Source organism: Diceros bicornis, chromosome 4 (assembly GCF_020826845.1).
Source record: "Diceros bicornis minor isolate mBicDic1 chromosome 4, mDicBic1.mat.cur, whole genome shotgun sequence".
Lineage (NCBI taxonomy): Eukaryota > Metazoa > Chordata > Mammalia > Perissodactyla > Rhinocerotidae > Diceros > Diceros bicornis.
In genome coordinates this window covers 51,734,021-51,977,813 of record NC_080743.1, presented here as the reverse complement: position 1 = coordinate 51,977,813, position 243,793 = coordinate 51,734,021, and the positions used below count along the sequence as shown (strand labels likewise).

The window sequence follows — 243,793 nt, the reverse complement described above, 5'->3', positions numbered from 1 at the left end:
GATGTAGATCTTCACGTCAGAAACATTCTCTGTCTTGCTAGCATCTGTTCTTCTTTTCCTGCTTCAAATTTTAGTGTGATAAGAGGGAAGGAGTTCAAAGGTTTGAAAGAAAAATGATTAGATCAGTGGTCTGAGCTAGAGAACAGAGTAGTCATATTACATTACTCCTAATAGAAATCAGAATGATTAAAAACAGAAATAAGTTGGTATCCAGATCAGGTACAACCACCACTCACCTGCTGAATTCCAATTTCACATTCCATTCCACACTGATGAATAATAATGATCTACTTTTAGCTTTGTTGGAAACCCTATTTGTATATTTACAAGTTCTTTATCTTCAGCAACAGATACCTGCTCTGAGCCCAGCAATTAGCACCTCTGTCTCTGCACACATTAGCACACATACACACCACTGATTTGTACTTTCCTATACAATTACTCTTTCTCTTTTTAATTAGAATGTTTCAAGAGGCAAACCCTATCGTTAAGGCCATGTACGCTTCCATTATAAATACCTGTTGCCAGCCATTAATTATCTCCTGATGAATTACTTTAGAAGGAGATTTTTTTAGTGCTTTCTTTTAAAAAGGAGATTTCTTTTCCTTTCTTTTTGATGCCCCCTTCCTCATAGTTAGTTAACCATTTTGAATTCCACATATAAGAAAATGTTCTCTTTTCCTCTGCTTCAGAGACTTAGATGTGATCTGCACCCAGACAGTATGCAGATTTTTCCATACTTTAAGGTGGAAACTTTCTGTATGCCTGGACCTCACTGCTGAAGAATTTCTTGGCTAATTGTGAGGGAAGAATATAAGAATGTTGGGTAGAAACAATTGAATAGTCTCTGAGAACAAATACCTTAACATTTCACAAATATCCAGAGTTGCATAACCACTTTAGTGGCTGAAGCACTGCGACTCATCCAATAATATAGTGGTTTGATAATTACACAGTTGTGGATTTATGCTGCTCTTGAATTAGGGAGATGTCCTGGTGCATACAGGTCAACTCTTTTTCGCATCATTACATATGTAAAGTGTACACTCACTTCAGGAATTGAAGTGTAATACTTTCCTGCATAAAATACCTAAAAGAAATTTTTAAGTCAAGTAGTCCTAAAGTGAGCATTCCTGTACTTACTTTTCCTGCTTATCTCATGGACAGCAGAGAATTTTGGATTCCTAGTTAAGTTTTATAAGTACCATTTGTCATATGGTGCATGCATATGAGGAAGAGTTAATTATACAAAGACAATGTGAAATTTTCCTCTCCTTGACATCAATTAAATTGAGATAATCACATTCTTAAAAGGACAAAAATATGTCAAGAAGCCCAAATTACAATTTCTTATATTACTTATTTGGGTCTAGGCTCAGTTGAAGGGTCTGACTGGCTCCTAATACTCAGAGTTAGTTTGGACCTTGAGATTAATTCTTGCCTTCTGAAACTTGCTCTCTGTTTGGCTGAAACTTGTGGACCTCTCAGAATGTGTGTCTTTATTGGGCACTTACTCTATGTAAGACAAAGACCCTACTACTGTGGGGTTTACAAACATGAATAATAGAAGGTTCTTGTGTTCACTCTGTGTACGGTCCAGTTGTATAGCCCACCTCAGTTCATTTATATCTTGCAGGCTGGAGACAGGATGAAATGAACGTGGCCTTAGAATTAATCACAGTGCTCTCTACCTTTCCATAGCCCTGTGCTTTATCTCGTTTGTAGTTATGTTGTTTGTATGTTGGCCTCTCTCAATGCACTGTGATCTCCAGAGCACAGAGTTGGATCTGATTCATGTTTGTACTGCCACAGAGTCAAGAATGTGCTTTGTGGAGGGTAGGCTCTCAAAAAACGCTTTCAAATAAAAGAATGCATTTTCTTGCTTAGGTTTCCTAACTATCGTGGGTCAGATTGTTCTGTACCAATATGGAAGCGATAAGAAGCTGGTGAACCTCTGCCCAGAGGTCCCCACACTAAATATTGTCTTGGATGCGCTTTACAGTGTTGCAGGAAGGGACAGTGGAATGAGACTGAATAAGAAATCAGAAACAGTGGGGTTTTTGTCTCAGCTCTGTCACAAATGACTTATTTAACATTAGGCAAGACACTTAAACTCTATCTCAGTCTCTCCATCTGTGAAATGGGAATAATAATGACTGGCTTGGCTATTTCCCACGATTGCTTTGAGGATCAAATGAGATAGTATACTTAAAAGTGTTTTGGAAAGCCTGAAGCACTGCACAAATGCAAAGCATTATTTTGAAAGAAATCTTCTCTTTAATCCCTGCTTCCACAAACACTTCATCACACATCCCTGGGTTCCTGAGTTATGTGGTGAGATATGTGGAGTAGCTTGATATGTCAACCTATGCTTGATAGGGACTCCAGAATCTTTTCTTCAGCACTGATAGTATTTAAATGATTCAGCCTTGGAAACACCTCAACTTTCTGTCAATCTTGCATCTCTCTCCAATTCATGTAGATATGTATGCCCTTCATTCAACATTAATTTAAACATATATTATTGAGCACTTATGTGCACTAAGTACTGTGCTAGGAACTGGGGCAATATAGACAAATGACATAGGATTTCCACTCTTGTGGGGTTTTTTCAGCTTATTGGATCTGAGAGAACAGACATGAGAACAAATAAGTGCCTTATTCTCATTTGTTTCAGGAGGCAATTTTTTGTGAGTTTTAATTAGTAAAGACAGATATATATATATATATTTTTACTTTTGTCTAAAACGAAAACTAGTATTGGCCCTTATACCACTAATGTCTGTAAATTTTAATTTGGTCTTGGAGACCGAGATTTGTTTTCCAGATGAAAGTTTGTGGGATCCCATTTTTCTTTGTATCAGTGAAGCTATGGAAATTTAAGGAATAGCAATAGCTATGATTAGTTATAGGATCACTTGAATGTTTTCCTGCCAATTTCTCCTATAAAGTAGGATTTGCTTTGGCTAAAAGCACTGACCTTGGGGAAGACCATTCTCCGATCCAGTTGAGTAATTAATCTGCTGAGTTCATTTGGGGCTGACATCTCCGGGCAGAAACTGGCATTTCATATCCTCAGCTGCCACTCAAGATTTGAGACACCGCCACAAGACCCCTTGGCTTCTGACGGGGATCAGGGAAATAGTCACCTAAATGCACACCGTGGAATTTATTTTTTTATTTTTTTTAAAGATTTTATTTATTTATTTATTTATTTATTTATTTTCCCCCCAAAGCCCCAGTAGATAGTTGTATGTCATGGTTGCACATCCTTCTAGTTGCTGTATGTGGGACGCAGCCTCAGCATGGCCGGAGAAGTGATGCGCTGGTGCGTGCCCGGGATCCGAACCCGGGCCACCAGCAGCGGAGCGCGCACACTTAACCGCTAAGCCACAGGGCCGGCCCTACACAGTGGAATTTAGGCTTAGCTTTGGGGAGAGGCCAATAATAGAAACCATATTTCAGTGCCATTCAGTCAGTCTACTCCTAGATCTCCCTGAAGCAGTCAACAGCTGCTGCTGCTCTTCCTGAACACCATTTTCCCCTTCTAGCTACACTGATCTCTTGCCTGCTTGTCTACTCTACCAAACCTCCCTTTCCTTCTCCTATATTTCCTATATCCAAGAATAGCTCATCATGCCTCAAGATACTGAGGTCATTGCTGATTCCTTGATCTATCATTCTTCTCTCATCTAAGCAGTTACTAGTCTTAGGAGCCAATGCCCATCTTTTCTGCATTCCACAGCCCCTGCCTCAGTTCTTATCTTCTCACTTTAGGGAACAGGCTCTGGTTTCTATTGTTTACCTGCCTCTATACTTGTTCTCTGTGCCTTGAACAGTCTTAGACCTCTAAAACATGAGAAATCTCCTCTTCCTCTTTACCTGACTAATCTTGTGATCTTCCTAGTCTTAGTTCGGCTATTGAGGTCTACCTGGAAGCCTTCCCTGACTACGCCTGCGCTGGGACAGGACTCACAGTCCCTCAGCTGTGAACTCACAACACTCTACTTGTCATACTGATCTTAATTGTTGGTTACTTGTCTCTCTTTCTTTATCCCTCAACTCCTCATACAGAATCTGGCCCATGGTAAATATGTACCAAAATGCCAATTGATGGGTTGGACTTGTTCTCCTCTCTCAGTCTTTGTCGATTCCAGTTCTTCCCTTGATTTTCAACTCCTTTTTGTATTTACCGATTTATATCCATAGCTTCCTTCAAAACATGTCTTTTAAAACATCTCTTTGGTCATAACCTTCTCCTACTTTCACTCATAACATTTATTCTTTATTCCTCTTGTCCTTATGGGAATGTATGCAATAAGTTTAACATTATAACAAAACCAACAAAAAGTTATACATGAACATAATAATTGCTTTCCTTAAAATAGTCACCTTGAGAAACTGCACATCTATTTTAATAATGTTGTCATAGCCACAGTCATTTCTTGAGCTGCTCTTTGAGGATGATTACCTTTACATTCTTCTGAACATATTTTAACAGTGTCAAATCTAATCTTTGCAAATGATTTTTAAAATTTGTGTATAGCTAAGTCACTATAAGCTATATTTAGTGAGTAAAGACAATGATCAAGCTGGTAACTCTATGGGTCAACAACTAAAAAAGTAATGTTATTATCTTTCTCTGAACATATTTGCACAAGGGAAATTCCAAAACTACTTTGACTAATTACGTTATTTTTGAAGAGTTTCTAGCATCCCAAGGTGTCTACTTTCAATAATGGTACTTGCTTAGCTGTTATAAAGTCCTTATTAAAATCCAGTGTTACAGCTTCACAGGCCTATGATCATACTGACTTGCACTTGTTTACTATTGTTTTACATTCTAGTGCAGCATCTATTATGTGATACACACTGGGAATGAATAAGGCCATGGTCCTTAGCCATAATGACCTCCTAATCTAGTTGAGAAGATAGAAATATAAACAGTCCTGTGTGAAAAATAGATATCAGTGTAAGATAAAGAAGCAGTACAGTGGAGAAACTGTCTGTGAGGGGTACGAATTTGCAAAGCCTTCTCAGGACTGAAGGATGAATGATGATTAGAAGCTCCCCAAGAGGAGGAGGGAGGGGGACTACAAGAGTTGTTCTAAGCCAAGGGAACAGAAGGTACAGAGACTGAAACAAGAAGACGTGTTTGGGATAATCTCAAGTCATTCAATACTGTTATTGTGTAAAGTTCACAGTGAGGGCAGAGAGGACAAGACATGGGGCCCAATGAAGTAAAGGCCTTGTATTTACCACTTTTTAGAAGTTTAGACTTTATCCTATAGGAGCCAGGGAGATGCTCTGTGGGTAGGATTTCCCTCCCCAACAGGACTGTAAACTCCCACATCTAATAAGGTTTGCCCCTCCCCCCATCCCTCCTCCCCACCCAGATTGTCTCAGATCCATCTCTTCCTTTCCACTCTGACATTACTTCAGGCCTTCATGACCCATGCCTGGACAATTTCACAAACTCATGGCTGGCCCTTGGACTCTAGCTCATCTTTTGCTCCTGACAATCAATTTTTCACAGGATTATCAGACCAACCTTCCTTTCCATCAAGTCACACTCCTGTTCAAAAACCTTCGATGGTTTTCTGTGACCTGAGAGATAACTGCCCCTCCCCCTTTTCAGTTTGTCCTTCAAAGTCCTGCATAATATGGTCCCAACACCCTTTCCGTCCTTGATTCCTGTCACTGCTCATAGTGCCAGAACTCATCTACTTATTCCCTAATCTGCACCTTTATTTTTACAGTGGCTCTCCCCTGGAATGCTACACCCACACAAACTTTTGTTGTTGTTTTTTATTTCAGCTCTTTTCTTACAAATGGCAAGCCCACCTGTACCCATGTCTGATCACATCTGCCACTGTCCTGCCTTGGAGGTAACCACTATTCTGGCTATATTCCATGACTATAAACTGTATGGTATGCATCCATAAATCATATATAGTATTGTTTTGAAAAAATTTAAGTATACATAAATGATATACTTTATATCTCCTCTGTAATTGGTTTTTCATTATCATTTTATTTTTAAGCTTCATGCCTATTGATATATATGAATATAATCTTTTCAGTTGCTATATTGCATTTCATTTTATAAATACACTGTATATTATTCATCAATTTCTCTATGGGTGGGCATTTAGGTTGTTTCCAATTTTTGGCTATTACAAAAAATGTTACAATGAATATCCTTAGCTGGTCTCCTTGTCCTATACAAATTTTGCTAACCTTTCAAGGTCCTGCTCTCATCCCAGCTCCTCCGTGAAAGCCTTCCCTGATTCCCCAGGCCCGCAGCAACCAAGCGTTGGTTCTCAAAAGTAGCTTGAGCATCATGCGTCTTTAGTATCATTCCATTGGGCCAAGCACAATGTTTCCCAAAGTGAGGCGCTTAAGAAATAGTCGCTAAACGAATGAATGAATGAATGAATCACCATTCATTCAATGAATCACCACAACCCAGTTGATGGCTCTGTTCATTTTAAATGGCTTTGGCGCCTTAGCCCCCATTTCCTTCTTTGACAGCACTGGTCCTTCTCTACTGCATTCCCCTAGCTAGCCCGAGAGTGTGTGGATGTGTGGGTGTGCGGGGGCGAGACCTATCTCACTGGATGAGGTCTGTCCCTCCTTGCAAGTTCACGATCTCGGCAATCCTAGTGTTTGAAGTTCAGAGTCCTAACACCCACCCCCTCCACCAGAGGCCGGCCCAGCGAGGCGCTCCAGCGCCAACTGAGTTAAGGCGCGTCCGGACCCACCGCGGGTTGGAGAAGGCTGGAAGGGGTATCTGAGGACCGTAGTAGATCCCTCCGCGCGTAGCTCGGGCCGGCGCTTCTTCCTGCGGGAAACCCCTGGGTGCCGAAGGCGTCGGGGCCCGGCCGCGGCGACAGGGGGGCGGGGTTTGCGGTGGGAGGAGGCGGCGGAGGCGGAAGGACACACGAGGCTGCTTCGCTGCACACCGAGAAAGTTTCAGCCAAACTTCGGGCGGCGGCTGAGGCGGCGGCCCGGGAGCGGCGGACTTGGGGTACAGGGAGTGGAGGCATTGAAGCCTGATCTTCCGGGCGCAGCGCGAGGCCGTGAGCCGCAGAAGCAAGAGGAGGGGAGGAGAAAGTGGGGGCTTCTCGGTCGGGACCCCCTCCCCATGTGGATCTGCCCAGGCGGCGGCGGCGGCGGAGGAGGCGACCGAGAAGATGCCCGCCCTGCGCCCCGCTCTGCTGTGGGCACTGCTGGCGCTCTGGCTGTGCCGCGCGGCCCCCGCGCGTGGTGAGTACCGGGCGGAGGGGTGCTGTCCCCTGCGCCCAGGCCCGCGCACCCCGCCCGCGCGCCCCGCTGCCCCCGCCCCGGCCCGGCCGGCCACCTGGGGCGACCGTTCCCCCCCCTTCCGTCCTCTTCTCTGCGATCAGGTCGGGCTCAGCGGTCGGCGCGGAGTGAGGCCACTTGGTTCCCTAGAGTTGCACATCGTTGGGGCCCCCTGCCCGGGCGCGCCCCCTCCCCGCGCTCCCCGCTGCCTCCGGCTCCCCTCGCTGGTGGCCCCACACATGCCTCCTCGGCCGGAGGGAGGCCGGGCAGCAAGTCTCAGAAACCCTCTTTCTCGAGCACTTGAGTTCGGGGAGTTGGGCAGTTTTGGCCCTTTGGTTCCGCGTTTCCTGGGGTTGAGGGAGAGCCGGGGGCGGGCTGCCCGAGACGAACCCTCGCCGGCCGCGCACCGCAGATGGGCTGAGCGAAGGAATGCCAGATTCCGGCGTGGAGCGAGCGGGGGCAGGGCCTCCAAGCCCAACGGCTTGCACCTTCACAGCCAGACTTCTCTTCGCCAAAGGGAGGCACACAGTCCGGGGGGGTGGCTTTGGTTTGGATGGGGACAGGGTTTTGCGGTGCCTCTGAATTCTGACACTCCGAATCCGTGGTCCCGATGAATCCGGTCTGTTTGGCTTGAGTCTTGGAAAGGTGGAGGCAGGAGCAGAAGGAAAACTGATGTGGCTGCATGCTGAGCCACATGATTTAAAAATCTCAACTGCTGTTATTCTTTCCGAGGCGCGGAGCTCGGGCGCTGTTTCGGATTCTGCGTCCAGCCCCAGGAATGTGGTGTGACGATCACCAACTCCTCCAACCTGGCAGCAGCATTTGCTGCTCTTTTGGCATGGTTGGGGGTGGGGCACGGGCGGGTGAGGAAAAGTGGATACGTTAATTCAAAGTGCTTCCTTAGAAAGCCTTTTTATGGTTGGATATTTGCAACAGTCTTTCTGAACACGGTTGGACCAAGGAAAGGAAATCGAATCATATTTTACCCATCCCACTCACACTCTTGGATTCCAAATTTCTTCAGGCTGTTTAGTGGGAAGAGCTTGGGCTTTGGAGCCCTGCTCTTTAATCCTGGGTTCCAGTCCAGCTATGCTGTATGAACTCACCAATAAAATGGGAATGAAATTACCCAGCTAATAGGATTAATTAAGAGAATGTATATTAAACCCATGGCAGTCAAAAGGTAGAAGGTCCTTTCAGGGCAGGGCTGTGTTTTATTTTTTCTGAACTCTGCTTCCAGTGGTGGCTTGTGCATGTTTGTTGAACTGAAAGGGGCCCCTTCTTTTCCTGGCCTAATCTGAAGGAAAATTTTTACCTTTATCAAAAAACTAGTACATGAGCTATGTCCCTTTGCAAAGAAAAGGTTAAGAAGATGATGAACTTTAGAAAGATTTGCTCTTTGTTCATTGTTAAGAGGCAGTCGACATGCCAATCACAGATGTTTAAAAGAGAACAAGGTTATTTATCACAGGGCTGGGTTGTTCAGCATCAACCAGATTCTTCTTGGAAGGTTCAAATTCCACACACCTCTAGGTCCCTAAGAATTTCAGAAGTGGACCAGGAGGCTGTGTGATGATGAATCAAAACTGTTGTTTCTAAAGCGTTTTGTTAAAAAACACATCCAATAGTGTTTTTTGCCTTTCCTTTTTCTTTGAGTGGAAGCTTTAGTATAAGTGTAGATTTAGGATAGAGAGAAATATAAACAACCAGCTAGTCTGAGGGTTGCAATGCTTGGTCTACAATCCTTCATTAACTTGTTTTAGTAAATAACTTAATCTTCATGGTCTGTAGTCTCCTCACCTATGAAATAGAGCTAAAGAAGTAACCTGCTTTAGAGAGTTGGAGGGAATAATATGATTGCAAAGTGATTTGCAAAATTAAGCGTTAAATGATAAGACTGATGGCAGAAATAGGATACTGTGACACACCGGGCTTCTCTCATTCTAGGACCTCAGTACGGAGAATGATATCCTCTTTTATACTTCTGCACTGATTAGGTATTGCTATTACTAGCTACCGTTCAGGTGGACAAGTTGAGTGTTAGTCAATTAGCTCAAAGGACAAGATTTAGATATTTTGATTTTTAGACAGGCATTCTTCAAATACTAAACTACTGCACTATAAGAGATTAAAAAATGTTTCTCGGTACAAATCTTAAATTTTTTCCGAGTCTAGCAGTGATGGCTTCTTGAATTTTCTCAATTTATTATCATTGTATTTTGCCAAGGTACAAATTATAACACACCCTTCCAGACTTTTGAGTGTTCCCGTATTTGGCTTGTGGCCAATTGTTAATTTAAACATCACTGAGTTCCTAAGGCAAGGAGCTGTCAACCCATCTGTCTGATTGTCTAAACAGCTATCCAAGACCACCCTTTGCTCCTTGTTTTCTTTTGCTTTGCAATGAGAAGTGACTCCCTGGTTTTGCTGCCTGCTAGATAATTTCTCAGCTGAATTCTTCACTTGCTTTTAAACAAATCACAAAGAGCAATTGTTTTTTCTTTCACATGGAGATTAAATGTACCCTAAAACTATTTTCCTTTTCTCTTTCTTTCTTCTTGTTATTCCTATATTATTATTCCTTTTTCGGGAGGGAGGAGGAAGGTGAGTGATTGTTTCTGGTCTCTCTTTTCTTTTTCCTGATGTTTGATTTAAAAATATTTACCCACATCTCCTTGACATCTCTCTGCACCAGTCCCACTCTACTGCCTCTTCTGTAGACTTCTTATGACATAGGGGAGTAACTTTTGGCTCACCTGAATTGTAGTTGCTGACTTCAGGACCTTTAGAAAATGTTTAAGTTCAGTGGGATATGCTTGGATGCTTCTGAGCAGCCTTATAATACATTTTAAAAATATCACACCCACAGAAATTCTATTTTGCCCACAAAATTTGCATTGATCTAGTTCCCACTCTCTGATGCAATTCCTAGTGGTCCTCCTCCTTACCCTGTCCCCTGTGACAGAGCAAAGCTCCATGTCCTGGCTGCTTCAGAATCAGCTGGGGTGACTCTTGGACTCAACACCCAGGGATTCTGATACAGTAGGTCTGAGAGTCTGCATTTTTCAAGATTTACAGGTTCTGATAGTACCTTGGTTGGAACCCACTGATAGTTCATTATTCTGCCTTCAGGTGTGTATATGGGGTCTTTCTTAATTTTAATAATTTCTGGAATGAACCTAACCTTATTCAGCCATTCCAATGTTTAACCCGCTGACTGGCAAAGATTTTTTAAATTGCTAACATAAAAGCTGTAGAGTGTAATGCCATTTCTTCTTGTTTATCTGGGCACAGTGGGTTCCAATTGTCTCTTTAGAAGGGCTTCATATATTTGAATGATACGATTATAAATTCTCCTTCCCTCTTTTCTCCTCTCTTATCTCTTTTTCCTCAAGCTTCATTTAAATATGTCATTTTGGACCGTTTGTCTGTTAGTCCTTAATGGTTTTGGAGTAAAAAATTCTAAGCCATGATTTGAATGAGAATAAAGTAAGAGATTTTACGTTATCCTTACATTGTGTTTACACTCGTTATTTAAGTGCTTCCTTTCTGGATATCTCTCTCTGATGCAACTTGAACTTTTCATTTTCTTCCCACTGTTTCCTGATTCCCCTCCTTTCTTCTTCCCTTTCTCTGTGTGTGTGAGTGTGTGTGTGAATGCCTTCAGACCAAAAGGTTTTCCTTTCTTCTACTTTTCTCTCTTTATTGGTCTACCATATGTATACTGATTTGGAAAGATCACTGTTTAGGGGCCTGAAGACCAGAATTCTCCTCCAGGTCTGTTATTAATTAGTCTTGTGATCTTGTGGGAGGGCAGTTTTGGTCCTCCATTTGCTCAGGTACCTTTTCCGTAGTCTCTGAGCCAATTACAGAGTTGAGACTAGAGTCTCTCTCTTCGGGTCCTCAGTCCAGTGCCTTGTCCAGTCTCCATACCACTTCTATCTCTTGCACAAATAAGCTCATGTACACACAAACACTCACAATATCCTCAGGTGCTTATTGTTAGTGTGCTTCTTGAGGAAAACAACTGTGTCTTTTAATTTATGTGTTTATTCTAATGCCCCCACTCCTATCCTTGTACCAAGCATGGTGCTTTGGCATCTAATAGGCAACTCAAAAAAAATTTGTTCATTTGAACAATTACTTTAGTCATTTTCTTATTCTGGACTACTATGGTACTCCAAGACAGTTTTTAAAAAAAAAAAATAGTATTTGCAAGAATCATTGCTTACCTTAAATTTGGGGAAAAACCAACTTTTTCCCTTCCCCAGCTGTTTTGTTTAAACTTGCCATTTTGAATTTCTTTGTGTGTGGTTTCTTCTTCTCTCTCTCTTTTTTTTTCTCATCACTTCTGCAATTCATAAAGGTCACTTTAACTTTGGAATTTAACCTCAAAGGCACTGGCACCCACCCCCTGCCTCTCACTTGAGTTGCTACTACTGCTTCCTGTATTACTATATTACTAGACCAGTGATTTCTATTATTTTGTTCAGAGTTGCCACACCTTATTGTAATTTGGTCATTTTGGGGTCTGTTGTAATAGTATTTTTTAAATTAAAGTTAACTAAGTTTATGTTTGTTTAGATGATTTTTTTTGAGATTCTTTTTCATTGTGAGCTGGATATTACAGACTTGTACTAGACTAAGAGGATATGTACATTTAGTAAAGTTTATTTGTTTTTTTTCCCCACCAAGAGAGTTCCCTGAAAACCACTACCATCAACAAAAACTCTAAAGGTGAGATATGATAAATAAATTTTTGAGAGAACCATACAGTGTGTGAGCTGTCTCCACCGCGGTTTGTTTCTTGAAGGCAGGGACTGTGTCACACATATTTCTTCTCTGGCCTACAAAACTTGTCTAGCATATGCCCAACATGCAGAGTCAGCTGAGCAGCAGGCTTGGTCACAGCATCTCTGACTCCTGCTCTGTCCTCCCCACCTTTGGGACATTCTGGAGGAGAGGCTGATGGTGAGTCAGAGGTGTGTCTTTATACTCCTTTCTCCTTTGAAGAGAAAAGGTCAGTTGAAAGCTGACCCCACCCACAGACTTTTGTGCTATCTCTTTTTATTAATTAATGGGTAGCTGAAATTTTCCTCTTTATTGACTTATGTGTTGGCAGGAACTTTAAAATTCATCTAGTCCTTCTATCCATCCCATGCTTGATCTGATCCTCTTACAGCATCCTGGTCAAGAGGTAGCCTACCTTCTTTGTGCTTCAATACCTCTTGTGATAGACAGCTCCCTGCCTCCAGAGGCGGGTTAGTCCATCTTTAGACAGCTCTAATTCTTAGAAAGTTCTTTTATTCAGCTGTAATCTGTCTCTTTATGATTTGCACCTATTGACATCTTCTCGGGAATTTGTTTCATAGAGTCCTGAGCCCTGTGTGGGTAACAAAGATCCAAAAGGGGTACTTTATTGAACTGACACCTACCCCTCCATGAAAGAGTTAAACTCAGTGAGGAGCATGCACATGATCCCATCTGGGGTGGTCTCCTGGAGATTCTGATTCAGTGGGGCTGGAATAGTATCTGGGAATTTGTATATTTAGAAATAGCCAGGTAATTTTTGTATCAGGGAAGTTTGGGAATTACTGCAGAGTGAATGTGGAGAAGCCAAAGGTTTGTTGTTTAGTTTTTGTTTGAATGTTCTTTGATAGTGCTAGAGATGGGTTGCTTTGACTGGGTCCTGTGGTCATTTTTTCCCCTTCTTGCTGCTTCTTGCTGCATGCTAGGTCACTAGGGAAAAGAAACCTGCTCTAGTATCTCCATAAGGCAAGTAAAATTGTTTGTTTTGTCTTTCAAAAAAATAATCTGCAGGGGCTGTCCTGGTGACGTAGTGGTTAAGTTCGTGCGCTCTGCTTCAGTGGCTGGGGGTTCGCGGGTTTGGATCCTGGGCATGGACCTATACACCACTCATCAAAGCCATGCTGTGGCAGCATCCCACATACAAAATAGAGGAAGAATGGCATGGATGTTAGCTCAGGGCAAATCTTCCTCACCAAAATAAATAAATAAATAAATAAATCTGCAAATTATCCACAGTCTTAGGATTGCTTTGTGTGTGTCATGCATGACTTTAGTGGACACCTCCTTATCCCTCCATCAGAATGTTACCTGAGATACCAGAATACATAGGTGTTCCACAGTTTTTGTGGTGTTCATTAGGGAATTCTGTCCTCAGTCCTTGTGAATGATGCTGCCTTTAAGGATATCTGCTTTGTTAACCCATGAACATGTCTGATGTCAGGGATTTCCCTCAGATGTGTTAGTGCAAAAAGATATAAAGGCCACTCATTTCAGGCAGTCCTGCTTTTGAGGTATCTGGGCTGCAGCAGCAAATGAAATAAGGAAGGGTGAATAAAGGAGGAATCAAGGACTTCTTGAGCAGAACAAGAGGGGCCTAGGGGGCCCTGTAAGAAGGGGCCCAGGAGGGCTCCTCTGAAAAAGACACTTGATGTTGTGTTGTCCTTGATAGGAAAAAGGAAGTGCCTTCAGATCTGAAAAGATATGCTCATGGCCTCTGGATAGGACAGACTGCAGTGTTCATTGGTAGTGGTAGGAGGTTTGCTGTAGATCTGTTCTTTCTCTCCTCCTCTCCTTTTTGAGGGGAATACCAGCTGTGTTGCAGAAAATACATTGCGACCTTAAAAAGAAGAGTAAAGCCAAGAAGGGAGGATGATAAAAGCCATAGCTTGGAGTGAGAAAAGTGAAGTAAGTATTGTATTAATTTATTAATATATGTAAATATGTAAGTTTCTGTATAATACTCTGGTAGGAGCTGAAACTATTGGCTCTATGATTTATTATCTTTGTAGCTCTACTGTCTTAATGGTGTGTTAGGGAGGATTGTGGTGTGTTGTCATCCTTAATTTGTGTGTTTCCCTTAGCATCATGTGGCAGGGAGTACAGGGTATTCCGCTCTCCTAGATGTGTGGGAATCATTGACCAAGTAGAAGGTAGGGTCCTGACCCCAAGGAGCTGACGTCATCGTGGAGACAAGACAGATGAGCGCACAGTTAGGAATATGAAGCACAGTCATTTGGTCACTTATCTGCACTCTCTGAAAGCAGTTTCCTGCAGTCAGGGTGACTAAGAGCTGTAGAGTCTGGGGGAGTAAACTCCAGCTCCACCAGGGAACAGTGACCCCCTGTTCACCCCTGCTAGGCTTGTCTGCTGTTCTCTTTCTCTGCTGTAATTTAGAGGTATCAAAACTTGACTTGGGGAAAAGACAAAGACCCATTTGTCTGGTGGGGGTGTAAGTATAAATTTGGCACATGTTGCGGTGTTTATTATGTCTGTTAGTGGGTTTGTGGCAAGAGAGAGGGCTATGTTCTGAGTCCAGGATGCCAAGCCTGATCTAGGACAAGTTAAGGTGGAAGTATCTTCTTTGGAAGATCCAGTTCTCAGTGGCAGTAGCTGAAGGAACTTATCGTCACAGCCAGGCAATAACTGAGGTGCAGTATGGACACACCCAGAGTTGCTGCCTCAGGTGGCATTGATTAATCATACTAACATCTCCCTCATCCTCTTGTGCTTGTCTTGGCAAAACCCTGTTTTACCAGCTCCTCAAAGATTGGGCTTTACTAGATATGATTGAACAAACTCTTGGGGGTCATTTTACTGTCCCTTGCTACTCTTGAACAGCAGGGCAGTTATGTTGGTCCCGCTCTGGTGCCCTTGGTCTCCTGGCCGAGCAGTGAGGGACCTGAGTCTCTCTTCCAATTGGACTGAAGTACCTTCCCGGAGGCCTGCCTGGGGCAGTTTCTGGTCTCCAAGTTAGTTCCTTCTGCAGGTATTGGCAGCTGGGCAGTGACTCTGGTTTTCTGAATACATCAGCCAAACATCATGCCAAGTTGGACTCATCGCCTCACACAGACAGGTTGGGTCTCTGGGTGTTGCAGAACCTGTTTCTGGGTTAAGAGTAGCTCTCCCGCCCTCATATATATTTATTCATATGAAGAAAGTGTGTGTGTATTTTGTGAGGTAAGGAAAATATGATGATAATATTTTACTGGAGTCAGATATTTTCTCCTCAATAATATGTTGTCTTTTGACAAATAGCATCCATTTTAAATACAGTTTTGCTTGCTGAATAAAGTGTGGTACAAGAATCGGTGGTTCCATTCTAAAGCATACTACCTTGTTCAGGGGCAGGTGTGTTTTAATATTGTTGTTTGCTTCTTTTTCATTTCTTTTTATTCTCATCTGTCTTTTGTGAAGAGATTCTGGAAGGCTTTTAAACCTCAAAGATTAAATAGCCTATTTTAACTAGTACCTAACAAAGAGAGGTTGCCATGTTGACATATGCATATGTATCCAACAGTCAAATAAGAATAATTGAATACTGTCTACTCACTAATATATTCTGTTGAGTTTCCGAATATGAATAGTCACAAAACTAGATAATGCTACTGTGTTAACTTCTCTGAGTGGTAAGTATGATAAGATGCAAAGAAACTGTTGTTTAATTCTCTGCTTTCACATGCTTTTGTTTGTCTAGAAAGTGTCAAGACTCATTGAAGTTTGAGGACATGTATATTTTGATTATTACTTTTTATTATGTTTTTTTTATTTGCTGTGAACATGGCTTTATTTATTTGCTAGATCTTCTTTAATTGGAAACATTAAGGACATTTACTTTGTTACAACATTTAAAGCATTTTATAATCTTTATGAGTGTTATTAGGGAAAAAACTATATCCTGTGAATCATGCAAGTCTTTTGCATTATATTACTATTTAAAGTAACAATATGACGTGGCTCCTGTGACATATACTTTCTAAGAGATTTAAGGAAAATGGTTCTAACTAAAAACAAACATTGTAACATTTTAAGCTGGGTTTACATAGCAACAGAATTATTCGTTATGTTTACACATAATTAATTCATATTTATACTTTGTTGATTTTCTCTGGCACCTTTACAAGATTTTTTTTGGAGTGGCTATTTAAAAAGTAATTACATTTAAAAGTAGTTAAGGATGTTTGAAAATCTAGAAAAGTGTAAGAAAAACATCCACAATCATACCACTGTTAATATTTTGGTGTACATCTTTTATCTTTTGGCCTTGTTTTTCTACTCTTAGACTTAAAAAAGTTGTTGATTCATAATAAATATACAGTTTTCTATTCTGCTTTTCTTTGGTGGTTATAAATATTTTTCATATTTTGAAGCATTTTTCATAAATTGAATTTTAATGGTTAAATATTATTCTGATTAATAGATTTACTATGTTTTGACGACTCTCCTTTGGTTCAGTTGCATATTTGATTGGTTCCTTTTTTTGTTTTTCCGTATAAATGGTCCTGATCATCTTCATACAGATGGAAGTTTCCCTTCTTAGGATTTTTTCCATTAAGCTAGATTTGCAGAAGAGAAATTACTATGTCAAAGAGAGTGATTTTTAAAAATCAGGTAACAGAATTTAAAAAAACCAACAACAAGAAAATATAAGAGAAAATTGAAATCTCCAGTAATCCCATCACCTCCAGCCAAAACCCATGGTTAACATTTTGATACATTCTAGACAGTTTTTTTCCTACATTTATTATTGTAATTGGGATTTAACACATGTACAGTTTTATCATCTGCTTCTGCACCAGTTAAAATATTATGAACATTTCCCCACATATATAAATAGTCTTTAAGAACATAATTTTAAAGGCTGTATACTGTTCTGTTTTAAGGATCTACTATATTTTATTTAAACTGAAATTTATTCTTAGTTTCCAGTTTTCATAATTATAAATAGTGCTATGTTTAACATTCTTGTATATAAATCTTGGTAGGAATATTTATTTCCTTAACATAAACTCCCAGAAGTCAAATTATTGTATCAAAGAGTATGGACCTTTCTGTGGCTTTTGATACACATTACCAAATTCCCTTCCATATAGTTTGACCAAGTTATACTTCCATCAGCAGAATATGGGACTGTCAGTGTTCCCAACCATTGTCAACACTAGTTTTTATTTTTAAAACTCTTTACCAGTTTGATAAGTGGTAAATGCTACCTCATCTTATTTGCCTCTCTGATTATAGTGATATTGAATGTTTTTTCATATGGTCCGTGGCCCTTTGTATTGCCTTTTTAAAATTTATTTGTTTAGGTAAATTGTATCTTTTACCCATCAATGTGTTCATTTTGTGGTTACTGATTTGAAAAAGCTCTTTAAATATTAAGAGTATTAGTCTTTTGTCTATCTTAGATATGTTGCAACACACATGGACAGGTTAAACAATATAATAATATCAAGTTGCTACCAATATTGATATCAAAAATTATTTACTTGATAGGTTAATTTTTTTATCTTTTGATTTCTAATGAGCTTGGTCAGTTTTCCATGTATTTGTTAACTGGTATTTTCTGTAGCTACTTTAAAATTCTAATCTGACTGTATCATAAATCAACAAACCATCAGTTGTATGTGCCCAGGAAATGCACATTTACTTTAATACTTTATAAAGAGATACTGGAGGAAAACAGTATATTCTGGAGCCAAATATGTGATTTTGGATGGGAGCAGGGTAATCTGCTTCTGTCCTTATATCCAAGATTTTTGAAATATGTAACATCCCTGAAAGGCAGGACTAAAGCACTACCAAATCTGACATTTTGACCTAATTGATAGTTGTACAGTGGTCTAGCCAGTCAGTTTGGTCAGACAACAGGGTGACTAAGATTCCCTCTCCTCTCCCCTCGCCAAATTGATTAGTTGTGGGACAGAACTGACTGAATCAACCTGTTGTTTTGGCACCCCATGGACACCACCTGTTTCTTCCATTTCTCCCTCCAGCCTCTCACTACCCTAGTGCAGTACTGTGTGCACAGTGGGTAGGAGATCAATGTTGTTGCTGAAGAATGTTGCAATAAAGAAGAGTAGATTGCTTTTTTTTTCAAGTTTGTATGTTCTTAAGGCACCCTGATGCTTTTGACATTAAGAACTCCAGCTGAACTGCTCTATGCGGAAGCCCTGCAGGTCTTAAGTGTTTGGTTCAGAGTAATTTCAGGCAATATGAGTGCTTTCTTAAGTATCATTGGAATTTACTGGGCTGGTTGTTTGCCAGCTATTACCATATTTAGCATGAGGAGACCTGGGGAACAAGGACATTTCTGACCAACCAAAGAAGGAAACCTCTCTGAAGGATTGTGACTTTTTTTTGACATGTGGTTTAAGAGAATGCCAGTTGGAGTGAGATTCCAGTTTGTGTCCACTGGTCTTTATTTCTGTGCCCCATCCACAAAATTAATTTATGGGTGGGAAAAGAGATTTGATAGTGAAGCTTTTTCTCACCCTGAAGTCTAAGACTGTTCTTGGGAAGCGATTGGAGAATTCTTATGCCTAGACTGTGCACTGGGAGGCTTAATCAGCAGGTGAAGCAGCTGATTAAAAACATGGGTTGATGGGTGTTTATTCTCGTCTTTCTTCTTGAAGACTTTTTAGTTTTCTTCTTTGTCATGGTCTGAATTTATTTTGGCCCAGTCTTTTTCTTCATCCTACTTTTGGAACCATCATCTTTCCTTGTGTAGCTTAAAACTTCTCTGCCTCAGTTTTTCCATTTTAAAGATGAAGATAGTATTTGGAAGGACTAGGCAATACAATTAACAAACATTTTCATAAAGTAAAACAACTCCAACATTTACATAGCAATGTAGAGTTTACAGAACACTCTTACACAATTGCCTCCTTTAATCTTAACAAAACCTTGGTGGAAACTGAGCCCCAGAGGAGTTAGTTGGCTTGTATAACATTGTTTAGTCCTAGATAATAAGTGACAGAGCTGGGACTTAAATTTGGTTTGACTTTCTAAACTTCAGCTTTTTTTTTTTTAAACATTTGTTGAATTCTTTCTATATGCCTGTCATTCTGTTAGGGGCTTTACATATATTTCCTTATTTAAGCCATTTCACATGGCTATCCTTATATTACAGATAAGGAAATTGGAGCTTGGATTCATAGCTTTGGGTGTAGGGGCAAATCATGTGGTTAGTGAGGGATGGAGCCAGGATTCAAACCTCTGTCTGGCTCTAGCGCCTCTGTAGTCAGCCATGGCACTTTATGTTCATGCATACAATTAAACCTCACAACAACCCTATGAGATGGGGAGTAGGTAAATGGGGAAACTGAGGCTTTTAAAATGCTCAGAATAATGCACTTAGTGTCAGAGTTGGGGTTTAGAGCTAGGCTTTTCTGTCTCCATAACCTTTGCTCATTCCGCTACACTGAAGATGCATGATTTTATGATATGTATAGCTAAAAGTTAGTTCGTAAGACTGTTGGTTCTTTGAATGTAGGAGCCAGTTGTTAGAAATCATTTGTATCTTCTGAATAAATATGAAATGGATGAACATTAGTTGACTTATGGCCCTTGCCTTCTCTCAATTGATTTCTATCACCAGGACAAGCAAATTGAATTTGGGTTGAGAGGAGAGGAGTTCCCCAAAATGAGCCACAACTATGAGCTCTTCAGCAGGCTGCTCTCAGGAGCAATGGCCCAACTCCTGAGGCTTCTGCTTGGGGACATTCCTGTCCGTGTTTCTGGAGACTTCTCTTTGGGAGGGGATTGTCAGCTTATGGAGAGAGAGGGTGGGAATACTTACAAGTCTGGCTTTAAACATACTAGCCCTGTGTCCTTGGGCAAGTTTGTTGAGCACTCTGTGTCTCAATTTCATTATTTGTAAAATGAAGATAATTGCAGGATGTAATTGTTAGGGTTGTTAAGAGTATTAAATAAGTTAATAAGTTTTAAATTCATAGTATGGTGCCCGAACATGGTAAGAGTACAGTAAATAGTAGCTATTGTTAATGGTGGTGTTATTTTATGTTGCAGAGTAGATGGGCTTTTGATTGCTTTCACTTTTCTTTAATCGAAAGTGAATGAGTGATTCAGACCCTTGCTGGTAAATAGGAGCTTTACCTTTGCAGCATGTAGATTGTTCACTGGTTTCTAGTGACCCTATAAATATTTATGGGTATTGTGTTTGAGTCTGTTCCCTTGATGAGACATACTTCCAATTTGGAGAAACTTTGTCTATTATACAAATTGCATTAATAAGTGTTAAATCATTTCTCCATTATTTATTAACCAGAAATTTGTGGTTGGATGTTATGTTTAGTACAGAAACTGATTTTTCTGAAGTGTAGCTTTGAGGACAATATTAGGTCCAACATTCTTGTTCCTCGATTTCCTATAATATGACAAACATCATCACGTGCCATCCAGTGTCACCATGCAGAATACTAGCCTAAGGCCAAAATATTTGATGTTTTAATTAGCCTTATAGCACTTAATGGACTATCTCTGTTAGACATTTTGAAATAATAAAAATATCCCATGATCTGTTATTACAACTTCAGGGGCTCCTGGAGATTTTGGGATCTCAGGCTGGAGCCACCCATCTAGTCTATCCTTGTTTTACAGATGAGGAAACCAAAGCCCAGAGACGTGAAGTGACTGGCCAAAGGGTCTAGAGCTAGGTCAAGGTTGGGGCCAGAATCCAAGCTCTTGTTTTCTAGTCAAGTTGTCTTTTCTCTACACTCACTACTCAAATGATGTATTAGTATGTCAACTGTCTGCTTTTTGAGATCTGAAAAGGGAACAGTGTAGAAGTTGGGAGGGTGGGGGAGGGGAGGGGTGTGGCCATATTGAAAATGTCAGTGACAGAAGAGAAAATATTTGCCTGTGAGCCCCTGCCTGTCCCTTTGGACTTCTTTGTAGTGGTTAAGACAACCCAGCAGGGCTAGTGTCATTAGTGATTCAGAATTGGATTAGCCAGGACTGGTGGAGTTACTTTCTCAGAAAAGGGTTTCATATTTTAACATTTGTTTCCCATGACAGTTTGCTTATTCTCAAGTTTTGGCAGCCTTGAGCAAATGGTTGTCAGGTTTTTTGTTTTGTTTTGTTTTAAGACAAAACTCCAAATTTTATTTTGCTGATTTAGTAAACTGTCTTCTACCTACCACTCCTCTCTGCTCCCTCTATAATTATTTCTAAGACTTTGTTTTTCAGTTATGGGAGTACTATGAAATGTTTTCTTTTATAGTCTGAGATATTTATAATTATGTGTAAGCACACTGTTTACAGAAAATGTAAGTGTTGGGTATGTTAACTCAACTACCCTTAGAACACTTCAAATATTTTCCAATAATTTAAATCTTTCCAAAAAGCACTTGAAGCAGCTTACATAAGGGAGTGGAGGTATACACTGAGGATAGCCGCATTTGAATTTAATTAGTGTAGATGAATGTGAATGTCACTTGGGAGGAACTGGGAGTATTTGCATGAAGGCTGACCAAGGCAGGCCTGCTTCTTAATAGAGTGAACAAAACAGACAAAACTCTGTGTTCTCATGGGGCTAATAGGAAGTAACAGTAGCTTCTATGAACTGAGGGTTTATTATGTGACAGATGCTTGGGGAAAAAGTTCTTTACCTGTTTCCTTTAGTCCTCACAGTAGGTGTTATGATTCCTGTTTCCTGAAAGGTTAAGGGATGGTCATCCAGGTCACCCAGCTATTCAGTGGTGTAGACCAGCAACCAGAACGCCTCTTGCCTGACTCCAAAGCTCACACACTTACCCCCTATAAATAGTGCCGTTGTGTATTTGGTGGAATCTGGTAGTCCCACAGATACTGTAACTTTGAATTTAGTAAAATTTTGTGCACTAAACTGACTTAAGTTTTACTCTTCTTAACATCTTACCTCTGAATGAACACTTGCATAATATGGAAATTATTTAAACTTCAAAATTCCATTTTGAGGAGTTGCAGTTCTTTCTAAATCTTTTTGAAAGTAAGGAGAATGGATTTATGTTTCTTATAATCCAAGGAAAGTTGTTTAGTGTTTCTTTCCCTGTTACTTCTTGATCCTAAAAGAAATTCTTTAGTAGATTAAGACCGGAAATGAATGTGTAGCTTTTTTTTAATAAAAAACATTTTGAAAGATTGAAAATGGCAATCCAGAGTCATATTTATGCCAGCCCTTTTAGTTGCAGACAGCTTTTTCTTGACTGTGCACTTGTATTCTTATTGTATTATTCTGAAAAGGATGTAAGAGACCATGGAAAATGATTGGAATGCCTCAGCATATGAACAATTGACATAGAAAATTACTAAAACTACCCAGGACTAACCTATGTTGGCCTGGGAACTTTGGAATTAACTGTGTGCAGCATTTCTACACGTCATAGAAAATGCATGAGGATAACCTTGATTTTTCTTTTCTGTGAACTTTTTCCTTATTATTATCTCCTTTGTCACTGAAACTTGATGGTCATCTGCACTAATAGATGAGAGAAGTATGTTGGACACCAACAGATAATCCCATATACTCCCTTCTGTTTTAAAATACAGTCCTGCACATGCATGCTCAGACATGAGGGTCCTTTCAAATATGCTATACTTTCTCCTTGAGGTTTAGTTGTTGTTAGCTGCCAGTTAAGTGGTGAAGGAGAGAATGCCCAGGGATATTAAGGATAATGAAAGAGATATGTGACAGTAAAGGTTGATTGTTTATTTTTAATTACCTCTTGGAATGACTTTTAGATACCCTTCCCACTACATTTTGATTTTTACTTTAGCATAGCTGGTGAGTTTTGGAACCAGCTAGGCCTGGCTCTGATTCCTAGCTAAGGATATTGGGCAAGCCATTTAACTTCTCTAAGTCTCAGTTCCCTTATTTATATAATGCGAGTAATAGTAATACCTAACTTGCAGGATTATTTGTAAATATGGGAAACAACATATTTAATTGCATGGTTCTGGGCACAAAATAGGTACTCAAGTGCAGGGAGCCCCAGAGTTTAAACTTCCTTAGCCTCACGGTAATACCCCCTTTGGAAAATAGCGTCTGGGAACACTTGTCCCTGGACCTCCTCATTTCAGCTTCTTTAATGATTCCCTTTCGACTCTGCTCCACTGCCAAGGCGAGATTGTGGTTCACCTAAAGAACACACTAAAGCACTATTGTCTAGAAATTTCAAGTTTGTAGATTAACTGTGTGTGAATTAAAAGCTTTTCTAACCCTTTTGTCTGCTCATAGTTTGCAGCATCTTGTACCTCTCACCTCTGAAGTAATTGATTCATGGAAAAAAATTATTTAGTGTTTCAAATCAAAGTGAGAGAACTCTTTCAGTAAGGAGAATCTATTTGGTTCGCTTATTTGTTTCCATCTTTCACCCCTGAGTCTTCATAGAAATCAGGTTTGAAATGTTAGAAGCAGTTGGTTTTCAGCTTTGGGAAAGCTTATCTAATCAGGCATGTGAAGTGGCCTATGTCGGATTTCTGTGCCAGAGAAGGCTAGGGAAGGTTGAGGAGATTATTGCTGTTGCTTCTAATTCCTAAGCATTGCTGAGACACTAGGAGAGCAGTGGGGAAAATTTTTTTAAAAAAATTCTTGAAGTTGGTTACACTAGCCCAACACATGTATACCTCCCACCCCCATTTGGGCTGGTCTCATAATATAGGTGTATGTTACCTAATTTGAATCATGTAATAGTTTATCATTTCTGGGCTAGATGGTGAGGATTTTCTGTTTCACAGAACTTTGGATTAGGAATTTTACATAAAATAATATTTTATATTAAATAGTGCTTTCCAGCTTATAATCACTTTTATAAACATGATCTTATTTGAGCCACAGATAAACTCTGCTAAAGAGGGAGGGCTGGTGATATTATTTTACTTTCACAGATGAGAATAATAAGTCTCAAATAGCTTAAGATGCCTGTTGATCACGTGCTGAGTATATGGCAAAGTCTGGATTAGAACCCAGGTTCTGATTTCTAGGGCAGTTCTTGTTTCATTATACCACATTGCTTCCTGCATCATGTCCCTAAATCTGAATTCTGTTCCCCATGATATGAAAGGATTCTCTTCCTTCATTAGCCGTCTCAGAGCATGACAGCAATGAAGTAGCAGTTGAGGATTCTTTCCCCAGATAGGTCCGTTAGCTTTTCTTAAAGCTGTTCTGTGCTTGCAGTAACCAGTTGTCCCTGTTACCTAGACAGGATTTTGATCCAAAGTGAAATAGGCAGGAGAGTATGGCTGACTCAGCTTAACCCAGCACAATCTCCATTTGTTCTGCCAGGGAGTCCATAATGTCATGTTCATTTACGTGTATTTTATGTGCTCTGATGTCTATTTCTTAGTATTTTTCCTCAGCTGTTTTTAATGTCTCAAGCCTTAATTCTTCCTAAGTGGCCTGAAGTGACTTTGCTGTTCCTTGAAGTTTCCCTAAGTTTCTCAAGAGCATACGGCGTGGGCTAACTCCTTAATGTAATTTTATTTCATAGCTCTTGGCATTTCTCTCCTTAATGATTATACCCTTAAATTTAAACAGAATATAAGTTGTGTATACAGTAGGCATGTCAGTAGTGCACTGTCACTTATGTAAGTGCACTTTAGAATGTCTTCTTTCCTTTTAATCAAAATGAGGAAATAGAAAATGTTTTGTTATGGTAGTTTTACACATACACCCACAAGGAAATGCATAGCTAGCTTCTGTGGGAACTGTAACTGATACATTTCAGGGAAGAAAACGCATGATGGCTAAAATTTTAACTCTGCCAAATGTTCACGGGGAAAGAAAGAAGAATGATCAAACTCACATGCTGCACTTCAGTTTAGCTTACTAATTCTAAGGCTAATAACTTGTATGAGTCTCTGTCTCATTTCCATCTATTAGTATATGAAAGTATGCTTGCCTTTCCACAAGAGGAAACCTTGTGGAAACCTGCATTTTACAGGTTGTGCGTTCCATTCAAGGGAACCATCTCAACAAATATTCTTTCAGGTGTACAGTGTAAGGCTAACCACAAAGAGTGGCCAACTAGTTGAAGGTTTGACACCTCAGTATCAATAAAATGCCAGTTGGACCATTTTGACTCCTCTAGCAATCCAGCTGGACATTTGGCCATGCCCTGTGGTGAGCTGAAAGCTGCCTTCATGAACGCCGCTGTCATCTAGCCACATTGGGGCCATTCAGTTCTCTCATTAGGAAGAATTTAACAGTTGTTTATCATGACATCTGGGATTCCCCATTCTCCGTAATCCTGGCGGGAACTTTGATAGCAGGGTTGCTCTTGAGGCACGTAGATTATCCAAAATGCATATAATTTGTTCATAGAAAATTGGGAATTGATTATGTTTTTTATTAACGACAGGTTGCAATTAATAGACGTTACATTCACTGCAGTAAAGGAATATTTATGGTTTTGGTAAAGTTTTAAATTTCAAATTTGATAATTTGGATCTTTGAATTAACAAAACATCCCTGCTTTAAGTGTGTGTGTGTATGTGTTTGTGTGAGTTGGGAGGAGGAATAGACCTTGGTACTGTGTAAAAAATTTTTTTTTTATAATGGTGCCTAGTCTCAGTTGGCAGAGAATAGCTATCCAGAATGTTGCTCAGGTCTAGTGAAAAGATTTAGGGAAGTTGTAACTAGTTTAATAACCATCTGTGGAGTGACATAGATCGACACACCCAATTACACAAGACCTGAGTCTGAGAACAGTTGATGTGCAATCATCCCATCAGCATCTGCTCGTCATTATCAACAACAATAATGGCTCAACTATTTCTTTGGGGCCACATGGAAAGACAGTGTACCCATAGCAAAGGGCAAGTCAGACCTGACAAAAACATAGCCCTCTCTAACCCCTTGTTCCCAAACTTCTCTTTAAACATACCCTTTTGTGAGGTTTTGAAATAATTCACTTTATTTCTTGTTTGTCATTAATTTTCCTTCTTAAATACCGTGTCTTTCCAGCTCAAATTTTTGCCAAAACCAGGAAGGGCCAATGTACTATGGGTCGTTTTTCTAACCCATTTCTTTGTGATTTGAGAGGCTTCATGCTGCTTTATGTGTACAGAAGTATTCAGTATCTTTTCTAGTTTATACTTTTGTTATGACTTCTATCAAACCACTTATGAGCACCCTCTAATATAAATCATTTTGGTCACTATGAGTGGGAGGGGAGGAATTGGTTTACAGGAATAAATTTGCATGTTGAGAAGATAATATCTCATAGTCTGCACAGCACTTTCATTTGCATTATGTCTTTTACAAGACCATGTGTTCATTCGTGGATACTGAGGCAGAGACCCTCTGAGACCTAATCCAGGGTCACACTGTAGGTACCAGGACTAGCTGGAGAACCAAAGCTAGGTCTTCTGTCTGTTCCTTGGTGTATAACTGGATCATTATTTTATTGGCAGAAATATGGAATGTTTCTCTTTTTTAAAGGTACTCCTTTGCCTTTGGAAGGTATGTTAGCAATCTTTTCTAGAGTGGAAAGAAGATAGTTATATTTTCCTGCCCTTTGATAAAAATCGTGTTTTCTCTAAATCTTGTTGTTAGAGTCTGATGGCACTGCAGGGCTTCTGACTAAGGTGCGTTTTGGAAAATTAAGGTTTTATAGAAATTAGCAAGCTTTTCTGTTACTTTCTGAAGGAGTAGACTCAATCTAGTGATACGAATGTGTTCTTTGATTTACCAACACATTACAAACTTTAATTTTGGAGTTTTAATAATATTTGATTACCTTCTTTCTGAAGCATATATCTATGCACAAAATGGATGCTTAATAAGTTCTTGTTGATTTGGCAAGTGGTCAAATGCGAGGTGAGTATTGGTAGAACAGTGCTGTATAACTTTAGTGCCAAGGCTGCTGCGTGCAGACTGGCTGTGAGACGTGGCTCATCTTTTGAGAACTGATGCAGAGTTTCAGGAAGCACCTGGATCCTGTGATCCAGAAGTCCTGGTGTGGGACATGGTGAGCCCAGGGAATGTGCTTAGGTAAGAGACCATTGAAGAAATAGGTTTTGCATTCATTCTAAGAGTCAGGCCTTGTGCTAAGTGTTAGAGTAGTTGTTTCAGAGGGCCTCTTTGTCTAGTTTAGGCTTCTATTGGTGAGTTAAGGAGAGGCAATTCTTGGGAACTTCCTTGGAGGCTATAGCTGGCCCTAAGGAATCTTGGTTGAACTAGATGAGTAGCTAGCTCCTAGGACTAATGAACTTGGCAGGATTCCCTTTTGTTGTACATGCAGCTCCCCGGGATTGCTATAGGGTTCCAAGTCATCATGGTTTGGAATAGTGGTTTTCAATCTTGAGTGTAATCAAGTTTTGGAGGGTTTGTTAGAACACAGATTGCTGGACCCACGCCCAGAGTTTCTGATTCTGTAGGCCTGGAGTGGGATCTGGTAATTTGGATTTCTGACAAGTTCCCAGGTGATGCTGCTGCTGTTTTGGGAACTAGACTTTGAGAACCATTGGCTTAGAGCAACCTCAGGTGTTTGAGTTTTGGGGCAGAAGGGGCTATGCAAGCTTGGCTGGGATCTTTTCACAGCAATTCCAGTGTATAGAGATGAGCTTCCAGATGTATTAATTCATTCAACAAATATGTGAGTGTCCATTATGTGCCAGGTACCGTTACAGTTGTTAGGGGATACTGTGAAGAAAGCACACAACAATCCCTTCATTTCCAAAAATGAGCACAGGCCAGGATTAACCTGATATCAGTCCTGCTGGTTATTGATGCTTGCAGGTGGGCCTGTTTCTTTTTCTAGCTCCCTTCCACTTATTTTACTTTCTTTTGCAATCTTTGAATTTAGTAATAATGACAATGATATTATTAATCATCACAATAACTTTTTATTGAGTGCTTGTTTTTTGTCAGACACAGTGCAGCTAACCTTTACATTCATTATCCCGTTTAATCCTTAGAACAACCCTGGTGTTTTCATCTCGATCTAAACGATGAACTTTGAAAGAGTTGATAACTTACTCAAGATTATGCAACTAGTTAATGGTGGAGCTCAATGTGTCTGACTGTAGGGCCACACTCTTTATTACCATGCTTTAGTCCAGTGGTCACTAGATTGTGACCACTAGTGGTTCATGAAACCAATGTGGTAGGTCTCAAACAGCACTTTTTGGGGAAAAAAATGGAATAGAATAGAAAATATCACAGTAAGGATAAGCATTGTTTCTTGAAATTTTTGTTTTTGCTGTGTATGTATATAGGTGAATGTTGAGTTTTGACTTAAAATATATTTCTTACTGTAGATCACAGTAAAAAATGTTTGTAAGCTACTGCCTCATTGGCTATGGGACCATAGGTCATCTACTCTTCCTTTTTTTTTTTTTTAACAGATTAGAAAATTTAAGCTTTAGAAAATAAGTGAGTTTCCAAGAGCACAAAAATAGTGGCAGTACAAAGACAAGATGTCTGACTTTTTAGCCCCTGGTCCACTGCTTTATCCTTCACATCATGCTGCTTCCTTAAAAGTGCACTATGTTGCCTGGGAATTGAGTCTTATCTTTCCACGTGATGGGAAATATGCCGTGGAAACTTGAGAGGTGTTGACAAAACCTGAAAAGGGAAGTTGAATCCCAGCCTGCTCTGGGTAGGTGAAAATTCTGCCATGGAGCCCCCAAAGTCTGCAGACAAAGATGTAACAGTTCTCCTCTTAATTCTGGTGTAGTTGATGGGATGAGGATAATAATATTGACTAACAGGGCGAGGCTGTAAGCACGTTTCCTTTGTTAACTTGCTTAATTGCTAATTATTTTGACAGGGTGGCCATGGCTGGGATGTGAACTTGGCTGTTTTGAGTGACAGGGGGCATCCTACCAGCGTGAGTTAACACTTCTCTATGCTGTCCCCAGTTCCTCATTTTGTTCCTGCCAAGTTCAGAGCTATTTTCCTCATAGCCTGGCTTACTTGGGCATGGTCTCAGCTTCATTTTCTTGTGCCAGATCATATACCTTTATTAATTGGTAATTTAGGTTGCTGTTACTTTTCCCCTTAAATTAGTGCATTGCTGATTTGCATCAGGGGCAGGGCTGTGGATGATCAGGTGATGATATGTGTTGGTCCCCCATGCAGAATGCTGCCCTACCACTTGTCTTGAAGGAGCTTACAGTCTGTCCAGGGGTAATGGGGGACACTCGGAAAGAATTTGAGAATGCTTACAAACCCTGCCAGCAAGTGCCCTTTAGCATTCTACAAACAGTCCATGGAAGCTGAGGGAATGCAAAGTCAAGGCCTCATCAGGGAGGGAGGCAGGGGTTGAGATTGTTGGGGAGGAGAGGCTGATACATTCTAGTTACGAGCATGACATGTAGAAGCAAGTAAGGATGGGATGAAAACCTTAACTTGTGAATCATAAAATTTGAGGGAGAAGGAGCCTAAAAGGCCTGGAAGAGTAAAGCGATTGGCCTTCCGTCAGATGGCTAGATGACAGAGAGCCAGGCAGAGAACCTAGGTCATTGTTCTGTGGCCCCTTTCATCCTAAGACATGTTCACCGGAATTGTCTTCCAAGTATCTAATTATAGGAAAGAGTGTCTGTCACTTACCCAGAGTGCATGAGATAGAGGCACCAGGAGCATGTACCAGGTTTATCCAGTTTCTTTGCATTTTCTCCCAAATGCTGTGTACCCCCAGGGCTATGTGTGTCCTAGTTTGTGAAATGCATGGGTAAAGCAGAAACTTCCAAACTTTTTAAAAAATGTATGCCCCAAGGAAAATATTTCTTTTGAGCATGGACTCTCTCCTCCAAGTAAGTAAATAAATATTTATAAATTATATACATATATAACTATTAAACCATACATGCATATTTAATTCTTAGTAAAGCTTAATTATATGTTTTTTAGATCGTAAATATGTAGATGTTCTAAAAGTTCTTCTGGTACCCCAGTGGATGGTCTCGCACCCCTCCATCCTGGGATACACACATTTCATTTTGCAGACGGCTGGTCTAGAATGAAAATTGAAGAGTTTGATGTCAAAGCTATTGGTTCTTTCATTAGATAGATTATTTTTTACTCCTAGTATTTCTAATGTCCTTCTGCAAAATGGTTTTTGAATTGAAGTTTTGAATTAAAACGCTATCATTCCAGAGTAGAAGAGTTTAAGGATGGAGGATGTATCTGAATTAGGCTGAATCTCTCGTTGAGAAAGAATGCTGTTTTTGATCTAAGGAGAATGTACAACTTTCCCTTTCATGGTCTGTGTTGGTGCAAAACCCTTGTGTGATACCATTAAGCCTTCCCTCCCCACCCTTGTAGTGATTAACCTGTTTCATAATCCATATTAGGACTTGTTAAATGTTTGCTGACTTTTTTTTTAATTCTTTCAGCCTTAACTAGAGAGCAAACTAGAAATGACAGAGCAATAGAATGGAGAATGTACCACACTTTCCTATGGAATGCTGCTGAGTGAGACCGGTAGCATGCAAGGGTTGTAGATTTCTTGTAGGCCTCCTGCAATATCACCCAAAGTTGAGCAAGACTTATAATCAGAAGTAAAGAAAATAAATTAGTTCATTTGATTTCGAAATTGGGAAGCCCAGGAATACAGGGATTAGCTAAGACAAAGGCACACTGAGTAAATGCAGTGAAAGATTATTTTGGTAATTAGAAGGAATCCCATTTTTGTAACAAAATAAAAAGGAATAACACTGGTCATCATTTGTAGAGAGACTCTGGAGAGCACATTAGAGAGAGGGATAAAACTCACTTTGGCTACACAGCAGGGCCAGACAAACTCAGGGACATGTATTCTATATATGTAGGTATTTTCAAATATTTTTTCAGTTGTAAGGATGCAAATCATTTCAACATTAGGGCAGCTCAGTCATTACTATTACTGGAAAAACGAGTTAAACTAAGCACATGTCCTACTGAGGGTGAGTCAACAGTGTCATTTTAACGTAAGGAGGGACAGTACATTAAGTGAGTTATTCCAAGTCCTGTGGTTTTCCTCCAGCTGAGCAAAGACAACTGTTGTTTCAGAAGTGGGGCTTAGATGCAAAAAAAGAAGTTGCCCATTTCCTTTCTTTCTCAATTATAGCCATTTAGTTTTCTTTTTGCCTTAGACTTTTCAAAAATTTACTTTCTCCTTAGATTTCTGTCATCAGATTTCCTGAATTTTGATGCAGTATTTATTTATAGAGTATATTATTTATTATAGACCGATTGTAGTTTAAAACTTTATTTTGAATTCATCTACCAATTGATGGACCAGGATTGGTATATGGTGTCATATATCCTTTAAAAAATGTCAAAAAGAAAACAGACAACGATCTATTTTAACATGTCATTGTTTCTACGGTTCTTTAGTGTTATGGACATGAAGTAAGGTGGTATTTTATGGAACAATATACCAACTTGTAATGATGAAATATATCCCTTTGACTTTGGAAGACAAGAATCTGGTGTTCTCAGCCTTGTGGAAAAATAACTGTGAGCTGTTTGAGGTTTCCTCAAGTGGGATCCAATATCATTAAGAGTGTGTGTCTGGAGAGTTTATTTCTTGGTTTGGGAAGGTGAGTTTTTGTCTTTTTTCCCTCTCAGTTGATTCTTTTAATTGGAGAGAAGCAGACCAGATGAAGAAAATGTTCTCCCTTACAGCATTCTTGGTTTATCATGTTAGTTATTACCCACCTTCTCTGAGTAGCAAACCACACTTTTCCTGTTCAGTGCTTCAGTTTTCACTAACTTAACTGCACGTGTGTTCTTTGGAGGGGTTCATTTCTGACCAATTGAATTACAGGTAGCTTGATCAAAAGATGACGGGTTCCCAACTTTTAATAGAGTCACCATTCTTAAGACTAAAATCTTGTCAAGATAAATGTGATCAATCTTATGATCTGGTTCCATAATTTCTTTTTGTTTCTGTGATGTTACTCTATTATTAGGAAGAAATGATATCTAGTTACAGTTTTACAAAAGAAGAACTCTATGCAATTTCACCCATTCTTTTACCTCAAAAGGTAGTTTGTTTTTGTTTTTCCTGAGTAATAATACATAGCAGTATATTGAATCCTAGACTTGGCAAGTATTCAAAAGTGGGGTTCTTTTGTTGTGGAGGTAGGAGGGATACTGATGAATGGATGTCAGTCCTTGTTAGGGCATGTGTGTGAAGAGTGGTTCTGAAATGCAGCATTGGTGGCCGCTCTTGTCCTGGGAACTCAACCTTGGTTTTGTTTTTGACAAGCATATGGTCATTAGCTGATCTTTGGCATAAATGTTTTTTATGTACATAGCTGGTATGTGGGTGCTTATCTACATGAGGATGTTATAGTTGCAAATATATGTTATGGATGTTTGCAGGTTTTGGTGGATATCAGGTTTTTCTGACTGCATCTCAACAGATGGTCATGAGTGAAATGATGCTGGACTAGTAGGTAAAATAATTATGTGCTAGTCCAGCTTTGGCCGTGTTGACTTGAATGACTTTGGGCAAGTCCCTTATTTTTTTGAGTTGCAGTTTCCTCTTCTGTAAAATGGTGCTAATACCAATTTGCATGTCTTCAGTGTTGTTGTGGGGATCAAATGAAATCATTTGTATGAAAATGTTTTGTAAACTATGAAGATACTTTTATTATAGTGTTGTCTTTAGCCAGTTCATCTGGGTGTGGTTAGTCTTTTCAGGGCTGAGAAATCAAGGGTTGTGACTTTCTGGTTTGCTTGGTCACAGTGTTCACATTGGCCTTAGAATGCTTGTAGGTTTGGGTCGGGGAACATAGATGGAAATCAGCTGAAAATCCTTGCCCATTAGAAGGTGGGATGTTAATCCTAAATACATGTTGCCAAGTTAACACCAACTCCATCTTTAGGTAGAGTAGGTGCTTTTTACTCTCATTTTATTGGAAGGACACTGACCAGCCTACTAACTTAGGATATGACTGGCTATTTCTGAAATTCACATCATTAGAGTTACTCCTTGAGTGTAGGATATTATATCTTTGGAAGGTTACTGATTTTGGGTTATGTTTTGTGGAGGTGGAAGGGCACATACGGAAGCTCACTGTGCTCAAATTTATAAACTTGTCCTACTTAACAATTGTAAAGCCAGATTACATTGAGGGGAAGGATACTTGATTCACTTGATGTTTTTAATATAAAACTTAGAGTATTTGAGAGTTTCCGTGGTAACTTATATTTAGGCTTATGGCCAAAGTGATTACAATGCCTTGGTTTTAATATTTTCGATGAGGTAATGTGTGCTTTGGTGGGGAGGAGGAGAAATGTTATTTAATCACCAGCACTACACTAATAACCACATTCACTAAGTCCTTTGTCCCTTTGCTTGAACTGGGGGTTACTTGCTTTAATACTGATTTTCCAAAGGACTTAATCCTGTTAGTATGATGAGGTGATGGTGGGAAGGACATTCCCACTGGGCCTGGAGTGGTTTAACTGGTAAAACTTCCTTTGTAAATCCCTCTTGTTCAACATGAGTGTCACTCCCTTGTCTCCAAAGTGGAATGAATTTTTATCGAACAGAGAAATAATACGTAGCAGTATTTTAAGAGTGATAAACAAAAGAGATTAAAATATCTCCTCTGCCAGGTTGTTGTGACATTAGAAAGTTAGAATAAACAATCATTTTGCAGATTTTATTTTTGTCTTCTTTTGTGGGAAATTAAGGACTTGTTTATATTCTTTTGGAGGGAGATAGAAAACTACTGGCCTGCTCCTTCAACAATTGGGCTTGGCAAGCATTTTCCAAGCATTTACCATGTGCCTGGCATCATAGCTGGGTTGAAGCTAGGTGGAGCAGACATCACGTAGGTGTTGCCCAGTCCAGAATCTGTCTTTTGCTGGAACTCCTTTGGGGTGCCAGGCAGGGGGAGTGGCAGCAAAGCAGATGAAATGAGTGGTGGGCTGGGGCATCTGCTTTTTTTTTTTTTAAATTCCTCTAGGAATTTATGACTCATTTATGAGAGTGGGGGAAGCACTGGGCTCCAGAAAGTCAACACCCCTTACAGGATTTACCAAAAAATTTTTAATTTAATATATTACAGTTTAGGTCATTTCTTTTGCTCTTTCTGAGAACTCTGGACTGAAGCTGGAACAAGAGAAGTCTTTTGACCTCTCCAGAACCAAGAAAACCTTTGTCAAAGGCAATGTAACTTTTGGGAATGCCAAATCAGGTGTTGCTGCAAATGGAGAAACCTAGATTTTTTCCTTCCTGTGTTTGAAGACACAAACACGGAAAGTTTAAGTCCCGATATGGTCATTTATTGATGTATACAAAATTTTCCGTCTTTGCTGCCCTTTTTTTTGCTCATGCAGCAACAATTGGATGAGCGAGAATGGATGTGAGCATTTGCAAACCTGATTGTTAGCGTGCTGGGCTGTTTTTATTAAAATGACTGTTACTGAACACAGGAATCTAAGTAGTCTTGGAGATAAATTCTTGCTTATACTGATAGTAAAGAAAGAATATGAGTAGTTGAAAGGTTTATAGAGTTGGAGGACTGGAGTTTTTAAGAGGATTCGATTGACCATTGAAATTATCAGCTCTTCATCAAATATCTTTAAGGATGCATTATTGTTATTTTTTTCTGTTGACCATGGGGCCCAAGTTATGTAGATGTAAGTTGGCATTGATTTGTGTTTGAGGAAACAAATTAAAAGAAGGGAGCAATTGAAAACAAAACTAAATAAAATTGAAGTTTGGGGCTATATTTCTTGTTTTCTTCTCTCCTCAATATTTAATAAAGATTTGATATTTTCCTGCTGTCTGCCCTTCCTCTGTTCCAAGGTTGTTGCCCCAGGCATGTTCTGTGGAAACGGGAGTGATATGCATTTACCATCTCCAGATTTAGATATTTTCCTCACAATGCTGGTTTCTACACTTATCTGGAGTGTTCTGGGTATGAGCCCAGTATTTAGGACCTTTTGAGCTCTTGAATTTACACAATTCTCAGTGATGTGTGCAGGGATTGTGAGTTGAATATTGTCCACAGGTGAATAAGGTTTGTTTTTGGCTGAAGATATAAGACCTCTGTGACTCAGATAATAATATAAAAATAACCCAAATGTTAGAACCTTAGCTTCTGCAAACCGTGACTTCAGAACAGTTAGCTGTACATGTAGTGGGCCTTTATGTGGGACTCAGACCTACTGTCATCCATTAGCACAGTACACTGACTATGGTGTTCTGGTGACTCGATTCTTATGAGTAGCCTTCATTGCTACCAACCAAGAGTTTTTTAAAAAGGCTGTGGGGAAGGATGCCCGTGGGGAAATTTGAGACTGTTTTCTGGATTTTCCCCATTTGGTTTTGGGAAGTCTTCATGATTTTATATAGTAAAATATAACAATCTTAGGTTTTTCCATTTTCATTTTTAACATAATTTTGTCTCTTTTTCTTTTTGGGGTCTACCTCTAAATTAACAAACAATAGAAATTGTCTACTCCATTTAAAAAGTGTTCTGAACAATTTAAGCTAAAATAACACTTTGTTTCTTTTGGGTGGGTAGCAAGAAGATTGTATATATTTATAAAATTCTTTTCCAGAAAGGGTACTTAAAAGCATGTATTTAAAATTAAGGGTTTTTTTTTTTTTTTAAATGAAGCTGTACTTAACAAAATAGTCTTTAAAAAGCTTTAAAAAGGGAGCATTTGCTAAAAGCACAGGATGTTAGTGACAGGCAGAATTTGTCTCTGATAACAGAACTGATATAGATCATAGAACAGAATAGATAATAGAAGATATATACTAAGACAATGGAATAGTCTTTTTTGACCACTAAGTGGTGCACAATTATATAGCCCTTTGTGTAGAGAATAATTTAACTTCTAGATATGATACAGCTTCTTTCCCTCTGTTGGGTTTTATTACACCAAGATCCTGAACCTTTAGGACATGGAAACCCTGTAATTATTTCGATCAGTGTCATCTTACAAGGGGTTAGATACTTATAGCGAAGAAATACATTGGGCTACTTTGGATCAGATTGGTGCTTATTGTTCTATGGATGTGTATCAGCGAATCTATTCCTGGGGAAAATGGTACTGTACAATGTAAATACACTCTTAGCTTTTCATTCACCTGGCATTTTTATTACTATGTTTTCTGCTGTTTAGATGTAAATTATTTTGGCTTCCGTTCAACCCATTTTAATCAATTACCATAATACACATGGCTTAAGATTCATGGGGGAGGGTAGAGGAAGGTATTCATGCAAATTTTAAGGCAGGAACTTCCTAAGATGTTTTAGTTTTATGAAGATTAGAAAAGTGCAGTTCCACTTTCTCAACTTTTCATCCCTGTGAAAGACCAGGAAATTTGCACCATTTTTTTCCTTCTCATTTAACTTTTCTACTCTTTACACAAAATGAAATCAGAGTTAGTAGGCACAGTCACATTTGGGTATCCTTATGCTTATTAAAATCGGAGCCTCAGAACATGTAAATACATAAACTGATTGTTGAGTTTGTTAATAGGTTTTGTCTTAGCTATAGATAGTTCATTGAATAGCTTATGAGTATTGAGTATACCTGCTGTGGTCCAGGCACTGCACTAGGTCCTGGGTATATAAAGATGAGCCAATCATGGTCACTGCCTTTAGAGAATTTGCACAGAGGTTGGAGAGAGAGATGGGTGAGCCAGCGCTTATAATACGTCTGCCCAGCATGTAATGGGAGCCCAGAGGAGGAACATCTAAATCAAACTAGGGATCTCTGAGGGCTTCTTAAGGAAGGTAATGCTTTATCCATGATTTAAAATATAAGTAGGAGTTAGCAGGATGGAGAAGAAAGAAAGGGAGGGGAAGTATTTTTCAGGTGGAAAAATGTGCATGTGTGTAGAGGTGATCATTAACAAATTGGCCACATCTAATATGTGGATTTTTCAAATCTTGCGTTTCATATGGAAGAGCTAAATCCATTTTCATCTCCGAAACTGAGAAATTAAATTTTAACTCATAAAGTAAAAATTTTCTGCAGTCTTTAGAAAGATAGAAAAATAAAAGAAAAAGGAAAAAACACAGTGCATATTATATGTCAATATAGCACAGCAAATATTGATGTATTTTGTTTTTTTTTTTGCAATAAATCCAGTATTATAAAATAGGACAAAATTGGAATTTTTTAAATCAAAGATTATTCTAGATTTTTCAAGTCGCTGGGCTTGAATAACTTTATAAAACAAAAATTCTATTAGTAATGTCAAAAATACCCTTATATTATTTATAACTTCAGCTTTTGTTGGTTATATTTTCTTAAATCAAGGCATAGCTGTTTTTGAAAAGCAGTAATATTTTGCTGAACCCTATAGGAACGCTGTAGCTGAGGCCTTAATCTCTGTGGGTCTGGTATCAGCATCTCTTAAGTCAGAAACACATTTTCTATTAGATGATATCCGTAGGGGCATAGGAATCCTCAGAACACTGTCAGGAAAATGAAATTAGTATCTCTCTTGTTGCATTTATTTGCCTTTTAATCAAGCAAATTTCAAGGAGGAAGACAGATGTTTCTCCACTTTGTTTTTATTTAAATGTACCACTTGGGATTTGAAGCTTCTGCACTTCTGTTTGTTTGGATTTTTTTTTCTTCATGGCTTGATCCCAAAAAATGGAATAAAAAGCTTAGTGAAAGCTTTGTTGTTTGAAATTTCAGGGTGCTACGAGAATTATTGCAAATCCCTGATGTCTCCCTGTCTGCCCTCAATTCTCCTATTTTTGGTAATAATGCAAGCAGTCATTTCAGAAAACTTTGCTTTGTTCGTTTTACTGAGCCTGTTCCAGACACCATGTGCCTGAAGCAGTAGCAGCCAGCCACAGTCAAGGTCCTAGGGTGTAAACTCAGACTTCATCTCCCTCAAATGCTGCTGCTTGAAATTTGCATAAACGTTGAAGAGAAGATTAAAAGGGCCCTGAATACCTCCTCTTCACATATTTTAGGAACCCCTGCCATTCAAGACATTAAAATGTCTTTTGAGTGAGCAGTGGACATATAAGCACAAACAGAACACACTGCAGACAGAGAGAGCAGGATATGAAAAAAATCATGTGAGATAGAAAACAGACACAGGCTTATTTGAAGAGGCTACAAAGCAACAAGCAATGCCAATTTTAAACGATTACATGTTAATGCAACAAGTGAAACACATTGAAAGCTGCTCAGATTACACTGGCTAGGGTGCAGGCTTAATTACTCATGTTAGAGATTCCTAAAACAAAGAGAGGCTTTTAAACCAGTGATTCCTAGCTGGCATGATACTGAAAAGCCCAGGAAAACCTAAGTAATTGCCTAGAGGAAATTTTAAGGAAGATTCCATCAAGTTTGTATACCTTGGGCCTGTCCCTAAAAGGGCAAATTCCTGAGCACTGGAGCTGGTTAAAATCAACGACAGCTTATTCTGTTGTTTGCAGTATTTATATACAAAAGAGGCTGATAAACTTGAATAACTACTAAAACCTTGTCTGGACTGAGTTATAGTTAGTGCTAAACAACAAGGGTTCATGATGTATTTCTTAAAGGTTCTTTTTGGAGTGAGTCTGAGATTGATATTAAGAGAGTCTGCTAAAGGTATATAATAAAAGCCATTTTTATTTTGTTTGTGTTTATCTTAGAGTCATTTGGATAGGTCACATTCTCTCTGTCCCTACCCCTAACTTCCCTCCATTAGATTGTATGGACCATGAGCGTAGAAATTGTGTTATTTGTGTTTGATTTCTATGCAATGCCTAGTAGAAGGCCATGCTCACAGTAGTTGTTCAACAAATATTAACAGAACTCTATTAAAATTGAATGACATTTTTGCTCATAGACAGTGTTGATTTTACCTTTAGTGACTCAATTCTTACGTTTGCAGTGCTGTAGCTTTTTTTGTTAAGACCAGTGATTTCTGTTTTTTTTGTGGTGGTAGTTCAGTATGTCTTTTATTAGACTCTTAGTGATGGCAACTGGGAAGAACTTATTCCATTATTGATATCACATCATAAATTGCCCAGGGCTCTTCTATTTTTTCGGATTTCTGTTTGTTTAAACTGAGGTTTGATTGATATGACAAGTTTCCCTAAAGGCACTATTTGTTGTACAGTCAGTTACCAAGAATTTAAGTACTTACTATGTGAGCTAGCCTTTTTTGAGTTCTTACTATGTATCAGGCATTGTTCGAGGCTCTTTAAATGTATTAATTCAGTTCATTCTTACAAGGGCTCTGAGAGAGATTATTTTTTACAGATGAAGATACTGAAGCACCAAGAGGATACAGAGATAGTAAATGGTGGAGCTAGAATTCAGACCCAGATCCTGATTTCAGCATCCATGCTTTCAACCACTAAACTGTATTGCCTCAAATATACAGAAAAGAAGAAATGTTTTGTATCCTCTAGGAACTTAAAAGTGAAAAAGCAGAGAGAGTTAGAAGACTGTAGAATTAAATGCTAAATTGTGAGTTATGAGTGGTAGAGAGTAGGCGTTGGCCTGAGAGGACCAGAACTGTCAAGGGGAGGCCTTGTCAGCGAGGCAGGAGGTGAGCTGCGCCTTGGAGGAATGAGTAGAATTTAGATAGTAGAGGGGAAGACAGCAATTAGAGGAAGCTGAGACCTACATGGAGGCATGGAACTGAGTTCAATGGTGATCTGTTCAAGCAAGAGACTGCATTCAAAGGTAATACTGGGCAGGTAAGGTAGGCTGCCATCTTGAAGGTGAGCGTGAGGGTGTAGATTGGAAAAGTAAGGAATGGCTTGTCCCTGGAAGAAAAAGTGCCAAACTTGGCACTGTGTGAAGGTGCTGCGTAGACCTCTTGGCTAGTTTTTCTGAAGCCAAACTGAGAGTAGGTTTTCAGAATTGATTAAGAACTGAAAGCCGTTGTAGATTAGAAAGTAGTGGAGTGACGTGTTGCAAGTGGTGCTCCTGGAAGGTTAGATGCCGTTGGAAATAAAATCCTTACCATTTTGGGGGAGCTGAGAAAATGGATGTCTTCTAGTCTAAAAACGGATGACTTGAATAAGCTTATATAAGAAGGGAAAAAAACCTTTCACTCACTGGAACATTTTACAATCTTGACTTTTTTCAAAAATAAATCTGTGTTGTTTTCCTTGCTTAAAGCAGCCCAGTAGTTTACCCTCATACCTGGAGTAGAAGCCGTGATCTAACCCTGCCTGCCTCCCTGGCCTGTCCCCTGTTACTCTTCCCCTTGCTTAATACTCTCTAGCCATACAAACCTGGAATACCAGTCTCATTCCCATCTCATGGCCTTTACACTTGCTGTTTCCTCTGCCTGGGATCACTCTTTCCCATATCTTCATGATTCTTCTTCATTTAAATCTGGGCTCAAAGGACACCTGCTGAGAGAGGCCTTTCCTAGTCACCCTATCTAAAGTAGATCCCTACACTCCAGCCTTTGTGATTACTGTGTATCCCGTAACTGGGTTCTGTTTCCAGCAGAATCGATCACTTACCCCTGTCTGAAATGATTTATTTATTTATTCATTTATTTATTGTCTGTCTTTCCCTAATAGAAATAAGGTTCATGAGGACAAGGGCTTTATTCTGTTAACCATGGTATTCCTGATGTCAGGGCCTGCACCTCACACGGTAGATGCTCTGTAAATATGTTCTGAATATTAGAAGACTAGTCCTCAAATATGCTGTAGAGAAAATGTATGAAAATTGGAAAGTGGCTTCTAGATTTTGTGTCACATTGCCAAGTGATGGAGTGATGAAATTGGAATCCGCTGCTTCTCTTTGTTTTTGCTCTTTTTTGGTGGGGGGGCACGCACATATGGATACACACACTCAGTGTATGAGATTGATTTCAGTCAGCTAGTATTTATGGAGTGACTGCTGTTTGTGGCTTACGATGAAAATTTGGGAAAAAGTCACTCCTTTTGTGAGTGACTGATTTCTCTGAGTCTATTAAAACATCAGTTTAAACATTAGTTCTCTGTGGTATGACTGAGCCTTTCATTTTTCACTCTGCAAATATAAAGCTGCTTTCAACTTCATTGTTAAATTTAAATGTTTTACATTGGGAAAAAAGTAAATTGAATTTTGAAATGAGGTCTTTCTCAGTGTCACTGTCATGGTTTTGAGTTATCGAAGTTTTAACTTTTCTTTGTATGGCAAATAATTACACTGTTCATTTAGAAATAGCCCCTGAGCAAAGTCATGAATCTCAAATTTTACTTTATTTTTCTTTTGTTTATTCAGCAATATATTATCTAGATCATCCAAGACCTCTAGTGGATTATATAGTCTTAGGAGATTCCTTAAAGTGGACACTCCTGCTTTAGTAAAGTAGTTGTTCTCAAAGTGTGCTTCCTCTGACTGGTAGCATCAGCATTGCCTGGGAACTTGTTAAGAATGCACATGCCCAGGCCCCTCTAGACCTACTCAGTCAGCACTGTGGGGATGGGGTCTGGCAATCTGTGTTTTAACAAGCCCTCGAGATGATTCTGATGCACACTCAAGTTTGAGAACTGTGGCTTAGTCAATGTTAAAGGTTCAAGGTAGTATGATCCTACAGATCAGCCAAATGGCATTAATTATTAGCCTTGTAAGCCCACCTCCTTTTTGGCCACTGAATTTGATTAGTTCACTAAGGCTAGGCTGTAAAGTTATTTGCTAGATTGATTGCCACATATTGACTTTGGGTTGTTTGTATTTCTCTGAACCTGTCACTGTAATGATTTGCCAGGACACTTAAAAGGAACAGACTGTGATTTTTTGCACCCATAGCTTTCTGAGTCATGGGTAGCTGGGTCCTTATGCCCTTCTGGATAGATTTTTCCAGGTACCAGCCATGCCATTCATATACTTTTTTTTTTTTTTTAAAGATTTTATTTATTTATTTTCTCCCCCCAAAGCCCCAGTAGATAGTTGTATGTCATAGCTGCACATCCTTCCAGTTGCTGTATGTGGGACGCGGCCCCAGCATGGCCGGAGAAGCGGTGCGTGCCGGGGATCCGAACCCGGGCTGCCAGCAGCGGAGCGCGTGCACTTAACCGCTAAGCCATGGGGCTGGCCCGCCATTCATATACTTTTAAAGAGGGTGGTGTCGGTGTTGGATCACAGGGGACCTTCAGGAGCATTTTGTTCCCCCCTGTTTGGTTTACAGGTGGGGAAGTTGAGCCCCCGTGAGGCTGTGCTTTGCTTGCAGTAGCACAGCTAGTTAGTGGTAGAGAGAGGCTTTCAGGTCTCCTGACTCCCTCTACTGCACCAGGATTCCTGCAGGGGGAGGACAGAGCTGCAGCTAGCTCTGAGCCTGCAGGACATTCCTTTCCTACTGAGAGGCTTTCTTTTTTATTTAAAGAAAAAAAACAAATAGAAAAAAGTCAGGAAGTTCTCATTGAAACTAATAAAAGTGTCTAAAGAGAATAAAAAAATCAGTTTGAGAACTTTAGTATGGAGGAAATAACCTGACATTAACTGTTTTAATTATAGTTGTTGCGTTGGGCTTATCAGTGTGGGAAGAGAGAGCATTGGAGCCCTACAGGGAAGTGGGATATGGACAACAAGATGACCCTCTTCCTGAATCTGCTTGTTCGGGGTGCAGGCTAGTGCCTGCTTGTGTGACCCCAACAGCTGTCATAGAGACAGGGCTGGACTCAGTAAGAGACCTGGATTCCAGGCCCAGCATTGCCACAGCTAGTGGTATGATGCCCATGAGGAGGTCGCCTTCACTTTCTAGTAGGTGGGTATAATAATACCTATCCTGCACATCCTGAGAAGCAAACTGTCGGATAGTGTGAAGCAGTGTATCACTGTAGTTAAGAGCACAACCTCTCTCACAGGATCCAGACTGCCTAGGTTCAAATTCTTCCTTCTTAACTCACTGATGTGACAATGGGCAGGTCACTTATCCTTTCTGTGGAATAGGAATAATGAAATTAACTCCTTCATAGGGTTGTTGGGAAGATTGAATTAGTCTATGTAAAGTGCTTAGAATAGTACCTGATGTTTAGTAAGTGCTAAGTGCTAGCTGCTATTGTTATTACTATTTTTTAGATATTATTATGTTAAGAGATGAGATTTCTGTGAACCTGTTCTCAATGGTTCCATCACTTAATAACAGTACTGGGCAGATAGTGGGTTTTTATGCAGTAATTGTTAATAGAGGAGTTGTTCTAGCATCCAGCTTGTGCCTGGGCCCTGCTGTGAAAAGAAGCTGGTTTCGATGCCCAGGAAGGGCAAGCCATAGCCTCTGATATTGCACAGTTTATTCACAGAGCGACGTGGCTGGAGGAAACTCAGAGGTGGAGATTTCTCAGTTTTGCTTTCAGGTATTTGTATGAACCATCCTAGGAGATGGGCATCTTAATAATCTTCCAGAAAAAGTTCGTGAACTTCAATTTTGATTTTTATTGTTTGGCTAGGTTTCTTTCCGTCTTGTCTTTCCATTTGTTATTAGGATCCTTGGTAAGCATTTTGGTGATGAAGATTCCAACTCTAAAAGCTAAACAATCAAGGTATTGTAATTATCCAGCGAGTGAGTGGCAGACTTTGGGTAGCCTTCCCTCTCTTTTGGCTGAAATCAGTGAAAGTTCCCACTAATGCTGTTTATTTCTGAGTAGTCTGTTTCTGGAGGGGTTAATGTGATGATGTGCCTTGTCATTGCCTCGTAAAGCGACTGGGATTCAAGAATTTGAGAATTATTGTTTTATCTGTTTGAATAAAATTAACTTTTCAGTTTGTTTACTTTGATCCCTCCTCTGCAATCTCTATTCATGGTCTACTCCTCATCTTTGTGTGAGTCTCTTCAAGTTAGAGATTATGTTTTATTCATTTCTCTGTGTGTTCTATTTCCCCTTTTTCCCCTGGATCCAAAATAGTGCCTGGTACGCACTAGGCTCTCAACTACAGTTTGTTGAATGAATATTGGTGAAGTTTCTGATTACTTCTTGAAGTGGCCTGTTCTAAAACTTTACCTGAAGGCTTAAGTAATTCTTTAATATTATGGTGACCTAGTATCTACCCAAGTCTTCCTAAATATTCATTGATGAGTCCTTATATTACTCATCTGAAGTATCCAAGTTCCAAGAGGCTCATGGCATGTCATGGATGTTATAGCTTTAATTTTTTTTTTTTTTTTTTTTTTTTTGTGAGGAGATCAGCCCTGAGCTAACATCCGCCAATCCTCCTCTTTTTTTGCTGAGGAAGACGGCCCTGGGCTAACATCTGTGCCCATCTTCCTCCACTCTACATGGGACGCCGCCACAGCATGGCTTACCAAGCAGTGCGTCGGTGCGCGCCCGGGATCCGAACCAGCGAACCCCGGGCCGCCGCAGCGGAGCGCGCGCACTTAACCGCTTGCGCCACCGGGCCGGCCCCTATAGCTTTAATTTTTTTAATATCATTGGGAGATAGGGATGTAACAGCTGGGAAGATAGAGGCACAGAGAATCAAGAGCATCATTCAAGGCCACAAAACAGTTACTGTGGGAAGAGACTCTTGGGATGAGCTTCTGTGCTTCTGTGACCCCAGAAGCCAAAAGACAAAAAACTGCTTAAAACTCTAAAGGGAGACCCACATCAGGTTGGATATGGGAATGAATATTGACGTGGAGTGGATAACATTTCTTTGATGTCTGAGGGTTATGATTAGTGACTTATTTCTAATGTGTGTTTGTTTTTAATTTTAGCATTGCAATGTCGGGATGGCTATGAGCCCTGCGTAAATGAAGGAATATGTGTTACCTACCACAATGGCACAGGATACTGCAAGTAAGTTTTTCTCTGGGTTTTTTCTTTTTCATATAATTATTTTTCCTCAGTAAGACACTGGGCAAGATTTGGTCCTACTATTCCATTTTTAATACTGCTGTGAAATGTTCCTGGTTCTCTAACTTTTCTGATGAATTTTCGTGGGGGATGAGGACGAAAGGGTGTGGATGTCAGATAAATGGTTAATAAGAACTTCTTATTATCGTCTCATTATCTTTTTCACTATGAAAAAGACTTTTCAGTGGGTGGCTAGTTAATATATATTAAGTACATTCTCTTGCATTTTTCAGTTTAAGGCAAAGCCTTAGAATCACTCCTCAGCATGTTAGCTATGATCTCATTTTTAAGTCAAACCCAGTAAATATTAACTTTAATTCTGCCTAGTATAAGTGACTATTATAGCCATGTGAAACTTTTTTTTTTCTAGCGTAAAAAATGCAATTCTGAAAGAGAGCCTGTGAGAGAGGAAGATGCGCAATGTACCTGTAGCGATGGGGTGGGAAGCAGGGGCTATGGGTGAATGTCATTATTTGGGTTTAAAAGATAAGGATGAAGAATAGGCCTAGAGAGTGTAGGCTAGTTCTCAAGAGCATTTCTTTTCTTTTTCTCCAACCATCTAATCTAGCCATACTTTTTGTTTGCTTGAGGAAGCCTGTGAGATCATCTCATAGATAGCTTCTCTAGGCTTCCTATGGACCATTTTTTTTTTCCTTCTACCTCAATTGAAAATTTTTGGTAGGAACAAGTATCCATTCTATTTATATCATGGAAAATAAAATTTGATAATATGAAATTTGTCTTTAACACTTTTGTGGTGTATATTTGTTCTTTGCTTTGGTAGAGGTACTTGCTTGATAAACAGTTTGAGTTTATGCAACATGTTTTTGTTTCTTCTCTGGATATTTAATTGAATACCATAAATATAATAATGACATTTGTTCCAGTCAAGTCCATTCTGACACCAGGATCTAAGTTCTTTAATATCATAAACAAGAATTTTTCCAAGTCAGAAAAAATTTTCTTCACCAAAGTGAAAATATTTTAAGCTGTGATGACAGTAAAGCTTAACAATAGGTTGTTTGGACTGGAATAAAGATAACATTGGAAATGAAATTTTTTATATAACTGATTGCGGGCTGCTCATTTAGCTTTTCTAGCTGGAAAAAAACCCCAAAAACATGTGATGCATTCTCCTCTAAGATTGGAAACGCAACTGAAGATAATAAGGGAAGGAACTTAATACCTTAGAATTGGCCACTGAAATCTTGTTTATTCCCTTTTTGGCATCTGGTGTCTTAGCTACTTGCTTTATTCTATTATTCAGCTCTCTTGTGGTAGTTAACCCATTACACTAGGATCATTTGTCAATATGTTTGTTTTTCCTACTAGATTGTGAGGTCCTGGTCTTGGCATTTTTGTATAGTGAATGTCTAATATGGTGCCTGGTATGTAGCTAGTGCTCAACAATTTGTTTCTTCAACCAGGAGGTGCTCAATAGATACTATCATTCACATGTTTTTAAATCTGTTTGTCTTAAATAAGAAGAAACTGGTCCTTTCTGAGAATTTTTTTGGCTTCATACGGTATCCAGGATGGTAGTACTAAACAGAGAGGCAATTTAGTTCAATTTGGAGATAATTCAACTTGGCGATTTATGTAGGGAGAATTTCAAATGGGTTCTAAGTGTTGGCTTACATATTTGTAGTCTGACATGGGGAGAGAGGATTTCTAGAGGAGACCAATCTCCGAGCACTTACCAGGAGAGGACACTAACGGTAACTTTTGGGAGAAAACAAATTTGTGTCCTGCCACTCTCAAACTCTCCAACCAAGGTGAGAAAGACAAAGTTGCCCTCAGTTTCTGAAAGAAGCACTGCTAGGGAACAGGGAACTCACTTTGTGATTGACAAAAATGGAGCTGCTTGAATTCTGTCCCTGGATACTTGTTAACTGTTGATGGGATGGGTTGCTTATGGATATAGTTCTGAGTGGGTCCCTCAGATGTTCTCCAACCCTGTTGTGAGGGAAACAAGCTCCCTGAAAAGGGAGAGTAAGGAAAAAAATGGGCAAGGCCATCCTCTTGGGACACCAATATGAACAACAAAATTTGTAAAAAGAGAGTGTTTCTCTACCTCAGTAAAAGTAATATTAGCACCTTCAAGAGTGGCAATGTCAACATAAGTGGACACAGGGAAAGCAAGAACAGTATCAGGGAGGCCAAGTCAACCATCTGTGCAATGCTGTGCCAACCTCCAGAGAATGTTAAGCAAAATTTTAAGCAAAAATAACATGTACTTGGCAGACCTTGCAGTATATCTTTACCAACTTTGCTTTTTTCCCTGGGGAAAGAAGGTAATCCAACTTGTTTAGTAAATAGTATTTTCACAAAATGGTAAATGAATATTAGAACACTTAGAAGGTTTATAAAAATTACATCAGACATGCAGAGCATATGATTATCTTTTTATTCATGAGATGGCTTAGTGGATTAAGAAAAGAAAATTGAAGCCAAATTCCTTTTGTTGGGGAGTGGGGTGGGAATTAATGGAAAATGTTTTAAAGTAGAAGGTATCTGACTATCTGTTTAAAGAGTATAATGCTACTGATTCAGCTGAAATATAATGGTTGTTTATAGAAATTATAGAAATCCTTGATAAGATCACATTGACAGAGGAAGATAAGTACTTTTAAAGGTTGGTTTTGTACACAGCTCACCTGTTTTTTGTCACTGTTGGAGCCTGAGTATTCTATCAGTCTTTGATTAGATTGGGATGCCAGACAAGGAGAACCTGTGTAATCTTGCATAAAACTCAATTATTGCTCCTAAATAGTTGTTGTCAGATCTTAATAAAGCCCTCTCACTACAGAGAGATAAGACATTTTATTCTCTCCCTTGTCCTACTGGGAGGGGTAAATATATAATTAAGTTTGGCTGTCATTAATCACTTTCAAGTAGTTTGTCTCAGGCTTTCAATATAAACCATTCCAAATCCCGATTTGATTAAAAATCATGGGCAATTCAAGTTCACTAGAATGTTGGGGGTGGGTGAGGTTACGATTTGTAAAATTCACAAAATGTGCATTTTTAAGGACATATTTATCATAGGTTTTTGAAGTCCTTGCCTGCTAATTCTTAACATCTGGGTTGTTTTGGGGTGTGTTTCTGTCAAAAGCTCTTTCTCTTGACTATGGGTACAATTTCCCTTTACTTCGCATTTATGGTAGGTTTTATTATTTACTGGACATTGTGGGTGATGCATCTTAAAGTTTATCTTCCACTAAAGAATGTGGAGTTTTATTCTAGCAGGCAGTTACATTACTAGAAGATCACCTTGCTCCTGTGGAGGCTTGGTTTTAGGCTTTGCTGTGGTGGGTCTTTTTTGCCCTTAGTCTGATGGTGAAGGTCTTAGTCCTCGGATACAGTTCTTGCTCCCAAGGTATGACCCCTTAGGTGAGGTGTTTACCAAGCTCTGGGTTTTTCCCATGCCCCTCTAATTTGATGGGACTTGAATTCAAACGTCTGACTCCCCAGAACCCTGCTCAGCCTTTTGGCCTTCCAGCTCTTTCTTTCCCTTGGGTTCCTAAGTATCATCTTGTTCATACACAGTCAGGAATCGTTTAAGGATTTGAGTAGAATTGTATGCGTATTTTAGGGCTACTCCCTCTGTGGTTCTGTCTTTTCCAGGATTTCTCCTCCTCAAATTCCAGCAGCTTTGACAGTGCCAGCTACCTTTGACTCCTCAGCCTAGTAAGACTTCCATTTTCTGCTTGCATTCTGTTCCTTTTGTGTTGCATGGACTGGGGAATACTTTCAGGGAAAAAGCTGTATAAATGTAGGTTTCATATAGTTTGCTTTTCTTTTTTCTTTTTTCTTTTTCATATCCCTTCCAGTTTCTGCCTGCTTTTGGTTGCTCTCTGGTAGCTTTAATATTTTGTCCAGAGTTTATAATTATTATAAACAAGAGAATTGGTCTAAGTTACTCTGCCATTATTTTTAATGATAAAAATTATAAAGGAGTCTTTCAAAATTTTCTGCTTACCACTTAGGAGGAAACTAGCATAGTGTTTGTTAAACAATGGAAAGTCATCATGTCACCATGAGTTACATAGGCTCCTGTGGATGAGTGACTGCATTTCAGAATCTCTACTTTTTCCCATAGTATCTAACTAGAAACTACATTTTATTTTTTTATTTTATTGCAGTCACATTGGTTTATAACATTGTATAAATTTCAGGTGTACATCATTATACTTCTATTTCTGCATAGATTATGTCGTGTTCACCACCCCAATACTAATTACAATCCATCACCACAACACACATGCCTACTCATCTGTTTTGCCCTCCTCTCTTCCCCCTTCACCTACATTTTAAAGTAAATCGTTATAAAATACAACTTTGTGTCTCATTTTACCTAAAATTTGTCTACTAGCTGTAAGAAACGTTAAACATTAACAACTAATAATTTTCCTTGCCAGGGTTAGGGAGTAATGTTGGTGGTCTAGGCCTGCTAAAGCCATCCAAGGAAATTGGAGCCATTCACTTGTCTTTTTGATAAGTTTCTGTATAATACGTCAGGAGAGAATAAAGACACTCAGAATCTTCCAGAGCCTGGCTTATAGTAGGGTCATGCATTATCAGTGTTTGTGCTATGGTGGTGCTCCCCTAGAAAGACATTTTCAAAAGTCATGGCTCACTCAGTGTTTTCCCCTTTCACTCACCTTATTAGTGCATTCAGTGCTGTTCAGGGGCAGTGTCAGATCAAAGAAGTACACTGGGAAAAGTATCAACTGTTAAATCACTTTCTCTTTCTTCTCTGCTGAAACTGGTTCTGCCAGCAAGGTTCCTTCGAGTGGGATGCCTATTTAGCAGAACATTATATATGCAATTTTTCTGGAAGATGCTAGCAGAAGCCTGGCCCCTTTTTGATCGTCCTTTTATCTTTTCCGTGAAATGAAGAATGCTGTCTTTTGGCTTACTAAATAGCTTTCATGGAGTAATTTTTTTTAATGTGATGCTTAAGGAGTTATTAATTCAGAAATTATTTATTGTATTGCTGTTTATGTACCACATATAACATATCTCAAGTCTGTGGTAGTAGTTGCAATTATTCAATATTGTTATCACATTATTTCATACCTCTTTGGGAAGTCATAAAATAGTGATCAATTCATTATCCTGGACTTCTTAAAGAGGTTCAGAATGAGTCTTACTAGAGAATGGTAAAGTCAGTTGTGAAATGACTGACTGTAATGTGGTATTTCAGTGCAGAAACCACCAGTGACGTAGGGCTGGGAGCAGGGTGAAGTGAGTGAGGCATTCATCTTAGGTGTAAAATTCAGGACGGGGCCAAAAACTCAGTAATCAAGATAAATAATACTTTAATGTAATAGTTCAAAAAATGAAAATAAATGCAAAAAAAAAAACTATGATAAAAAACTCCAAATTTTAAATAAAGGGAAGATCAATATTACTGATTTTTTTCTTTTGCCTCAGGCTACGGTATGGTTGTGTTTGGCACTGATGAGTGGATTAAGGACATAGGTTTTTATGCCAGATAGACTTGAGTTTGACCTGATTCCGGTTAGCAGTTGGCCTTTGGTGAGTGAAAGAATATTGTGCTAGCTAACATTTGTTGAGCACGAGTTATGTGCCAGACCCTGCTCAGTCAAGCTCTTTACAGGCGTTATTTTAGTCCTCACATAAGATAGATAATCTTAATATCCCTGTTTTACCAATGAGTATATGGAAACTCAGAAATTAAATAATTTGTCCAAGATCACATAACTCTTTAGTAGTTGACCTGAGATGTGCTCTTGGAAAATGTGCTGTCACTCAGAGTCTCAGTTTGCCCATCAGTAAAATGGGACAAAATTACCTATTTTAAAGTGTTAGTTCAAACAAGACCTTCTGAAAAGGAAGTGTGGAACATGTGAAATTATATGAAAGGTGACTTTTCAAATCAGGAATATGATTAAAACTCTGCTTTATAAGGTTCCTGATTTTAAAGTAGAGACTGTAGCATTAGGTAGGCCTGAGCAGCTCACATAATACTAGAGAATTGAACCTGCTTGTAGCTACATGAGTGTGTATGGGCCAGGCTTGGCTAATGCTGCATTTCTAAGTGACCTTTGACTTGAAAGCTCAGTGCAATTACTGCAGATGAAATTTAAGAAGAGGGCAGTGAAGGTGGGGATAGAGGATATTATCTATTAAAATGCTCTTTAGTAGAGAGAAGTAAATTGAAAAACTTGAAACTTCTCACTTCTTTTTCCTAATGGAAGATGAGCAAGTCCAGACAGATTTTATGCAGCTGTGAAATTGGGACAGGTCAAATTCAACGACTTCTGATAAATGATAAATGTTGCTGCCAGCACAAAAGTCACAGGTTATTAAACATAGCACCATACATTTGCATGGTGAGTTATAGATGTATAGATGTGTGTCTTGTGAGGCTTTCCTTGTTTAGGACTTAAGATCAGGACCTGTTAATGTACCATTCTTCAGTGATTCTTTTTATTAACACTTAAGTCCTTGAAAAATCCTTTAACAAATACGTTGTGTCCCTGAGGAATTTTTCATAAAGGAGGTCCTGATTATCAGCTTCTTATCAATATATAACAACAGAATTCCCATACTCTTTTCAATCTTTATTATTTAGGTTGGAACCTTTATAAACTTCAGTGTTAGGTAGAGAAATAGGAGAAGGTGGATCTTAGGCTCTGCCTGTATCCTTTTGCCTGTCCTGGGTAACTGCCAATAAGTTAAATCAACTCATTTTGGCCGGCAAACCTGGCATGAATAGATGTGAGTTTAGCTAGACTTCTTGCAAGACAGTCACCAGGTTGACCATAATCCTATGTAAAGTTTCTTTCCTATTGTTTCATTGTGACATGTCAGCACCATTAATTTCGTGTGGGAATTCTTTTTTCCTCTTTTTTCTTGTGGCTAAGCAGGATGAGAAATATTTCTCTTTCAAGATCTGTAGTAGCTTGATTAAATCTTTTATTTTAAATTTTGGCTATCTGTCTTTCATTGAGGCTAGTGAGATAGAATACAAAGTGGTGGGGTAAATCAGAATGTGATAAAAATGTAATTATCTAAAACTTTCTGGGTACTTTTTTCGTTGTTAAGCTGGCATAAACGTGTGGGCGTGATGGTGGTTTTCATTAAGCCCTCTTCCCAACGTCCTATAGCCAGGAATTTGGTAGTTAGGAATGAAGTTTAGCATCTCCTCCACCCCCATTGTTGTGTGTATGTGTGTTTATTATGTGTGTGTTTTGTTTTCATGTTGGTCTTAGTTATGTTTTACTTTACATCTCGATGTAAGGTAAATTACAGTTTCTCTGGGCTTCCCAAAGTTTTCTGTATCCTATTTATTAATCATCAGTAATCTTCACTAGCACTTCATACTCTGTCTAAAAATGTTTTACGGATTCTTATACTGATGCCTTCAGCCTTCCCTTATTAATGCAATTACCTTTTGTTTAAAATGTTCCTCTCCTAAACAGTCTCCAACTTGGATCTCTATGAAAAGGCCTTTATGAAAGAAAAGTGAAAGCAAAGACTAATAAAGGCATTATTTAAGGGACAGGTGGTATTACTCAGCCAACACATCCAACTGGAACATTATATCCAATTTTTTTCTTCACATAAGTATGAGGAGAAGTAGGTGTTAATGAGAAAATAACCTGATTAGACTTACGTAGAACAGTAGCCTTTAGGGTACTGAATCTTTATAGATTCAGGCCACTTTCCTGCAGTTACTATATCTGTAATCCTGTATCCTGAGTACTGAAAGTCCGATAGACTCTGAAGCACTATAGGTTCCTCAGTCTTTGTCTCTGTCAGCTTAGGCTGCTATAACAAACTACCACAGACTGGGTGGCTTAAATAGCAGACATTTATTTTTCACAGTTCTGGAGGCTGGGAAGTCCAAGATCAAGGTGCTGGCCAACTCAGTTCCCTGTGAGGACTTTCTTCCTGGTTTGCAGGTGGCCACCTCCTTACTACAGTCATGTGTTACTTAACGATGGGGATATGTTCTGAGAAATGCATCATTAGGCAATTTCATCGTTGTGTGAACGTCATAGAGTGTACTTACACAAACCTAGATGGTATAGCTTACTACACACCTGGGCTATATGGTATTAATCTTATGGGACCACCATTGTATATGCCGACTGCTGTTGACTGAAATTTCATTATGTGGTACATGACTGTATATCCTCAGGTAGTGGGGAGAGAAAGCTCTGGTCCCTTCATCTCCTAATAAGGCACTAATCCCATCATGAGGACCCCACCCTCATGACTTTATCTACCTAATTACCTCCCAAAGGCCCCATCTCCAAATACCGTGACAGTGGGGATTAAGGTTTTAACATAAATTTTGGGGGGGGTGGTGGTGCACAAACATTCAGTCCATAGCACCCTTCAAAGAAAAATTTAATTTTCATCAAACTGGTACTTCTTGAGTTGGCTACTATGATAATACTGTGCCAGATATTGTGAATATACGTAAAGGCCCAAGAGGCCTGAGCTGTCTGACTTCCTTACTCACAAGCATACATACCTCGGGAGTGTCTGCTAATGGATGTCGTGTTTCTCCTGCATAAGATATGGTGGCTATCCTCTGACGCCATGCCATCTTGTTGAGGAGATAAAGCTTATGTGTATGTATAAATTCAAACTGTCTGTGATTGCCTGATGTAGTGGCACAGCTGACAAGAACTGTGGAGATTCAGACAGGGAGCAACTACTATGGGACAGAAGACTAAAATCAGAGGATTTTTTTTTTTAATTGATGTTTTAATAGTTAATAACATTGTGAAAGTTTGGGTTGTACATTTTTGTTTGTCCATCACCACATATATGTTTCCCTTCACCCCTTGTGCCCACCCTCTACCCCCATTGCCCCTGGTAACCACAATACGGTTTTCTCTGTCCATGTGTTGGTTTATATTCCACATATGAGTGAGATCATACAGTGTTTGTCTTTCTCTTTCTGGCTTATTTCACTTAACATAATACGCTCCAGGCCCATCCATGTTGTTGCAAATGGGATGTAAAATCAGAGGATTTTTAATGGATCACCTAGAATATAAATCTGAGAATATTAATGGTGGCTTAGAAGATGGATAAGTAGAAGGACGGAGGTAGGGAAACTGAGGAGACTAGAGGGTTATTGCTTCTTGGAGTAATTATTACCAATATCTTTATTATTTTTTTCTCAATGACCTGGGTTCAAAACTTCTACTTCTTGCTTGCTCTCTTCTGTCTGTATTCCAGTTTGTGTGAGGTTTTACTAAATCAGTATGTGGATTAATCTGGTTTCACAGTGACAGGTAAGTGATTTAAAAATCATTCCTTTAGCACATATTGGCTTAAATGCTTGAAGATAGAGTGTCTAGAGTGAGGGGTGAGGGGGAAGACCAGGGGACAGGAGGAGAGGGCAGCTGGGAGCAGTCACCTCCCCCTGCCCCCACTCCCTCTGACCTTTTTGGCCTTGACTGTTGATTCTTGTGCTGCTTCCAGATCAGAACAGCCAGGTAGGCTTAGGAACACCATTTACAAAGAATCTCGGAATCCGTGAATCTCTGAGGCAAGAAAAAGAATAGGTTGGCATAGGAGGAGTGATGTAAAAACAGAGACACTAAGAACAGGATCAGTTTTCATAGTGCATTTTCCTAGCTGAGAATTCAGGTATCCCAACCTCAAATCTCTTTTGTCCAGCATATCATTGGCTTGATCCAGTTCATTTCAGGGATCCAGAGTAAGCAAGCATCTGCTAGCCAAATCTTTGGTTACCTCAAATTAGCTCATGTCCTTTACTGCTTGTTTCCTCTGATTATATAGTACATATCCAAACCCTCAATTATCCAGAATAAACCAGGGCTGCCTGTTCTGTGTGGAAAACATTTGACAGTGGTTATGATTCTCTTGCCTAGACCGTGGTAGTGCCTTAGCTATTTAACTGCCTGTCCCTTTAAGATTTTGAAATGCTGGTTCTTATTGTGTAAGCCAGACACATCTCCTTGAGGAATTATTTTACTGGGCAACTTGCCCCTTCTGAAACCTCAGTCACCCTGACAAGTACCTCAGGAACTTCTTTGACTTAAATTTTTCTCTTCGTCCTATTTGTATATAATGTTTGTGGTGTTTGATTCTCTGTCTCATATTGCTAAAACTCATGGCCTTGAATTTCTGGGTCACTCTTGAAAAATGGACAGAACTTGATTACTAATGAAAAGTTGACTCATTTCCTTCCAGGCAAAGGCCGACACTGACTATCAAAGTTGATAATTAGTCTCCACAGAAGCACACTCTCTAATTATGGGACATCACCTATTCTTTCCTAAATTTTATAAGAATTAATGAGAGCATCATGATCTGGGGAAGTGAGTAAGACAGGCATTTATGTTGTATTGAGAGGATGTATAAAAATGATATGTGGAAAAAGTCCTATAAGAATTTAATTAAGTGGTTGATTCCCTGCGAGTTAAAATTTGGTGCATCTCTTCCTAGACCATTGTTTTACACACATATCAGTCATTTTTAGTCCTGTGTAATTTATCAGCAGGTCAGATTTCATAAAGAGACTGTGATGTCTACAACCACTCTATGCTGAAGAAAACAGGCTCCCATGTTGGCTAATTGTTTTGGGGAAGATAGTAAGGCCTTTCTTTCCCTTCTAGGTTCAGGATTCCTTTTTATTCTCTGTATCTTGCTTAAATATATTGTTATTTTCTATTTTACTTGTTCTTTGCTTCCTTATGCTTCGTGTGAGGGGTTAGCTGAAATTGTGAGTTGTGCAACAATTCATTTACACAAGTGTGTATTGAACTGTCTGCACACTTAGAAGGGTGATAGGTAGGCAGTGTGAGGGATATAAAAGAAGAGACACAAGGCACAATTCTTGCCCCAGGGAGCCCCTGCTTGGAGTGGTGTGATGGTCAGGACCATCACCTCACTGACCCTAAGCATTAGCACCAGCAAGCATCATTACATCCTTGGGCAATATTGCTGAGGGAATTCAAAAGCTGAAATTGTAGAGTTGTCATACTTAGGAGGTTGAAGGGACTCCACGTGCACCTTTCTCACTCATCTTGTTTTGTATGTGAGGAGCCTAAGACTTAATATGGCCAAGTGACTTACTGTGTATTATATAACTGATTAGAATGTAGACTGAGACTAAAAGTTGTTTCTCAGACCCCATTAGGCAATTTGAAAATTCAGCACTATTTCTTACCAACCCTCAAGGAACTGATGTGGGTGAATGTGTGTATATATATATACACGTATATATATACGTGTATATATATATACACGTATATATATACGTGTATATATATATACACGTATATATATGTATGTATATATACGTGTATATATACATGTATATATATGTATATATATACACATATATATGTATGTATATATACACATATATATATATACATGTATATACACACACACACACACACACACACACACAAAAGCAGAATAAAAAAAAGCTTAGGGCTTTTGTGAGGCAATTTGAAAGACCAAGAATCTTAACTCTAGCTATACATTTTTATTTCTTGACATTCCATGAAACAAAATAGTATGGAAATTCTTTTGAGTTCCTCATAAAGGAGATCTATCCTATATTAATATCCAAGGGGCTGTGGAGCATACCTAAATGGAATCATACAATTTTAGAGCTAAAGGGAATATTAGAGATTATTTGGTCTAGCATCTTGTTTTAATACATGAAGAAGCTGAGGCTCAGAGAGGTAAAGTGACTTGTTCAAGGTTAACATCTAGTAGCAGAGCCAGGGCTGGTCCAGAGGGCAGGTCTCTGGGGAGCCGCTCTATCAAAAAGATCCGAGAACATACTAAAGTCTTGGGTGAGAGATTTTTGTAAAACAAAAAATACTAGTTATATTTTTATTCTTATTCAGATGAAAAACACACTCATAGCTATTAAAATTAAAAAAAATATATATGATATTTTTAGGGCGTACTTGAACATATATTTTAACATATGTATATAAGTTTTGTTTGGTTTTTTTTGGTGAGGAAGAGTCTCCTCGAGCTAACATCTGTTGCCAATCTTCCTCTTTTTGCTTGTGGAAGATTTGCCCTGAGTTAACATCTGTACCAATCTTCCTCTATTTTGTATGTGGGTTGCTGCCACAGCATGGCTTGATGAGTGGTGTAGGTCTGCGCCCGGGATCCGAACTCGTGAACCTGGGCCGCTGAAGTGGAGTGCGCCAAACTCAACCACTACGCCACCAGGCCGGCCCCCCATATAAGTTTTTAAATCTTAATATATATTTGTTCAAGTATGCCCTAAAAACATCTCACCTAGCAGTAGGCATGAATTTTTTAAGCGGAATCGTGCAGGAGAATGTAGCCACGTCAGGTGTGACTTTACCCTGACTCAGTTCAGGAAGTAAAGTGCCTCTCCAGAATTACTGTGAAAACTTGGGTCTTGATTTATATTATGGTTTCTGCTATAATACTGCTTTTTGTTTAGATTTAGGAGATTTTATTTGGAGCTTCAGCTTGGTGCTAAGTACTGATGCAGCCTGCGCCATTCAGATTTCACAGCGTCTTTGTGCTTGTTACCTCCATCTTTTTGGTTTTGGGGTAAATGTAATGTATTCTCAGAATGCATTTATCTTCACTTGGAGTAAACTTGAATGTATGCTTCCAGGATGCCTGTTTGATACTCAGTTTCTCTGGTTTGGAAGGCCACAAATCATTGTAATATCTAAGATTTTTTTTGGCCCTTTGGGCCATGGTCCTATCTTTTAAGGGAAGTAGTGGTTTTTGTCTTGAGTCACCACATTAGGGTTGTACACTGTAATTTTTTTCCATGATGTCCATTATTTTATTATTGTTGGTTCTGATTATGCAGAGGTATAGCAATTGACAATGATGATCTTTTGACCCTTTGACTGCCTTTCAGAAATTAAACATAGCTCATTACAAGTGCTCCTAAAGTGGCCTGACTTCTAATAAACAAAAAAGTTACCCAAATTGTAAGCACGTGTTTGAAAGTGTTTTTGCCCGCATATACTTTAATGCCATGGTGGCATCAGAGCAGGGAATCAGCGAACTATTTTCTTAAAGTGCCAAATAGTAAATGTTTTAGGCTTTGCTGGCCAAGAGGCAAATTGAGGATATTTTGTAGGTACTTATATACCCACTTAAAACATAGACATTTAAAAAATGTAAAAGCCAGTTTTAGCTCCTGGGCTGGAGGTACAAGAATAGGTGGCCTGTGGATTTCACCCGAGGGCAGTATTTGCTGACCTTTACCTTAGAGCATAACAGCCACTTAAAATGCTTCACATCCTCCCAGGGTGTGGGCTATAGACTGGAAGAACCATTCTTTGTGGTCAGTTTCTTTTTTTTTTTTTTGATATACAAAAGAAATTCTTGAAGCAGATGTTGCTGCAGTTAAAACAAAGAATTATATATGAATCCTCCTATATCTCTTTTTGGTTGATGCCATTTTTCTAGTTGAGATCATCTATACTGGAGGTCTGCACTAAAGCTGAGATCCTGTTAAATTAATGAGTGGTATCAAGAAAATAAATGAAAACATTACAGTTTTTTCTTTGACCATAACTGTTCTCTTGTTGCCATAAAAGTAATCAATGTTGTGAGATGTCATTCACTTCATGAAAGTTACCCTTTGTGTGGAAAAGTTTTTTGGGTGATTATTGTGATGGTGATGATTTTAATAATTATATTTGTTTTCAAAAGCTTATAATCTAGAGGAAAACAGATAAACAACCCAAATCCAGTCCCAGCAGTAAAGTTGGTGATAGAGTATGCTTCCTAGAGTAGGATCCTGTAGGCTACGACTCTTTCACATGCACTACTAGCATCATCCGCATGATAAGGGTTTGTGGGTTTTGTTGTTATTTTTGTCGTGGTAGGAATGCAAGAGTATGTAAAATAATGATAGCATTGTATTTTTAAAAGAAATAATCTGTATGGTATCTAGATGTATGTCAGATAAACGTTCTTGTGAGATCACTGTTTGGCTTTGCAGGATTTTCACTTTGTCCATATGGAGGCATAGACTTTGAGTTCGTAACAGCAGATCGGGCACAGGTGAAGGAATTTCCAAAGCTGAGGCACACTTGATTTTCAAGACATGTGAGTGTGGATATATACTAATACAGACAACATTTGTAGGAAATTTTTCTATTCAATTCAACCAACGTTTATGGGCATTATGAGTGCCAGATACTAGGCTAAGAATTACTTTATTTGTATAAGCTATCTTAGTGTTAAAGGAGGCTTTTTAGATTTTTTTCCTAATTGTTCCTCCCCCCCAATTTTAATATCATATACTGTATATCTGTTTATCTATTGTGGCCCTTTGGAAGGCCACAAACCATTGTAATATCTAAGATTTTTTTGACCCCCAAGAACCAATTTTTTTACCCCTTGAGCCATAGTCCTATCTTTTAAGGGAAGCAGTGGTTTTTGTCTTGAGGTAGGGTTAAACACTGTTATTTCTTTTTCTATGATGTCCACTATTTTTATTATCTGTGGTTCTAATTAAGGCCATTTAAATGGAATTTTGTTGTGTTTCACGGCTGAAGTTATGTATATACTGAAATTATATTTCCCAGTTATTCACTGAACGGTTTCACATACCTGCATGTGTAATTCCTTTTTATTTTTGATAAAGATTTTTTCCTAATCTACAAAGAAATATTTTTTACCCTCTTAAAGTTTGAAGAAATGCAGATTCTTCTGCAGCCTACTCTCATAGTCAGGCTTGGTTTGATATGATTTGGGTCAATTATTTTTGAACTAGGAATCTTTTCAGACCAAACCGTAAGCTTTTGGAACTGTTCTGCTTTCACACAGTTTTTGGACTTCAGAACTTTGAAAGGGGTCATCCACTCATGCTGGAGAACAGAAAGCAGGCGCCCACACTCACTTTCTTGCCTGAAATCTTGTTTAATTTTCACTGCTTGGTCTCTAAAGAACTGTGCAGTTCATGCTACTGAGGCCACTTTGTAGGATGTTCTGTCTTTAAGGACTCCAGGCTCTGGTGGTTCGTGTAGTCAATGTTTTATCAAAGATTAATAAAGTGCAAGAGAGAATGAAGACTCTGTGTGTGTGTGTTTGCTGTGTTTGTGTGTGTTGATTAATGTCAGATTTTGGGGGAAAATGTGAGTAAAAAAAAATCTACTCCATGTAGGGTTGGCTGGCCCACTTTGAATGATTTAGGGGTGAGTGAGGGTTAAGAAGTCTTGTATATATCAGGAATATTAATTAGTTTTGATAATCTTTTGGGTAAATAGTTCAACCTAGTGGTTCCGAACTTCAAGTATAATTAAAGAGTCTTTTTAAGATATAAAGATTCCATGGACTCTTGCATTTTGCCCTTGAGCTTCTGTTAAGAATATGAGCACTGAATAGTTGAATGCCTTCTATATGCCAGTTACTGTGTTAGGCCCTGGGAGTATGGTGATGAACAATTCTTAGTCTGTTGGGGAAGACAAATAATCATAATAAAGGATAATGAGTGATATGTCAGGGTTATGGGAACATATAGTGGGGGTATCAGGCCTATTTCTCAGTGAAAATAACATTTAAGCTGAAGCTTGAAGGAATTTTAGGGCTTAGCTGTAAGAAGAGGGTGGGGAAGAGTGTTTTAGACTGAGTGAACAGTCTGGAGGTCAGATGTGGCACACTGTAGCATGTTCTGGGAGCTGCAAGAAGTTGAGCCTAGTAAGAGTGTCATGCATAAAGGAGAGATGATCTGGAGATGAAGCCATTTCTCAGTCGTTTTTGAATACAATGCAAAATGTCAAAATCTGCTAAGAATTCAATAACCGTTTTATAATACCTTTATATATTAATAATCATAACATCATCTACAGACATTTAAATATGGGCAGGACATTATTTAATGGTCTACAGAATGCTTTATAAGCATTTGCAGAGCCCGTGCAATAGCTGCACAGCCCATAGCTTGGGAATAACTGGCTTAACTCGTTCGTTTTTGCCTGTTACTATGAAGGGTGCTTTTTGTACACTCACATGTTTAGAGTATGTTTGCCATCTTTTAATCACAAGCAGACATTTTCTCAGGGTCCAGTGCAGTGAAATATGGTGAGGTACTGATTGTATGCTAGAAGACAGAGGAAAGACTACCTTCTGTTTTAGCAGCAACACAAGTCTTTCAACACTGTTTGTGTGCCCTTGCCCAATCTTTCAAGTGATGATTGAAGAGACTAGGCACTCATTTCAGCTTTTGAGTTCTGATAAATGAGCTCAGACTGTAAACTGGAAGATAAGGGTGTTTGCAAATTCTTGTGTAAAGAAAACATGGTTTCCCATTGCAGTGGTTACTAATTTCATAGTTTCTGATGAAGATGAACAATGCTGTGAATTAACAGCTTTAAAGCTTGTACCACTGGAGCAGCTTTTTGGTTTGGATTTATTAAAATCAGCATGAGTTTATTGCTTTATTTGGATGGGGGGTGGTGAAAAACCTGAACACATGGAAACCAAGTGAGGTGGAGTTTCAGAAGATAATTCCCAGCCTCATAATTCCCTGTGAATTTCTTTTCCTGTGGGAAACTTTTAATTTGGAAGCATTTAGCCTAATGTGGGAACCCAGATTAACATTTTCTGAAATACTTCTACAAGAAAAGCAGAAATGTTCTGTTCAGGAAGCTAAATTTACATAGTAGGAAAATGGGCTGTCCTGCAGTATTTGGTACTCTTTATTAGTTGTGGTAAAAAGTTGTGTATGTTTGACGAGAGAGAGAAAGAGAGAGAAAGAGAGAGAGAGAGGGAGAGAGAGAGGGAGGGAGGGCGAGCGAGATCGCTCGGGAGGGAGGGAAAGAGAGAGAGAGAGATTGTGTTTTTGTCTTTGTTTCCTTTACATCAAACCAACAAAGCCCTAGAAAGTGTGTTTTACCACAAACAGCCCAGTACTGAGCCCTAACTCTATAAACGAATACTTTTTTTAGTTCTTTTTGTTTTAGTTCTTTTTGTTTTTCCTTCTTGCTGAGTAAGCTATAGTGTTTCCTTTTTTTTTTCTTTCTCTCTTTTTTGGGGGAGGGGAGGGGAGAGTGGGAGTGGCAATGGCCAAGAAGAAGTCAGCATGACAGAGCTTCTTCCTTTTTCTTCCCCTCTTTACCAGGAAGTTAACTAGAAGTCTTCATGCAGTTGTTTGTTTTTTTCCCCAAGTCAGTAATTGGCATAACCCGGTTAGTTACCTTTACACAGAGTTATAGAATTAAAAAGTTGACAGTCTCATGAGATATCAGACTGGAGGTACTGGGAGGAGGGGAATGATGAGGTTAGATTAGTAGTTTGGGCCTCCTGAATGCCAGCCTGAGAAAGTAGAGTTGATTCTGTAGGCTCTGGGGTGTCTAGAAGTTTGTAGCCAGAGCCTTGAGAATTAAATGTTATATAGGAACTTTCACTGGTTACAGTTAGCCTTGGCTGTTAGCAATTATTTTTATCTACTTTAACACAGGGGTGCGGGGGAGGGGGCAGGAAACTAAGCTGGCATTATGGTCACAGGAAAGAACAGACTGATTTGGGGCCTTTTCAAACTGCAGACCTTTGTTACTGACCAATGCTTAATTTGGTTTCTGGGTTTTGTTATTTTTTCCCCTGCTCTTACCTCATTTACCTTAACGACAGCTCCTTCCCTCTAGAGCTCAGCTAGGGCAGGCTGCCACTGCGGATTGGGGGGCCGAGAGGCCCAGAGCAAGAAGAAAGTGGGTTGAAAGCAGAGTTCTGTTTAAAGAATTTTTTGCTGGAAACTAGCCCAGAGGGAGTAAAGAGGAGCTTTAATGAGGAGCAGCTGCAGGGCCGACGCAACCCACATGAGACATTTTTTTCCCCTCCGTTCCACATTCTGTATAGTTTTTAAAAAACCGTGATTTTGAAATAGCTATTTTGTAAAGCACGCCTCTCTTTTTCTTCTTCTTGTATGTGGTGGGGTTTTGCTTTGTTGTTTTATTTTTTTTAATGACCAAATCCTCGCTAAAAAATACTAAAGGCAGAGCTGCAGCAAAGCCCTGGATGCAATTTGGGCTCACCCTGCTGATACAGAACATTCAGTGGAGAAAACTGGGAGAGAACACTGGCTCTTATTTGGAAAAGGGGCTGATTTCCTGCTCAGACTTCAGTCATCTTAGAGCTGACACAAGCTGCTACAGTATTTTCGGCTTTTCTCTAGATGAGTGGCTATTCACTTAGGAAACTTGAAAGAACAAATTTTTCTGTCCTATATTACTAGGGAGACTGATCCTGAACTGCAGCCATTGCCAGATAGATTGGAATTGCTATTCAAATCCCAGCATCGTTGAAATCTGTAAAGTGGCTACATGTAAACGAATCCAGGCTGCTGGTGACATGTGAGAGTTGGGGTCTGGTTTTCATCTGTTTTATTGAGGGGGGACTGTATGGGCATCCTTTCAAATAGAATGTTTTCTAGTTACATTAGGAGGAATCCCTTGTTTTTCTCCCTTTTCCTCCCTCCTTCCCTCCCCTTCACCCCATTCCCGTTGTGTGTTTGAACAGTGACAATGAAAGAGTAGACCTCTTCATGTCAGAAATGGCAGACTTTTTCAGAAAAAGGCATGAATATATCTGTATGGACCTGAGAAGTATTCATATTAGTTTATCGAATTATTTTATAGGGAAAAACGTCCCCCAAAACTTTCCCTATATATTAACAGCCTCCTCTGTGAACTATTCTTTTAGAGTTCCAAAGCTAGAGAAGGGGGATAGAATAGGAGGAAGTCACTGAGAGAACTACTAAAATATTGATAAATTCCCTCCAGGAGAGAGGCATTCATATAGTTTTGGGAACAAAAGGCATCTTTCATGCCCGAAAAAGATTTATTTGGTCATTTTTAAGAAAATTTTTTACATACACCTTTAATTCAAGATGTAGGCTATTTTCCAAAAATCGTACTGGAGTTACTTAGTAGAACTATAGATTTGTGAGGGAACTTGGATGATTAGTTGTGTTTCCAGCCTCTAACCAAACTCAACTTGAGTCATTTCAGGGAGAGAGCTATTTAAGCTTTTGTTTTCAGGCAGAGAATCTTAATTCCCACTCATACTAACAGCGTATATGGTGTTCTTGTATTACCATTGAACAGGGATTTGCAAAGCTGAAAGGTCTCCGGCCTTAGGAAACAGGAGTCCTTTATTTCTGGCTGTCTTACTTACCTATTTCTCCCCTTTCTTCTCATGTCCATAATTCTTCTTAGCCTCCTGGGGTGTAAGGGATAATCTTGTACCTCAGGATGATTCTTTGGGTTGATTTGGCCTGTGTTCTACCAGGCAGAGCACAGTGTGGGGTTGGAAGGGGATTTTGTAGCAAATTTGGGTTGAGAGACTGACTTTATCCGTCCTATGAAATTTAGCCTGCTTTGGAACCAGCAGCTTAATGGTAAATAGGTGCTCATGGTATTCAAGGAACCTGCACCAGGGTCTCAAGACATGCCCTTCCCCCCGCCACACACACACAAATCAAAGGGGAGTTTGAAAGAGGCTCAGGAAAGACATAACAATGGCTTAAATGAAGAAGAGCCATACTGGTAGAAATAACGTAGTGCGTAACATGGCACTACATCTACTGTTGGAGGGCTCAGAGGTGGGTGAGATGATCTGGAGGAGGCTTAATGGAGGACATAGGTTTTGAGCAGATCTTTGAAGCAAGGATGGAAGAAAGGAACATTAATTAGAGACATATCAGATGGGAGAGCATGATATTTGTCACTGGAAATTAGAATAGTTTTATACAGGGAATAGTAGACAAGAGTGTGGAAATAATCTGCAGTGTTTGAGTGATGGGTTACTAAAGAGTACGATGGTAGGAGTGAGGCAGACAAGCAGGTCATAGGTTCTAAGGAACTTGGATTTGAAGGTCTGGGCACTAATGCTAGTTTCTGAGCAGAGAAGTGACATGATCAAAACTGTGCATGAGAAGGATTATTCTTCAAGTAGAGTACTTAGTTTCAGCAAAGAAGTTCCAGGGTCTCCTTATGGAGAGGTGTGGATAGGATGCTGGTGCAGTTAGGATGATAGAGCTGACTGAATAGGTGCCAGTCTTGGGGCAAGACCTGGTAGAATACTTTCAGTTAAGTGCCACTTTATGTTTTGATAAAAGATCTAGGTTAAGATAGAGATAAAGTTGTAGATGATACAAAACTGGGGGAAATTGCTAGATTCACAGAGAACGAAATTGGGCAGGTCGGTTAGCTTTGGTGTCCTTATCAGTGCAATAGGAGTTCAGACCAGTTGACTTCTGAGGTATAGTGCAGTGCTGAAATTCTGCGATTATGTGAATAAAGTATAAAAGTTATCCCAATCAAGGAAATGTGGGGTAAAGATTCAGCATGATGAATTAAAAAGGAATAAATAACAGGCCCAATTATTGGATTAAAAAAATATGTGCAAGTAGAGGATGAGAGAAATATGGCATAAAAGTAGTTCATGTGAAAAAAAAGGTCTGGGCTTTTTAACTGACTGTGTGTTCAGTAGCATATAATAGTATTTTGTGGCTTCTAAAAAAGTGAACACAGGTTTAGGCTACCATAGTAGAAATATAGTGTCCGGATCACAGGAGGTGATGGTCCAAGTTTATGCTGCACTGATAAGAACATATATGTTACTTTTTTTCCCATTTTGGGCTCCACATTTTAAAAAGGTTTTTGATGAACTAGAATCATCTAGTGGGGGGAGACAGGATAGCTCTGCATTGAAATACAGTCACGTGCTGCAAAATGACATTTTGATCCGCAACAGACCGCATATATGATGGTGGTCCCATAAGATCAGTACCATATAGCCTAGGTGTGCAGTAGGCTATACCATCTAGGTTTGTGTAAGTACACTCTATGATGTTCACACAATGACGAAATCGTGTAACAACGTATTTCTCTGAACGTATCCCCATGATTAAGGGATGCATGACTCTCCGTGGTTTCTGGAGTCATACCTGGGTTTGAATCCTGCCGCTGCCGTCTACTACATGTGAAATCTTAATCTTTCTAAGCTTCAAGGTCCTCAAATACCAAATGGAGATCAGAATATAATATTCTGTTATAGGGAGTAATAAAAGAGATAATAGCTGTAAAATACTTAGCAAATTACATAATACATAGTAAGTGCTTCAAAAATGTTACTCACTATGATTATTATTACTATTGTTATCTTAAGCATAGAAGAGCCACTAAAATGGTGAGGAAGTCTGGAAATCATTTTATACTGGGGAATAGTCCAAAGCACTGAATCCTAGAAAAAAGAAAACAAAGGGTCAACATAACTGTCTTCAAATTCTGAAGGACTATGTGTAAAAGAAGCAGAAGGCTTGTTCCTTTTTGTTCTAGAGGACAGGGATAGCCAGTAGGTAGAAATTGTAGGGAGGCAGATTTTTTTTTAAATAAGATATAATTCACATACTACTAAATCACCCTTTTAAAATGTATAATTCAGTGGTTTTTAGTATAGTCACAGATATATGTAACCAATCATTATTTAATTTCAAAGCATTTTCATTACCCCCCCAAAGAAACTCTCTACTCCTTAGTAGTCATTCTCCATTTCTCCCTCTCCCCAGCCCCTGGAAACACTAATCTATTTTCTATCTCTATGGATATGCCTCTTCTAGATATTTTATATAAATGAAATCATATATTATATGGCCTTTTGTGCCTAGCTTCTTTCACTTAGCATGATGTTTTCAAATTTTGTTTAGGTCGTAGCATGTAACAGAACTTCATTCCTTTTTATGGCCAAATTGTATTTCATTGTATGTGTCGATATAACACATTTTATTTATCCATTCATCAGCTTATGGACATTTGGGTTGTTTCCACTTTTTGGTTATTATGAATAATACTGCTACAAATAGTGTTTACAAATTTTTGTGTGGATTTATGTTTTCAGCTATCTTGGGTATATGCCTAAGAGAGGAGGCAGAATTTTAAGACTTCAGAAAGAAAGAGTTTTCTGACAATGGGATCCACCTATACTGGAGATTGTTCTGTTGTTGAAGTAGTGAGCCAGTGATTTTATTTTAGTTAACAAATGTGTGGTGTTTACTATATGCTGGATACTGTTCTAAGTGCTTTACAATTGTTTAAAAATTCTGTGAGATAGGCACTATTATTAAATCCATCTTACAACAGAGAAGTTTACTAGCTCGCCCAAGACCACACTCATCAAGTAAATGGTAGAGCTAGGATTGAAATCCAGGTGTTCTGGGTCTAGAGTCTATACTTTTAATAGCAGGAACAATAATAACCTCAAGAATTTCTTAAATTCTTACTATTTCTAGGCACCTTACTTAAATTCTGGTATTCAAGTAGAGGCTGGTGATCATCTTTTAGGGTTATTTTAGAAAGAATTATCTCATTGGATAGAAATTACCTTCGGGTCTCTTGATTTCCAAGAATGGATGGAAGTGGGGAAAAAGCCAGCAACAAGATGTCTGGCCTGAGGCTTTTAAGATGATCAGAATTTGTATCAAAAAGGAAACTGTGAATATGAATGATAAGTATTGTAGGAATTCAGTTAACAAGACTTGTCAGAACATGGTAATAAATTACATGTAACTGAAAAGGATTAACCAAAGTGACTTTTGAGATTGTAGATGGAAACCTTAGAAAAATGGAGGAATTAAAGTTTCATGGGAAAATGATGCCACTTTTCAAATGTGTAGTTTCAAGTATTGGCAGGGTATATTAGGGTAAGTAGATGACTTTTAGTAAACTGAACATTTGGAACTGGAGCTGTATTTTGAGAGTCAAATACATGAAGGTAGTTGCTTAAAACCAAATGAACAACAACAACAACAAATGCATATGAGAGAAAAGAGTAGTGCAGCCCAGACTTAAACAGTGGCCACTTAAAAGTGGCCATAATTGAGGGGGAAGAAGAAGAGGAATCAGCAATCTAGACTAAGAATTTACCGAGCTTTGAGATAGACAGAGGGAGTCATGGAAGCCAAATGTGAAAAAATTAAATCGGTGGAAGACATGGTCAGCAATACTGCCTATAGGAGAGAGAATTTCCTTATGAAATCTCAGATGAGACCACTGAACTTGACAAGGGGAAGGTCATTGCTCTTAGAACATAGTTTCTGGGCAATAATTAGAATGAAATTTTTGTTGCGAAGGGACAAGTAAGAAGTAGATGGAAAAGAAAGGGAAAATACCTGTGAAATTAGGCTATAGTTATAGAAGTTTGGTTTTGAAGGAAGAAGAGTTTGGAAAGGGAAATGGGGCTTAGTGAAAAATGTTAGTTAAAAGAGCCTTGTACATGTTTTAAGGTAAACAAATAGGCTGATGTCTAGCCCTCTAGAACATCTTAAATAAGAAGTTACATCTTTATTATTCTACCAACAGTAGGTCTAGTTTCACATAAGTATAAGATGTGGTTCTGTACATGGACTTGAGGAGAGTGAATCAGTTATACGTCTTATCCAAGTATTATCTCACTTAGAATGAAACCCTAAATCCTTCTTTACAGTGGCCAAAAGGCCTTTCATGATCTGCCTCCCAGTAACAGCTCTCATGTATTTTCAGCTACTCTGTTTCTTAATCCCTTTGGCAGAACCACAGAGGTCTCCTTGTTATTCCTCAAACTGCCAAGACTGGTCCCTGTTTGGGGTCCTTTGCATTTGCTGTTCCCTCTGCCTTGAACACGCTTCCCCTAGATGGCTGTATGGCTAGTCCCTCACTTCATTCAGGTCGGGACTCAAATGTGCCTCCTCAGTGAGGCCTTCTCTGATTTTCCTATTTAAAACCGAAATACCTCACTTTACCCCCTACTGTCACCAATTCCTTCCCTTCCTATCCCCCTTTTCTGTTTTACTTATTTATTTTTTGCATAGAACTTAACTCCACCTAACAAATTATTTGTTTTACTTATTAATTTTGTTTTGTCTTCTCCTATTAGAATTTAAACTCCACGAATTCAAGGATTGAAATCCAGACCTGGCACATAATAGGCACTTGCTAAATGTTTGTTGCATGAATGAATGAGTGTAATATTCCGTGTGGAAACTGATTTGAGAACATTCTTCTTCATCATCATCATCATCATCATTAATAAGCATATTGGATGCTATTTATAGAATTAGGTTTCATATATTCTCTTACTCAGGAGTTGGCAAACTTTTTCTCTATAGCACCAGATAGTAAATATTTTTGTGGGCCGTATAGTCTCATCTCAACTACTCAACCCTGTTATTGTAATGCAAAAGTAGTCATAGACAATCCATAAATGAATGAGTGTGGCTGTGTTCCAATAAGGCTTTGTTTATGGACACAGAAATTTGACTTTTACGTAATTTTTAAATGTCACAAAATATTATGCTGCTTTTGATTTTTTTCCCCAACCATTTAAAAACGTAAAAACCATTCTGAGCTCACGGGCCATACAAAAACAGTGGGCCAGAGTAGGCCTGCAAGCTATGGTTTGCCAGCCTCTACTTTTACTAGTTTCTTCAATATATCTTAGTTGAAACTTATTTTTCCATACTTGATAGAGAGCGATGAAGTAGATTAAACCCTAGTAGCAGATAATTCAGGAATACTTTTGTTTGGCTCTGGAATCTTTCATATTGTTTCATTTTTGTTTTCCTGGGAAACTTATGTTTTCATTACATGTTTATGATGCTAATATTTAAATGAGTTTACATTCTCTGAGCAGAATGCCACATGATAGTGTTGGGGAGGTGGTGGTGGTGTAATAGTCCAGGAGCAAAGCTGGGCAAAGCCCACCCAAGTTTACAAGTTTGCTATTATTTACAAGGTGACTAGTTCCCGTATGGGAGAACTGAGAGTTGTCAGCCAGGCTTAATGCCCAGAAGACTGTCACTGTGAATGAGAATTGTGTTGTAGTTTTTAACATCATCCATAACAGATTTCTTGAATAAGTTGCAAATGCTTTTAATAATATAGCTCAAGGTTAATTTTAGCTATGCTACATTGGCAGTTTTTGTTCCTCTCCTTAAAAAAAATCAGCAAATAACCTATTCTATTATCAAATCAAGCTGTGATTTGAATAAAGCATCGTAGTTTCCTCAGTAAGTACAAAGAAAGAAAAACATTTTTCATTTGCAAAACTTTTTAATATTTATAATGTTTTGCATGTATTTGTTTTTGTTCAGTTCTTACAACAATCCCATGATGGAGGTAACCTTATTAGCTATTTAAAATGTGAGACAACTAATAGTCAGTGAGGTTAAGTAACTTGTCCAAGGTCACAGCATCAGGGCTCCAAACAGGCCGTCTGACCATATGAGGTGCAGACTCCTTGCTGGAAACTTCAGCCAGTCTTTGGTTTCAGTGCTGTGCACTCTCCTCCCTGCCTTTCAGTCTCTTGCTTTACCCGCTCATGAAGATGCTCAAAGCTGTAGCTGCTCCTGACTCTGCCATGTTTTTTTTTTTTTTTAATTAATTAATTAATTTTTTTTTGTGTGAGGAAGATCAGGCCTGAGCTAACATCCATACCAATCCTCCTCTTTTTGCTGAGGAAGACCGGCCCTGAGATAACATCTATTGCCAATCCTCCTCCTTTTTTTCCCTTTTTCTCCCCAAAGCCCCAGTAGATAGTTGTATGTTATAGTTGCACATACTTCTAGTTGCTGTGTGTGGGACACCGCCTCAGCATGGCCGGACAAGCGGTGCATCCCCCGGGATCTAAACCCGGGCCTCCAGTAGCGGAGTGCACGCACTTAACCGCTAAGCCACAGGGCCGGCCCCGTCTGCCATGTTGACTGTACACAGCTCTGGGAAGGGGTGAGGAGGCAATGGCCAATTACATCACTACCACTGTAGCTACTTACCGGCTCTATTTCCCCATCCAGCCATTTTAGCTACTGCATAATTCTTCTGGGCATGTTCAGCCTTAGTTCCCTAACATCTGGGCCTTCTTCTTTGCTCAATAACTATGACCTCTAAAGACCTCACGTTGCCAACCAATGGCTAGTGAAACGTCTTGGATCTGATTGGCAAAGACAGGAAGGAGTAAAACAGTGCTTCAAGTCTGGGTGATTGGGAGAATCAGGACACAATTGGGAGTAGGAAGACATGATAGGAGCTGGTTTGGAGGGGGAAGATTTAGAGTTTGGTTTAAATGTGTCACTTTTGAGGTAATGGTGGAACGAACAGCCTTCTAGATTTAGTTTTCTGTCCTTCAAAAAGTCAAATGGAGAAATTGACTGAACCAGTTATCTGGGGTGACAGCCAAATGGCAAAATTTATAGTTAGAATCAAAGTCTTTGTGTTCCTTTTAAATGCTTCTTAGAGGTCCCATTTAAACAACCTCCTCATTATGAAAATGGAGACTTTCCATGACTTTTTTATGCTGTTTAGAGAAAATTTTCGTAAATATTACACACAATTTGGGATGGTTGTGCATCTTATGAATCAATGGGTGGTATATGAAAAGATTCCTCAACACAGCATGTGGAAAATGTTATAGAATGTTATTCTTGAATTTTCCCTTCTTCACTTTGGTGTTTATATGGTACTTTAGATATTTGTTATGCTATTTAAATTATATTTGGTGCTTTTTTATTTGGTTAAAAAGCTGCCTGCTACTTCTATGTTAACAGATTTAAGTTAAAAAAAGCCCCTTCGAACCCTTCTCCATTCCTGTACCTTCTTTTTCTTTCTCTATCACAGTCTCGACCTGTTGAACAGAACCCAGAAATCTATGTATAGGTCAATTGATGTCTCATTGGAAACAAGAAAAGAAAAACTTACTATTTCTCAATGCTTACTTGAGAGAAAACACATGATTTTTATGTATTTTAAATTGGAGAGGATAAGAAGGTCAGCCCGTGGATTATCAGGTGACCGTCTTGATCCTATCAAGTGGCTTAGTTAAAATGAGAAAGTTAATGAATTTAAACAGACAGGAATCAATAATGCTTCACAGAAAGGTGCTGTTACCCTGTATCAGCCTGCACTTACATGAAAAAAGCTAGGATTGTATTTTGCCTTTGAATAAGGGTCATGCTGACTGGCTATGACAGACCATGCTGGGTCACCCACCTGGTATTCTGTCCCCTGCCAAGACTCAAGACTCTAAAGGACATGGGAGTGTGTAGTTAAGTTCTCCAAGCACTTCTTCTCTTAAAGTGAGACAGTTGTACAAGTCGTACCTTCAGGTCTCTCAATTCACAGTCTAGTGTTTTCTTGAATGGACTGCATTATCTTGTAAGTTTTTGGACTTACAAGAAGTCAAGTGTTTTCATGGACTCTTCTCTTATTCACACAGATGTCAAGAGGGCTTCTTGGGAGAATATTGTCAACATCGAGACCCCTGTGAGAAGAACCGCTGCCAGAATGGTGGGACATGTGTGGCCCAGGCCATGTTGGGGAAAGCCACGTGCCGTTGTGCCTTAGGGTTCACAGGCGAGGACTGCCAGTACTCGACCACTCACCCCTGCTTTGTGTCTCACCCCTGCCTGAATGGAGGTACCTGCCATGTGCTTAGCCGAGATGCCTATGAGTGCACCTGCCAAGTCGGTTTTACAGGTAACAAATGAGACTCAGGCCCATACTTTTCTATTTTCAGCAGGTACCTTTATTTAGCATCTTTCAGATCTTGGCATCTGGCTCTTAAGAGTTCCCCAACTCTGGTTCATATTTAACGTTATGATAAGGAACTGGAACGTTCCAGACAACTACCCTTAACTTCCTTTTGAGAGTTTTAAGAGGAGAGAAAGAGAAAGAAAAAGTCAAATACTTCTGAGTATTTGACTACCTAAAGTATATATATCAGGATTGGGGATCAGAATTATTTCACTTTTACCAGAAGAAAAGCTGTTTGTGCTATTGATAACTTATTCCTTGAAATCTCATCTCCCTAGACATTCAAGGCACTGGCTTTTCTGGTTTTCTGAATTCTGATTTTTCCTCTTGCTTCTTCATTGCCTTGTTCTCATCCATTAAATTTTTGTATTCCTTCGAACTCTGTTTTGAGTCCTCTTTTGAGCCACATCACAGCCTTCCTAGGGAATCTCACTATCTCCCAATTGTTTCAACTGTCATTATCCTCATCAGTTGCTGATGACTCTCATAGTTATCCTTTTCACTCCACCCCAACCCTGACATTCAGGCTCATATTTCTAACTATGCATTGCATGTTATCCTTGGAAATTCAAGAGGTACCTCAAACTCAACGTGTTGATATAAATAGGTGGTGCCAATGTACACTCCAAATACTCCACACTAGAAACTCCCTCTCCCTTGTCCTTACCCCACTTAGACTCAGTCACCCAACCCAGCCTATGAATTACCTCTCACCTGTCTACTCCTCTCTATTTCCTCTCCTACTCTGTAGTTGAGGTCCATGTCATCTCTCACCTGGATTCCTGTAGTCGTTTCCTAGCTGGTTTCCTTGCTTTTACTTTCCCCCTGTCTTGTTCACTTGTCACATTGCCACATCTTTACTTACAAATGCAAATCTTCTCACAAATTCACCAGCTTACAGTGCCTGATGACTTTTCATCATCCATGGAATAAACTGCAAACTCTTCTACATGGCTTCCATGGCCCTTCACAGTCTAGGCCTTCCATCTTTTTATGGCCTTGCCTCCTCACCGGCATCTAGCTCTATTCATGCCAATGTTCTCATCACTTCCTGAAAATGTCGTCTTTCTTACTGCCTCCATGCTGTTGCACACCCCTCTGCCTAGAATGCCTTTTTCTACAACTAGTAATTGCCTAATATTATTTAAAACTCTGTCTTACTGACTCTTTCATGATTCCTTTAGGCAGTTAGTCTCTATGTTCTGTTATTTTATGTGTCACTTTTTATTGTAATTAATTTTTTACATGTCTCTCATCTGACTAGATTATGGGTTCTTCAGAGGTGGATGTGAGCTTTATTCAAAATGAACCATAAATGTTTATTAAGTTACATGAGAAAAGGAGAACCATTCACCATTTTGTCCCTGACCACACCAACAATTCTGTAGATCTAATAAGCAAAAAATGAAAAACATAGTCATAGAACTAGACTAGTTTGGAATGCTTGTTCTACTGATGTTTCCCTAAAAGGTATTGGTAGGCATGGAGGATAGTTAGGGTGATCCATTATCTCCATCATGACTATGACAGCATTGATGCTGTGAGTCATTGAAGAGATGTGGTGGTGAAGAGAATAATTTTTTCCTGATTGTCAGTTTTGAGTTGTTTTGCTCCACAAGGCAAAGGAGAGGGCATAGCCATTTAAAACATTTTAATCTTGATTAGTGGAAATGGCAGTAATGCTTTCTTCATAATTAAAATGTTACTCTGAAATGATCCCCAAATTAAAACTTCTTCGTTTGCCTTTAAAAAGATCTCTTTTTGGTGTTCTGATCATCTTTATACATCTGCCACTTTTGTCTGTCACTTTAGCAATCACCACAGGTCAAGTTTACCCGTTTGGTTTTACGATAGCCCATTACCCTGCCTAGTCAGATCATATTAGCTTATCTCTACTCATAGATGAAGAAACAGAGGTAGCAAGTTAGTGCCTATGTATATTAGTGCCTATGTAACATATATGGAAAACCAAGTTCAAGGACCTTTCTGTTTCAGTTGTAGACAAACACTCTGACACACACGGTTGCCAGAAGTAAGCATTTTTGTCTCTTCTCCACTGTAGGTAAGTACCTCTCAGTGGGATGAAGAGAAAATAGGAAGAAAAATTGCAGTTCCTTGATTTTCTCTCTGCTTAGCTCCCTGAGATATATGTGCTGTGCCCAAATTTTTATTGCACCTTTCCCATTTGATTTGATATTCCTTAATAGGCAGAGAGCACTTCTGTGTGCTCGTATGTCACCTCATTGTCCCTTTTAGAAAAGCTATCATAGCTCTCATTTGCTTTTCTGTGGGGGTCAAAGATCTGGATGTTTACCTAGACAACCATATAGAGTATTAATAAATTCAGTGAGTTTTCATATCTTTAGTTTAAAAAAAGCTGAGGCTAATGAAAACAGAAAGCCACATGAATACCAAATATACTAGTAGCATGGTAGTATTTTTTTTCTCTGTCTCTCTCTACCTAAAGAATCTGCTTTGCTTCCGTGGAGTCATGCCTTAGGATCCAGCAAGTCAGAGTCTTCCTGCTTCTGCTGGTACTTTCCTTCCTGAGAGGGTCCACAAGAGATACCTTTTTAGACCTTTATTCTCACAACAACTTCTAGTTCTTTTCATATATAAGGAGCCAGAGATTCTTCATCCTCTTCAAACACATCAAGCAATATTTATAGCAAGAGCACAATTAATAAAATGTTTCCCAGAATTTGGATGCATGTATGTTGTGTTTAAAGGAAATAGAAGTAGTGTTGACTTGTTTCTATCATCTAAGAGGTCTTTTTAGTAACTAATAATATATTGTAGAAAATATCAATACGTTTTATTCATTCAGCAGACATGATTTGAGAGCCTGCTACAAGGATCCAGCCCCTGCCAGTGTGGCAGGTGGTATAATAGAAGGAAACAGCAAGCTTGGGATGCGTGTATGCATGTGCAGGTGTGTGTGTGTGTTTGTGAGTGTGTGTGTGTGTGTGAGAAAGAGAGATTTGGGGAGTTGAGGGAGGCATTAAGGATGACTTTAGTCGTAGTGATTTATGAGTAGAGTTGTCAAGATAAGTGGGAGTCACTAGGTAAAGAAAAAGGAAGATGGCATTCCAAACAGAAAAGCAGCTTATGCAAAGACAAGGAAGTGTGAGAGAGTAGATGGACCCAGACCCTTCCTTGTTGCAGGGACTGATGGAATCCTGCAGGACTGGGCTTCATGTGACTAGCCTTCCGTCGTCTCCATGTGCTCCATTGGCTCTTTGTGTCTTGGCTGAGGGCCCTGGAGAGTACCTGTGTCAGATGATCTTGAGGAGGCTGATTTGCGCTTCCTGTAAATTTCAACGAGTTTAGGGATTCTCCATGCAAGAGCTCCCTGATGTCACCTGTTGGGTGGAAGATGTGCGGTGTTGAGGATGGTGATAACTCCCATTTCTGTGGGCAGTACTGAGTTCTGTTATCCTTCCTGTAGGTAAGCTGTGCCAGTGGACTGATGCCTGCCTGTCTCATCCCTGTGCAAATGGAAGTACTTGTACCACTGTGGCCAACCAGTTCTCCTGCAAATGCCTTGCAGGCTTCACAGGGCAGAAGTGTGAGACTGATGTCAATGAGTGTGAAATCCCAGGACAATGCCAGCATGGTGGCACCTGCCTCAACCTGCCGGGTTCCTATCAGTGCCAGTGCCCCCAGGGCTTCACAGGCCAGCACTGTGACAGCCCCTATGTGCCCTGCGCGCCCTCCCCCTGTGTCAATGGAGGCACCTGCCGGCAGACTGGTGACTTCACTTTTGAGTGCAACTGCCTTCCAGGTAAGGAGTCCCCCTAGTGTCCTGGGATTGAGGGATGCACATGCAGCACAGAAAGAAGGTGGTAGGTGTGGCTCAGTTGCTCCTTTAGGAAGTAGCCTTCCCAGCAGGGAAAAGGGGAAGTGAGAATTTTTTGTGAGGTGGGTTACTGGGGAGGGAGGAGTTTTATGGGCCCAATGTGGTCCATAAACTGAGCAGGGGGTAATTGAACATGTCAGGGTTTATGATGATGAGTAGCTAGGAAATTGTTTATTGTTCTTTTGGTGAACAGTGAGAAATAAGAGAAACAGCTCTGGGAAAGGGATAGACAAGTCTATGGCATGGAAAGGAACACAGTGAGAATTAGACATAGAAAAATATGTATGTGTGATTAATAAAGTGCTTTAATTGACAGTAATATTAGGTGACCAACTTTTATTTGCTTTCGCCTCTGATGGAGTAATAGATTATTTTCTTGTCTACCTAAATACACCCACCTACCCTTTTGTGATTTTCCCTGGGCTTCTGGCCCTGACAACGCTCTTCATGTACCTTCTCTGCCTTTGGGGTAACCCTGCCCTGACTTGAAGCTAGAGAATTTTGGAACTGGGGTTGGGGGTGGTCCTCTGTTAATTAATGAGCACTTAACCCGAAGATAGAAGCAAAGAGAGGATCAATGTATGGGAGCTTGGGGCCCGGCATTCCATAGAGATGGAGAAAGGAGCAAGCCTGGCCAATTCACTAAACTCCTTATAAAAATGATGAGGAGGTTGAAAACCAAGAATTTTGATTGGGAACAGAACACAAGCAGCTGGAGCAGATGAATTACTAAGCAACAAAGATTCTGTTTTTATACAAATATCCTTAGTACAAAAACAAAAGAAGGAAAACTGTATGGAGAGTAATGTGCTAAGTAAGCAGAACTGCCTCAAAAAGAAGTTGTTCTAGCTACTCGTTCAGAATGGGAATCTTGGATTCTGGTGTTGTGGATATGGTTCACGTATAATGAGGTTGTGTGTTTTATCTTTTGGAGATTAAAGGTGATATGTTGGTCCTTGGTATAAAGCCAAATAGCAATTTATTCATTTCATTCAGTAAAAATTAATTGACTGCCAGCTATGTTCTAGGCACCATGCTATGTGCTTGGGATACAGCAATACAAGACACTGCTATGTAATAGAAAACTTTATACCATTTAACTCTAAGTCACAAGAACAAGCTATTAATTGTATTGCTTTCGGTTTCTCTTTCAATGGAGAATAAATAATGCTATCATTTTAGACACTAAAATGTCTAAATTTAGACACTAAATTTTTATTGACATAATAATTACTGTCATCCACATTATCTTATAGAAAGAATAACTAGATGATATCTTCCTTCATTCCCATGTTTGTTTGCATTTTCAGGGTTAAAGAAGCAAATAGAAATGTAAACAATTTAATTTTACAAATATTCTAATAGCCTAATATTCTAATAGTCTAAGTGGCTAGTAATTGAGGTTAGTGTGATTTATTGTTGAAGGCTGACTGTGTTTTTCAGTTTCAAGAAAATTACTTTTAATAGTTGCCTAGAACAAGAGGTTGATTTGGCACCAAAATACTGACGGGAAGTTAGAGAAGTCAATAAAGGAAGTTTTTAGCAAGGAGAGAGTGATTATTCACTCCCATAGTCTCTGCATTGTTAGCCATTAGCCACGATAAGAACCTTAGGGAATTCTGAGAGTGTGTCCAGGAAAGGATCTGTCAAACCAGAATAGTATCTCCTTGAGAAAGGAAATAACCAGGGATTCCACAGCTGAGAGCCTGCCAGGGCTAGTGGGATGGAGTGAAGAGATCTTGGCTGTCTCTTATGCTCTGCTTGTAGTTTAAAGCAAGACGTTTATTTACTCCCTGATGAAGTGTGTGTGTGTGTTATGGATCGGGATGGGAGTGCGGGGGCGGGGAGACGATTTGGCGAAGAGAAAAGCAACATTTATTTAATGCCTTTTATGAGTCAGGCACTGTGCCAGCTACTTCTGCATCCATTAGCTCAATTACACAAAAACTTTGGAGATAGGTATTATTTTTTGAGTTTTCCCAGGTGAAGTAACTCAAGTTTGGAGACATGAAGTGATTTACCCAAAGTTGCACAGCTGACATGTGGTTAGGCTGAGTCCTGAAACCCAGGCAGGTTATTTCCAAAGCCTGTGCTTTATGCATCCTGCTGCATCACACTGCGCTGCTTGTCTGCCCCTGAAACGTGTGAAACTTTTTGTTAAATGCTTTGAGGTGTTTGGCTTAAAAAAAAAAGTAGGTTCATGTTATAAGAAAAAGGAGATACTTCTAATTATGATCAAATAGTATTTGTTACATATCAGCCTATGTATGGCATCATGCAGATATTTAAAAATAGTTAAGTAGACTAGTTCTTGCCTTTTGGGGTCCCATGATCTAAAACAGATGACATCACCTTGGACAATGTATAGAAGGAAATTAAAAAAGAATTCAAAACAATAGATGGTGCAGTAACACTATGAATCTATATGTATTTACACAATTTGTAACATTTTTATGCTCGTTGTTTTTATGTCCTAGCTGGAGTTTGGAAAGTATTAACTTTATTTCCACATAGGGGAATAGTGCCTGTTAGAAAAGTCCTAACTTTTTTTAGAAAGTCCTTTTCATAATGCAATACCATTCTCCTTGCTCCTCCCTCCATTGCCCTCCATGCTATTCAAGAGATTAAAATGTTATTTAACATAATAATCACTATCTCAATGTAAACAACTCTTATTTGAAGAGAATATTATTTCAGTTCTAAAAATGGGGAAACCAAATCAGCAGGAGGCAAAGTAGCTTGTTAAGCTATTGACAACTCTCAATGGCTGCTTCCCGCCACATTTCAAGTCTGTGCACTTTTACTTGAGGCCTGCCCTGATCACCCTATTTCAAATTGTAGCCATTCCCCTTCCCCCTTTAATTACTGGCCCTGGTCTACTTTTTCTTTTCTTTTTCTGTGACACTTATCATCTTCTTACTATATAATTTGTACTATGTAATTTACTTCATTATGTCTATTGTTTATTGTCTGTCTTTTCCAAATTCTGCCGCCTCTTCCCCCTCCAGAGGGAAAGGTATGATCTTTGTTTTTGTTTAGTGATGTATCCTAAGCACCTAAAAACAGTGCCAGGTACATAATAGGCACACAAATATTTATGGACTTAGTTTAGTATAATATCATAGTATTGAGAATGTAACTTTGGTATTCTCATTTTCTTCTTGGTATCATCCTTAGCAAACTAAGGATGCCTCCAGACTTAGTTTGGCTTCTCCTTTTGTTCCTATGTACTCTAATACTGGATAACAAGAATTTTTAGAGTCCTTTTCAGCGCTGAAAGTCAGTGAAGCTCACGTAAATTAGTGATTATATTCAAAGGCTAAGTTATAGTTCTTTTCCTGCAAAGGGCACTGTAGTTACTGTGAGTTGATTTTAGTGTTATTGTAAGACTCATGGGGAGGGAATTAAAACTGCAAAAATGACTCATCTTGTGTGACAAAAAAAGAAGTGTTTCTCCATAGAGGGAAGAAAAAAAGAATATATTCAAGAGGGAACTAATAGAATAAAACTCAGGAACTGTATTTCATCTTCTCCTTGGATCAGCAACTATTAATAATCCAGATTCTTCATGAGCTGCCGTTAAGTAAAGTCTTTAGCAGAAGCCCTGAGGAGGGGCACTCAGCCAGGATAATTTTCACATAAGAGCAAAATAGAAAATAAATTATTGAATCATTGACTCTCAGTATTTTGGGGTTAGGGCCAACTAGTGGGGAGAGAATGAGTTAGGCTGGTTTTGTGTTTGTTTCTGATTATCGTGTAGCACAATAATCAGAAAACAGTGAGTTGTTTGAATGTGCTGGCCGTGCCTTGTGAGTTCACAGTTGGCTTAGGCAGTCCTTGATGTACTTTCTCTTTTTCTTTCTCTCCCACACCTCTTTATTCCTCTATGATCTTTTTTAAACTTCATAAAAAGCTGTCTGATCTGTCCTCTCCAACCAACAAAGGTTTATGCTTTGTAAACCACCTGTATACTTCACAGGCTGATTATATGTAATATCCCTATATCATTAAAATAAAGCTTAAGCACTTTTTGTGGCTTTTGTGTCTGCTCTGTTGTAGCTGAGCTTAACAACTGTTAGAAATAATCCCCTCTTGCATTCTCATCTGCGGGGGCATGTGATGTTCTCTTCAGTATTATACTAATCATATTTTGGCAGGTTTCTCTGGAGCAGATGCAGAAATGATCATTCCACGTTCCAGGGGGCATTGTTTTAGCTCCTTTAACTTGGGCCCTAAGTCCAGTTTGACTTGATGTTCCTGGAAGTCTTTCCTGTTCTCCCATGCTTGGTAGTTTTGCCCATGCAATCTCCTCAGCTTTCTATCACCTTCTGCCCTCCACCCTGCCTTTTTATATACAATTTATTCTTTTTGATTTGTCAGAGGTACCTATTTCACTGAAATTCCTTCTGTATTTTCTACCCCTGTGGGGATTAGAAACCCTCTAAGGTTTTTTGGCAACCTGCATACCTCTAGCACAGCACTTATCAAACTGACTGTTTATTTGTTCCTCTATCCCAGTAGATACTCTTGTTTTAACTTTACCCCTAGTACCCAACTTAGTGCCTGGCACAAAATGGAGACTCAATGAATATTTGACAAATAAATGAATTGAATGTGATAGAGAAGAGGATTCCTATATTCTGTAATTTTTTTTTATGTACTGAGTTTATTTCTTTTGAATCCCCTTATTCATTTCTCTGACTTTTTTGGTGATAAGATTAGAAAGGAAAGTGGAGAGCATTAGGGAGATATCAAGGGAGGCATGTAGGAGGAGAAGCCTGGGTGGGTAGTGGGGCTGGGGGATACATGGGCCAGTCGCGGGGGTCAGTGAGTTCATTTGGACCCACTCAGAGGATGGAAGATGTGTGCCAAGAAAACCAATTGGACAAAGATGGGACCAGTTTGCTTTTGTGACAGGCTTCTCCCTGGGATGTGAGGGGAGAAGGTGGCCCTGTAACCTTTTACCTTTGTCCAATTCCAAGTATCTCTGGTTTTTTCCTTACTCTTTCATCCATGTGCACTGAAGGTCTTCCTGAGGACTTTCAGCCTGGCCTGAGGGAATCCTGGTTGTGTCATCTCATCTTCCTGTTTCTGCTCCCTTCTTTGTGTCTCTCCACCCTCACACCTCCCAGCGTCTGAAAATGGAAAGATATGATGCTCTCTTGAGAGATGCTGTTCTCTGTGTGGGATGACAAGTTCAAAAAACTCTTTTCTGCTCCCCACCCTCACTGTCATCATTTATCAGTTACGTGGCCTACAGTTTTATAACAGCACAGTCTTAAAATGTTCCTTCTAAGTTTAATTTCTCTCCTTTTGGCCTTTTAAGGACGTGAGTTGGCTTTAAGCAGTAGACTCCATTTAGTACGGTCATGTGAGCCTCTCCCTAAGTCGGCTACACCCATCCCACCCACGGGTCTGGAGACTTGTCTGTTTCCCTTTCCCCTAAAACCTTAAAAAATATTTTTAAGAAGTGATTGCACTGTAACTTATTCATGTAAACCTTACCCCTGCCCCTCCTTTGGGTAGACTTTCTTACAAGTATTTGTTAGCTATTTCCAAAAAGAGTTCTGTATCTCTATTTTTAAAGCATAAATCTGTCTTAACTCTGGAGGAGAACTGATTTGGCTTGAGTTTTCTCAGACATGGGAACTTTTGACCTAAGGTCAGTTTTTCAGATTATTGAAAGGAAAGTCTGGAGTCCCAGAGAGCATACTGATTGAAACTGGGTGAAGTTTCTGGTTTAGTACCGACTCCTACCTACTAGCCATGTAAACTTGGATAAGTCAGCCATGTGGCCCTCAACTTCTTCATCTGTAACATAAAAGGATTGGAGTAGATAATCTCTAGGGGATGCTTTGATCACATTGATATATAACAGTAGTAGCTAATAGGTGTAGAACACTTATTATGTATTAGGCACTGTTTTTTAAGTGCTTTTTCCTGAAATACAACAGCTTTATTGAGATATAATTTGCATACCATATAATTTGCTCTTTTAAAGTGTACAATTCAGTGGTTTTTAGTATACTCACAGATATGTGTAATGTAACCGTAACCACAATCGATTTTAAAACATTTTTATTATTCCAAAAGAAACCCTGTACCCATTAACAGTTACTCCCCATCACCCCCAACTCCCTTCCAGCAGTAGGCAACTACTAATCTACTTTCTGTCTCTATAGATTTGCCTGTTCTGGACATTTCATATAATACTATGTGGTCATTTGTGATTGGCTTCTTTCACGTAATGTTTTCGTAATATTTTCAAAGTTCATCCTTTGTTGCAAGAGGTATCAGTGCTTCATTCCTTTTCATGGCTGAATAATATTCAATGGTATGGATTTACCACATTTTATTCATCCATTCTTCAGTTAATTGACATTTGGGCTGCTTCTACTTCTTTGGCTGTTATGAATAATGCTACCATGAACATTTTTGTAGAAGTGTTTGTGTGGACATGTGTTTTTATTTTTCTTGGGTCTATACTTAGGAGAGGAACTGCTGGGTGATATGATAACTATTTAACCTTTTCAGGAACTGCCAGACTGTATTCCAAAGCGACTGCACTATTTTACATTCTAACTAGCAGTGTATGAGGGTTCCCTCTTTCTCCACGTCCTTGCCAACACTTGTTATTTTCTGTCTTTTTGATTATAGCCATCCTAGTGGGTATAAAGTGATATCTCATTGTGGTTTTGATTTGCATTTCCCTGATGGCTGATGATGATGAGCATCCTTTCATGTGTTTATTGGCCATTTGTGTATCTTCTTTGGAGAAATGTCTATTTGGATCCTTTACAGATTTTGTAATTGGGTTGTCTTTTTATTATTATATCATGTATATTATATTTTTATTTTTGTTGTAAGAGTTCTTTATATATCCTAGATAAATGTCTCTTATCAGATGTATGATTTGCAAATATTTTCTCCCATTCTTTGGGCAGTCTTTTCACTTTCTTGATGGTATCCTTTGAAGCCCAATTGTTTTTAATTTTGATAAAGTCAAAACTGTCTATTTTTTATTTTGTTGCTTGTGCTTTTGGTTATATTATGAAAGCTTTGCCTAGCCCAGGTCACAGAGATTTACTCCTATGTTTTCTTCGAAGAGTCTTATAATTTTAACTCCTACGTCTTGAGTTAATTTTTGTATATGGTGTGAGGAAGGGGTCCAACTTTATTCTTTTGTAGTAGATATTCATTTGTCCAACAGTATTAAATTAAATGCTCTTTATATCTAACTCATTTAATCTTTACAACAGCCCTTTGAGTTAGGTCCTGTTACTTCTCCCAGAGAGGAAAGAAAGTTTGAGTATCTTGCCCATGTTCATGTAGCTATTGCATGGCAGGGCTGAGAGTTGAACCTAGGCAGTGTAGCCCCAGCAGCCATGCTTTGACTGTGAATGAACTCTTTCACCTACCTGCCTTCTTACCTACTTACCTATTGACAGGGAAGAACTACCTTAAAAATAGTCATAAAAAGAAAACGTTTTATTTCTTATATGTTGTGGTTACGCTAAAATACTTCTGCTTTCTTAATTTGTCTGTGGTTGGTGAATTCAGTTAGTTGTAGCATTGGCTAGTATAAATTCAGGGTTGCAGTTTCAATTCCTTATAGTTTGGCTACAAGGGCTTCATCACCTCCCTGATACCCTAGTCAACCATATTTAGTCTTAATCCCCAGAGAGATCAAGGTAGGGGGAGGATGACCATTGCCAGTTCTAGAATACCCCTAGACAACACAGGTTCTATAGTGGTGGGCCAGGAGCCCTGTTTATCTCCTACACTCTAAAACTGTACCTTTAACTTTCCTAAAGAATATTTCTATTAAGAACACTAGACTAGCAGCATAGACCTAAGTTCTTGTTCAGGGTCTGCTACTTGGTGGATCTGTAGATTTGCCCTCACTTTTTCATAATTAGGGATGGGCCTAAACAATTCAACATTTTCTGGCTCATTAGTCCATTTGTAGGACTTTCATATGATTAAACAGATATATGAGTAATTCCATAAATTTTTAAAAATCTGAGTCCACAAAAATTTTCATAGTCTTTCTCAAGCTTACTTAGTGATTCATCTGCTTGAATGGACTGAGTACCAAATACCTAGAGAAATATAATTCTCTTTAGGCAAGCTTTCAGTTATCTCTGTCTTCTATGAAGTGATTTCCTTTGGTCTTTGGGTAATTTTTTTGGCCACTTGGTTTATACTCATTTACATTACTGCCACTGTATTCAGAGGAACCACCCATGTTCCACTGTGGCATAGCAGATGTAGAATACCACAGTAGCTCATGGTAAGGAATGAATAAAGCAAGGTGTGATTGATGTCTGTCCCACCCACCAGATTGTAAATGCCCTGAAATCAGGGACTCTCTCTCTTTTACTCACTGTTACATCCCCAGTGCTTAGTTTAAGACCCAGTAAGTGTTTTGAGTGAGAGAGAGAAACTTTAAGGGATATTTTGAAGAGGCCAAATACTTAGTCATACTAATTTTCAAATAGGAGAATGTTCAGTGTACATTCTCTTGTTTTAAAGCTGGCAGTCTTCAATTTTAATAGTAAGGGATTTGGTAGCAAGGAGAGAGAAAGGAAAAAGCCCAATATATAGATTACAGAGGAACGTACTGCAGGCAGTTAAGGTGAAGTTTGGTGTGCTAGTTCTTTTTTCATAAAAGAGAAAACTCAGGAGGAAGGAAGCAATGTTATAAATGTAGAGAGGAGGATGAAGAATTTGAAGACTTGGTAAATTTAATTAGTAATCATGCTACCCTATTTTCAGGTAGCTTTTTATATTTATATTGCACTTTACTCATGATGTGGCACTTATAACAGCCTAGAAAGGCAGGCTGGGCAGGTGGGATCAGCCTCATTTTATAGATGAGGAAGCTGCTTCAGAGTTTGTAATTTACCATGTGTTAAATAGCTTATAGGTAATGAGGTTGGAACTTGACCCATATCTTCAGACTTTAAATTCAGTATTTTTTTATGATCCCTACTTTCACCTTGTTTTCCAAGCAATCATCCCAAGAAAAAAATAAAGGGAATTTAAATTTAGTTAGGTAATCTTTTATCTGTTCTGCTCATTCTCCAGCATGGAGCTGGGGAAAATCTAATATCCTTTTTTTTCTTAGAACCAGTGAATAGCTGTCCCGAGTAGACATTTATCTTCACTGGGATTTTATTTCATGAAAACACTTTGAAATACTTATGAGGTAACTGTGAAGGCATGCCATTGGCGTAATGAGTCACTTTAACAGTCTAGCTATGCTTGAGGCAAGAGAAGACAGAAGATTGGGGGATATTTTTTATTTGGTGAATCCTGGGTTGACCAGCTGCTGGCTACTGAACTGAAATTATGAAGTAAGTCTGTTCTGATGACCATGTCTTATGGGAGAAGAGCAGATCACCTCTCCTCTATGAGAATTCTTCATTTTCTCTTGTTCTTCTCTTACCAGGTTTTGAAGGGAGCACCTGTGAGCGGAATATTGATGACTGCCCTAACCACAAGTGTCAGAATGGAGGGGTTTGTGTGGATGGTGTCAATACTTACAACTGCCGCTGCCCCCCTCAGTGGACAGGTATGTGCAGTGTGGTGAGTCAACCAGTATGGGGCATGGATTGGTATCCAGAGGCAGGCTGTTATTGAAGTGGGCAGTTTTTTTTTTTTTTTTGTGAGGAGGACTAGCCCTAAGCTAACATCCGATGCCAATCCTCCCCTTTTTCCTTGAGGAAGATTGGCCCTAGGCTAACATCCGTGCCCATCTTCCTCTACTTTATGTGGGTCGCCGCCACAGCATGGCTTAACAAGCGGTGCGTCAGTGGGCGCCCGCGATCCGAACCTGTGAACCCTGGGCCGCTGCAGCGGAGTGCGCGCGCTTAACCGCTGCGCCGCCGGGCTGGCCCCGAAGTGGGCACTTTTTAAAAGGGTGCTACGTCATTGGGCAGAGTGCTAATCCTGTCTGTTCACCTATGTTTTCTGGAAGAAAGAAATATTTTCACAGTTATTTATTGGGCAGCTGCTCTGAACTCAGCACCATGCTAGGTGCTGTGGCAGGTGTGAGAGAAGAACAAGATTGACAGACTCTGAGGTTATGATCTGGGAAAAGCAGTACATTGCCTGGAACATAGTAGATGCTTAATAAATATTTGAGAGGACAACAGCATACTTAAATGTGAAAATATAACTGTTCTCACCACACACACACACCAAAGTGGTAACTATGTGAAATGATGGATGTGTTAACTAATCTTATTGTGATAATGATTTTGCAATATATATGTATATCAAGTTATCACATGTACACCTTAAACTAACGTGGTGTTATATGTCAAATATATCTCAATAAAGCCGGAAAAAAAGGAAACTACAACTTGTCAAGTTTTGGTGTAATATCAAAGAGTATTCATAATTATATGAGAGGGCTATTAAAATACTCCTTCCAACTGAAAAGAAAAGTGAAAATAAGTTATACAGACTGTAAGAATTCAGAGCTTATTGTTTGTTCACAGACAAATCTATCTTATCTTATTGTCATATCCTATAATTATGCAAAGAGTTAAGCAGGTACCCTTGATGGCATTACTTTTATGACAACCATCTACATTTCTGGTTTTTCCTTTTTTGTATCCCTTTTTGTGAATAAGACAAAAATAGATTTTTCTGCCTCTGACATTAGAAGAGTAGTCTTGTTTAATTTTACAACCTCTTGGAAGTTTCTGATGTTGTCTTAGGCAGATTTTCCACTGATTTTTGAAAGTTAAGTGATTTTATGCAGACATTTGGCTCCAATTTCTGTTTCTATCTATTTGTCTAACTGAAAGTAGAGACAATTGAGAACTGATTAAGTGATTAAGAACTGAGCCTTTTTGAGAGAAATTGATTGATTTGACATGGAAACCCAAGAATAGGTTAATGTTATAGGAAGAAACTCCAGTGCCAGGGAGGGATTGTGCCCAGCAAAGAAGTCTAGATGTTGGATTGCCGCTGTTATACTACCTGGTATTCTTTAGAGTCTCCGAATTGCTTTCTCTTATCTGTAGCAGCTAATTATTTAGAGTACTCTTAGAGCTGTAGACTACGAATAGAAAAAGATTAAGAGGGTTTAAAACTTCAATAACATGATTTCCTGGAAGGGCACACATTTCTGCTTTTAATCCCCAAACTGTCCTTTTTAATACTTTCCCACTGGGTTTCCCTAGAATTGGACTTCCCCTAGAATTTCTTCTTGGTGTCTTGATCCTAGGACTTCACTCCCAACCCTCTGCTCTTTCTGTCATATGGTCTCTTTAGCTTTTGCCATTTCTCTGGTAGACTTTTCAGAGGCCATTTTTTTTCAACTTAAAAAAAATTACTGTGAAGTTAATTATGTGACAAATAATAACTGGAAAGATTTAAATGTTTCTCTTTTTAATGATCCTCACAGTGGTATTGGGCAGGATGAGATACTTGTTAGGAACTTGACCCCATTCTAATCTCTCCCTTGCCCTGTGGGAGAGTGGCTCTGTGAGGTACTAAGGCTTCTGATGCCGATGAAGATTAAATGATATTGTGATTTCATTGCTGATTTTTCTTTGATACCATACTCAGTTTCCTGCTTTGATATGAATTAGGAAGGCTTGGTCTTGGGGAAACTTTCCCAGTGTAATAATATTTTACCAAAATTTCTTATCCCAGGATGTTTAATAAATACCTGTTTTCTATGAAAGTCCTGATAAGATGTTTCTTCCTCCATGTGTTTTTGCATTTTCTAGAAAAGATGGCAGGAATGATGGATAAGTTCAATGTGGCAATATTTATTTCTTTTGATCTTCTGTCATTTAAAGTGATCCTTAGTCTTCAGTTTCCCACCACAGATTTCCTTCCTCTTTTTTACTCATGCCAATTCTTTGATTTTCAATGACAGCCTTGTTTTTTGCTATCCCCATCACTAACAGGATAAAATCCAAGGTCCTTCCTCTGTTATATGAAGTCTTTCCTGGCCTCAGCCCTGTCTGCTTCTCTAGTCTTCGCCTGCATCCACCAGCACTTCATATTCCAGCAGTAAGAACTGCTTCCAGTTCTGTTGTGTCTACCACATCCTGTGTCTTCATTCACACCGTTCCTTTTCTCTAGATTTCCCTTCTCCACTCCTCTCCCTATTGTCCTCACCATTTTTGCCTGCCTGGCTCAGATCAAGTGGTTACTTCCTTTAGGAAGCCTTCCATGACCTCTCTCCAGGCTGAGCTAAGTCTTTGTTTCTGGGCTTCCTTACTACTCCGTACATTGTTCCGTGATTATACTTACCACATTAATATTAGCATTATTATATGCTTGAGGTAAGGGAAGTACTGAGTTATGGAGTGGTTGAACCGTTGATGAGACCAGTTACTGCAACTCTTTACAGACCTTTGTTCTCAGTAGAATATAGCTGAGCTCTTCACCATTCCAGCCCCCACCTCATTCTGAGAACAGAAAGAAAATTTGGGGTCATACGGTCCCTATTTCTATTGATGTTAGAGCTATAAATTCAGATTAATATTTTCTATGTTACACAAATTAAAGAAATGAATGAGGCTGGGGGCTGGGAGTTAACTAACGTTTATTAGCATCCAAATTACAATAACAGTGCTTTATTTTGTGTAATCTTCCTGATAACTGTATTAGGGGGTAGAGTTTATTAAATATCCCTTTTACAGATGATGATGGATATTCAGAAAGGTTAAACATTTACTCAAGTCACATAGCAGTTGGATTAGGGTTTGAATCTAGGCTTGTTGAACTCCAAGTCTGTGCTCAAATTGGTGATCTTTTTTCTATACAAATTGACTCTATGGGTTGCTTTATTTTTTAAGGACTTTGAGTCTTTTTAATACATTGAAAGTTCAATTTATAGTTTTATTATTCTAGGATATGGTGATTTATTCTTTGTGTTTTTCCTTTTTACATATTTGCCTGGTTACTTCGAGATTAGAAGTTAATATTAAGTGAATGCTTTGTATTCAGCCTGGTGTTTTTTTCACTATACCTAAGAGCCTTATTACAATTTTGTTCAGAATTCCCTTTATAATTTCTAGCTGTTGAAGAGTGATGTTTGGTCTGGCTTTTGACAAAATAGAAAAGAAAGGGTTGGAATAGGCACTAGGAGAGGAAATGAACTTGCCAGCTATCTGAAAAAGAATGGATGGGATTATATAGCTGAAAAATCAGGTATCAATTTGAAATAAATGGAAATTTGGGAATTTGCCACATTTTTAATGAGAAGAGCCTGATAGGTACTGTGTTGTTTTATAAGTGCACATAGATAAAACGCTCGGTCTTTTGTAGCAAGTTCTGGACTTCAAGATGACCAGAAATTTTTTCCGAGTCTATTCATGGTTTGATTTGGGGTAAATGAGTCAGCTTCCTTTTCTGCAGAAGGCTTTATTTGCTATCCATGCAACTAATATCTCTTAGTTACTTTATTGGAGTATTGGGAGAATAAATGGTGCAATAGTAAGCTTTTAAAACTTTTCATTTATTCAGCAAACAATTATCATGTAAAACATTCTAGACCCACGCTGTTTAACCTAGTAGCCACTAGCCACATCTTGCTACTGAGCATCTGAAATGTGACTGGTCTAAATTGAAATGTACTACAACTGTAAAACACCTGATTTTGAAGACTTAGTATGAAAAAAAAAGTAAAATGTCTCATTAATAATGTTTTAAGTATTGATCAGATGCTAACATGATAATGTTTTAGATACATTGAGTTAAATAAAATAAATTTCACCAATTTCTTTTTCCTTTTTTTAAGTGCTGTCAGAAAATTAAAAATTACATCTGTGTCTCTTGTGATATCTATTGGACAATACTACTTTAGATGCAAAGATGTTCTGTAGGTATTACCATTGCTGCTACTGTGTAGGAGCCTCCTCTCTGATCCTGGATGATAGAGGGATGGACTTGTAGCTATCCATAGAGGGGCCTTGTGTTGGCCACACTAGAGGAAAGCATATTGGCCTTGTTCTGGTGTGGTTTCCACATCAGTTGTGGACAGAACTGTGTTCTAGCCCAACGCAGAGCCTCTTTACCTGACGTGGCTGTCTAGAATAGTATAGTTTGTGCCTTCAAAAGCTACCACTCTTCTGGATGAATTAAAGCATAGGAGGAAGAAAGAAACTGGTGGTGGGGGTTGGCAAATGGTTTACTTTTTTATAGGAATCTTGTTATAGAGATAAGTCTGAGTAGTTGGATGTTCCTTTAGGAAAGGGAAGCATACCGAAGGATTTGATGAAGCCTGAGCACAAATGTCTACTATTACTGTATTTGGCCCCAAGCCATTTTATGAGAGAAGTTCTGCTCTGGCAGATATCCACTTTAAGAAAAAAAGTTTTTAAAGGCTCCTGAATTAATTAATGCAGTGTAGATTAATGTTTTGTCTATGTAGATTGTTATTTGAATTTTCTTTTTAAAGGTTCATTTCCTTCAGAATTAAAGTTGCCTCTAAACTCAGCTCACAAATTCCTCTCTGGCAGCTTTTGGTTTTGGGTTCACTTCTAGGGCAGACGTGATTTATTTTCCTGTGCTTGTTATTAACCCAGAAATGTAATTTCAGCTTGGTCTTGGAGTATTGCTTTGGGACGCTAAGCAGAAGTGAATGATGGAAGTTAGGTGGACATGAGTCAAATAAAACTGACCACATTTTCTCTCAGCTCTCCTTTATAACATGATGCGCCTGAAGAGTTAGTTAAGATTCCCTTTGCTGTCGATTGCTCCAATTTCAGTAAAAAGTTTTGGCATGAATCAGCAAGTACATACTGCTAGAAGTGGTGCATGAGCTCCTTGTGTCTGGGAATGGAGTCTTTTCACGGTGGTATTTTGATTTTGAGCTAAATGCTCCTCTTTCAGTCTAGCCTCTAGTTGGTTACAAGCTATTCTCTAGGATGAGGCTTTTCTCATAACCACTTTTCTCTTGTTTTTTTTTTTTTTTTTAATACTATAGGAATGGAGCTTTTGGGTTGAAAGTGGAAACTAATTATATCTGAGACTGTAAAAATTTTCTCATTTGTATTCTGCATGGGAGAATGGGAAAATACATCTCCCATTTCAGTTTCTCTGCTGTCAACTTGATTGTGAGGAGTTGATAATAAGCCTGTTTTTTGGAATTCTGCTTCCCCACCCCAATTTCAGTCTGCTATCAGTTGGGCAGACTGCTGGAGTGCTAACCTGAAGCACCTCATCCCAGAGGTCGCGGAGCTGATTAGTGCTCATGGGTGCGAACAGGGGTGAGTGGTTAGTATAGCCCCACACAAAATGCAGGGGCGAGACTGAGGGATCTTTCTTGCCCTCGTGGTCCATGACTCAATGTCTGGCTTTGGCTACAGCCCAGGCAAGATCCAGTTTCACTTCATGGCTTTTCAAGCCCCCACAGGATTGTTGTAAGGTAGCTTCAATAACAGAATTTACTGAATAACTGTTATATACAATATGCTATGCTGGATGCTGTAAGAGATACACAGAAGAAATATATCAATTTCTACTTTAAAGAATGGTCATATTCACTAGGAAGAAATAAGAAAGTCTACACATAACCACAATAGGAAGTAGAAAGTATGAATGAACATGAGTTTGAAAGAAGCATAGGTAGGAATTAGGGACCATCTGAGTACTCAGTCGGTTGAGTGGGGAGATTGAGAAGAGTTAACTTCTGTTTGAATCTGAGCAATGGGAGAATGTGGGGACTATTGACAGAGATAGAGAAATGGGCTAGAGATGATGGTGAGTTTGAGGTGAGTTTTCCAAATGAAAAACATACAACAGTAAGACCAGGAGGTCCAAATAGAGGGAGGGGCTAGAGGCTCAGATTTTGAGTCATTTTTGGTTGTCTTGGGAATGTATCAAGTCTGTAAGGGAGAGTGTGTGGAGTGAGAAGAACAGAGGGTTTGGACCTGAGTTGTGAGAAATGTCCACACTTAAGAAAATGAATGAGGAAAGCGATCCAAAGGAGGAAGGTGAGAAAAGGGGATGTATGAGAGTTGAGAAGAGGCTCTGAGTTTGGAAGAGGCATCCTGAGTTGGGGGGGCATTCTAAGATTGTGCCCTTGACTCAACTGTACATGCCTCTGCTGTAGCACCTGTAACATTTACTGCTCTTACTGGTGTATATGCTTTCCTCACCTAATAGACTCTCAGCCTCTGGAGGATTGAGAACTGGTCTTACTTATTTTGGCATTCCCAGGACCAATTTTAACATGGTGATTATTGAATGAATGACAAGAGATTCAAATAAGAATGATAACTGCAGAGTTAATCAGAATTTTTGAGTTCGTTGGAAATCTTCTAGAATGTAATTTCAATATAAAGGAGAGAAGGAGGCCAGATTGCAAGGGGTTAAAGAGACAAATGGGTGTTGAGGAAGGAGAAGGGGAGGAGTGGGTATAGATCACTTATTCAAGATTTTGTGCAGCTGAAAAAGGGAAAGGGAGAGATGCAGGGCAGTAGCTGTAGAGGACAGAAACTTCATTCATGTGACCTACCATAGAACCTTGGCTAGACTAAGAGTGAAGGCAGCTAGAAGGGAGTTGGTTAATGAACTGGGTTATTTAGGAGGGGTTTACTCCCACAAGTTTTAGTGGGGGTAAATTAGGTGAAATGGTTGTTGGGAATGGGAAAGGAGGGAGATGGAAAGTTATAGTCAGGGAGTGGAAGTACCAAGTTTGAGATCTTGGAGTTGGAACAATGAGTGTCTTATAATGAGATCCAGAATGTGAGTATGGTTATGATATGGAGTGGATGTAGAGGTCTGTTGAGTTGAGAAAAGCAGTAACTCTTGGTTCAGATGACCTTATTGGTCCCTAATCTTATATCTTCTTTTCACTCTCCAGATTTTTTTTGTGTGATCTGGGATTAAAAATTCATATTATAGTATTTTAAAATCTTATGCATGTTCTTTTAAAACTATTCTTGATATTTATGCTGTTTGACAATCCAATTCATAATATTTTAGACTTAGTTCTATGTGTAACTTGTTTTATGTTAACTACCGGTACATTTATATCACAACCTTTTCATTCCTGAGTTCTTTATTTTGATTTATTTTTTTCAGTCAAACGAGTACATCTTTGAGTAATTTTTTTCCAGAGAAGTTATATGTTGGCATATCTTCAGAGCTCTTGGATATTTGGAAAATATCTTTTGATTTAGTTGCCTTCATACACAAATGGCATCTTGTCTAGATATTGAAATCTCTGGTCACAAATTAATCTTATCAAGTTCCTTGACAATCTTCCTTTGCTTCTTGCAGTGGGTATTTTAGGGATGTCCAATGTCAGATGAGTCTCCCTTCTTTTCCTTCTCCCTCTCTTTCTGTCTCTACTCTCTTCTTTCTCTCTCTCTTTAAAAATTAAATCTTTAACTGATATTGGTGTAGGTATATTCCCTATTATTTTTTCTTCTAGTACTTTTCGAGCCCTTTGGATCTGCAGACTTCGGTCTGTTCTCACCTCAGAAAAGGATGTCTTTTTCATTTGTTTTTGTGTCTTCAGGAACACCTATTATCTTTACATTAGGTCTTCATTCTTCCCCATAGCTAAAATCTTTTCTCTCCATATTTTTATATGCTTGTTTTTTCATTTGCATTTTAAGAGAGCTCCTTTGCTAACATCTGTGCCCATCTTCCTATATTTTTTTTTGTATGTGAGACGCCACCACAGCATGGCTTGATGAGTGGTGTAGCTCTGTGTCCAGGATCCAAACCTGCAAACCCCGGGCTGCCGAAGTGGAGCGTGCCGAGCTTAACCACTGCGCCACCGGGCCGGCACCCTAAGAGGGCTTCTTAAGCTTTTCCTTCAGAATACTGATTTATTTTTCTTTATCATCAGTTCTATTCTTTATAGCTTCCAATTCTGATTTTTATTTGAACTACATTTTTATATTGTTACGATGTTTACTCATTGCATCTATGTCCTCTCTGTTTCTGCCTTTCTCCCAGTCTGCTGCCTTTCATCAGATCTGATGTTCTATTTTTTATTTCTTTTTAGAACCTACATGTGTCTAGACTTCTTGAGAATCCAGAACCAATTCTTTCTAAAGTGTATTAGTTTCTGGAAGTGCATATTTTTCACAAGTATGCTCTTCATCTACATCTTACATAGTATGTTCTCCATCTTTTATATTGCAGAATGTTTTAATAGGTCCCATGTTATTTTTTTTTTATTATTCCTTTTTATTCCTTCTGCTTATAGTAACTGCTTGCTCATAGTAGAGTATGTTGATTCTCTTTGGGACCCCTGCTGCAGTTAGTTTTTTCTCCTAGTGAGGGACTCTTTATGTAAACTGGTTTAATAGCCCAGCAGCCCAGGGAGGTGGGGAGAGAGCCAGAGTGTGGGCCTCCTAGCAGGGAGACCAAAGCTTGGCACCATTTTCTCTCTGTGTGGAGAAGCCTCTGTGCCAGGGGTCAGCTTTCTGAACATCCAGCATTGGCACAACATCCACTGCTCTCCATACAGTGGCTGAGGCTGGATGCTGTTTGGTGCTGCTGCATCCGGAATTTGACCCAGATGCACCACAGACTTTGTCGTTGCTATAGCGGCCACAGGAGCCCTGGGAGTCCCCAGTGCTTTAAATTGCTGTTGACCTGGAGGGGTGAGATAGAGTTCAGTCCATTCTCTCCACAGCAGCAGAGTGGGGTTTCTGAAACACAAATTGGATCGTGTTGTTTCTTTGCTTAAAATGCTTCAGCGGGTCCTCCTTGTCTTTGGATAGAGATCCAAGGCTCTACATACAACTCCTTCACCAGCCATATCTCCCCTGGTGCATGCCTTGTCATTGAACCACACTGGTTTTTCTTCATTGCCTCAAATGAGCCATGTTTTCTCTTCTATTCAAACCTATACACATACACTTCCTTCTGCATGAAGTACTCCACACTTCACCCCCTTCCTATACGTGGTCTCACACACATACACACACTCGTGCAACTTGGTTAACACATAAAGCCTGTTTCTCTCTCTCTCTTTTTTTAACAGTAATTTAAAGTTTATTCAGTTACAATGCAGGTTATTCTGACTTTAAGGTAGCATCACATGGCATACTTCTGAGTCCATTCCCGAGATATTCTGTTGTACTTATCTCTGTCTGTTTTATATATCCATGCAATCTTGGGCACTAGGGGCTCATCTGGGTCTGGATCACATAGCAATGAACAAATGGATAAAAGAACTTTAGAAATAGTTAAAGCGGGAGACTACTGTGATCTTAGAATATCAAGACAAATGCTGCCATTACTGTTAATATTTGGATAATAAATTCTTGTTGTAAAGACAACCTTAGGTGATTTGAAGGGGTAGTCTGTCAGAAAAGGAATTGTGAAAAAAAAAATACACTGCCTTGGTATGGGCTGTCATTTGGTTTCATAATTGTTGCTTGCCAATGAATCATATCATCCCCAACTGGACCTGTAGAACATAGTTCTTCTCTGTTCTACTTTGTGCTCCCAAGGCAACATGTATCTATTACAGCACTTATCACCCTCTGTTATAATTGTTTGTTTGGTTGTAAAACCTTTATTTATCTGTAAGTTCTACAGAGTAGAAGCCACAACTGTTTTGTTTACCATTAAAATCTCAGTGTATATAGGTCAGGGCTTGCCACATAGTGTGTGCATATTTGTTGAGTAAATGAATGAATGAATGAATTGGGACATTAAATTTTATAGTTGTTACTGGCCCAACCCTTCCTTCCAAATTCAAGGCTCTTATTGAGTTTTGTCAGAGTCTCTTCTCCTTACTTCCCAGAGATACTTCAATATCTTTCTTCAGTGTGGAGTGAGTGTGTACTACATCTGTAAAACTGGACTAATTGTATGAGAGGATTACATTTGACAATCAATGTAAGCACTTATCACAGTGTCTGGTACATAGAAATAGCTAAATAAATATATTTTCACTCTTTGAAGTCGCTAGCAATATTAGGGATTAAAGAAAAAATTGATTCTTTGCCCACTTACCTTCATGCAGATGGAAGCAATTGGAAGAGGAGGATGTCTATCAAAGAGGCCTGGCTGGAATACAGTCTTTAGGGAAATCTTAGATTGCAGTTGAAGAAGGAAGCTGCCCACCATAATGTAGAGTTAACCTTGAGATGTAGTTGAAGTATTAGTGTCAAAAGGCAAGATGAATTTGGTGTGGTATAAATGAGATGGAGTTCAGCAACTAAGGAGGGTAGTGGAATGAGAAGTTTGTGTATTGACTGGTGGATGTGGATAAGGGGATGACGGAAACTTGGGGAGTATGAATAGAGTAGAGACACCGTAAAGGTGTGAGAGAGAGGAGTTGAAAGATGATTATTATTTTGGGATTAGAATGACTTAAGTAAGAGAAGACAGCAGCAGATAAACATCCACTTAAATATTTTTGAGCACTTCTCAAGAAATATTATTAGCTGGGCACTGTGCTAAGTGTAGGGGAGTCACTGATGAAGTAAATAGATACCATCTATTTCTTCATGGAACTTGCAGTCTAGTGAGGAACACAGACAGAAATCGTGTAATTATCTGTAAAATTTTGAACTATAGTAAATGCCCTCAGGGAAAGTAGAGGTTGTTAGGAGAGCACATTAACAGGCAGAACTACCTGAATTTGGGGTAGGCATGTAAGATCTCTTTGAGAAGGTAACATTTTAGCTGTGGACAGGGAGTAAGAATTAGTTAGGGAAAAGTGTGGATAGGAGTGTTCCAAGCACAGGGTACAGCAGGTGCAAAGACCCTGAGGGGGGAAAGATTGTGATCATTCTGAGAAATGAAAAAAAGCCAGCGTGGCTGGAGCTAGTGGTCTTTCAAGGGGAGAGGTAGGCAGAAAACGTGGATTGGATTTAGAATTTTATCCTAAGTGTAACAGAAGTCATCAAAGGGTTTGAAAAGGCAAATAGCACAATCCACTGTACATGTTGAGATCATTCTGGTGACCCTTTAGAAAATATATTGATCAGGATGCAGGGAAACCAGGCTTTTGAGGAGTCCTGAAAAAAATGATGGTGTCTAGGATTAATGGGAACGTTCACTGAGATTCTTGCATTTATGCATATGTGTATCCCCCACCTCTCCATTATTTCCTTAGCCACTTCCATACCTGCAGGGCTCATATACCCATTCCTGTGCTTGTGCATTAGTGCACACACACATTCCCTCATTAGGCAGACCCTGTAGACTCCAGCGTTGTTATAGAATGTTTCAACCAGCTTTAGACCCAGCAAGCAGTAGAACAGTCAAGCTTGTCCTCTGTTCTTTCACTTCAGCAGCGGCGTGGAAAATCTCCTGTGTACAGAAAAGAAGGTTTTGTAGGACAGAGGTTATAAGAATGTTCTGTTATGATATGGAAAGATGAAACTCCACAACTCAGGAGCTTGGGTGACTGCTGGCTGGAAGGATATATTGGAGACCAAATTATCTTGATTTAACCATAGAATAGGAGGTAGCAGGGTCAGGGCAGGGGCCAGCCAAGCTCATTTTTTATATGTTCCCCATGTGGTGATTGTTATTGCAATGAGAGTTGACCCTTAAAGGGCCGTGGATGTGATAAAGGTTTTTCTCACACACTTCACAGTTGAGAGATGACTAGGAAGGGTGAGGGCTTCTTCTCAAAGTGCTAAGGTTCAGTGATCATTTCTTTTCTTTTCTTTTTTTCTCCTCCTCCTCTCACTTCCCAGTCACTTGTAACTCCAAGTCAGATTGATGGTGTTTGTGGTATCTCGAGAGAGCCATAATGAGCTGTTTGTATCCTAGTGTGTTGCAGCTCATAAAGTGGTGTCTGGTTAGTGGTCCTTGGCTCACATGGCTGGATCGTGAATGCTAATGAGGCCTAGGTCATGGTTTCCATTTCAGTACAGACCTCTTAGGTTCACTCTGTTGTTATATTCACTGCCACAGGCTGTGCCCATAATCTTACCCATTTATCCTTTGGTTTTAAGACTGTAGGATTGGTCAATAAGAAAAGATTAACATGAAAGTAACCCTACTCCTATGAAGCCAGTACAGCACACTTATTTTTCCAATGGTGGGTTAGTAGTATTGTCTTCATTAATAGCACTACTGAGGCCTCTTGCTCTTCCCCTATGTTACTCAACTTTGCCCTGCCCCTCAACAGTCAGCTCCCCTTCCGCATTTTGAGGACTAACTTGATCAGCCGTGATCTCACATCCCCAACGTCATTTTTAGCACTTAATGATTTCCATCTTTAATTTTGTCTATTTCTAATGCTTCTGCCAACTAGCTGTGTAAATGTGGACAATGACTGTACCTGTTTGGTCCTAGTTTTCTCATCTGTAAAATGAGCACATTAGATTAGATCCAAGGTCTAAGGTCAATTTCACCACTGATACCAATTGTCTAGTACAATGCCTGACGTGTAAACCGAGGTGAATGGCAGACACAGTCCCTGCCCTCATGGAACTTATAGTCTAATGGGGGCAGAGACTGTAAAGAATAAATAAATATAAAATTACAACTTTTGGTAAATGGCAGGCTGGATTTAATGGAATAGATGCAATGATGGAGAAAAATGGGGAGATGTGAATTTGGAGATCTATTTAATTTATAAGAGAGGTCAAAGAATGAGAAGTAACTAGCCATACAAGTCAGAGATGCAAGAATATTTGAGGTACAGAGAACAGGATATGCAGAGGCTCTGAGGTAAGAAAGAACTTAATGTTTAAGGAACCAACAGTAAGCCATTGTGGCTGGAGTAAAATATATAAAGGGAAGATATGGATTTGAGATATATTTACAAGGCAAAAACTATGACCCAGAAAATTATCAGTAGCTACCGGTGGCTGTAAGTGTTTAAGGTATCAGCCAAGGATTTGGTAGTGTGGCATTTCATACCAAGGTAGTCCAGACTCATGATGGCAATAGAGAAAGTAGTTTTTTTGTTTTTTTTTTTTAAACTTGTTATTTCTTTTTTTTTTGCACACAGGAAATCGGAAGAGCCTAATAGCCCACTACCTTATTCCCAGTGTTAAATGGTAGTAGCCTGCAACATCTGGCAGGTGGAAATTAGTAAGAGAGCTAATTGATGCCCTCAAAAACTTGCCTAACTGAGCTTTGTGCAACATATTTTGGGAGTTCACCAGCAAAGTTCGTGTGTTGACACAGATGGTGATACATGCTAAGACTTGTTTAGACTGAAGATTTAGTAGCTTGGTAGGGCATGGAAACAACACAGCTCTCCCTTTTCACCAGAGGCTTTTATATGCTAGGTAGCTCATAATTTAGTGCTTTCTCTGTCTCTCCCTTCTCAAAAAAGTCGTTTGCTTTTAGTTCCTCCTATATTCTATTGGCAGACGACTAATCTTCAAGCAAAATTTTGATCATGTCTTTGCCCACCTGTGAGCCTACAATAACTCGCCTTTGCTTGTTGTATCAAATTCAGAATTCATAGTCAAATTCAAAGCTTCTAACGATCTCCGACCTTTTCTCCTTTTAAGCCCCTCCCACCACCCTCAGTAAGCTTTGTCCTTCCAGCCCAGGCTGTTGTTTTCTTGGTGTGCTGTAGTGGGAAAGTCAAATGACCTTAGACAATGCACCCAACCCCTCTAGAGGATCGCCAAGAACTTTTCCTTTTCTACTATCTAGTGACCTTCTGCCTTTATTCATTTCTACCAAGGGTGTTCTTTAATTGTCTCATGCTTCTATGCCTTCTCAGTGTGCTTTAAGACCCTAGGATCAGGGACCTAGTTTGTAGATCTTGTTGATCAGATCCAAGGCTGGATACTTAACTGTGCTTCAGTACAAAGAGCAGTAGATTAGAGTCAGACTGATCTGGGTTTGAATGACAGTGCTCTAACTTACTAGTTTATGACCTTGCGAAGGTTGCTTAACCCTTCTGAGCCTTGTTTCTTATTTTTAGGCTTCTGCATTGGTTTCCTCCTGTGCCAAGAGGGTGGTGACATGCAGGAAGTGCAGTATCATAGCAGACGTTCTATTGGGAATTTTGGAACAAGTGATTGTAGCAGCCACCTGGGTTACTGTTTTCCTCATTCTGAATTTAAACTGGTTGATAGAATTAGTATGAGGAGAAAAACAGTTCTGGCAGAAATAAGCCTAGGAGGGAATGTTGTTCTGGAGAAATGTGCCTGAACCTTAGAGAAAAATTATCTATTTTATAGAAAATAATTTATAAGCCCATATGCTCCTGGCTCTCTAAACTTGTTTTCTCTAGCAAACAGTATATAAGATGTTCAGTAAAGGTATCTAACCTTCAAAAATCATTCTCATTCAAAAAATAGTGAACTGTACCCAAAAGTACACTGATTTTTGGATAGAAATTTGGAGTCATAAGTTTTTCTAGTAATTCAATCATGTGAGTCATGATTTTAATCCTCACCTTCTCCATCCTCTCTACTTCACCCTGCCTATATGTGCTTGGGAAAGTGAGACACACAGATAGTTTGATATGGTGAGACTCATACCTCAAGTCTTTGTTAAGAATTTAGAGTCAGGCGGCTCTAGTTGAAATCCCAGCTCTCCTGCACTCCCTGCCTCACACTAGGCAAGTTATTTTACTTCTCTGAGCCTGTTTCGTCAACTATAAATGAGATAATTTTTATGACAGCTCAAGTGCAATGGCTGGTTCACAGTAGGCAATCAATGACTCTTGGTTTCCTTTCCCAAGAGTTCCAAATTTCCATTCCAAGCATTGTTTTATTTACCTTATATTATGCATAAGAAATACTTATGAGATATTTTTAAACACAAAGTGTCTTATACTCAGAATTATCACAGAGCCAGTCAAAAAGAAAAACATTCAAATTGCTCACATTCAGCAAGTCAGTTTGATTTGAGGGTAACATAGATGTTTGAGTTAGCATAAGTGTAAGAGATAAGACTCTCAGAAATTTCCAGGTTACAGCAACTCTTCACCTACTTCTCGGTCATGTTTTCATTTCTAAATCCCACCTGTATCCTAATTACACATCTGTCTTTTCTCTGAGGTAGAATTTCTGCCAGTAAGAGAGCAAAGCTTTCTGTAATAAATGACATCATCTGCCCTAGGGGAATTGATTGCCAATGTGAGCACTTACTCACTCAGTCTGTGTTAGTTAATACTGAGTTGCAATTGACAGATCCCCATCTGAAATTAGGGAAGCCTATTGGAATTGACATCTCTCAGAATGGCTGTGCCCCTAAATGGCCTTGGGAGCAGTCGAGCTTCAGGAACAACTGGAACCAATAACTTGAATGCCACCATAATTCTGTTTTTCTCTTCTGAGCACATCTGATTCACCCATATCACTTTGTCTGTAGACTGGCCACTTCATCCTTTTAGTCCATGTGACAAAGGGTCCCTTCCAAAAGAGACACAGTGATAAAGGTTGTATCAGATGCCCATCCTGGCTCAGTCAGCTATGACCAAGAGGGCATGATCATGTAAAGACATGGTAGCTGCTTCAAGAATTATATGCATAAGGTGGGATGAAGAGAGGAGCAGAGAAAGGGGTTCCTGAGCGTAGAGTTCCGGAGATGCCCACACACTCATCCTGCCATCCTGCCGTCCTAAGCAGTAGGATCTTAGCTGGGAATACAAAAAGATATTCCTGAACTGAGGTTGCTTGTAGCCAAGTGATGGGAGATGGATGTACAATCAAATAAATGCAATAGAGTGATGTTGGTTCTGTAATAATGGATGTATGGGTTTGATAGGAGTAAAGAATAGGTGTTCAGTTAGTTTAGCTCAGACACAGCTAGCTTCTGCTAGCAGTGAGGTTACACAGCTAGGCACATTGCAGGCTTTCTGAAAATACTTGATCCAATTGAATTATTGTTAGATATTCTGGGGACTAGGGATAGACTTGGCATTTTCTGAGTATAAACGTCATATGCTTTTTCATTAAGAGGCCTCTTCAGAATGCCTTTTTGAATTATTCATTGAGTTCTTTTACAAGGAAAGAATTAAGGGTACCTTGAGGTTTTTTGAGTTTCAGCCACTTGTCGTGTTATGTCTTAGAGAATTCAGATGATATGAATATTAGTTCCTTTTGCTAGCTCTCTAAACTGGTATCAAAAGACCTCCAATAAGGCCAGTTCATCAACTTGTTTTACAACTCAGGTGGCCTGGCACCAAACTGCTTGTTAATCACAAATTCCTTGCTTATAAATTGAAGATATACTGTTGTGCCTTGTCACAGAGCCTGAGAGCCTTTGCCACAGTCCTCCGTCCTTTGCTATTGTGGTGACCTGCAGTATGTCCATAAGCGGTCTCATGTTTATCATCCTTCAGTTTGCTCTTTTTCAGGCAGAGCAAACTGATCCTTTTTCCATCTTCTATTACTTTGGGTCAACTTTCTGCATCTTATTCTACAAATCCACATGCTTGAAGCTTGGGTGTGTCAGGCTGAGCACCATTTGCTCAATCTCATCTTCTTGACCTTACCTTTCACATCCATATTTTACTAAGGCTTTTCATTGTCCTTAATCTCTTCTCTCTACCCTTGCTTGTCCTTACTTTTATTTTTTAATTAAACTTTATATTTTGAGATAATTGTAGTTTCACATGTTATAAGAATTAATAGAGAGAGATGCCCTATACCCTTTACCAAGTCTCCCCCAATGGTAACATCATCTTGCAAAACTATTGTACAGTACTGTAACTCGGATATGGACGTTGGCACAGTCAAGATAGAGAAAATTGCCCTAACATTTTGACTTTTTGGTTCCTTCTAATTATTCTTTTCCTTACTCGTTTCTTAGACTCTTCTCTCCTCACTCTTCTCACTTATATATTCAGTGTCCCAGGGATTTAACTGAGTCAAGCATCCTATAAGACTTAAATTCTGTTTGACAGGTTGGCTAAATTCTCATGTTGTCAGAATTTCTAAGGCTAGCAACTTCCATTCTTCTTTAAATGATTTGCCTGGAATAAATATCATTTGGATGGCTCAAGCTGGCCTTAAAATTCATGTGAGGGCCTGGTCTGCTGTTCTGCTTGCCTTAATTTCAGGCAGGTCACGTGAAGGTGAAGAATGTATGAGGGCTGGTGTGGTACTAATCCTTTAAGACTTAAGAGCCCTAATCAAAGGCACTTTTTCCCCCAAAGGACAGTTCTGCACAGAGGATGTGGACGAGTGCTTGCTGCAACCCAATGCCTGTCAGAATGGGGGCACCTGTACCAACCGCAATGGGGGCTATGGCTGTGTATGTGTTAATGGCTGGAGTGGAGATGACTGCAGTGAGAACATTGATGACTGTGCCTTCGCCTCTTGCACTCCGGGCTCCACCTGCATTGACCGAGTGGCCTCCTTCTCTTGCATGTGCCCAGAAGGAAAAGCAGGTAAGGCCAGCAGAAGGACAGATCTGGAGATCAGGGAAGGGGCTGGTGAGCAATCAGAATTTCTGCCTTCTTCTCTTTATCCAGATAGCTGTGTCCTTTTAATTACCATCTGTAGGAACATGTCACTCAAGGCTGTTCTTCTGGAAATGTAATCACTAGCCAAAGTGCTATGAAGTTAGTCTTCTTCCTTAGGACTTCTGTGTCTCATTTCAACTCTATGTACCTGAGTTTTTCATCCCCCAAAAATGAAAATTAGTAACTATTGCCTGGGGAGCATCTATTGACCTCCTTAAGATCTTAGGCTGAAAAGCACCTCAGAAATTAAGACAAAATTACTAATAAATGGATTTAGGGACTTCATTTTAAGAAGAAATAATCTGTTTACTCAGAAGGAGTTGGCAGGAGAGAAGCATTTAAGTGCATTCCAGCTCTCAATGTCTATGGAAATATTCCTTTAAGGGAGGATTTTTACCGACTGCAAAGTTAGCATTGCTCTAGCCTCTCAGTTTAACAGCTTCTAGTTCTAGTAGAGGGCAATGAAGGCAGGAATGTGATGGAAGAAGATAGCTTAACTGAAAGAACTTTGTGCCTAGCAGTTTTGAAATTGTTCTCATATCTAGGTCTTTCCAAAAGCCCCACCTCCAGCTTTGTAGAAGAAGCCTTAGTTACCTGTTCTTAAGCTAATTGCAGACTGGAAAATCTAGTTCCCTTGTGAACAACGCAGAACACAGAACCTAGTAATATATTCAGAGTCCTGGGGGTACTTTAGCCAGGAATGTTGACCCTATTAAAAAACTGCCTTAGTATAGGCTGATGATGTTCAGCTGCTGTTTTATTCTGAGACTAGTGAAATGTTGGTGGCCCTGTGGTCATCAGGTAGCATGATTTTGGGAAAGTAGGTTTCCAGATAAAATACAGGATGCATACAGTATTTGAGACATATAGTAAAAATTATTTGTTGTTTATCTGAAATTCAAATTGAACTGGGCATCCTCTATTTTTATTTGCTAAATCTGGCAGCTCTTTGGGAAGGATATCTCCATTTTCCTGTCTCTGTCGTCTAACCAGCTCACTTTCTGGCCTGTAGATGACTCTGCCCTTGAGGAGAGGTCTAGCTGAGGGCTCAGGGTCAGAGCACTAGGCTTGTCTGCAGAAGCCCCTTTCTTTGCTGATGGCTGCAGTGTGTCCCTAAGGTAGGATCAGGCAAAGGGAAAGTTGCCGCTAAATGTCCATATTGGATTTTGATGAGCCCATCACAAGGTTTTCCGTTCTCCTTTAAAGAGAAAACTTGCCCAAGTAAGGGAACTTTTGTTTTTGTTCTTGCCCCACGCTGTGACAGGTCTCCTATGTCATCTGGATGATGCATGCATCAGCAATCCTTGCCACAAGGGGGCACTGTGTGATACCAACCCTCTGAATGGGCAGTATATTTGCACCTGCCCACAAGGCTACAAAGGGGCTGACTGCACAGAAGATGTGGATGAGTGTGCCATGGGTGAGTACATGGAACTTTTCCTGTTCCTCGTGGTGTCTGTCGAGCTCTGCAGGCATTTAAACTGAAGCACATTTTACTCTAGGCGCATGTTTCTCCTGTCACATGCCTACTGTTTACAACTCACCTGTCAGTGTAACTATATGTTCTCTTCTGGGAATTGAAATATATGAAAGGTCTGTCCCTGGTTCCTAATAGAAAGCCTTGCTTTAGTGACAATTTGGGCAAAAGAACAGCAGAGATACACAAGAATTGAGATTGCCCTAGTCTTTCTTATTTATTTTTTTTAGGGAAGAATATGGAAATTGAGAACCAGATTATTAAAGGCCTGGCCCTAATGCTGTAACAATCAGATGTGCTTCTGCAGTCCACATTTGTGGAAACTCCATCAAGTGCTTTGATCTCGGTAATTGCTGCTTGTGTTTTCCAGCCAATAGCAATCCTTGTGAGCATGCAGGAAAATGTGTGAACACAGATGGCGCCTTCCACTGTGAGTGTCTGAAGGGCTATGCAGGGCCTCGTTGCGAGATGGACATCAACGAGTGCCATTCAGACCCCTGCCAGAATGATGCCACCTGTCTGGATAAGATTGGAGGCTTCACATGTCTGTGCATGCCAGGTACGTGGAACCATCAGTGTGTGGGGTCTAGATAGGGGGCACTGCACTGCACTTCTCGTAGGTGGAGCACTCAGTCTAGTGTGTCAATTCCATGAGCTGTGTTAGCATTTAATTCCCAATAATGACAGAGTTCCCAGCCAAGAGGACCCTTAAGAAGTAAGGCAGTACTAGAATATTAGAGCTATGGAGACCAAATTAAAGAAGCCCTCAGCATCAGTTGCATGAAGAGAAAAATTCAGAAGTGATTGTTTTTGTGCAAGTATTCTTTGATTTAATGAAGGATTTACCACATGAATCCTTTAAACAGCAAGTTTTCCTAATCCCCTGATATATTACAAATACCATTCCATTCCATTTATAGAAATTCATTTTACCCATAATTATAAAAGAACTTACCATTTATTCATAGTGATATACACATGCTTTTTTGTATTCTGGAGCTCTTCTGCAAAGACTATTTCTTTTTTTTTTTTTTTTTTTCATATATTTAAATATTAAAATAATATATATATATATATTTTTTTGATTTTTATTGATATTTTAATGGTTTCTAACATTGTGAAATTTTGGGTTGTACATTTTTGTTTGTCCATCACCCCATATATGACTCCCTTCACCCCTTGTGCCCACCCCCCACCCCCACTTCCCGGGTAACCACAGTCCAGTTTTCTCTGTCCATGTGTTGGTTTATATTCCACATATGAGTGAGATCATACAGTGTTTGTCTTTCTCTTTCTGGCTTATTTCACTTAACATAATACGCTCCAGGCCCATCCATGTTGTTGCAAATGGGACGATTTTGTCTTTTTTTATGGCTGAGTAGTATTCCATTGTATATATATACCACATTTTCTTAATCCAATCGTCAGTCGAGGGACACTTAGGTTGCTTCCACTTCTTGGCTATGGTGAATAATGCTGCACTGAACATAGGGGTGCATAAGCCTCTTTGGATTGTTGATTTCAGGTGCGTTGGATAGATTCCCAGTAGTGGGATGGCTGGATCATAGGGCATCTCTATTTTTAATTCTTTGAGGAATCTCCATACCGTTTTCCATAGAGGCTGCACCAATTTGCATTCCCACCAGCTGTGTATGAGGGTTCCTGTTGCAAAGACTATTTCTTGAGTCCTCAGAGAGCACAGCTAAATCCAGCTTAAAATGCCAGCTGACAGTGGCTGCTTTGCCTGGTTAAGGATGCTAGCCACTCTAGGCTTGGGAGGCCCTCCTGACCTTGACTTGCACCCTGAGAGCAACAGCATCTCCAACTCAGTTGGTCTTTAGGAATGTGGAGAGGAGATCCTGTGAGCCTGGCACGGTCCTGAAAGCAAAGCCTGGACTGGTCAGAGGGACAGTCTTTGTTGGCATGCTAGGTCTTACCAGTGTCTTTGGAGGTAACCTCTTCCCCCTCTTCACAGTGACATGGATATCCCAGAGTATTACCTGTCTGATGCTGACAGTGCCTATTTCCCGTCATGGCAGAGTTCCCTTTGCCCTCTGCAGAAAGGTTCATTCTCATGGAGGATGTAGTCATTTTTGCAAATTTGTGCTTTCTTGGCTAGAATATGCCTTTCTTTCTTTCTAAGCCACTTGTGTGGTCTATTTTGTTCAGGTTTCAAAGGTGTGCATTGTGAATTGGAGATAAACGAATGTCAGAGCAACCCTTGTGTGAACAATGGGCAGTGTGTGGATAAAGTCAATCGCTTCCAGTGTCTGTGTCCGCCTGGTAAGTACCCACCACCTGCCCCTGTTTCCTTTGAAAGCACAAAGCTGACTGACCACAGGGAAGGGAGGAGGGAGAGAATGTGTGTGGGCTGTACATGAGGAAATCATTAAAGTGAGCATTTCAGGGTAGAAGTGTGTGTGTACAGAAATAAAGAATTTGTTTCAGCTAGTGTGTCTTCCAGATCCTTTGTGGCCAGAAGTCCAAGTCTATTCTGAATGGCCCATGACCTCTCTGTCTGTGTATGTATTTCAGAAAGTTCATACCTCACAGAAGCCTTAGCTGTAGGCCATTCAGAATTTAATTTTTTTTCCCATGGGTCATATTCTTGAAGCCCTCTGTGTGATGATTCTTTTTAGACATTTCACCCAGGGATCCAGAAACAAGTTAATTTTTTCCAGAGAATGCTCTGTATCTCCTTTTGCTTCCCAAAGCTCTTGTTGAAGACATGCCAAATTTTCTGCCATAGACTATGGCCAGTTTTGTTGTTTCTTCAGAGAGAAGGTCCCAGTTCCTCTGAAGCTACGCTCACTTGTTTGAGGGCTCTACCTATAACCATTCAGTCAGTACTTTAACTAGGAGTGAAATCTTTGGTGGGAAGAAACAGGTGGAGACACACACAGGTGCCTCTGATGCCCTGAGCTTCACCCAGTTATTCCAGTTACCTGTTGGGGAGAATAATTTTACGTTTGCTGACTCATTGGTATAAGCCCTGCTAGTAACTTAACCCAACTCTTTATGGGCACCATTTTCATAGTAAAGGAAGACATAGGATAATCCTTTGACTTGTGTCATCACTGTGCCATTTGAAGGTTTCACTGGACCAGTTTGCCAGATTGATATTGATGACTGTTCCAGTACTCCGTGTCTGAATGGGGCAAAGTGTATTGATCACCCGAATGGCTATGAATGCCAGTGTGCCACAGGTAAGATTTTTCTCACTTTTTATTCCCCTGGTAGGTCCACCTGAGCAAAGTAGGAGACTGTCCTCTTCTAGCTGCCCTACCAGGCCAGTCCACTAACGGGCTGCTCTGTGAACAGCTTCTTCCGGCATATTTTTTCCTGCTCTCACTATTTCCTTCTATAACACCTGCCTCGTTCTCCACCGCAATAGTGGCCTGGCCTGGACATTACCATTTGGTGTCCATGTCTTTCTGGGACAGATTTTGGCAGCAATGAGTTTCCAGCTGGCTTGACTTACTCTTTTGGGAAATAAAAGAATTCCAGTTGAAAGCTATTTTTCACTGGGGCTTCTCAGCAGGAGGCCTATCTCTGTGTTTCTTGAGGCAAGTGATTGAACAAAGGCCCAGAAGTCTAAGGGCGATTGTGTGCAAGTGCAGAATTTTCTGTCTAAAAGACGACTCATGCTATGAGTGTCAGGTGTGTATCTGAACAGGAGAGAGAGCTCTGTCTGGGAAAGTTTGGGTCCTCTTTCCTGACTGCTGTTACTAGAGTCAAAAAGAATCTGTACGTTTCTGATCTATGGCCCCATTTCTCATTTGGGAGTGAACATTTGCTTCTGCACAGAACAGTATTGTGGAGCAAGACTAGAAATTATTAGAAAAGGTGATTTCCCAATTTCTTTTTTATCTGACTGCTTAAGGGAGAAAGAAGTTATGAATATAATTCAAGACATTTTTCTTATTTTAGAAAATGAATTCTTAAAGGATTTTAAACATCATGTGCATGATTTCTTTCTGATCACAGAAAAACAAAGTCACAAAAATAAACACAGAGAATTAATATTTCAGTCATATTGGAACATTACCACTTATTAGGCCTACTTAGAATAGGCCCTGTCAGATGAATCACTTAACTTCTTTTTCTTTTCATAACTGTTGTCTCTGGCTGGAGAAGTTCCAGGTTTTGTCCTCCTCTAGCCAGATTATGCTCATGAAGAATAACCTTCACTGGAGAGAAATTAAAAACCTTGGACTCATGTTTAAAAGGGAGGCGAGCCCTACTGGGGTCTTTAAAAGAGATTTAATGTTGAATGAAGGAGCTTTTATTTGTCCCTTTTTCTCTTAAATGCTCATTACTTGTTCATTCATTTATTCAAAAAGTATTTATTAAAAATTTACTATATGCGCATAGCTCTCTGGGAGGGGTTGAGAGGAATAAAGGAAAGTTCTCTGTCCTCTAAGGTCAGAATTGGGAAAATAAGGTCCATGAGACCATTAATACAGTGCCTGTATGTTGGGTTTGAGAGGAAAGGAATATAGAGGTAAACATATAAAGGAAAAATATTGAGAGCTCTTCCCCGCTGAAGCCCAGTATGAAATGAAGATGCAGTTAAAGCGTCTCTGTAATGAAACCATCGATCGTTTAGAAAAAAAGGTATGTGAATTCTTTAATTTGATTTGAAAACCTTTATTTTAAGCACAATCTCCAGTTGCCTTATAAATCAATGCAAATAGTCAGTTTCAACTGCTCATTGCCTGCAGTATGAATTGTTTAAGACATGGGATGTGTAGGGTAAGTGGATGTGACTACACTTAAGTTCAGGTGTGGAGTATTGGCCTTAGGTTTTAAGCCTCCTTGGTCAAATTCCTTCCAAGGTTTCACTGGTGTGTTGTGTGAGGAAAACATCGACAACTGTGACCCCGACCCTTGCCACCACGGCCAGTGTCAGGATGGGATTGATTCCTACACCTGCATCTGCAATCCCGGGTACATGGGCGCCATCTGTAGTGACCAGATAGATGAGTGTTACAGCAGCCCTTGCTTGAATGATGGTCGCTGCATCGACCTGGTAAATGGCTACCAGTGCAACTGCCAGCCGGGCACGTCAGGTAAGCCTGCTCTGTGTATGTTTCCTTTGGTGTTTTCACTGTTTCTCAAAAACAATTTACACAGATGTCTCAGACTCTCTCGGCATATACTTAGGTGCCTAAAACATAGTCCTGATTCAGAGAAGCACAGCCAAAGCCACAGCCAGAAACATCTCAGAGGCAGATGGCTCTAGCCAGTGGAGAAATTAGAGACAATAGCTTTACAAAGCTGATGATTTTGTGTATGTGTTTTTCATTAAAAAGAGGCACACCACTTTAAAAAATTGAAATTATTATTTAAAATTGAAAACCCTCTTGTCTTTGTGGCTTGATTTGGTTGTCTTTTTTTCTTTAACCTCCACCCCACTCAGATTAATGAAGTTGGTCCTTTCCTCCTCCCTTCCTCTGTCTCACTCTCCCTCCCTCCCTTCCTCCCTCCTGCCCTTCCAATAGTTTTTTCTATATTTCAGACTCTAGTATCTTTAATGTGACGCTTTTCTTCTGCCATTTGTCTCTGGTGGGTCTTGGGCAATTTAGGGGATTGTAAGGGAGAGGAAAGACTTTGCAGCATGTCCCAGTCATTGTAAATTAGAATGCAGAGCTGCCATTTCCCATCCCAAGTTCATTGCGGTTTCCTGACTCCGGTTGAATGACTGCTTGTTAGTTGTGAGGGCATGCTGCTCTTTCTGGGGAAATGTTGAATTATTTTCTCAGGCAGCAGCATTTCACAGGTTTCACTGGATTCTGTTTTACTTATTTGAGGAATAATTGTGGTCACAACTGTGGTTAATGGACAGGGAAGCACTATGTCTCAGATCAAAGGAAAATATATTAGTGGAAGATTAACTAGTGGGTGCCTTTGTTAGAAGGGGACCTGCCAATACAAGGGAGTGATTTATTGAGAACTCATTCTCGATTTAAGAAAAATAGCCTATGTAGGGGGCAAAGGTGGGAGAGGTGGTTCGCTGCCCTCATTTTATTTTGTTATTTCCAAATCCATTTCTTCAAACTTGTCAAAGGCCCTGGTCTTCATCCAGGACCTCTTACATGCCAAGTTTGAAAACAAAGTCCTTTTTGAGTTGCTCAAGCATACGAAAAACATCCCATGCCTTCACAGTTGAAAATGCCTCCCCCCTCCCCACGTTTAGATAACTCACTAAAAGGGCTGAATAGATCTTTGTGAAACCTTCCAAAAGCAATTTGCTTCCGGGCCGGTCCCCAGACATGAGAAATTGCAGTATGAAAAGAAATTTGAGAGATTTACAAGGAATTGAATGGATGCCTTTAGAATGGTGGGGCTGTTTTAGGCTTTGCTATCATTCCCATTATAACAACGTACTGGAAACCTGGGTGAGTGGTGGGTTGGCAAGCACTTTGTTTTCTCTGGGACTGTATTGTTATGCCAGGATGTATCAGGTGTGTTCCCTGGGGAGGGCAGAGAAGGTGTAAGTAGCTGTCACTGAGAAAGACAAGAAGTAAATATGAGTGGTGTGCAGGCAGCATAGAAAAGGAAGGCCCAGAATTTCAGAAAACTGCCAAATTCATTCCTCTGGCTGCTTGGAGAATTAAGCAAAGAGATGCGGGCAACATAAAGAATCTTGGTCTATAGTGGGTGGAGAAAGACCCGGCATGTACTAGGGGCCTGGGTGAAAGGATTCATTCAATTAATCATTATGAATAGACTCTCAAGTTCTAGAGTAAGAATCCATGACCCATTCATAATATGGTCTAAATTGGTAGGTTGGCATTTGGATGAGTGTGTAGACAGAAGGGATACTTTACAATTTTCTGGTTACAATTGTGTTTTCTCACTCACTGGGTACTTGACGTGAGATGTACTACCCAGAATCACTTCTGATGCTTCCTTTCACCTCTGATCTTATGATGGGAAGCTGTTTTACGTAAGTTTTTTGGGGGTTTCAAGTCACAGAAACCAGCTTGACTAGCTTAAAGAATCATTAACAAACAAGTAAACAACAACAAAACAAACAAAAACAATTTCATGAAAGCACACAGAAACATCTTATGGATTCCAAATGAGAATTGATCAATAAGGCTTTGCAGAGATTACAGGAATCAGGGCCATTTGCAGACCATAGGTCATACAGTTTATATTCCAACATTCCAGTGAGAGAATCTCACTGGCCCAGCTTGGGCTATGTGTCTGTTCCTGCTGGAACAAAACTTGGCCATGGGGGTAGAGTCACACTGGACCACCATGGCTTCCTGGGGCCTGCCTTGGTCAATTGCTGGTAAATGGAGGTTGTCAGCCAAGGGCGGGCACATCTGCTAAAGGTATGCACTTGTATACAGGGAATATGGAAACCCTTGCCTCATTTGTGGCTAGTGAGGCAGTGTAGCCTCATTAATCATAGAATGACCAGTATGGTGTGGTGAAGAGTATGGAATCCAGAGAGCCGGGTTGCATCCTAGCTGTGCTGCCATAATTGTGCAAGTCCGTGATAAAATGAGTGTAATGCAACGTGATTTGGTGGTTGAGTGAGAAGATTAGAGAAAAGTTATGTAAAGAGGGAGGCAGAGTACTTGGTACATAATAATAGATCAATAAATTTTTGATGTGATTATTGTTATTAATAAATATTAATACAAAGTATGAGTGAATCAAAAGTATGGCACTTTGTTATGGAAGTTTCATTTGTTAGTTTATATCCTTATTGCCAGGCTTTATTTTTAGACTTTTTAAACTATCAAGATATTCTTCTATGATACCCAAAAAGCATCACTAAATTCATGTTAAATAAATAATGAAATATCCTGACTATTTTTACAAAATAATGGCAACAATAATGATTGGTATATTCCTACTGTTTAGTTACCCATATCTATGATTAAACCTTTCTTAATATAGCCACATGCTACCATTCATCTGGGGAATAGACCAGGAGGAAGACAGCGTACCCAGGAGGAAGTTAAGGAAGTTATACTCTTAAGATTCATCCTGAACTTTAGCCCATAATAGTGACAGTCAGTTTCAAACTTACAGTGGTGGATACAAGTTCCAAAATTCTAATTTGCATGTGAAAGCTTAAATTTTATCTTTGGAGCCCAATACTGTCAATTGTTTTCCTTGAAATGACAGGTTTACTTCTTTCACTTAATGTTTGCTAAATACTTAGGTCTGAATAGCCCTGGTTTGTCTATCAGTTGTTCTTTCAATTAAAATGAGATTCCATGAAAAAAGCAACTGTTTCAGTTCAAAACCCAAACAGTCACACAAATGCTTTTCCTGGAGACAACTCTGTACTTTGGCACGCCACAGAATTGCTTTCTGAGTACTTCTCACTTCATTACACAGAACAGTAGATGTATACTCAAGTGTCGAGATGTAATAAATTATAAAGTTAATAATTTTGACTGTTTTAACTGTGACTGCACAGAGGGGAAGAATACAGTGACCACCGGTACAATTTGGTGCCACTGATTCCGGCTCAGATGTCAGCAGCCCTACCTCCATTGCTTTTGCACCATCAGTGCAAGTGCCGACACAGTGAAAAAGGCAAATAGTGGCTGTGTATGATTAATAAAATCATTTTGACCTCATGACCCCCCTGACAGTGTCTGGAGGACTGCACTTAGAGAACCACTGCTTTACTCCATCCAGGGTTGGCTGGATACCCTTTAGATTTCTTAACACTTAGCATCACAAGCAGAGATCACTGATATTTCTGTGATAATGTTGCATGGTTTCTCTTTGCTTTTATCTTTTCAGGTGTTAATTGTGAAATCAATTTTGATGACTGTGCAAGTAACCCTTGTGTCCATGGAGTCTGTATGGATGGTGTCAATCGTTACAGTTGTGTCTGCTCACCAGGATTCACAGGTACTGCTCCTTTTTGCTGCGAGGTCCCACCTTCAGCCCTATCACTTTGGGAAAAGGGCATCTAAAGGAAAATGACTTTTCTAATGTTTCCTAATTTTTTTGTCTCTTGGAAGGTTAAAAGTTTTGTTTCTGTGCTTCTCTGGCCCAATTTTCTACTTGCAGACCTTTCCTAAAGGGTAACATGAAACTCATTAGTTAGAGTTTTTAGACCATGTGTTTATAGCTACCTGAAAAGAATTTCTAGTCAGACCATGAGTTTCTGTCGCTGTCCTTGAGTTATATAGCTTCTAAAGCCACCTTTATTTTTCTACACTTGGTAGTGAATGACTTCCGTAAAGCCCTATCCTAGGTAAAATTCTCTGAAAACACTGAATGCTTTTTTCTGAGTACTTCTTGTGGGAGATTGTTGGATAAGGCCAGAACTTAGGAGGACCAACCTAATTTGGCTAGCACGAGTGATATTTTTTTTTCCCCAGGAGGAAGAAAGTAAATGGCTAAAATGAAATTGGTTATAATAATTCTTAAGTTATAAGCAGGAGGGCATTTACACATGCACACACGTGTGCACATACACAAACTCACACACATTTTCTCTCTTCTGTTGTTAATAAGATTACCTTTATCTTTTGCCCTCTGATCAAAAAGTGCTAGAGGCTACTGAGGAAACCTGAGGCCCCTTGCTGACACTCCTGTTTGTCAATGGCACTGTCAGAGGGCATATACTGTGCCCATCTTATTCTTTCAAGACAGTGCCACGCAAGCAGACACTAACATGATGTTACCATTTAATAAATACCATGTGGGCATTTGCAACCAATGTGAGAAACTTCCTCAGAGCTTTTTACACTATGATGTCGAAAGGCAATTTGAGCCAATTGAAGTGGATGCCTGCCCCTCACTTACCGGGAACTTACTTTCCTCTGTATTTCACAATCCTTTCTCCTGCTTGGTATGATTGTGGATGCTAGAGAGGAGTGTTTGTGGCCCACCTGGGTCACCGTAATCCCTGTTAAATGGAAGATCACTCAGAAGACAGGTATGGTGAAAGCTCTCATGTCTCATGCCAAGCACTGCTGGTGGTAGCCAGATGTACTCCTGTGTCCTGAAACTTCGTACTCCAAGATTAAGTGACAGCCAACTGAATACACAAAAATTCCTGCTAGTTAGGATAATAGATGCATTTTTGTTAAATAGGTAGTAAGTAGAGAATAGCTACCACTTATTAAGGACTTATTTTGAGCTAGGAATTAAATTAAGTGCCTAATCTCATTTAATTGTCACTGCTATTATCATTCCTATGGTATTGACGAGAACCCCAGAGCTTAGAGAGGTTAAGTAGCATTACCAGTGCACTACGGCCAGAATTCCACCCCAGGCAATCCTTCTCTAGAGGCTGCTCATTCCCACTTCACTGGGCAGCCCAAGTGGGTGCCTCTTGTGCTTCCTTTTTAGATATAAGCCTTAGACTGGACTTATTTTTTTTGGAAATGCCAGTGAATCATATTCTCCCTCTTTTTAACATTCAGCAAACCAGGAAGGTCAAGGAGGGAGGACATGGTTAAAAATATTCTAGGATAAACTTAAGGTGTAGCATGAAACTACATAACCAAGAAATGGAATGTTTTGGTTACTGGGTGGTACCCTGTTCTTGGAACTGTTTTCCAGGTCTGTTTTTTTTTTTAGTCAGCTGCTAAAAATATCAGAGACAACTGTGGTATATACTCGTGAACTATAAATGTGAGGTGTTTTCTTTCCTTTGTTTTATTTTAATATTGCTACTTTTTTTTTTACCATTTTAATAACAGCTTTGACAGATTTAAGAGAGTTTTTTTTTTAAGACTAAATTCTCTGTTCTCCTCAAACCTCATTATACTTACTGATTGAATGGGAAAAGTAAGAAATCATATAGTATTTCTATAAACTACTTTTTCAGTTTCACCTTCATATGTATTATTTTGCTGATGTCTCATAATAGCCCATAAAGGTAGATAGATTGGATAAGAAACCAAAAGCACAGGGAACAAAAACTAAAATAAACAAGCAGGAATACATTAAACTAAAGAGCTTCTGCACAGCAAAGGAAACAATAAGTTGAAAAGGCAACCTACAGAATGGGAGAAAATATTTGCAAACAGTATATCTGATAAGAGGTTAATATCCAAAATATATAAAGAACTTGTACAACTCAATAGCAAAGAAGCAAATAATCTTTTTAAAAAGTAGGCAGAGGACAAGAAAAAAAATTTGTAACTATGTAGTGATGGATGTTAACTAGACTTACTGTGGTAATCATTTCGCAATACATACAAATATCAAATTACTATGTTGTACACCTGAAACTAATATAATGTTGTATGTCAATTATACCCCAATTAAAAAAGCCACATTAGGCAGGAGTAGCTAAACCCAATTTTAGAAAATGTTATTGGAAAATTCCCAATAATTTCCAGGTAGAGGATACTGGAAGTGTCCACTCTCATTCTCAGAGCTACGTGATTTAACCACAGACTGATTGTATTTTTAAGCTGTAAATCATTATTTGTGTTTAGAAATCCAATATCATCTGAAGTAGGTGAAGTTTTGAAGGCTTCACAATCTTCCAAACCCTAGTTATTTTCAAATAGCATTTGAAAGGCTAATCATGAGTGACAAATCTACTAGCATAGCTAATCCTCGTTACAATGTCTTTATAAAACTATATGAAATCACCAAAATACAACAAGAAAACATAGGTATGAGTTTTATAATCTATTCTCTCTTTAAAGCTCTTACAATAGTTTCTAATCAGTAGTAAAGTTTATGAATGTTTATAAATTATGCATTTATAAATGTTGAACATGCAATTGCTTTTTGGTTCTCTGACCCTTAGTGAACCAGATAATGGCATATTCTGCACAGGCATATGGCTAAGAACAAGGGGAAGTGAGGAGCATTGCATTGTGGCAAAGGTGGTAGAAAATGAGTTCATGCTTTCAAAAAGGTTTAAAGTGTGATCAGGAACCCAGACTGCCTGCATAAGAAAATGACAAAAGACTGTGGAAGAAAGTATAAACAATGTACATACATTCAAGAAATACATAAGTGATGAAGGAAAACAAATAAATGTTTAGAATCAGGAAAGAAAAATGGGCAAAGGACCTGAATAGATATTTTTCCAAAGAAGGTATACAAATGGCCAATAGATATATGAAAAGATGCAGAGCATCACTCTTCATCAGGGTAATGAAAATCAAACCACAACACAATATCACCTCACACCTATTAGAATGGCTATTACCAAAAGGCAAGAGATAGCAAATGTTGACAAGGATGTGGAGAAAAGGGAACTCTATGCACTGTTGGTGGGAATGTAAAATGGTACAGTCATTTTAGAAAACAGTATTCTGGTTCCTCAAAAAATTAAAAATAGGAACTGCCATGTGATCCAGCAATCTCACTCCTGAGGAATTGAAATCTGAAGGAATTGAAATAGTATCTCAAAGAGATATCTGCACACCCATGTTTATTGCAGCATTAGTCACAATAACCAAGATATGGAAACAACCTAAGTGTCCATCAATGGATGAATGGATAAGGAAGATATGGCATATATATATAATGCATATTATTCAGCCACGAGAAAGAAGGAAATCTTGCCCTTTGTGACAACATGGATGGACCTTTAGGGCATTATGCTAAGTGAGGTGTCAGAGAAAGACAAATACTGGATGATATCATTTATATGCAGAATATAAAGAACCTGAACTTGTAAAAACAGAGAGTAGAATGGTGGTTACCAGGGGCTGAGAGGGAAGGTGGGGAAATTGGGAGATGTTGTTTAAAGGTACAAACTTGCAACTAGTAGACGGATAAGTTCCAATGCCTAGCAAAGTGATTATAGTCAACAATACTGTACTATAAACTTCAAAGTTGCTAAGAGAGTAGATCTTAATTGTTCTCAGCACAAAAAAGAAGTGATAATTATGTGACATGATAGAAGTGTTAGCTAAAGCTACAGTGGTAATCATATTGCAATATATAAATGTATCAAGCCAGCACATTGTATACCTTAAACTTACACAATGTTATATGTCAATTATATCTCAATAAGAAGTTTAAAAAACAACCAAAAGATGTAGATAGGGAAGTTTTATTCTCCCCATTTAACAAATAAGGCAAATGAGAAATAGAACTTGATGTGTCCATGTTGTCAGCTAGTGAGTCACACAGTTAGGACTGTGAGTTCCCAGAAGGCAAGGACCTCCCTAAATCATCTTTTTAGTCAGTGTCTAAAACAGTGTCTAGCACAGAGCAAACACTCAGTAAATGTTGCTGAATGAATGACTAGAGCTCAAATGTGGGACTTCAGACATCCAACCCCAGACTCTTGAGTCTGAACTATACCATGCATTTCTTCATTAAACACCAATTTGTTGAGTACCTACAAGAAACACTGGTTGACTTCTCATTCAGTAGTTACTGAGTCCAACAGGGTGCACAGTCTTGTGCTGGGCATTTCTGATGCTGGGTGGAAACTCCTTAAGGGTAGGACCTTGCTAGGGAAGCAGCTGTCAGTCCACATGGTAGACTGCACAAAAAAGCGCCTAACCCTCTTGGCTAAAGATGTCTTGAAATTGATTCTGGAAAGAGTTTTAAAAGAAAATTCAGGAGGAGTGGCTTCTGAGAAGATGCTTCCAAAAAAGGACAGAACATAAAGAAGGCTTTTTCCTCTCCTTCTCCACTGGATTGCAGGCTGAGGACAGCTCTGCAGTTGAAGAGTTCGGGCTCATATCTTGGTGCCAGTGGCGAACATCTAAAGAAAAAATTGGAGGTTGAGGCTAAGGAAATGGTATTTTAAAATGAGTTATTAATAAAACACTTAAGGGGAAAACAGCAACCACAACCAGATTATAGGTCTTTACCACAAGAACCGCCAATAATGGTTTAGAGAGCAACGGAGGGTGAAAAAATGTTAATACCCATACTTTAAAGGATGGGTATCTATTTCATTTGGAATTTCCTGTTCTAAATGCAGGGTTACTCTTTCTTAAATAAAAATGCATGTTTTTATCTGAATCAGAATACTGTATTCTTTGAAATTTATAAATTCCTTCATAGCAGTTGCTTGTTGCCATTCATTTACAGAATTATGGGTTATTTTAAAAATTTTATATTATTTTGGAATATATAGTTAAATTCCAATGATTCAAAATTTCACAAAGCAAAACTCTTATATAACTGGCACATTTCATTTAGCGTAAAGCAGTAAATATCAAGGTTATAGCAGACATCTTTTCAAAGTGCAGTCTTGGGTATGTTTTAGAGGAAGAATATATTCACCTCAATTTCATATATTCTGAGCATTTGCATTTTTACATGATGGTAAACTAATAATTGTCTACATCAGAGTTTCTCAGAACGTGATATTTGAACCACCTGCATTATTTAAAATGTGGTTTGCTGGACCCCACCCATCACAGTCCATGGTGATGGGCCCTAAGAATCTCCTTTTAAAACAAGTACTTTAAGGGACTCTTTTTGCATGTTAAAGTTTGAGAACCACTGGTCTAGATTGAGAGACCTTGAATTATTTTCTCAATTATCAGAGGACAATAAAATTATACTTAGAATGTTCTTCTTTCTGAGGCAGAAAATGGGTTAATACAATTCTAAGAAGGAAAGCAAAATGGTTTTTCTTTTAAGCAATTTAGTCATTAAATTAATAGTCCATTCACTAAGCATTCTAGTTAATTGAGATTTACCATATGTAGAAATGTAAGAGGTTGACTGACTGAAGAAATGAATTTGTGGTAAACCAGCTGAAAGCAATTTAAGCAGATAAGAAAAGCTTCTTTGACAGTACTCAGAACAGCACCAAGAGGAGCAGGCAACTTTGGTAGCATTCGGTGTTCTCTTTTTGAATCCTTGTGGTATTTCCCTGTTTTTAAGATGGAGTGAAGAAAAAATATGTGTCAAAACGCAGCACTGTTCCAGCATTTTGTTAACTTTGCTTTATTATCTTTTGATAAGCTGTTTGCTCCTTCCTCACGTGGCACTGAGTGCTGTTGGGTGTCTTTTTCTTTAAATCTTGACATTTGATGCCCAAGGCATCTTCTGGCCTGAGCAGATGAAGATGTCAACACAATATCTCGTAGTTCTGTGTCTATTCCCTAAGTATTTTAGATTTGACAAAAACTGTCCCCCTTCTCTACAGGGCAGAGATGTAACATCGACATTGATGAATGTGCCTCCAATCCCTGTCGCAAAGGTGCGACCTGCATCAACGATGTGAATGGTTTCCGCTGTATATGCCCTGAGGGGCCGCATCACCCCAGCTGCTACTCACAGGTGAACGAGTGCCTGAGTAATCCCTGCATCCATGGAAACTGTACTGGGGGCCTCAGTGGGTGAGTAGCTGCCATGTATCAATATTTCTTATTGACCTGTGCCAAGCCACTTAGATTTTAGTACTGGCCATACCCTGTAGAAGTCAGTCAGGAACTTGAGCTGAGACTTGGCTGAAGATTTGGTACTCTGCATTATTGTTTTCCACATCGCCACGTCTTCCCTACCTTCCAATGCTGAGTAGGTGGAAAATAAGGAGGAATGTCTGTCTCATGTGGGTAGTCAGCACATGGAGGAGTCTGGCGTTATTTTATGAGTTTTTGGCAGTTGTGCTTTTAGTACTTATTGCAAGATTGAGTTCTGAGGAACATTCTATTTGATTTTTCCCTCTGCTTAAAAAAAGCTCAACTTTGTTCTATCATGGTACCAATGTGTACCTCTGAAGTAAAGTTGGTCTCAGCTAACTTTAGATGTGGCCCTAGTAAAATAAATGTTCGCAGTTTGCAAGCCCCTGAGAGTTGTGTGATATGTAATTTTCTAGAATCACAGAGTGTGACATTAGGTCCCATGAGGCAGTTCTATGTGTGCTTGCCAGAGGACAGGACTCTGGGCATTGCCATTTGCCGTACTTACAACAGGTGAAAGAATAAAGAGTGTATTTAGAGGTAAATGGGAAATCAAGTTATTTCCAAGGTAAATTAACTCAAGTATCCCTGTTTCAGAGTATGGCAGCCTTCAAAGCATCCCAACCCATCTACCCTTTTCCTAAGGATCTCCAGACAAGGAGGCTGCTGATACCGCATTTTAAGTGCTAATGATGTTCAAATTGTGAATGAAGTCTGTGTATTTCAAATACCTTCATTTTTGTTCCTTCTCCTGCTCAGTACCCTAGCTGCTTTCTAGGGCAGGGTTTCAGGTCAGAACAAAGCATGTCTCTGAAGTCAGACATCCCTGGAGCTCCTCAGAGTGGCTTGGAGCCTCTGATACTAACCTGCTTCCTGGGTGTCTGTTTTGCACCAGAAACCACTGATCTGAAGGGTTTGCTTTACTTTAGTTTTATATATAAGAAAAGAAACTGTGTGGATTTATCCATGTTAATGTGTCTTTCAGATTGGCCTGATATGTTGTACCAACCACTGTTGATACATGAAAGCTCACTATAATTAATTAATTTCTCTAGCATCTTTGTGAGCCAGAGAAGTACCAGGAAGGTCTGTTTACTGAATATTCCAGATGGGCCCACGTGATTCACACTGTGTGCACGATGATCCAGGTGTAGGTCCATCAAAGAGTAGAAATGAGATGAGCTCACCCTTGAGCTCCTCTGTTCCTCGTTTCTTCGAGGAAATTGTGCCAGGCCAAGTCCTGTATTAAATATGACTCAATTTTATATTCATCCCCCACAATAAAGAATTCTATTTTCTTTCAGATACAAGTGCCTCTGTGATGCAGGCTGGGTTGGCATCAACTGTGAAGTGGACAAAAATGAATGTGTTTCTAACCCATGCCAAAATGGAGGAACTTGTGACAATCTGGTGAATGGATACAGGTGCACCTGCAAGAAGGGCTTCAAAGGTGAAACAGAAGTGCATGTTTCTGTCTCCCTCTGTGCCTTTCTGTTGTTGCACATGGCTCGACTCCTTTCTTCCTTTCCATTTCCTTTTTCCTCTTCATTCATACAGCAAACATCAATTGAGCACTTAGTATTTTTAAGGCACTTCGGGAATAAAAACATAAATGTAGATATAAATTCTACTTTCAGCCTAGCATAGAGGTGAGCAATTGAAACAGTACTGTTTAAGGTGAGCCAGTAGGATTCCACTACAACTTTGGACAGGTGTTCTAGTTGTCAGCTTCTAGGTGCAGGTTTGATTCTATGATAATTCAAAAGGGATATCGGTAGTAGAATGAAAATATTGTTTTACTGTAATTATGATAGCAATAATATCCTGGAAGAATCCATGTGTTCAAAACCCTTCCAACAAATTCTCTTTCACATTGAGATATTCTTAGATACATAGTCACCTATGGCCTTCTGGAAAAATGCAGAATAGTGGGTATTGTGTAAAATCATTTTTTGAGTTGTCATCAATTTTCTCTTAGACACTCACGAGAGAGAAATCTCTAGTTAAATCATGGATATTTGCACTCCTCCATCCACTTAGTCATTGATTTTCCTACTCAAAAATTGTGCCAGGCCACCATGATACAATAATATGTTTCAGAGGCACTTTATCTGATTACTTAAAATTTTTCTGAGATCGTTTCATCAATTTGATATATTATATTACATTAAAGGAACTTGCAGATTTAAAAGCACTTTTATTTCTTTGTATCATTGAGACTTGCTGATTAATGAACAAAATAAAATCAAAACATAAATCCACAGCTGTACAGCTGTTGAGGAGCAGAGTACAACTTGAACCCAGACCTCTGTCCTCCCAGACCATCATTTTCTTTTTTATAGTGCTATAGTTCTTCTATTTTAGGGCTCTGTGCCAGGACCTAGTGAAGGTGCAAAGGTGTGTAATATTTGGGTACTATCCTATGCCCATTGATGCTTCTTTGCTTTTCACTTTTTCATAGTGGGAGTAGGTTTCATGTCTTGGATCAGGGCAGAACAGCTTTGTGACTTCAGGAAGTACTACCACATCAGTGGTCGAGAGTGTGGATATGAAAGAATGGGCATAAATCAGAGGCTTTGATTAATGTATTCACAAATGTTATTCCTTGATAATTTGTACTCCCTTTTGAAGCCCTGCCCATATACTTTGTACAGAAAGAGCTTATATTTAGATACAGCAGCAGATTATTACTCTTAATAAACTTCTTGGTCCATTATTGAGAAATAACTTGTATTTGAAGGTGCATTAGACTTTCAGCCTATTAGAATATACTGTTCTTCCATTCATCTTTTTGACTGGTTAAGCACGGTCTTTGACCGACTGATTGTATGTCAGGGATTTGTCACTGAAATGAATGAACAGGTGTTCCAGAGGCCTGAAGAAATTAATGCAATGTCTGAGGTGTTTAATTTTTATCACTGAGAGGATTGCTTAGTAATAGAGGTAATGAGGAGGCTAACAGAGAGGTTCACTGTGTTTGGTTTTTCTGCTTTTCTTCTGTCTACAGGCTTAAACTGTCAGGTGAATATTGATGAATGTGCTTCAAATCCGTGTCTGAACCAAGGAACCTGCTTTGATGACATAAGTGGCTATACTTGCCACTGTGTGCTGCCATACACAGGTGAGACCTGCAGGTGCAGGGACCAGAGGAGATGCTTGGTCTTGCCTTGTCATGCCAAACCTCTGAGTTTCAGAGACAGGGTCTGTGTGTCAGTGATGCTGTTTCAAGGAATCACTCCCTGGTCACCCTTCTTGCCCTCACTGACTGGATTTTGAGCTCCGAGAAAACACTGTGACCTCCCTAGATGCAAGTGGTGAGGAAACTCATTTGCCTTCTTTGTACTTTAGGGTTTGAAATTTTTTTTTTTAATTGTATATTATAGGCTGGAATAGATGCATAGCTGATGGTTTAGTCCATCATTTGAATGGACCCATTGTCTCCTTGGCCTGCCCTCTTAGTCTTAGTTTCAGTTACACAACAACTGCCACTTATTGGTAATTTACTATGTGCTGTACACTTTATGTACTTTGGGTTATTTAATCTAGTGCTCACAATAATTCTACAAAGTAGGAGTTCCTATTGGCATTTTATACATGGAAGCTAAAGCAAAGAAAAGTTATTTGCTGAAGGTCACATAGGTGAGTGGTAGATCTGGGATTTGCCCCTAAATCTCTCTGAATCTAAAGCTTGTCCTCTTAACTGCCATTCTTCTCCTCACATTCAGTGCCACTATGTCTCATTCAGAAAGGTATTGCCCCTTGGATGGCGATCACACACAAAGAAGACATGGGTGTGACTTCATTTCATATCAGGTGTATTTGTTTCAGGTGGTATTTTAGGTGTGTGCTTGGATGTTTCTTCTTTGTTTTCTCCTGCCTCATTACTGCCATCTTGTGAGTGATTGTATTTGTGTGGCTCGCTTACCTCCTTGTCATCCATTTTCTTCATCCATGGGGAACAAAAAAGAAACCTGGATGATGGCCTTGCATGTTTCTTTCTTGCATGCAGGTGGGACCGTGGCTGAATTCTTACTCTCCTGGAATCTTGGGCTATTAATAGCAGCTGTTAATAGTAATGCTAAGCTGTTTAGAGTGGCGGAGTGGCCAAAAGCATGACTCTGTTACCTGAAAGACTTGATACTACATTGTTACCTTTGTCCCTCTTTAGAAGAAATGTTCATGTAGGGAATGTACATTTAGCCAGCCTGGTTGATATAGTCAAAGCTATTGGAGATACCTAGCCATTCCCAAACAAGCACAATCTAAATAATGTCATTCCACAGTGACAGTGCTGATCACTTTTGTTGGTAGTGAGAAGACCATCTCACTTAAATCCATGAAGACTGAGAATTGATGGCTGTGGGGAGATATAGGCAGGTGTCACCATGCTCGGTCACATCATAGGCTTATCTGAGCATGACTTAGGTGTACAGCTCATCTTGAAAATACTTATTTTGTCTTCATACTACTCAGATACTATAAGAATATTTGGACTATATGCTAGCTATTGGTTTTTCTTCAGATAAGGATCCCCAAAAAAGAATTTACTACATGTGAACTTTGACAAATTATATTAGACTTAAAGCTTCTGCAGATTAAAAACCTGAGTGTGGCTAAGGGTTCTAAGTGTCATTGAGTTTGGCTGTCACGAAGGGAACTAAGCAACATTGCCTTCCCTGTGAGCCACTGTTCTGACCAGACACATTAAAAACTGGTTGGAGATACCAGTGAAAATTTGTGGTAATTTTTTTTCTTTCCGAATACAAAGTTTTCTGATAAAATTTAAAATTGAGTTAGTTGTAACTTGACTTTAAAAACCTCATCTTCCTTTTAATAAAAGCATTCTTTAAATTTTTTTTTTTTTCTGGAAGCTTATATTCAGTATACTAAGGCAGGAAATATCAGTGGGCAGATATCAACGGCATGTTGTTGATATTGGTATAAGGAGGCAATCAGAATTACTTCACTGTTTCCCACCTCTAATGGCTTTCTGATCAACCCCATCGCCTTCTGGAGCAGGCAGTTGTGAGGAGTAGGAGGCTGTATTGTTGCTTCTTCCTTGCTCACATGAAGGAGGATCTATGTGGCTGAGCTTCTGAGTATCCCTGAATCTTAGCTATGGAGATGCAGAAACTATCGCCCCATCATTGATGCAAGTGTCCAAATCCATGTAACAGCTCATGATAATAACATGAAGATGACAGCAGCCCAGTGGTTGTTGACCCTATGTGCCAGGCTCTGTGCTAATAAGGACTCTGTAAGCATTTTTTTCAATTAATTCTCAAAATGCCTCTAAGAGTTACATATCATCCTAATTCCCATTTTACTTTTGTGGAAGGCTCAGAGAAGAATATTAACTTGCCTGAGGTCACACAGTAGTCAAGTTAGAGCCAGGACTCTCCAAGGACCATAGGTCTCTCAGATTCCAAAGCTCTTAACCAATACTTTAGACTTGAATTCGGAGAGCATCTTTTGGTATAGAATTTGGGGAAATTTCAGTTCCCTTGGCTAGTTCTCCATGATAAACTTTGTCATTTGCTTTACAGGCAAGAACTGTCAGACTGTATTGGCCCCCTGTTCCCCAAACCCTTGTGAGAATGCTGCTGTTTGCAAAGAGGCACCAAATTTTGAGAGTTACACCTGCCTGTGTGCTCCTGGCTGGCAAGGTAAAAACGTGGGAGTGGAGAAACCAAGAGCTTTAAACAAAGTGGTCAGGTCATCAGATGACATGGAAGACCCTGGTCTTCTGAGGCCTGCCTGTCTTTGTTAAAAACACCGTCCTTGTACAGGAGCTGCTAACTGGAATGACTTAGAAAGCCTTTCCATTTTTCACGTCTTTGGGGCCCCCTAGTGGCTGGAAGACTCCAACCTCAGTCTGAAACCATGATGTTCTATAGGGAATTTTAGCCCCTGGGTAGCAACTTGCCAGGATAGAGAAGGCTTAAGGGGCTTCCCAAAGCAGGAGACCAACCAGAATATCCTTGGAGTAGCCCCATCCACCCAGCTGAAGCTCAGGCCCCACATAAATTTTTGGGAATCAGCTTCCGAAGACTGGACCATTCATTGCCCCTATGTTTGCAGGTCAGCGGTGTACAGTTGACATTGATGAGTGTGTCTCCAGGCCCTGCATGAACCACGGTCTCTGCCATAACACCCAGGGCAGCTACATGTGCGAGTGTCCTCCAGGCTTCAGTGGCATGGACTGTGAGGAGGACATTGATGACTGCCTTGCCAGTAAGTATGCCAGCCCCCAGAGGAAGAGGAAAGCACACAGGGAGCAGAGAAGAGCTCAGTGGAGGCAGCTGCCTCTCAGTGCTGAGACTGGCCATCCCAATAGTTTATTACGTGTCTTTAATATTAGTATTTTAAAAATCTTCTTTTTGAAGCGAGTGGCTTTAGGAGTTGAGGCAATGGAATCTCTTTTAAGCATTCCCTGACTGATTTTGTACACTGACAAAGTGGGGACAACGCTATGATAGCTCTTTTTTTTTTTCAAACATAAAATCCACTGCCAATATTTTAAATGTACAATTCAGTAAGTTTTGACATATGACAACTGAAAGCATCACTCAAGATAATGAGCATATCTATCCACCTAAAAGTATTCTCATCTCTTTTGTAATTTAACCCTCCTTTCCACTTCCCTGTCCCACGCAACAAGGGATCTACCTCTCTCATTATAGATTTGTTTACAACTTTTACAATTTTATATAAATGGAATAATATAATGCAAACTTTTTTAGGGAGAGGGAATATGACTTTCATTCAGCATGTTATTTGAGGATTTTCCATGTTGTGTGTATTAATAGTTCATTCTGTTTTATTGCTAAGTAGTGTTCCATTGTTTAGAAATGTTACAATTCACTAGTAGGACATTTGGCTTTTTTACAGTTTGGGGGTATTATAGATAAAGCTGCTGTGAATGAGTCTGTGTGGACATGTGATTTCATTTCTCTTGAGTAAATATCTAGGAGTGGAATAGGTGAATTATGGGATAGGTATATGTTTAACATTTTACAAAATTGCCAAAATGTTTTCCAAGGTGGTTGTATCATTTTCATTCCCACAAGCATCGTATGAGAGTTCCAGTTGAACTGCATCCTTAGGAACACTTGGTATGATTACTCATTTTTAATTTTAGGCATTCTAGTGGGTGTATATGGTATTTCACAGTGGTTTTAACTTGAATTTCCCTATTTATCAATAATGTTGAACATCTTTTCACATGCTTATTGGCCAGTTGTATATCTTACTTGGTGTGGTGTCTATTCAAATCTTCTGCCCATTTCAAAAATTGGATTGTTTGTCATATTATTGAGTTGAAAGAATTCTTTATAGTCTAGATACAAATTCTTTGTCAGATATTGGCTTTACAACTATTTTCTCCCAACCTATAGCTTCTGTTTTGATTTTCTTTTGCAGAAGAGTTTAATTATTTTTTTCCCTCCCCAAAGCCCTAGTATATAGTTGTATATTCTAGTTGTAAGTCCTTCGAGTTCTTCTATGTGAGTGGCTGCCACAGCATGGCTCCTGACAGATGAGTAGTGTGGTTCCATGCCCAGGATCTGAACCCAGGCTGCCGAAGCAGAGCGAGCCAAACTTTAACCTCTAGGCCATCACGACTGGCTCCAGAAGAGTTTAATTTGGGTGAAATTTAATATACCTATGATTTTCTTTTATAGTTTATGCTTCTTGTATCTTATTCAACAGATTTTTGCCTAACTCAAGGTCATGGAGGTTTATCTCCTTTAATTTCTTCTGAAAGTTTTATATTTTTAGCACTGACCTTTAGGTCCACAACTATTTTGAATTAATTTTTACATATAGCCTGAGTTTTAAAGGTTTTAAAGGGTAATTTTGTGTTGTAATTTTGGTTAAACTCACTTATTATTAATTCTATATTAGCTTCTAGTTTAGTTTAGATTTCTAGGATTTTTCACAGAGATAATCATGTTGTCTCTAAATAAATGAAACCACTACGCCTTTTATTTCTTTTTAAATCTGTATGAATTTTATTTATTTTTCTTGCATTATTACACTGCCTAAGACCTTTAGTAAATGGAGAATAGAAGTGGTGAGAGAAAGCCAATCTTGCCTTGTTCTTGATTCTAGAGGGGAAGCATGTAGTCTTTTACCATTAAGTATGATGGTACCTATAGGATTTTTGGTAGATGACTTCTATCAAATTGAGAAATTTACCATGTACTCCTGGTTTGCTGAGAGTTTTTTTTTTCTTTTTATAATGAATGAATGTTGATTTTTTTTCAAATGATTTTTCTGTATCTGTTGAGATGGTAATACCAGTTTTTTTGGTCTTGTATAAGTGAATTATGTTAATTGATTTTCAAATGTTAAGCTAACCTTAAATTCCTGGGATAAATTCTACTTGGTAATGATGTATTATTTCTCTTATATATTGTTGGATGTGATTTCCTAAAATTTTGTTAAGAATTTTTGTATCTGTGTTCATGAGGGATATTGTTATTATTGGTATTATTTGGTATTGGTAATTGGTATTATTTCTACTAAACATCTAGGCCTGAAATTTTCTTTCTGGGATGGTTTTTAACTATAAATTTAATTCCTTTAATAGATTATAGTGTTATTCAGGGTATCTATTTCTTTTTTATTGAGCTTTGGTGATTTATATGTTTCAAGGAATGATCTTTATCTAAGTTGTCGGAATTATTGGCATAGAGTCATTTATAATATTCCCTTCTTGCACTTCTAATGTCTATAAGATCTGTGGTGATTTCCATTCTCTCATTTCAAATATTGGTAATTTGTGTTTTCTTTTTTTCTGATTGCTCTGGGTTGAGGGTTATTGATTTTAGTTATGTTTTTTTAGCAAACCCATTTTTAGTTTCATAGTTTTTCTCTATTGTTTTACTGTTTTCTATTTCATTGATTTCTAATCTTTATTTTTTTCATTGCTTACTTTGGGTTTAGTTTGCTGTTCTTTTTCTAGTTTCTTAAGATGGAAGCTTAGATCATTAATTTTCTTTCTACTTTTCTAACGTAAGCATTTAATGCTATATATTTTTCGTCAAAACACTGCTTTAGTTGTATTTCACAAATTTTATGTCATGTTTTTTCATTCAGCTCAAAATACTTTCTATTTTGATTTGTTCTTTGACTCATAGATTATTTAGAAGTGTGTTCTTTAGTTTCCAAATATGTTTTGTTGCTGATTCCTTCCAGATAGCTTCTAGTTTAATTTTAATTTAATTCCATTGTGATCAGAGAACATACTTTGCCTGAGTTAAATTATTTTAAATTATTAAAGCATGTTACGTCTTATGGCCCAGTGTATGGTCTGTTTTGGTAAATGTTCCATGTGCACTTGAAAAAAATGTATATTTTGCTGTTTTTTGGTGGAGTGTTCTATAAATGTTATTAATTCAAATTAGTTAACAGTATTTTTAGGTCTTCTGTACCCTCCCTGATTTTCTGTCTACTTATTCTGTCAATTATTGACAGAGGGATATTGAAATCTCCCACTATCATTGCGTATTTGTTTCTCCTTGCGATTCTATCAGCTTTTGCTTAGTGTAATTTGAAACTCTGATATTAAGTACACAAACATTTAAGATTGTTATGTCCTCTTGAAGAATTGAGTTCTTTGTCATAAAGTGACCTTCTTACCCCTTGTAATATCCCTAGCTCTGAAGTCTACTTTGCCTGATGTTAATATAGCTATTCTAGCTTTCTTTTGATTATTGTTAGGGTATGTATTTTTTCCATCCTTTTACTTTTGGCCCATCTGTGTCTTTAAAGTAGGTTTCTTGTAGAGAGCATATATTGGGTCTTGCTTTTTTTCTCTGATATGACAATGTCTGTCTTCTAAGTGAGGTGTTTTTACCATTTAAAGTTAATGTGATTTTTGATGTGACAGAGTTCAGTATTTACTATCTTGCTATTTACTTTATCTTTGTTCTATTTCCATTTCCCTCTTTTTTAGCCTTCTTTTGGAATAATTGAGTGTTTTTTTATGATTACTTTTATTTTTTCACTGGCATGTTAGCTATATCTTTTATGTATGTGTGATTGTTGGGTTTGCAGTATGCAACTTTAACTCATTAAAATTGACCTTCAGTTGTACTACTTTATATAGCAGATAAGAGCCTTACAACAGGATGCTTGCCTTTACACTCCTCCTGCCTTCTGTTCTATTGTTGTCACATAATGTATGTATCATAAACCTCCCAAAATATTATTTTTGCTTTGAATGGTCAATTAATTTTTCAAGAAATTTAAAAAATAATTTAAAAGTCTTTATATTTATCTATATATTTATAGTTCCTGGTGTTTTTTGTTCTTTTAGTGTAGGTCTACATTTCCATCAGGTATCATTTTCCTTCTGTCTGAAGAAATTCCTTTAATATTTCTTGTAGTGCTTATCTCCTAGTGATTAATTCTTTCTGCTTTTATATGTCTGAAAAGGTTTTTATTTTGCCTTAGTTTTCAAAGATATTTTCATAGGGAGTAGAATTCTAAGTTAACTTTTAAAGTGCTCTCCAGCATTTTAAAATCATCTTTCTATTGTTTTCTACCCTGCATTATTTCTGAAGAGAATCTGCTATAATTCTTGTATTTGTTTCTCTCTCCTATGGCCACATTTAAGATATTCTCTTTCCACTGATTTTTAGCAGTTTGGTTATATGCCCCATATAGTGTTCTTCATGTTTCTTCTGTCTGGGGTTCATTGACCTTTTTAGATATATGGGTCCAAATTTGGAAAATATTCAACCATTATTTGGAAAATATTCAACCACTATTTTTTCAAAACCTTTTTGCCCCCCTTTATAACTTTCATTATACATTTTTTATATTGCTTGAAGTTGTCCCTCTATTCACCAATGCTCTGTTTTACTTATTTTTTGGAGTTTTTTCTGTCAGTGTTTCATTTTAGATTATTTTATTATTTGAAGATATTTTGCTATATTTTCAAGGTCACTAATCATTTCCTCTATATTGTTTTGTTTGTTGTTAATCCCATCCAGTACATTTTTTCCTCTCAGATATTGTATTTTTATCTCTAGAAGTTTGATTTGAGTCTTCCTTATAACTTTATCTCTCTCTCCTTGTCATGTTCGTACTTTCTTCTCCTTCTTTAATATATGGAGTATATTTATCATAGTTGTTTTATTGTCCCCACACTAATTTTACCATGTGGGAAATTCCTGGGTCTGTTTCTATTGATAATTTTTTTCTTCATCATGACGTGTATTTTCTGCTTCTTTGTCTACCTGGTAATTTTTGATTGGATGCTAGATTAAAAAAAAAAATCTTTGAAGTGTGTGTGTTTTTTTTTTTTTTTTTTTGGTGAGGAAGATTGGCCCTGAGCTAACATCTGTGCCCATCTTCTTTTTTTTTTTGTGAGGAAGATCAGCCCTGAGCTAACATCCATGCCAATCCCCCTCTTTTTGCTGAGGAAGACTGGCCCTGGGCTAACATCTGTGCCTATCTTCCTCCACTTTATATGGGATGCCGCCACAGCGTGGCTTGACAAGCAGTGCATTGGTGCGTGCCCGGGATCCAACCCCGGACCACCAGCAGCGGAGCATGCGCACTTAACCGCTATGCCATGGGGCGGCCCTCTTCCTTTTTTTTTTATGTGGAAGGCTGCCACAGCATGGCTTGATGAGCAGTGCATAGGTCCGCTGGGATCTGAACCCACGAACCCTGGGCCGTCGAAGCGGAGCATGCCACTATGCCTCCAGGCCGGCCCCTGAAGTTTTTTTAAGCTTTGTTTAGGGATTATTTGGAAACAGTTTGATCCTTTTGAGTCTTTTCTTCAAGATTTGTTAGGTGGGTCCAGAATAGCTTTTAGTCCAGGGCTAAAATGGCTCACTACTGAGACAGCACTCTCTGAGGGTCTACTCAGTGCCACACATGTCAGGAGGTCTTTTCATTCTGGCTGGCATGCATGAGCATGAGCTAGTCTCAGCCTAGCATAAACTCTAGGGATTGTTCTGCCTACTTCTTTCTGGTGGTTCTTTCCCCAGCTTCATAGTTTCATCATATGCCTGTGATGTACTCAGTACTTACCAGTACTCAGTTACTTGTGTGGTGATTAAAGCATTAAACTTTAAATGAAGTTATCACAATGCATTAAGAATAATGGCACCTTAATTCACAGCATATATAATTTCACATCATCATCCGAACGGACCAAACTAGGTCCTGGCAGTGCCAAGAGAAATAAAACCCAGTCATTACATTCATGAAACTCATAGTCTGTTAGGAAAGAAAGACATGTAGACAAATAATGTCAACATTGTGTGACAAATAGGGAAAAAAATATGTCCAAGGTACAATTGATGGAGAAATTTAAGGGAGTGGGATCAAACTATTTGGATTCCTTTCCCACATTAGTTAGTGTATCAGTCAAAATTTTCAGTATTTTAAAATTTTTCCTATTTGAAGTAGGACTAGCAATATTGACAATTAGTTTAAAATAATTCAGTAAATTATGGTGAGTTTCATGAAAGATGGAAATTACAGTAGCTAGGTACTGTGTACAAGAAGGGATAATATGATTTTTACCATTGGTCCAGTGGAGATTGCAGATGAGCTTTAGAATGAAATGAGCCTAATACATGAATAGGTACATTAAATATCTATCTTATAAATTAGAGGATACATTACCCACCTGGTGTTTCGTTTTCTTTTTATGTTTATGACCTGTCTTTGTAATTATATTTTAAGGTCCTTAAGAGCAGGAGCTACATCGTTTTTCTTGTTCTGATTTGTATGCCATCTGTATTGCAGAGGACCATCCACAATAGTAGCTCAAAATTTGTTGATTAGTTGCTATAAGTGTAAAGTCTTCTAAGATTGAGCTATGTGATATTTAAAATGAAAAAAAAACAAAAACAACTTTGTTTCCCAATTCTACCTAAATCTAAAACAAAAAAACCGAGAAAGGGAGGGAAAAGAAAAGAAAGAAAGATGGATCAGCACAGGGGGCTGATATGTATTCTATCCTACCCCACCCACTCTACCACCACATATACCTTTTGAAAATCTTTACTGGTATTTCAGTTTCTGTGTGTTGGGGGCACATATTTGACTTGCAAACGTTTAGGGGACCAATGCAAGTTTTATGACTCTTAATTTTGCAAAACTGTTAGTGGTTTATGTAAAGTTCATTTCAATTATCAAACAGGTTAAGAATCTCAGGTGAGTGTTATTCCATTCATTTTCATAAATAGAGGATTCAGTGCAAAATAGAAAGAAAAGTACAAGTACAGAAAAGTCAGAATTGTTGCTATTCTTAGCGTGACTCTGTTCTGGTCACTCACCTTTATGAGTCTAAGATTAAACTGATGCAACTTTTCAGAGCTCTAATTCTTGTGTGTAATGGCTTAGATCCTTGCCAGAATGGAGGTTCCTGTGTAGATGGAGTGAATGCTTTCTCCTGCCTATGCCTTCCCGGCTTCATTGGGGATAAGTGTCAGACAGACATGAATGAGTGTCTGAGTGAACCCTGTAAGAATGGAGGGACCTGTTCCGACTATGTCAACAGTTACACTTGCAAGTGCCAGGCAGGATTTGATGGAGTCCACTGTGAGAACAACATCGACGAGTGCACTGAGAGGTAAGCAACCCATGCACTCAGGCGCCAGTGTCTTATGGAAAAAGGGAGAAAGGGGAGGAAACTACAGAGCACAATACTGGGATTGTGGGGCAGGGATAAGGCATCCACTTGGGTCCCATTCCACAATCATCTCCTGTTGCTCCGTGCCTGATTCCTTGTAGACATGTAGTCAGCAGGTCAAAGCTTGGAGGTTGAAAAGCTTAGTGGGATGGATCATCATTTATTTCTTGCTTACGGAACAGAAAGAGCTGTAATTCTGTTCCCTTCTTCTCTTTGTCTCTTGTTCATTTCAGTTGACAATTTAAAAATTCCTATTTCTTTGCAGATTTGTCATCACTCTTTAAGTAATTTCTGAGAGGTTTGTTTCTTTTTTTTTCTGTTTCTCTTTCATAAAGAAATCGAGAGTCAAGAGCTTTTTATTTAGCACATTTCTTATAAATTAAATTGACTTTGAAATATGATACATGGAAAACTATAGAAGGAATGAGTAAAACCTGGAAACCTTCACTTTCTTTAGGAATCTCTAATAAGCTCACCCTTTGAACTACTCCTCTAAGCTTTTTTTTTGTGGAAAGGAATCTGGGACTCTGGATAATTGGCACCCAGTCTAGTTTGGAAAAAGGTAAAATTGACTGGATGTAGGAGTTTGGGGTGCTCAGGAGTATTTGCCTCTGTAACATCTTAAATTCCAAGAACCCTACTTTTTTAAGGAGCTGGTCAGAGGAACCAGATTACATAGCTGATGTTGCTCTCCCTGTTTGCTTCTTAGCTCTTGTTTCAATGGTGGCACATGTGTCGATGGGATTAACTCCTTCTCTTGCTTGTGCCCTGTGGGCTTCACTGGTTCCTTCTGCCTCCATGAGATCAATGAATGCAACTCTCATCCCTGCCTGAATGAAGGAATATGTGTTGATGGCCTGGGTACCTACCGCTGTACCTGCCCCTTGGGCTACACTGGGAAAAACTGTCAGGTAATTAAATTCCATCCCATTCACTCAGCTCCCTCAGAGTAGCTGAGTATTACACCTATTCCTTTTGTAGGCAGAATAAGCCCCTCCTAAAAGAAAAAACTCTGGGTCTCAGGGATGCCGCTGAATAAGTCTGGGTAACTTCTTAATAGCTGGTAGGTTCCAAAATGGTGACACTGGCAAGATTATACGGATAACAATCAAAGAACAATCAAGAGAAAATCTTCAAAGTTCAGATACAACATCTAAGAAGATAATAATTATCATGTCTTACAATGTTGTAACATTCTAAAAACCTAGCTATTCACATATCTTTTAAATTCAAATATGTAAATATACATTTTCATAGACTCTTAGGATGGAAGGGCCCCTTTGAGCCAATTAGTCTAGCCTTTCATTTCATGGAAGAAGAAACTGAGTCCCAGAGGGACAAAGGTTTACATACCAAACAGCGTTGTGTTTAATTCTATGATACTTTACCTCTTAAACAATGCTAGAATATAGAATAACAGAACTCCAAAGAATTTAGGAATAAATGGCCAAATTTAACCAGCCTTAAGGGTGCACTCCAGTAAGGCTTATCGCTGTATTGGATATGCACATGACCACCTCTGCATGTTAGACAGCTTGTTGCTGATTCTGAGGATCAGGAGGACATTCTTCATGGGGCTCCTGCTTATTCTCAGTGTGAGATTGCAAGTGCAAGCACTCTCCCCTTCCCCCTGGCCCCTTCTTTCACAGTCTGTATGGTAAGTGTGACCTTCATCTCTGCAGGGGCCAAGCCACCACATATGAGTTATGGAGAAAGTGCTAGTCTTGCTTGCACTCTCTGCTTCATGTTTTTCATAAGCCTGATTTTTCTTCCCTCCAAATAAGTTCTTTGATAGTTTGTAAGTTTATTAACAGGCTTTAAGTCCTTTTACTCATATTCACCACAGACAGATTTGATCAAGAGCCAGGTGGATTCCTCACACGGGATTAGCATGGGAGTTATAGGCCTGTCTGACAGCTTGAACTCTTATTTTTTAGCCCTTCAGGGTGGCCAGATATCTAGACATAATCATGATACAGAGAATAACTTAACCTACTGGGCTGCCTTAAAGTCTTACACCTCTCTGTAAGAACTTTTTAAATAGCAGAGCCAAGAGGAATTAGACTATATGAAATGATTAGATTACTTGGGAACACTGGATCTAGTTTAAGGCTTGGGTGAGAGGTGTTTTTTTTTTGATTAATTAGTGTGCTTTCCTTTAATTTCTTAGAATGCCGTGTAATCCGCTTTCTTCGTTTCTGGATTTGAATGTTGATGTATGTGTATGCCTCTGTTTCAGACCCTGGTGAACCTTTGTAATCGGTCTCCATGTAAAAACCAAGGTACTTGCATTCAGGAAAAAGCAGAGTCCCGGTGCCTGTGTCCGTCTGGATGGACTGGTGCTTACTGTGACGTGCCCAACGTCTCCTGTGAGGTGGCGGCTGACCGCAGAGGTGAGCTCTGCCCCTTGAAGGGTCATTCCCTGAAGTACTGACTGACCAGTGGCATTTGAGGGCAGAAATTGCTGTTGTGGGGTAAGAGGGAAGGGAGGACAGTAGTGGATGGACAAGGCCCTGGAGAAAGGGTCTGAGACAGAAGATGAAAGGGCAGAGGACAGGTTTAGAGATTCCAAAAAGAAATGTATTTGAAATGAAACGAAGGCATATTTTACTTCCAGAGCTTGTTTATTTTCAATACAAATCTGGTGCTGAGAGTCATGAACTAGATAAGAATAAAATTTGATTTGTCAACGGGCTTTGATTACTTTGTGCATTAGTTGGTCTGAACCTGATGTGTTGTGTGCCGTTCTGTGATGTTTCTTCCTCCACTGGGTTTCCAGGGGTGCCCGTTGACCGCTTGTGCCAGCACTCAGGTATCTGTATCAGTGCCGGCAACTCACATCACTGCCAGTGCCCCCTGGGCTACAGTGGGAGCTACTGTGAGGAGCAGCTCAATGAGTGCTCGTCCAATCCCTGCCAGCATGGAGCCACCTGCAGTGACTTCATTGGCGGATATAGATGTGAGGTAAGTAAGAGTGAGCAGAGGTCAGAGACCTCCAGAAGATGTTGCAACTATTGTGAACACTAGCATATTGAATTTAGCTGCTTATGTCTTATTTTTACAATTTACAGATTTTTTTTACCAATCACCATTACAGTGTTTACTAATCACTGTTTCTTTCAGTCCTGTACAATAAATTTTTTAGAGGTATGGAACCATCACACTTCCACACGGTTGCCTCCAGGATTCAACATTCACTACCAGAGTGCATTTCACAGGCCCATCCAGACCAGTGGCCCCTGGTACTTCCCTGAATAGCAGCTGAGATAGGAGAAGCCACTTTGAGGAGTGTCCCTTTGACCCATGTCATCTTTGTATACAGTCATTGATCAATAGTTCTCTCAATAATGTTGCTCAGTCTGTCCCGTGTAGCATCATACTAAGTGTTACATATGTATATTTGGGGAAGTGTGTGTCTTTTAAGGGGTATATCACTATCTTCTTAATGTCTGGGCTGATAATAGTTAGAGCAAGATGTTAACAAAACACCATGTCAAGAGACATGAATTTGATACCAGTTCAAGTCACCAAGCAACACTGAGAAAAGCTTTGCCTCTCTACTTCTCATGAATGAGCTAAAGATGGCCTCTGTATTTTGGCCCCTAGGTTATTTATTTCTTCGCAGCAGGCTAGGACCTGTTAACTCAGAAGCCACTGACACAAAACTCAAATTTTTACACATCCAATTATTTTAAACATAGCCCTAATAAGCAGATTTTTAGCCATTTAGAGCCTACCTGCTTTGTATATTCTGCAAAACTGTACCCAATATCTGCTAGCCATAGATAAGATAAGCCCCAGGACATAAAGACCCTAAGCCACTGCTGCCTTTCAGAGCTCCCTGACCCAGAGACTCTGGCCTGGGTGAGACTCTGCTGAGTGACATCACCAAACATGTAAGCCCCCTCTCTGCTACTCCCTTCCCTTGGAGTTCACTTGCCTTCCTCTCCTTACCCTCCTTCCCTACTCCAGGCGATCTCATGTTGTGAGACACTTCTCCCACTTGCAAACCTGTCAAAGCATTGCTCAAATAAAGCTGCCTCATGGTCAATATCTTCTTCTTTGATCGACCTTGAAATTCCTCGAACCCCTACATCTATCACAGCCAGCTGGCCTACCTCCCCCTGCCCTTACCCTTATCTCAACCAGTTTCTCACTCATGCATGTAGTTTCCTGAATCTGGAGATCAGTAAATGCAGTGTCTTTATGACGATCCACACATACCATTTGACTGAGTCATAGGGTCTTCATCACATACAAAAGAATGCATATTTTAAAAGATAGGAAAACTTGCACACGGGAACAGAAATTTTGCCCAGGGGTCACACCTGAAATGTCCTCAGAATGTTTAGTCCTTGCCTTCCCTTTAAAGTGGCTTTTTCAGCTGGAAGAGGTAAGTGCCAGCGAGCTGCAAGGTGCCCCTGCATAAGATGATGAGTAGGGTGTGTGGTGATGCCAGAGAAGCACACAAGAGCTGGGTGGGGGTGCAGAAGGGTCCCAGCAACATTCCAGATATCATTTGTTCTCATGGTCTGTTTCCAACAATGCTCCAATATTTCTTGTCCTCTTTGTTTGCTCCTGACAGTGTGTCCCAGGATATCAGGGTGTCAATTGTGAGTATGAAGTGGATGAGTGCCAGAATCAGCCATGCCAGAATGGAGGCACCTGTATCGACCTTGTGAACCATTTCAAGTGCTCCTGCCCACCAGGCACTCGGGGTATGAGATCAGCCTCAGCTGTCCTCCCTCCGGGGCATTCTCTAAGTTATAAATCCATTTTTAGTGTTGAGGGGGTTTTAAAAAATCAAGCATTTAGTTCTGAATCCTGGTAATTCAAGCCATTTTATTCTCTCATCTCTTGCCTAACTCTGATGTTCTGACTCACGTTCTCAGTTCTGTCTGGTTGTTGTTGACATATTATGTTCCATGAAACACAGAATGTGGAAATGATAAAATGTTGCAACAAAATTTGCCTGGTCAGCAAGATTTCTTGGTGCTTCAAGCGAAAACCACTCAGTGGCCTCTTGAATAAATAATTCACATTTACCAGCTTATATATATTTTTTTAACTTGCCAAGTCTTGCCTCCATAGGTGGGGGAATGAATGAAATGAAAACATTTGCCTATTTTCATAAGCCCAGGGGAGGAGACTAAGGGCCTAAGGCTGTAACTAAGAATTGCAGTAAGGCTGAGTGAGATGCAACCTGAGACTGCGAATGGTAGAGCCATCGTTCTGCTATGGGCATTGTTCCTGCCTCCAAACAATCTCCTGGAAAGAGCTTGGAGTATTGTTTCTTAGAAGAGATGTAGTCATATTGGTACCTGCTCTGAGCAGCCTGTGAAAAAAATGTAAGAGGCCATCTACAGTGGTGGAAAATTCATTCTCAGTGTCAAAGAGAGTAGAATGTCATGGAAGTAGTTATACTGTCTTAGACCTTTGTGTAAGTGAATTTTGAGAATTTACCTTACTTGAGTTCAGAGTTTGGCTAAAGTAAAATAGAAGAGTACCCCACTGGTAGGCTAGTTATTGAGCAATGAGGTTAAAGGGGAAGAGAAAACTGAAGAGAAACAGTCTTTAAATATTTCAAGATTAGTCCCGTGAAAAGGAGAGTTGTTCTCTGCTCTAGAAATCAATAGTTGAAAGAGAACTAGAAGTCAATTTCAATTCATTATTAGTTTGTTCCTTTGAATAATTGTACTGTTTAGGACAAGCTACAATTCTGAGGTAGCAAATTAAACCTCAAATCTCAGTGGCTTGACACAACGTTTTTTTGTTGTTGTTACCCAAAGTCTGAGTGTGTTGGACTACCTTTCTCTCTGTTTTAGAAATGTGGTTTGAAGCACTTGGCCTCCAAGGCCTCCACAGCAGGGGAAGAGAGACAGACTTGTAGGCTCATGCAGCACCTTTCACTTCCTCTGTCTAGAAGTGACACCCATCACTATTGCTCATAGTATGTTGGCCAGAATTAGTAAAATGGTCTCAACCTGACTCCAAGGGCAACTGGGAAATGTGGGAGAGCACATGGATATTCATTGAACACTAAAATCTCTGCCATCCCATAAACTTTTTATTGATTAGAGATGTCAATCCTAGAATGGACCATTTCATAAGGCAACAAAATTACTCTCTTCTAACCACATGTTAAAGATGGTTTAAACAATAGTTTTGCTATTATTATTGACAATCTTTTTCTTTTAGCACTTTGAATATGCTTTTTGACCTCCATGTTTTTTTTTGTTTTTGTGAGGAAGATTAGCCCTGAGCTAACATCCAATGCCAATCCTCCTTTTTTTGCTGAGGAAGATTGGCCCTGGGCTAACATCTGTGCCCATCTTCCTCTACTGTATATGGGACGCCGCCACAGCATGCCTTGACAAACAGCGCATCGGTGCACGCCTGGGGTCCGAACCTGCAAACCCTGGGCCGTCAAAGTGGAGCATGTGCACTTATCCACTTCGCCCCTGGGCCAGCCCCCTCCATGTTTTTTTTTAAATGAGAAATCAGCTGTTAACCTAATTGACGATCCCTTGCACGTGATAAGTTGCTTCTCTCTTGGTATTTTCAAAATTCTCTCTTTGTCTTTTGACAGTTTGTTTATGATATGTGTAGGTGTGGATCTCTTTGAGTTTATCATACTTAGGATTCATTGAGTTGTTATACTATGTATGCTTGGTTAGGTATGTAGAGTGCTATTTATTTCTCCTGGCTTGACTTCTCTGGCCATTGGTGAACATTCCAGGAGACTCTCAAGTCCTGTAACCTCAAGGTGAGAGTTACCACAATGATATGTTTTTATTCCTATACTCCTGAGCTTTGGATCTTGGTCTGGAGACGCCTCCAGTTCCCAGGTCAAGGGCTAACTGTAACAGCTCTGCCTTCCCTCCTACTTTGCTTCAGGCTGAGATTGAGCTCATTCTCACTTGATAGATCTGTCTATTACTGCTGATTCCATATTGATGGGAGGATAGGCATCTATGTTCATTTTACTAGCAGTCTCTAAATACCAAATATTCTATGAGAGTGGGAGCACATACTGGTTTTGTTTATTTTTAGTTTCTTGTTTTTTATTTAGTTTGTAAATAGGTAATATATGCATGTGGTCCAGAATTTTACACACACACACAGAGAAAAAGCATACAGTGAAAAGTCTCCTTCCCATCCCCCTTCTCCCATACCTAGTTCTCTCTCCCAGAGCAAGTAACCACCACTTTTTTTTGTTTTTTTGTGTATGTTTCTAGAGTTTTTTTTAAATGTATCCTTCAGAATTTCTTTATGTGTATAGAAGCCAAATACAGAGATTATTTTATTTACTCCAATTCTTACTGTGAAGATAGAATATTAGACACGGTCTTTTGCACTTGATTTTTTTTTTACTTAATTGGAGACATTTTCATATCAAAATATAGAACTTCCTTAATTTTTTTTACCCTGCAGAATTCCCTTTTATGAGCCTACCATATTTTATTTAACCAATGCCCTGGTGATAGAAATTTAGGTAGTCTTGCATGTATATAAGTGTATTTGTAGAATAAATTTTCAGAAATGGAATTGCTGGATTAGAGAATATATGCATTTGTAATTTTGACTGATATTTCTGAATTGCAATGTATTAGCATACTGGCTTCTCAATGTGAATGAACATATTTTCATTTAAGAGTCATTTGGTTTTCCTTTTTCTGCGGTTTCTCTCTTTATCTCTGTATCCTTTCTTTTCATTACATTGTTCTTAATATTTTACACAGATTAGCTGTCTATAATACAAAATGTAAATATATTCCCAATATATATTTTTTTGCTTTTTGCTTTTCTTTATGGTGATTTTTTAAATGCAGAGCTTTTTATTTTTAATCAGGTTGAATTTATCAGTCTTTTTAATGGCTTCTGGATTTTGAATCCTAGTCAGCCACTCCTTCTACACTCTAAGATTATAAGGGAAATGTCCCATATTTTCTTCAAGTATTAGAATACTGGAGCACTTTTTCCAGATGGCTACTGATTTGTCCCAACACAATTTACTGAATATTTGATCTTTGATACAATAATTCGAAATGGCCCTTTTATCAAATTCTAAATTCCCATGTGTATTTGGGTGTTTTTCTGGACTTTCTTTTTTGTTCTATTAATTTATCATTACCACTCTGTTTTAATTTTTTTGTGTGTGTGTGTGAGGAAGATCAGCCCTGAGCTAACATCCATGCTAATCCTCCTCTTTTTGCTGAGGAAGACCAGCTCTGAGCTAACATCTATTGCCAATCCTCCTCGTTTTTTTCCCCAAAGCCCCAGTAGATAGTTGTATGTCATAGTTGCACATCCTTCTAGTTGCTGTATGTGGGACGCGGCCTCAGCATGGCCAGAGAAGCGGTGCGTCGGTGCGCGCCCGGGATCCGAACCTGGGCCGCCAGTAGCGGAGCACGCGCACTTAATCGCTAAGCCACCGGGCCGGCCCACTCTGTTTTAATTATTATGGATCTTCTTTTTTCAGGGTTTTCCAGGCTATGATTATAGTTTATTTTTCCATACAATTTTAGAATTGGATTGTCTGTTAAAAACATCCTGTTGGCATTTTTTTGTTGGGGTCACATTAAATTGATAAATTTGTGTAGAGAAAACTGACATCTTTCTGATGAGGAGTCTTCCTAACCAAATCATAGTGTCTTTTCATTTATTCAAGTCTCCTTTTGTGCCTTTCAGGACTCTTTTAAAGTTTTCATATAGGTGTAGTACATTTCTTGTTAAGATTATTCCTATTTTATCTTTTGCTATTGCTATTGAAAATGAGGCCTTTTCTTACATTTTTCTTTTTCTTTTTTAATAGTCTTGCTTATATTAGTGTATGTTACAAATGCAAGTGGTAGGACTACAGAACCGTTTTCCTTTCTTTTGTAATTTTTTGAATTAATCATAGAATCATTTCTAGAATAGTCATTGATTTCTTTAGTTTCTTTCTCAAAACTGTTTACAGATATTCATACTAGTACATTAAATGAGTTCTGTTTTAAATGGAATAATCTTTGAGCTCTCAGCAGGATATTTTCCCTCTTTTTTTTTTAAAATAAGAAACTAGTGGGCCAGCCACAGTGGCTTATTGGTTAGGTTTGGTGCACTCCGCTTCGGTGGCCCAGGTTTGGTTCCTGGGCGCGGACCTACACCACTCATCTATCAGTGGCCATGCTGTGATGGCAGCTCACATACAAAATAGAGGAAGATTGGCAATAGATGTTAGCTCAAGGCGAATCTTCCTCATCCAAAAAAAAGAAAGAAAAGAAACTAGTGCACTTACACTATTTTACAGAAAAAAATCAGTGGGTATAAAACTTAGAAAAATACATCAGTCAAATTTAATTCCAATTCTTATCAATATTTTTACATATTTGTAATCTGTGATTTCTTGCTATATTGTCTTTTGAACTGTTTTTATATTTTGAATTCAAATGGATAAATTAATGAAAAATTGCTGAGTCTCTCTTGAGGTCCAGTGTTTTGTCTCTCGGGTGGGACAAACAATACTAGCTAATCCATAGGAGAAGGCTTCATTGGTTGTTTGGGTGAGTCCATGTGAAGCCCTAAGCATACCCTTTCCTTTGCCTTACTGGTCGCCAAGAAGATGGCAACTGTTATGGATCAAGAGTGTGCTTTGCCCTGCCCGACCCAAAAGGTCCCACTACAGACTGAGGAGTATAACTTGATTAATTGTGAAAGTGCCAACAAGGATGGCTCTCCCTGCTGGAAAGCAGTGTTCCAAGGGTTGTCATAATTCTCTCTCTTTCCTCGTTTTCCTCCAGGCCTGCTTTGTGAAGAGAACATTGATGACTGTGCTGGGGGTCCCCACTGCCTTCATGGTGGTCAGTGTGTGGATAGGATTGGAGGCTACAGTTGTCGCTGCTTGCCTGGCTTTGCTGGAGAGCGGTGTGAGGGGGACATCAACGAGTGCCTTTCCAGCCCCTGCAGCTCTGAGGGCAGCCTGGACTGCATACAGCTCACCAATGACTACCTCTGTGTCTGCCGCAGTGCCTTCACCGGTGAGCCTCTCCAGCCCCTGGGCCACTCTGCCTCCGAGGGGGCTTTTAGTGAGGAGATGGGCCCTGTATACACGTCCCAGACCGAAGTGAAGCTTTTCTTATTTGTGAAAAACTAGACCACCCTTATTCAAGGGCCCAAGCTTTTCTTGGATCTGTGCTCCATGGATATTATAATCAATCTCTATCTTTTCTTTTTCCTGAGAGACGCTTTCTTTTGTTATACATTGATTATATCATACTGGAGCAAAAATATAGAGAAAAGAAATAGAATGTTGGGAGTAGTTGAGCAAAACAACATGTTTTATACACAATAACATGTTTTACCACAATAACGTGGTAAAACACACATAACATAAAGTTTACCATCTTCACTATTTTTAAGTGTATGGTTCAGTGGTATTAAGTACATTCACAGTGTTGTGCTACTGTCACCGAGAATTCTGTCCACAGAACTCTTTTCATCTGAGCAAAATAACATCTTGTTTTTAGGAACCTTATATCTAACTCTGCCTCCCTGGCATGTAATGACTTGAGTTACTGGGTAGCCCCTACCACTGTGACCTTCTTTCCACCTCTGGGACCCAGAGAGTCTTAGGATCTTCTAGCACACTTAACAGGAATAGGTCCAAATTAGGATGTGTGTAACCAAAAATCAGTTGATGAGGGTATGGACGGAAAGGCTACAGTGGTCACAAGTATGACCTGCACAGCTAAGACTTGGCCATGCTCCCTCAGTCTTTTCTCAAGCTTCTTTTTTTTTTTCATCACAGACCATAAAGATGACCAAGTCCTGCTTCAGAATAGGGGCTTTATCATAGGCACTTACTAGTTACTTCTGGAGAAGGGCAGGTTGGTGACTTTTTGAGACTAAAATAGTTGTTTGTATCTAAATGTGACAGTATCATCTGAGACTCAAATTAGAAATCTGTCTTGAATTTCTGGGCTCATTCCAAATCTTATACTATAGTAGTTTTCCTTGGGAGTAAGATAACAGGCTGCAGTAGTCTGCTAATAATTTGCCAAGTTGGACTCTGCTATATTCTGAACCCATCTCTAGAATTCCTTCCTTCCAATTTTAAAGATATGTTACCTTTAAGAACTTTGAGATTTCTAAAGAGTGGGAGGGATTTTGCAATATGGAAGATGTCTGGCTGCAATATCAAAAGAGAAACAATCCATTATGAACATCATACCTATTGAGGCAGTGCTGGACAGAAAGAGTATGAACAATCTGTCTACAGCCTCATATTAGCCATGATGTGTTTGGGAAGCCAGGGAAATAAAGCTGGCTTCTGGTCCTTTCATTGCCTCTGAGGCTTCCTTTATCTGGCAACACTGACAAGCACTTAGCAAGAAAGGGGGAACACGTGAAGGAAGGAATGGAGACCACCTTGAAGTAGGATTCCACAGCCAGGAAGTAGTGTGTGTGCATTTCCCATGCTTTTTAATGAAAAAATCCCTTGGAGGCTGGCCCCATGGCCTAGTGGTTAAGTTCAACGCACTCTACTTCGGCAGCCCAGGTTCACTTCCAGGTGCGGACCTGCACCACTCTTCGGCGGCCGTGCTGTGGCAGTGACCCACGTGCAAATTAGAAGACTGGCACAGATGTTAGCTCAGGGCGAATCTTCCTCCAGCAAAAAGAGGAAGATTGGTAATGGATGTTAGGTCAGGGTGAATCTTCCTCAGCAAAAAAAAAAAAGAAAAGAAATCCCTTGAGCTCATTGATTGTAATTATCGTTGAATGCTGTTCCTGAGATGAACATCGAGGGACTGTTGGTCTCTGAGCCCTGTGTCCATGTGATGCCTGCTTTTGGTTAGTGGCAGCTGCTGTGATTTGAAGAGACAGACATCTTGCCTATTAATTCTGGTTGGCCAAATTATTACTATTTTAATTTCCTTTTTCAAGCCACCTCTTTCCTTCTAAGTGACTGCAGGCCAGATGAGGCCCATCTCCTACTATTTGCCAAGAGGCCGCAGGTGTGCCTCCATGTCTCCCTCATGATTTCAGTTGCGTAATTTACTTTGTGTTGGAGCAGTGGTCTCTAGATGCCTTCTGTTTTAGAACTGTTTCTAGAGAAAATTAACTCTGGGAAAATTAAGCTATATTTTAAAGCAGTGTCAATGAGGTTACAGAAAGGCTAGAAAATGATTGAAAAGACATGTTACAGACAAAAATTTTCTATAAACTGGAAATCACCATTTAGATGTATTGCCCTGCAGTAGCCTCTCCAATGAAGTAGACAATGTTAACAAAATAGAGTGAACAGTTTTGCTAAATGTTGTTTTTTTTTTTTTTTGTGAGGAAGATTGGCCCTGAGCTAACATCTACTGCCAGTCTTTGTCTTTTTGCTCGAGGAAGATTGTCGTTGAGCCAACATCTGTGCTAGTCTTCCTTTACTTTGTATATGGGACGCCACCACAGCATGGCTTGATGAGTGGTGCATAGGTCCGCCCCCAGGATCTGAACCTGTGAACCCCAGGCCACTGCAGCAGAGTGTGCAAACCCAACCACTACACCACCAGGCCGGCCCTGCCAAATACTTTTTAACTTATGAAAGTTAATGTGCCTTAAAAAAACCTGAGCTGTCAATTTCTTTTTTTTTTTTTTGGTGAGATTAGAGTCGTTTTCGTATCTGTCCTGTTTGGTGAGTCTGTTTGGGGATGTAAGCCATGTGTCCTTATTGCATAGGTGAGACAGAGGCGGGAACTGGGCTGAGCCAGTGGTGGGTCAGTCATGTGGAGATCTGGTGTGTTTCCTTCATCTTCTCATGCTGCCTTAGGCATAGAACTGAACCCTCATACCTCTTGCTCCATCTCTAATCTTTTGGCTAGCTCACATCCCAGCACTGTTCTGTTCAGTGACTTGCACTTACTACTTCTGCCTTTTAACACTCCTTTCCATTTTCTGCTTTGAGGTCGTCACTGTGAAACTTTCGTTGACGTGTGTCCTCAGATGCCTTGCCTGAATGGAGGGACTTGTGCTGTGGCCAGCAACATGCCTGATGGTTTCATTTGTCGTTGTCCCCCGGTAAGTGCTGTGTTGTGTGTTTAAGGAGCATGCGCTCTTTCATACAGTCTGTGACAAAGCTGAAATTAAACCTGGTTTTTTCAAGCTCTGTAGGGAACTTTCTTGGTGGGGAGATTTTTTAATTTTACCCCCTTCAGAAGAAAGTGCTTGAGTTTTCCATTTAAAGCTGTTAAGATACTCCCAGAAACAGTGAGCTCCCTAATCTATGACTGTCAATCTTCAGAAGCACCAAAGGAAAACCACAAGACGTGGTGGAATGTTCCCTTGACAACAGGAGTAGTGTCTCTTGCTTCTGAGTCCTATGCTGGCGGATAGTCTTGCTGTCCAGATTGGGGCAGAGTTGCTTACATTCCTTAGCAGGAACTATTTGGGAGCAAGATGCTTCTTAAAGTAGAAGGAAGCCTAATTTTAGCCACTTGCTGAGCAAACTCTTTAGCCAATGCCAGAGACTAAAACCTCCCTAAAACAGAGATCACTATGTGTGGGGAGATACAAAAGTGACCTTGGCCTGGCCTGAGCAGGAAGTATAAGAATGAAATGACATAGGAAAGTTTTTAAGATACCCAAACCTCCTGAAATGATATTTTCCCCCCTGTAAAGCCATTGTATGAGGGATTTAATGACAGTTAGAGAAGGTGCTTATAGATACAATGTCACCTGACTCTTACTCCACTATGACCTATGGACTTAATTTCTAGAAGTGAGCTCCTACAGGGAGAGAATTCTACATTCATCCCACGGAATCTTCAGTCTTGACCTATTGGTTGCCTTGAAGAAGTCTCTTCCTAGAGCTTGGTCCAGGAGGCTACACAGAGGATCTTAGCCAAGTGTCTTGTCTTTATCTCCCCAGGGGTGTGACCGAGAAGGGATTAGGAAGGAAAACGGGGCATGCCCTCAAGAGTCGGTCCGCCATCCTCATTTGTTCACTGATTTCCACAGGGATTCTCTGGGGCAAGATGCCAGAGCAGCTGTGGACAAGTCAAGTGTAGGAGAGGGGAGCAATGTGTGCACACGGCCTCAGGACCCCGCTGCTTCTGCCCCAACCCCCAGGACTGCGAATCTGGCTGTGCCAGTAGCCCCTGCCAGCATGGGGGCAGCTGCTACCCTCAACGCCAGCCACCTTACTACTCATGCCAGTGCTCTCTACCGTTCTGGGGCAGCCGCTGTGAACTCTACACAGCCCCCACCAGTACCCCGCCTGCCACCTGTCTGAGCCAGTATTGCGCCGACAAAGCTCGTGATGGCGTCTGCGATGAGGCCTGCAACAGCCACGCCTGCCAGTGGGATGGGGGTGACTGTTCCCTCACCATGGAGAACCCCTGGGCCAACTGCTCCTCCCCACTTCCCTGCTGGGATTACATCAACAACCAATGTGATGAGCTGTGCAACACGGCCGAGTGCCTGTTTGACAATTTTGAATGCCAGGGGAACAGCAAGACATGCAAGTAAGGGTCCAAGGTCCCCAGAAGCTGAGGGAGACTGTCACTAACATACCTCAATTTCTTGTTCTTGCTCCTAACCACTCCAGTGCTTCAGCCCAAGCTGCCTCTGCTTTTCAGACTGGTGCCCTGAGGTCCTCTTCTTCCTGGTGTCAGCCTTGTCCCATCACACGCTACCCTGTGCTATCCCTTGCTGACAGAGGTCCAGGAATGCTCATTGCACAACCACCCCCTCTCTGCCTATCTCTGCCTTCTCACCTGCTGCTCTCGCCACCTCCCAGGGAAAATAACTTTTGGAAGTCGTGTTACCCACTCGCAGGCAGCCTCTCACATAACCTGCCTGCAGGATGGATGGAAAGGTCTGTACCTCTCTCTGTTCACCCCATCCTTTCCCTAGGACTGGGTTTCCCCATCTGGATTTATCAGAAAGCGTACACTAAATTAGGCCACTAAACCCTGCTGGTCTTCATTGTTGCAGTTATAGGGTGTTTTATGGTTTATGTAGGAACTTTCCTTTTAGCCATCCCATTGAATTTAATCCCGTTTAATTCTCAACAACCTTGTGAGGCATATGTATTGTTTTTTTTTTTTTTTTTTGCTGAGGAAGACCGGCTCTGAGCTAACGTCCACTGCCAATCCTCCTCCTTTTTTTCCCCCCAAAGGCCCAGTAGATAGTTGTATGTCACAGCTGCACATCCTTCTACTTGCTGTATGTGGGGCACGGCCTCAGCATGACCGGAGAAGCGGTGCGTCGGTGCGCATCCGGGATCCGAACCCGGGCCGCCAGTAGCGGCGCGCCCGTACTTAACCACTAAGCCACGGGGCCGGCCCGAGGCATATGTATTGTTAATGGTCTTACACAGGTGAGGGAACTGAGACCTGGGAGGTTAAAGAACTTGCCAAATCACATGAGCTATTCCTGACTCCTAATCTCTTCAGTGAGCTAGCGTGGCAAGTTGTACCAAATGGTGTCACCATCAGGGTGGGGGAGGAGAGGAGAGTGTAGATGAAATGGTTTTTGCATCATTTAGGTTTTGGGACTCAATTTCCTTTGCTCAGTATTTGAAAGAGACTGTACAAGTTAGATCTGGTATCCTGTATGGGACACACCCCTCCCTGCCTCCCTTCCATAGTTGGGATTCAATATTGATTGGGAAAGAAATGGGCCATATCAACATGGTCCTCTATGTAGCAACTCTTGATGGTTCAGGGCTATGTATCCAGTTTCTGGAGGCACCTTCTAGAGGCATCTTATACTCTGGAAAGCCCATCGTTACCTCACCAGGGGCCATGGATACAAAAATAGAGGAAGCATGAACCGGGTTGATTGTTGTTTCAGGTATGCAGCTTTGTTTACATATCTGACTTAACAAGATTATGAGCTGCCTGGGGGCCTATAAGTCCATGTAGCGTACTGAGCACAGTGTCATTTCTCATTCAGGGAGCACTCACTGATGTTAAGTGGCATAGACTGTATGTACTTTAAGATGTCAGGGATAGGAGATTCAAGGAAGGCTTCATGGGGCATTTGGGACCTGATCTGGGCCACAGAAGATGGGTAGGAAAATCCACAGTAGTTCCAAATAGAAAACCAAATAGAGCTCCAGTCAAGTCTGAGCCCCCTTCCTTGTTCTCCCCACCCCCCAACCTAGGTATGACAAATACTGTGCAGACCACTTCAAAGACAACCATTGTGACCAGGGATGCAACAGTGAGGAATGTGGCTGGGATGGGCTGGACTGTGCTGCTGACCGGCCGGAGAACCTGGCAGAGGGTACCCTGGTAATTGTAGTGCTGATGCCACCTGAACAACTACGCCAGGATGCTCGCAGCTTCTTGCGGGCACTGGGCACCCTGCTCCACACCAACCTGCGCATTAAACGGGACTCCCAGGGGGCCCTCATGGTCTACCCCTATTATGGTGAGAAGTCAGCTGCTGTGAAGAAGCAGAGGATGACGCGCAGGTCCCTTCCCAGTGATGAAGAACAGGAGGTGGCTGGGTAGGTTTTCAGTTTCTGAACTTCTTAAAGCTTAATTTTATAAAGCTGAGCACTTTGATGCACAGAAGAAGTCATAACTGAACCTATAGAAATGCAAAGTTCAGATAAATTGAACAGTCCATCAAGTAAAACAAACCCATTATCCCAGTACTTATGTTTAAGGGTAAAGCTTTGCATTGTTCTTGGGATCCTGAAGGGTGGGCTAGGGCAAGCAGGAGGTAGAATGTCCGGAAAGCCTCCTCAAATGCTAAGATCTCTATCCTTTTGCCAGGGTTGCCTCAACTCCCTTTAGCAGTGACTCTTCTTTTGTGTTAATTATTGCCCTCTTTTCAAGGCCGTTCATTTATAATATAAGTCTCTTTGACAAGGGTTGTAATCTTCAATTGATCTGTCATTCATACCCCACTATTTGTTGGTATATCCCACAACTTTCAACTCTATAGTTAGCTGAGATATGGATGCAGAAACAAAGGAGAATAAGGACCAAAAATATGGAGGGATGTGTTTTTAGAGTAGCACTGTGTGCCACTGAGTACATAGGAAGGGGTGAAAGAAGACCACCCAACCAGGAGAGCACCGAAGACAAGCTCTACCTGGTTTTCTCACTTTGTCCTGCATTGCCTGAGTCAGAAGACTTAGACTCAGCCAGACCAAAGAAGATGAGACATCCCCTGAGTGGCAATTAATGTTTAGGATCTGAAGGGACAATATCTTAATTTGTGAGATCTTTCTGGAGGCAGCATCACAGAGGTGGAGAGCCCAATGCTGAAGAAGAGGAAGGAAGGCTCATGTAACCTTTTCTAACTCAGCTTGCTCAACTGGCACCTTCTATTTTACTTAGCATTTCCCTTTTTCCTCTTTCCCTTGGCATCTCACAGCTCTAAGGTATTTCTGGAAATTGACAACCGCCAGTGTGTTCAAGATTCAGACCAGTGCTTCAAGAACACGGATGCAGCAGCAGCTCTTCTGGCTTCCCATGCCATCCAGGGAACCCTGTCATACCCTCTTGTATCTGTCGTCAGTGAGTGGCACTGGTGTTAAGGGGAAAGTATGGGGGCGAAAGGCGTCACTTGGGGGCACAGAGAAAAGATCACACTTTTCAATGTGCAGTTCTCTGTTTTTCAGGGCTGGTGAGGTCAAAGCTGCTCTTTCAGTGAATTCAATGCTAACATTGAGAGGTTGATGTTTTGTTCAGCACTTTCCGTGTCTCTTTGCCCTTTCAGGTGAATCCCTGACTCCAAAACGCACTCAGCTTCTCTATCTACTTGCTGTTGCTGTTGTCATCATCCTGTTTATCATCCTGCTGGGGGTTATCATGGCGAAACGAAAGCGTAAGCATGGCTCCCTCTGGCTGCCTGAAGGTTTCACTCTTCGCCGAGACTCCAGCAATCACAAGCGTCGGGAGCCAGTGGGACAGGATGCCGTGGGGCTGAAGTAAGAGGATTTGCCAACAAGCTACTATTCACAGTAGTAATAAGCAGGGATAAATCGAAAAGCAGATCATGTTGACTCATGATTTTAAATTCCGAGCTCTGGCCCTGCCACATTATCAGACTTGACCATGATTCCGAATGCCTACTGAGTGACTATGAAATAATAGAGTCTGGATGCTTCTATTCTGTACGTATTATTGCAGTGATGTTCAGCTTCTGTGTTGAGGCACACTTTTGTTGTAAGCTCTTGACCAGTGGGAAAGGAAAGGATATTTACTCAGGCAATGGGATGTAAGATACTGCCCATCCTTTCTGGGCCAAGGCCCCAGAAAGTCTGAATATAGCCATGAGAGTGTGTCATGGTGGAAAAGTTGAAAACCACTCTATTAGTTTGTGACATAATCTCTACTTTTATTTTTCCCCTTCATAATCCTGTCATATCAGGAATCTCTCAGTGCAAGTCTCAGAAGCTAACCTAATTGGTTCTGGAACAAGTGAACATTGGGTCGATGATGAAGGGCCCCAGCCAAAGAAAGCCAAGGTAAGCTGGCCATGGTAGAACCACCATTGGCAGCCATTAACTGATCACATTTCACATTTCTGTCCTTTAGTATCTAGAGTGTCCCAAAAAGGAGAAAAGGGTGATAGTCTTTGTATGTTGCCCAGGCAATGGCTATCCCAGGTTGTCATGAAAAGGAAGAATCTTTAGGTCATTGATGGCCTTGGGTTACCTACATATGTTTTTCAATAAGAACTCTTTAAAAATAATAAAACAAACATGCTTCCTTCCTCAAGTGTCATGCTGATGGTAGTTGAATAGGTCTGTTGTGTGTAAATAGCAATTTCTTCATGGCTAGATCTCTCTCTTATCCTTTCTGGGCACTTTTCCTTTTGGAAGGGAAGGTGGAATTAAACAGTGGAAGAAAGCCAGTGACCGTTGAGTTTGGAGGGTCCATATCTTGAGCCCAGGAAACTAAAGCCATATAGAAATAAGACCTAAGTTGGGCTCAGACTGATGTGAAAAAGGAGACCATCCATCCATACCTATACATGGCAGGGATATGCATATATCCCATGGATATTCTAAATCAGCTAAGGAAATGAATGCTTGAGGAATGCAGGCATGTAGTACAGCATGAGGGTTAAGACATTGCTTTAGTTATAATCAGAACTGGTCTCAAGTCTAAAACACAGCTACTTAGTAGCTAGCAAATACTTAACCTCTTTTTACTTAGTTATCCTTATCTATAAAATAGAGATGATAATAATTCTTTCCCTTCTGAGTTGTGAGGATTAAATACAGTGATACATGTAAAGTGCCTTACCTATTTTCTGTCACATATTAAATATTCAATAAAGGGTAGTTGCTTTTAAAATTATAATAATAATTATTGTTCAACAAATATCTCCTTAGTGCTTGCTATATGCTGGGCAACCTTGAACAAAGCTTGTTCCGTGTTCTCACGAACTTTGCAGTCTAGAGGTAGCGACTGCCATGTAGTGTTTTGGTAGCACTTAACACATGGTTGGTTAAGTAGAAATAAGCAGAGTGTGTTTTTTAGGACCAACAAGAGGAATTAAATTCTAATTTCTATTTGAAGGGTAAGTAGGAGTTAGTCAAACAAAGACTTGGAAGAGACCGTGGCAGGCAGAGGAACAACATAGGCAAAAGCCCAGAAGCAAGAAAATGGTGCTTTGGGATTCTATAGTAGCATATTAGGTAGGTAATATAGGTGACATATTAAGGCTGCAGCCTAGAGTTTGGGATGGGTGGCTGGGAGAGATGTACAGATAATGCAGGAGAGGTAAATAGGAACCATATCACGAGAGCAGTGGGAAGCAGATGTAGATAAAAATCTGGAGGGTTAGAGTAGGAGGAGAGAAAGAGCTCGAGGGGAGATTAGGAGAAGTGCTGGGAGGCTCTGGACTAGCTCCTTGGCCACAGTTCCTGGTGGTGGGCCAGATTGATAGGGAGAGTTGTCTTCCCCTTTCAGGCTGAAGATGAGGCTTTACTCTCAGAAGAAGATGACCCCATTGATCGACGTCCATGGACACAGCAGCACCTTGAAGCCGCAGACATCCGTAGGACACCATCGTTGGCTCTCACTCCTCCACAGGCAGAGCAGGAGGTGGACGTGCTGGACGTGAATGTCCGTGGCCCAGGTCAGTACCTGCAGGCCTTCCCCTTTTCACTAGGCCATGCCTGCCCTGGGTTCTGCAGTGCTGTCCTCATGTTGACCCCACTTAACGATATGCCCTCTGCCAATTGCACAGACTCTAAATCAGCTTGAGGAAATGAAGGCTTAAAGAATACAGGCATGCAGAAATTATGAACTTAGATGAGAAGAAAGGGAAGGATTTCACATTGCTTCACATACAGCGTGCTTGAGAACAAACAGGCTGACTCTATGGGATAGATTTCAGTAGGATAGAAAGATGGTATCCCAAATCAGAGGGCTAGAGAATTAGTTTAGTTGACACCTTAACACATATAGTTCTATTAATATTGGATATTTTAAAACGTCCAATTTAAAGAAACATAGCACTTAGAAACTTGAACAGTAAAGCTTGTTCAACTTAGAGAAGAGCCCCCAGCTTAAAAAGACTCTTTCCCATTACTCTTTACAGAAAGGAGATTATTAAAGGAAAAGTAGGTGGCAAATGTAAAACTAATTGCCAATTAGGAAGCACAGGGCTTTTTTTTTTTCCTATAAGAATAACTTTACTCAAATTGAACTATTCCAACAATAGAGTTAATTGAACATTAATGTCCTTCTCCTCCTTGAATACTTTTTGGAATTTTCCTTTCCTGTAGATGGGTGCACGCCACTGATGCTGGCTTCTCTCCGAGGAGGCAGCTCAGATATGAGTGATGAAGATGAAGATGCAGAGGACTCTTCTGCCAACATCATCACAGACTTGGTCTACCAGGGTGCGAGCCTCCAAGCCCAGACAGACCGTACCGGTGAGATGGCCCTGCACCTTGCAGCCCGCTACTCGAGAGCTGATGCTGCCAAGCGTCTCCTGGACGCAGGTGCCGATGCCAATGCCCAGGACAACATGGGCCGTTGCCCTCTCCATGCTGCAGTGGCAGCTGATGCCCAAGGTGTCTTCCAGGTAAAGAACATGAGAAGAGTTGGTTCCTTATGGATCTATGAAGTTTTATCTTTGTTAAAACACTTAATATCCCATTATATTTATTCAATAATTCTTTGCGAGAATAAGGCAATTGGTAGAGTCATGCTTGCTAGACAGAAATCAGGAAAAGGGAGGCAGGCAAACCAACCTAGCTTTATACAGCCAGATAGTGATAGAGCCAACAGCAGATAACACCAGTCTTCTGATTCTTAATCACTGTTATTTTTGATGTGCAAAATGCCTCCCAAAGGCATAGATCAGATAGGAGTGATACCTGTTATGAAGCCTTTCACTAGTGTCAGCTTCTCCCTGTAAATTTATCTGACCATATGGGCTTTCAGCTGCTCTTTGGTGGTTTTCTTGACATGAGTTCACAGTGTACTCCTTGATGCCCTTTTATTTTACCCTTATGAGGAAACTGAAAGCATTCTGAATCATCTTAAACTATATACCATAATTGAAGTTATATTTTCCCACATCCTTCTTCTTTCTTTAGAAAGTAGAAGTATATCACTTTACATGAGCTGTTGTCTCTTGAGCACCCATTTGTTTGTACATTCATTCATTCATTCGTTCAACAAATATTTATTGATTGACCATGGTAGAATCTTGGGCATAAAGATAACAAGACATTCCCTCCCCTTCAGGCACTTACAGTGTAGCTTCAGCTCTGATGCTTTTGTTTCTTCTCTTAGCTTCATTATTTTCTTTAATCCAGGTGACTCTGTTTTCTATACTTTCTCCCCTTCTAGATTCTGATCCGCAACCGTGTAACTGATCTGGATGCCCGGATGAATGACGGGACCACACCCCTGATCCTGGCTGCCCGCCTGGCTGTGGAGGGAATGGTGGCAGAACTGATCAACTGCCAAGCAGATGTGAATGCAGTGGATGACCATGGTAGGGATGAGAGGCAGGGATTCAGATTCTTCCCTGCAAAGCATGTCTCTAAGGAGGAAAATTGTCACATGATCCTTAAAGAACTGTCTCAGATCTGAATCCACTGAAGATTCATTCATTCATTCATTCACTCATTCTTCCTTTTTAACATACTGAGTTCAGAGAACTGAGCCAGTGGGAGGTCCATAGAAGAAGATGGGAAGGGATGTTTGGACCTCAAAGCAGGTCTAGGAAAGGTAGATTGTGTAGATTCCCGGGGATACCACTCTTGATATGAGAGCTTATAAGAGCTAACTTCACTAGGGGTGTTATGAGTTATCCTAAATAGACATTCTGACATGTAATAAATAAATAGGTTGTTGTCTTTAGTGTGTGATTGGTAGATCCTCCAATGGTAGATTCTGCCATGTGGAGGACGTGGGTACCATAGACAAAGGATCCTTTTATGTAGAGCTCTTCTGAAGGCTAGGCAGCCTCTACTGAAGTATTTCTAGAACAGAGGAACAAGAAGATAATACTTAGGTTTTTCCTGTGGGCCCCCACAGAGAACTGGCTTTTTGTTGCTCTCTGGGAATTTGAAGGTTTCCTTGTATAATCATGATGTTTCCTTATACTAGGAGTAGGACATGTCCTTCTACTCTGTCTGCTTATGAAAATGTTCTTCCCTGCAGGAAAATCTGCTCTTCACTGGGCAGCTGCTGTCAATAATGTGGAGGCAACCCTTTTGCTGTTGAAAAATGGGGCCAACCGAGACATGCAGGACAATAAGGTACAGTCTGGGCTCTGAGCTGGAGGACAGGCATAGCAGCACCTCAGATTATAAGGCCTTCCTTTTTCTCCTGTAGCTCCTCTTGTGATGAGTATAGACAAAGAGGGAAGCAAGTTGGACAGGAACTGGTTCCAGAAAGCTTGAGGAGGAAGGGTATTGGGCTTATCCAGGGCAGTGTCAGGATTGAGCCCTCTGTCTACTCAGCGCTCAGTCTGACCCAGGCTGTGCTGTAAATAACTCATGTAGCCTTCTCTGCCTCTCTTCTCTGACATTTCCCTCCTCCTGCTCTCAGTTCTGTCCATGCTCACTTTCTTTTCCCTTGTGTGTTTTCATTTTTTCCCTCTGCCCTTTTCTCTGCCATTGACACCATGATGTTTTCCTGTTTGCTTTTCTTCCTGAGTTTTATGTCAGGCTTCCGCTCTTTCACTCATCTTATCTCCTCTCATTTATTCCTCTGTTCCTTTATTTTAGTTCTTTCTTGAACATGTTTTGTCTCTTCTTCCTTTTACTTTCCCTTATTTTTCCCAGTTCTGTACATGCTTTAGGTTCTTCCCCTCCTACCTGTCTTATTCCTACTTGTCTTATTTCTAACTCTTCTTCCTCTTTAAACCCTATTTTGATGAGCTCAGTGCTCTTTTAAGTGACTCTCTGGCTCAGGGGCATGCTTAATTTCACACATTCCCAACTAACATGATAATGCCCTCAGTGGGGCAAAATTTGTTCTTGGAGAGAGGCAAAATAATCTTACTGTTTTGTATAGAAAGTACAGATGTCCCTTCAGTACATAGGTAGATATATAGCTTATCTATGGTATTAAAATTTCATGTAGGGTGGCAGTTAGGAAAAAAATGTCTAAGGGGGTAATAATAACAAAAAGATTGAGAAACTGCTATATGCTCAAGAGCGTTATTAAAATGTGCTCTGTGTGGGCCTTTTCTGCAGGAAGAGACACCTCTGTTTCTTGCTGCCCGGGAGGGGAGCTATGAAGCAGCCAAGATCTTGTTAGACCATTTTGCCAATCGGGACATCACAGACCACATGGATCGTCTTCCCCGGGATGTGGCTCGGGACCGCATGCACCATGACATTGTGCGCCTCCTAGATGAGTATAATGTGACACCAAGCCCTCCAGGCACTGTGCTAACTTCTGCTCTCTCACCTGTCATCTGTGGGCCCAACAGATCTTTCCTCAGTCTGAAGCACACCCCAATGGGCAAGAAGCCTAGACGGCCCAATGCCAAGAATGCCATGCCCACTAGCCTCCCTAACCTTGCCAAGGAGGCCAAGGATACCAAGGGTAGTAGGAGGAAGAAGTCTCTGAGTGACAAGGGCCAGCTGTCTGAGAGCTCAGTGACTTTATCCCCCGTTGATTCCCTTGAGTCTCCTCACACATATGTTTCTGACACCACATCCTCACCAATGATTACATCCCCTAGAATCTTACAGGCCTCACCTAACCCTATGTTGGCCACTGCTGGCCCCCCTGCCCCAGTCCATGCACAGCATGCACTGTCTTTCTCTAACCTTCATGAGATGCAGCCTTTAGCTCATGGGGCCAGCACTGTGCTTCCTTCAGTGAGCCAGCTGCTGTCCCATCACCACATTGTTCCCCCAGGCAATGGCAGTGCGGGGAGCTTGGGTAGGCTACATCCAGTCACTGTCCCAGCAGATTGGATGAACCGCGTGGAGATGAATGAGACCCAGTACAATGAGATGTTTGGTATGGTCCTGGCTCCAGCTGAGGGCACCCACCCTGGCATAGCTCCCTCGAGCAGGCCGCCTGAAGGGAAGCATATAACCACCCCTCGGGAGCCCTTGCCCCCCATCGTGACTTTCCAGCTAATCCCCAAAGGCAGTATTGCCCAGCCAGCTGGGACTCCCCAGCCTCAGTCCAACTGCCCTCCAGCTGTTGCAGGCCCCCTGCCCACCATGTACCAGATTCCAGATATGGCTCGTTTGCCCAATGTTGCTTTCCCCACTGCCATGATGCCCCAGCAGGATGGGCAGGTTGCTCAGACCATTCTCCCAGCCTATCATCCTTTTCCAGCCTCTGTGGGCAAGTATCCCACACCCCCTTCACAGCATAGTTATGCTTCCTCAAATGCTGCTGAGCGAACACCCAGTCACAGTGGTCACCTCCAGGGTGAGCATCCCTACCTGACACCATCCCCAGAGTCTCCTGACCAGTGGTCAAGTTCATCACCCCACTCTGCTTCTGACTGGTCAGATGTGACCACCAGCCCTACTCCTGGAGGTGCTGGAGGAGGTCAGCGGGGACCAGGGACACATATGTCTGAGCCACCACGCAGCAACATGCAGGTTTACGCATGAAAGAGTCTGCCTCCAGTGTAGGGACAGAACTGCCTATTGTAAATGCTGCTGAGGAACAAATGAAGGTCATCCGGAAGAGAAATGAAGAAATCTCTGGAACCAGCCTCTGGAGGCAGGAGAGAGGAGACGCTCTTATCTTTTAGATAATGCAAGGGAAGCAATTTTATCAGCTTCACTGGGTATCCACAGAGTTTTTTGGGGGAAGGACATGTCTCCTTCTAATCTCTTGCCCATCAAATCAAGTTCATGGAAATGCAAGATGAATACAAGACTTGGGACCATGTTTACTCTCTTCTATTTGGAGAATAGGATGGATGCCTGTTGTAGTCAAGACAGTCGTGCAGCTTGGACTGCATTTTAAGCCCTGGGGGCTTCTGCCATATCCATGAGAAGATTCTACAGTAGAGTCCTCTTGAGAATTGTGCCCTGGAATTCTGCCTGAGTTGACCTATCTCATCTTCTCATCGTTGGAAATTCTTTGGACTTCATTTGGTGCTTTAATTTTTGCACCTTTCTGTGGTTATAGCCCCACCAGCATGTTCTAGGGCAAGACATTTGTGCTTTTAATCATTCCTGCTCTGGAAAACAACTTCAGCCTCCTTTTCTCCTCCTACTTTCCCAGTGTCCCTAGGAGTCTCACAGGGTTTACTTTGGTTATGGTTCTCAGCATAAACCTTTCAGGTGTGTTTCTTTAGAAAATGGACATATTACACTCTCCTACAGAATATGATTCCTAGAAGAAGAAGGAGAGCAAAATATATTTCTTTGAACCCATTTTGGGAACAGGAGATCTCTTCAAGAGGCTGCACCTTAGTTCTCTTGCCAGCATGTAGGGCTTTGTATAAACCTTACCAGGAAGAAGGATAAAAATCTGTTGTTTTTCCATTTGTGGGCCTCGTCAGTGTGAAGTTCTATCCTTGGCAGCATAGCTACTTTGACCCCCTTAAACAAACAAACAAACAGACAATGGTTTGGAATGTTGGAATGACCAAGAGATAAGCTAACTCATGCAAGAAGTGGTTACCCACTGACAGGTCCCTCCCTTCCCTTCCTGCCAAGCATTCCATTGACTGTCAGTGTGAAACACATTTGTTCTCATATCTTAGAACCCTCGGCCTGCTTCACTCACTCATCCAGCAGATGAAGCTAGTCTTAGCTGTTGAGCCTTTCCTTTCATATGTCTCCACAGAAGAAAATGTCTTAGACGACATTCCCTTGCCATTTAGAACTGAACTTTCCTCAGCTCAAAGGACCCGGTGACAGTCATCTTCTTTTTGTCAGGTGATCAGTCTCTTCTTCCTGATTCTCTTTCTGATCACAAGCCTGTTCACCAATCTTCTCTTGACATTGTATGGTCTGAGTTACTGGTGCACCCAGTAGGTTCTCACCGAACACATCGATTTTCTATGTTCAAGTACAAGAAATAGAAAGTTGGCCTCATTTTCTAGGGTCTAAGCCAGCCCTATAACAAGATTGGAAAGGGAAGAGCTATGAGGCAGCCTTTGCTATTTTTTGCTACTATTTCTTTTCCTTTACAGCAATCGTGACATTCCCTTTTAGGCAACTAGCACAGACACTTATCAGCGACACTTTCCTTTCCTAGCGTCACCTTCTAGATGATAATGGACAATTACAGACTTACTGTCTTTCTCATCCTCATGTTTGGATTGTGATTGCATCTCACCTGGGTCTGCTCTCTGTATTTGTGGTCTTGGCAACTGCCTTGACCCTCTGTCAAGGGCAGAAGCGTTCTAGGCATCACTAGAAATAGGAGGAAAATAGCTTTCTTCCTCTTCTCCCTGACTCAGCTAATAATTGGTCCTGTGGCCACACTGTCACCTCTCCTGGTACTATGATGTCATGACACCTGGAAAATTAGTTCCGCCAGGGCCTTTTGTGGATATTAATAGGTAAATTGCCTACTCTTTTTCGGTTTGCATAATAGCCTTCATTCCTGCCTTGGCTGGGAGTGTTTATCAGTGCTTCCCAGTTACCTGATTATCTGTCTGTGGCCCTGTATGGAAAGCCTTTGTGTCTGGTAGCATGGCAGTCTACAAATGGTTTTTTCAGTCCTGCCCAAGTTCATTTAACCGGTAAAAATAATTAGTTCTGCCCTGACATAAGCAGATTGTTCATTCTGTATTTTATTCTCTCACGTGGCAGCTCTAGTATGCCCTTTCATAGTGTGTAACATTTTATCATTCTAAATGGTGACTCTATCCTTGGACCCATTTATTAATTCACAGATGGGGAGAAGCTATCTGCATGGACCCCACCACATCTGCCCCTCTCTGTTGTCCTGTTCCAGCCTCATTTCCTCAAAGTATCCGCCTCTGATCCAGCAGCGTGGATCTTTTATAGCCTCCTCCCTCCCCAAGCTCAATGTAGGCCTAAGTTGCTTGTTTCTCCTTCTTGGGATCCTTTGGGTTTTGGGGAAGGGAATGTGAAAGCTGCCATTACAGACAACAGGCTTCAGTGATGAGAAGGAAGACACTGCCTTTCAAGCATTTATGAATCTCCTAGATTTTAAGAACCCTTGAGTTGTATAGAATCTAATAAAAGAGAAGGTAAGATGGGGCAATCACTTTCTCTTTGGGTTCAGAATTGGAGACTAGGTTTTTATGGAACACATCTTTTATGCCACGTATAGGTCACCCCTGCCCCCATTTTTGGTTTATTTTTATTTTAAGTTTTTCCTTTGACTCATCTTCTGTCTGTCTTTGGGGATAGATTTTTTGTTTAATTATTTGTTTCTTTTGTTTTTTGTTAAGCATCATTTTCTGACTTACATGATGGTGAGGGAGGGAGAGGTTTGAGGGAAAGAGAGACTGAGAGTTAAAGATTTTAATGTAAGCAATCAGCTAAGATGCTCGAGTCCATTATGTCATCTTATTATTAAATTTGCTAGTTCATAATTCTCGCATAGAACAGAACCAAAGGTCTGACGTTTTGTTGGCAGGTGGTTTGGAGATTTTGGCCTTAACCAGTACATTGAATGTATGATGACTGAGAGGACATGTTGATATGCCCTGAGGCTCCCATTTGTAACTGTCTGGTACTATGGTTCCTTCCTTGTGTACATTTCCCTTAAAAGTGATATTATATCTGTTTGTATGAGAAACCCAATAACCAATAAAATGACTGCATATTCCTAACTGCACATAGTAAGGAAAATGCACACTTTGTTTTTACTTTTCAAAGTTTCATTCTAAAAGTAGTTAAGATGAAATTTATATGAAAACATTTTTATCACAAAATAAAAAATGTTACATGTCAAGCTCAGTGGCATTGCAGTTTTTTCTGTTCCTGCATCCCTGGTCTTGCAATGATTTACCTCACAGTGTCATAATTTGCTGAGAGAGAAATCATTTTCATTCTGAAACCCACAAAGCCTAGCACTAGGCTTCTTTTTTCCCTTCTCCAGGCAGATCATAAATAAATGCTTTTGAGGAAAAAGCTTCTGTCAAATAGAAAGCATCATAAGACTGAGTTGCTTTTCTGTGCACCAGCTGGTGACAGATGGACAATTGCTCAGGACAAAGTGCCTTCCACTGGAAATGGGGAGTGTTTGCTAAAGCCAGAACTAAGAATTGGGATGTAACTAATAATATTGATGGTGCTGTTATTAAACCATTAGTTTGCAATATTATTCCTCAAATTAAATTTTGTATAGAACTTAATATATGCAATTATAAAATAGTATTTTGCCCATCAATCTGTTACCAAGTTCATTCATACATTGTAAAGTCAATCGTGAGACATTTGAACCCAAGTATTTGACTTTGGTGATAAGTATGGCATTAGCAGTCTTATATCAAGCTAGACATCGAGTTCATTTCCATATTCTATTAGCTTTGCAGAAACTTCTGCATCACACATGCACAATTCTAAATGGTAACAGTATTTTTTTAAATGACTTGACTTAAAATCTTGGGATATGCTTCAGTTAAGCAGATCAAGGAGGCTTATTCAAGATCTGCACAAACATGTTCTAATACAACTGGTAGCATATATCCTGAGAGTGTTATAATTTTATATAAAACATATTTGAGTCCTCATGTTGGGTTTTGTAGTGCTGTAAAAAGAGTGAATTTGAGAGCTAAGGAATGACTTACTAGGTCTGGTTCTCTGTAGGCTGGCCTCTCAGAGCCGGAGTTGCCTCTTCAGGCTATTTGGGAATAAAAACTTGCTCCATGGAAACCTGCTTTGGTGGATCTGGGCTGCAGGCCACTGGTCCGCTTGCCACATCCTACCCCTGCAATTGCAAGCGTAGAAACCTAGCCCTTGACTGTGCAGGGAGGATCCATGGCTCTCCCAGCCATGAAATCCAAGGAGGGAGATCAGGGCTGGGGGCCAGGGGTTGCCACATCACCCAGCTGGAACAGTAGACTTGGACACCAGGCCATGGTCCTGCCAGGGGAGGGACTGGTGCTTACCTCAGTCATGCAGCTAAAAAGCATCATGGCCCAAGGAGAGGGGCTGAGTTGCTCTTTCAGAACGTGATGAATAGAACAACCACCCTTAATGCTCGCAAACAGTCCAGGATGTGATGGGCAGTGGGGGAACTGCGAGCTTGTTACTTCCTCTGCCTGTTACTTCCTCTGCCTCTGTAAGTGCTCCCAATTAACACTGCTCCAGGCCAGCTGTGTGAGTGGTCAGGTCATTCACCTCATTTGCCTGACAGCATTTTTAAAATGAAATAAGAATCAAGTGCTTGCAAGAGCCCTGAAGAGAGAGAGGGTATATGTGAAGTGTGTGTGTGTAGGTGTAGGTGTGTGAATGTGTGTGAAACAGAGAGAGAATATAACTTTTCCTTCTTTTGACTTAGAGCTTAGCAAAACACATTTAAAACATTTGTACCAGTCAATTCCCAACTGCAAAGTGTAGGCAAACTCAAATTAGGATAATTCAAGAAGAGCTTATTTACAAAAGAACTAATTATGAAGTGTGTGTGTGAGGTGTAGGGGAATCCTAAGGGGCAGTGCAGAAAGTCCTGGCTAGCACCAGCAGAGAGAATACCACCCCTAGATTCAAAGGGATGAAGGCTGGGAGAGGTTACTGGAACCTAGAAGGAGAGAGTCCTCAAGAAGAGAACCTCAAGAAGAGCTGTGACTTCTGTCAGGGAACACAGCCCCAAGTCCCCTCACAACAAGGAAGCCAGGGAATGAACACCCTCATCTCATTCTCTACCCCACTTCCACCCTGTACTTTATATTTGTTGAATCCAAGTGGAAGTCTGAAAATACAGGAGCCCATTGGATTTGATCCATTGATACAGGTCAGCTCCTTGGGGCAAAGAGCATGGTGGAGAAAGGAAGAGGGTGGGTCTGAACCTACAAACACATCATTATCCAAGACGTTCTCCCTCCAACTATGACATTTCTAAGAAACTTCTACTGACAGCCTGCCATTGGTGTGTCGAGGCAGGAAACACAAAGCAAAAAGAATTATGTATTTATAATCCTGACTTAACTTCTTTTCCTGATCTACTAGTGTGTTTCTTCATCACTTTGGCTTTGAGCACCCAAGTGAAGACAATCATCAGCAGTAGGATGGATAAATTATGGTACTTTCATTCAGTGGAATATTACACAGAAATGAAAAAGAACAACATGCAACAATATGAAGAATTGTCATTGACATAATGTTGAGCAAAATAAGCTGGACACAAAAGAATACAAGCTATATGATTCCATTATATAAGTTCAGGAAAAAAATCCAATGGTAAATAGAGATCTGAATAGTGGGTACTTTTTTGAGAGAGGGGTCTTGACTGAGAAAAGGGCAAGAAAAATCTTTGTGGAGTCTGAAAATATCTTGACCTGGGTGGTAATTACATGAATATATACATATGTAAAATTTACTTCTTAAGATTTGTGGATTTTACTTATGTAAGTTACACTGCCATAAAATGTATCTACAATAACCAACAGAAATGTATAAACACTTAATATTATAAATTTATAAAATTTATAATATTTTATTTCTCCATCCTTCCTCTCTTCCTCCCTCATTTCCCAGTTCCTTGTTTTTATAAATTTGGTTTGTAGGGATTATTTTATTCTTAAAAATATTGTGATTTACAATAGTTGATCCATGAAGAAAATATATTTTCAAATTCAGTTATATAAAATATGGGACTGCATAATTGCAAAGTTAATTAAGTGAGTGAGGTGAGCCAGCTGTTGGCTAGCTGGGTACGAATTCTGGAGTCCGGCTGGATAATCCATATCTGTCTGGGTCCTGGCTGCTATTTGGCACTCCCTGGTGGCCCTTGTCTGCCTCAGCATAAATATGTTTGGGTTGATTCTGGGTTCTGTCACCTGGCTGAGATTTGCAAGAACCTCATTGTAAATCATCACCTGCTTCATATGCCCATTGCAGACAATTTAGGCCAGGCAAATACCAGGATGTAGGGACCCAGCTCCTGCCTCTCTCTAATGGAATTGTCTCATGTTTCTCTCTCTCTCCTCCATGACCCCTTTCCCTTGACTCCTGGAAAAGGTTTAAGAACATGGACCCGGCAGACGAAGGACACTGACCACTAACTATGTTAACTTAGAATCTGTGTACTGTGGTTATTGCAGGGTTTTACATGTAAGAATTGGTAAGAAAGAGAAGCTATCTGCATCTGAGGTTCACAAGACTATATATACCTGGGCAACCTAAGAAAACTTACTGAAAAACTACCCTAAACCATTAGGAATTCAGTAAATATGAAGACGTAAAACTAATTCATAGAAAAACCTTTGTCATAAACGAAAGCCAGTTGGGGGATGTAATTGAAGAGAAGACCTCATTTAAAATACCAAACACACACACACACACACACACACACACACACACACACATTTTCCCTCAACATACACACAGCAATAACCTTTAAAAAAAATCACTAACTGCAAATATTACCAAATGTCCCCTACTCCTGAAAACTTGAGTGACTGCTGGTTCTTTATCAATTACAGCTTTAGCTTTGCTCTATTCTCCCACCTGCTAGATAAAAATCATAAATATATCTGACCATGCCCGCAACTTAGATAAAATTCATTAAGATACTCAGTTCTTTGAATCCATCTCAATATCACCTAACACATGTCCAAATCCTATAATAAGCCCTTCCTGACACTCACTTACTGAGATACCCACATTTTCCCCTGGTGTGCAGTTTTCCTGCAGCAAAGAGCATCAATAAATCCATCTTTGTTTGATTCACATGGGTGGTCCCAGTGGTTTCTGACTGACAGACATCAACAGAGCCCCGTGCTGAAACTCCAAGACAGAAAAAAATCCTGTTTTAACATCCTGTTATATACAAAGCATTGACTGTAATGGTGAGAGTTTATGAATTATTTCAAGAAGACCTGGAACATTCACAAAAATTGAACACATGTGAAACCATGATAAAATCTCAGAGAGAGTTTCAAAGAATCAGTATAATACAGACAGTTATCTCTGAACACAGCACTATCAAATTAGAAACAAAAATAAATATGTAACCAACACCCCTGTATATATGAAAATTTTAAAAACTTATAAGTCAATTATTAACACAAATATGTTAGAAGATATTTAGAAACGGCACAAAAATACTTATTCAATAGTACCACTATTCTTGAAATACTAGTTATTAAACTTATGGAAAGCAGCTAAAGTTTTAAATAGAGAAACTTTAGCCTAAATGCTTACCTCACAGCAGAAAGACTAAATCAATAACCTAAGCATTTTATTAAATAAATTAGACAAATAACCACAGACCAAATCCAAAGAAATAGAAGGTAGGAAATTATCAAGATAAGCAGAAATTAATGAACTAACTGAAAAAAAAGTAATAGAGATAATTAACTAAGCTAGTTCTTTGAAAACTTATAAAATAGAATATTCTCTGGCAAGAATCAACAATAAAATTATAAAGAAGGCAGAACTAACAAGTTTTAGGAAAATAAAAGTAGGATTTTTTGGCAGATACTGTAGATTAAAAATCATGAATATAAACAAATTTATTTAATAAAGTTGGAAAAAAAATCAGACCTAAATGCTATAATAGGTAATTTCTACAGCACTTTAAAAGAACAGATAGTCCCTATCATAAACCTTCCAGAGAATTAAAAATAAGGAAAATACTTCTCAACTCATTTTATGAATCTAATATAACTTTGATAGCAAAACCCTACAAGGACAGTACAAGTAAAAAAAATTACAGATCTATCTTACCTATAAACATAGATACAAAAAGTATAAATCAATTATTACCAAACTGAAACTAGCAATGGATATTATATAAATCCATCATGACCAAGAATTCGTTCCCACAGGAAAGAAAGGATGGTTAAGACTAGTAAACCAATTAATAGATACCACCACATTAAGGAGAAGAGTCATAAAATCAATAGACTCAACAAAGTATTTGGTGAAATTAAATCTTCATGATTGGGCCAGCCCTGTGGCTTAGTGGTTAAGTGTGCGTGCTCTGCTACTGGCGGCCCAGGTTTGGATCTCAGGCGCGCACCCACGCACCGCTTCTCCAGCCATGCTGAGGCCGCGTCCCACATACAGCAACTAGAAGGATGTGCAACTATGACATACAACTATCTACTGGGGCTTTGGGGAAAAAAAGGGGGAGGATTGGCAATAGATGTTAGCTCAGAGCCAGTCTTCCTCAGCAAAAAAAAAGAGGATTAGCATGGATGTTAGCTCAGGGCTGATCTTCCTCACACACACAAAAAACAAAACAACAAATAAATCTTTATGATAAAAATCTTGAAATACAACAGCAAATTAGAAACAGGAACTTCCTAAAACTAATACAGAGTATCTACCACAATCTACAGCAAACATCATACTTAATGATGAACTTACAAATTTGTTTCCTTTACAGTTAGGTATAATGCAGATGCCAGCTCTCATATGTTCTATTTGACTTGGTCTGGAAGTCTTAGTTCTAGCCAGGAAAGAAAAAAGAAAAACAGTCATTGCTTATGGACCATCTGATTATACACATAAAAAATCCAAGAGAAAATGTAAACTATTAGAACTGTTGCCGTGAAAGAGAATGAGAATTTTTTTAAAAAACCAGAATCTTTCCTATTAGTAATTAGTTGAATCCAACCAAATGGTGAAGGAAATTACATGCATGCTGCCTGTGGGGTACAGGAGTCTATCTACCCATGTCAGGTGAGAAAAACTGTGTTGTTGAGGGGTATAGATTTATAGACCTCTGTTAACCTAATGGAGAACACTGGAGGAAAAAAATGGGTTCAGCATTTCCATCCGTGCCTCAGGAAGAATCATCGTGGAAGCATGCAGTCCTCATTCCTTGTCGCAGCCTCAGGCATCTGGGTGAGAGTAAAGAGAGCACTAACTAGAATTCTGTAATATTGCCTCTCCTGACTAGCAAAGCTAATTCCTCCTAGCAGACTGTGTTCGTTATCCATTTATTGACTCTCAGTTCTAAAATCACCCTTTCTGCCTGCTCTGTGAAAATGGATCTAGGCCCTTTAAATATTTTTGCTTTATTAGCTGGCTCTATGTTAAGCTTTATCAGTAGAGGGTGCTGGAGAGATATTTTGGGAGTAAGAGGTTTTTCTTCCTGGTTCCAGTGACTCCCTAGACAGGCTCCTCCTGCACTATAAGTAGCTTCTCAAGTGCCAGGCTCCTGAAGGGCAGGCAGCTTCTTCAGTGCCCAGCGTCTGCTGTGTACGGCAGCCAGAGGCACCCAGCAGCCAATAGCAGCCCCAGGCACCCACTTTTTCCCAGGTGGTTTTGTAGTAGAGTGTATCAGATGCCCTGGGGAGATACCTTCCTGTGAACAACTTTCTCCAGTGCCCTAGATGCCTCAGGGAGACACCTTCCTGTGAACAGCCTTCCCCAGTACCTTAGAGGCTGGATTTCTGGCAAGATCCACCAGGGTGGTACTTCAGTGAATTCTCTGCCATTCAGTGACCAAGGCTGTGCCCTCCAACAAAATCTGGATCTCAGCCCTAGGAGGATAGCTCTTCCTTGGATGCCCTATTTCAGCCCGAGAGGTAGTAGGTATACTACACTATATACTATATTATCTATATTATATTATACCTTATCTTATCATTTCAAATATGCTATATTACGTATTATATCTGCTATTCCAATATTCTTTAGAGTTCTCTTTACATTTTAGTAGTAAATCTCTTATGACTCCAATTCCCTGTTATAATTAATAATTCTTTATATTACATTTTCCCTCTTCAATTACTATATAGATTCTCCCTCCTGACTGAACACAGACTGATAGATACAGAAGGTGACTTTTGTAGGGAAATAAACATTGCTCTGTGTTGTGCTTAGTTTTATCCTAATATCTAGATATCTTCAAATCTATATGATTTTCTTTTATTAATTCCTTTCCAAGAGGGACATAATGAGTCATGATGACCATCTCAAAAACTTGGAGTTATTCTTTAAAAAAGAAAAAAAGACAGGAAGGGACAAAAATACATCTGTGATATAAATTTTTATAATGTAATTAAAAAATGCTAGCCATATTTAATCTACTAACACTATCCCTTCAACATTGTTTATGGTTCCAAGCTAACCTGTCAACCTAAAGATTAATAATTACAAAGCATATTTAATTGTCTCATCTCAGAAAATAGACCAAAAATGTTTACGTGACTAAGATTTTTTTTAATGTGACATATACACAGAAATGACCATAAAAGTTTTAGGAATGTTTAAATAAATATGTACGGCAAACCCTGGTGGTCAGGACGTATATTGCCAACATCCCAGCACCCTAGAAGTTACTGAACCATAGCCTACCCCTCCTCCATTCTTTCCTGATTATAGCCCCTTCCCTTCACCCTAAAAGTAACAACTCTCCTGACAGTTCTGGTAATTATTTCTTCGATTTATTTTACCAACTATACGTATACCTAAAAGTAAAGTTCAGTTCTGATTTTGACCTTTATATTTATTTGCGTTTTATTTTTCCACGTTTGTAATATTCATCCATATTGTTGCATATAACTCTGATTCATCATCTCCATTGCCACAGTCACTGTGGATGGAAATTACTGTTGTTTCCAGTTTGGGAAATATTGCTACATCCATGTATCTTGCTGCACAATGTAGACATTTCTGTAGGGTATATGCCTAGGAGTGGAATTGCTGGATCATAGGGTCTGCATATTTTCAACTACATGAGATAATGCTAAACAGGTTTCTAAAGTGGTTTTGCCTATTTACATTACTTCCAGAAGTGTATGAGAGTTCCTACGTCCTCATCAGAACTTCAAATTAGCAATTTTTCTTGAATCATTGCCAACCTTATGATACGGCCCGTGCAGCATTAGATAGCAGCTTTAATTTGCAGTCTTCTGTTTGGTAATATAGTTGAGAACTTTTCCATTTGTTTATTGGCTACCTGAAATTTTCTTTCATGAAATGCCTGTAGAAGTCTTTTGCTACTTTTTCTATTAGCTTGTCTTTTTCTCATTGATTTGTCAGAATCATTTAAGATTTTGCCCTTTGTCAGTTATAGGATTATTCAATACCTTGATCCAATAAAAAGAATCATGCCTCAGAGAGTAGGCACAATTTTGTTCCATACAAAGAAAATCAGAAATGTACTAAAAAAACATTTGTTAAAGCACATATTAGGCAGACATTTTTACAATCATAGGATGAGGGAGAACAGAAGAAAGACAGAAACCCAAAAGTCAGAAGGGCTTAAAATGTTTTGTATGGTGGAAGACTATAAAAGTTAAGTGACAAGAGATTAGCAGAATTGATTTGCAATTCTCAATAGATAAATAGCTCCAACAAACCAACCAAGCAGAGCAAACTATGTAATAGAAGAATGCCAAAGAATATGAACAGGCAAATTTGAGAGTTAAAAAAGTAGACTGGTGGGGCCAGCCCTGTGGCTGAGTGGTTAAAGTTCTATGCACTCCGCTTCGGTGGCCCGAGTTCACAGGTTCAGATCCCAGGGGCAGACCTACATCACTCTTCAAGCCGTGCTGTCACGGCAACCCACGTACAAAGTAGAGGATGGCTGGCACAGATGTTAGCTCAGGGCTAATCTTCCTCAAGCAACAAAAAAAAAGGGGGGGGGGAAGATAGATTGGCAATGGATGTTAGCTCAGGGTGAGTCTTCCTCAGCAGGAAAAAAGAAAAGTAGACTGGCATTAAGCTACTAAAATAGGCTCAATCTTACTAATAATCAGAGTGCAAATTAAAATAACGAGCTACCCTGTTTTTCTAATGTGAGTCTAGATTAAAGAGTTGTATATTACACACTGCTGCAAAAGGTTGTAGGAATATGGGCCTTCTATAGCTGCACTGTTTAATATGGCAGCCACTAGACACAGGTGGTATTTAAATTTACATTAGCTAAAATTAAATAAAGTTTAAAATCTAGTTGCTTAGTCACACTAGCTGCATTTCAAGTGTTCAACAGCCACAGGTAGCTAGCGGCTACAGTACTGGACTGTATTAACATTTCCATCATTGCAAAAAGTTCTGTTGGACAGTACTACTGGGTAGATAGCTTATAAATTAGCAGAAGATTTTAAAGGACCATTTGGCAGTATCAATCAGTGCGAACATTTGAATTTTCTTTGAGGTAACAATTTCAATTCTAGGAATCTATCACCACAAACACTTTCATGGGGCAGAAACGTTTACATATATATGTGTGAGTGTTTATATATAAATATAGACATATACATCTTTGTAAAAACATATATGTGTTATGTTTAATGCCATATATTTAAAAATTTCTAAACAGCATAAAGGTAAAACGTTTAAACAACACAACTGTATCATCCATACATAAGGGAACTGGTTAAATAAGTTATTACTTGCATTCTACAGAATACTATGCATTTATTAGAGGCAATGATCTAAATTTACATAAAGGACCTAGAAAATTATTCTCAATATACTGTTTAGTGAAAAAAAGCAAGTGTAAAAGTAATATGAATATTATGTATTATTTTAAAACACAATATAATTTCTAAACTTTTAATGGCATAACAAAAGATGGAGGAATAATCATACTTAATAGTCCTGTGTGGGGATGGGAGTGTATTGGAGAAGTACGCAGGTTAGAGGATAAAGGACGGTTTCAATTTCTACTCTAAATAATTCAGGGCTATTTCCACCTTTTATAATATATATGCATAATTTTTGTAAACAAAGTAATAAACAAATAAAATAAAGAGAAGTATGTCAAAGCAGCCTATTTGCACAAGGCTCTGTGTTAACAAACGTGCTACAGAGCTTAGCCCACAGACTATATTGTAAAAACAGAAAGTGATGAATTCATGTCTTTCCTCAAGAAATTCTCCAACGCCCTAAAGGAAAATGGTAAAGAGATGAAAATGATGATAAAACAGAATGTATACAGGAGATAGATTCCCACTGCCCTCCTTAATTTAGGCTGCTGGGTGTTGCTTGCAAAAATCAGTCAGATTTACAGACTGGAGCAACTGTAATTTCTGGCTTCCAACTGAACTAAGAGCTCAACACACTTGGTGATCCCAAAGCACTGGGCAAAGAGGAGATAATATTTGGAGGCAGACATGGGAAGACTTGGGCGTGGAAGGCGTTCCTCCCTCTCCTCAGCTCTACTTAGAGATGTGGCAAACCTAGGGCCAAGTGTACCTCAGGACACATTCACAAAGGCCCGCCCCTGAAAGCAGAAACCCAAAGAACAGATTTTTTTTAAGAGCCTGGTATCCAGAACACTGCCAGGGCTTGCCATCATTTATAGACCGCAGTGCAATGCAGGAGTTACAATGGATTGCTGTCCTTAACCCACTGAGGTCACCCCAAACACTGAGTCAGAGACCACACATCTACAGAGCTGGAGTGATCACACAGTGACCATAACAGGTAAAAAACTCATCTGCCGGACACCCCTTGTAAAGTATCACCCTCTATTTATAAAATGTGGTAGTCACCACTTATCATTCAGTGTGGGGCACTGGCACAGACATTCTCATTGATCACGCTGAGGGAGACAGAGGGAAAGGCAGACAAGCGCTTTGTTTGCTGGGATTCTGAGACAGGACTCTACTCAGAAAATCACTGCAATTCTTTGAAACCCACAACACTGGGAGCTGCACTGTTCAGAAAAGCCAACAGGGCATTCTTTTCAGGACATCCAAAACTTGATCACAAACGAAGGGATGAGTGAGGACTAGAAAAACAAAATACACTGATTTGTTTCCAAAACAAGAATATCATTTATTTGCTGATCAAAACTTGAAGGAAAATTAAGTAAAAAAGAATTGGAAGAATAACCAAGAGACTTGTGGGTAAATAAGCTTGTTCAATATATGACCCTGTGTTATTGAGTGACTGTGGATTGCCTGATTACTCTTTTGGTTTCTTGACTTTCTTTGCCTTGGATTTTCTAACTCCAGTGTTAATTAGTGGTGTTTGTTCCTGTTTGGGTTTTAAACAATTTCCTATCAATCGCTTGAAAAACACAAGAATCACTGAGATGGCAAAGAGAACAAGGCGTATTAACATAATGAACAGAGCCTGAACTGTTGTGGGCACCTGTACTTTTAGCGGTCCCGGTGGCCCACTGTCAATGCTTCCTCCATACCCTACCTCCTCACACAATGGAGGGGCCCAGCCATACATGCAGTGGCAGTTTCTGTTATTGTTGCAAACACCTCGGTGGTTGCACTTCTCAGGCAAACAGTCAAACTCCAGGAATGAGCTATTCACACAGGTTTTATTAACACATATCCGATTATGACCACAGGAGGTACCATCATTTATCACACCCATGTCAGGTAGCCCAAAGGGGACCTTGGCTAGATGATAGCCTAGACCCCAGCACCTGAGATTTTCCTCTTGCAAATGAGTAGAAATGATAGTAGTATGCTCTGGCATTTCAGGGATGGTTTTGACATTGATACACTGCAGCCTGCCACATATTGCATTTTCCGTAGTACACTGTTCATACTCACCAACTCCTATAATACCACAGTTCCCATATTGATCACCTATTACATTAACTGCATCATAGCACTGACTGGGAGCCTCCCTGGCATCAGGTCCAAAAATCCTTTGGCACTGCATATATCTGGATTGGCACTCCTTTCTAAACAACGGGCTTTGTTCCATCCTGCTTGTAAGTGTCATTTGGGCAGAGACCTGATGTCCCATCGCAGTACTCTGCCAGGTCACATTCATTTTCTTCCTTCCGACACACGTACCCAGATGGACAAAAGTGACAGTTATGACAGCAAAGTCCAAAGCTACAATTGACACCATGTTTCAATTTACAATCTGGTTGACAACACTGGTCTTTTTTACAGTCCTCTCTTGAACCACAATCACATTCCACATTCTCTTCCACAATTTTGTTTCCATATCTCTTAACCACATAACCTAGTCCTGGGATATCATTTAGACACGTTGCTGCTGACTGTATGTGACCAAAATAACTTGCATAACTACAATTACTAAACCCAGTTCGTCCCGTGCCCATGATACAACTACGCTTGCCCTTACATTGACAGTATTCATCATCATGGCGCATTCCCACACTATGGCCCAGGCAATGAGCACTCCAGGTGGCAGGTCCAAGGACATTTATATCTGGAAAGACACTTACGGATCCACTATATGCCTTACTACACACTCTTCCCCAGGACTGTGCAAGATAATCGACATATTCTCCTTTAAGGTATAGATGTGCCCAATCTGATGGAAGCCGGGCACTGAGTTTATTTCTGTATATCAGAAATTGGCCTAAAACCTGCTGTATCATTGGAAAAGTAACCACCATTTTGTTTTCATTTGTCCATACTTCAAGACCTTTCAGTAGTATTCTCATATGGAATTCTTGAAAGTAAGTGTCCATAATCCCAGTCATAAGAACGGCATCATTTATGACTCGAGTAAGATTGGAATTGGAGTACAAATATCTACGATGCTCAAAGACCAGGCTTAATTCAAGGTACTTTTTTTGCTTATGGGCTTCAGAAACGTCCCTAAGCCGAGCCATATTCTCATGCTGGGTCATCGGCCATTCTAGTTCATCATCAGCTGAGCCACAGGACTGACTGCGAAATTCCTCTTCTTTCTTCAGAAGATATACGACATGTTCAAAACCGGAAGAGTCCTTGAGGGGCTCGATTTGGTAGTGTTTGGCATCAATTTTCAATATGCCTCGGAGACCCCCCATGCATGTACTTAAGGTAGCTTCAGAATCCTGAGTTTCTTCAACGAAGCCCATATAGTTGCAGTCCCCGGGTATATAAGGGTGATCCTCCAGCAGATCCCCCTCTTCTGTGAAGGAGAAAACCTGCAGATTTCTGGGCAATAGAAACCTCTTAGGCCACAGGTGGAGGACATGCTTCTCGCCTTTTACCTGCAGGCGGTAGGACACGTATTTGGCCACAGCCTGCTCCCCTCCCAGGAAGCTCAGCTTCTTGGGGATGGTGATTTCATACGAGTCAAACCCCCACTCAGGGTGAAAAATTAAATCCTCGCCAAGAGAATCAAGCAGGAGCAGCGCCAGGACTAGGATCGAGAGCGGACGGCCTTTGGAGAGTACGGTTCTAACTGACCTCATGACAAGCTGTCTCCTCTAGGGAGTCCACTGAGGCCTTGCGAGTCAGACTTCCAGGGACCGCCGCTAGAGGCGCCGGAGCGCAAAGTGCGGAGCTCCCTGAGCAGGGCGAGCGGGAGTCCCGGCCTCCTGGGCTCCGTCTAGCTGACATTCCCAGAACCATACCTAGTTCGTTTTCCGGGCAGCGCCGTTGGGCGCACGTCGAAGAAATGAGGGAAAGGTGCGCGTGAATAAAAGAGAAAAGAGGGGCTATTGGCACGAGGGATGGAGAAAGGCAGAGAGCAGCCTGGGAAAAGAAGGCATAGAGAACAGGAGGAACAAAAGAGAACCTGTTGAAGGCTCACTATGCCTCTGCCATTTAGTCTGTTTCTGTTGGCCCTAGTACACACCTGAAGTTTTCCATCGGTTGGAATCGGATGTTTTATGGCCCACTGTGCCCACCATACCACTCTACCATTCCCAGTTTTCTCCTGGGCTCGCTTGCGGCAAAGAGAAGGAACACCGCGGAGCCGGCAAGGGGAGCAGCGGAGCTGAGAACACCGGTGTGGACTCTCCATCCCACCCCCGCCCCGGGCGGCGCCTGACTTCAGGCAAGAGGAAGTTTCCGAGCTCATTTTGCCAGGTGGTTCTTTATGCTGTGTGTCCTTGAGGTGTCAGGGATCAGCGTGATTTGGGGGTGTATGTGCAGTGGTGGGAAAATCTAGGCAGAGAAAAAGTACCTGTGAAAACAGCAAGACCCAGGAGGTTTCAGAGAAAGGCAAACAGCTGTTTATGTTTGTAGTATGCATGAGGGGTGAGCAGGAGACAGCAAAGGTCCACTGAAGACTTCAGATCAGACACTGGAGGGACTTGTCCCTGGGGAAAGGGTAAACCATAAGGTTCTGTTGAGACATTCTGACACAAGAGGAACATTTTCAGGGAATTCATTCTGGCTGCATTACAGGGAAAGGTTAAAAACAGACCAGGCTTGAGTCAGGGAGACCAGTTAAGAAGCTCTTATAACCATCCAGACAAGCAATGTTGTCTGTGGGCCCAGAAATAATGGCCTTGGGACTCATAAGAAACACAATATTTAAGGAAGGTTTACTGCGTGCCAGGCTCTTTACGTGAATCAGCTTATTAATTCTTCACAATAATCCTATTTTGCAGATAATGATAACCCTATTATTATAATCCATATGTTACACATGAGGAAACTGAAACAGTACCTTAGCTCAGATGGTGATATGAGATGACACAATCGCTAAACGCCTCTAGGCAGTTCCACCCCGGAGCTGTATTCCTTACCAGTCACCTCTGTTGTCTCTCTGTGGAAGGACACAAGTGGACAGCTTGAAAATATATGAAGGCTGCAGACTCTGCCAGACCTAATGATTGAGTGGATTCTCTCAGCATGAAAGAGGCAAGAATTAAAAAGAATATTCTCTTTTCTGGCTTAGGCAAGTGCGTGTATTGTGGTTCCACTCACTCAGGGAAGGAGACAACATAAGAACAAGTAGTCTTAAGTGAGCAGAAGAAATATGAAAAGCCCTGCTCGAGAACTGTAGATTTTGAGATGCTAGCAAAGCATCGAAGAAAGGATTCTAATCTGCAGTCAGAAAAATGGGCAGCACCGTCTGGGGTGAGGTGCCTGGCCTGAGCTGAACTGGAGTCATGAGCACAGTGCTGCTGATTGAAGCCCTGAAAGCTGATGACATGCCTCAAGGGACTGTGTGGAAGGAGCAGAGAAATAGGAATGACTGAAACCTTCGGGTTTAAGACCAGGAACTTGCAATGACCTGAGAAGAAGCAGATATCCACGTAAGGAGAAAGTGAGGATGAGGGATGGCCGCAGAAGCATTTCATGAAAGGTGTGGTGGTCAACAGGTGAAATACTGAGCAGAGTTCAGGAAACACTGATTTAGCAAAAGGGAGGTCACTTTATTGAGAATTGTTCAAGGAACTGCTGAGGAGCAAAGCCAGATGTCAGAAAGTTGTAATGTGAATGGGGGATTAGGTCACAAATCTAGACCACATCTTCAAGAAATTGGATGTGAAAGAGAGAGAAGAGACGGGACTGTCACTCTAGGGTCCTCTGTGGTAGAAAGAGGGATTGTTAGATGGAAGGGTCTTGGCCATTCTCATGTGTTGCTGAGAAAGCGGCAGCAGACAGCCCTGCTCAGCCTCCAGGAGAGGGTGTGTGTATAGTGGAGATGAGCTGGTGGGCAGGCAGGAGAAGCTGTGAGTGTACCATAAGTGTACCAAGCTGTGAGAAGACCATAAGGGAGGGCCAGGCCAAAGGCTGTTTTCCTGAGAAGTTAGCTGCTGAGCGTGAGGGTGCAGTGGAGGTAAAGGAGATGAAGAAGAGAACTCAGGAGAGAGTTGACGGGAAAAAGGAAAGGATCACCAAGTGTGTTGAGCTCCTAGTTCAGGTTGGAAACCAGAAATTACAGTTTCCCCAGTCTGTAAATCTGATTTATTTTCTCAAGCAACACCCAGCAGCCGAAGTGAAGAAGGGCAATTGGAACCTACCTCCTGTATCCATTCTGTTTCATCTTCATTTTCATCTCTTTACCATTTTCCTTTAGGCCATTGAAGAATTTCTTGAGGAAAGACATGAATTCATCACTTTCTGCTTTTACGGTATAGTCTGTGGGCTAAACTCTGTAGTATCTGTCAACATAGCCTTGTGGAAATAGGCTGCTTTGACATATTACTCCTTATTTACAAAAATTATGCATATATATTATAAAAGGTGGAAAAAACCTGAATTATTTAGAGTAGGATATGAAAGGCTCCTTTAATCTCCAACCTTCATGCTTTTCCAATACAGTCCCATCCTTAGACAGGACTATTAGGTATGATTATTTCTTCATCTTTTGTTATGCCATCAAATATAGAAGTTATGCCACACCTTAAAAAAGTACATACCATTCACATATTTTTGAGCTGCTATTTTTCAGTAAACAATATATTATAAATAATTTTCTAAGTCATTTATACAGTTTTAGATCATTGCCCCATGCAATGCAATAATATTCTATCGTATTCACATAACTATTTAACCATTTCCTTTATGTATGGATGATATAGTTGCATTGTTTTGAATTTTTACATTTATCTTGTTTATAAATATTGTATATTATGGCAACAAATATAAATATATGTATATATTTAAAAGAATTTATATTGCATATTTATTTGTAAATACGTACACACATACACATATATACACACGCATTTTTTGCCCCTTGTGATGGATTCCTGGAATTGAAATTGTTAGATCAGAGAAAGCAAGTGCTCAAAGTGATTGAGCTCTCTAAAAATCCAATGGACCTCTAAAAATCCTGTATTCATTTACAAACTATCTATGAAGCAGCACTGTTCAACAGAACTTTTTAAAAATTATGATAAAAACATAATATTAAATTTACCATCTTAACTATTTTTAGATGTATATTTCCATAGGGCTAAGTATATTCACATTTTTGTTCAACAGATCTCTAGAACTTTTTCATCTTACAACACTCAATCTCTATACCCATTAACACTGATTTTACCCCTCCTCCTCCTGCTCTGGCTAACCATCTTTCTACTTTCTGTTTCTATGATTTTGACTACTTAATGTATTTTATATGAGTAGAATCGTAGAGTATTTGTCCTTTCATGACTGGCTCATTCACTTAGTGTAATGTTCTCAAGGTTCATTCATGTTGTAACATGTGACAGAATTTCCTTCTTTTTAAGGATGCATAGTGTTCCCTGTATGTATGTACCACACTTTCTTTAGTCATTCATCTGTTGATGGACATTTGGGTTGCTTCCACCTCTTGACTATTGTGAATAATGCTGCGATGAAAATGGATGTTCAAATATCTCTTCAAGATCGTGCTTTAAGTTCTTTAGGATATATACCCAGAAGTGGAATTGCTGGATTATGTGGTAATACTATTTTTAATTTTCTAAGAAAGCTCCATTTTGTTTTTCATAATGGCAACACCATTTTACATTCCCACTAACAGTTCACAGGATTCCAACCTCTCTGCATCCTTGTCAACACTCATTATTCTCTGTTCTTTTGATAGTGGCCATCCTGACGGGTGTGAGGTGATATCTCATTGTGGTTTTGATTTGAATGTCTCTAATGATTATATTGAGCATCTTTTCATGTGCTTATTGGCCATTTGTATATCTTCTTTGGAGAAATGTTTGCTCAAGTCCTTTGCCAATTTTTAAACTGGATTATTTGGTTTCTGTTGTTGAGTTGAAGAAGTTTTTATATATATCTGGATATTAACCTTTTTATCAGATATATGATTTGCAATTATTTTCTCCCATTCTGTAGGTTGTCTTTTTACTTTGTTGATTGTTTCTTTTGGTGTGCAGAAGTTTTAAAGTTTGGTGTAGTCCCATTTGTCTATTTTTTATTTTGTTGCCTGTGCTTTGGGGGTCATATCCAAGAAATCACTGCCAAATCTAGTGTCCTGAAGCTTTCCACTATGTTTTATTCTAGGAGTTTAATAGTTTTTGTTCTTACATGTAGGTCTTTAATCAATTTTGAGTTAATTTTTGTAAATGGTGTAAGGTAAGGGTCTAGCTTCATTCTTTTGCATGTGGATATCCAGTTTTCCCAACACTATTTGTTTAAGAGACTGTCTTTTCTCCTTTGTGTAGTCTTGGCCCTCTTGTTGAACATCATTTGGCCATAAGGTTTATCTGGGTTCTCAATTCTATTCCCTTGCTCTATATATTTATCATTATGCCAGTACTAAACAATCTTAATTACTATTACTTTGTAGTATATTTTGAAATCAGGAATGTGAGGCCTCCAACTTAGTTCTTCTTTTTCAAAATTGTTTTGCTATTTGGGGTCCCTTGAAATTCCATACTAATTTTAGGATTGATTGTTCTATTTCTGCAAAAAATGCCATTAGGATTTTGATAGGGATTGTGTTGGATCTGTAGATTGCTTTGGGTAGTATGGACATTTTAACAATATTAAGTCTTCCAATCCATGAGCATGGGATGTGTTTCCATTTATTTGAAGATTCTTTGATTTATTTTAGCAATATTTTGTAGTTGTCAACATACAAATCTTTGACCTCCTTGGTTAAGTTTATCCCTAAGTATTTTATCTTTTTTGATGCTATAATAAATGAGATTGTTTTCTTAATTTCCATTTCAGATTTTTCATTCTTAGTGTATTGGAATGCATCTGATTTTTGAGTGTTGATTTTTGTATCTTGCAACTTTGCTGAATTCATTTATTAGTGCTAACAGTTTTTTGGTGGAATCTTTAGGGTTTTCTATATATAAGACCATATCATCTGCAAACAAAGATTATTTTAATTATTCTTGTCCAATTTTTATGCCTTATATTGCTTTTTCGTGTCTGATTGCTCTGGCTAGAACTGCCAGTACAATGTTGAATAGTAGTGCCAAGAGTGAACATCCTTGCCCACTTGTTCCTGATCTTAAAGGAAAACCTTTCCTGTTTAGTATGATGCTAATTTTGAACTTTTCATATATGGCTTTTATTATGTTGAGGTGATTTTCTTCCATCCCTAGTCTGTTGAGTGTTTTTATCATGAAAGTGTTTTGAATTTTGTCAAATGATTTTTCTGCATCAATTGAGGTAATCATATGATGTTTTTTTTGGTGAGGAAGATTAGCCCTGAGCTAACATCCTATGCCAATCCTCCTCTTTTTGCTGAGGAAGATTGGCCCTGGGATAACATCTGTGCCCATCTTCCTCTACTTTATATGGGACGCCGCCACAGCATGGCGTGACAAGCGGTGCATCGGTGCGTGCCCGGGATGTGAACCTGCGAACCCTGGGTTCTTAATTATTCTGGATATTAACCTTTTTATCAGATGTATGATTTGCAATTATTTTCTCCCATTCTGTAGGTTGCCTTTTTACATATACCGACATAGACAAGGCTGCCAAAGTGGAGCACGCGCACTTAACCACTACACCACTGGGCTGGCCCTGATAATCATATGGTTTTTGTCCTTCATTTTGTTAATGAGATGTATTACCTTGATTGATTGTCATATGTTGAACCATGCTTGCATCCAAGTATAAATCCCACCTGATCATGAAATATGATTCCTTTATTGTGCTGTTGAATTCATTTTGTTTAGGATTTTTGTATGAACATTCATCAGGGATATTGGTCTGTAGTTTTCTTTCCTTGTCGTCTTTTATCTGGTTTTTGTATCAGGGTAATGCTGGCCACATAGAATGAGTTTGAGAGTGTCCCTTCCTTTTCAGTTCTTTGGAAGAGTTTGAGAAAGATTGGTGTTAATTATTCTTTAAATGTTTGTTAGAATTCACCAGTGAAACCACCTGGTCCTGGGTCCTTTGTTGGCAGGTTTTTAATCATAGCTTTTTTCTCCTCACTAGTTACAGGACTATTTTTTTTTTAAGATTTATTTATTTATTTTCCCCCCAAAGCCCCAGTAGATAGTTGTACGTCATAGCTGCACATCCTTCTAGTTGCTGTATATGGGACACGGCCTCAGGATGGCCAGAGAAGCGGTGCATCGGTGCGCGCCTGGGATCCGAACCCAGGCCGCCAGCAGCGGAGTGTGCGCACTTAACCGCTAAGCCACGGGGCTGGCCCGTGAACTATTTAGATCTTTTATTTTTTCATGATTCATCCTTGATAGGTTGTATGTTTCAAGGAATTTATCCATTCCTTAGGTTATCCAATTTGTTAGCATATAATTGTTTATAGTAGTCTCTTTTAATTCTTTTTATTTTATGTGACTAATTGTAATGTTTCCTCTTTCATTTCTAATTTTAGATATTTGAGTCTTTTTTTCTGCATGAGTCTGGCTGAAGTTTTGTCAATTTTGTTGATCTTTTAAAAAACAACTCTTGGTTTTATTGAATTTTTCTATTGCTTTTCTAGTCTCTATTTCATTTGTTTCTGTTCTAATCACTATTATTTCCTTCCTTCTGCTGACTTTGAGTTTAGTTTTTTTTTCTTTTTCTAGTTCTTTGAGGTGTAAGGTGAAGTTGTGTATATGAGATCTTGCTTTTTTTTAATGTAAGCATTTACTGCTATAAATTTCCCTCTTAGTACTACTTTTGCTACATCCCATAAGTTTTGGTATGTTGTGTGTTCATTTTCATTTGTCTCCAGATATTTTCTAAATTCTCTTATGATTTAGTCTTTCAATCATTGGTTGTTTCAGAGTGCATTGTTTCATTTCCACAAATTTGTGGTTTTTCTGTTTTCCTCCTGCTATTGATTTCTAGTTTCATTCCATGGTGGTTGGATAAGATGCTTTGTATAGGTTCAATCTTCTTAAATTTGTGAAGACTTATTTTGTGACCTAATATGTGGTCTATCTTAGAGAATGTTGCACATATGCTTGAGAAGAATGTGTATTCTACTGTCATTGGGTAGAGTGTTCTGGATATGTCTGTTATGTCCAATTGGTCTATACTGTTGTTCAACTCCTCTGTTTCTTTATTGATCTTCTGTTTGGTTTATCTGTCCATAACTGAAATTGTGGTACTGAAGTCTCCTACTTTTGTTGTGTTTCTGTCTATTTTTCCCTTCAGGTCTGTCAGTGTTTGCTTCATATATTTGGGTGCTCTAATGTTAGATGCATAAATATTTATAATTGTTATATCTTCCTGGTGAATTGACTCTTATTGTTATATAATGTCCTTCCTTGTCTCTTGTGACAGTTTTTGTCTTAAAGTCTATTTTATCTGATCTAACTATAGTCACTCCTCTCTCTTTAGGTTTCCATTTGCATGGAATATCTTTTTCCATCCTTTCATTTTTAGCCTATGTGAGCCCTTAAATCTAAAGTGAGTCTCTTGTAGACAGCATGTAGTACGATCTTGTTTTTTCATCCATTTAGCCAGTCTATGTCTTTTAATTGGTGTGTTTAATCTATTTACACTTAAAGTAATTACTGACAGGGAAGAACTTATTACCGCCATTTTTTAAATTGTTTTTTGTACTTATACCTGTTTTGACCCCTTTTTCCATCTCTTGCTGTTTTTCTTTTTGTAGTGACATGTTTTGCTTCCTTTCTAATTTCCCCTTGTGTATATTCTATAGATATTTTCTTTGTGGTTATGATTGCAATTACATAAAACATCTCAATGTTATAATAATCTATTTTAAACTGATAACAACGTAACTTCAATCACATATAAAAACTCTACTCTTTTACATCTCTATCCGCCTCCCACTTTATGTTATTGACAACACAAAGTATCTCTTTTTATATTGCTTATCTATTAACACAGATTCATAATTAATTTTTATTCTTTAAAAAATTCTATACCAGATTTATGTTATTAATTTACCTACATTACAATAGTATGGGATTCTTTATTTGTCTATTTCATTTACCTTTACCAGGGAATTATGTATTGTTGTATGGTTTTGTGTTGCTATTTTTCATGCTTTCACTTCAACTTGTAGAACGCCTTTCAGCATTTCTTGTAGGATAGGTCTGGTAGTGATGAATTCCCTCAGCTTTTGCTTATCTGGGAAAGTCTTAATTTCTCCTTTGTTTTTTGAAGGATAGTTTCGCCAGATGTAGTATTCTTGGTTGGCAGTTTTTCTTTCAGTAATTTGAATATATTATCCCACTCTCTTCTAGCCTGCAAAGTTTCTGCTGAGAAATCTGCTGATAGTCTAATAGGAGCTCCTTTGTATGTAACAGTCACTTTTCTCTCACTGTTTTCAAGATTCTCTCTTTATTTGTGACTTTTGACAGTGTGATTATGATGCATCTCAGTGTAGCTTTCTTTAGATTTATCCTAATTAGAGTTTTTTGAGCTTCTTGAATTTCTTTCCTCAGATTTGAGATATTTTTGGCCATTGTTTCTTCAAATAGGTTCTCTGCCCCTTTCTCTCTCCCTTCTTCTTCTGGGACTCCTATAATGTGTATGTTGTTTTATTTGATGGTATCCCATAAGTCCCTTAGGCTCTCTTCATTTTTCTTCATTCTTTTTTCTTTTTCTTCCTCTGTTTCACTAATTATGAAAGTTCTGTCTTTGAGTTCACTGATTCTTCTTTTCCCTGGTCAAGTCTGCTGTTGAATACCTTCAGTGACTTTTTCAATTCAGATATTGTATTCTTCATTTCCAGAATTTCTGTTTGGTTTTTCTTCATAGTTTCTGTCTCCTTTGTTGATATTCTCATTGGTTCATGCATCATTTTCCTGATTTTGTTTAGTTGTCTATCCCTGCTTTCTTTTAATTCATTGTGCATCCTTATAGTAGTAATTTTGAATTGTTTGGCAATTCATATATCTCCATTTCTTTAGGTTCAGTTTCTAGAGATGTAATTGGTTCCCTTAAACATGTCATGGTTGCCTGTTTTTTTGTACATCTTGTTTGTGTTGTTGTTGTATTTGGGATTTTGGCATCTAAAGAATCAGACAACTCTCCCAGACTGCTGTCTAGTTTCATACAGAGTGGACTTTCTCCACACAGCCAGGCTAGAGAATCAGAAGACCTCTCAAGTCTTTTCTGGGTGTGTATGTATAATGTGTAACATAAATGTTTCCTTTCTGGGTTTGTGTGTATAATATGTTGGAAGAGATTTTCCAGCTACTACTCAGGAGCTCCCACTGGTGTCTGTCTGCAATATTGCAGCCTCTCTGGTGGTGTAGAAAATCATCCTCCTGAGGCTCCACCTAGTGTCTGTCAGTGGTGCTACCCACCTTGGTGCATGGTTTATGTCTTTGTTCTCAGAAATGCCTCAACCTGGCACCCTCATTCCTGTTAGTACTAAATTCAGAAAAATAGACACTGGTCCCTCAGACAACCACCTGAAAGTAAGTTGGACTTACGTTCTACTCCTTTCACTCCCCAAGGAGAAGATCAGAGTTGAAGGTTTCCTCTCAAACATGCTGCATCATGTTTGTGGGGGGGCGGGGGGAAGAACCTCTGATGAGAGCAAGTGGAGAGTATTGCAAATTCTGTACCCAGCTTCCATGTAGCTGGCTTCATGCTCACCTGGGGTGCAGGAACCCTTTAACTGGTTTCTGGATTTCTCACAGAGGTATTTTGTTGGTTTGTTGTGGGAGAAAGAGTGTCTAGGGCTCCCTATTCCACTCTCTGGCTGATATCTTTAGTCTGTTCAGTGGAACTTTTTGCAATGGTAGAAACGATAATACAGTCCAATACTGTAGCTACTAACCACCTGTGGTTATTGAACACTTGAAGTGTGGCTATTGTGACTAAGCAACTCAATTTCAAACTTTATTTAATTTTAGTTAATTTAAATTTAAATAGCCAAATGTGGCTACTAGCTGCCATATTAGACAGCTCAGCTATAAAAGGCCCATATTCCTACAACCTTTCCAGCAGTGTTTAATATCCAACTCTTTAATCTAGACTTACATTAGAAAAAGAATATAGCTCATTATTTTAAATTGCATCCTCTGATTATTAGCAAGGTTGAGCATATTATAGTAGCTTAATGCCAATCTACTTTTTAAATTATTTTTTAAATTAAGATATAATTGACGTATAACATTATATTAATTTCAGGTGCACAACATGATTTGGTATATGTATATATTGTGAAATGATCACCACAATATGTCTAGTTAACATCTATCATGTTTTGATTATGATTTTTTTGTGTGTGATGAGAACTTTTAAAGTTTACTCTCTTAGCAACTTTCAAATATACATTATTAAATAATTCCTAAATTTGCCTGTTAATATCCTTTGCCCATACTTCTATTACATAGTTTGCTCTGCTTTTATTGATTTGTTTGAGCTATTTATGTATTTCAAATCAATTCTGCCAATCTTTTATTTGCAACTTAACTTTTATAGTGTCTTTCACCATACAGAACATTTTAAGCCCTTGTAACTTCTAGATTTCATGTCATTCTTCTGTCCTCCCTCAACCTATGATTGTAAAAATGTCTGCCTAATACGTGCTTTAACAAATTCCTTTTAGTACATCTCTGATTTTCTTTGTATAGAATACAATTCCATCTCCTAGGTGTGGTATGATTCTGTCTTATTATTGGATCAAATATTGAGTAATTCTATAACTGACAAATGGCACTATAAATTGTTCTGACAAATCAATGAGAAAAAGACAGATAATATAATAGAAAAATGAGCAAAAGACTTCTACAGGCACATCACAAAAGAGAAAATTCAGGTAGCCAATAAACAAATGGAGAAGTTCTCAACTATATTACCAAACAGGATACTGCAAATTAAAGCTGCTATCTGATGCTACACATTGCCGTCAGGTTAGCAACAGTTCAAGAGACTGATAATATGAAGTTTTGGTGAGGATGTAGAATGATAAGGACCCTCATACACTGCAGTGGCAATGTAAATCAGTAAAACCACTTTAGAAACCTGTTCAGCATTATCTCATATAGTTGAAAATATGCTCTATGATGCAGAAAAATTTCATTCCTAGGTATTTACCCTACAGAAATGTGTACATATGTACACTAGGATACATGGATGTAGTAATATTCTCCAAACTGGAAACAGTCCTAATTTCCATCAACAGTGACTGTGGCAATGGAGATAATGAATCAGTTATATGCAACAACATGGATGAATATTACAAACAAGGAAAAGCAAAACACAAATGAATATAAAGGTCAAAGTCAGGCAAAATTTAACTTTATTTTTAGGGATACATGCATAGTTGGTAAAAAAATAAATCAAGGAAATGATTACCAGAACTGTCAGGAGAGTTGTTACTTCTAGAGTGAAGGGAAGGGGCTATAATCAGGAATGGATGGGGGAGGGGCAGGGTATGGTTGGTGTAGCTTCTAGGGTGCTGGGATGTTGGCAATATATTTCTTGAACACTAGGGTTTGCTGTACATATTTGTTAAATCATTCCTAAAATTTTTATGCTGATTTCTGTGTATGTTATATTTCACAATGAAAATATTTTAATAATACAATTTTCTTGCTCTATTTTCTGAGATGAGACAATTAAATATGCTTTGGAATCATTAATGTTTAGATTGACAGATTAGCTTGGAAACATAAAGATATTGTTGAAGGGATAGTGCTAGTAGATTAAATATGGCTAGTATTTTTTACTTATATTGTAAAAATTTATATCACCAATGTATTTTGTCCCTTCCTATATTTTTTTCTGCTAAAAGTTGAAAAAAATAGCTTCAATTTTTTGAGATGGTCATAATTTATTATGTCCCTTTTGCAAATGAATTAATGAAAGGGAATTATAGATTCTAAAATGCCTCTGACTTATTGATATTAGAATAAAACTAAGCACAACACAGAGCAACATTTATTTCTCTATAAAAGTTGCCCTCTGTGTCTATCAGTCTGGATTCAATCAGGAGAGAGAAACCATACAGTGATTGAACAGGGCAAATATTAACTATAAGGGGAGATTGGAATAACTAGAGATTGGCTATTAAATTGTAAAAAGAACTCTAAAGAATATTGGAGTATTGGATATAATACATAATATAGCAGATACAATATGATATGATATATGATATGATGTAATATGATATGATATAGCTACCACTCCTAGGGCTGATATAGAGCAACCGAGGAAGAGCTATCCTTCTAGGGCTGAGATCCAGATTTTATTGGAGGGCACAGCCTTGGTCACTGAATGGCAGAGAATTCACTGAAGTACCACCCTGGTGGATCTTGCCAGAAATCCAGCCTCTAAGGTACTGGGGAAGGCTGTTCACAGGAAGATGTCTCCCTGAGGCATCTAGGGCACTGGAGAAAGTTGTTCACAGGAAGGTATCTCCCCAGGGCATCTGATACACTCTACTACAAAACCACCTGGGAAAAAGTGGGTGCCTGGGGCTGCTATTGGCTGCTGGGTGCCTCTGGCTGCCGTACACAGCAGACGCTGGGCACTGGAAGAGCTGCCTGCCCTTCAGGAGCCTGGCACTTGAGAAGCTACTTATAGTGCAGGAGGAGCCTGTCTAGGGAGTCACTGGAACCAGGAAGAAAAACCTCTTATTCCTAAAATATCTCTCCAGCACCCTCCACTGATAAAGCTTAACATAGTGCCAGCCAACCAAAAATATTTAAAGGGCCCAGATGCATTTTCACAGAAAAGACAGAAAGAGTGATTTTAGAACCAAGAAGCAATAGATTGATAATCAGCACAGTCTACTATGAGGAACTCTCATTCATTGCGAGTGGGAATGCAAAATGGTACAGCCACTTTGGAAGACAGATTGGCAGTTTCTTACAAAACTAAACATACTCTTACCATATGAACCAGCAATCACTGCCAGAGGTTCAGGGGTAGGGAGGGAGGGATGAATAGGTGGAGCATAGGACATTTTTAAGGCAATGAAACTGTTCTGTATGATACTGTAATGGTGGATACATGACATTATACATGTATCAAAATCCATAGAACTATACAACACATAGAGTGAGACCTAATGTAAACTATGGACTTTAGTCAATATTAATGTATCAATATTGGTTCATGAATTGTAAAAACAAACAAAAAACAAACTTTAATAGATCAATATTATTTTAGTTATTAAGGCATTATCTTAAGTAATGTATCTCTAAGCCAAATTGAGCAATATGTTATAAAAAAGAATCACCATAAACAAGTAATGTTTGTTCTAGGAACGTAGGATGGGTAAATATTAGAAGATCTATTAATACACTTCAAAAATCAATAGATTGAAAGAAAAATGTAAATTTCTATAAAAAGTGGATACTAATACTAATACTAATACTTTTAATATCTGCTGTGGCAGATATCTTTTCCTCCTGTTATCATGCCTTCCAATATGGCAGGGACTTAAAAGTTATAAGTGATATTTCCCAGACTCCCTTTTAGTGAGGGTTCCAGATTGGCCTAGATTCTGCGAAGAGATTAACTGGCTTGAGATGAATCCATATGTGGAAATGGGCAATGAAAGACAGAAGAAGCAGGTAGGAAATCAGCATTTCTTGGAAACAGAAGAGGTGTCCTCACAGAGGTTCTAGAGACTTGTGCTGAATGGCCTGAAGCAGAGTCAGTGTGGTTTCCACTGGAATACCTTTGTAATGTATTTGGGTCTGTCTCCTGGCTCCTGTTTTTTCTGTCTGTGTATCATCCAAATGAGATTTCTGGCCCTCCTGAAGATTTTATAAATTATGGAAATCCCTTGAATAAATGCTTTTATCATTAATGTAGCTAGAGTGGATTCTACTGTCTTGCACATAGTAAATTCTCAGTATATATTTGCTATTATTATTATTATTATTATTATTACTATTACTATTATGATACACATACAAGAACCACTTACAAGATGTGGAAAAAGAAAGACTTGAACAGAAGCAGAATCTGCTACCCCAAAATATGCCACTTCGGCATAAGAATTATTTTGAGCTGCAGGCAATTGAGAAGAAGTGGATACAAGAAAAGCTCTGTGTTCTTCCTCTACTTCTGGAAAAGCAGGACATAAATTTGTAAAGGCGTCCCTCTTCCCCTCTCTGCTAAGAAAGAAGTTAATCAGTAGAAACAGCTTGAGACACTTAATCAGCACCAAAGGAATCTATATCACAGACTTTGCTAACCAGGATTTACTTCTAGGATTTTTATGTTTCAAGTCTTACATTTAAGTCTTTAATGTATTTTGAGTTAATTTTTGTGTATTGTGTAGGATAGGGGTCTAGTTTAATTTTTTTGCATATGGCTATCTAGTTCTCCCAACATCATTATTGAAGGGACTTTCCTTTCTGCATTGTGTCTTCTTGGCTTCTTTGTTGTATGTTAGTTGTCCATATATGTGCCGGTTTATTTCGGGGCTCGCAATTCTCTTCCACTGATCTCTGTGTCTGTTTTTCTGCCAATTCCATGCGGTTTTGATTACTATAGCTTGTAGTATAATTTGAAATCAGAAAGTGTGATTTTTCCAGCTTTGCTCACGATTGATTTTGCTATTCGGGATTTTTTTTGGTTCAATACAAATGTTGATTTTTTGTTCTATTTCTGTGAAAAATGTCATTGGGATTTTGATGGGGATTGCATTGAATCTGTGGATTGCTTTAGGTAATATGGACATTTTAACAACACTAATTCTTCCAATCCATGAGCATGGAGTATCTTTCCATTTCTTTGTGTCTTCTTCAATTTCTTTTTTTGTGTGTGTGTTTGTTGCGGTCACATTGGTTTATAACATTGTATAAATTTCAGGTGTACATCATTATACTTCTATTTCTGCATGGATCACATCATGTTCTCATGTTCACCACCCAAATATTTATTTTTTAAAGGAAAACAACTCTTATAATTTTATTTATTTTTTCCCCCAAAGCCCCAATAGATAGTTGTGTGTCATAGTTGCACATCCTTCTAGTTGCTGTATGTGGGATGCTGCCCCAGCATGGCCGGAGAAGCGGTGCATCGGTGTGCGCCCGGGATCTGAACCCTGGCCACCAGCAGCGGAGTGCGTGCACTCAACCGCTAAGCCGTGGGGCCAGCCCCTCACCACCCAAATATTAATTACAATCCATCACCACACACATGTGCCTAATTATCCCTTTCAACAATGTCTTACAGTTTGCAGTATACAGGTGTTTCACTTCCTTGGTTAAATTTATTCCTAGATATTTTATTCTTTTTACTGCCATTGCAAATGAAATTGTTTTCTAATTTCTCTTTCTTCTAGTTTGTTGTTAGTGTATAGAAATGCAATAGTTTTTTGGTTGAGTGTTTAGTGTTTTCTATATATAAAATCATGTCATCTGCACATAGTGACAGTTTTACCTCTTCCTTTCCAATTTGAATGCCTTTTATTGCTTTTCCTTGCCTAATTGCTCTAGCTAGGACTTCTAATACTATGTTGAAGAAGCGTGGTGAGAGTGGGCATCCTTGTCTTGGTTCCTGATCTTAGAAGGATAGCTTTCAGTTTTTCACCATTGAGTATGATGTTAATTATGGATTTGTTATATATGGCCTTTATTTTGTTGAGGTAATTTCCTTTTATATCCATTTCATTGAGAAGTTTTATCATAAATGGATGTTGAATCTTGTCAAATGCTTTTTCTGCATCTGTTGAGATGATTATATAAATTTTTTCCTCCATTTTCTTAATGTAGTGCATCACATTGATTGATTTGCAGATGTTGAACCATCTCAGCATTCCTGGAATAATTCCCACTTGATCATGGTGTATGATCCTTTTAAAGTATTGCTGTATTGGATTTGCTAATAATTTGTTGAGGATTTTTGCACCAATGTTCATCAGAGATATTGGCCTGTAATTTTCCTTTTATTGTGTTGTCCTTGTCTGGTTTTGGTATCAGGGTAATGTTGGCCTTGTAAAATTAGTTAGAAAGCACTCCCTCCTCTTCAATTTTTTGGAAGAGTTTGAGAAGGATAGGCATTGAATCTTTGAATGTTTGGTAGAATATACCAATGCAGCTGTCTGGTTCTGGACTTTTGTTTTTTGGGAGGTTTTTGATTACTGTTTCAATCTCTTTACTGGAGAATGATCTATTCAGATTTTCTATTTCTTCATGATTCAGTCTTGGAAAGTTGTATGATTTTAAGAATTTATTCATTTCTTCTAGGTTGTCCAATTTGTTAGCATAAACTGCTCACAGTAGTCTCTTATAATCCTTTGTATTTCTGTGGTATCTGTTGTAACTTCTTTTTTGTTTCAATTTTATTTATTTGATCCTTCTTTGTTTTTTTCTCAATGAGTCTAGCTAAAGTTTTGTCAATTTAGTTTATCTTTTCAAAGAATCATCTTAGTTTCATTAATCTTTTCTATTATCTTTTTAGTCTCTATTTCATTGATTTCCACTCCAACTTTTATTATTTCTTTCTTTCTATTGACTTTGGGCTTTAGTTGTTCTTTTTCTAGTTCCTTTGGGTGTAAGATTAGATGGTTTATTTGAGATTTTTCTTGTTCCTTGAGGTAGGCCTGCATTACTATAAACTTCCCTCTTAGTACTGCTTTTGCTGCATCCCATAGATTTTGGTATGTCGTATTTTCATTTTCATTTGTCTTCAGGTATTTTTTGATTTCTTCTTTGATTTCTTTATTGGCCCAATTGTTGTTCTGTAGCATGTTGTTTGGTCTTCACATATTTATGACTTTTCCAGTTTTCTTTTTGTAATTGATTTCAAGTTTCATACCATTGCTCTTGGAAACGTTTCTTGATATTATTTCAATCTTCTTAAATTTATTGAGACTTGTTTCGTGGCCTAATATGTGATCTATCCTACAGAATGTTCTACGTACATTCAAAAAGAATGTGTATTCTGCGGTTTTTGGATGGAATGTTTTGTGTGTATCTATTAGGTCCATCTTGTCTAATGTCTCATTTAAGGCCAACATTTCCTTATTGATCTTCTGTCTGGATGATCTGTCCCTCAATGTCCCTCAATGTGGGGTATTAAAGCCCCCTACTGTTACTGTGGTCTTGTCAATAACTCCCCTTAGGTCTGTTAATAATTGCTTTATATATTTTAATGTCCTACATTAGGTACATATATATTAATAAATATTATGTCTTCTTGATGGATTATCCCCTTTATCATTATATAATGTCTGTCTTTGTTTCTTCTTACCTTTTTTGGCTTGAAGTCTATTTTGTCTAAGTATGGATATATCTGCTTTCTTTTGGCTGCCATTTGGTTGTACTATCATCTTCCATCCCTTCAATTTGAGCCTATGTTTGTCTTTAAAGCTGAGATGAGTCTCTCGGAGGCAGCATGTACTTGGGTCTTGTTTTTTAAACCATCCATCCACTCTGTGTCTTTTGATTGGCGATTTCAATCCATTTAGATTTAGGGTGGTTATTGATATATGAGGAATTAGGACTGACGTTTTATCCTCTGTTTTCTGGTTGCTCTATATCTCCATTGTTTCTTTTTCCTTGTGTTTCTGTCTGCCATTTTAGTTTGGTGGTTTTCTATGATGCTTTCTTCAGTTTCCTCCTTTTTTTTTTTTTTTGGTTTTGTGTCTCTGCTCTGAGTTTTTGTTTTGTGGTTACCACGAGATTTGTATAAAATGTCTTGTAGATATAATTGTCCTTTTGCTGCCGATAGCATCTTATCTTCATTTGCCTATACAGGTTCCATACTTTTCCTCTTTTCCTTCTATATTTTTATTGTCACAAATTATCCTTTTTGATGCTGTGAGTTTGTTACTAAATTCAAGTAGCTATAGTTATTTTTAATGCTTCCCCCCTTTAACCTTTTTGCTATAATTAAGTGTTTAACAACCTATTCTGATATAGAGTTGCAATTTTCTGATTCTGTCTGTTTATTTATCACCTTACTCAAAATTTTGTGTACTTTTCCTTTTTGTTTCAGGTAGGAGAGCTCCTTTCAACCTTTCTTGTCAGGCAGGTCTAGTGGTGATGAACTCCCTTAGCTTTTGTTTGTCCGGGAAAGGCTTTATTTTTCCTTCATATCTGAAGGGTGACTTTGTTGGTAGAATATTCTTGGCTGACAGATTTTATCTTTCAGTATTTTGTATATGTCATTCCACTCTCTCCTGGCCTCTAGAGTTTCTGTTGAGAAATCTGCTGATAGTCTAATGGGGGTTCCTTTGTAGGTTACTGTATTTTTTCCCATGGCCACCTTTAAAATTCTTTCCCTATCATTGCCTTTTGGTAGTTTTAATATAATGTTTCTTGGAAAAGATCTTTTTGCATTGAGATAGGTGTTCTGTTAGCTTTGTGCACTTGTATATCCAGTTCCTTCCCCAGGTTTGGGAAGTTCTCAGCTATTATTTCTTTTAAAAAGCTCTCTGCTCCTTTCTCCCTCTCTTTTCCTTCTGGGACACCCATTATCCTTATTTTGCCTTTTCTAATGGAGCTGGATATTTCTCGTAGAGTTTCTGCATTTTTAAAACATCTTAATTCTCTCTCCTCTTCTTCCTGAATCATTTCCAGATTTCTATCTTCAAGTTTGCTAATTTTCCCTCCTATATGGTCTGCTCTATTTCCAATGCTTTCTAATGCATTCTTCATCTCATTTATTGAGTCCTTCAGCTCCAGAAATTCTGTTTGGTTCTTTTTTAGAGTTTTAATGTCTTTGGTAAAGTATTCCTTCTGTTAATTTATTTTATTCCTGAGCTCACTGAACTACCTTTCTGAGTTTTCTTTTTTTTGTTGTTTTGGTGAGGAAGATCAGTCCTGAGCTAACATCCATGCTACTCCTCCTCTTTTTGCTGAGGAAGACTGGCTCTGAGCTAACATCTATTGCCAATCCTCCTTTTTTTCCCCAACGCCCCAGTAGATAGTTGTATGTTATAGTTGCACATCCTTCTAGTTGCTGTATGTGGGATGCAGTCTCAGCATGGCCGGAGAAGCGGTTGGTGCGTGCCCAGGATCCGAACCTGGGCCTCCAGTAGCGGAGCGTGCACATTTAACTGCTAAGCCACGGGGCTGGCCCTCTGAGTTTTCTTGTAGCTCACTGAGTTTCTTCATAACAGCTATTTTGAATTCTCTATCTGTTAGATCACAATTTTCTGCGACTTTAAGTTTGGTTTCTGAAGAACTGTCATTTTCTTTTTGTGATACCATGTTACCGTGGTTTTTCATGGTGCTTGCTGAATTTTTCTCTGCTGGCACATTTGAGGCAAAGTAGCAAACACTTTTCTTATTTAGGTAAAGCTTTGTTTACTTTGATTCTAACCATTAAACCAATTAGTAATTAGAGGACTTTCTTATGTTTTTAGTGTTATAGGTGGCACTATAGCACAGATTTTTGGTTTCTCTTACCTGAGAAACCTCTGGCTATATTTGAGAATCAGCACTTTTCAGTCTCCACCACCTCTGCCAGAGGTGTTGCCCATGCCCTCCTCATTCCTGCTTGTGCCTCTGGAGTTGCTGGTGCTTTGCTGCTGCTGATATCACCACAGTTGCTGGCATGACTGCTGGGGGCAGCAGGATGGCAGGTGCCTCCATCATGTTCAGGGTCGCCTAGGTCGTGGGCACTGTCACTGCAGTGGAGGGAGTGGGAAGCCAGGATTGTGGACACTTCCACCATATCTGGATTGTTGAGTTTGCAAGCACCACTACTGCAGGCAGATGGGCTGGAATCACAGGTGCTGCTGCAACTGGAGTAATCAGGGCCACAGGACTTCCTGCCACTGCTGTTGAGTTTCCTGTGGCTCCTGCACTGCCGCCAGGAAGCCAGAGACATGTGCACCCCCTCCACTGCTGCTACTGGGTTCCCTGGGGCTGTGGGCTCAGCCACCATGGCTGGGGGCCAGGATCACAGGCACTGACTCCACTGTTCTCCACGTTGTGTCTCTTCTTTGTGTTCTAATCCACCCACCTTCAGATGTGCAGATGTGTGGATCTCTCCAGCATACTGGTGTGTTAGGCAGAGGAACCTTTGTTGAGTCATGGATGTTTTACCAGTTACAGATTGAAGGGGAGAGACAAAGGGAGCATCTAATGCTGCCATGATGCTGAGGTCTGTCTTTTATCAGTGTAACTTACAGGGCCCCAGGCAATTAGTCTAAGAGGAGCAAAGGGAAAACATTTTTTTCCTCCCCTACAGAATCCACTTATAATAGCAACAGCAAAACAAATGCTTAGAGAAAAACACAATAAAAACTGTGCAAGACCTATTGGAAGAATAATTTAAAATGCTAATTTACACACAAAGAGACTTGAATACGTAGAAAGGCATACCCGGTTCTTAGAAAGGCTCAATATCACCAAACTCTCAATTCTGCCTAACAGATCCATATAAAGTTATTATATTTTCAATAGATATATCAACAAGATTTCCTTTAAATTTAAAACAAGACAAGCTAATTTTAAAAATTCACATAGTAAAAATAAATATACAATAGCTCTGAAATATCTGAAAAAGTATGAGCGTGCCTAGCCCACCATATATTGTTTACAAAATAATTAAAATAATAATAGCTAACATTTATTTAGCATTTATGGACAAAAATATTATAAGTATCTCTGTGTATATCAACTCACTCAGTTTTAATAAAACATTTTAAAGCAATGATAATTAAATATAATCTTCATATGGACTAAAATATTAAAAAATCAACAGACTGAGTGGGTCTAGATTTCAGGCAAAGCAGATACAGATGCAGTTTGAAGTTAAATGATCTGAATAAAAAAACATCACTCTGGTGACAGAAGTCTTTCACTGCAGATAAACAACCTAAAAGGAGAAAGCCATCTCATAAATGTTAAATTGGATATATGATACTATAAAATTATGGACAAATACATCCATTCATATATCATGAAATATCCATTTTATTTTGCATTTTCAAATGGCAACAAATAATTTGTATCAGATACACATTTCGTACAATGGTCACTTCTCCAAGACAAAATAAAAGTCAGTAAACTACCTATACTCTCAACATTTGTATTCCTTATTTGACCTGCTCAGTCTTCCTTGGACTTAGAATTTGGAAAATGGAAAATCTGAGATTAAATTTAAACATATGACCATGACAACTTAAGGATTGTTCTAGGGAGCTTTCCTTTGTACTATAACTTATAGAAATGTTCCCCTAAAATAGAGTCTAATGTGGGCTTGACATTTAACATAAGACATATAACAAAAAGAGTTTCCCCAATTTTCGATAGACAGGGGAGAGTGAAAAGCCAAGAGTTGTTTCATAGTGAGGGATAGGAAGAGGCGCATGTTTCTCTAGGACAGGAGAGGAGCAGCTCCACGCCTAAGGGAGAGCAAATGGCTCTATATGGAAGGAAAAACACTTTTGGAATGCAACCCCTGGATCACAAAACAATGGAAGATACACACATGTCTCGCCTGTATGGAAAGTAGGGCAATGAACATTTAAATTGAGCTGCGCTACTTACCCTCCCTTCCATCCTCTAGCACAGGCAAAGGGAAAGAAGATTTGGAGACCAAAAGAGAAGGGAATGAGGCCCTGCCTAATTCTCCTCGTTGTTGGAGAAGGGAGTGATCAGTCATTACAACCAGCCTCACAAGTGACATATAAATATCAAGATCCTGCCTAATTCAAAATTCCAAAAGCTTTGTCAGAGGTGCCTTACTATAGACAGAGCTACAAGGGAAGATCAGATGCATCATATTAGCCACTTCAGCCTAGTTTCACAGTTTTCTCTGAAGTCCCCTGGAGTCATCATGATGTAGTTGTGAGATATTCAGCTCTGTGCTTCCTCTTGTAATTTCCTCCTCAAAGGAATGTAGCCAACTTTCATTTTCTGGGACTAGAACTGAAAAGTTTCGTTGATCAAATGAGATATTTATACAGCTGTGGAAATTAAGGACCTTCTATATTCTCCCTAGCCAGCCCTGGTGGTCTAGTGGTTAACATTTGGCGCTTTCACCACCACAACCCAGGTGCCTTTCCTGAACAGAGAACCACACCACCCGTCTGTCGTTGTCATAGCGGTATGTTGCTGTGAGGCTGAAAGCTATGCCACCAGTATTTCAAATACCAGCAGGGTCACCAATGATGGACAGGTTTTGGCAGAGCTTCCAGAGTAAGACAGACTAGGAAGGAGGACCTGGCCACCCACTTCTGAGAAAATTGGCCATGAAAACCCTATGAATAGCAGCAGAGCACTGTCTGATATAGCACCGAAAGGAACAAGGATGGTACAAAAAGACTGGGCGGAGTTCAGCTCTGCTTTACAGAGGGTCGCCAAGAGTCAAAATCAACTTGACGACACTAACAACAACAAAATATTCTCCTTATACGTTAAGGCTCTGGGACAGACAGTTCTATTTGGAGAGTTACTGTAATTTCTTAATAGCATATGCCATTCTGAAGATCAATGGTCAGACAAACAATGTAAGATTCTGGGGAAAAGAAAAAGTTATTTGCTGATGAAAACCCAAGGGAAAATCATATTAAAAAGAATTGAAATGCCAAAGTAAATTAGAATGACAGCCACTCAATCAGTACCTTTGATTGACTACTAAGCTATAGGATTGTCATTTAAAATAAGTTACTTTGAGCATAATTGCTTTTAGTTGAGTCACTGTAGGATGATATTCTTGATAAATAACGACTGTGTTGGTTGGTATATTTAGGATGTTTCTCTTTTAAATTTTCTAAATATATTTCACTATCCTTCACCTGAAGAAAATGGCAATCATTGAGATTATTAAAAAACTACAGAGGAGCAAAATAGATTATCTTCAGGTTAAGCTATTCAAAAAAGAATCTGGCGTTATTGAGTGCACATGAATAATGTTTATTTGTTACATCTCTTTCATTTGGTTTTACTTTTGGCTTGGGTTGTCTTTATCAATTCTCTTATCTTTATAGGTTGAAGATGTTTTGCTATAATTATCCTGGACAACACAAGAATCACAGACATTATTAGGAGAAAGAGGTGAATCAACAGAAACAGTGTGTGTGCTTTCTTGGACAGGTGTTCTTTGATCTCTCCTGGAGGCCCACTGTCAATGCTTCCTCCAAACTTCTCCTCCTCACAGAAAGGAGTGGCCCAGCCATACAAACATTGGCAGGTTTTTCTATTATTGCCAAGGTCTCAGTAGTTGCACTTCTCAGGCCAACAGTCGTACTTTAGGGTTGTGATTTTGACATATTCTCTGTCAGTAAGTCGTCATCACAGGGAGTGTGACAGGTAAATAAGGATGACCCTCCAGAAGGTGTCCCTCCTCCATGTAAAACACTCTCAGGCGTGGGGCAGCAGGAGCCTATTGGGCCTGAGGGAAAGGACATGATTCCTGCCCTTCAGGATCAGGAGGTACGACACCTGCCCTGGCACAGTCTGTTTTTCCATTCTGGGGTCAGCTTCCTGGAGATGATGATTCGTGGGAGTCAAAGCCCCGCTCTGGGTGGAAATTAAAATCCTGCCCGAGGCAGCCTGAGCCTGCACAGATTGCCCGCAAGATTAGTAGCAGGGTGGCGCTGTCCGGGTACTAGTAGGTCCCCATTGCCCTCCAGCCTGAGCCTGGGCCCAAGGCCTGGCGTCAACCACAGTGGCCACCTCTAGAGGCGCCAGAGGGACCCGCGAAGGGCGAGCTGGGCCCCTGGGGTGGCTGGGCTGCCACGACTCGTCCGGGTCCAGCTTTCCGCTGCGCCCAGCCCAGCCCAGGGTCGAGGAGGCCCGTCCCGGTGGGCTTGTGCGGTGAGCTTTGGAGGAGCGGGGCGGAGCTGAAGGGCGCGGGGAGAAAAGAGCGCGGGGGCGCGTGGAGGGGAAGAAAAGGCAGGAGCGTCTGGAATGAGGAAGAGGGGCAATTGGGAGCCTACAGAGTTTCTAAAAACCAGTAACATCTTTTCTGGTGCCTGCCCTCTGCATCGCTAGACACTGCTTTGGTGTTATTTTTAAAAATCAGAATTAGGATTTTTATCTAGAGTTAGGATTTTAGATGTTTTCACTTCTTAACGGGCTTGGTGAAAGCTGCGCTTATTGGTACATTCTTCAGAAGCGCTCTGGTTGGATAAACTAATCATTGGCGAGCATGGCAGTATTATCCGATTGCCTTTTACCAACCTATGGAAAACGGTGTGTTCGACACAAGTCATGAACATTCTTTTGAGAATAACAGACCCATGTCAAGTCAGGTCAGGGTGTCTCTGTATGAGCAAGCTGATGAGCCTTCTTTTCCTGGTGGTTGCCTGTGAGAGCCTCATCAGCTGGTCTGCCCCCCGTCTGGCTCCCTTTTGCCACCTAATCCGGGATCAGCCTGTGGTGCAAAAGCAACTTGTCTGAAGACTGCTCCAGTCCAGGTCTTTATGTGCTTTTGGAATTAAGTACATGCACGTATTCAGTCTAGGCAGTAATAGGAAAATAGTAACGTAAATAAAGTGTAACGATCAAGTGTACCAGTTGGTAATTTCTCATTTATTAATACTGCTGAAAAGAACAGTAGATCCCTGAAACTCTAAATTTGGCTAGTTCAGATTTCCCTTTAACACGGCTTTGAAATGCTTTTTGGACTGTGAAAATTGGGTTCAGATAGCACAACCTTCCTACGTAATAATCTCTTTGTTTACATTTCCCTGACCATCTTCCAGTTTTTGGTGACATCATCTGGAACTTTTATAAGGGATTATTAGTAACATACTTTACTTCACGCCTCTTCTACTTTATAAATCTCTTACTTGAAAACAATTGTAATCAAATTCACAATTATATCATTGACAATTAGTTTTAAAATGGTATAGGATCTTACTCATTGCTTTTCTTTATCCCTCATATGTACCACTCTTGTGGATTCATATTTTATTTTCCCTGAGTAGAATAACTCCTTTTTTCTTCTTAATGGGACATTTTAAGATTCTGACTTTTCATCAGGATGTGCCTAGGGCTGTGTGTGTGTGTGTATGTGTGTATGTGTGTGTGTGTGTGTATTTTAAGTTTTCCTATAAGGTTTTGATAGATCCTTTGTATGTGAAGACAAGCCAGGGAAATTTTCTTACGTTGTCAGTGTTCCTCCAATGTCTTCATTCCTTCCTTCTAGAACTCATATTAGTTCTCATTTAATTCCCGGGCCTTCCTTCTACACCTCTTTTTCTTTTATCTTCTTTATAGGAGCTGTTATGTGTACTCTGTTTAGACAAAGATCTCAGCTTGATCTCTCAGCTCATTAATTTATTGCTCAGTTGTGTCCATTTTGCCATTCAGTTCTTGCTACTTGCCAGCTGTATGACATAGGGAAGCTATTTAGCATTCCATGCCTCATTTTGTCATCTGTGAAATAAAGGTAATAGTACCTTTCTCAAAAGGTTGTTGTGAAGCTTAAATAAATTTACACATGTCAGGTGCTGAAAACAGAACATAGTAAGCCTCAATAAATGTTTTGGTTATTAGTACTATGACTGTTCTATGCTTCTGTTGAGCTTTTTATTTTAACAATCACATTTAGTATCTGAGTTCTTATTCTTGTCCAGCCTGTTCTTGTTGGATTGGTGTAATTGCTTCTCAGATCTCTCTGAGGATAGTAATTAGACTAATTTTTATATGACCTTCTCCTTCCTTCATTAAATATAAAAGCTAAAACTATAACCTTCTAAAGGCAAACTAGTGAGAAAATCTTTATGACATTGAATTAAGCAGTGATTTCTTATACTGGAAACAAAAATGACAAAACATTAAGGTAAAAAAAATTAATAAATTGGGCATCATCAGAATGTAAAATTTCTGAAGTTTGAAAGATTCCATCAAGAAATTGAAAAGGCAGGCCATAGATAATATTCACAGTACATATACCTGAAAAAGGATTTGTATCATAATCATGTAAAATCTTCTAATAACTCAGCAATAATAAGGCAAACAACTCGTTAAAGATGGGTCAAATATTTCAACAGATATATTGAAGAAGATACATAAACATAATGAGCACATGAAAAGAAGCTGAAAACCATCAGTCATCAGGAAAATGAAAATGAAAACCACAGTGAGATATCACTTCACATCAACTAGAATGGCTAAAATTAAAACAACTGACAATGCCAAGTGTTACAGAGGCTGTAGGGCAGCTGGAGCTCCCTTCATTGTTGATGAGAGTGTGAAATGTTACCACCACTTTGGAAAACAGTTTGGCAGTTTCTTATAAAGGTAGGCATATGCTTATCATGCGACCCATCAATGCTACTCGAGAGATATAAAAACAAATCTACAAAAGGATACGTACATGAATGTTCAGAGCTGCTTTACTCGCAGTAGCTCCTAAATGGAAGCAATCAAAATGTCTATTAACAAGTGAATGGATAAGCAAATTGTCGTATATTCATACAACGGAATACCATTCAGCAATAAAAGGAATAAACTACTGATACTAGTAACAACATGGAAGAATTTCAAAAATATTAAGCTGAGTAAAAGAGGTCAGACAGCAAAGAATGTATAGCATATAAATCCATTTATATGAAACACTAGAACAGACAAAACTAATCTGTAAGGACAGAAGCCAGATCAGTGTTTGCTCAGGTGAAGAACTGTCTGCCAACAGGCATGAAGGAATGGTGGAAATGTCTAGATCTTGACTGAGGTGCTGGTTACACCAGCATATACATTTGTCAAAATGCATTAAACTATACACTTAAAAGGTGTATTTTTTATGCTTAAATTATATGTTATGGAGTTGATTAAGAACAATGGTATGGTATTGGCGTACAAATATATAAACAGATAAATGGAAGAGTATAGAGAACTCAGAAATGGATCATAGTTTATAAAAAATAATATATGATAATGATATATCAAATCAGTAGGAAAATGATGATTTTTAAAAAAGAATTGATGCTGGCACAATTAGATTCTGTCCATCTGGAAGGAAATAACATTGGACCTCTTCATACTCAAAAAAGTAATTTTTAAATGGATTTAAACCTTAAATATATATGCATATATATATATATATTTTTTGGTGAGGAAGATTGGCCCTGAGGTAACATCTGTGCCAATCTGCCTCTTTTTGCTTGAGGAAGACTGGCCCTGAGTTCACATCCGTGCCAATCCTCCTTTATTTTGTACGTGGGATGCCGCCACAGCGTGGTTTAACGAGCGGTGTGCAGGTCTGTGCCACGGATCCGAACCTGCGAACCCTGGGCCGCCCAAGCAGAGTGCACAAACTTAACCACTATGCCACCAGGCCAGCCCCTTAAATATAATTTTTTAATTTAAAAATTAAAAACCTTCAAGACAATTTAAGGAAATATATGTATAATATTGGTATGGGGAGAAATTTTTCAACTATCACTGGAAACCCAGGATATGTAAAGAAAAAAACGATATATTTGATAACATTAAAGTCTTCCAATTCTTCGACATGTTATATCTGTTCATTTGTTGAGAATTTTTGGTTTTTGTACACTGACTTTGAATCCTGTGACCTTGCTAAACTCAAAATTAATAGTAGTAATTTTAAGAAGATTTCTTAGAGTTTTCTAAATACATGTTTTTTGCAAATGGAGACAGTTTTACTTCTTAATTTCCACACTTTTTTTCTCTTTCTTTTCCTTATTGCATTGGCTAAGATCTGCAGAGTAATATTGAATAGATGTGATGAGAGCAGACATATTTACCTTGTTCTCTATCTTCAGTGGAAAGCATTCAGCATTTCACCATTAACCATATTAGCTGTATGTTCTTCATAGAGGCATTTTGTCAGGTTGAAGAAAGTTCCTTCTATTCCTAGTTTGCCAAGAGATTTTTTTTTTTAAATCGTGGATGTTTCAGTTTTGTCCAGTGCTCTTTCTGTATTTATGGAGATGATCTGTATAACTTTTTTCTTCATTCTATTAATAGAGTGAATTATGTTAATTGATTTTCAGATGAACAAACTTTGCACTCCTGGATAAACAAGACTTGGACAAGATGTATTATACCTGTTATATATGTCTGGATTTGATTTGCTAATATTTTGTAGAGGATTTCTTGCGTCTATGTTTATGAGAAATGGTTTTGTATAATATTTTGTCATATAAAATCTTTGTCAGCTTTTGGCATTAGGGTTATGCTTGCCTCAAAAATGAGTTGGGAAGTTTGTTCCTCCTCTATTTTATGAAAGAATTTGTATAATATTTGTATCATTTCTTTTTTTGTGAGGAAGATTGGCCCTGAGCTAACACCTGTTGCCAATCCTCCTCTTTTTGCTGAGGAAGACTGGCCCTGGGCTAACATCTATGCCTATCTTCCTCTACTTTATATGGGCTGCTGCTACAGCATGGCTTGATAAGTGGTACATAGGCCCGCGCCAGGGATCCGAACCTGCAGATCCCAGGCCGCTGAAGCGGAGCACACGAACTTAACCAGTACGCCACCTAGCCGGCCGCTCTGTCATTTCTTCTTTAAATAAATGAAAGAATTCAAGAGGAAATCATCTGGGCTTGGATTTTGCTCTGTTTCAGGGTTTTTTTGTTGTTGTTGTTGTGAATGCAATTTCTTTCACAGATGGAGGGATATTCTTGTTATCTATTTCTTCTGGTCAGTTTTGGTAAATTGTATTTTTCAAGAGATTTGTCCATTTTATCTGTTATTCCATTTATGGGCATAAAGTTTTTCATTATAATTTTTTTATTATCATTTTAATGTCTGTAGAATCTATGGATATTATTTTTTAAATTCTTGATAATGATGATTTATGTTTTCTTTCCTTTTTCTTGATTAGTCTTGCTATGTGTTTATCAGTTTTATTCTTCCTTTTCAAAAACCAACTTTTGGCTTTGTTAATTTTCTGTTGTTTATCTATTTTCTATTTCATTGATTTTTGCTCTTTATTATTTGTTTTGTTCTACTTACTTTGGGTTGAATTCACTTGTTTTTTTCTAGATTCTTAAGATGGAAATTTAGATCATTGACTTAAAAATTTTCTTTTTCTCTAATATAGACATTTAAAACTGTATATTTTCCTGTAGGTACCACTTTACGTGCATCCCACAAATCTTAGTATGTTGTGTTTTTATTTTCATTGTTTGAAGTGTTTTTCAGTTTCCTTTGTGATTTCTTTGACTCATGTATTTTTTAGCAGGATGTTATTTTAGACTTTGCTAGGGCTGGTCTAGAATAGGTCTTATTCTAAAGCATGGCACTTATTCCTAAGGTACAGCCTTTCTGGTATCTCAGCTGGACACCTGGGGTACTAACAAGGTGTTAATGAGGTCTCCCCATCCTGGATGGGCAAGAAACTCCATCATCCATTTCCCAACACTGCTGGACCTCAAATATCTCTAATTTATACTCAACCCTGTAGCAGCCACTCTCTGTTAAACCTTAGTTAGTCTTGTCCTGTGCAGGTGCAGCCCAATCCTTGGTAAAGTATTTCATGAAACACTCACATGGAATTTTGAAGCCACCCCTCTGCACAGCTGTCCCTTCTTTGCTGGATGGAGGGGGCATGTGGCAAGGAATGTAGGTAGCTTCTAGGAGCTAAGAGAGGCCCCAGGCTGGTGGTCAGCATGAAAATGGAGACCTTAGTCCTACAGTCGCAAGGAACTGAACTCATCTGACAACTTGAATGAACTTGGGAGTAAATTCTTTCCCAGAAGCTCCAGAAAGAAACAATGCCTGGATGACACCTTAATTTCAACCTGTGAGACCCTAAGCAGAGGACCTAGCTATCCTGTGCCTGGACTTCTGACCTAGGGAAACTGCGAGATAATAAATAGGTGTTGTCTTAAGCCTCTAAGTTTGTGGTAATTTGTCATGCAGCAATAGGAAACGAAGGAAATATGAAATGGAAAAGACCTTGGAGTGGTGACAAGTACTAGACTGTGGGAAAGGGATGCCTGTATGCTGACTAGGCTGAACTGGGTCTATTACTTCCTCATCTAATTGGCTATGATCTATCAAGGTGAGCAGCTATACGCAGATATTGATCCTGTGGGAGAAGAGATTGCACGATATAGAGTAGACAAGACCATTTAGAATTGAGCATCACTGTATCATACTGCAGGATTCAATAAAGAGACTCATGGAAGTGTAATGATTTATTCTCTTTTTTATATAAATAAATTAATATGCATAAACACAACAGATTGTGGAGAAAGAAAAGTCTGAGTTATGACAGAAAGACAGTTTACATCCTCATGATTCATCATGAGTATTCTGTTGGAAGGAAGTGGTATGAGGCTTTCTTCTTCATGGGCTAGTACAGAGCCTGGGAAGATGTCACAGAGCCTTGGATTCAGAGCACATTTGCTGGGGCTGTTGATTAGTTATGCTTTCTGCAGCTGCAGATATGGGTGGTATATTTTCATGGCCACCACAGGTCCCCATATGTTAGCTTTACTCAGACCGAGAATCCAGTAAGCCCCAGAAGGTCTGGGTATTTCCCTTTCCCCAGCTACCCCAGCCACCCCAGGAAATGGCTTCAGGCCCCTGGAGAAGGCCTGAAGGAAGATTTACAGCATACACTTGTGGCTGCGTTGCAGGGTTCATTCTTCCTCAAAGAGACTCAATCTCCTCTCAGTCAAGGAGCTCCAAGTCTAAGAACTAGATGAGAGATCACAAATTTCCACTATGGTAACTCAATCAGGTCTCTGTCACCCCAAACTAGAGTTTTTAAAATTGTTATGTAAATCAAACAATTTTGTAGTAGGCTTCCCATCTCTTTCACTCCTAGGGACCCCAGGATGATTAATCACCACTGTATATCCTTGCCCTCAAGGTAATTACTCTCACCTTGTCTCTAGATGGTTAAGTGCCACCACCTGTCCTCTACTTCTCCAGAATCCTATTACTCCCACCAACATCAGGAAGCCATGGCAGCGTCTCCCACCATTAGCTCAGCCTACAGAGGATGCACACTGCAGGGCCTTTTTCTGGATGCCCGAGCTCTCAACACCCATGCATTTCTTAATACCTTGGTGAAGAGAAGGTCTTCTGGACTTGCCCTGGTGGGAGGCAAAGAAACAAGGAAAGAAATACTGCTACGCAGACCTACGGGAGAACTGGGACTGTGGAAGAGGGGCCACTGAAATAATGGAGGGATACAGCTACTGTCAGATACTCAGTGCCAGAGCAGGGAGGGTGAGGGGACAAATACTGACCTCACTCTCTTTTCACCTTCCAGGGTCCATCTGCTGTCTCCCATTGGCCAAACTTAACTGGGAGCCTGCAAGCAAGGGATCCCAGGGCATGCATTCCAAAGGGGACAAGACTTCAGTGGCACAAAGCAGGACAGTGATGAGTGGGGAGTGGATCTGAGGGTAAGTGGTGGAAATGGTGAGAAGGGGAGAGTAGAAGAAGAACATCAGCTAATAACATTAGGTAACACTAATATCGTACTTTTTAGTCACTGTTCTTTGCGTTTTACATGTGTTAAATGGATTTAATTATCACAAAAACTCTGCAGGGTAGAGCTATTATTATCCCTGACTTAGTGATGAGGGAACTGAGGCTAAGCTCTCCCACTGTCTGTGCTCACGTTCAGAAAAGAAAGTTCAGCATAAATCACTAAACCAGGGGTCAAGATATTGGGATTTGCAACTGTCATTGCAACAGACATGTTATAAAAGGCCAGCCATTTCATGCTTTTTAAATTTGACCTAAAGAATCAGGTAACATTGGGGCTGGGGCAGCCGTGTTCAATTATGTGTTGAGGAATACACAAAGAATCTCAGGCTAAAGGAAGAAACAAGAGAGTAGAATAGATGCCCAAAGGGAATGACAGACCATGTGATCCTAGAGTCAGTGGCTGCATCAACCACTAATAGCTTCTCATTTCCCTAGCCAGAGCCCACAAGGCTCAGCCATGCTTAGTTTCCGCTTCTTTATCTTTTCAATAAACCCACTTGATATTGAGCTGGCTGGAGTGTATCTCTCCTTCATTATATACAAAATCTTAACAGTAAAAATCTCCAATGAACTGTGAATGCAGAAGGCCTATCCCTGCTTCGGTTCCACTATCTCCCTCATAAGGTGAGAAGGAGGTACCAATGACCTCTAAATTCTCCTCTGGCTCTGACATTCTGTAATTCTGGTTCCTTTTCAACCACTTTGCTTTTGGAAGCACACATCCTACATTAGCCAGTTGAATACCTTATGTCTACTGTGTCCAGGCATTCGTAGGGCTACTTCAGATAAGAGGCTTTCAGATTGCTGTACTCACAAACATTGAACTAACTCTATGACGTCTGTGTCATGGCCAAATGTTTGCTCATTTGCTGTGTACCTAAAGGGAGGAGACAGAAAGCAAGCTTGCATATTATAAATTGTGTCACCTTAGAAAGGAAACAAAGGCAAGACTTTGCAATAAAACCATAAATTTATTAATTTTAAGGCCTTCATCCCCATGAAGGATGGTCAAAAATTCTAATCTAAACAATGTTTAGGGAATTGTTAAACAGGATATGAAGCAGCTTTCTCAGCTAAGCATATGGGCTATATATTAGAGAGAAAAATAAATAAAGAACCCATCTCTTCCTGGAAAAACAACTGGTGGCCTCTTCCAAAAAACTCCCTGGATTTGACTCCACACCTTGACCCACAAGCTTAAATTTGATGCCCACTGGCTGCTTCTTGTCATTACCCCTGCTTTCCTCTCTTTTAAATCTTCCCAAGACCTGAGTTTCTCCAGAGGTGATATTATTTTGTTTGACCATCCTTGTCTTCAAGGATTACCAAGAAGGAGCAAAGAATGTATTTATTTGCCCTGTGGGCACAGGTGTAATCACTCAGCATGGAACACTTCCCTACCAGTGACCCCAGGGCCTCCTATGCCCTAATCCCTTGAGTACCTTGTATGGTCTGACCGGAGCTCATGCTGGTCCTAGGATTCTTTACACAATTGACCTCCTTCCTGAAGTCCAAGGTGATGGTAGTGGTGGAGTTGTCCCCGTATCCCATACTCATGCTCCTGGAGTCATCAGCCATGTCTCTGGTTAGAAAAATTCACACATGTAGATAGAGAGACCTCTTTTGAAGTAGCAAAAGCTTTCTCCCTTCTCCCTTTCTACATTATTGGTGGAAATGTAAAATAGTTCATCCACTTTGGGAAGAAGTCTGGCAAATTCTCATAAAACTAAACTACCTATTCTGTGCCTCAGTAATTCCTAGGTATTTATCCAAGAGAAATCTGGCAAATTCTTATAAGACTAAACAACTACCTATTCTATGACTCAGTAATTCCTAGGTATTTATCCAAGAGACATTAAAACATATATCCACAAAATGTTCATAGCAGCTTTATTATTGTAGCCGATACTGGAAACATTCAGATATCTATCAACAGAATGGATAAACTGTGATATATTCATTCTATGAAATACTAAAAGGGAACAATAAAAAGGAACAGATTACTGATGCATACAACAACATGGATGAATCTCAAAAACATTTTATTGAGTGAAAGAAGCCATGCACAAAAGAGTGTATACTCTTTAATTCCATTGAGAGAAGTTCTGGAACTTAAAAGTAATCTATGATGGAAAAAAATGAGAATAGTACTTGCCTGTGGACAGAGTAGGAATTGATTGGAAAAGGGCATGAAGAACTTTCTAGGGTGATGGAAATGTTCTATATCTTCATAGGGGTTTGGTTTACATGTTTGTGTGCACTTGTCAAAACTCTGCAAATGTATACTGGAGGTTTATGGGTTTCGTAGTAGGTAAATTTTACCTCAAAATAAAAAAAACTAAATAAATATTAAACTTTAGTAAATGATATGTATGTTTAAATATTTAGAGGGAAGCATACTGATGTCTGCAATCTACTTTGAAATGCATCAAAAAAACCCCTGCAACCTGGATTGATGGATAAACTGGGAGATGGGTAAGTGTATAATATGTGATAACGCAAGGACGGTAAAATGCTAATGATAGAATCTAAGCGATGAGTATATGGGTAAAAGTATACAACTTTTGTAATAGTCTTTCAACTTTGTTTTATGTTTGAAAATTTTTATAATGATGAAGCACTTCAAGTCTTTGGAGATCTCCCAAGGAGGAAAACTGCCATCCACATCATGTCAGCCACACTAAGCATTGACCATGTTCATTAGAACACCACCTTCTCATCCAGAATACACTTTAGAAAGTGTCTATTTTTAAAAAATCTGATATTTATTAAGTTCTTACTATGTACCAAGCACTATGAAAACTCTTTGCATTCATTATTTCATTTAATATTCAAAACTTTCCTATGGTAATGTACAGTTCATATTTCATTAGTAAGAAAATAAAGTATTCTTGAGGCTATCTACCCAAAGCCCCCCAGCTAATAAGTGGCAGAGCCCAGGGAGCACCTGAGTCTCTGATGCCAAAGCCCGTGCTCTGGCAACTACACTCGCCTGTCTCCCTCCAAATCCTTTATTTGGGTTAGAAATGCCTCAGAACTCATCCACCTCAGTGCCGTTATTTTAGGGATAATAATGAGGCCCAGAGAGGAATACTGATTCTCCCACATATGAATTTTCTTCCCATTAAGGCCTGGCTCATTTTCTTTGGGTAGTTCTTGATCCCTTACTCTGTGATAAGTTACAGCACAGGAAATGAGTATCTTACTTTTTGAATTAAGACAAAAGTATTAAAAAGCTGACAATAACAAGTGTTATTGAGGATGTGGAGCACTTGGAAGTCTCATATATTGCTGGTGGGAGTGTAAAATGGTTCAAATGCTCTGGAAAACAGTTTGTCACTTTCTAACAAACTTAACTATACACCCATCCCATGACCCAGCAATCCCACTCCTAGTCATGGAGTGAAAACGTATGTCCACCAAGAGACCAAGTGTGTTCAGAGCAGCTTTAATCAGAAGCTGGAAATAGCTAAAATATCCATCAACCAGGAATGAGTAATCATAATAAGAAATAACCTGTGCTATATTCATGCAATGGAAGCTACTTAGCATCATAAAAGAACAAATTATTAATACCTGCAACAGTATGGAAGAATCACAAAAACGTCATATCACGTGAAAAAAATCCAGACATAACAGAGTATATAGTATATGATTTCATTCATATAAAGTTTAAAAAAAAGGCAAAACTAATCTATGGTGATAGAAGTGATAATAGTTTTTGCCTTGGTGGGGGGATTGATTGGGAATGGGCAGGAGAGGATTTTCTGAGGTGATGTAAATGTTCCTTATCTTCATCTGGGTTACTGTTACACAGGTGTATAGATTTGTCAAAATCCTTCAAGCTTAATGTTTAAGATCTGTGCACTTTATTCAATGTAAATTAAGCCTAATAAAGTAATCACCATAAAAAAAAATCTTTTAAAAATGCAAAACAAAACAAAGTTAAGCAAGGAATTGGGCAATAAGGAGAAATACATTTTCACCTACTCATTTTGAGGATGTGATATGGCAAGACCCAACACATGAGAAATGAGTGGATGGTATAGGACATCAAATAACTTAAAGAACAAGGGGAAAAGAAGGAAGAAAGGAAAGAGGGAGAGAGGAAGGAAAGAAGGAAGGCGGGAAGGAAGGATAGAAAGAAGGAAGGAAGGAGGAAGGGAGGGATGGAAGGAGGGAGGGAGGAAGAAAGGAAGGAAGGAAGGAAGGAAGGAAGGTAGGTGGGAGGGAGGGAGGGAGAGAGGGAAGGAAGGAAGGAAGGAAGGAAGGAAGGAAGGAAGGAAGGAAGGAAGGAAGGGGTGAGGGGAGAGAGGGAAATTTTGAAGCCATGAGAATCCCAAGTGATTCGAATGAAAAGAGAAATGAGAGAAAGCAAGTGACCAAAAATCACAATCTGTGGTCCTCTGGTTAAATGGCCTTCCTCAAGAAAGAACAAGCACTGGCAAATTCTCAAATAATCCTGGTCATTAAAGATGTTTGCAGACATGTAATCCAGCCTTATGGAACCCAGTGAGGTCAGCAGACAGAAAAGGTATCCTGTACATTTAGTGCTCGAGAAGCCCTCCTTGCACAAAGGCTATATGGTGCCCAGTTACTCAGAAAGCCCAAAGCAGTGTGACAGGTGGGCTGCTGAGGACGTGAGGCAGAAGCCTGTGAGGAGGAGGAGGAGATTTTGAGAACGTAGTGATTGAAAACCAGGGAAGAGCTACAGACCACGAAGAATCTGGACCTGGCAGGAGTTTAAGAAGCCATCTAGTCCAACTCCCTCATTTTAAAGATAAGGAAATGAGGAACCCAAGTCCCGAGTTACTTTGTTCAAAGTCATAAATAATCCGCTATGTGCACACAGCACTTCAGAGTTTAGAGAGCACTTTACAGTTTAAAAACAGCTTTCACATAGATTATCCTGCTGGGTCTTCCCAGCAGCCTGGTGAGGTGAGTAGTAAAGTGATTATTTCATTTATTTTTTGTTTGGCTGTTATGAGAGGTTCGGGGATTCGATCGGAGACGTACAAGACACTTTCCACTCCAAACAAATGGACCAAAGGTATATTTTATTACATAGAGGATAGTAAAGGCGACAGTCTGCAAACAGATCCAAATAGGTCAAATATTAAGAGGGAAAAAACATCAGCCCGACTGGAAAGGGAAAACACCCACATCGGCTGAAGAGAAATGACACAAATCAACCGGAAAGAGAAACACCAGGTTGACCGAAAAGAGAACACATCAAATCAATTACTTCACATCAAATCAGTTACTCACAACATCCACGCCCCACTGCCGGGAGAGCCCTGTCAATCGACGCTGCTGGGCAAGGATCACACGTCCTGGGCAAGGTGTCCCTTCCACAGGTGGAACTCTCACTAGGGCTCAGTTTCCAGCAGTTTTTATACCATCAGTAATTTTCAGAGTAAGCAATTACAGAGTTTGCAGAGCAAGCATTTAGTGTTTCCATGCACAAAATGGTTATCAGTGGCGTCCGTGCACTGAGCCCCCTGGCTAACGTCCCAGCCCAGTAGTTGTGTATGTGCATTGTTCTCTTTGGTTATCGTCTCAGCCCGGCACAGATGGCCAGTCCATTCCAGGCCACGACGCTCCAAGAGCCTTGAAATGTTACAACTTGCAACTCTCTCCGTGGGAGAAAGGCCAGTTCCCGGGAAAAGGCCGGTTTCCACCACACAGAAAGCAGCTTTGTATTTCTTTTTGTGCTGGTGGCTGTAGGTCAATGGAGCGGCCAAACATGGCTGTACTCATGTCAAGACATTGGCTAATTACAAAAGTAAAACATGCTATTTACCATTTTCAAACAATGCAAAATTATAGAAAAAGTGAAAGTTCTTCCCTTTTCCCATTCCCACCTCATTCTCCATGGGTAATCACAGATAAATGCGATTTGCATGCTTTTTCTAGGGACGTAAATACATACACACATAAATACCTATGTAGCTTATTTCTTTTACAAAAAATGAGATTGTGGTCTACACATTATATTGTAATTTTCAATCAACATTATATGGTGAAATCCTAATATAAAAATAAAAGCAAACAAAAACCCCCACTCTCATGAGGTCTCTGTGAATCTGACAGAATTTATAAAGCTCTTGGGGAAATGTAGAGGAGTTTACACAATAGTAAAAAAAAAAAAAAAAACCCTAGTTTAATATTAGACAAACCTGTTTTTAAAAATCCCTTAGGCACACCACTGTGCTTCACTACCCTTATCTCTCGCCTCACTCCTTCTCCTCACCTCTCTTTTCTCCTCCCCTCCACCAAATTTCATATTATTGCTCAAAAGCAGAAATATTTAGATATATGTTTTATGCTTCCATCCTGCTAATCAATATTCTTAGGGTCTTACGTTCCACTCCAATTTGCTTATCAAGATACCATCTTTGAAGACAACCCCCCAAAAATCAAATTACAGTGCCTGCTATTCTAACAATCTTTTCATACCTCTACATATGCATCTGTAAAATATGTATAAGTTATTCAGATAATAAGCCCAATCAAGTCAGTGAAAATCTTTTGAGGAAAATATAGAAAATGGAAGCTAACATATATTGTGAATCTTCTATGTGTTGGGAACTGTCCTGGGCATTTCAATATATTGAGTTTGGTCCAGCAAACACATTTTGAGCACTACCTAAGTCCCAGACATGCAGATAGAGATGTCACATACCTGTTCTTGAGAAGGAGCACCCTGTCGAGGGCAACAGGATCATAAACAAATAATATCCGTATTATGAGGGAAATGTTATTACAGAGGAGGGGCTGATGTAGGGCAGGGTTCATGGAGAAGATGAAGCCTGGGTTGGAAGCGCTGAATGATGAAGAAGAGAGCTAGTCATGTATAGACTTTTCAATTTACATCTCTGTGGCGTAACTTCCGTTGTGCCCCTTGAGCAAATCAGCTGATGTTTTCTAGCTGGTGGAGCTTTCCACAAATATAGATAATAGACTGCCCAGGAAATGTGGAGAAAGGAAGATTGCTGTGAGTCACTTGTCCCCCACATCAGGGCCGAGTGAGTGGGCATAAACTCTACTGTCCTCAAGACATGAATTTCTCCAGATTGGCTGTAAAAGTTAATAAACACCTCCTCAGTGACTCATTTCCTCTCTCTCGCTGATAGGGTTTGTTCCAGTATCATGGAATGTTACAGGGCTTGCTTGCAGCAGTGCTCATGGTCAATATCTCTGTCAAATATGAAACAGCGAAGTCCAAGATTATAAAAATTTGCACCCTAGCGGAGTAAGGAGGAACTCTTTGATAGTTTTTTAAAATAATGATTAGTTTATGCTCATGCTTAGGATTTGGAATTGGAAAAAATTTTAAGACTCACCTTCTCATTATATTGTAATAACACCAAGTTTGCATTATACAAAGAGTATTCTGGAAATACATATACTCAAATTAAAATTGTCTAATAAAGTCTAAATTTAATCAGCATCAGATATTAGAACATTTTAACTTCATTCCGAACTCTTTCTAACCCCAGTTGTTATTGTCTGGTATTTTAGTTCTTGTTTGTATTAAAAAGATAAAATAAACTTACTATTAATCTTGTTCTAAACCTCATTAAAATTATTATTTATAGTCAACACATATTTCTTTATTGTTCTTTTATTTTCTTTTCCACATTCTTTTCTTCAGGGATCATTTTATTTTTCGCCAAAGGAAATGCTTGAGCAGTAATTTCAATAAGTCTGTGAACTGTTCTAAACTCTTACAATTTTTTTTTTTTTTTTTTTTTTTGTGAGGAGATCAGCCCTGAGCTAACATCCGCCAATCCTCCTCTTTTTTTTGCTGAGGAAGACGGCCCTGGGCTAACATCGGTGCCCATCTTCCTCCACTTTATATGGGACGCCGCCACAGCATGGCTTACCAAGCAGTGCGTCGGTGCGCGCCCGGGATCCGAACCAGCGAACCCCGGGCCGCCGCAGCGGAGCGCGCGCACTTAACCGCTTGCGCCACCGGGCCGGCCCCTAAACTCTTATAATTTTAACGTGTGTTTATCTCACGCTCCCCCTTGAAGAATGGTTGGCTGGATATAGAATTCCAGGTTGAAAGTTGTTTCCCTTCACACTGTAAAGATAATCTAAAGTTGCATGACTTCCGTTTTTATTTCTCCAGTATGGTGCCATTCTGCTTCTTGTTGTTTTGTAGGTAATTATTGCTGATTTGTGGTTTTAGGTTTCTCTCTTTCTAAATTTCAAGTATGGTGAGTTTACGTGTAGAAATTTTTCAAATAATTCTACTTAGTATTCAGTGGACTTTTTCAATTCAGATTTTTCTCCAGTCCTCTATGTTCTTACAACCCAAACTTTTATGTGGGTCCTATCAGTGCCCACCTTTGGAGCTAACTAATGGGAAGATTCAGTGAAAGACTTTTTAAAGTCCTATGAACATTTAATTCTCTTGTTTAATCTCCTTTCTCATCTCAAGACTTAAAATCTTTATATAGTGGCATGGAGATAGCAGAGTGAGAGTTAGGGGAGAGGGAGATCCACCTAAACACACATTTTGTCAAAACTTTTCCCTCTTACATCTGGACCAGGGCTTTTGAATGTAAAAGGCTTGGAGTTAATATCTTTGTTCTCTGTTGTGCCATGAAGCAATGATGATTCCCACACAGTTGCCTAAAGGGGAAGGGGCTTGTGTTTAACAGGCAGTGTAAAAAATAAAATTCGTCTGGTAATATTCTACCACATACAGTTAGGAAACTGAGGCTCAAAGAGATTCAGGAGCATGTCCAATGTTACACAGCGAGTGAGTAACAGAATTAGGACCTGAACCAAGATCCATCGGAAGCCAAACCTGGTGTTCTCTCCTCAGGGCATCATCAGAATGGCAGAGGTTCTCTAAAATATACTTTGTAAACCATGGAAACATTGCTTTCTCCTGTCTGACCATGAATTTATCCACAGCTGAAAAAAGCCAGTGACAAAGGCTGAGTAGCATCGTGAAAAGAACACTAGGCTGAGAGTAAGAAGACTGGCTTCTGACATCAGCTTCACTCCTAACTAGCTGTGTATTGAGCTAGCTTCTCTAGGATGCTTCTCTGGGCCTCAGGTTCCTCACCAGTAGAGCGAAAGAGTAAGACCTGATAATCACCGCTAGCCTTTCCAGCCTTTAAGTTCTAGTCTATTGAGGTTCGAGTCTAGTTGAGGTTGAATAATCTCTGATACCTACAACATAGGTTAATTCTTTGTTCTCTACACTAGAAAAGGAAACCTTGTTACCCTTTCCAAATAGGCTATTTTTCAACAAGACTGTGATTCAACAGAGAGCTAGACTTGGAGTCAGAAAGCCTGGGGTCAATGTCCAGCTCCACCACTGACCAGCATTGTGAACCTGGCCAGGCTTCCTAATGTCTCTTAACATCGAGTTTCTTGGGTATCAAATGGGAGTGCATGTCCTACATCGCTCCCAGGGATTCTGTTAGGATCTTATTTGATAACTTAGGTGAAAACACTTTATTATAAAATATTGTATCAATGTAAGCTATTTTGACATAAATGTCCTGTGTTAGGGAAAGATTTTAGTGCTTTGTTCCTCAGGAACAAGGAGGAGGAGCTCAAATAGATATTTGAAGAACCGGGTGCATGCTGAGGGGGATGGGGTTGGTGCTTTAGAGAAGAAAGTCTGTACATACTCCTCAAGGACTCCACATGGGTACATAACCTGTGTCCTGCCCTGATGGCAAATACTTTCTGCAAGGATAGAAACATCATTATTCTCCAGAGTAGAAGTGGGGCATCTTTATAGAAAGGAAGGAGAAATAAAAGAAATCAACAACACAAAGATATAAAAAGAGAAATAAAAGAAAAAGTAAATGAGAGGAGAGGAAGATGGGCTTATAACAGATTACAAGATATTGTCAGTTTTGATAACATGGGATGTAAAGAAAAGATTTTGTTTGCAAATAGGGAGAGGTCCTTCTGGTTATTTAAAACACTACTTAGATACATTCTCAAGCCACCTCTCACATGGTTCACTTCGACTCTAGATAAGACTTTTATGGATGGATTAGTATTTGTAAACAACATTATTGCTCTGTGATTAAAACAAAGGTCATATAATTTCTGAGGCAAGAAGATATAAGAACTCCACAAATTGCCTGGAATCTCTCAGGATGCTGAAGAAGGCAGGGGTCCTCAGAGCCTTGAATGCCAGCCAGGTAATCCTCCATGCAATTGAGGGTAGAGGGCTTTCTTTGAACATCTGTTTTCCTTTGCCAGCTATTAACTGGGCCAGAAATGACAAGTTATAGCTCTAATGATGTTAGTCATGCTTTTTGTTGATGCTTTGTTTGATTTGAATTACTTATTTTCTTTCTTCTTCTATTATAAAGAGCATTGGCTTTGGTGTCAATGTTGGGTAAATCAGGGCTCTGCAACGTAGCAGCTGTGAAACTTTGGGAATGTTGTTACTTAATCTCAATGAACTTCAGTGTCTTCCTGTGTAAAATAAGTTAATGATACCTGCAAAGCAGCCTAGTTATGAGGATTAAATTAGATGACATGTGAGCATTCAGTGAATGTCAGTTTGTTGAGATCCATTTATAGATTATTCAAAAAGATGCTATACCTCCCTTCCTCCAGACTATTGACTTGACAGAGAAGTTCTTACTATTTGTGTTTTAAGGGGGTTTCAGGACTTTGAAAATACTTCTGTCACTTCTGGAAGGGAAGTGCATTAGAGGAGTGCAGAGTTAAAGCAATGATAAAAGAAAGGGGTCATCACAGCCCCACACTCTTCAGCCTTTTGTTTCCCTCTATTAACACTGTGTCAGTCAGTGTTCATATGGACCTAATCTTTAGAGTTTCTGGGAAAGTCTCCATTTCAAATATTATGTTCCATCATTCCCCTTAAGCAATCTGTTATTTGAGAGTTAGAACATGTATCCTGATTTACAGATTCTATTTTATTTAAAAAGTTGCCAACAGGTGGACTGCAGAGTCATCTTACAAAATGACAAGAATGAAATCTATCGGAAAAATTTTACGTTTACAAATCTCTGTAGGTCATTGCTCAATGTTTGTACTTGCTATTTGAGCTTTTACTTTTCACTGATAAAGTTACAGTACATTAGATCCATGATAATAGGTTACCTGATTTCATTTGTAGAGCCCTACTGAAGTGATTTGAATAACTTCTAAACAGACGCTGTATTAAAGATGAGGCATATATCACATTTAATATTAACTTATTATCCTAATGAGCAACTTGATTTGCAATATTTTGGTAAAAGGTAAAATAACTTTTGGTTCCTTTTCTTAACATGTGCTAGAGAAACCACCTTTAAGTCACTTTCCCCTGATTCTTGTGATCCTAAGTGAATTCAAGTTAAGTTTGCTGCTGAGGTCAGTGACACAGAGAGAGAGAGAGAGAGGGAGAGAGAGGGAGGGAATGAGAACATCCATAGGAAAGAATCACTGTATAAAAAAACCAATCTGCAGGAATTTTAAATATCATGAATTATTTGAGTCCTTTAGAATTTCACACAGTTAATAAAGATGAACCACGATCACTTAACCTACTTTGAAGTGAGTGTTTGGTTTTAAGTTTGGTAATAAAGTGCAAACTTAAATTAGGCATTCATTTCAAGCAGTTTTAAATAAGGAACAATGTTTCAATTGCCTCCACCCTTACAATCTCACTATAAAATTCAAAATCTAAGATCAAGAGTTCATTTTGAGGGAATTTGATCAAGAATCAAATGCAACATGATTTTAAAAAAGGAAATCAAAGTTTGATCAATTTCTATACAATAATTGATGGTCACGCTGACCAATAAATCACATGAATGTAGATATCCCTTTATTTGAACATCACACACAGTATAAATTTAAAATTGCCACACTCTTCCATAAACCATCACTGAATATAGTAGCTCTTTTCTTGACAAAGTGATTGAGCTATTACTGCAGATCAAAAGTATACTTTCGTTTTTTTTGTTTGATTTTGTTTAGCAGCGTGTTCAAATGACTAAATCTGGGCTCCAAAAATCAAGAACTTTGGTGCAACAGGCGAGCTGCAGTTACTAACTTCTGCAAATTAAAAGCACATAACTAAAACCAAATAAAAACCTAACAACAAAATACTGTCAAACTTACAAAATTTTAAAATCATGGCTAGAAAAAGCGCTCACTGTCATGATGTTAAAACTGAATCAAAAGAAGACTCTTTATGTTTCCTTTTTGTTTCTATGCCTGTATTTCTGTGAAAATGTTCAAGTAGGCTCAAATGAGAATTCAATGAATTACTCATCTTAGTAATTATCTGGGGAAAAATCTTGGACCTAATTCCATGCTTGCACTAGAATAAATGCCAGATGGATGAAAATAGAAGAAAATATGGGTGGATATCTTAATCTTATGTGGATGGCAATGGCCAGTTTTTCTGATATAAATTTCAAAAGTTACAAAGGAGAAGATAAATATATCGATTTTTGAAATTTTCAGGATGGCAAAAAATACGTTATAAAAAGGAGGAAATACAAACTGGGAAATAGTCTTAGTAATATATGAAAGACAATATACAAAGAAAGGCCTCGCAAATTCCTCAGAAGAAAGATAATCAAACAGAAAAATGTATAAAGCTGTAAACCAAAAATTCACAAAAGAAATTTGAAAAGCTAATCATTATATAAAAAGATGTTCAACTTCATTACTATTTTTAAAATGCTAACAAAAACAATGAGATTCTTCTTTAATATACCAAAATTAGCAAGAAAGAAAATTTGACAAATTAGGTGTTCGTCGAGGTCTGGGGAATCCAGCATTCTTGGGTGCTGTTAGTGGAACACACAGTATGGCCCATTCGGAGGGCATTTTAGCCAAAGGTACCATGTGACAATGTGCATGTTGTGTGAAGCCACTATCCTGGGTATGTGAATTTAAATCAAAGACAGAATCAAAACTGCAAAAAAGTTATGTGAGTGGAAGAAGGTTCGTTACAATCTGTTTCTGAGAAACAAAACCAGGTTAAAGAACCATGAATCTATTTATATAAAATTACACACACACACACACAGATGTGCATAGAAAGATGTCTATAAGCTATTTAGTAAATTGTTTAACTCTGGGAGATTAGATTTACTTCCTATTTTCTAGTTTTTCATTGATCTTTTAATAATTCACGTACTGTTTAGTGATGGGAAAAGATAACAAAGTTATTTTCTGTTTTAAAAAATATGGTATCACCTAAGTGTCAAGGAAAGAAAGTTGAAGTGAAATCAGGAAATCTGGTTGTAGCTGGGCGATAATGAGCAAATGACTTCATATCCATTGCCCTCGAGTTTTCTTCTCTGTAAAATGTAGATATGGGACCATACATTCACTTGTAATTCTAACAAAAAATTCACTGTTGGAACTGCCTTGATTTGATCAAGTTGACTATAGAAAGCCCCTTACTGTCTCATCTATGAGAAAGCTTGTCTTGGACCCCTCTGCTGCTTTTCCTGAGACTAGCAGGGTCAGGCTCTCCACAATATACCAAATACCTCCCTTCAGACTTGTAAACCATTCAGCCCAACATAGTTAGGTCGCTGGCTCTGGCCCAGGGGCCTTGCAGGTGAGAATAAAACTTCATTAAGTTAAATTTTTCTAATCTCTACATTTAGCTTGAGATTCCCTTTAATGTATAATTTGGGTTTAGCCAGAATTTTTTCCCTCCATATGTGATTTGGCATTTAAATTCCTAAGTCCATCTCACCAGTGCAAACGCATTCAGATCGCAGTTCTAGGTGAATCAAGGAGCTTCAAGGTTTTCCTTGAAAACTAACAAGGACTCGGAGATCCTTGCAGTAGAGGTTTCTGAAGCACTTCTGTCCCCAGGGGAAGAGGAATATGGCTTCCAAAAGCATGTGGCTGCTGCTACTGCTGAGCTGTGTGGCCAGCACCAAAGTCCTGGGTGGTGAGTATCAGTCACTCAGCTGGAATTGAGCCCACAGCCAATGTTCAGGCAGCACACTGACAAAGCCGTCCATTCGCCTGCAAAAATAGTTAGGCACTGCAGGAAATATATGTCAAAGAGAGAAATGAAAGACAATGTGATGTAAAAAGTGCAAGGACTTTAGAATCAAACAAACTCTAATGTTGTATGGTTGTGAGCCATAGTTAAATCATAACTAAATGTAGATTATAATAATTATTTTGCAAGTTTATTGTAAAGGGTAGAGATAATGTATTTAAAGCACCTGACAGCTAGCAGTCAGTAAGTGATAGCTGTAATTAGAGCTACCCAATGTTTATGATTTGTTTTCTTATTTGAATATATTGGGAATTCTGGTTTGCAAGAGACTTACAGCCTACTTGGAAAGATGGGTCCTATCCACGTATAGACCCAGTGTCAAATACAGAGTAACATGTCAACAAAGCGGAAAGCAATACCCTAGGATCTTCCAGTGGAGAAAGCCAGGGAAGAAAACTGTATGTGTGAGCTAAGAATAAGTATCACAGAATATCTGAAATGGAAGGAAATGAAATGTAGGCTCAACTGGTATAACTCCTTTGTTCTGTTTATGAGAAAAATGAGGACCAGAGAAGGGTAGAGACTTGCCCAAGCTCACATAGCAAGATATAATGTGATGCTCTGGCTCCTAGTTCTGGGTGTTTCACAGTCCCATGTGGCCCTGCCGAGTGTTGTATGTGGTAGAGTGAGTGAAGAAACCATGCCTGAGCAGCACTTCTGTTGAGAAGAGGGCCTCTTGAGGGGGTCTAGAGTGGTCTATAACCTAGCACTTCTCCCACCAGGGAATACCTTGACCAAGAGAAGGACCAATTGGAAGGAAATATGAAGAGAAGCAGGGTTCTTCAGGCATCATGTTGGTGCCTGTGGCTGAAGTCTGTGGTTCTTGCCATAGCCCCACCCTTGACATGTCCTTGTGCTCTAAGGCTCTCTGCCCTCAACTCCACGCCTATTTCCAGCCACCAGTTCTCTCAATCACCTATGGCTGTTCAGGACCCGGGGAATTCAGCTACTTTCTCTGAACAATGCTAGAGTATGAAGGATGAAGAGGCGTTGCCCTCAAGTCCCTCCTGAGGAGCCACCTTCCATTGACATTTCTAACCAACTAACTAGATAGTTAGTTCCCTCTTGCTCTGGTTCTGGCTTCTCTGAGGGGGCTTGAAATTTGCCCAAGCTCTATCCTGGGGAGTGAGAAATAAGCTGCGCCACGCTGGGATTTCATCAAACCTCCTCAGTTTCTCTCCCCTGGAGGAGGTAGAGCCTGAACACTCACCACTGGTCCTTCCATTGCTCTTTCACAGATCCTCCTCCCATCTGTGAAAAGGCTTTCTACTTATTCTTACTATCTTGAGGGAACCTCTCTTATGACACATCCTATATATTCTTTGCACAATGGCGTATGGGAAAATCTAATCTTGCACTTAAGGGAAGTATGGGGAACTTAGAACTTAATTTTCTCTCTCAACAAGACCTGGTGGTCAAGATTATTACCCTTGGCCTCAACAGTCATTTCTTTGTCCTGGCTTATAGCTGCCCTTCACCTGAAGCAATGCATGACATTGATTCAATGCGTGGGAAGACAAAGAGCAATATGATTTATGGACAATAAAAAAATTTATCCAATTACTATTTTCAAAAATATTACAATGGTTATAATGATAATATGATTATTTTAATAGCTACACTTCATTTAGTAGCTACTATTTATTGAACAATTACTATGTACTGGCTCTGTGCTAATCACTGTACATGCATTATCCCATTTAATCCTCCCAACAATCCTATGAAGAAGGTATCTAGTGTTAGTCCATTGTACAAACAAGAAAACTAAAGCTAAAGGAGGTTAAATAATCTTCCCGAGGTTACACATCTAATAAGTGGTGGAGTAAAAAGACGTTAGTAGTCCAGGCAAGATGCTAGGAGCCAAAGCCTCATGGCACCGCATGCACAGTGATGCGGAGCTCTAGTACCACAAGAGGAGGGTCTAGGGCTGCTGGGGGAACACTGGCTCCTCTCCCAGGTCCCATCTCACTCCCCATCTGAGTGACTTCAGTGGGTTACTTCACCTCCCTGAGGAGGTTTTCTTATCTGTACAAGGGGATATATATCCCTGTCTCTCAGGAAGGTTCTGGTAATTAAACAAGGCAATCTGAATGAATGTACTTTGTTGGCCTGTATGGGTTTTAAAGCAAATAAATTGAGCCCAATGACTAAGAGCTTCTACTTGGAATTAGACTGTCTCAGGTCAAATCCTGTCTCTATCACTTATTTGCTATGGGACCCCAGGACATGACAATGCTCTGCTCTTGTTTTCTTATCTGGAACCTGGGGATAATCACAATATCTACTTCACAGGGTTATTATGGGGGTGACTAGAATATATGTGAACTTTCTGGTACACTGCCATGTACATAGTAAACGCTCAATAAAAATGTGGTGGGATAGAAGGCAGAGCAGCAACCCCAGCAGAGCAGCATAGTTGTATTTCTAGGAACTAATGTGTCTCCACCAGGGAGCACATGGCCATAGCTGTAATATTGTGGGGTGAGGGACAGAGAGGGGAGGGAAAAGAGAAATAGAGAAGCCAGGGGAGAAGGAAAGAATGAGAGGCAGAGAGAGAGACCATCACAGACACAGAGAGACTCAAAAAGGCACAGAGACCAACAGAAAGAGACAGTTAAGAAGAGACAGAGACATACCCAGGGAGAGCAGAAAGACAGCGCGAGAAAGAAATAGAGAAATAAATAAAAAGAGTCAGAGAGATACAGAGATGCACAGAGAGAGAGAGAGTTAAACAGAGAGAGATGGGCAGAGACAGAGAGAGACACTCAAAAAGAGAGAGACACAGAGACAGAGAAAGAAGAGCGAGAGTACTGATCTTGAGTCTCCTTTGCCCTGGCCCCCTCCAAGTCCTCCACGTGTGTCCCTGGGAACTCTGCTGTCACTACCTGGATTCAGGAAAAATAAACATCATGATGGTGGAGGATCTATCCTAACAGGTTTGCCCACAGAATGCCAAACAAAGACACTTCAGAGTTCACACACACACACACACACACACACAGAAAAATCAAAGTGAACTGAACTAGGAGCATCTGGTGTGATGCAAGGGGGCTGTATCCTCAGGCCAAGGTCAGAGACTTGGGCTCTTCTCTACCACCTCTTTCAGGATCTTCTCACCAGTGTTAAGTTGAAAGGAATGCTTCCTAACGTCTCTCTAGGCTGTCCCTTACTGAAATTTAAGCCATTTCATTTGGAATGGTAATCAATGGTTGGCCTCCTCCTTAAGATCAGTTTTGACGTTAGGAGTAAAGGATCTCCTTTGCTTTCTTTCTTTCTGATAAAATAACCAAGACACCCAACCCTCTGATTTCTGTTGCTAAATTTCTTATTTTTCCATATTTATAAAATCCACAGTTGAGAGAACTGGTGGCAGGAACATGGATTTGTAAGTCATAGAACTGAATCTGAAAGGCAGCTTTTCTACCTTACTGTGTGACCTTGGGCAGGTGACCACCTTAGGCTGATTCCTCACCTCCCTATGCTACGATAAATACATATTTATCACGTATATGTGTCATATATATGTCATATATATGATAAATATATAGTATGGATAAATTGTTTAGCATAGTGCCTGGCAGCAAGAAAGCACTGTATATATGGAAGCTGGTGATAGTGGTAGCAGAAGTAGCAGCAGTGGCATAAAAGCTTTCTTTTTATTTCACAAAAAATGGTGTTTATATTTCTAAAAGTAGTAGAAAGTGCAGCATTTAAGTACATGAGTATCTTTTCTGCTTGTTCATAATATATTTGAGGCACCGTTGAAACCTTTTGTGCAGTGCTTTAGCTGGGTTAGTCACTATCCATCACTCAGAGGTACAAAGCATAGCATATGCAAAGGATCTATGTCAATAATGAATGTTGTGTTCCAAGATGGAGCTGGGACTGCTGCATAGGAAGATGTGGCTGGATAGGGCGATAGGACCAGGTCATAAAAGCTCTTGAACGCTAGGCTGAATGGGAGCTTATCTGAGAGCAACAGGAAGCCCCTAGAGATTTATAGGCAAGGGATGAAATAAAACAGAAGAGTGGGACAAACAAGTGACAATAGTGTCATCTGAGTGGAGAGAGAGGAAATGCTATGTGACAACAACAGTCTGCGGACATCTACCAGGGGCAGAAAGACCCCTGCACCCATCTATGGCATTGAAGTGCAACCACATTGTCACAATGTCCAAACTGGCTAGCTTGACATCCCCTTCATCATCTGGGCCTTCGGCATTTCCGGCCATCTCCTTTTCTTCATAAACCTTCAGATTCAGTGACATGACCTGCTTACCAATTGACTAGCAGGAAGAGCTTGTGTCTCTCTGAATCCTGGCTTCCTTGGCTTCTAGGCCCTGACTCTCTCCTTTTCTTTCCTACCATGCTTGCCTGACAGATCCACTATACTTAAGGCAAACTTAAGTACTTTCTCGTTCTGTGCACATCTTGCACGTTCCTGCCTCCATTCCTCTGCTTGCCCACTCTTTTTGCCTAAAATGTCCCCCTTTCCTTGCTGTTGACTTACAGCCCACCTATTCTCAAGTCCCAGCCAAGTTGCCATCTAACCTGCCCTGTGTCCCCTGGCCAAAAAAACCGCTTCCTCCTTTGCCTAAAAGTACCAATTTATGCTCCTCATCCATTCTTGTGATGTCTTGAATTATAGCTGTTTGACCTCACTACCAATGTGGGGATTCTGCCAGTTGCAGAGTATGTCTATTGCAATTATGCATTCTGTAACTGGAGAAATAACCACAGGATGGGCTTGGGGATCCACTGGGCCCACTGTGAAATAGTCCTGAGCTAAAACTCCATTGATCACCTGACCTCCATAAGCCCCTACTCTGACTGGCAGACCACGGTGATGTTTTGGGTCTCCTGGCATTCGTGTCACTTCAGAGCCAGTGTCTAGTAATCCTCAAAAGATCTGATCTTTTCCTTTTCCTCAGTGCACAGTTACCCTGGTAAAAGGCCATAGTTCCCTTTGGAGAAGGCTGGAAGAAAGATTAACAGTATAAAGCTTTGACCGCATAGTGAGATCCTTCCTCAAGGGCATCCAGCCTCCCCTGCGTTCAAAGGGTTCTAGGTCTGTAGACTGGCTCAAGTGTGGGAATTGATTGTTCTTGCCATCATAACTTGTTATTGCCTTTTGTTTATGTGCTGATATCATCCTGAGACCCAGCTGTACTACCGGATGGTTTTACCACGTGTCCAATTGCTGTGGATACTTCAGGAAGCTGAGGAACTTGTCTGATGCTGATGTAAGAAATCTGGCCCATGCTTGGACTGGTGTCTCTAAAGCAAGGGGCCACCCAGAGCTCCAGGCCTCATTTGACTCAGAATCAAGGGTTCTTCTTTGGCATTCTGAGAAGTCACCTAGCTGGTGAAATGGAGAAAGGAGGGTATGTGTTCAACTCATTCAATTTTGTAAGCATTGATAGATCCCAGACCCTAGATAGGCTACAAAGACATAAGAATGAACAAGAAACGGCCTCTACCCTCAAGGAGTCCACTCTCAGGAAGAAAGACAGAAATACATAAGTCAAAGGAGGATGAGAAGATGAGGAACTTACCCAAAGAATAATTGAATTGCTGTACAAGACTTACCAGAAAGAGAGCAGTGTGTAGATAGCCCTCTGACAGAAGTGAAACAGTGCAAGCAAGTGGAAGGCTTCGTTGTCTACACAACTGAAAAATGTATCCATTTTATTTTACTGAGGCTTTGAGATATCCACATAGCCAGTCAAAGTAAGTTACCTCAGAGGAGTGTGGGGAGTCAGTACTGTCTCTCTGGATTTGGTTGTTTAATTGAAGTGACTGATGGGGGAGCCACATGGGGAAATGGGGTGTTTCACTCAAATTCAGGCAACCTTCCTGGACCCGGTCCCTGTGGCTCTGGAGGTCATACAGCCTGTGAGCAACAGGTGCCTGAACAGCAGCCCCTGGAGCTGCTTCATCTACATAAGATATGCTCCTTGCCAGGTGTCATAAGACGTTACCTTCCTTCTGACCCACTCCCTGTCCCCTATCAGCACCTTTCCCCTCCCACTCCACCATCCTGGCCAATGGTAGGACAGCAAACCCAGAGAGATGTGACATCCTCACCCCCCAGGTTTAGATGGCCTGTGGAGTCCAAGGCCACGTCTCTGAGGATGTTCCTTCATCCAGAGACCAATTTAGAACAAGAGTTCTTGAAAATGAAAACCATAATAGTGGGATTAAGAACAACAAAAAAGACATTTACAGAATCATGCTAAGGATGTATCCTAGAGATCAGAGCAAAAAAATTAAGGGAATAAAAGAAGAAAGATAAACCCAAAAGGTGTGTCTGGTAAGTCTAGATATGAGGAACAGTATTTCCAGGGAAAAAAGAGCTGTTACAGCCATATCTCTCACCAGGGGGAAGGGGTTGGGAGCATCGTCCCACAGTTTCCTGGGAAGAGGAAGGGAGGGAAGGGCCCTGCACCTCTGTGAGAGGAGACCCCACAGAGCCTGCCAAGTCCTCCATGGCTTTGGTGGAGGCCGCCAGGCAACAAAACCAGAGAGATGCTACACGATCCAGAGAAATGCATTCCAAAACATCATACATTTAGGGTGGGCTGGTTAAGGACATCTTTAATTTGACTAATCTCTGAAAGAAATGTAGCTTTTCCTTCTGAATGTAGGCATATGAGAGTCCTGTCACTTTGTCACCAACAAAAATTTCTAAATCTTATGATATCACACTATGGTAGCTGTAGGTATCTCCACACGATTCTTGGGCTCAATGCCTTTTGGAGCTGGCGGAGTTAGACAAGGCAGAAGAGCCCAGGGTGTGGCAGCTTGGGGCTAGAGAGACCTCGCATAGAGGACCAGTGTTGCCTTTCCTTGGGTAATAGGTCAGCTCATTGATCTGCTAACTGAAGGGTTGGTGGTTCAGGCCCAGCGAGGGATACTGGGTTTTAACTGATCCCAGGTCCTTTTAAGCTGTTTGTGCTGCACATTCTCTCTTAACTAGCTTCTCTCTTAACTTTATCCTCAATCTCCTTACTTTAAATCAGATGTGGAAAACTCTTGCCCGAACTGCTAAGGTTTACGTTAGTTAGTAAAAGGGTTTGCAAGAACGAATCTTTTTTTTAAGGGTAAAAATAAGTTCTGGAGTTCCAGAGCCTAGGTATATCACAGAGAACATAACCTTTCTTCCTGAGGCTGGGTTTTTACAGCCACTCATTTCTAGAAAGCTGGTGTCAATTCCCTTAAGCCAAATCATCAGGAACACACTTTTTGATAGACAAGTTGGGTTTTTTATTCCTTGCAGCCAGAAAGAACACACTCCATGGTCTAAGTAAGAGAGTGTTTAGAAGGAACCTGTTATAGGATTTGGGCTTTGACTGGGTGATTTGAGGGAGGATGGAAGGAAGCAGGGTTTGTTCTTTATTGAATACTGTTAGTCAGCATGGGCAATCCTATGATCGGACTAAAGAAATAACAGTCATTTCCTTATGAAAAGAGGAGGATGTTTGGGATTTGGGAGGTTGCACAGTGACCTTGTTTTTGTCTGTGCTGGACAAAATTATGAGGTAGCCTTGTTTTGTTTCCTTTTGTCAAGGTCTCAGAGTAATCTTGTCTGAGGTTGATATTCTGTATCTTAGATTTATTTCCAGCATGAGAACAAAACAGTCAGGCTGTGAGTGTCAGATCAGTTCAGGGCATCAGAGGCCGGTATTTTTCTTTCTCATGGAAATCCCTAAAATAGAGAATCAGAAAAGAGAGCACCATGGTCTCACAAGCTCTACGTGCAAACCTGACTGGGTTGCATTGGGACTTTGCTTAAGTTTCTTGAACTTTCTGTGGCTGAATTTCTCATTTAAAAATGGGTCAAATAGCAGTTCTTCCTTCGTGGGTTGCCCTAGGTTTTAAATGAGATGTGCAGGTAAAGCATTGAGCCCAGTGCCTGGCGCAGAGTAAATACTCAGTACATATTGGCTCTTACTGGTCCATCCCCATCTGCATTTTTATTATCTGCTTTGTTTTTTTATATGACTGCAGACCCTTTCTGGGTATGGATGGACAGCTATAAATAAATGTTCTCCAATTGATGGACATGAAATTGGTTCTAGTGTTTATTTTTACAAACAATGCTACAGGGGACACCTATATACCTATAGCTGTATCTATATCTATATCTACATCTGTATCTGTATCTATATCTATACCTCTATCTCTCTTCATCACTTATGTATTTCTCTCCTATCTATCCCTGTAAAGGGAATTGCTTAGTTTAGAAATATATTTATAGATATGTAATTTTGCTAAATCCTGCCCTATTGCCTTGCAAAGTAGCTTTACCAATTCACATTCCCAATCATTTAAGGGAATATTCTTTTCTCCACCCTCTTGTCAACACTGGATAGCAACTGTTCCTACCATTTATTTTGTCAACAATTAATCCCTTATTGAGAGATTTCCTCAAATGAGTTTACACTCTTTGGTCTAACTTAACTGACATCCTGGAAAAGCTGAAATCAATATGATGTTTCTCTGTTCTCTTCTGTTTTATGACTGCTCTGTTCTCTCAGATAATCTTGGCCAAGAGCCATGCAAACATACCACTCCTGCTTGGTGGATGCTACTGCCTGTTGGGTTTGCACATTGTCCTAGATTTTGAGGCTGAGGGGCTGGTTCATAGGAGAGATATGAGGTTGGGTTCTCCTGACATTCATGGACAGGGAATCCAGGCTGCAGGGAAGGGAACTCACTGACCCTGAGGAGTGAGGTGTCCATGATTGGGCTTGAACAGAATACAAATTGGAAAACAAAGACATTTAAGTTTAATTTCCATTAGAATAGGACTTTAAAATAAGCCCTATTTCTACTCGAAATTAGAGGAATTTGGGGAACTTAATATTGTGGCAGTTCTATTGCCCTCTTTGAATTGGTTCGCCCATGCTGGGTACTGGTACTTGCTATAAAACTTTGTCTAGTGAGTTCAGTAGAACAAGGAGCTAAAAAAAATCTGCCATAGAAAATAGAGATAGATGATGGATTCATAGATACTGTCATGTGGAGTTAAGTATTGTGCCCTCTTTATTCAGAGGTTTCGTTGGTCACGTTAAAGAGACATTCCTCCAGGGCCTGAAATGCCCTTCATGGTCTCCTTCATGATACAAGGGCTAGGGAACAGTCACGTGAAGGTAAGTACAGGATTTTTACTGTGGTTCTTTGATTTTTTTTGCTTTATAGGGATTAGCATACATGTTTCTGAAAATTAAAAAATCAGGAGTGTAGAGATAAGCATCTGAATTAGTTCCCTGTTACTGCATGATAAAAGATTACCAAAACAGTGGTTTAAAACAACACACATTTGTTATCTCACAGTTTTGTAGATCGGAAGTCTGGAATGACGTGGCTGGGTTCTCTGCTCACAGAATTGGTCTGTACGTTCTCCCTACCTGAAAAGGTCTAATACTGACCCTGTCGGGGTTCTGACCATCTCCCATGAGGGTCTGCCCTTGCGATCTCATGCTCCTCTGGGATCTTCTTTACTGACCTAATTTCTATGAGTCATGATTTCTTTCAGCTCCTCTAGGAGGCTTACGAGAAAGCCTAGAACTGATCTCTGCCATCCCTTTCCCGGAGAGGAGAATGAAATAACAGAGGTCTTCATAAAGAAATGACCCATGTGAGGGCTGAAATCCAGTGATTAGAGCAGAAGAGAAAACCTGAACGACAGTGGAGGTGCTGAAAGCCCAGACTGCGGAAGCAGGGTCCTCTTTGTGTCCCACATCAGGTAGGAACCCTTCCTGGAAAAGGGGACATTTCCTGTTGAAAGGCCACCTTGGACAAGTGACTTGCTTTGCTCCAGCTTAGTCATCCATGCTGCCACTAGGGCTTTAGGGGTCTCCATGCTAGGTGGTTTGTTTAATGGTGAGGCCTTTTCCTTGCGTGAGAATCTCCTTGGCATTTTTGTCTGAAATGCAGTTTTTGGGGCCTTATCCCCAGAGGTTTTTAACAAGCACCATGTTGACTCTGATGTGGGCGTTCTTTAGCTCTGCAGCTGGTGCCCAGGCACTGGAGCCCTGTCTACTGCATGATATCACATTTAATCGTCCGACACCCTAGTGGTCAATGCTGCCTTCTCTCCTTTACATTATACATTCTTCTCTATTATACATGAGAGAAATATGCTCAGAGAAAATAATGAAATCATCCAGGAAAGCATACTTGGTCCATGATGGAGTTGGTTTTTGAACTTTTGACTGCTTTTCCTAAGGCTGTGCTTTTATTGCTTCAGCATAGACCTAGGATAAGATTTGATTGGAGATGTGGTTGGGACTAGAAGACATGAGTAAATGTTAGTTATTCCTGGTAACTCTTATTTATCCACTTGGCAAGTATTTAGTGAATGTTTTATCTGGCAGGCTCTTGTGGGGGCCCTGGGTAGATGGGGTGAACAAGGCAGACAAAGTGCCTGCTCTAAGGAAGATGATCTGACACAGGAGTCAGACGTTTTACAGATGAGCACATAAATATGTTTTAATTGTGGCTATGATAAAGTTTATTTAATACTTATGTGTGCCTTGGTTCCATTGTGTCAGCCAGGATTGAAAACTGACTGAATGTATATAATAAGACTATAGAACTGTGATAAAAGAATTGTCCCAGGAAAAGTCCCTCGGATATTTTTGTTTTAACGGTGGAAATACTGATATTTGATCCAGTGTCTCCTGAAATTTAGATGTGGTTTTCTGGAGGGTGTGGTAGGTGCTTTAGACAGGGAAGCTTGTGGCCAAGGCTTGTGCGGTGGCTCTGCTGCTATCACATGGTGAGGGAGCCTGGGAAAATCTCCTATTCTCCCTGGGCCTCAGTTTCCTCATCAGTAAGATAAGGGTGTTATTCAGATTCTCCAAATTCCCTTCCTGCTCAGTTTTCTCTGAGTGCATGAGGGACTGAGAGGCATGTTAAATGTGCCCTGGGAACTTCAGCCGAGACCTAATCTTGGTCCTTTCTCAGTGTGTCTCCTGCAGGAGACTGAAAACAGAGAACTGAGGGAGCAGGTGGAAGAAAGAAAATCAGCTGGTTTGGATGATAATAATTGAAAGAAGGTCCAGGTGCTAGTGGAGCAGGTGGTTACCAGAGGAGGTGAGAATAAGGACAAAAGTAGAGTTCAGAAAAGTCAAAGGAAACTGAAGAATGTTTACAGCATCACCCAGCTCCTCAAGGAGCAGGCTGAGCTGAGCAGTGAGGACTGGGAGAGTAACTTACTCCACAGTGAACCTGTGCACCTTCCAAGAAGATCCAAGGATGGTTGGTTTCTAATGCTGGGAAGCACCAATTCCAAGAGGAGGAGGGTGTGACCATGAGGCTCTGCCCCAGCCCCCCAGCCTTGACCCTGTGGCTGCCCTTGCAGTGGATGCCCTCCTGGTAATTGTGGGCTTAGAGGGATAAGTGATGATTGGAGAAGGTTTGGAGATGTCCATTCTTACCTTAAACAGTTCTGCCCTAAGGTCAGGAGGGACCAGCATAGGGGGACGCTTGCACCTGAAGCAGTCATACTAATAATATTCTTCTGCATTGTCAGTTGAGAAAGGCTTTACGTACAATATGTCTTAAATATTTGTTGAGGGCTTAATTTTCCTTATGCTGTGTTAAGAACTTGGAGCAGATATCAATAAGATTTCTCTGAGGAAATCAGAGCAGTGCGAGGAAGAATACAGACAGATAATTTCAATACAATCTGGTAGCTCTCCTAATCATGGGTGTTGTGGCAACCCAGAGGATGGGAGGGGAGGCCAAGGACATCTCTTCCTAATGACAGGGTAAACCATTGAGAGGAATCCCTGAGGACAGTCCTGTCATCCTGACAGCTGATTTCAGGGTAGTGTCATTGGGTATAGAGAGTGCAGGGAAGTCCCCTCTCTGAGGATGGGCATCTGCTACATCCTGAGAGAGAGCCAAGCATGTCTGACAGGACATTTGGGACAGGAACGTAGTGAGGTGATGGAGATTTGCAACCATTCTGATTGGATCAGTGAATCAACGTCGTGAGAGCCTCCTCGGGGCTTGACTTGGTGCTAGGAGCCATGAATATGGAGATGAATAAAATATTCCAACTTTCACAGAGCTCTCAGTCTAGTAACCAGGAAGTCACGAGAAGTGTAGTGGTGGTGGGTCCCATTGGAGGAAGTAATCAGTGCTGCCTAGGGATAACCTCAATGGTTGTCCTGGTCCCCCTTCAGTTTTTTCCAACAGCTGGATGACCTGTCCTGGCCCAATGACCCTGGACCTCAGCCAGATTTCAGTCTCTCAGGATACAACTGACCTGGGCTCCATGTTGGCTCAAAGCAGTCAACACTACCAAGGTCTCCAGAGAAAACTGCTGATATCAGTAGCTACTATGTCCTCACCAGCTGGAGAAATAAAGAGGCAAGTTTAAAGTCTTCTTTTGTTATTTTTTAATTTATTTTTTCTTTTATTGAGGTAATGTTGGTTTATAACATTCTATAGATTTCAGATATACTTCATTATTATTCGACTTCTGTATACACTACATTGTGTTCACCACCAAAAGTCTAATTTCCATTTGTCACCTTTACCCATTTTGCCCTCCCTTTCTTCCCCTCTGGTAACCAGTCTTACTGGTTCATCCTAACCATAATTATAAGTGATGATATCTTCTCTATCATAAGTTAAATGCTTTCTAGACTTCATGATTCTCTCCCCACATCAAAAATAATTTAAATATCAGCCATATTCCTAGAATTTTGGAACTTGGTAGTTCATCCTCAAATTTTAGATCAAATAACTAAAGTAAAAATGTAGTACAGCAACTTCCAAGTTTGCAGTGAGAAGGAGACTAAAACCTGGCCCTCTGATGTTCAAGTGGTTGATAAATCCAATGACTTTTGTTCCCTTAGGAACAGAATAAACTAAAACTCCCTGTTTCCCTCCTCTACTTATCCTATCAAGTTCTATAAAATATAACATCTCTACTCATCTAGATAACATGGATTCTAAATTAGTTGAGCTCCATGAATGCATTTACTGAACCCCTGTGGGTGAAGCATTGTGCTGATTACACTGGAGGATACATTCCTTACTGAAGAGAGCTGAAAGATGTCTGTCCCCAGTTCAGCCTTGGTTCTCTGTAGGTGACAACATCAGTTTCATCCTGGGGAAAGGGAAGATGATGAGGAGGAGTGATGAGAGCACCTGGCTTTCTACCTCCTGAGGAGTCAAGTCAAAAAGCATCTGTAGCATCTACTCCAGAGAGTGTCCTGGCTGCCAGCTGTCATAGTTGAGTGTCCCAAAGTCTTGGCATGGGCCTCCTTCCTGTGTTTCATTTCACAGATCCTATTTAGATAGTAGCCATATCAAGAGAAAAAAACAGACAGAGGGACTCGAAAAGACTGAATAATGTGTGGTTGGGCAATGAATCTCAAAAACCTTCAAGACTCCACTCAGAAAGTGACATTTTCAAGAATACAATGGATGGGTGGGATGTGGTGTCGTGTAGTGAGAGAAGATTTATTATATTTAGCAGCACCTGATGACTTGTGAAGACAACACATTCCCCAAGTGACCCAAATGATGGCCCTACATACCAAATAACAGAGAGAGCCACTCACTTCCATTGATCTTACAGAAACAGGAGGTTCTTCATGCTCTTAAATAAGCTGGAAAACATGGCCCTGCCTCTGGGGCCATGGAACAAAAGAGATCCCATGGTAAGTGCCGTAAGAAGAGGCAGAGGAGATTTCATGACAATGGCAACAAGAGGGCGGAGAAAATGCCTTGAGGCTTTTGGAGCTGCAAATGAGTTGGCTCAGAAGAACATTACATCTTAGAAAAACATGTTTAGCAAATGTTGGACCCCATGGAAACTAAATATTTAGCCCATGATCTACAATCATTCTGTACATAATTTATTCTGTGTTGTCTTGGAGCAACAGTGACTTTTCTAAAGGAAGTCAGGAATCGGCACATCAGCCTGAAATGGAAATGGCATATTTTTTCAAAAAAGCTAAAATAATAAAGAAGTTCTTTCTTTCTTGTTTTTTGGTGAGGAAGATTGGCCCTGAGCTAACATCTGTGCCAGTCTTCCTCTACTTTGTTTGTGGGTCACTACCACAGCATGGCTGGATGAGTGGTATAGGTCTGTGCCTGGGATCCAAACCCAAGAACCTGGGCTGCTGAAGATTAACCACTACGCCACCGGGCTGGCCCCAAGAAGTTATTTCTTATTTTCAAATTTTAGTTTTTGACCTAACTGAAGAATTGACTACCATATATATTAACTATTAATGATGCTCATAAATATGCAGATTTAAAGACAGTATGATAACTTTGATAAATAGCAACGTAAAACAACTGTTTTTACAGATAGCAGCACTGTCATCCAGGGATTTCAATGGAAGTAGTGAGTGAGATTACAACACCTGAACACCCAACAGGAAACAGGTAAAAGAAGGAGGGGACAGTCAGCCCAATGTATAGAATTATACATAATGTACACACCATCAGTTGGTTGGTAACACACCAACAGGGATAAATCTATGTTTATACCGACCCTTGGGTCCTGTCAAATTGGCGGAGCATTGGGAAACAACAAATTGGACTGTAAAAAGAAAGTCAGCTAGGTCACTGCCTTTAGAAAACCATTAAACAGATACAAATAAAACACATTCAAAGCTGTTTGTGAGCCATGTTTTAGCCCATCAAGAATAAGCTTTAGGAGAGAAGCATAATGACAAGTGGATGCTTTGGTTTTTCTGAGACAATTTATCTGACCCACTGGGAATGAGACCTTGTGAGTAATCCAGGTGAGCAAGCTTTACATGACTGGATGGAAACATCAGTGACTAAAGAGATAACAAATATGCTACATACACCAGTAGTGCATAATTTGAACTGAAGGTCGTTCACCCTCTTTTGGGGGAATGGAGCTGACACAAAGGGCCAACAGATTCTGTTGCAGCCTCAGGGCTCTGATGGTTATAGACTGATGGGAGTGGACACCTACTTCAGATATTGGCTAGGAGGCAATGTCTCCTAAGGCTTCCAAATGTCACACAACCAAACCCCCTCAGGCTGCTGCTATTAATTATTTTAAAGCTCTTGGTGTCATTTTTATCATAGAACACATCAGCCATAAGACTAGTCAGAACTGGGCACAAACTCAAGATATTTGATGGATATATCTTTGCATACCATCTGAAAGATTCTGGCAGTACATAATGTTGGAATAGATTATGGAAAGCTAAATTAAATAATAATGGAGGAGATTGGCCCCTAAATCTTGTAACTGGTATTGCAGCTAAACACAAGGATAAATTGGCAGCCTCACTGACTGAATGGTTACTTTTAAGGAACTCTTACTGATGAACATACAAAACCTTTTCACATCTGTTATTCTACAAAAGCCCTCCTACAAACACTGCCCAGCTATGGCACTCAACATGAGTTTTGATCATCTTCCTTGGACTGAGGATGAAGCCCCAATTGAATTGAAGATTCTTCTCACCTGGCAAATAACAAGTCCCCAAAGCTATGGTCACTTTTATATCTAGCTTGACTCTGAAGCATTTGTTTCTAGCAGGAGACAAGGTCAATATACAAAAATCTATTTGATGTCTATATAATTTCAATGCACAATTGAAATGTGAAAAATAGTAGCATCAAACAAATGAAAGTACAAGATGTTGCTGAAAGAAATAATGAAGACCTAAAAAATGAAGACAAATTCCCTGTTCATGGGTCTGAAGACTCATTATCTTTGAGAGATCAATTTTCCCCAAAAATCAATCTATAGATTCAATGCAACCCAATGCAAAATCTCAGTCAGCATCTTAGGTAGAATGTAATGAGCTGATTCTAAATGAATATGAAAATGCAAAAGACGTAGCATAGTCAAAACACCTATAAAATAAAATCAAAGTTGGACAGCTAGCTCTACCTCATTTCAAGGACTATTATAAATGTATCGTATTCAAAGCAGTATGCTATTGGTGTAATGATAAGTCGATAGATCAATTGAACAGAATAAAGAGTCCAAAAATAAACTAATACATACAAAGATTTTTGACAACTGCAGAAAGGCAAAGCAGTGGAGAAAAGATAGTCTTTTCAACAAATGGTAAAGAATGATCTTTTTCAATCTTTTCAACTAGTGGATATCTATATCCATATGAAAATAATTAAATAAATAAATAGAATCCATATCTAACACCATATACAAAAATTAACTCAAAATACATAATAGATCTAAATGTCAACTTCAAAACTGTAAAGCTTCCAGAAGAAAACATAGAGGAAAATTTTTGTGACTTTAGGTTAGACAAAGATTTCCTTAGATTGATACCAAAAACATAATCAATAAAGGAAAACATTGATAAATCGGACATGGAAAACATTTGCTTTTCAAAAAAAACTGATAAGAGAATGAAAAGTCAAGCCACAGTTAGTCGAAAGTATTCGTAAATTACATATCTAATAGTGGACTTATACCCAGATTATGCAGAAACTCTTAAAACCAAATAATAAAACGACAAAGAAATCCATTTTAAATTGGGTAAAAGATTCGTATAGTAATTCTGGAAATAGGCAATGTAAGTTATCCACATTTCTTCTACTTTTGTAAAATTGCTTTGATAATTCAGGATCATTTGCTTTTCCATATAAATTTTAGAATCAGCTTGTAAATGTCCCAAAATCCCTGCTGGAATTTTGATTGGGATTGTAATAGATCTGTTGATCACTTTGGGGAGAATTGACATCTAAACCATATTGAGTTTTCCAATCCACAACAAGTTTTATCTCTCCATTTAGTTCTTTAATTTCTCAAAGTAATGTTCTGTAGAGTATTCCCAATGCATTTCACCCATCCTTATAGCATTGCTGTCATTCATTTCACTTATGCATAAGCTGTAATCGCTGAGTACATTATGGCTACTATTATTTTCAACTGTTATCAGTTAGATCAATCAAGAATAAGACAAACTATTTTGTTTTAATTTATTCCTTCTCTAATGCTCTTCCTTTCTTTGTGTAGATACCAGTTTCTGACTTATATCATTTTCCTTTGTTCTGAGCAATTTCTTTTAACATTTCTTGCAAGGCAGGTCTACTGGTGACAAATTCCCTCAATTTTGTTTGTCTAGGGAATTCTGTATTTTTCCCATGCTTTTGAAGGATAATTTACTGACTACAGAATTCTAGGTTGGTGGTTTTTTTTCTTACACTCCATTCTCTTCTTTCTTGAACGTTTTTTGAAGAGAAGTCTGATATAATTCTTATCATTACTCTTCTATACGTGAGGCGCTCTTTCCTCTGGCTTTTTAAAAAATTTTCCTTTTGTCTTTGATTTTCTGCATTTTGCATTTGATTTCTGCATCTTTCCTAGGTGTATATTTTTTGGCATTTCTCTGCTTGGTATTCTCTGAGCTTCCTGGATCTGTGGTTTGGTGTCTATAATTAGTTTTGGAAAATTCTCAGTCATTACTACTTAAAATACTTCTGTTTTCCCTCTGTTCTCCTTCTGATATTCCCATTACACGTATGTTACACCTTTTGTAATTGTCCCACAGTTCGTGGATATTCTGTTCTTTTTCATTCTTTTTCCCCTTTGCATTTCTGTTTTAGTCATTTCTGTTGCTGTTTCTTCAAGGTCGCAGGTTCCTTCCTCTGCCATGTCCAGTCTATTGTTGAACCTCTCAAAGGCATTCTTCATTTTTGTCCCAGTATTTTTCATTTCTAGCATTTCCTTTGAATTCTTTCTTAGAGTTTCCATCTTCCTACTTACATTACCCATATGTTCTTGCATGCTGTCCACTTCTCCCATTAGAGCCTTTAGCATATTAACCACAGTTGTTTTAAATTCCTGGTCTGATAATTCTGCCATGTCTGCCATATCTGAGTCTGGCTCTGATGCTTGTTCTGTTGCTTCAAACTGTGTTTTTTATCTTATAGTGTGTCTTTTAATGTTGTGTTGAAAGCCAAACATGATGTACTGGGTCAAAGGATTTGAGTGTGAGGTATTGTCTTTATCTGGCTAGGGGTTAGGCTGGGTTTACTGTTTACTGTAGCTGTGGGTGTCAGAGGCTTAAATCTCCTTTGGCATTCTTGTTTTTGTCTCCTCTGTTGTCTTGAGTTTCCCTAGAGATTTCTGCTTCAATGAGGTCTGAGATTTGCAGTTCTTTCAGTTGTATTCCCCTGTTATCATATGGGATCCCTACTGATGTGGTGGTAAGGGGTGTGTGTGTGTGTGTGTGTGTGTGTGTGTGTGTAAACATTCTATAGTCTTATGATTAGGTCTCAGTCTTTTAGTCAGCCTGTGTCCCTGGGCTGTGACCTTCACAAGTGCTTCTCAGGGTTCTCCCTCCTGCCCCCTAGGTGAAAAAGGAAGGCTAGAGGGGGCTGCAATTGTGTATTTCCCTTCCTCCAGGTCAGTTAGGATCTGGTAAAATCCTGGTTGGTTAGGCTTTGGTAAAATAGTTTCTTTGAGAGCAGGCCTTGTCAAGAAAAACAGAATGCTCTGGATGTAGTTCAAGATGGCTACTTTCCTCTCACTCTGCCAGAAGCATGAGGAGATTTTTCTCTAGTCTTCCCTGTGAGAAACTGGTAGGGCTCTTAGACATAAAACTCTCCGGAAGTGTGGGGGCTCTCCTAAGACTGGCCCCCTGCTGATGTTTTTAACTCAAACTTCTCCACACTGAGCCTCCAGCAATTAGTCAATTGCACATTTAGTCCTACTCTGGTACTGGCTCCTGCCTAGGTTTCTGCTCCAATAAGTTGTAATTCTCTGTATTCCTCTAGCCTGCCTATATTTCCAGCTTTGGGGGCAGTGGTTTGCCCTCTGACCTTCATTCTCTAGTGGATCTAAGAAGAGTGGTGGATTTTCAGTTTGTTCAGCCTTTTTCTTGTGAGGACAGGAGAGATGACTTCGAAGATCCTTATATGCTGGTTCAGAATACGGAAGTCTCCCCAGACGTCTTAAGGGGAGAGCGAAAGGATTGTTTATTTTCTCCTTAGAGAAAGTTCACGTGGTGCCTGGGAACCAGCTTTATGTCAAGATGGATGATATAGTTGTAGAAGTCCAGAGGGAAGCAGGACAAGTACGTCGTGATCTTGGGAACAAAAGACATTTCTAACATTGTTTCCTATTTCAGATAGAGCGTGCCATGATGGTGATACACCAGATCAGGGAAACTGTGTCTGACGGATCATAAAAACAAGCCAGGGCATTTATTTAATACAAATAAGAGACCTTTCAGCACAATTCTCTCAGCGTATGCTGAAATCATACATAGGTATTTATATCTTCATGCCCAGACATGCCACTGTGTTTATAATGGGTGGCATGGAACTACTTAATGCCTGACTGGACATTTCTGAATTTTTTTGCAGAAAACCATGAAGATAAGGAGGATGAAGAAAAAAACCATCCCTGGGCCCCAGGTAACAAGGAATGATCAGGGCCTGGAAGGGGATGGGTAAAATATGAGGATGGCCCCCAAATGAACAGACCAAGAGGTCAAAAGTAGCCACAGATTTCAAATGCAAATGTAACAAAAACTGCTGACTGAATGATTACATTCACTCAACCAGTAAGTAAATAGCCTTCTAAAAAGGTTGTTCATTGTTTTTGTGATACTTGTCAATCTTATCTAAGGGAAATTAACCAGTCTTGGGGAAGTTTTTGTCCTCACAGAATCCATCTGTTCTCTCTTCTGTGGCTAACCTCAGGATGAGATGCATATCTGCTTTCTGCATGGTGGGCCTTAGGTTGTTGGCAGGGATTTCATAGCAAGAAATGTAACTAGACAAAAAAAAATCATGTCATGTCACAATATAGATAGAAAGAGGTCTAGAAGGCACAAGATCTCTGGGCATCTACGATGTGTCAGGAATCTGTATTCCCTGGGCTGCTGTATATAAAATCCAACACAATTTCTGTACACGGTTGAGCCACAGTTATGGTTCTCTGTGTCTGCTGCATGTCATGACTGTACCATACAGGTAGAGTTGATTCTCCTTCCTCGTTGAATGTTATCTGGCCAGTTCACTGAGCATTTACTCCCCTCTCTCCTGCCCTCCAGGGCAGCCACACCCTGCCCTCATCATAGGAGGACTGTTTTCTTTCTCTTTGAGGGGACTGTCCTTTACCTTCTGTGACCACACCCTATACCTCCAATCAGGACCACTTGGGACTCTGGCATCCTTCTTGGTTTCGTCATATTCTTTATTCCACTAGTCTGAACAGAGAGCTACAGGAGAAAGAGAATGTGAATGAAGTCGTTCAGGACTCACAGGATGAATGCCATATGACTTCTTCCAGTTCTTGTGACCTGTCTGATTCCCACCAGCCTTCCGGCACCACTGTCTTCTTGTCTGATGAGCAGGAAGACTGGTCTACTCTGGATGTAGCTAGTGAGTACTCCCACTGTAAAGAGAATAAAGCTCCAAATGGTCTCCCAGTTAGCCTCCATATTCTTTGTGTTCACACCTCTGTCCAGATAAAGAGATTTCTCTTTGCTAGCAGGCCCTGGAGACCCATCTTGGTTTGAATTAGAATCTAAGATTCAGTTGTAAGCACAGACATCAGGTGGGTCAAGTAGCTGTACACCCTTCCACGTCCCAGGCCAAACCTCTGTCACCTTGGTCTCCAGTGCCAAGGGCAGAGTGGTGACCACAAGGCAAACCAGAGGGGGAGATTGAAGAGATCATAATACACTTCCAGCCACCACTGACACATGTGCACAACCGGGGTCTCCATGAGCTCCTTCTTTTAAGACAGGACCTCTGATCTCTCCTGTAATTTTCTTACTAATTGTGTTCCTGACCTGAGACTGCAGAAAATCATGAAGACGAGGAGGATGAAGAAGAGAAAGAACCACTGTCCCAAATGAATGATCAGGGGAGGATAAAGGACAGGCAAAATATGGAAAGGGTCCTAGAAAGAACAAAGAGGGCAAAGGTGGCTACATTCATGATATGAAGATCAACAGAACCTGCTGATTGCACTCATTTCATTCCCTCAACCAACAATGACATAGCCCTTTAAACAAGGCTGTGTATTCTCTTTCTGGTACTTATAGAGTTAGTCTGAACCAAGGTGAACTGTCTACTCTCCTGGATTTCCTGTACTCATGGACACCACCTGTCCTCTCATGGATGTTTGGTTAAAAGGCAGGGTGAGAGTCATACCTGCTTTCTGCAGAGTTCATCTTAGGTCGTTGGCAGGTATTTCACAGCAAGGAAGGTAACTAGACCAAGATAAAATCATATACTTTTAAATATTGAGAGAAGGCGGCCTAGAAGGTACAAGAGCTCTGGAGTCTACAATGCCTCAGGTGTTAGTATTCCCTGGCTGCTGACATAACATTCGAAACCATTTATGCATTTGCCAAACAGGTACCAAAATTCTGTTTTGAAGGCAATTGGGGGATATTCTCATAGACATCTTTGTGGAGGTCCTAATAACCTATCACTCAATTCCAATGATAAATTTTCCCTTCTAACCCACCATAGGGAATTCGGTTTTCTAATTCGAGTTCAAGCACGAGAGCTGAGCCAGTTACGCCAAAAGATAGGGGAAGGGAGAGACTTCTCTATCCTACTAAATCAGCACCTCAAGGACCTCCTCACCCATAGTGACCTTGACAACTCCCAGGGGCAAGGCTTCCAAGAGCAGTTGGCTGAGGGACGCAGGCTGTCAGAGGGCCTTGTCAGCAAACTCAGCCCACATAAGGTGGCCACAGGTCTTGATTGCATTGAGCCTCTCCAAGGTCCCTAGCTCACAAGAGACCCCACACCTCCCCTCATAATGTTTTTACCAACTGTCCTGGTTTCCACATCGCACTTGGGGCCATGACAGGACCATGACTAGCTGGGCGGGAGCAGAGAAGAGAAATGCACAAGGTGGAGGTCATAGCGTTCTAAGTGTCTGCTTCCTCCCTGATGGACCAGGGCCCTTGGGGCAGGAGGCAGCATCCACCCAGTGTTAGAGCACAGAAAGGAGGAGGTGGCAGGAGGCAGCTTGTTACAGGGCAAAGAGCCCTGAGCTCAGCGTGGAGGTTCCCAGGCTGCAGCCTGAGTGCTGTCTTTACTAACAGTGGGTGAGTGATGGATTTACCCTTCCTGGATTTCACTTTCTTCATCTCTAGTGTGGTTACATAATGTGTTGCATGATAGCTATAGCATTCCAATAGGGAATGTTTAGGAGTGTACTTTCAAAAGGGTAAAGTCACCACTGGCATTGATTTAAGTACTTGATATAGTAGAATCTGGTAGTAGGGATGTTGGTTTACACTAGAATACTTAGCACTTAACATGGAGAGAATTTTCCCTGGTAAACAGTAGAAGCAGACGTGGCAGTCCCCAGGAAG

At 39.7% G+C, this 243,793-nt stretch overlaps 3 protein-coding genes and 1 pseudogene across 3 annotated transcripts; 2 read left to right on the top strand and 2 right to left on the bottom strand.

Moving 5' to 3' along the window:
- Nucleotides 1-6,968: 6,968 nt before the first annotated feature.
- Nucleotides 6,969-162,426, top strand: NOTCH2 (notch receptor 2). Its single transcript, XM_058538926.1, has 34 exons — nt 6,969-7,269; nt 44,700-44,781; nt 72,076-72,335; nt 75,841-76,176; nt 85,706-85,828; nt 103,298-103,531; nt 104,871-105,026; nt 105,454-105,642; nt 107,253-107,366; nt 108,176-108,289; nt 109,922-110,155; nt 113,865-113,975; nt 120,169-120,361; nt 121,729-121,874; nt 123,432-123,545; nt 125,971-126,090; nt 126,506-126,658; nt 133,799-134,027; nt 134,797-134,998; nt 136,327-136,480; nt 136,867-137,051; nt 138,673-138,805; nt 143,870-144,106; nt 147,022-147,134; nt 148,074-148,579; nt 150,226-150,573; nt 151,452-151,594; nt 151,797-152,007; nt 152,451-152,547; nt 154,001-154,169; nt 154,822-155,123; nt 155,897-156,044; nt 156,716-156,813; nt 157,756-162,426. The coding sequence occupies exons 1-34, from the start codon at nt 7,197-7,199 to the stop codon at nt 159,142-159,144; spliced, it is 7,416 nt and encodes a 2,471-aa protein (XP_058394909.1). The 5' UTR covers nt 6,969-7,196; the 3' UTR covers nt 159,145-162,426.
- LOC131404360 (ubiquitin-conjugating enzyme E2 D3-like) lies at nt 95,261-95,686 on the bottom strand (annotated as a pseudogene).
- An 11,076-nt stretch (nt 162,427-173,502) lies between the features above and the next one.
- On the bottom strand, nt 173,503-175,723 carry ADAM30 (ADAM metallopeptidase domain 30). The gene is given in 2 exon segments (XM_058536211.1): nt 173,503-174,259; nt 174,261-175,723. Coding segments are annotated over 2 exon segments (2,220 nt in total).
- A 45,540-nt stretch (nt 175,724-221,263) lies between these two features.
- On the top strand, nt 221,264-226,970 carry REG4 (regenerating family member 4). The gene is given in 3 exon segments (XM_058536199.1): nt 221,264-221,328; nt 226,591-226,812; nt 226,814-226,970. Coding segments are annotated over 3 exon segments (444 nt in total).
- Nucleotides 226,971-243,793: the final 16,823 nt, after the last annotated feature.

Coding starts and splice junctions, on each gene's coding strand:
- NOTCH2 (XM_058538926.1), top strand. CDS start 7,197: ATGCCCGCCCTGCGCCCCGCTCTGCTGTGGGCACTGCTGGCGCTCTGG. Junction 7,270..44,699: donor CCGCGCGGCCCCCGCGCGTG/GTGAGTACCGGG, acceptor TTTTAATTTTAG/CATTGCAATGTCGGGATGGC. Junction 150,574..151,451: donor GAAGAACAGGAGGTGGCTGG/GTAGGTTTTCAG, acceptor GGCATCTCACAG/CTCTAAGGTATTTCTGGAAA.